Here is a 288358-nt window from a genome sequence, read left to right on the forward strand (position 1 = left end):
GTGGAGGAAGCACACATTATTATGCTATCTCTGCCAGTAAGAAGACCAGACTCCTGGCCAAATAGATCAGAAAAGTGGCCAATCCAATTTTCAGAAGGGATATGACAATCGGGTCTAGGGTTCTCATTCCGCCCCTTTTGAGCCACCAAAGACCAAAAACGTTTGGCATTACTATCCTTTGAAGCTAGTAATAATTCCTGCCAAGTTGTCTCTTCCCAATGAATTTTACTAATCTTCGTTGCAGATGCATACTCACGCCTAGCAGAAATTATCTTAGGTCTATCTTTTAGCTTTATTGCTTTGAGAAGAGTGCACTTAGCATCTTTACATACTTTATTAAACCACCTGTGTTGCGTTCCTACTTTACGTCGATTCTTCCCCTTTTTAGTTCTAAACAAAAGATCTTTCAGGGAAGAAAAGAAATCTTCATGGAGAGCCATGATCTCGTTTGAGGAGTGCATACAGGGGCTAACAGGTAAATGGTGGGTTGAGACCAGATCGTGCAATTTCACCACTAAATTATTTGAGCTTATAAAAGATTCCCATCTTTTGGCAAGCTTATTGTTTGACACCACTAAAGAGAATGTACCTTCAGACTCTTCTTAAATATCTCCTTTGGCAAAAAAACGCCCATCATATGCTACCAGAATCGGCGAGTGGTCACTAATATATTGATTACAAACCCTAAGATCTTTGATAACATACCAGATCCTCATCATGTCAATGAGCACAAAATCGAGTAAACTACTATAAGACCCTCTAAAAAAAGAAGATTTAGCTGGCAGGTCTGAAGGAAAGCGTCCATTTCCTGTGCGTAGACCATGAGTTATCATAAGATCAATGACCTGCAAAGCCCTAATACTAGATTTAGATGGTTTTGTCAAAGACGAAAAGGGGGGAATTCCGCAATTAGAATCCTCTGCTTGCGTCATCGCATAGAAGAGAGGATTCAGCTCCATGGACACATTAAAATCACCGGCTACAATGATAAAATGAGAAGGAAGAAAATCCAACAAGAGCGCATTCCACTGAGAAATAGTTTTGGACATTTGGTTCGAGGGACCTGGTCTATTATAAATATTAACACACAAAAGCAAGAGACCCTGATTTAGCTGCATTGAAAGTGCCAATATATTAACCGAATCCACATAAATCTCCTTGATTTCGCCGCCTCAGAGATTTTTATCCATGTGATAAGACTTCCAACTGCTCTTCCAGCAGAAGATGGAATAGCCTCCTTGCAGAACGAGCTATACCCCTGTCTATGGACATCTGAAGTAGTCCATGTTTCCCAAAATAAACAGAAATTAAAATTATCAATATAAAGCCCCAATCAGCATCATCTAGCTTATTATATATTCCGGCTACATTCCATGACATAAATTTAGGGGTTAAAGGCCTTGTTCCCATGTGATCGCTCTGAGGGAGCTCCAGTATGTAATCAATAGTGGTGCTCCTAGTGGATTTTGCCGTATTTAGTTTGTTAGCTAGGTCAGCTTTCCTGGAACGGGAACAATCTAAGACTGGTTCAGTATCTGACTATAAATTATCCACAACAGGAAGTGATTTATCAGTCCGGGGGCAGAAGGAGAGTACAGTCAATCAGTGACTGGGGGAACATCTGTATGCATTGAGTCCCATTAAGTTTTTTCCTTGATCAAATTCGTGTACTCCCTCTTCGAAGACATGAGATGCAACATTTCAATTGGAGGAGGGTCCCCGCTTCCCTTGACATGTGGACCAATGCTCCAGATGGTAGAAGGTTCATTGCTCGAGGCACTATTTTTGGGCCCACAACGATTAAACCAAATATGTAAACCATTCGGCAGAGGATTACATGCTTCCAGGGATAGCAAACCATTTACTATCTTGGGGCTAGATAACATTAGCTTAACAGTATCCCAACGCCCTTCCTTCAACGTAAGACGTACGGCTGATATTATATCTGAGTGCACAATAGAACCACATTGTCTGACATTCTGAATCCAGTGGCGCCCCTTATTTTTTAGTGATAATCTATCTTCACAAATATTAGGAGATAGAGGAGGTACCTTACACATATAAATTGAGTAGACACTGTTAAAGGGTTTGGCAGGAGGTTGCATGATGGTGGAGTCCCACTCCATTTTCGCACATGAGACAGATGTAAATGCAACACGAGTATGGTCCTTAGACTTAAGGGAGAAAAATGGGGCTAGTGTGTAATACTCTCTTGCCATGGGCAGGCCTAGCAGGTAAGCTAGGGCAGCCCCCATTTCTTATATTCCTCAAATTTGAAGAGATAGAGGTAATAGGGATCGTCTCTTCCTTTTGTGGTGGTACAATGTCCCTCTTCAAGGCCATGGGTCGAAGGGCATTAAGTACCTTCATCATTATTTGTTTCAGCTCCCTCACTTTTTCTCTTAAATCAGTGATGAGGGAAACTATTTCTTCCTTAGAGAGTGCTGCAGTAAGTTGGTGGCTAACAGTTTGTGAGTTAGAAATGAATCCTCTTGGATCAGGTGATGGATCAAAAACCTCCAATGCGCAAAGTGATTTGCACAAGGAATGTCATGGAGTAATACATTATATAATGAAGCACTCTCTGGAGTTGGATGTGAAGAGCTGATTCCCATGTCCTTCAAAATTGGGCCTTCGACCTGAACCGCCGATGCCAACAAGGCATCACCGTTAGGGGGCAATGGACTCCTTGCAAGGCAATCTAGCCTTAAAAAAGGGAGAGAGGGAACCACGTATCAGCCAACTCAGGGGGCGCTTCTCTTTTTTCTTCAACATGGATTCTACTTCTTCGATCAAAGTGTCAATTTAATTGGTTACACAGTTTGACAAGTTTTGCGAAGTTTGATAGAGCTTGGGGATTTTAGTTTGAGCTGAGCCCACTGTCGGAATTCCCTTTGCCTTGCGCTTCCCCATCCTCCAACAAGGCAACTAACAACAACTCAATAGTGCCGTAACAGTAATAACCAAGAACCAGGTCCTACCTCAGTATCAAGCGGGGTGGCCCGGCCTGGTCTCAGTCGGTCTCTGATGGGCACAGACGGGCCCACCCTTTGCCCAGGCGCGGCCTGCGTGCATCCCTCGCCACTGGTAACTGGAGCGCTAAATCGTGCGTTTGGTGCAGCTTTAGTGGCACAAGGCGCTATCCCCTAAATCCCTGGGGCAGCACAGCAGCTGACAGGTGTCCCGTGCCACAGGGGAACTAGAGCGCTAAATAGCGCGTTTAGTGTAGTTTCAGTGGCACAAGGCACCGTCCCCTACGTCCCTGGGGCAGCGCAGCAGCTGACACGCGTCTTCCACTTACAATGTCACATGTTGGAGAACGCAGAGCATATCCCTATGGAGAAAGCAAATGTACATCATACTACTATCTAAGAATAAGGTGGTGCTACAATTTGTCCTCAATAAGACCATAAGGGCTATCTCAGCAGTTCTTTTCGTAAAGACAAAGGAATTGGTCACCAATCGGTTTTACTCGTTTTGCGCTCCATGCGTCACAAGAGCATTTATGCATTTCATACTACCAGACCGGGCTGCTTTATGTATAGGTGATTCACCTACATAGTCCTGTATATTAACTTTAGCTCCTGACTGAATGAACCAGATCAGGCACTGCGGGTGTCCTCCAAAAGCTGAAATGTGGACAGGAGTCTGAGCAAATCGTGTTGTGCTGGTGTTCACACTTGATCCAGCTCTTACCAACTGCATTAAACACTCCAACTTGCCGAAATGCGCGGCCCAGTGGATCGGGGTCCAGCCGTAGAAGGAGTCCTCGGTGGCCAGGTCGGCAGAGTCCTCGGGGCGCGCGTGGCTACAATAGGAAGCACAACATGTGCACGTCCCCGTCTCTGCAGGTGCGGTGGAGCGGGAAGCGGCTGCTCAGCACCTCCTCACTGGAAAAGCCAGCGTCAAAGCAGAGATTGCCTGGACATGGCGAGTGAGTCTGGTATGTGAGTTTAGTAGCAGGTGGTTAGGGCTGCTTTGTGGCGTTATTTTTCTCTCTGCCCTTCAGCTGTAAAGAGCACAGTCTTCTCCAGCAGCCAGGACAAAGAAAATAATGGGCCAAACCTCCTTTCCAGCATGCAAGAATAAATAGCTTATTGGGATTCAGATAATGGCGGAGAGAATTGGAACTAAGGTATCACATATCTATATGTACATACATGTGTATATATATATATATATATACAGGGAGTGCAGAATTATTAGGCAAATGAGTATTTTGACCACATCATCCTCTTTATGCATGTTGTCTTACTCCAAGCTGTATAGGCTCGAAAGCCTACTACCAATTAAGCATATTAGGTGATGTGCATCTCTGTAATGAGAAGGGGTGTGGTCTAATGACATCAACACCCTATATCAGGTGTGCATAATTATTAGGCAACTTCCTTTCCTTTGGCAAAATGGGTCAAAAGAAGGACTTGACAGGCTCAGAAAAGTCAAAAATACTGAGATATCTTGCAGAGGGATGCAGAACTCTTAAAATTGCAAAGCTTCTGAAGCGTGATCATCGAACAATCAAGAGTTTCATTCAAAATAGTCAACAGGGTCGCAAGAAGCGTGTGGAAAAACCAAGGCGCAAAATAACTGCCCATGAACTGAGAAAAGTCAAGCGTGCAGCTGCCACGATGCCACTTGCCACCAGTTTGGCCATATTTCAGAGCTGCAACATCACTGGAGTGCCCAAAAGCACAAGGTGTGCAATACTCAGAGACATGGCCAAGGTAAGAAAGGCTGAAAGACGACCACCACTGAACAAGACACACAAGCTGAAACGTCAAGACTGGGCCAAGAAATATCTCAAGACTGATTTTTCTAAGGTTTTATGGACTGATGAAATGAGAGTGAGTCTTGATGGGCCAGATGGATGGGCCCGTGGCTGGATTGGTAAAGGGCAGAGAGCTCCAGTCCGACTCAGACGCCAGCAAGGTGGAGGTGGAGTACTGGTTTGGGCTGGTATCATCAAAGATGAGCTTGTGGGGCCTTTTCAGGTTGAGGATGGAGTCAAGCTCAACTCCCAGTCCTACTGCCAGTTCCTGGAAGACACCTTCTTCAAGCAGTGGTACAGGAAGAAGTCTGCATCCTTCAAGAAAAACATGATTTTCATGCAGGACAATGCTCCATCACACGCGTCCAAGTACTCCACAGCGTGGCTGGCAAGAAAGGGTATAAAAGAAGGAAATCTAATGACATGGCCTCCTTGTTCACCTGATCTGAACCCCATTGAGAACCTGTGGTCCATCATCAAATGTGAGATTTACAAGGAGGGAAAACAGTACACCTCTCTGAACAGTGTCTGGGAGGCTGTGGTTGCTGCTGCACGCAATGTTGATGGTGAACAGATCAAAACACTGACAGAATCCATGGATGGCAGGCTTTTGAGTGTCCTTGCAAAGAAAGGTGGCTATATTGGTCACTGATTTGTTTTTGTTTTGTTTTTGAATGTCAGAAATGTATATTTGTGAATGTTGAGATGTTATATTGGTTTCACTGGTAATAATAAATAATTGAAATGGGTATATATTTTTTTTTTGTTAAGTTGCCTAATAATTATGCACAGTAATAGTCACCTGCACACACAGATATCCCCCTAACATAGCTAAAAGTAAAAACAAACTAAAAACTACTTCCAAAAATATTCAGCTTTGATATTAATGAGTTTTTTGGGTTCATTGAGAACATGGTTGTTGTTCAATAATAAAATTAATCCTCAAAAATACAACTTGCCTAATAATTCTGCACTCCCTGTATATATATATATATATATATATATATATATTTTATTATTTTCCTCAACACTATGTTCACTGGCCATTGCTTGGTGCATGGTGTTACTTCATTGTTCATGAAGAACAAGCGGAGGAAATATGTCCCTTTGCACCTGTTGCATTTAGCAGGTCAGCTACTACTTCATACCTCTCATTAAAAAAAAAACAAGCATTTACATGCAATTAGTCTCACATTTGCTCGAGTTAGAGCTATTAGCGTTGTAAATTCCTAACTGAACTTTTCTTGCCACACCAACTGAAAATAAAAAGTAAAAAAGTTGACATAAGTGAGCCAATTCAAAGTGCCACTGCCGCTATGAGCGCCAAGGAGAGACACAAAAGGAAAAAGAAGTTCGCTCGCAGTCAGAGTTATCGGCAAAAGTGCAATTATCTATGTAACAGAGACGATGTCCAAGGCAGTAACTAAACTGCCCCAAGGAGGGATAAACGTAAAGTATTTCCCAACAAAAACAAGGGTTTTTGAAATACAAGCCCAAGAACAAGTGATGGGTGTGTGGTGGGCGTGGTTAAAAGCCCAGATACATACCAACACGTCGGAAAAGCAGCGCCTACGCACTGCTATGCTCCACCTAACTAGGAAAGCAGGTCAAGCACTTTTCATTCTGGCCTCAAGCACGTGGAACCAATTCCCTGCTAATTTGAGGGTGGGCTTCCCTTTCCTGTAGTTTCAACTGAGGCTGAAGGGTCAGCTCTTTGACAGATTGCTAATTTGTTAGGTTTTAGCCCAAAGAAACTCTGAATTGCCCTTGCGTTGAGGCACATCTTGTTTGTATGCACCCGGGTCAAAAACATTGTGCGGGGCCCCACTTGTCACAAGCACCTGTTTCCACGTTTAAGAAAAATGCCCCCCAAGAAACAAAAAGCACAGCAGCACCTGGCACCATCTATTGACCCCACCTAGTGATTCTAGCCATGTCAGCACACTTATCGTTAATAAATACATCAAGCTTGCTTCAAAATTTTTAATATTTTTATATTTTTTTGCTGCCGGTGGGGGGGGGAACTAAAAAACGTAGTGGGTCTGGGGAATAATGGCACACGAGCTGATGGTTGTGCTTGCATTTAAAATGGGCTTATCAGCTCGATAATGTCCTGGCTCCTTTTGGGCATGCAGGCCCTGGCCTCTTTAGACATAGGTGCACCATTCAATGGATGAATCTATTGGCTGCACTTTATGCTGCCTATATCATCCTTTACTCTCACTGCTTTAAATAGACAGGTACTCTCTGGTACTGAATACCAGCACTTCTTCAATTTGAAAGGTAGAGTACCCGCAGTTTACAGCTCTGCTGCAATACATTTAATGGAAGAATACTGGCATTTCTAAGGAACAAACAGGCACTGTTAAGAGTGAGTACCTGGACCTTTATATTTCCATTTGAAGTACTGTTCACTCCTGATTCCACCTCTATTTGTTCTACAGGATTTGCCTAAAAATGATTCTGTTAGTGTTACAAATATGTAACATCACAGTACAAACACAACCAAGAATTTGTCAGGCAAAGAATTTTGTGTGTTGAGTTTTGAGAAAGGATTGCCAGGTCTGCATTTCTCTTCCTTGCTGTGTTCCCACAGCCCTGGCGCTGCCTTCGTGTACCAATTAACCTAAAAATAAAAGTGTGAAAGTCGTAATTTTCAGAGCCAGGAGTGTGACTCTCAGCGCAGAGATATCTTCACGGCTACGAGCACATCTGTGAGTGTAGACGCCCCTCCCACCGAGCCCCTTCCTACTTCACTCAACACCTCCTCTTCCTGCTCAAGCCCACCTGCGTGGTTGGGTGGGATTATGGACACAAAAGGTTTTAAGATATGTGACCTTTGCGACCTCGTTGGCATGTGACTTCCAAGATGGCTGATCTTGACGTGCATGCATTGTGATACTAGGAGCTCTTGGTTCTCCAACGCTTTGCATGATTCTGATGCGTAGACAGACATGGGCGAGTGGACATTTTGAGTCGGGCAGAATGTAAATACTGCATGGAATTACACTCTGCATGATTCTGGGTGGGCTACAGATCCGACACTCAGTTATTCCAGGTGTTGGAACACCAGACCCAATCTTATGAGGTGGCAATTTAGCCTGGAATAAACAAATGACGCTTTGGCTGCAGTAGCAGCAAAGCCTTGTGTCCCTCTTTTTGGTGGAGGAGCAATTAATGTTCCATCTGCCCCTCCCTCCCTTTCTCCTCAAACCCCCCTACCGACACTCCCACCCCCCCAGAAGCCGCAGCATACATTTACCACCTGCTCAGAGCACTGCATGATTCTCACTCCACCTGTACTGTGCCGCTTGTAATATGCCCCTCAGATGTACCTCGAATGGAATGCAGGAGGGACAGTTTTGTTTCAAAAAATTACTTGGTGGGTGGTCTATTAGCACTGTGGAGCACGTGCCAATAAAGCATCTGAAACATAGATGCTACAAAAAAGGAAGCAACCCTTTTTATTGTTCACCTGAGGCAGCACATGTGCTGTCTGTCGCAAGACATAGTTATATTATAGTAGACTTAGAGCTCGTCCATTGCTTAGAATTGGTTGGCTTTGTTGTCACTATCATTTACTTGCAGCTTGTACTTTATCAGTTTGGGCGTTGTTTCCTCTTGTGTAAGTCCCTCATCTGGAGCATGGACGCATTACTTTGTGCTTCCACTGCATGCCTTTTTCAGGTGCTACTTTTTCCTTTTGTTTAAGTACTCTACGAGGGCATGCGTTTGCCCGCTGCCTCCATGTGTGTTTCTCTTCCCCTTTTGCCGTACTCTATGTTCCTCTTTCTCACAGTTGCTTTTCCCCTAATCCTCATGTGTTGCCTTCTCACCCAGCTGCTTTTCTCCCTGCCAGCTCCTCATTGCTATATTTCGTCTGTTTGATCGCCTCACTAGTGCTCTCCAATGTTGCTTCCTGCCACCCACTCCCCGGTTTTACTTCTGTACCCACCCACACTGCTAGTGCCAGATTAAACTCCGTGGAGGCCCCTAGGCAGTCAAAATTCCGGGTCCCCCCTCTCAAATTATCTCCTGATACGTTTTTAATTTTGCCCAACCAACAATTTTAATAAACCAATTTTATTACACAAAACTAAACATTACACATACGTAGTTTGCACCAATTCTTTTTACAAACTGACAGCTGACAGAAGATGAGCTTTAAAAAAGAGACAAACTGTTATGCGAATCTGATATATGTGGTTTACGTACTTTAAGTTAATGGGTATACTACATGAATACAGTATTTTCTCTATACAGTCTTTAATGTAAAGTTTTTGTTTCTTTGAATTGATTTATTTTTTCTACCTTTTGGAAACAATTTAAGAAAGCTTGATTGTAATTTTCTTCAAGGTCAAATCAATATTACTTTGATCTGTTGTTGCGGGCCCCTAAAAGGAGTGGGGCCCGTAGGCTAGTGCCTACTTTGCCTATTTGGGAATCCGGCACTGCACGCTGCCCGTGTTGCTTCAGCTCCTCTTCCCCCGTGTTTCACCATCCCTACCCATGGATTACTTCCACCACCCCATGTTGCTTCCTCCGCACTTGCTTTATAAACCCACTACCCAGTCGTGCCCCATGTTTCTTTTGCCCTTCGTCCCTTATAGTGCTTCCACCCCCCCCCACCTGCACCCTGCATGTTGCTTCTGCCACTCACTGCTTTAAAAAAAAAACACTTTCTCGTTTTGTCTCCCTTTTAGTTACAGATCAACTTAGATCAGTAAAAAAAAAAAAAACAAAGGCAGCGCCAATGTATAGTTACGTGTGTGTGTGCTTCGTGCACTACAAAATTACAAAGACAGTTTTTAACTCTTTAGACATGGGACAGAGCATCAGGGCTGCTGCGCCACATGGCTAAAACTGTTGGCAAAGCCAATAGGTCCCAAAGGCGAGACCTACTGGCTTTGCTAGTGGTTGTTTCGGTAACATCCATTTTGTTTATATGCTTATTCCTGTCTCTGCTCCCTGGTGTTGCCAGGCAAACAGCAATGGCAAAACCAATAAGTTTGAAATGTATGTTAGAATATTTACTGCAAAAATATTGTGACACAAAAATTTGGTGTCAAATGAATCAATAGTAAGTCCTTATATAAGAAGTAAATAACTGACATTTTTAAAAATAAAATATAATTTGTAAAAATGTAGTAAAAAGACATTAATATCTGCTACAGTACTATAGATAAGAAAAATATAATATTTTTAAAAAAATAGACTTCACCATAATATCATACTAAATAGTGTGGAAAGATTCTGAAAACTATTTTCAAATGTAAAACAAAAATCCATTTGATAAAATATACACATAAATAATGTAACTGTAATTAAAATATTATCTTTAAATGTTTTACATTCAAAGGAATAATCTTTCCAAACAAACTAATATTGTTTAAAAATAACATGTTTTGGTTGTGTTCTAATTTAATGTTTTAATGAATCTAACTGAAATAACAGTAACTTGTTACCATTCTAACTTCAGAGTACATACTTTCAGGGAGATGCGTATATTGAAGATAGTCAGACCGCACATGCATTGGCCAAAGCGTAAATATTGGAAGAGGGAGTAGATTTGCTATTCTTACTCCAATCCCACTCACACGGGGGGGGAAGTGCATATATTAGGGTGTCAGAAATATGATTTCAATCTCACATACATATCAGAAATTAAAGATATTGGTGGCAGTCAAATGTACTCCTATGCCACAGCCTAAGGAGAAACTGGATTTATTGGGGGGCATATTTATTGGTAAAACCCTGGAGGTTACAACCCTGGTGTTATCTTTCTCGAGGCTACATGTTTGCATGCATCTGTGTGTACGCATGCCTGCGTGCATGTGAAATAAACATCACATGAAAAACTTGGGCCTCCTTTATATGGCCTGTGGTGCGGGCAGCTCAGCAAATGTGCCTTGCTGCGTCGCCCGGTGCCACCAGGAAAGGGCAGAAATGAGCTGTATCTACAAGACACAGTGCAATCTGTCCTATCCCCCTGCACTGGCGCACAAATTGCTGCCATGTGCCAACGCAGGCACCCTTGCACCATGGTGTAAGGGTGCCCGTGTTGTGAGGATGAATGTTTTTGTACAGGAAAGAACACCTTCCTGCTCAAAAAACATCACAAAAGATGTTTTCCTCTTTCTATGTGTGCCGCAGAATGCAGCAAACATAGAAAAAGGAAAAAACGCAGAGAAGTAAAGATATTTCTCTCTGTTGCGTCACTCTTAAGCTTCACCTGAGGTGGTGTAGGAATCTGACACATTCCCAGACTTGTAAATCTGGGAATGCGTCAGATTCCTTCGGGTTCCATGGGCGTTGCATGGGAACACTCCAAGCAATACCCATGGAACTCCCCTTTCACGCAGTGTTATGCGTGAAAGGGTTCCATATTTACTAGGCCACGAAAAGCACGCAAGATGGCTTTGCGTGGCCTTGTAAATATTGGCTGGCACACTGCACCACCGAAGCGTCAATAAAAATGACTGGTGGCGCAGTGTGCTGCTGGGGCCTCGTAAATGAGGCCCTTAGTGTTTGCCCCATGATCTTTATTCGAAGTACGCTCTCTTTGAAAGCAGTGGTGATGCTACCACTGCCTTGCACATGTAGTAGTGACGTAGTTGCTTGTGCAGCCCCTTCTATACTATAGCCAATGCTAGTGCACATTTTGTGCTGGTGCTATCACAACAGGCGTGCCCTCATTTACAGGGAGCCATTGCCACTGCTGAAGTAGTTCACTCATTCTGCACGTCCTTGTAAACATATTGCTGGAGGGAAAGTGGGTCTAGTAGTAAATGGTGAGAAATATGTTGTTGTATTCTTTGGCTGTCACATCCCTTCTGACCGCGGAGTGTTTTGGATACGAAGGTGGTAGCCTCATTACTCCACATTCATTTTTAATTTTTAAATCGCTTTTTTTTTTTTACTTATTGATCTGTGACACTTTGTCACGGGTGAAAGCTGAGAAAGATACCAGGATGCTTGACCAAACCGTGTGATCCTGAGCACATCACTTTATCTCCGTCTCCTTCGAAATGTTTATCTAAATGGGAACTCCTAGAAACTGGTTTCAGGGAATAAACGCGATAAGAAACACTGGCTCGTTCTGATCCATCACCAGGTCCCTGATTCAACATCCATGGCGTTGCCATGCACTCCCTGGTGCATCCTTCCATCCCTCCCCCTTCCCACTGCCTCTGACTCCTCTGAGCATCCAACACATCCCCGCTCAGCTGCCTAATAATACCCCATTACCAGTGCCACCTCATTCACTGCATGTCAATGAAGCAGAACAAACCAACCTCAGCATGCACCAAGGGGTGACGCTGGTAACTACCATTGAAACAACTACTTAATTTAATAGGCGGCGTTTCCCTGGCTGGCTGCTTGTAATGCCGCCAGTTATTGCAACCGATCAGCCTCTTCTATTCAGAGATTCTGGTCATCCCCCGTCTTTAGTCTCCCGGTGAAACCCGCGCTCTCCCCCTGGTATAGAATGGAACAGTCCGATGGTCCTGTGTGATGATGTGTAGAAGCTGCTGCTGAGCATCCTTCTGGTACCCAGGGTCTGCCTCCTCCTGCTTCCCTGTCGGAGCATCCTTGGTACAAGCACACGCACGCACACTCACGCACACAGGAACGCGCGCACACAGATGCGTGCAAACGCGGATAAGCACAACAGGAGTACCTAAAGAGATATCACCGGGGGCTGTAACCTTCCAGATACGTATGACCAGGTAAGAAGCCCAGGTGTGTGTTCTCCTGCTGCGTCCATGTCTGAACGTCCTCGGTCCGAGCGCGTACACGCACTGGCCGACACACAGGCGTGCATTCAGCCTCCCCTACACCCACCGACCAGGTAAGGACGCCAGAGTGCCTGCCCGTCTGCATGTGAAGCCAGACGCACATGTGTCAGTGCGGAAGGAGTAATTTTCTCTGCACGCTGTGGCCATTTTGTCCTGCGAAACCTTGTCCCCGGTTAGTGGCCCACCCTTTCGTTGCCTGTCATCTGCAAGCACCACCTCTGAACCGTACAGCGCCCCTGATAAACGCACCCGGTGCCAAATCTGTATTGTAAGCGACAAGTCCCCGTCCTGATGTGAAGGAATATGCCTTTGGATATGTGACCTTGGGCTCTGGAAACCTGTAAGTCAATATGTAAGTATTGTTTGCACGAAGAAAAATGACCAGGTGCAACCTTGGTTTGGGTTACCTGAATGATAGATCTGTACTTTTTTTGGACGAGTAGGCAATAATGCTTTACCTACACCCACTGACACCTGCCCATCCGTTATCCATTCCCCGCCTTGACTAATCAATTCATCCATCCATCCGGAAACAATCTCCCGTTTAGGCCTGGGTTTAAAACAGTGTGTACTGGGTGAGCGAGAGGTGAGAAATGGGTGAGAAGTGGGTGTTGAATTTTTTACGAAGTACTTCTACTATACGCGACAGTGTGCCTGCGGTTGGGTCTCCGCATTTGAAGCATGAAGGTCGCCCTCAGTCCAATAAAATCTTCCTTAGGTTGTGGTAGCTAATTTGACTACAAGAATGAGGGCATGAGCGCTGCTGGGCCTGAGCTGTAGAAGCTTCAGAGAAGGCATAGGAGGTATAACAGTGTCAGTAGCGCCTGGGGCGCTGTGAAAGGTATCAATGCGATAGTGAGATAGATTTACGGGGTTCGCGACTATTCACGGATTCCTTTATGGGGGTTCACGAACTATCCGCAGGTTCCTTTATGGGGCACTTAAAGCAGGTCCTTTCGGAAACTCATACATGCCAATATACCTGATTCAGGGCGGAAGAGTCCAGATTTTTGAAGTAAAATATCGCTTTATTTTGGCTATTTTGAAGTATAAAATGGTTATATGTTGGCTATCTCCCGCTTGAAATTGTATTTCTCCCACTGACTTCTATTGAAAGATAGCATTCTGCCGATTTTTTTTTTTTTTATATCTCCCACTTTGTCTGCTAAAAATCTAGGCATGTATGCGAACTCTCCTAATTCTCGTGGCGCCAGAAACGAGACATGGTACGGAGAGGCACGCCTAACGCCAGTTAGGGCGCCCAGCGCATCTCGCATCCTCTCAGCCTGCTGCCTTTCCGCTGCGCTAGAGGTGTTTTCGGGGCCCAGTGGGGGAGGGGCAGTGTTACACTCATGACCTTGTTGCTGCGCGCTGGGTGGAAGGGCCTCGCATCTCCCTGCCAGCCGGTTTCTAAGGCAGCTTGGCGTTGCACATTTTGACGGTGGATCACAGGACAGTGGTGTAACAAAGGCCCCCGCGGTTGGTGGAGGGGGGAGGGAGAGGGCGAGGCACAATGCACGGGCGGCAGGCCCGTGACTGGGGGAAGGTCCCCCCATATACCGGGGGCCCCTTAGGTTTCGTTAGGCCACCGTCACAGGATTCACGTGCTTGGAGTGAGCAGGGCCTATCCCTGCAGAAGCCCCCTTGGCAAAGGAGGCCGTCTCCTCGCCGGCGATGGATTAAAATAGAAAATAAATATAAAATGCTCCACTCCTCACAGTTTGGCTCCACAGAGCCCTAAATACACGACAACATTGTAAACCTGTACGGTGGGAGGTTTTGAAATAAAAAACAAAATCGAGGGAATGTAGTCTTATGAGGCAGAGGCAATCCTAAACGGGAGGCAGCTAAAATAAAGCCATTTTTAAATTAAAAAATAGGAAGTCTCCCGTCTGAATCGGGTCGTTTGGCAAGGATAGTATTGGGTAGTTCTGACCTAAGACAACACAGCGTCTGGTATGGATGACTACATCAATAATAACATATCAAGCGCCACATATCAAACTAGTGCAATTTCTACCCGTTATAAATAACAGAGACTGATGTTGCACAAATTGTGGTACTTAATTTACTCTCCTCTGAAGAATCGAAGACTATATCTCCCTTGCCAAGATTTGAACTCGTGACCTCCAGATTACCAAGATACCCAGCTAGGATGTAATGCTGCGCCCACCTGTGCAGTCCAATTCCATCACGTGTGCGTTTTCGAAGTGCTTTTGGGAGTGATAACCCATGCACGAGTATGTGATGTTGATGAGGCTAAATGTCCCCCGTGGATGAGGATGCAATGAAATGTTGCATTTAGAAGCAATCTGCAGGAGTAAACAATGCACTATTTAATATCACGGAAAGGTAGGGACAAGCTTCCGTTACTGTTCTCGCGCCTCCCTTCGCACACCAGTGAGATTACTATGTAATGCCTTGTTTTTATTAGTTCCTGTGAATGCCTCTGGCCTTTCAGGCTACAGCGCAGGCGGTTACTGTTACCCAATCTAACGGTACTTAATTTATGAACCTCACGAGGCTGAGTTGGCCTTGCCAGGATTCAACCTCCGGGCCATCTTCAAGTCACTCCAGATGTCAGCGGCGAGCGCTTAACGTACTCAGAAATCCTGCCAGCAGAGACAGTTTTACTTGTTGTAAGCATGAGTGAAACACGGGAGTTAGGAGTGCATGGTGGTTCGAGGGAGGGGACACGCATTCGTTCAGTGGCAATGCGCCTTTGGAGACGTGGGCAGATCTATCGGGGTCAAATATGTGACTGGTGACGTCTTTTGTAATATCCCCTGTGGTAACTTGCGTGAGGTCATGAAAAGCCTAGGTTGCCATCACTACATAATCACTTGCGTTTTAGGTCGTTTTACGTTTTGCCTTGTCGCCCTAATGTTCGCTCCAGTAAAGCTCGCAGATATAAACATAAATTATACGCATGCGTACACGCACGTCCATGCGGTGTAATATCACATTTATTTTCTCTCAGTAAAGTGAGAACGTGACTCACTAGAGCGCTGACCTTCAGTGCGTCACGAGCGTCATTTGCCCTCTCATTGACCTATTGCACCCCCTGTTGAGAAGTGCTCAAAATCTACCATTTAAATTCAAGAAGAGCGGCGCTTATTCCCGAAGGGAATGGCCAAATTTAAGCAGGAATTCACTAAATTCGCTCAAAGGGGTGCTGTCATCTGCCACAATAACGTATACAAAAAGTGATGTTTGGAATGCTTGAATTAATCACAACCACTGGTTTCACCTTTCTTTTGCTCACAATGCCACCTCACTTTGGACCCAGCCATATGCAAAACAGTCTTGACCCTGCTTCAATAGGAACAGTCCAGCCTGAACTAACAGGCCAGGCCCTCCCTGAACCAGAACACAAGCAAACCAAGGCAGTTTTGCCATTTTTAGGGCACAACAGTCAGGTGTAGCCAGGGCCACTGGAATTATGCAGCAGGTCTGGACCAAATTATGTGGCAAGGTTGACTATATTTTGTGTCAATAAATTATAATATGGATTTGTAATGTGGTATATTTTGTAACAGCATTATTTCATTATATTCTTATTTTGTACTCATGTTAAAACTGAATGGCAAAAGTTTCCATCTATTAATACCAGTTTAGCACCCAAACGGTTCAATAGGCAATGGAATTGTGACAGTCAGCCTTTGTGGAGGGCCTTTCACTGTGCGGCAAAATGTGTTGCTATGTTTTTAGAAACTTTTGATCCTTTCAAGGTAGAAATAAATTTCTTCTTAAAATCTGCAGATTAAGCAGCAAATTATGGATTTCACTGCAAATGACTGTAAGTCCATAGCTATGCATAAAACGCCGCAGCTGCAGAATCGCATAATTCCAGTGGCCATGGGTGTACCGTGGTTTCAGTGGCACAGTGTGCACAAAACCAGGTCTGGGCATACGTGCCCCACCTAGCCCATCACATTTAGTATACAAAAACATTTCAGTCATTGGTAATTACTTGGAGCTGCATCCCAATCCTTTGTTACTTTGCACACCAAGGCCCATATTTACTGCATTTGCGCCGCTTTTTTAACGCAAAAACGGCACAAACTTACAAAATATTATATTTTGTAAGTTTGCGCTGCTTTTGCGCAAAAAATGACACAAATGCTGCACATAAAAAGTATAAATATGGGCCTAAGCCTCCTCAGTTTGGACCAAGCCTTATGCAAATTGATCATAACTAGGGCTCCCGGTTTCATGGTATTCATTGAACATTTCCATCAGTACTTATCCATATTTATTTTTTGGCCAATATATTTGTATTTATCTATATTTATTTAATGTTTTGTGAATAAATGAAGCTTACCTCATATATTTCTATGTTTATTTAAGCAATAAATGTGCACTCATACTTTGATTCTTGTTTGATTTTAGTACACTTAGCAGCCAAACATAATAAAACTGTAACACCACATGAAAGTATTTGCATAATAGCACAAACATATGTTAAGATATGCAGTAATTTAAGGACAGTTGATGTGTTTTTAAACTCCGCATACTCTCAATCTGCATGAATATTGTCTGGGAATTCATGAACAACAACAAGGAGAATCTCAGATAAGATGCTCAATTTTCGGTATTTTTCCTCTTCTAAAAATAAATAGACTGGAAACACATTGTTTCTGTCTGTATTTATCTGTAGGAATCAGTAAAATAGGAAACATGGAGTCTTAATCATAACACTGCTCCAAGGTATACTTAGGTCATCTGCTATAAGACAAGACTCTCCAACAGCCTGCCCACCCTACATATTCAGACTTCCGAGAGACCTCCTTACGCCCTCATATCTCGTCCTTGTCCCAGTCCTCACATATTGAGTATTCACTTCTGTGTGCAGGCATTCACCCAATAAAAGATCCTTTCCCAACCCTCCAGGATGTCTTCTCTTTCTGCCACCATTCCCATGGGTCCTTTTAAAAACACTGTCCACACTTCCACTTTTTTTTTTTTTTCTACGGACCCCATTCACTAGCTAAGTCCATTGATTTGTGAGCAATGAATATATATATATATTTTCCTTTGTTCTTAGTAATATTGAGAAGGTCTGCTTGAATAACCTCAAAAAAGCAAAGGGTTCCGGCCTGGCCCAAGGGAGGCAGTCCTGCAGCGGACTTGGTGGATCGCTTGTTACATGGTAAACAATTGGAGGACTAGCTGTAGCAGGGGTCTGGGTTGGAACTTACGACTTTACCAGCCCCATTTATCCTAGAAATGGGGTCAGAAAAAGAAACGTATGCTTGACCTGAAATAAACACATAAGTAAAATAAGGCGAGTAGCTGCCTGACTTAAACATGGTGGCTGTCACGCAAGGATATCGCTGTTGTGTTGCTAAGCAGTGCCTGTTAGCAGGAAGAGGGACAAGTTCATTGTGTGATCTGCGGCACTTTAAGGAACACTGCAGAGTGAGAGAGTTTTCACTATATTATATTTGTTTTCTGGCCTGGGGAAATCTGGCAAGGGTGCCTTCAAGAGGAACCATGTAGCAGAAGAACCCCATACTTAGGAGAATTAGGGACACACCTTAAGACAAACCTCTACAATCGGGGACATATGAGGACGACATAGGTGGCAGTTAGATAAGCACCTCCTAGGATGCTGTGTTTGATTTTCCTGGATGCAGAAGAAAGGATGCTGATGGGATGCAGCCACGGGTCAGAAAAGGGCTGTGCCTCTCTTTGATGTGCATGTAGGGTTACTCGTGGTGCTAATGAGTGTGCACTGTCAGCAGCACCGCGACCCCTGGTTTATGGCTGTGCAATGTGAGCACAGTCGTGAATCCAGGTGTGGGTGCTCAGGGTGAATGAAGAGGTTCACGTCTGATATCACGGGGATTTCGATTTGACTCAGGCATTTTACTCTGATGATTTGAACCACTGCAGAGTCCTGGATCCCTTGACCTCAATGTGGAGTACTGCAGTGCACATGGACCCTTTGACACCTAACAATGCGTATTGCAGCGTGCTAGGGCCTCTGGACTTTACGTAACACTGGTACTGATGTTTCATCACAACTTTGAATCCCTTTAAAGGGGGCCATTGACTCTAAAATTGTGTGGTATTGAGGTGGCCTAAGTTGTTGAAATCCAGACAGTGTGGAGAATTGCAGTGTGTGGGTGACCTTTGACCTCTGATAGCAGGAGCTACTGCCCAGCACCCCTGCCTTTGTCGCATTATAGAAGTCTGTGACGAGGAAGACCAGTACTAGGAGTAATGAAGATTACCAGTGCATAGCTGGGTCATTCTGCACACCACCACAGATGTCAGCACCAAGTGGCGCCCAAATGACAGACGCTGCGCTTTAGAAAAACGTACTCTGAGAGCACTGTGCCCTTGCTCGAGATCTCTGCTACTGATTCTGTGGGTTTGCAGTGAGAGGGAAAAATGCTGACATAATACCTGTGTGCTGTGGGAAAGGGGCTATTGAATTCTGTTGGCCTCAGATAATTTGAGCGTGCCCTTTCAGCGCGGATGTGACGTCCGGGGAGCACTTGACTTCTAATAAGGTATGTGTGTAGTGTTAGCAAGGCTTGGACCCTCCTGGTGACGTGGGTGTGTAGTGTGAGCTGAGCCGTGAATCCGTGTGATGTGGATGGGTTGTGTTAGCAGGGCCTTAACTCCGGGTGAAATGGGTGTGAAGTGTGAACAGGCCAGTCGCCCTTGGTGATGTGGATGTACAGGGTCAGCGGGTCATTACTCATGGTGATGTGGGTGTACATTTTGGACAAAGCGGTGACTGTTGGCGACGTGGATGTGCTATGAGAGAAGGTCTGTGACTCCTAGCAATGAGGTTGGGCAGTGTGAACAGGTCGTGAGTCCTGGTGATGTGCAGTGTAGGAAGGGCTGGGACTCCCTGTGATGTGGGGTTACTCGTGGTGATGTGGGTGTGCTGTGAGAAGGTCTGTGGCACCTTTGACTTTGATGTGCGACAAGGTTGCTCACCACTGAAGTGCACCTGGGGTGTTTGACTTCACTTCTTGGAGGGTGTTGCAGTGGCCTGGGCGCTCCCACGTTTGATAATGTGGGGTACTGCAGTGCACCCGGGGTGTGTCACCCATGAGTCTGTAATATATTGCAATGGTCTGGGCACTTTGACATCTTATAACGGGGTGCACTGGAGGGCACCTGGGGTGTCTGACTCCAGATCTTGCAGTCTACTGCAGCGGCCTGAGCCTTTTGATGTCTGATAATGTGAGTGTACTTCAGTGCACCAGGGGCTATTGACTCTAGTGCTTGCATGTACTGCAGTGACCTGGGCCCCTTCACGCCTGAAAATGTGGTTTACTGCACATGGACTCCTGCAGTGTGTCTTGGCCCTTGGGCTCCTCCTCATGTGGGGTTTCTCAAGGTACTACGGCAAACCTGGGCATCTGACTATTGGTTTCCGGACCACTGAAGTGAGTTCTTTCGTTCTAACTGGTTCTTCACCAATCCTTCTAATCTGTCTCTCTAGCGTGTTAACATTCAGATGTCCTTTGCATGATCTTGATTTTTATATTACATATAAACGATACAAGTTCTATATACATATGTATATGTCTATATATGTGCGTGTATGTGTGCATATATATATATATATATATATATATATATATATATATATATATATATATATATAATATTTGAATTTAGTTTTGGGCTTTGTGCTCCTTGATTGTTATATTTTTATATATCACATTGGCAATGCTGCTTAAAACATTTGCTTTACTGGAGTATTGTATTGTTTTCAGAAGTCCAGCAGCAGTAAACTTTAGTGTTACTTTTGTTTTCTGGAGTAATATAGACCCAGAGTACTAATTTTTAATACCATTACTTTTTCATTGATATATGTATATATATATATATATATATAATTTAACAATTTTAAATAAACCAACTCGGCAATTCAATATCACAAAATAAACGAGAAATTCTAAATCTAAACAGTGATCATGTATTTCATACAAATTTAATTACTTAATTTATTTACAATTAGAGTTTTTGAAAAAAAATATTTTAGTGAAAAATATTTTAGTAAAAAGGGTTCTCTGGCTGTTCACGTTTTGTAAGTGGCGCCTTAATTCCTGACCTCCACCTTCTATGTTTCTGGAGTATTTTGGAGAACCTGTGATGGATTCCACTTTTTTGAAAAAAATATTTAGCTCCGGCCATCAGTCTGGTTTGTCTGCATTGAACATTAATTGGTTGTTAAGATGATTTTCTGGGGATCTTCAGTGTGTATGTGTCCCCAATGCGAACATGTTTTCTGGAATATAGCTGTGAGGAAAGTACTTCTAAGTTTGGGAATACTTCTGTTGGACTGTGTTTTCTAACTCCTACTGTCTATAGGTTCTGCCAGCGTGTTGCAGTCTTCCTCTTACCTTCCCCCTTAGGATTTCAGGGATTTCACATAGCATCTGGCCTCCTGACTCTTGGTTTTCTGGAATTTTGCCACGACTTGTGACGCGTGACGGCGCCAGTTATAAATAAAAGACGTCAGAACTCGACTATTATAAGGTTATTACAGATGAGTTCTGACATCACAAGCCGCCAGCAGCCAGGTGAAAGGCAGGTCAGGTCATGCAGCATAATTAAAGCAGCTATTTAAAGCAACAAACAGAACGTTGCAAGTCTTTTTTCTGTTCTATTTTATTAGCTTAGAATATGTTTAATTTTTGCACAGAGAAAATCTAGGATCGTTCTGCATGTTTCTACACATTCTGAGCTACTGCAGCTTTTTTTTTTTTTTAAATGACTTCTATTGAACCATTTCTAATATCTGTTTGCAACAAATATCTAACAAGTTTTTGATGTATTTAATTTTGCATTATACGTTTATTTTTATTCTTCTTGTTTGCAAACATGCTCATTCTTTCATGTGAAAGAGCTTCACATCAAGTCTTTAGGTGGTTTGTGGGAAAGGTGTAATATATGGGATAAGGCCCCCGTGGCACACATGATAAGGATATTGCATATCTCTTCAGAGTTCCATAGCCTTATAAAAGAACTCAGCCTTCAGCCTCGTTCATATATTTGGTTATGGCACTCCTCAGTGAATTGTAATATCCTGATAATGTACCTTAGCCGTAATATTATTTATGTTATCTAACTTATAACGAAGCCTCAAGGTTTTTTATTTATCAAATGTGATAAGTAATAGAAATCATAAGTTTTACCTTAAAGGCAGGGCAAAATGAGCAGGTCTGAGGGCTTGCCACACCAAAACCACATGCCCGGTTACTGACTGGGCCTTTTCCACTTGCTTAAATTTCAAAGGGTTTGATCTGCCAATAGTTATCTGGTGAAAAATCAGACAGTAGAAAAAAATCAAAGCAACTCATTCTTCCAATACCATGTTTGACAACAAACTCATAATTAAGGCCTATGTCTGTGTCATGGGTCTGTGTTTGATCTACTGTCAAAGATTGGCTTGAATCCTACAGAATCGACTTATCCTTCACAGGCCAATAAAATTAGTTGGAAAAGTGAGTTAGATAAGAATCAGCAAACACTACGGAAAGGAATACAAACAATACTGATACTGTACAAGTTATCAACCTCTCTAATGCCAAAATGTCTGATGATGAAATAAATGTTCTAAGCAAGGGCCAAGATTTTTGTCATACTTCCAGACCAGACTATACAAATATACACATAGATCTTTTTAAATTTGTTAGATGTTTGAAGTAGCAAAAATACTTAATCAACAAACCAAATAGCTCAAAGGGACTTGGTGTCAGATTCCTAAATGTAATTAAACTATTAAGGATATATATGACATACAAAGGGTTCTTTCTTTGGAGAATACAGATACTCATAATATACTTAACATTATGGAACATCTTGATATTCAATCCAGTTTGGATACAGAGAGTGGTCTCAAACCCAAGTTTCGGTTTACCCCTTCTCTCCCCCCTGCAAACCACATAGACATTTTTTACGAGGCAGTACGTATGGACTTATACCGCCTTGAAGACAAACACAGAGGGCAAAGAAATAGATACATCAATAACTTTAGTTCAGGCAAAAGACTAGCTTCAAAAACACTGACTCAGAAAAAGGATAATGTGATTAGAGAAGCAGATAAGACAGGCAACGTTGTGATGAATAAAACAGACTACATGACAGAAATTGATAGACAGCTTGGAGGTAAGGAAGCATATGTGCACCTGAAGGGCAATCCACTAGCAGATATTACACACACAATGGAGAGGAACCTCACACACTGGAGGGATTGTTGTATGGCTGTCAAGCATGAACAACTGAAATGAAGAACTGAAGAACTGTACGGGAATATGAATTTAATCAAATGTTCACAATAAAACACCTGGCAACACAAGACGGATTGGTCTGAAAAACTTAAGCTATGGACTGTGTTTCACATGTTTGAACAACTTTGGTTGCAATGTCTGAAAGAATTAACATCTATTTGTAAATAGCACCAAAAGACCTCAGTAGGCATCAATAATCCAGTCTGTTAAATTTTGTTATGTTATCTGTGTTTTTATAGCATGCTTATCTCCCGTGAAGATATACAGGTGCGCAGTAGCAAGTATGTTTGGTCAGTCCTGGGGGCTTACACCAAACCCTAGGTCTACAGCTTCTTGCGCAACTCAAGAAGAGAGGAGTAGGCGCTGATGTGTTGTGTGGGACTTTGTTCCAGGCTTTAAGGGCCAGGTATGAGAAGGCCTGGCCCCCACTCTGCTTTTTTTTATGAATATGGTGGGTGCAAGTTAGCGACTGGCAGAGGGAAGGTGCCTGGAAAGCTGGTGGAGATGAATGTGGCTGTTCAGGCAGGCTGGGGCTGTGTTACTGAGAGCTTTGTAGGTGTGGGTGAGGATTTTTAAGTGTGCTCACTTGTGTACTAGGGGCCAGTGGAGTACTAATCTGGGCTTGGTGAGGGAGGTTGAGGACTAGCCTGGCTGCTGCTGCTTTTTTGACGGGCTGCAGACGTCTTGTGAGCTGGCTGGTAATCCGTGCACTATAGGTGGTTCCATAGTCTAGCCTGCAGGTGATGAGGGCTTTAGTGATGGATTTCCCTGGTGTTGTTTGGTAGCACACATATAGGCTATGCTATTGGTCTGCTCATAGATTCACCCTATCTCCAAGCTTTCACCATAACCCTCAAACACAACAGCAATTTAATACATCACCATTCCTGGAACCAATTCACCTTTACAGCAAACGGAAACAAGAGGACACGGCGCACCTAGACTCCATTACAGGTTCAGAAGGGAGCCTGTGGCCCCTGGCTGGTGATTTTATGTATTATATATATTTGTGCAGCAAGCTTGTAGTCTGTAGCTGTCCTTTTTTTCTGAGATGCCTAAACATCCAGCGGGGTCTCATCTTTTTTTTTCTGGTCCAACACAGTAATCTAGTGTTCTATGGCAGCTGTGTGTGTGGAACACAGTAGTAATTCTAGCATTTGCATTTTGATTACTTTGAGTGCTGTATTCCCTGGGCCCCTCTGTTTACTTTGTTTGGAGTATGACAGTGTTCCAGCAACACTCTGGTGATGCTTAGTATACCAGGAAGTCTGGGGGTCATTGCCAGTTGTTATCCTGTCTTTTTACAGAGCGTAAAGCATTTGTTGTTTGCTTGGGAAAGTGTTTTGAATCTGGGCTCTCATTCGGTTTTCTGCAGGGTTGTAGACAGCCTGTGGTCTATGGATATTCATTTTCTGCAGTAGTGAAGTAAATATGGAGCTCTTGCCCTCATTTATCTGGTCAATGCTAGGGACATTCTCTTGCTCTAGTTTTTTCTGATGTATTGCAATGGGCCCAGGGCCCCTAGATATTGGCTTTCAGGAGTATCAAAGTAATCTTGGTGGTAATGAGTAATTATTATATTTATCTTACGCTTACATGGAAGATTACTTGAGTTCCATAATCTCCTTACGATCACCACCTAGCACTCAGGTTTAAAGAAGGTGTAAGAAAGATGGTTCCTAAGGAGGATTTGAAGGGTGTTGCTACTCAGTTGCTAGTTTTTTTTCTTCCAGAGGAAAGGTTTAAACAATCCAGACTTACCTGCTTGCTTGAAATGAACGTGGTTAGATTTCTAGAGTATTTCAGTGGGCCTGAGTTATCTTGTGTTTTTGTTATATCCTTGAACCCTATGCTGAGTGTATAACCTCTAGTGGGTGGTTTTCTGGGACTTACAATCAGCCTAGGGGGTGGGGGTCTTGTTTTTCTGCACTACAGTAGACTAGGAACTCTGAGTATTTGTTTTGTGCAGTGACGCAATGAGATCTAGTTGAATTAGTTTTTCTGTACCATCATACATGAGCCTGGGGCGCTAACCGTTGGTTTGGGGGGAATTACTGTGAGGCTGCGGCCTCTGTCGGTTTCTGTGATATTACAGGCCTGGGGCATTTCACATCGGGCACTAGAGTATTCCAGTGTGCTAGGTCCCTTCGACTGCTGGTTTCTGTGCCTGGGGCATAGTTATTTCTAGCGTAATTGTGAGCCTGGTGCATCTGACTGCTTTTATTTTTTAGTTCTGGCTTGACAGCAAATCTGTCTGCATGGCATATTGTTACTAGTTCTTTAAAATATCCCCAGATGGGTTTTATTTCCTCACAGGGGTGTATTTCTCTCTCACTGCCTGCCATTTTCAATTTGGTGTATGCTTCTCCCTCTTACGGAGTTTTTCCATTACAATGCATCAGGGGCTATTTTACATCCCACAGTACACAGAATAATCACCATTTATATTCTCTATCTCTTAGATGCACCGAAGACTGAAAGTAATCCTTTCCTGTTTTGTTTCTCACTACGGGGGGCATTTTAAATGTTTTAATCAGGAGCCAAAATGAAAATCAGACACACTGGCTTTGCCAGTGCTTGTTTCTGAAATATTCCAGTGAGGACATTCACCTATGGCATTTGATTTTTGCTTTGCTGGAAATCATGGTGCATTGGCTTTTGATGTCTGGAGGTTTGCACAGACCAAGGCACTTTAAATATTTTTGCCCCAAGCACAGAAATGTATGCCCTAAAGGTAGGGCAGATCCCCTTCAAAAGGTAAAACACCCAAACCTGACCTTTGCATAAACCCCCATTAATTGTACTGTGCTTCATGAATATATATATTCCCTCATGTTTGTATTTGAATATCATTTGTAATAGCTGACATTTCATGCAAATAATTAAGGTCATCTGTATTATCCTTGCTCACTATATCAGACAAGCCCAATTCACAATGATTTTGCTGCCGGTAGCTGTGACTTGTTTTTGTGCAACTGCTTGTTTAACCCTGAATTCCAGCAATAAACTTCAGCTGCGACACAGTATACTCCTGGCTTACTCTTACCATTTTGTAAATAATACTCCAAATGCATAGATTCCAAAACACCCAAGAGGATAATGTTCAAAGTGATGTCATGACAAGCAAGGTTTGGAATACATTTTTTCATCCAAAATCACAAAGTGAATTTCTTACCTTTTCTTCGTTAAAGTAGCTCTGCATCCAGACAAAGGACAATGAGTGTGGGGGAAAATGGCTGATCTGACCCTTTTTGGGAAATTTGTTTCCCTGAAGAACACCTTGCAGAAGCACTGCACTGAAACAGGCAACACACCGAACGCCTTGGGTCCAGGGTTTCTGCCATCATTAGGTAGAACCATTGGCCAAGGGTGTGAGTGCCCACTGGAACAGAATTACAGTGGCCTTTAGGACACATTGCAGGTGGAGGCATTTTCCATGTTTATTCAAGGGCTCATTACTCCGTTGCTACACCACTGTTCATGTGTCTAGAAATTCCAAGTCTCTGATTGAACAGTGTTTTTTTGCCAATCAGGTTATAGTTATAGAGTTCAACAGTGCAAATGGGAAGAGGCTGTGGACTGGGAAGAAGAACAATTCACCCCTAAAGGCAGCAACTCGTATTCCTGATCTTTATATCCTAGCGATAAAGGTGGGCTGACTTGTTTTGATCACAAGCATTAATACTCAAAGTAGAACTTTAACCGTTCATCAGCGGGTTCTACGAGATATCAAACCATTGCTTATTTTGTAAAAATATGAGTGTCCGGTCCCAAGGTATTCCATCTCAGCTGGTACCACCCACCGCTCCAGCCATTGCTTCTGAATTCCAATGCCAGCATTACAACTAACCATCTTAACCACACTTAAACAAGTGTGACATCTTGGATTATTCCAGGTTACTCCAAGCTGTAGGGATGGCTTGGGAGTGCTAGTTTTTGTCACGTCTTAAAATATATTGAATTGGCATTGCTAAACACTCGGAGGCGCTCTGTTCAAAAATAGGCTGAGAGCACCACCATGTGGTGTACTTTTATAAACAAGTGAAGGTGTTCCACTTCCGAAGACTGGCAAACACCGTCAGAAATTAAGCACTGTATCGAACAAAAGCAATGCCATGGCTACCTACGCTTCCTGGGGTATACAAGAAACATTAGGGCCAGAATCCAAAGTCTTCAGTGATATGCCTTGTTCTAGCCACTGTGACAGAGTGTCAGATTATTTGAGCAGGTTGTCGGTACCTCGGCAGCGAATTATAGGTCCAAGGGCAGGATTGCAAGCTGCACCGCTCCCAAAACAAGACATCCTAACGTGTTCAGGATGTGTGAACTGCTGTGTCTTCGCGGTGATTATCCGCTCCAGAAGCCTTTAACTGTGGGTTTTCAACATCAGAAAGACAAAGGCTAATAGCACTAATTACATAGGACAGAGAGGCGTGGCTGAGACAAATGCCACATGCAACTTCTAACAGGATCCTGCTTCTTTAATATTAATGGGCGCAGATTCGGCAAATCCTACCCAATGGTCAATTTTGCTTGGTTGCTCTGTTACAGGGTATTTGTAGTTCAAGAATATATATTCTCAGGGTGAAAAACCAGTCGCTGAGCAACTGTGACTTCTATGTGACTCGATAATGATATGGCGTACCCAAACCCTATGTTGACTATTTTTCCAGATTCTGGAATTTGTGCAGGGTTGAGCAGTAGGAAAACAAAATATGCAATGGCAAAGCAGGCAGTTATGGGTTCAATGTGCTAATGCATGCAACTTTAGCACATCGGAGCAGACAACACAGGACAGTGCTGTCAGGAGTCATTAGAGCGGGACGTAAAAGTCCCATGCAGTTCAATGCAAGCACTCTAGTGGAGGCAGAAGGATACACATATCCAATACCATTACACGACATATGAATACACCATTGGCCTGAGCAAAGCCTGATTGACAAAGTCTCAACCAATGGCCAAAAGAAGCTGGTTGATGAAAGCTGATGTTTGAAATGGGGGAACCCAAAGCCCATTCTAATTATGAGTGTGCTAAACTTGTGTAATTTGCTTTTGTGTAATTATCTGAGATTTTGGCAAAATTACACAAAACTATGAATAATTACCCAAGGTGCAAATTCGCCATTTAGCGGTATATTGTAGACCAAAATGTTTCCTTGTGTTAATTTTTTATGCCGCAGTGCATTTCAAGGTAAAAAAAAAAAAAAATATATCATAATCGCCCTGAACAAAGTCACTTGCACTCTGGTTGTTCGCATTGATACCCAGTATCCATTTTGCAATGAATGGCAGCTCAATTATGTGGTGTGATGTAATTTCGGGAATTTCATGTAACAAGAATAATGAGGCATTCCCAAAGGTATGAAATTTATGCTTAGGCATAATTTAAATTTTGTGCAGGCCTACACTGTATGTACGCTGTTAGCAATATGTCTATTTGACAGCTGCACTATCAAAACCCCGATGCAAACATTGCTGTTTTCAAATTTATAAGTAAGGAATATACATGTGTTAAGTGAATACCCAAGCTAAAATCTATGTTTTAGACTTTTTGCACTTCTAATGCTATTTGTTGATGAGCTCACGCTCAAGAGTATGTGGCAGATTTCAACAAATTTGGCACTTTGTAAGAAATTGGTGGTGGGGCCTAACGGTTAGCGCTGTGGAATGCAGGAACTGGGGTTGCAAAGTGGCCAGTTTAGAGGACAGCGACTAGAGATGCACAGTCAAGTGGTCTACTCAAACCTCGAAAAGTGTTACACACACTCAAAAGTAGAGGCAGAAAAGGATAGGTGGATTCCTTCGTCTGGACCAACCTTGGGCACCCACAGTAGCTCCATGGGGTTGCAGGTAGGTTGTTGGAGGTTGCTGTGCAGGAAAGCATGGCATCCCTGCCTAGTGACTAAGGACAGTGTCATGTTTCTCTACTGATCTAGAAGGCTACCCAAACAGCATATCTGATAGAACCCTGAACCAGATAGGTGCCAGGAAAGATGCATGACTTGCTTAATGCATGTAGTTATTACTATTAAATCCAGGCCTGAGACAATGCACATTTCATGATGTATTTACATATGGTTGGATGATGGGCATACTAAGACATACCAAAACACCTGACTCATGTCTCAGCAGTTGTATGACCGGGAAGCGAGAGAGAAAATCCAGGATATAGGATAAAGCCCCACTAATCAAATGCTCAACACAACAGACTAGGCTACAAGCTATGTTCAACAGAATTAACTATTGGAATCGAGAGTGAAAACAGTGGAAGGAAACCAACCGGAAACAATTTTAGGGTTTGGGAAAGACACGCACCCCCTCTGGCTCATTTTGGTCCCTATAAACCAGGATGGGCTCAACCGTGTTTCCAGGAAGCACTTAAAATATTGTTTTTTTTCAGCCGGGGTCTAGTGGGCATTTAAAATACCTTCTGGACGCCCAGATATCACTTTAATAACATGCACCCATGAAATAGGTAAAAACAGATGTGGGGTGCAACAGGAAACAATGTCCCTACACCCTTTCTAGTGTCAAGCCATAGCAGCCATTAACAGAAAAAAAAAAAAAAATGCCCACTTTGGAAGTGAAAGTCTCCCGCTCTGTAACAATAAGATGAATAATTGAAAAAAAACTCTGAAATGTGATGACATTACACTACACAGCTTGACAATCCGTAATACTAATGGAAGCTATTTATTATACTCAGTTAACGAAACCACAAACAAATTGTTAGGACTACAGTGATGCCAAAGTTGCAAAAACCTTTCTGCCGACTGCAGTTCGTACTGCACAGTCCAGGTCCTTGCAGTTGTCATTTAAAACCTGTGCGGAAAAGGCTGATATCTGAGAGTTCGAGCACAACCAGCCATGTTTTTTCATGTGTAGCCTATCAAACAAAATGGTCAGATTGAGGTTTGCATACAAAATAATGTCTCCTTGATGCAGGTGTAAAGCTAGAGAAATATATGGAATTCTCCAAATACTTCACACATTACATGTGTGTGCACTATGCAGCACCCAAGCAAAGTGTGAAGCACTTCCATACAAATCCCATGATAGACATCATGCATCCATCAATGCAACATGGTGAAAAGGTGTCCGCGTGGCGTTAGACTGCCTGTTTGCGCACCTGGCAGCGGAAGACAACAGGAGCAGGCCATACTTAGTAAATACTGCTCCCCGCTTCTCTCGCCGCCATTTTGCGTCGCATTGCAGCATTTTTGGTTGCCGCGCTGCATTGTGGTATATTTAGTTAATCTGCCCAATAGTGCCAACGTTTACATTTTTCCTCACAAATACTGCCAAGTAATACCTGGTGTATTTTATGTGGTGGGGAAAAAACAAAATATTCCTCAGTTCCAAGACTCGTAACTGGGGATTTAGCATAATAACCCCGCGGTATCTGTATTTACCCGGTGTGTTACCCTGCTTGACAATGGGCCCTTTGATATCAACAAAGCAGCAGGTGATTTTCACTGTGGGTGTCAGTAAGCCATTTAATATGTTCCACTCGCAGAATTAATATCAAATATTCACGCTCCAAACCAGAACCAACTGGGCGCATTTCAGCCAGCTGCGTGAAATCATCATAGCATTATCCCTTTTATCCACTGAAGACGCTGAATATTAAACAACTCTGCAGAAAAGTCTAAGTATTATGGGATGTGCATCCAGGGACCTTCTGGCGAATCAATGCTAGCCATTTATAGTACGTACTCCACTTGCGCTGGCCAATAAGGTGGAATAAAGCCCTGAGAGAGATCTTATTGGTGCATGCGGCAGTGAGTTCAAAGTTTATGGAATGGTGGAAGTGAAACATGATCAATGAGGCGTGGGTACTCTACGACAATGATGGAGTGCAAAATATCGACCTACAACAATAATGAGTGCAGACGATCGACCTTCTACAATATTGAGTGCAGAATATTAAATACTATTATATGGTAAAGGTAAAGGTATATTTAGTTAACAATAAAGTTACCATTCTTAACTACACATCTACATTCTCTGTCGTGATAAATGTTTCTTGAAGGTGAAGAAAAGTAAGTCTACGCTTACCTGTGTACGTGTACCTTGATATGAAATGAAATGATCATTGTCAAAAGATTATATAGAATCTAGAGGCCCCACAGTGAGGCCGGAAGTTCAGTGTCATAGAAAAACATTTTTGTCCACTGGGAACATTTATAGTTCGGATGTCAGGTGGCCGGACCCATGCCACATTTTCTGGATGTCTGCATTGGAAACATTTTTGTGCATTAAATCCATATGTTAATTGTTTACTGAGCAAACAAACAAACCATAGAAGAGAGCATTGTAGCTGTGGGCTTTAACTTTAAATTGGATGAGTTTCAGGAAGGTAATCACTAGCCGTTCACTTTAACTATGGGTTATTTTTTCCATTTTTTCCCATAATGATACTTAGAGCCAAGACTAAAATAAGTGTACACATTGTTAAACAATTGAGTAAAGTTCCCAATACAATATTTTGCCTTAGGCTTAGTTCAAAACTGCCCACATTCATGCACATTTGAACTCAATGGAACACGTGGTGCCTTTAAAACATATAAATTGTTATTTCATTATGTATTTGTTAAGTTAGATAACTGGAAAACTATGTAACCATAAACACAAAAGAACATTTTATTTTTTTGTCATTGTATCATATAAGGATCTGCATAACACTGTACGTTTTGTAAGGGCATTTACGGCCCCTTATAGATTTTGCAAGGATAAAACCTATATCATGTTTAGGAGGTTTTAAGGTCTTGGGTCATTCTTCTTACCATGTAGAAAACCTTTGTTAAACAGCTGATCGCTAGTGCCAGAAGCTGCCTGCCCAATGCACCAGAGCCGTAGTAGTGAGTACTGACTGAGAAACAACCCCTGCGGATGCCGCTAAATTTGGATCGAATGTGCTAATTAATTGTGTCAAGCTGCCTTCTGCAAACTGACTTCAAGTAACACAAGGACACATTCCTTTCACTAACGAAGTCTCTCTTCACCTCCCTGAGGGTTTTGACATTTATAAATGGGTCGGTCAGTCCGTGCGTAAAGGATGAACAGCGGGACCTGGTGTGATTGCCCAATCAGTGCCCAAACCTACCTGAGCAGGCAATGTGTCAGGTGTGTGTGTGGTATTTCATGCAGAACTCAGAGCCACAGGGTATATATCTTCTGTGTCTATGGCCACTTTCTGAGCATAATATGTACACAAGGCATTAGGCAGAGACACTGGCGTAACAATAGCCCCTGCAGCCCCCCGGTGTGTGGGGGTGGGGCCCGAGCTCCTGGGGGGGGCTCTCAGCACAGTACAGTGAGTACGGACAGCAGACCCCTGGATTGAGAGCTTCTGACTGGGTGGGGAGGGGGCCCCTCCATGTACTTTGCATGGGGGGGTCCACTCAAGTTTCGTTATGTCACTGGGTAGAGACACACTACACACACACCCCTGAGCAAAATGCTGACACACATAGCTTGTCATGTATGTACTGCATTGCCGCAATCCAATATGACCCATCTCTAAACAATATGAAACATAACCAAATACAACATCAACAGACAACTTTGACTCTGGTCAATTAGAAGACCGTCGCTGCTTGTGCGCGCAGGTACCGATGGGACATGCCATACAATGTGCGGTTAGGCTAACATAAGAAGGCCTATGCTTCGCTGGCTGTTAGGCTAATGCTTAGTTGGAGCAGGTAGTTGGTGGTGGAGTTTACAACTCTTTTTGGGTGAACAGGACCTATTTTTAATCATCAGACTTTGACCCAGAGCAAGAGAGAGGAAGGCAGCAAAGGGAGAAAGGAGGAGGAAGATAAAGACAGAAAAACAGTGACAAGGGGAGAAAGCAGTGATTAATAAGAGCCTGCAAGAGTGAGATAAAGGGGCAGGGAGAGTATGTTAGTGGATGAAAGAGGCAGGAGGTCAAATAAAGCCAAAGTATTCAATAATCCCGACATTTGGCAGCAGGGCCTGATGGCGCCTGAGAAAAATATGAGCCCTGGGACTTAGTCTTCTACCGATTAAGCACTGGGCATAGGTATGACCTATGTGCTGTACATAGTTTGCACAGCGTTCGGACATGGGCTGTGCATAGTGCATTCAGGGCATATACTGGCTTTGGTTTTGGGGCCCTCCCTCACTCACTCTTTAAATGTAATTAGTTACCAACCACTGAAAAAATACAGACATATTCAAATACAGACAATGTGCCATGGACGTGTATGGACCATAGAATGCAATAACAAAAATCACATTGTAAAAAGCTTTATTTCTTCCTCTATTGTTAATAAAAAAAAATGGTAACGTTCCAGTATACGACAGTAAAATCTAGAATTTAATCATGGCAAAAATGCTTATTTTGTAAGGACCATTAAGTGGCTACGCATTAATGGAAGTGCAACGTTTTGGAAAAAGAGGTGTCTTGTTGTATATAGAATATTTGTCACCCCACAAAAGTACATTTTTCTCTGAAATTACACTACAGTACCTCTGCTTACAGGTTGTACCTACATTCTTTTAGTCTAGCAATATTGACTTCTCTTATTGCATTTTTTTAACATATGTGATACATGTGCACTTCCTATTTAATAAATATCCAAAGGTAAAGCTGCCATGTTTCACACTAGGATGATTATTTATAGCTTGTTAAGGTTTATTATAAAGAGATGGTGTAATGTTTTAAGCATTGCAACTTTTTCAGTAATCCTCTAGGGGAAAATTGAAAGATTAGTTTTTTTTAACAAATGAAGTAACCAAGAAAGCAGAGGTATGTACCAGACCAAATACATATTTAATCATCTGTATTATGCAGACACATTTTGTTCATTTTATTTTCATCAGCTGGGGACATCTCGATTTGAATTTTTGTACCTTATGACAAGATTTTATTTCAGTACATAGGACAATAACAATACATGTGTAGAGTGAATTATGAGAACCAATGTGACTGTAAATACATCAGTTTAGTGGTGCACACGGGTGATATTGTACTTGGCCTGAAGGACTATAGCTTATTTCATGGTCTATTTTCATCCTGAACGATTATTTAGCTGATGTGAATGTGATCCCCTGCCTGTAATTTACAATTGCACCTTTGCTTTTAAGAATCTGCATTATTTGGTCAAATGGACATGAGTTGTGTACATTTCTTGGGGTGTGTGTTGTACTTGATAGATATGAACATAAATACCCCTTGAAAAACTCCTCTGCAACCAGAGCAAGACATCTGTCGAACGAATATTTCTGCGTGGAATTTAATTTGTTTCCTCAGTTGTGACTGCTAGCCTTATCACGCTGAACTATATTGGATTAGAACCATACTAACTAAATCCTAGTAATTAAGGAATATTAACTAGAATTTACTTCTATTCTGTTGAACTTTGAAGGTATGCCACCCATCATGCTGCATAGTATTGTTTGCACTTCATGAATTTAAGTCTGTGGATGTTGTGCTTTTGTTTCATTAAAGTGGGGTTACTTTAATCCAAGTTAGGGTAGTGTGCTGGTTGCCACAACTTTATAGGTGGGCGGAGGCAGTCCTGTGAATATAATTGTATTTAGATAGCGCTTAGTTACTGCCCCTGGTGTGGTGTTGGAGACGCTTCACGGCGAGTTGCACGGAACCCAAGGTTACTGGTTAATTGAGTGGTGATTCATTATTGCTGGTTACTGAGATAAGTCCTGTCCTTCCAATGAAATCATTCCATGAATTTTTCTTTCAGTTTCTTTGTCGCAGATTAGATTAATAGGAGTTGGGTGTGATCATTAGTGGGGCTTTGTTAGTTTTTGAAGATGGTTGTTAAGATGAATAGACAGGCTAGATGGAAAGTAAGCAAGGGTAGGTGGCATGGAGGTAGTTTTAAGTCAAAGAGTTTGTGTTCCATGAAATGAGGTGTGGCAAATTATAAGAAATGCATTAAAGGATATTAAGGGAGGTAGGCATATGACTTAGAGCAAGCGATATGTAGAGAATGGAGGCAGGCAGAGGATGGTAAGGATGAGGTCACTGAAGAGAATGAATGAAGAGGGAACACTTGAAAGTTTTAGGTCAAGATCAGATTTTCATGCAGTTTTAGAATATAGTGGGAGGACACTTCTAGAGATAGCATGCAACCGGGAGGTAGAAAACAGCATTATTTGCATGTGAAGTGAGGAAAATGTCACTTCTATCGTATACAGGTATGTCCCCTTGCCCGGAATAGCTGACGAGGTGCGACTTTTCATTTGGCCATGGGGTCATGCTAGTCTAGCGTGTGTGCAAAGGCCTACACCTCTCCCAGATAATGTGTAGTCCAGGACCTATCCTGCAACATAGATGGGATCACCAAGTGTTCCATGAGACGGGTGGAGGCAGCACACCATGTTTTATGATCTTATACAATTGTCTAGACTTTTGTATCTGTGTCAGTGAGAATTAGACCTACTGGCCACTCTTGTGGTAGCTCTACTTTTATGTGAGAATCCATAACTTTGCAATGACATCCTATGTGTTTGTGGAGTTACTAAGCATTTGGAGTACTGAAGCTAGGGTGATCCATTTTGTACATCCCTGCTTCAGCATGACACAAGTGGAGGATGAGGTCAACTTCCGAGACAGGTGATATGTATTTCCTGCATCCCTGTGACTGGAGGGTGTAGATACAGACACTGAGGTGAGGAGGACTGGACAGGGCCATCTTTATAAATTCTATGAAGCCTTTTTAAGCAAAGGGTTGCCAATTAGTTCTTTCTTAGCACTGCCACATAGTGGATGATGGGGATAATAGAGGAGACTACACTTTTTGCTGTGCAAGGTAAGTTCTAGGTTGGCCCACTTCATGTGTATCTGTAGTACTTGCTTTCTTCAGCGGGTGCAATCTGATTGCTCCCCAATTCACCCCTTGCTTTTTTAATTGCTTGTTTTCTGGACATCCCAAAGTCTGTTTTGATTGTGACCATAAATCAGGTCTTCCCCATGAGTAACAGGCTTTTTTGTAGCTCTGGAGATTGTGTACCTAGTCAATGTAGATATCATTGACAGCAGCATCAATCATATTACAGAGGTGGGTCAATATCCACCTTTTTAGTTTTATATGTAGACTCTCTCATTTACTTTTTATTACATAAAATAATTGATGACGTGCCTTCTTCCACCATACAGTAATGAACACTGCAGATGAAAGAAGGACATACCTGACTATTTTTAGGAATATTTAAGAGCAGAGTGTTTTGTCCTTCAAAACTAAAAAGAGATGACACAGTTTAATGTACATGGCAACATCTCTGGGGGCTCATGTTTCTTATTTCCTATTATGTGGTTTTACATCCATGTTTAACCTGGCATTTTTCGCCATAATATCATATTGAACGTACTGGGAGCCAATACATAAGGAAACAATTGTATTTTAACACTTTCTATTACGCATACTGTTGAGAACTTTCAGTAAACCTTAAGCACTGAAGAAGAAACTGTGTCTCGAAACATGTGTTGGCTGTTCGGCTGTTTTGCAGTGATATCTTATACAGAAGATTGAAAGAAGCCACTGGAACAATTATTTGTGATTACATTTATTGTCAGACCCATGTTGTTTATACATTAAGGGGGTTATTCTAACTTTGGAGGAGGTGTTAATCCGTCCCAAAAGTGACGGTAAAGTGACGGATATACCACCAGCCGTATTACGAGTTCCATAGGATATAATGGACTCGTAATACGGCTGGTGGTATATCCGTCACTTTACCGTCACTTTTGGTACGGATTAACACCATCTCCAAAGTTGTAATAGCACCCTAAGTTTGTACTTACCCTGGGTGTGTTTTGAGAAGCAGCGGTAGGCAGATTACGGATACCTATTTATTTTGTACTATGTGGTAATATGTCTATGTGCCAACTATTTAATGAGTTTATCATCTGCAAACTTGACAGCAATGCCAAAAATATCCCTCTTTTAATCCTGGTGGTGTCGAGCCAGAGCTCCACAAGTTGCTGCATGACATACATGTCCTCTTCTTCTTCCTGCTGTGACCCTGCATGTTTTTTTCCTCGGGAAGTTGCTATATCAGAACACCACTGTATTTTCAAACCTTGGGATCTACTGAAATGTGTTGAAAGTCACATCATCCTTGGAAGACCATTACTAGTTTTTCAACCTTCAGGTTAGATCCATGGATGCAATGCTCCTGCAACAAGATCTCAAAGACTTTGATGGATACCAGCTCATCTCCTCTCTTTTCATGGTCTCAAATAGTTTCAGGGTCAAAATTGCAAGGAATTAAGAATATACAGACTGTGGTGGCCTGATATCCTGAATGGCTTAATGACTGAACACAAATTGTTCAGAAATAATTGGCAGATGAAAACAAGCGTTTAGTTCTGTGAATTCTTGGGTCTTCCTAACTTGTGATGTGCCCAGATGGCTCTCAATCCAATAGCTTTGTACTCGTTCAGCTTCTCCAATGGGTTCCCTGAAATTGGTATATGACATTTACGGTCCAGATTAACACAAATGTTTCCACTATGTACCCTTCACTGAGTTACATGTTGGTGCTGAACATCCATGACTGATGTCCGGATGGGATCTTTTGTGGTATAATGACCTGTATTCCACCATTCCGCCATGTTAAGTAGCCTTGACCTCAGTATCCTCAATATATTTACTGGCATCTTTAGCAAAGCATGCAGTTCCCGCATGTTAGACCTGTCAGATCTTGGCGCAGTTTCCCGTCATTTTGGCTTTTGAACTCCTGTTATGATCCTGTGATGAACTTCGTTTTTGCTGACTTTAGTTCTTTGGGCACTTTACCACTGCTGAGCAGTGCTAAAGTGAAAGTGCTCTCTAGCTAAATTGTGTTGGGGATTGTTTCTCTCTATGATTGGTATATTTGATTTACTAGTAAGTACCTAGTACAGTGCACTTCAGGTGTCCATGGCCCGTAAACCCAATGTTACTAGTGGGCCTGCAGCACTGACTGTGCCACTCACCTGAGTAGCCATGTAAACATGTCTCAGACCTGCCACTGCAGAGTCTGTGTGTGCAGTTTTAAACTGCCAGTTCGACCTGGCATGTACACCCACTTGCCAGGACCAATACTTCCCTTTTACTACATGTAAGTTTCTCCTGTTATTTTCTTTTCGTTTTTTGATTCTTAAAAGTGTGGTGCAATGATTGGTGAAGGCCATGACATCACACCATTCCATTTGTCACAGTGAGGAGACAGAGTTTGTCTGCTACAGTCAGGGCCACTGGAATTGTGCTGCTTTACAGCTGCATAATTATATATGCACAACATTTGCCACATAATCCATCATTTGCTGCATCATTTACAAATTTACAAATTGTAACATAAAAATTGTAGGTCAAACAGATCAAAAGTGACTAAAAACGAGTGATGTGTTGATGCGGAGTTGAGGACCCTTCGCAAATGTTGACTAGTCACCTCCATGTTGCTTATTGAGGCGTTTGTTGGTTAAACTGGTACTAATGAGATGAAAACATTTTACAGACAATGTTAACATTTGTAACATGCATTTGCAATGCAATGCAATGGGTCTCACGTTTGCTCGAGTTAGAGCTATTAGCTTTATAAATTCCTAACTGGACTTTTCTTGCCACATAAATTGTGAAAAGTAGAACAGTTGACATAAGCAAGCCGATTCAAAGTGCCAGGACTGCCATGAGCATGAGCGCGAAGGAGAGAGACACAAGGAAAAAGAGGTTGCAGACAAATGTATCTGCAAACGTGAAATTATCCATGTAACAGGGTCAATGGCCACGTAGGTAACAAAACTGCCACAAGGAGGGACAAAAGTAAAGCATTTACCAGTTATAATAAAGGATTTTTGAAAGGCAAGCCCAAGAGCAAGTGATTGTGAAAGGTGTGGGGAGGGCGTGGTTAGAAGCCCACAGAGATTACAACACGTTAGAGCGCTTGTGTGCTCCACCTAAAAATGACAGGATAATGAACTAGGGCTGAGCACTTTAGTTCATTTTAGTTCATTTCTTGTCATCAATGGTCACCACATAGCAGAAAAACTATTAATCTGATAACTTTAAAGTTATAAGACATGTCTAACAACAGAGGACATAATTAGGGATATATCAAAGAATACATTGTGTTCACTTCTGGTACCACATCCCTGGAAATAAAGTAATTCCAGACACAGGGGAAACAGTTCAATTAGCCCACTGATTAATTTAAGAGCAGTTAACCCGTAATGGAACCTCTAAATATTATCAAACCCCATCGGATAAACCTATGACAAATGAGAAACCAGTCGGTCAGCTGTGACTCGTTCCCGAATGAGCACTCCCAGGACTGGCCATGACATCACGATGCATGCTGCACGAAGACGTCATGACGTTTGTTGCTGCTACACAGCGTCACGTGTAGATGAACGTGCTGCAATCGTGCCTTTAGACTTATTTAGTCTCTGCAAGACAGAGATGTAGAAACAAGCAGATCTTAGAATAAACAGACTAAGTAGTGTGTGGGCAAGACACCTTGACAAAGTAAATCAGGGGGAGGGGGTATCTTTCCATATAATAATACAGGTGGGACAATTCTGACATATGTCTCCTCCCTCAGTTTTTGCTTACAGGGTCTGCCCGCCTCTGAGTATCTATGCCTCAGAGGACTATCTCATTCAAAGTAGTTATTTTAAATTCCTGACTGTGTACCGCAGTGCATGAAATGCATGTATCGCAATGCCAAAGATTACCTATAGACACACAAGGGCAATCAACATCTTTTCCTGCTTAGTACAACTTTCTAGTTTACTGCATGATGTTGAAGCAGTTGGTTACCAATGTAAAAAATTCACAAATGATCCTGTACTGGTTCCTATGTTTCCAGCTCATGTGAGATAGACTCCATGGTATGCGTGTAGTCTGTAATCAGTGCTCAAAATGCACAGCATAATTATGGCTACCAAAATTATCCTGCATAATGTCTCTCTTGCTTTACTTATTTCAGATATATACACAGAATCGTAACGAAATTGTAAATTATAGAACATCTCGCATGTAATCACGTGTTAGAGTGTGCATGTGTACACCAAAATAGGAAAAGCCCATGATACAAGGGGTCTTTTGGTCCTGGGGAAACCCATTTGAACCTTATTGGTATTTAGGAGGATGGCTGGAACAAGTAGCCCTGGCCTGGGATATGGGAGACTAAAATGGTCTCATTTCACACCCATCTGTGTTTTTAACCTCACCCAAGGTTCCTATACTTATTGCCTTTATTAGTGGGATTCCTTAAGGTGATTTTACTTTCTTGATTCCTGAAAAGCAAAAAAACCTGCTCCGCTCTAACTCAAGCATCGAAGCACACCCAGACGCATTAGTCATCTCGGGTGGTAACCCTATGAAGAAGCATGCCACTAACCAGTGCTAGTGGTTGGGGGTTCTTTTTAAAAAAAACTAGTAGGATTCCCTACTGCTCTAATCAAGGGGTATAATAGGATTTAAGATTTTGGTAGCGGGCTGTCTCTAATTGTTTAATTTGATGGAAAGTGGAGTGATCCTTTTCACTCTCTCGCTGATGTTAATTCCTTGACTAAGGCAAACATAACTTGGCTGGACAAGGCTCTATATTAGAGACTAGAGTATACCTGTCCTCTGGAGACTTGATTGGTCACTTCAGTTCAAAGTGCAGGAGTAAAATCTAAGGGGTGGAGAAAATGTTTTGGAATCTCTAGTAGTATGTGACTGTAGTGAAAGGATTTGGGCACTGGAAATCTCCCATCACAAATCTCAAGATGGAGTGACGTTGACCAGCAACATATCAGTGCCTAATTCATAGTTCCACAGCGCTCCTGATCTTTCTGAGACACAGCCCTGCCTGTCTCTGGCGTCTTTTTTCTGATTTCATTGATAGATCTGCAAGCCTCTGCACCACGCGTCACCAAGGAAACCCTAAACAGGTGGGATTTTCATCAAAGAGGAGATCATCTCATCTCATCTCTTTATCTCAGTGCAGCCATTTAAATAACAACACTGGCTCCTTTGCAATCAGCATCAATAGCTGAACACCCCGAAGGCTTGCTTCCATAAGAAGAGCCACAATGCAAGTAATCAGCACTTGGCCACGTGCCAGGCTGCGATACGCCATTAGACGTCAAAGTCACAATTAAATTCCTATGAGCGTGTGCATTAACGTATCCTCATAGAAGGGAGTACCAGTTCGATTGAGACCATTTAGCATTAATATATGCAAGGAATTTGAAGACTGGGAAGATTTTGAGCGGGGAGGATGGTGATGCTTTAGGGCCAGTAATAAGTCAATCTGGCCAAATCTTTGCAGACAGGGGCGTCAAATGAGACATTTGAGGCTGCATCCAAGCCAGGTATTCGGTATATACACATGACCCAAATACAATGTTCTACTCTATAATAATCCTTAAATTCCGGTATGACAGTGCCCCTTGAAGATCACAATAGGACACCCTTGTCTTACAAAGTTCAGCCTCTGCTGCTTGGTAATATCCCACTAGACTAGTGTGATGGGCGAACACCCACAAGAGAGACCAGAACTGACCCACAAGAGACACCAGGACTGACCATAACAAGAATCCATTGAAACCATGGTACAAAGAAACCCCCTAACCTTCGCTGCCATGGGGGAGACTGCTGTGAGCCCTTCTGCTTGGTTTACCTCACTCCCACCCAGTATGCTTTTTTTCCATGACTCTGCCCCGGTCGACTTCCATATACCTGCCCTATATCTGCACCGCTATTTGACCCTGGCTTGCCAGGGCAGGCAGCACCAAGTCTAATCTATGCAGCAGTTTTGAGCACCAGACTTGGTCACCATGAAACCGATGCACAGATCCTGGGCCCAGCAGGTTGCTTATGGTGAAAACACTCATTTATGAGTCTACACAAAATCACAGGCTCCTAGCGGGGCCAACTTCGGTCCACGCTGGGATAATAATATTATTCACATATTTTGCATATGTCGAGCTCATAAAAGGTGCAGCCTGGCCTTTGAAGTGCTTCCTGGATCCATGTGTCATATATAGACTGGCTAGGAGAGAGAAAGTTCCTCTATCACTGCCGATAGGATGAACTGATCACATGTCACTTCACAGCTAGAAATAAGCGTTATTGTACAAGGGCGAGTGACAGCCGTCCCGGGCAGAGGAAGGAAGTGCAGCATGCAGGCTTCTGGGTATGTCTCCCGCTAGTTACGAGAAAGTCTAATATACAAATATATATATATTTTAAATAATAAATATAGAAAATATAGAACTTCTGTTGGCATGGTAAAACAGATTGGCAGGGTCACTATATATTGTGTCCTTGCAAATTATACTGATATTTTGATGGTATAATATCCATAGAAGGATGACATTTGTTTTAGTCTGCAATTATTTAGTGCTTTTTGGGACCTATGTACTATTGCGATACTACTTTTAAGGTGAAGCACTCAGGTACAGAGAACTTGCAGATAAGAAGTCGTTACACATGTTGCACATTAGATGATCCGAAACTCCTCAGCAAAACTCAACAAATGACATTTAAGTTACATTTTTAAGAACCCCATTTACAGATGCAGCCCCATGGCTGCCTTCCAGGAGGTGGCACATGTGAACTGCCAGATGGCATTACAGGGCCAGCCGGTGGTGCACATGAGCTATTATGCATGTGTAATATGGCAGATGGGATACCTGCTATGTTTGTGGTGGACTAGCCTGTCCACCAAACTCTCATTAATGCCCTAAATAACTACTTCTTTTATCTTTCGCTCCTTTATTTCCTATTGCTGCCTGATGTATTCATCTTCTACATTTGGAATGTAGGCCACACTTGCTTGTCAGTGAAGTCCTTGCTTTTAATTGATTGTTCCATGTTCTTTAAACATCTAAATAAGCAGCTTATCCAAACCTATCTGTTCCAGTTTTTACTTCTTAAGGAACCTACAATATTTTGGGCCTCCCCATCCTCATCCCGTCTCAGATTCTTATACCGTTTTGCTGACCCTCTTGCAGTCTAAGATGCTCTAGATGGTTTGCTGATGCCTGCCTAGATATGGATGCTCATGCTGGTTATTTGACTCCTTGCTCCTGGAGGGTTGCAGACCCTTATCCAGTCTCAGATGCACCTCCTGATTTTATGACTTCCGTTGAGTCTCAGGCTTTGGTTTTCTGGATCACATCCTGTCTCAGATACTCCTGTGGATCTTCTGACCCCCGTTGAGTCTCAGATCTTTGCCTGATTTTCTGACCCCGGCCCAATTTGAGAGGTGTCTGCCGGTGTTCTGACACATATGCAGCTTCAGACACTTTTGGTGGATTTCTGACAGTTGTAAAGTTTCAGATGGTCTTGCAGGTTTTTGGACTCCATGAAAACACTTCAAGGCTGAATGCTGCCTTTGCTATTCAAGCTGGTATCCCTCGAACAAAACATCCATTACAAGAGGATTTAAATCCTGTATTCACCAAAAAGGTACATGGGTAAATCTGCCCCCTCACTCTTTTTTTTCAGTTCAACACCACTAGTAGCCGTAATTGACCCTAAATAAAGATCTTTCAAGCCTGGATAACATTAAATTTAGATAAGTAATTGTTCAATTCCATTAGGGAGGAAATTTGCAAGCAATCCAACGTCAAAATTCAGTAGGGTTTCAGGATGACCCTCAAACAGGCAGATAACCTCCACTGAAATTCACTGCTCTATCAGGGGCAGGACCACAAACCCCAGGCTGCCCAGTGGGAGAGGAGGAGGTGGGAACCCAGAGACCTCATAATCAGCGCCGCAGACCCCCGCAGGGGGGGACAGGGCCAAACCGGGCCCATCTTCGCCCGTCTTCAGCCAGAAGAGGCCAGGCCGGCACCCCTCTCTTTCCGCGTGTAATCAGGCCATCTTTCACTGCAGAGGGTAAACTAGGCACATGAATACCTTAATCCAAATGGGGAAGAGGAAGAACAATGTGCATAGCAACAAAAGCAGTTTGGGTTCTTTTGCCCAACCGTATATTACTAATTATTTATCATCTGTTATGGGGGCCATAGAGTATGAATTAGAGCAAGTGGAGGTCAAGATTGGGGCGGTGCAAAAATTGTCACAGAGGCCTCCCCCGGAACCTCTCGCATTAATAAAGTCCACCGCACCCGAGCATCCATCGCGGAAGCTCCTGGATAGGGACCCTCCCCAGGTCGGAACAAAAGTACACTCACTGCACCATACCCCACAGGACGGGAGTCCAACAAAGGACTTATCGAAGGTCTTAACAACAGATTTCTCTCCGGTAGGCTCCACGCCACCGAAGAAGAGAAGGGTGGGGGTAAAAAAAGACGTTGAGCACAATAGAAAAAAAGGGATGTAATACACATACACTTACAAAAGAAAGAAAGGGTGCCCAGGTGACCAATGATATGCTGAGGAAATGCGTAATGGAAAAAAGGCATTCTTAACGACTTTATCCATAAAATTGACTCTACATTAAAATTGTTTTGTACAATACTGGAGGAGAAACTCACTAAGTTGATCACCGAAAAGATGGATCTTTTTCAAGCAAATATGACCAGCTTGCTTCCCCAGATAACCAATATAGAGTCATGTATGCATGGGATAACCCATACAACCAACTCCGAGCTATCCTCATGGGGTAATACCCATAGCTTGGAAGTTCCAGCAAGGGTGGGAAATTTCCGGCACAATCCAGGCCCGTTGGTGTCTGGCTCACCTCTAATGCAAGATTGTCCTAGATCCCTACAAACAGAACAAAATTGACCCTACAAAACTAGAATTGGGCTCACTCTGGGTGCTTAAATGTTCCTTATGGTTCCTTAAAGGAAGTTCTTGAGGACGCAATGGATTTCCTCGATTCCTCCTCTTGGCTTCAAGATAACAAGGTAACTATGCTCTGGGCAGGAAATCTTTATATCACGGTATGCCAAGTGGAAGACTCTAATCAGTGCAGTTCAGTGATTAAGGGCCGAGAAATGGCAACCCATTTCAGACACTCGGAAGCAGGGGATGCTTTGAATTGTTTTATTAGTAAATACAATCTCTTGTTCGCCAGGGAGGCAATGCCCCAAAATACGCATAAAACCCTTACATTCACAGGGAATTTCAGGGGGATTTGTTTCCTAGATTTTATTCTCATCAGTTCTGCTGACTCTATTTAATTCTCGAGTTTAAGATAGTCCCTCATTGCGTCAGTGATCAAAACCCTTTGTGTATTAACTTAGCCTATAATGTCAAATCAGGACTAAAGAAAAGGGATAGGAGTGGAAATGTAGCCTTTAATAGAAACATGGACATGCGTACCAAATGGGAAAAGGTGGATCAAATGGTGTTTAATAAGAGAATTAAGAAAGAGAAGTTAGACTCCACCAACACTTGCTTAGCTTATCGACCAACTCATGAGCTCATAGTACAGTAATACGAGCAGTTATGTGGTGCCATTTCCGTGGCTTTGGGCACTGATAGAATAAAATCGGCACCAGCAGTACATCGCTGGTTTAATTCCGCGTGCATGGCTACACACCCAAATTTAAAAAAAGCCCTTAAAGAAATCCCTCGTGCCTTAGTTAAAATGACAAGGAGCCAGTACAAAGCCACAATAGAAGAGAGGAAATCCGAAATTAGAACTAAGGCTTGGGTTGACCTAATGGCAGCCTCCCAACTGAAGGACTTCTCCAAGCAAGACACAAAACCAGATGAATGAGTGATCCAAAACGGTGTGGAAATAAACCCAATCCCATTAGACCCCCCTGTTGATGTACAGGAGGTCATTACAGCAGTAAATCGTTCCAGAGCAGGGAAAGTACCAGCCCTGCTGGAGCCCCAGGGGATTTATTTAAAACATTGCCTCACCTGTGGGGCCCTTTAGTCACAAATGTCCTGATTAGTGGGATAGTGAGCCACGTTCCCTCTTCTTGGAAAATGGCCACAATAATTCATATTTTTATGAAAGGCAGCAGGCAAGAACCAACGTGCTACAGGCCTATTTCCCTTATAGATTCCGCCGCTAAAATCCGAGGAAGAGTGATCATCTCACGATTGGAGCAGTGGGTGACGAAGGAAAAGATTATTTCCCCAATCTAGTATGACTTTAGGCCGAGTTTAAGCATCATAGATCAAGTTTTAAATCTACAGCTCATCCTTAGTAAATATGTAAGAGCAACAAAGAGGATCCATTCATAAGCCATTTATTGATCTCTTCAGCTCTTTTGATTTGGTAAATAGAGGGAAGCTCTGACAGAAAATTGAATCCTTGGGTATTGATCTAAAGATGTTGAACTTAAACGCTTACATACGGATCTTCGTGTGTCAGTGTGGTACGGTCCAAATGGAGAGAGAACGTGCCCATTCCCTCAAAGTGGGGAGTAAGACAGAGATGTATCTTAGCCCCAGTGCTATTCCTAATATATATAAATGGGCTTTATGATTTTCTACTTCGGCATGGGAAGGAATTCCCTGGGATGGACCGGAGACAGCTTCCAGTCCTATTGTATGCAGACAACGCTGTGTTAATTTTGCACACTGCAAATGGCCTCCAAGGCCTGCTAGACCTTTTCTTATCTTTTATGCAGGGCCTTGATTTGAAGGTAATTTTTGACAAATCTTACGTAATGACAAGTGAGCCTTTGAACACAAAGTCTAAACTTCAGAATGGGCGGCAAGGTTCTTAGTAAGGTGAAGGACTTTTTGCTATTTGGGTAGGCATTTAAATTCCTCCCTATTATGGAACTCCCACCTCAAGGTCACATCCCAACAAATGGCAAGGAATATTGAGGCGATCTTCCGTTTTGCCCGTAAACTAGGTCATAAACACATATCACAGATGGTGATCCTCAATAAAACCAAGTGTCTAACGGCAGCTACGTACGGGGCAGGTTTGTGTGGCCACGGTAAAGCTGTTTCCCTACAATGTATTGAGAACAAATTTGCTCATAGAATCCTATAGGTACCCAAGAATGTAGCTAACATAGTATATCCTGAGGAACTGGGTTTGCAGCATCAAGAGGACTTGATTGCTGTCTCTCCTCTTCTACTGTGGATCAGATGCTGGAGACACCCAGAGGCCACCTTGGTCCAAGACTGCTTGACTGATTGCTTACAATTGGCTAATGTGAACAGTATCACATGGCTCTCATATTTAAAAAGGTATTTTCGAATTCTGGGGCTCGAAAATGTGTTCGTAGACCCTAAATTCCTGCTGAGTAACGCAAAAGAGGTTGTGAAACAGCGCTTTAGAGAGTATTCTACGACCCTCAGACTTGAGGGTGCGCTGAAGTTGAGATCACTTGAGCCTTATAGCCAGATTTCAACCAAAGATGCCATGGAACCCTACTTAGCCTGGTTAGAGAGTCCATCAGTACGCTCCCTCTTAACTTTGGTCAGGCTAAGCTTAATGCACTTCAGAGTGGCTTTTCCCACACAGGGTACTTGGACAAGAGGCCTGCCCTCTTGTCCTTCTGATGCAAAATCTAAGCAGAGCACGTCACTTTATCTTATTTTGCACACTGTATACTGACCCAAGATCTGCTTTCATACTGCCAATGCTGCGTAGGGCAAATGGTGGTCATCACAAGGAAGCAATGATCTATATACAAGAACTATTGACATTTAAAATTTGTGATCTTATTTTAAATTTCATTAGATCTGCTATGGTTATTAGGAAACGTTATGAACTGGTCGAAGTATCTATGTAATCGTAATTGGATACATGTTATGATCTTAGAATGCTGTACAAGTCTTTTGTAGTAAGTATGAAAGGGTATGTTTTCTGAAGGACGATATCTACATGTTTTAGAATTTTTATTGTATTTAAATGGTTTTAAGTTATTCTATGGCAAATGACGAATAAAGAATGATTTTGACTGACTGACACTGAATACAGATCTTTCTGATAAGTTTTCCTTTTTTTATATTATGAGAACCTGAATCAAATTTAGTAATTGGTGAATATTGTATTCTTGCCAACTAATCAAGCCTCCTCTGTCAATATCCTGTTCTTCTGGATTTTCTTTCTTTACATATTTATCTTTAGATGAACAGTTCAAAATTCCAGCTTTCTTTGGGGACATGTTTTGTAAGTAGGTCTTTAACTTTTTGATGACATTACTTCCCATTTTTCTTTTTGTAGGAAAGTGGAGCATTATGTGGTGTGGGGGTTAGTCCTCATCATGAAATACTCTAACAATACCGCAGAGATGGTCGTTAGATTCACACTAGTAAAGCCTTCGCTCAGTCCTGGTAGTGTGGCAAAGAGCAGTCAGGCTTTACTTAGAGGAACATGTGTTAAGAATTTCACAGCATAAACATGGACAACAAGTAATTGACACAACTCGAAGGAAATCCAACACCAATTTATAAAAATAGAGCTTATTTGTACATAAATTTAGACACCAAAACAAACATAATTGGATTAGTATAACCGGAGTTATAGATTTTAGAAGCAATATTAAATCACACCATTGGCATTGAAACTTTGCATTGACATTGACGAGAGAAATATCACTAGTTGAAAAAATGCCCTTAGAAAGTGAAATGCGTGGAACACTTTTGGGGTTAAGGTTGTGCAGTCACTAAGACCAGATCACATCAAGTCAGTGCAGTTTTAGCTGGCCAGTGGCATCTGGGTGCAGAGTTGTCCTGGCTGTCCGTGGTACAGAACGTGACTCGCATTTGAAGTCAATGGCAGGAAGCCACTGGTGCCAAACGACCTCTTGGAGGTCATGCTGTGGGGAACTCTTGCAGGGTTAAGGTTGTATGGGTCCTGGGACTAGGCCGCAGCAATCAGTTCTCCTCTACCTGGTCTGTGGACTCTGGGTGCTGAGTTGTCCTGGCTGTCTCTGGTGCTGATTTTACCACTTACACAATTTCGCTGACAAAGGAATGCAAAATCTCACCTGAGGCTGTGTTGGAGATGTCGGATGCAGGTTACATGCTGTGCCCCGCATCTGCAGCATCAAGTGTAGAGGTTAGTTATGAGACTGGCAACCAACAAGCCTTGGCAGCAGTAAGGGTACAGAAATCCTATAGGAACCTCCCGGGGTCTGAGGGAGCAGTGTAGCAGCCTGCATCTTGGAGGCAGGCTGGATTACAACACCCAGAGGACATTGAACTCATGGTTTTCGATGATCCCACAACAGGCACGATGGCCAGTGAAGATTTGGAATATGCTGGTGTTTTTACCTGCAGTTTGCAGATGACTAGTGCCACTAGTCCAAGGGAGACTGAAGGTACTTCTGGCTTCCACAGGCATCCCTCTGGTCAGGAGAGAAGAGTTTTAGGCAAGGACGAGGGTCAATCACGCAGTTCCCAGTCTGTTGTCTCAGAGACAGAGGGGCTCATTCTGAGCCCGGCGGGAGCCGCCTGCCTGGAGGGAGCCGCCAAATGACCGCACCGCGGTCAAAAGACCGCAGCGGCCATTCAGACATTTCCTCTGGGCCGGCGGGCGCTCTCCAAAAGAGCGCCCGCCGGCCCAGAGGAAATGCCCCTGCAACGAGGACGCCGGCTCAGAATTGAGCCGGCGTAGTTGCAGGGGTGCGACGGGTGCAGTTTGCACCCGTCGCGTATTTCAGTGTCTGCATTGCAGACACTGAAATACACAGTGGGGCCCTCTTACGGGGGCCCCTGCAGTGCCCATGCCATTGGCATGGGCACTGCAGGGGCCCCCAGGGGCCCCGTGGCACCCCCTACCGCCATCCTGTTCCTGGCAGGAGACCCGCCAGGAACAGGATGGCGGTAGGGGGTGTCAGAATCCCCATGGCGGCGGAGCGCGCTCCGCCGCCATGGAGGATTCCCCCGAGCAGCGGGAAGTCGGCGGGAGACCGCCGACTTTCCGCTTCTGACCGCGGCTGAACCGCCGCGGTCAGAATGCTCGTGGGAGCACCGCCAGCCTGTTGGCGGTGCTCTCGTGGTCGGTGGCCCTGGCGGCCACCGGCCGCCAGGGTCAGAATGACCCCCAGAGTGTCCCTCTTTAGCTTTGGTGCAGTGGGCAGAGTCCGGTTATTGGTGATTCAGAGCTCCTCCTGGTCCTTCTTCAAAGTTGGTCCATCAGATCTGAGGTTCTGGTGTCAGGGGTGTTCCTTAAATCCTGGATTTGTGGGAGTGGAGACTAGTGGCCAATAGGCAGCGAGCTCCTACAGCTAATCCGCCCCTGAAGTGATCACATCCGGTGGGACAGGTCACCTTTAGCTACCCTCCACTCTGCCACTCCTAAGATGGCAGAAATCAGCATTTAGTGTACAGACCTGGCTGCTGACCCTATAGGTGTGGTCAGCCTGTTGGGGGTGTGCACAGTCCAGCATACCTAATTTCCCACCTGTCCACAAGCAAGTGTGCCTGGGGGCAAGGGGAGGGCTGTTTCCTCACTGGGGACAGCACAGGTGTCTATCAGGGGCGGTGAAGCCTTTGTAGCTCACCGCCCAAATGGCTTTATTCACCAGTCTAGCTGAGGGGTGGGAGGTGTGACCTCCTTCCTGCCTCAGCATTTGTTTCTGACCTTGGGGAGCACCCAGGCTGCCTGGCAGGTGGCCAGAAGCTTGTCCTGGTGGCAGAAAGTCCGCAAAAAAGTAAAGATTGCTCGGCTTGAGCACAAAGAAGGATGGCAAACAGGAGAGAAACCTTTAGTGTACCACCTAAGTGAATGCCAGCCATCACTCAAGACCAGATTCATGTTGGGAGAGAGAAAGCAAGTTGTTTGACATCAAACTTGACATATCAAGACGGTACCATAATTGAGCTAGCAGCCCTGGTCTGCTGGGGCTTAAGTCTCATGTTATCCAATGGACCGATCTGCACTTATAGTGTGACCTAATGCAAAAGAGACGCTATAGAGACACAGAAGCTTGTGCTTATATGTTTGCACCTTAAATACAATGCACCCTACCTCTTGGGCGCAGAGGTCTTCCTTAGGGGTGCCTGACACCATATTTGATTTTATTCTGCTGAAGAATGAGCAATAATTTTAAAAATGATACATTCTGGAAAGGGTTTTTAAATATGGAACAGACATTTGTCTCAAATATGCTTTGTGCTGAGCCATAAGCCTTTTCATGATATTTTCTGTAGATGGAAATGCAATGCTGCGTGGTTGTATTTATTTAACCTGATTTTCTCGAGTGTGGCAGACAGAGTTGTAATTTTCACTATTTAAGCGATCAAACTTGGAATTCTTCCTCAACTTAGCCATCATCTGTGTTGAGTTGAAAAAGACACTCAGAATATGGACAAATTCTACTTGCACCGTACTGGACATTTGCATTGCAATGCCTCCTAACCCATGAGTTCTATTTTTTGGATTTGTGGTTGACTGGAATTTCTGAGGGTGATCTACTGTTGTCTCAGGTCTGGCAGTACCTGATCTGAGGACAGATCTGAGTCAGCATGCGGCTACACCATCATTTAAGTCTGAAATATGTTCCATATTTGCCACCAATCCAATCAGTACATTCAGAAAGAATGACTAACAGCCGCAGCATCGCTACCTGTTAAAAAGCTGGTTTGGATACTTATTAGGAGCTAAATCATCTAATTTTCTGCAGACCACCAGAACAACTGCCAAGCGATTTAGCGCTTTGATATGTTGCACAGGCAGTCACACAACTCCCAGATGTTCAGTGATGCTAAGGTGCTATGAAAGCTGTCTCCAGACATTCTCTTCAACAGCAGTATGTGTCTCCTTCCAGAAGGATGCATCACTATGCAAGAACTATTAGCAGAGACTGCAGATGCAAGGGGAGCCAGGTGCATGGTCAGACACTGACATTCAAAGACAAAATATAGTATCTTATTCCTGCATTTGCTTAAAACACAACATCAGATCCAATGCAATCATTGTGCATTACATAGTCTATTACATCTCAGCAGTAAAACATAAGAAATAAAAAGAAATGACACTCAAATGTTTTTTAAAGCCATATTCAAACACACTAGGCATTAACTGAGTTATAATTTGTGTTCATTTTACAATATTATATGGTGCCTGCTGTTTGGTCAAAATATGTTATCCTTACTCATGATGAAGAATTTCTACATCAAAATCTTTGCTATCTCATCTCTTTGATTTATATTTTTTTCAATCTATCCTCAAATGTAAACTGTTTTTAACTTCCTAAGCAGGAGACCACATCAGGGTGAACAAAAGAATCACTTTCCAGATCTATTATAGAACCAATGATATAGAATAAAAGTTTATATCTTTCACTTTGAGGCAACATGATCCCATTTCCTGGAATTCGTACCCCCACCAGACTGTTGTAGGCTTGTAAAACTAAAGATACAGACTCAAGCATTGAAGGGAAACTACCTTCTTCTTGTCTGTCCAAATTGCCCATCCCTTTTGCTCACCTCACTTGATGAGAACATCATATTAATTCTAGACAAATGGACATAGGAAAAAAGGCTTACAAAAGGACTCCTTTTTATAACCTCACACCTGGTATTCTGCCGTATAGGCTCAGAAAATTAGGACTGCAAATCTAATTTTGTTTAGTAATTTGAAATTCTTCAAAAAGAGAAGCTTCAATGGGATTTAAAAAGATGTCCCCTGTTAATGTGAGGTCAAGGTAAGAGAATGTTTTGGACGAGATTGCCAATTTTTAAAGTTAACGGCCGATGGAGGTTAAAGGAGGTTAAAGGTGGGACCAAGAGTAAATGTGGTGGTGGTGGTCCAAGATAGTCACAAGAGAGTGTGCAGCCGGGGCTAGTTGTTCAGGAACCAGCTCTAGTGAGAGACCCACACTTTAGCAGACAATATATGGGATTAATAGCCTTAGTGAAAAGACAATATTAAGGTCTAACCATGACCATGGGATTTTAATCTCATCAGTAGAGCTGTTTTGCATTTAGATTCTGATGAACAAAACTGTGATTGTGGGATACTGGATGCAGACTGAGTTCCTGCCAGATGAGTAATAGAAAATTAGTCTGAAGCTTAGAATCGTTGAAAAAAAGCAGACTGAAGACGCTTTCTTTTAATCATTCTGCTCTAAACCTCGGGTGTTATATATCTCTGCTGAGGGGGAAGACTGGTGAGTACTTAAGGTTTAGCAGCTGTGTGAATTTGTTTTGTAAAACTATCGAACCTTTCCAGTTTTTATTGATTAAGAAAAAACATATTTGCACAAGAAGTTCGAATTTTAAAGTACTATTTACTCATTTTCACCCAGTTTATATAGACTTCTCAATCTACTCTTGAATTACTCCTTGAAGACAAAAAAGTTGGCAATTTTATCATCCACTCACTAATTGACATATTACCAAGTGATTCTGCCCCTATTTGCCAAAGAGTAATCTCTAGTAAAATTGTCGCCCTGCACAAGAAATGGATTTGTTTTAAAATTACTACATGATACTACCTTTAAAAGGCCACATTATCTTGTTTTTCTGTTAATCTGCTTCATCCAGAAGGAGAAGGTATTTAGTTTGTCTGGAGTCTGTAGGCATGCACGTCCACATTTTTGGGTGTTGGTATTTGAATGCATACATTTAAGTCATGGTGTAGGGAAGAGTCTTCTTGTTCGGAATGTAACTTCACTCTAAAATCAATACAATATCATGTGATCCAAATTAGGATTGTGCTGTAAAGTAGCTGAAACCAATTCTAAACACAATTTTCTTATATGTGGCAACATCTCTTCTTGGAATCAACATACTTGAGACAAAGCGTTTACATAACTAACAAAAAGATACAAGTATAAGAAGAAGTGTGAGTTTGTAGGGACTGGATCAGTGTAAAATATAAAATATTAGTTAAAAGTAACTTTTCCTGGCATATACAATTAAAGCTGTTGCCCATCACAAATTAACTGCATATCTCAGAAATCAGACTGTCTCAAATTAGAAATGTCTGAGTAGCTATCCAGCAGAGCTTGTGACATAGCCTGATGCATCCTGACTTTTTCTTGGGGTGGTTAGATATAAAGGGTGGAAAATACTTTCTTCCAGCCAAACGATTTCATCCTAACTTGATCGCTTTAGTTTCAGGATGTTTCTTTCACAAGGAACATGTAAAAATGACCCGTAACCATAGAGCGAAAAATGCCTTGCTTGTATTTTCTTTTTTTAAAGCAGTGGTTTAGTGTCAAGGTGGCACTGGTCGTACCGGGCATCAGGTGTTTCCCTGGGAGCCTGTAAGGTTGGGTACACTTTTGTTACTGGGGGGCCGGTTTTGTAGCAGTGCAGCTGTTTTGAGAGCACTATAGAATTCCTTGTAAATCCAACAGTATTCCGGCAACAATATAAGTGCCAATATAATTCTGGTGATTAATGTACCTGCTGGAGAGAGAGCAAAGTTTTGCCTAGTGGCAATTTTGACTCAACTAAGATAGTGCATAGGGTTAATATCCCCACTGCAAGGAACATGTACTATGCAGATCACAGAACAATATTTTATGTGCAATGCTAAGTTGGATACTGCTTTTGTCACAGAGATCCTTTTGTTACCGTGGAGTTCATAAATGACAACCATACTCTAGCACAACGAACTGCCATCAAAGAGCTGAATGCAAACTGCATTGTACAGGTTAGAAAGTTATGTTTTTCCCAGACTTTTGTTATCCTAATTTTGCTAAATACAGTTTGGTTGGTTAGAAATAATGTGTTGTTTGTAAAGTCAATCCTAACCACTGCGTAAAGTTCCAAATCCTGAGTTTATGCTTCCCCCAGACCAAGCACTTAAAAAAAATAGATACCAGTATGGATGACATGTGAATCCTACACCCTGTAGTCCCCTTTGTCTTATGTAACATTTTCTCTACACTGATTTACACGTATGATTCATTGTCTCTGTACGTGTGTGTGATGTAAAGTGCTCCAACTCCCTCCACTGTTAAGAGAGGCGCTATAAAACAAATGAAATACATGTGAGAAAGGGGCTATGGAGAGATGTGAGGCACTGTTAGAGGGTGATGGTGAGAGAATCATTAAAGAGCCCCAATAAAAATTGCCATATCCTTGTGCACTGTAAGGTCATCATTTACTATGCTTTACAACTAATACAATTGAATATATAATGAAAAATGATTTATATAATGTACCATTTTTGTCTAATTCAAATTAAAAAATGTTCCCAAATTTTCTTGGGGGAGAACCCCCTAAGCCCTATTGCAATGGTCAGACTCACTCGCTATGCACCCTATGGGGGCTGGGCTGGCAAAACTTGCCAGGGCTTCTTTTTGTTCCCTGTTCGGCCCTCTTTAGTGTGGAATGGCTCTCTAACTTAATAAACAAACCATTACCTTTAAAAAAAAACAAAAGTACAAACATAGTATTTATTTACTCTGTAATAGCGCAAGATGCATGTGATATCCAAGGTAATTTGCTGTTTGTTTTTAAATGCTTTTACTTTGAATGACCCCTGAGTTTGATTATTCAGTAGGAAAGAGACATGTATTTTACAATGTGTGAAAATGGTATTGGATTTGCTCATTTTTGTTGTGTTTTTGTGTGAATTTGTGCATTTGTGCTGACAAGGGTGGGGATGATGGAGTATACTGCTGGCAGGTACTAGTTAGCAACTGTGTCTTTCCCCGGATGACAGTGCTGTTTTTTAAGTGCTGCCTCCATACTTGGAGTGCCTGCACCAATTCCCATGGTGCATCATTGTGTCACTCTCACAAATAAGTCTTGCTCTTTGCTGCTAACACTACTGGTGTATCAGGAAAGAGTGATACTTTGGAGAAGAACTGAGCTGTGTATAGTTGGAGGGACATGCTGCAGGACCTGATGTCCTTTTGACTATTGGTATAGTCAATTGAATATTCAGCACATAATAGACATTACAAGTGGGGGCTCAGCAATTGTCAATGAAGAAGGAGGTGAGGGTTTCATCACTTGCTCTTACCAAATATCAACCCTTCAAGGAACAATACACAGTAATTAGCTCCTGTTTAATTAATATTGAACAAATATATAGACTAGAAGTGCAGGTCAGAGATGCATCCTATGTGGCTGTTCTCTCAACTATAGAAAATGGCCAGGACACCAGGGGAACCCAGAAACAGATAGAGTGGATGGGATATGAAAGACCCTTGGCCCTCTTGAATCATATGACAAGGGCTGCTGGAGAAAATTATTTAGTTTTTAGAGAGGAGAGAACAGCCTCGCGATAAAACAAGCGAAGGTCGAAAAAACTCCAGTCCCAGATGGGTGGCCTATTTCAGTCCCAAGATTTAGAAGCCCTACCTGAATGCTTTGGTAAATGCTATTGTGAGTAGAGAGGAGATTCAATTTTCATGGAAGGGAGCTATTATAGTACCGATATATAAAAAGGGTAGGAGAGATATTCCATCTAAATATAGACCAATTAGTTTGCTAGATAATAGCCAAAATATCTTTTGCAGGCAGGTGCTGATGAATCTTGGATGTTTGACAACAGTATACTTTCAGACTGTCCAGCTGGATTCGAGCCTATGGTTAGTATCGTGGACCAAGTGTTTCGATTCACACTGATTTGTAGGAAATATGTGACCCTTAGGCGGGATCATCTTTGCGTCACTTTCATTGACCTGAGGGCAGCGTTTGACTTGGTACCTAGGGAAATCCTTTAGATGGTACTTGATTCCTATAGCATTCCAGAAGACCTGGTGAGAATTTTGCAGCTCCTGCCTACCGATACATATGCTCAGGTTAGGTGGAATGAGGGAGGGGACCTAACCCCAAGGATTCCAATTAATCGTGGAGCCACACAAGGTTGAATAATAGCGCCCACACTCTTCAGCCTGTACATGAATGGGGCTGTGAATTGGCTAGCTCACTGCAGGCATGATGCTCCCAGATCTGCTGGCATCAGTATCCCTTTACTCATGTTTGTAGACTATACCCTTCTTATTTCTAGAATGCCTTCAGGCCTCCAGATACGTTTGGATAATTTTTCTAAATTCTTTGTATCCAGAGGTCTAGAGGTGAATCCTTCAAAGTCCAAGTTTATGACTATGAACCCACATAAGTTCTTCAGGGGTCGGATGAGGCTTGATGGAGTGCCTCTGGAACCAGTCAATCCTTATGATTACTTGGGTGTAAGGTTTGCTGCAAACTTGTAATATCAGGTACGGAAGAGCAGGGCTGACCTACTCCTCTGCAATAGGAAGTATGTACTAGGGTTCCTAGAGAGGTCCCGTATCTCCGGCTCTCGAGGTTTATAAAGCGACTGCTGTTGCCCAATATGGAGCTGAAGTCTGGGGATTTGTTGATGTGTCTGCACTTACTGGTGTGGAAAATACGTTTATGAAGTCATTGTTTTCCCTTCACCAGAGTACTCCTCTCATTCCCCTTCGTTTGGATCTCTACTTGCAAAGAATAGATCATTTTCTCATCTAAAATTATTGTCCTAATGGGTTCACCTGTCGTTTACAGAGGAACTTCGGCCCTGTAGGGAAGTATTGGTTGAGCTTATTGGTATAGATAAAAATGTTCGAACCCCATGGTTGAGTAAAACCAAATTCTTAAGTAAAGAAATAGGGATGCCCGAAATGTGGTTAACACCTGCTGTCCTAAAGAAAAGTATTCCTCCTAAACTAAAACAGACTTATTGAGATTATAAAATACGAAAAAATCTGGAGTAATCAAATAGGGGAGGCAGCCTAAGTGAAACATTTCTATCACATAAATGGTATAACAGGTTTGAACCGAATTTGGATAGAATTAGTCCCCCATATGCGTGAACATTGTATATGAAGTTTCAATTTGGTATCTTGCCCCTGGTTACTTTCACAAGCAAATGGGATAGGCTAGGTTCTGTGTTGCCAAACTGACCATTTTGCTTGACTACTTTAGAAACTGAAGATCACTTCCCATTCTTCTGTCCAACCTATGCTACTAACTGGAGGATTCGGATTATTCCATTATGTACGCTACAACATATACTTCATCTAGGGATGGCAACGGGGATTCTAAAATACGACACTACTGAACATATTGTCTATACTGTTTGCAGGTATCTCATGTATGCATGGAGAATTCATACAAAAAGTTGGCAGGGCTAGGAGGAGTTGGGGAGTGTTGAAAACAAAAACAATAATTTTATAACTGTTTTTATGAGATTGATCTTTTATCTTGAACAATTTTATTGTTGTTGGTAATTTCAGCACATTGTCTTTTTATCTTTGAAGTGTCTTGTTGATTATGTATATACTGCTTTTATGGTTTTTGTAAACCGAAATAAAGATATATACATATATCTATATAGACAATAGCATATGTGAACCTATCAATCCTTGAATCAATCCTTGAACAATAGTTGCTGTTATATTTACCTTGCACTCTAGACATTGCCACTACTATACCTAGTTCAAATTAGAGAGATGTTGTAGACTCATTTCTGGCCACTCAAAAGGTCTTCATCGTTTAGGACATTATCCAAACTACGTGCCACATCAAAATTTGAAAACAATCATGTCTCTGGATGAAGGCGATCTCTGATGTGGCTCTGATAACCATTCACACCCTTGACAGAGATGTGCCTGAGATAATTGGGCCATAATGTGTTCCCCTTACATAAGCCCATCTTCACTTTCACTCTGGGCTTTAAGATGGGATATACGCCAAAGGGCAAGAAGGTGTTGCGTAAGCACCCCTCCTCGAACAAGAGCTCAAAAGCCTACATTGTGGAGTGAAGTCACCTATATGTGCATGAAAACGTATGTGGGTTGCAAAAGGTGTCTACCCGTATCCTTGCCAAACACAAGCTACACCTCCCAAAATAATACATAACTTAAACACTCCATATATTAAAATCATGCATGTCATTGCATTATCAACACTGACAATTTACCTTTATGGTGGGTGGGTCTAGGCAGATAAAAAGGCAATCTGACCCCTGACCTGTGAACTTAAGCATCTTGTTAGGCTTGGCCAGGTCATCTCTGTTCCACCTGATCTCTGTACTCCTGCTTCCGGCTGAAGCCCACCTTCCGGGGCTTCTGCACCTCACCCTTGCCCGGAAGCTTGCCAGAAGCATTGCCAAGATTCTTCCCCGGTAGCTGGGCCGGCGCCTATATTCAGCAATCCACCATTAAGTGGCTCTTTTGCATAAACTGGTCATTTCTTTGGCTTCAGAATATTGAAAGGTCCAGCCAGCCCTACTGGGATTCTGATCAGTAATTTACAGAATAGGCACATTTCTCTGCAATAAGAACATTAATCTGCTGAACTATCTAACCAGGTAATGCATTGTCTTTTACAGTTATCGTTGTTGAAAGGTGATAGCGAATGTCACGGGTCTAACCCTAAGCTGGGTCTATATTCGTGATCCAGTGTGAAAGTTAGGTCCTGTAGATTAACCATAGTCATACTGACAACGTACTTCGGCCTTCATTACAGGTCCTATGTTTCTTATGGGCCCGGTTAGCTGGAAAGACCAGGGAAAACCTGCACAAAGATGGGTGAAAGCACCCATTTCCACAGGTTACTCCCAAAAAATTGAAAATTAACAGGCTTTTCGTAATGAGGACCTTAGCATTTTTACTTCTGTATTAGAATTAAGAAAAAAATATATACACAACATGTTTCCCCAAATGACAATGTGTGCTCAGAAGAGTGTGAAACTCTGCTACTTTATTCACACATCCACAGCTCCTGACACAGAACAGCATAGGCAATATAGAGCGTAGACACTCGCGGCCAATTGAGCAGCCAAGAAACCCAAATCTCACTAATATAGAAACACACAAGCCTTCAAGGTTTAGATTGAGACATTGAGACACCTGAAGTGGGTTCCACACATTTTTTTTCCCTAAGCGCAGTGTGGGGTGGAGGCGGTTCACATATAGCCTGTCTTATACCTACTAGAGGTGGTGGGAGGAGAGCTTGTGCGGACGCTTGGGGACATGCAAGCAGGTATGAGGGCCCTCCCTCCTAGGGTGGCTTCCAAAATAAGGGCTTTGCCATGAATTCCTTCCCTCACAGCACGAGGCATTTTGATATGACCCAGGGCGAAAGTTTGGAGTAGGTCCTACCCTTGAGCAGTGAAGAAGAGTCATACCTGGTGCACTTGAACTGGGATTAATAGTGGTGAGAGCACATCAATCTCTTAGAGTCCACACAAGTATCAGCAGGACCTGATTTCAGTGACCTCTCTCCATCCTCAGTACCGCGCTCCCGGTGAGGATAGCTCTGACATGAATGACTCACAGAATCTTCCCATTGGTAGTTCAACACTGTCATAACACAAGCCCTTCCACCTTGGGGGCCTCCAACAGACTGAGCTAAGCTCCAGTAAGGGCTCCAATTCTACCACCAGGCCCTTGTGAGAGGAAATCTTTGGTACTTCCTACCCCCCATGATGTAGTGGGTGTGGCCAAGTCCTAACACTTCTGCCATGCAAACAGCTCAACTGCAAGCTCATCGAGAAGAATATCCACTTTTTTCTAGATAAGAAATAAATATTCTTAGCAACCACTCTCCCTGCAGGAACACACCAATTATGTCACTGCAGGCCCTGCCAATTAGTCTAGATTCGCCACAGGCACACCTGGCAATCTCATCCTTTCTTCCTGACTGCAGACATAATTTAGTGCTGACTCTCCTAACTGTGGCTTGAAAAACAGTTTAATGCTGTAGTCACTCTTTGCATTGAACGCAGTTCACACAGATAGACAAGGTCAGTGATACAATAAACTATTGTAGGCAGCTCTCTTATGACACCACCACAAATGGCCAAAGGACAGTTCCAGTGCACAATAAATTGACTTCAAAGAGTTGGCTTTGTTGTAAGTGTAAATGGAGCACTCAAATTGCAAACCGTCATTTTGCTAGGGGCTCTTTGCATCAGAGCTATACAAAGTATTGTAGCCAGTAGTCAGCGGATGTGTCTTAACCCATATTGGTAAATATGCAGTTGTGTGTTGTGGCGTGTGTTGCAACTGAAAGCTAAACTATAATTTAATGCAAGTCTTGTATAGGTGAGGATGTCGGGTCTGATAGTTACTGAGATGCCAATCAGGTCCACCCCAACCTGCTCCAATTGAGGAGAAAGCTGAAGTCAGGCCTCTTTAAAGAACACTACATTATGATGCATTAGCTGTAGACGTCTGCCGACTGAAACTAACTACCTCTCCTATCACTCGTTGACTAAATATGTCCCTTTGACCATGAATGGAGCTTCACCTTCTTTTGGCTATGTTGGCTTTACACAAATAGCACATACAAACATACATACTTAAAGCCTTGCCTGCGGTTCACAAGAGTCAGTTACTGTCTGACGTGGCTTTGTTGTATGTTGTGCACTTGTATTCATGAACAAAATACAACAGTTGCTCAACTTGGAAGGTGACCTGAAGATCATTTTAAAGTGGAAGCAAGGGTTTCCCTGCAAATGGTGTTGGTAGGCGGGGTAGTCCTTGGGAACTGCCATTGAAACCAGGGTACGTTTTAGCCAATACTGTGGCATGCATTGCAAGAGTCCTTAGATACACAGCAAAACTTAAGGCAGAGGTTTTGTTGTACACCATTCTTTCCCGTTGTGTTGGATCTTTATGTGCAGATGGTGATTATGCTTCTTCAAAGGAGTTGCAAGAGTTAGTATGCTGGTGGTTGAGGGACAGTGTAAGCTTTTCCTAGCCAGAGTTTAGTTGATCTTCAGTTTGCACAGAGCAGGTACTTTAATAGTGTGACTTGTGCTGCTACTTGTTTCTAAGGATAAACTGTGTTACCTAGCTCAGTTGTGGCACTTGTTTCACTGTTGCAATTGTGGTTCTGGCTGCTTCTAAACTATGTTATACCTGGAAAAGGTCCCCAGTTCCCATCTTTCCCTGCTCCCGTCTTCCCATTAGGCTGCCCATGAAGCCTAGACTCTGGATCGCTCATCCTTTATATCATTTAGGGTACTTGTTTCAAGGTTTTGCTCTCTTCTGTCTCCTCTTTGTTTTAAAAGCACTTTGCTCACCACATCCCGTTATGCCACTTACCGTTGGCTACTCTTGGCCCTATACGTCAGACTGAAACAGGATGTTATCAGAAGCAATACAAAGCAGAAACTGGGTTAAGAATTTTCCAGATTAAAGTACTTTGTTTACATGGGGTTCAATGGTGCAGCAGGAGTGCCATGAGCCCTAATGCAAAGAAGCAACAAGTCCACCACTAGGCCCTGGGTGGGTACTAAAGACATCTATAACTGGAGCTCAGTGAGCTCCTCACAAACCTAAGGCTGGGCGCCACTACACCAACTGCACAATCGGTAGCTGCGCCCCTGATCGAGTTGAAAACATACTGAGTTCTACAACGGATCCAACAGGCACAAGTCCAGGATACGGCACTCTTTAGGCTGCCCAGTCACAGATTTCCTGGTGAGGGGTATTTATTGAATTGTGGCACGAGGTAACTTGTAAATGCTCAATTCAGAGCAACCCACAAACACACATGATCTTAACAGGCACAGGGATGCATTTGAAATTTGTTGGGCCGGTAGCCAAACATGTGGAGCAGCAAAGGTGCTATCTCTGCAGGCTCTATCGCAGACGGATGATAAAATGTATGGTTTCCACACCGGTCTGAATTTTTTTTTCTTCACAGGAGCAGCTATTGCTTTCATGATGAGAGCTACTGCAATGATTGCCAGCCCATTAAGCGTTGGTTGCAAGTCAGACCTTTTGACACCTAATTCATTTCTGAAGACAGACACCCTTAGGGGGGAACAGACCTTTACAGTAGGGATCTGGCTTCGGAAAATAATAAATTAAAAGATGTAGACACTCAAAAAGTCCATGCAGCACGCTCATAGGTAACGCACAGAATCCCTAAGAGTACTTGATTGTCCCAATGTTCAGTGAGGGAGTAATAACTTCTAGTATCAAGAAGGCGTGCAGCTTCACCAAGGCCCCTGCTGCATAGAGGGCCCTATAGGCGACCAGGGCCCTGGAGTTAAACAAAAAGCGGGTGGTGCACCGCAAGGAAAACGAATCATTAAATATAGTGCACGAGCAGTCCAATACTCCAGTAGTAGAGACGAGTCAAATCCTCCATTTGATTATTTTAATTCCACACAATTATTATGTTCATATTGCAGCACGTAGTGCAAACAAATAACAGCCAACGCGTTTTGCCCATCAACAAAGGGGCTTCTTCAGGGCAAAAATAGTAGATGGTGAAAATTAGTCAAAATTAAGAATCCCTTGGGTCTCGTAGGTAGCCACGTGGTGGGACTGGGAACAGAAATGTAAATGGGACATAGATGATTCCTTAAGGTTAGCCCTCTGCGATACGTGATCTTAGGCGTCTTTGAAAGAAGTCCTTTAAGACCTGGGATATCAGTCAGTAAATACCAATGGCGTTTAAAAATTAAAAAAATCTCCTGACTATGGACAGTATATCGGGTCACAAAGGACAGCGATTCCCCACAGTTCTTGTTGTGTCTAGGAGATTTAAGTGTCAGAGTCTTTTTCCTATGTATATTCGTAATGCGTTTTTCTGGAAGTGAAAGGGTCTTGTGGTTGTAACCCCTCTTGGTAAATCTTTGTTTCGCAAATTGAATCTGGGTAAGGAATTGATCGTTCGTGCTGCAGTTCTGTCTAATGCGCACCATTTCGCCGAAAGGAATATTATGAATGACCGAAGCAGGGTGGGCACTGGTTGCATGAAGTAGACTGTTGCAAGCAGTGGGTTTTCTAAATAAAACACTCTGTATGTGGTTCTGTTCAATAAAGAATCTAATGTCCAAAAAATCAATAGTGTCCTTACTGTAATGTAGGCTGAGCTTCACATTGTAGGGATTATCATTAAGATAGGCATGATACATAATAAGTTGTTCCACGGTTCCATTCCATATAATAATAATGTCATCTATGTATCTGCCCCAGAACACAATAAATTCAGTCCAAGGGGAGGCAGCCTTTCCCCAGGCATGTACCTTTTCATACCAACCCATAAATAAACAGGCGTATGATGGGGCAAATTTTGAACCCATCGCCGTCCCTTGTATCTGTTGAAACCACTCAGTGTCGTGTAGAAAATAATTTCTAGACAGAATAATATCAATCATATCTATAAGCATTTGGTTATGCGCAAAGTGGTCAGCAGTGCGAGTATTTAAATAAGAAGCAACCGCTTGTATGCCATAAGATTTTCAGATACAAGTGTACAGACTATTTACGTCCATAGTAACAAATGTAAGGTCGTCAGACCATATGAAGTCCTCAAATTTATTAAGGATATCCTTGCTATCTTGTATAAAGGAGGGTAAGTTACAAACAAATTTCTGTAGAAAAAAATCAACGTATTCTGACAATTTTTCTGTAGGTGAATCAATGCCAGAAAAATAGGTCTTCCGGGGGGTAAAATCGCCACTTTTGTGTATTTTTGGAAGAATATATATACAAGGGTATTTGGGATGTGTTACAGTAAGATATTTGAATTCGTCATAAGAAAGTAGACCTGACTCGTGCCACTCCCATAGTTTATTGTTGATATATTCAGTCAGGCCACCAATTGGATTGTTAGTGAGGCGCTTGTAACACGTGGCATCTGACAATTGCCTGTTAATTTCTTCCATGTAATCGCAGCGGTTCATGATAACTACATTGCCTCCCTTGTCTGCCTCGCGAATTACAATAGACTGATAGTTGTTTAGGCTAAGGAGGGCCTCCCTTTCAGATACCAACAAGTTATCATGGAAATACCTATTATTCCTGTGTGTATAAAAAATGTTTTGTAAATCGGATGAATCCTTGTTAACAAACTGCTCAATATTACTGTGTGTGTTGGGTGGTATGAATGTGGAGCTTGGTTTTAGCCCGCTTGTGATATCAAGATTCTCCAATATTCCTAAGTCCGTTCTAATTTCCTCAATGCCCCTATGGTCATCCCCTAGGGACATCAGGAGTTGTAAATCATGTAAATCAGAAACTGATTGTGTAAGTGGAGTCGAAGTCTCCTCTATCGATGATATGGGATGCGAGCCATTTACACCCGCCCCATGAAGAGAAAAGAAGTGATTTTTGAGTTTTAAGAGGCGAGCAAATTTAAATAAATCCACAATAACCTCAACTAAATCATTGGTCTGAGTTGGGCAGAAGCCCAAGCCCTTGCTGAGTAGATTGCATTCGGTCACATTTAAAGAATGATCTGATAGATTAACAATAACCAAGTCCCCCTCAGTTGTTGCTCCATTAAGTAGAGTTGGTTTTTCCACGTTTTTGTCTCCATCGTTTCCCACCCCTTCTGGTCTTGTTTCTTTTCGAGTTTGTTTTGTTCCCAGGCGTAGTCTCTCCATTTCCATTAAAAAATTTGAAGTACCTCGAGGCGTTTGTTTGGAAGAATCATCATCTCTCGAAGTACTGCTATCTAATGAAGATATAGAGCTCCCACTGGACAAGTCAGTATCAGCTTGGTCCCCACCCCTTCTAGTCATGGGTTCAGGAACCTTCACATTGTCATATTTGTGAGCAAAAGTATAAATTCTGCCCAGCCTATAATCCAAATCGTCATGTTTAACTTTGCGTAGTTTTGTATCCCTCAAGTAAATTTGGTAGTCATCAATTATCTTGCCCAAGATTTCGTAATTCTTTCTTACCAAATCCTTTTGAGGGATTTCATCAATCTCTTGTTCTAATGTTTCTATGTCGCCCTGGAGTTTAGCGACCTTTTTGTTGGTATGTTTAATCAATATGCGCATCATGGTGAATGATGCATTTTGTAAGTTGTCCTCCCAATCTTTAAGTGATTCTTCGTCCAGATCCTCATATGTTGGGAAGATCAAAATTCTAAGATCCCGGGGTATCTTATTGTTATCTAAATATTTCTGAAGAGTAGTTCCATCCCACCATCTGGCCAGTTCTTGTTTTTTCAGTTTCTCCAATTTTTGAAATTTCACCTTTAAGCTGTGAGTCTTCTGTGTTGGTACATCATTAGAATTAGCGCTAGACTGGTTGATAAATAGATCCCTTGCCAATTCTTCACGATTATCCTTGAAGCGTGACATAGTGTGTGTTCAGATACGGAGTGCGTAAGAGCCTTAAGAAAGAGACACTCAAAAAGTCCATGCAGCACGCTCATAGGTAACAAAATGAAAAGATGTCTCCAAGTGGGAGGGGGGAACTACAATGGTCCACGTGGCAAACCTAGGAAGGATCAAAGCCTTCAGACAATTTGTCAGAGGATCTGACCAAACTAGGGTGAAGATGGAACATTATGTACACCCATAGGATGATTATTTATAATGGCGGAGTCATCAGCAGCTCTCTCTTTGGGAAAACCACCAATCCCTGATATCTAAGTAAGGCTAGGACGTGCAAGATGGGCTGTCAGACAACTTCAGATTTTTTAAAAAGCCATCCCATCTCAAAATCAGGGACAGCTCTTCTCAACAAATAGGTCAGCTGTCAGATAGACATGAACAAGAGACATATGCCAGACCCTGGTTTTATAACGCTCTTTTGTTTTGTTTTTCTTCTAGCACGTGAAATAAATGAAAGACGAAGCACAATCATATCTGAACTGATCCGACTACAGAAGTAACAGCAAGCTGTCTTCCAGGCTGTCGCAGACACGCTTCATTGAACACCGGGAACAAACACTGTGCTGACAACGTGCTTCTGACACATAGCAGGTGTGTAGTTTTGTCCTTGGAAATTCATTTTCGGCACATTCCAAACCAGGAGGGGAAAGCTGTGCTAAACTGGCATTCAGATGTTCTAGATTGGCCTAGCACTCTAGAGACACCTTAAACCGAAGAAGCTGCTGATCTGAATTACCCTCACTCATCATGGATGAAACCTTGAAAGACCGGACTGCCTTCATACGAGGCGCCAAAGACATTGCCAAAGAGGTCAAGCGGCATGCGGCCAAGAAGGTGGGCAAGAACATGGACCGGGTGCAGGACGAGTACACCAAACGCTCGTACACCCGCTTTGAGGAAGATGATGATGATGACGAGCCCCAGGATGGTTATTACCGTGGTGACCAGCATCAGAACAACGATGATGAGGGTGCCTCCAGCGACGCCACGGAGGGCCATGATGATGACGACGAGATCTATGAGGGCGAGTACCAGGGCATTCCTCGCACTGACTCCATGAAGGGAGACCAGATAATGGACAACCAGCAGATAGTGAGGGAGTTCAAGGACTTTGAGGACCTGGAGGGTCAGCGGAAGAAGGACAAGGAGGAGCTGGCCCAACAGTATGAGCTGATCCTGCAAGAGTGTGGCCATGGAAGGTTCCAGTGGACTCTGTACTTCGTGCTGGGGCTGGCGCTGATGGCAGATGGAGTGGAGATCTTTGTGGTGGGCTTTGTGCTACCAAGTGCAGAGAAAGACATGTGTTTATCGGATTCTAACAAGGGCATGCTGGGTAAGTCAATTTATTGGCATTGCTTATTGAGTTGGGCATTGTAATCTTGTGGCTGCGAACGTCATTGAAATATTGTTATGTTATGACTTCTTGTGTGGAACATAAGTATCAAAAAGCTCTTTTTAGATAGAATGTCACATCTTTGCAAAATTAGCATGTAAATGTACTTAACATCAGAAAGTTAAACTAAGAAGCAATGTCATTATTTTTCAAACAACTTTATTAATTTATTTATTGAAAACACTTGTAGCACTTTTATTGGCATTTACACGCGAGTCAGCCCTGTAACAAACGAATGTCTGCATCTTCGAGTGTAACCCTCAGGGTTATAAAAAGGATTATAACCTTATTACGTGCCTAGTTCATTAGGGTATACGGATGTCTCCCAACTGGTGTCTATCCATTCTGCAAATCACCTTGGTAACTGCATTTATTACTCATTCCTTGGTGGAAGGTTGCAGTCCCTCAAGTGAAGATTTCTTCATTACATGTATACCGTGTTATTGCTGAGCTTCTTAAATTTGTCTCAAAGAGGTCCTTCATCTTTTCTATTAATTTTCTCTTTTTGTAATCTACCTCTTTTATTTCTTTGAATTTAGTAGTCACTCAGAGCAGGGCTGCCTTTCTAAATTAGTTCCTCGACTTTTCCACGGAGCCCTTCACCATACTTTCCTGACTTCCTAGAGGATTGTGGGGTGCCCTGGTACAACATCCACCTCTCACCCCACAGTAGTACTTTATACACTTTAGGCAGCATGCTGCCTGCCAGGACAGTGAAGGTAATAACCTCCTCTGCAGTGTTGGGCTACTATCAACCATATTTAGAGATCCTTGGCAGAGATCTCAGTGCCCCCAGAGGAGTCACAGCAGTAGCAGCTTCTCTGAAGGAACTGAAGGCCAGATGTACAAAGCATTTTTCAGGTCGCAGAAGGGCCATCGGACTGTTTGTGACCAGAAAAATGATCTTACCAATCTACAAAAGGAAAAATGTGATTCTGTTACTTGTTACCGAATCGAATTTTGCTTTTGCGATTCGATATTTGGATGGGGCGTGTTAGGACATTCCTTCCACATACTGAATCTGTATGGTATGTATTACTGTTTTGCGACCAACTTCTGGTAGCAAAACAGTAATACTTTACCACCAGTTTCAAACTGGTGGTAACCCATTCAAAAGGAGAAGAATCCCCTAAGACACAGGAGCGTATCTTGGTCAGTAAGATTGGGCAGTGTGAGCTTCATATTTCCCAACAATCACGCTGGCCCGTAATGTTAAAATACATTATATGACAAGCAGAGTGCACGAGAGGGACTTAAGGGGAAGTGGACATGGAAAGAAATGCAGATGGGTAGAGGTACTAAGTGAGAGAAAACACATTCTTTTGTGAAATAACCAACATGTTTGAAGTCTTTCCAAACAGAGGGAGGGAGTGTGTGTAATTGTTTTTGTCTGTGTGTGTATAAAACGTACTGGTGAAATCCGACAGACACCTCACCATACTTGACTGAAAGCATCTGTACCCAACTAAATACATTTATTAGGGTGGGTCTAATGCCCCAAACACGCTATATAAAGCTACGCCCCTGCTAAGGGACCTCTTCTTCTTTGAGAACGGACCACTGCCTACTCTTAAAAAATGAAACTGCAAAGTTTCATTTTTTAATTATTAAATGCATCCCGTTTTCCTTCAAGGAAAAAGGGCGGCATTAAAATAAAAATTGTTTTATTAAAAAGTCACAGCAGGCCACCATCCCTGTGATAGCTGTGATTCTTAAGGGGTTGCAAATTGCGACCTACTTCATTAATATGCATGAGGTAGGTCTATTTGTGACCCACTCAAAGGAGTTTCATACATTGGAAATATCGATTTCCTAATAGCGATTCAGAGAGAATCACAATTAGGAAATCGATATTCCTAATGTTAGTACAAATGGACCTGATTGTTTTCTGAGCAACCGCCATGTTTCAGGAGGCCGATCAGCAAACAGTTGGAGTTTGGTCCAGTTAAACAAAAAATTAATGACCTAGATACCATGGGAGTTTTTTTCCCAAGGGCTTGGGGATCATTATTCTTTTTTTTTCTTCAGGACTGCCATGTTTTTCTCAACGGTCCTGAGAGAAAAAAGTACATCAGACTCTCCACACTAAATAGAGAGGATGGTTTGATGTACTTACACCAAGGGGCTGTCGGTGTACGGTATCTGATTGCAGAGCCAGATGGGGCTCTACAGGTGCAAATATGAAGGTCCAAAGGTATAAACAGAGAGTGGGTAGCCCATCAATTTGGAGGACTAAGTACTCAACCACGTTTGTCAGAGAGTATCCTACGTGCTAAACTTCAAATGATGCCCTAAATTCTTTTGGCCACGAATCTACGTTCACAAGTTTCCTTATGTCTCAGTCATTGTGCACCTTCATGGAAAGGAGACACCAGGGTCCTCATTATAAATAAGGAATAAACTTCAATACCGACATACCCTACTCTAGAATTGCTGGTAATGTGGGCTGTTGTAAATTCTCGGTGTCGTTTTGCCATATTATGTTAGGCTTAGAGACAGAAATTGGTGTTTCCGCATGGATTATTTCATATTTTCCCTGCATTGCAGGAATTTATTCTTAGGGAAATTCCAATTGCTTGTACAACACAAACTGTATCCTGGGAAAACCACAAAGGTGCAGAATTATCGTACAACCCAAAAAAAACTTACGGATGGAGCATTTATGCTTCATTCGTATTCGGCCTGAGGTTTCCACCAGAATCCATTACTGAGCCGCTTGTAATGAGGTTCCATTAATTTTAGCTCAAGGATGGGGAATCCCTCCATCCTGTACTTGTAGATGTTGCAGAATTATCATATCCCTTGGAGAATGGGCATATATCTTATAAGTTACACATAGTTTGAGAGATTCTCTACTTTACATACTTCTCTTTTCCACACCACCAGTAGTAGCATCACACACCAGAACTTTGTAGGGGCTTTCACTGTAGATCTTCCTCACAAGATACTGTGTTCCAACCAAGGTTCAAAGATTTGTTTTATACAACCAGATGCAAATATTTTTTTTAACAGCCTTCAAAAGTTCTATGGAAAACTTAACATCATGTGCTTTGCCAGAAACACGTGAAAATGATGACAATTGAGACAACGTATGGTTTACATATCCATATTTAACGCTGACAAAATGGTTCCACATAGGACATAGACCTGCTGAATAGACACAGTTTGTTATATCTAAAAACCTTCAAAATGAAACAGTGTCCCTCTTTCTGCAGTGAGCTTATTGATCGATGTTTTGTGGTTGATCAACACTGATGACCTATAAGACAGGTGTGTGGGTGCATGCTGACCCCATGGCACAATGGTCACCTTCAACAGCCTATCCTTTAACTGACCAGAAATTGGAAGCATGGTATGTTACTTATAGCGAAATTATACAAGACTTGTCTTTTTAATTGTGGCCTGAACAATCAACCCATATCTTTAATAAACAAAATTCACAAACATATAAGAAATGGAATATAAATTAATACAAACAAAGAGAGACACCTGTAGGAAGCTTGAAGCTAGATGGAATACTAAAATCAATAGGAAATAACAATCTAGTCTGAAAGGGTGCGGTCAGAATCAAGAAAATACTTTTACTGTCTCACAAAACTGGATTTAAGTAATGAGTATTCTCACTAAATTACCTACACAAAGTCCTTGATTCAGGTGACTGTGGTTGGGGGTGCTCTTTTCATAACAATACATACACAGTGCTAACACATGTCACATATTCTCAACTCTCAATCATGGATAAGCAAAGAACTAAAATACAAAGAAAGCCTATTGTCTCTCATCAGAAAAAGCTTATTCCTCTTACTTTGTTTTGCCAATGAAGGTTTGCTTGTTTCATGGAGAACTCGTATGTTTACTTATGGTATATAATCAATGAATAGTAACATTTTTTCAAGAATGTCTTCCTGAAAGCAATGAAAAAAACGATATGAAGAAAAATAAAGATTATTGCAACATAAATGTTCTACATGTTCATAGATTCCTTCTCACTCACTGCACTATGCAAGCCGTGAAACAGCCCATGGTCTAGGATGCACTGTATAATAATAAAGAGCATGAACATGAGATGCTTGCATTTCTTCCTCAGTTACGCATATCAATTCTCGGATGAGCGGTATTGAGTAGGTTTGTCCTAGCATTGATATCTTTCTGGTACTTTTATATCTCAATATGAACTCCTTGTCCACTTCTTATCCTTAAACTACCACATAGAAACAGCTCAGGAAGACCTAACATTTTCTGTAACAAAACCATCACATAGGCCTAACATAGACATAACAAAGACGAACAGTGTATGGAATCAGAGAAGCTCAGAAACAAGATACTCAGGGCATGTGGCAAGTGTTCTGGAACAATTTGTGGACGTCCCTGAACGATTAACCAAACTTTCAAAGGTGCAGGAAATAAGTGAAATCTGTTAGTTCCAGACAAGTTTCCAATTCTTAGCCCTGTCTCACCATTCACAACTATCATCTATACCTTCTGATGGATCTTCGGAGCGCACCCAATATCCCTGCTTTTACTCTTTTGACGGTGACCACAGACATAAGACTTAAGATTGGTTGGCTTTTTGCCCATCGGATGACCTTGATATCAAGAAGTAATTGAAAAGGCAAAGGGCATACATTTGACAGATTTAACTCATCTCCCTCCTGATGAAAAGGTATCATTGGTTTGAGTCAAACTGTGATTATTAGGCTCTACAAGGCAATTTAGTCTGTGTTGTGAAATGTGTGAATGATTAATAGAAATGGTCTGAATAGGTTTGTGGTGATGTACTAGGAGTAGGATATGAGGGTGCCTTTGTTAAGTAAATGTGTCATACTTAGTGCCCCATTTCAAGCGGACTGGTAATCCTGTTTTTGGCAGAACCGGGATCTCAAGTGCCCAAGTATTTCTGGAAACATTTCCACCCACAAAAAACAGGTGCAGCTACGCCAGGAAAACTAGTCAGAATTTGACGGAAACAGGGAAATCAGTGCAGCAACTCTGTACTTATGTACAAATCAGTCAAATGTCAAACCCCATTACTGCTCAGTAATTTTGGTAAAGTCACTTGGTATCTGTTAAATCGTGTGCGGCCTGCCATTCTTTATTACCACTTCACTCTTAAGTTGGCAAAAGTGGGTCATATAGCACCGAATAAACATATCAATACAGTGCTTGCTGCAGGGCAAAAGAAGCTCCGTTGGACAGTGGATTATTTCCCTGGGGTTGAATGCTTGGCAAAGCTTCATTAGGCAGTGGATTATTGCCCTCGTGTTTGAACGCTTGGCAACCACTAGTCTACCCACAGGTGACCAAATAGCACAGCCTTTTGGATGCAGTGGTTGTCCCCAAAATAGCTAAGATAATACTAAACACTTCATATTTCCCTTTGAATAGCTATCCTAAGCGCCAGACTGGTATGCAGGAAGGGCGATCCCAGGGGAAAAACTGAGGTAGAGCAGGATGGCACACACAAGTTAAGGGGGTGGAATTCAGGAAGAGAGAGAGGATGAGGGATGACTATAAAAGAGATGATAGTTTTGGAGGTACATCAGTTCTTGTCAGACAGTCCTGTGAGCTAAGGTACTGTCTGATCCCTTGTATTTGCTGCCAAAACCTTCCTGCAGCTTCTTTGCCACAGATGCATTTAGTGGTTAAGGGAGTAGGTGAAGGCAGTGGTGTGGTAATTTGTATCAGAGGATGCTTATTATTCTGGGATGACAATGACATAATAGCACCTATAACGGCAACCCCAGGAGCTGTGTTTTAAATCCATTGTGTGAATTAATTAATTGACTTTACTAAAGTCATTGGACACCTACCATTAATCTACCTTTAAGAGAATTAGCTGATTACTTGCCATGGACGCTGTGCACGCGCAGTAATTCAACATAAGCAACATATTTATGGCATCATTCGTTTTAAGTACCCACAAAATAATGTATAGCTGATATTTCGATTATGCACCTAAGTGACAGAGGAGCTTTCCACAGTATATAGATCAAACAAACAGGATGCAAAGTGTGGAATATAATCACACTGTCAACCAATTCCACTTCTAGTGTACACAGCTCTCGATTTTGGTCATTTTTTTTACCACATATTTTAAAGAAACTGGTTGTCTCACTTTCCTAATTACCTAAACTTTGGTAAATTGATCCAGGGCTTTATTTGAAACTTCCATATGCAGTAAAAAAGAAGCCAGAAGCCATGTTGTGTTGAATCATTTTCTGTTTCTGTGGGGCATAGTGGCTTGCTTTCACATCAGCCTTCAGACTTCTTCTTTGTATCCAGCATTATGCGATCAATCAGGAAATTAAACTGATTTGTGTGACGCGGAGGGATTTAAATCCCAATATAATAACTACAGCTTCCATCAGAAAGACTCTCTCCATGCCTAGTGATCACAGAATACTGTAACAAGATGCCACTATGTAGATAAAGGGCCTGATTATGACCTTGTCTAATGGAATACTCCGTTACGTACGTGACGGATATCCCGCAAGCATATTACAAGTTCCATTATATCCTATGGAACTTGTACAACGGTTTTCCACCTACTAAGCCACTCTAAACAAAGGCCTTCCTTATGCAAATCAGTATTTACCTGACTCATCATGGAAACAGTCCTTCGCAAACTGCCAGGTGAGGTCCTCTCCATAAGGCCTCAGAAAAAACCTCAGACATGTTTCGGCCTTTTTAGGCTCCACCAGTGAGGTATAGCTTGGAACCTGTGGCACAGCAAACATGGGCCACTGTATGGCCACTTTGGGCATTACATAAAACACACAAAAGGTGAATGGATAAATGCCTGCAAATAGTCTTATCACCTACAATTGCTAGCGGTCACATTCTAACCCATCGTTTTCCACCTACTGTGCCACACAAGAAAAAGGCCCGACTTATGCACATCAGTACTGAACCTGCACCTCAATCAAATGGCCAAACCCAAACCACCATGAGAATGGTCATCCAGATGAGACCACATGGAATCCCAGACTGGTTTTGGCCCTATTAGGACTCATCAGTGAGGTATAGCTTGGATTGTGTGGTTTGTTATTGTTTCATTCACATTTTACTCCCTCCCACTACAGCATAGAGCATGGAGCAGTGCTGTTACACACTTCAGCCATTGGCCAACTTCACTGTCAGTGAGGGCATTTTATTTTTCACAAGGAGTACATGCACAGCACACAGATGAGCTCCATTCATTGTCACCGACCACCATGAGAATGTGTGCTTTTAGAGACCAGAAGAATATTTTGTTTTTTAGCATTTTTTTTTCCTTTGGCACAGGCCAGGCCGATCTATCAACAATAGTGTTTTACAATAACAAAACCAAAAGACTGGTAGCCATTACCAGACCTAATGATTTTTCAATGCTTTCTCTTAATGGATTGTACTACAATCTTAGGGAAAATAAGCAAGCCCTTTATGGGTGAAAGAGCCACCCACGGCCCTGATTTCATGCAACATGATCTGCCATAAGTAACAGGTGCTAGTTAGACAACCACACAAGTGCATCCGGTGCCCTGTGGAGACAACCTCTGTGCTTCTGGTGCATGTTGAGTCTGCTCATGTCAAGGGACTATTTTTAGACAATGAAATGTGTATTAACGAGTTTAAAAATAGCCAAGCCTCAAAGGAAGCCCTGCGAGCTAAGGACAGAGTGTTTCACAGGCAAGCACTGGAAACGTTTTCCAAAGCTATCTAGACTAAATTAATATTTGGAGGTTAAATTGTACTTTTAAAAAAATCATAAACTCACTTTGTTAAATTTTATACACAGGGAAACTAGGTCATGGAATCAGCAGCACTTTAACATCTTTCAAATACCACTAGCCCTTCCAAGACGTAGGTTATGAACTAATCCAGATGGTTGTTTCAAAAGAGCTAATAAAATGTTTTTGTTCATAGAAATAAAAGTGAGGTGAATTTCACATATGTCTCGGTTTCCCTTTAACTGCGTTAAGTGCACTGAAAGATGGCACAGGACGGACACTGTAGAAATGCATGAGTCGTCCTTGGTACCTATAGTATCATGGAAGGGAGGGCTGAAGATGTTGTTTATGTTATGCTGTTGCATTGATGTAGCTACATATAAAGGTCTGGAAGAGTGAAATTAACTCATTGCAGTGATGCAGAGAGGTAGAAGGCTAGAACTGTGTCTTTGAATGTAATAGGAAAATTGAAATGTCTCAGGTTGGTTGCCGTTAGTGACGGTCTGGCCCATACTCTGATTTTCTTCCATTTCCGATTAATCTTTTTAGAGAGCAACAGAGGAAATAAGTGAAACAAATCTTCTATTTCAAATTTGTTAACAGTGTAACCTATTGGGCCATACATTAAACCTCAGAGGCGTAGAGTAAAGTTTATTACAAATTTAGGGACAAACTGATGTAAATCAGTCTCAAAAACATGCTGTATAAGGACAGACTCACCAAAGGTGAAGTAAAGCGTCTAATCAGATTAAATCGTGTAAGCATATGGCATACAAGGATCTCAGTTGCAGCAATACAGAAAATGAGAATCAATACCTGATGATCCATATACAAGCCGGGGCCCTCTTGTCTAATCATTTGAGAACCTAAATTAAGCTAGATGTCCTAGTCTAAGATAAAGGAAATCTTCATTAAGTCTCAGTGAAGGTTAAACAAGTTTAGGAAAATAATGGAGTTAATTGGAAAGTGTCAGCATAGCAGATACCTCAGTAGAGGTTCTGTAGCAGAAGTGCAAGAGAGCATAAAGCCACAGCAAGGAGCAGGATAAGAGAGGTCTGTACCCGTTAAAGTCTCCAAAGGGTCTGCTCTTGGCAAAGTGTAAATGGAATCTGCCCTCACCTAACTAGATGCATGTCAATTAAACCCACAGAACCTTCAAGAAATCTACGTCACCACCACGAAAAAGTTTCCATCTTCCTTGCACAGTAAGAATTGGAAACTTCCATCAGGCCGACCTTGGGGGTCTCCCAGTTCCTAGCAAATACAAGAGAGTCTTATTTTCTTCAGTTTGTTAGCACGCCTCTGTCCTTGCCAACATATCCTCCCGTACCCCACTATCTCAAATACGCAACATGCCTTTCATTAACTCTAGACTCATGCATACGCACCTGCAAGTAGAGAAAAATACAACGCAAGCAAAGCTCTGCTTTGAATGTTAAGCAGTGGAAAACAACATGTTCATGAATTCAGTCGGGTTATGTCAAACTGATACTTCAATGCACATTTAGGATACATGGTTATACGTGCATTTCTCTACATAAGTTAATAACTGTGACTATACATATCTCAGTCATACCATCATTCATATATAAATATATGTGCATTTACGTGTTACACTTGAGTAGATTAAAATCGATATTAAGTACACGCATATAAAATCACTATTGTTCTACTCATAAGAACACCTTTAGGTGTATGATTCCTATGCACCACTTGACATTAGTAGTACTAAAGTACACTATATAGGTATTACTGATTACACTTTGATTACTTTTGTAACACATACTGATATTTTCAAAGTTTCACGTTATCATCATGTACATAGACAAATCTGATTTTTTATAACTTATATGAGATAATATGTGAATAAAACATGCAAGATATGTGTCATATCGATAATGTGTTTATTTATGCAGCCCTTGACCTTCAATATGCCTAGCACACTGGTTTAATTTATAATCAATATACTACCTTTTTATCCAGAGCTTAGTAGATTTCAGGATTCTCCCAGAGAAAACGTTTTTGCTCGCGATACCACAAACTAGGCACGTTGTCATATAGTGTTCTCTTGCTTAAAAAAATAGGGAGTCTCCTGCCTGATTCGGGTCTGTTTGCAGATGTGAGTGTCGGACTCGGGGGTGGGCTGTAACGGGACATACAGCAACAATTTGCTGGTGCCCCGGCAAAGAAGATTTTGTTAGCCAGAGAGCCGTTATCGACTCCGATGTCAGCAAATAACTTTCAAACACGGAGGCATATGGGCTGTTTTACAAAGGCCTTGTTTCCAATCGGGACTAGAAAGTATCCAAACCAGTACCAGGTGGGAAAAATGCAACAATGTTCCTCAAGTGCTCGGAGACAACTTCCATTCGAGAGGGAACCTAGTTTTACGTTTTCTGAGGCCAGACCACCCCTTGCGCGGTCTGCTTTTAGGAAATGTTAAAATACAAACCGGTGTAACATTAGGCCCTGCAGCCCCAGTGGTGCATGGGGGGGGGGGGGGGGGGGGGGGTCGAGCTCCAGGGAACCCATGGCCTGAGAGCTCCTGACTGGATTCGGGGTGGAGGGGCTCTAGAGGGGCTTCTCCATGTACTTTTCGGTAGGGGGAGACTTCAAGTTTCATAACGCCACTGACTGGCTCGTCATAGCTCAAGGCACGGCGGAATAGCTGTCTAGAGTGTGTCTCCTCCGCTATACTTGTTTGGCTGAAAAACTCAAAATAAGTCCCATAGTTCACTTTTTGAGAGGACTTTGTGTAAATTATAACATTTATCACATTTTCAGTGCGAATAAGATGGGGCCAATCAAAATGGAATTCTCAAAATGTGGGTGCACATTTCAAGCCTTCGAATTTGAGTTAGATCGGTGTGCACACATTAGCAACTATACAATGTACATTCAGTTTCTGCGTGTCGCTCCTCAGACTGCGGAATAACGTGCAAGAAGAACATGCACGCTCCATTGCAATGACGGTAACAGCTCATTTGCACTATGTGCACCTGCGACTGGTGTCCACATTGTCCAGAAACCTTGGCCCAAAAACAGGAGCTAGCACCCTAAATAGGATTACCTGCTCATTCGTGATCTAGGCCCTCTTATTTACAAAATGTTCCTGAACTAAATTTTGAGGTGGAGGAATTTTGTCCTGTCACGTAGGCTCTAGCGAGAAATGTTATTTGAGCGGCAAAGTCTGTGATTGGCTGAAACTCGTCACGTGCTCTCTGTACTGCTGGCGGAGCTACAGAATGCATCGGTTTACACTGCATGGAAGTAACAGACCAGCCTATTGCCCGTGCATTTGAGGGTTTAATGGTGGCTCTTTAGCTGTAGAAGACTCAAAGCCCGAGGCTCTCCTACACTAAGTTTATTTCCTTTTTATTTATAATGCATTTTGTCTGCCAGGAACTCACCAGGCACAGAGCGGGATGAATTGCAGTTTAATACTACATTAGGGAGATAAAACCTCTCTCGCCCAAGGCGCGCAATAATCTGCCTTAAATGGACCGCCTGCTATTACTCCACACAAGACGCCTGTTGTGATGTTGGAATAACCAGATGGCCATTTATCCCTGCATACGAGGCTAACATATAATCAATGGTACATCTGCTGTGAACACTTATGCAGAGTGGCATAGGTGTATCACTCCGAAGCGGTGCCTTCCGCCTGTTCTTCTTACGTGGTGGGGATGTAGAACTTGACCAAGAAGTATTTCTAGTTCTTTTTGACTAACAGATTGTCAAAAAAGTTTGCATGGTCAAATAAATGGTGTCCTAGGGTGCTTTTCTCGTCTTTTATTTGCCGCCTATGTCCAGCTGTCATGCTAACGTTTCTGGGATTTCAGGTATTGTTCCATAATTACCCAGATGATACTTCAGTTATCTTCAAATTTACTCACTCCCTATAAAGTGGTCCAATCTTTCCTTCTTATAACATGCACCTGGTTAAATCAAAGTTGGCTGCATACACAAGACTAAAACATGTTTATGTTGGTAGGCTCTTTGAAAAGATGTAATAAATATCTCCAGGATAGTAAGTACAATAGAGTGATTTTACACAAACTATTTTATTTAGATTTTGATCTAAATGATTCATTTTGCAGTATAATTTCTCAAATGTTCTGGCTAAAAGTCATAGGCTTGATTCATTTTATTTAAGATGTTTCTTTATAGGCTGTGTACAAAAACATACCAATGCATTGAAAATTCCATTTGAACTGTGAACTCTCGAAAATCACTGGATATTACATTTAAATGTAAAACTGTAAATGTAGAATCTAAATGAAATGTTTCTTCGTTATTACGTGCATTTTATGATCTGAATACTATTCCAGTGGTTTAATATCCAGTTGTTTAACAAGCTCATGAAATACTCCAATTAATTTGGTCCCATAACCTGGAGCATCATCCCCCTTCTGCTTTATGTGCATGCTCCTTCAGGGCTGCTTGGAGGGATGGATGGACCAAGGATAAATCTCCCCAGCCCTGCCCAACCAGTACTGACAGCAATTCATTCTGTCCCTCTTACTTGGGGGGAGACATGGGGGGGAGGGGCTCCCGGTGTCCCACTTCCAGGCTAGCCCTGCAGCTGGACTGTTGTTCAGATTTTGTGCGCTCCGCCAGAGCGGCACGGATGCATTCATCCAGTTGGATGATGTGCACATACTACATTTCCTAGGATGTCGCCTGTCATTCCAACCTTTAATCCCTGCCCCATATCACAGCAGTAGGAACCATTAAAAAAGATGGAAGGCTAGTCCTGAAGTCACCAATCCCTCTTCTTGCCTCCTTGGCATCATTTTACTGGGCCTTTTCTGATTACTCTGTGTTTTTTGATGTACAGCACACAGCACCTTGTTGCTGGCCAGGCTGGTGTTTTTTAGCTGTGTATATGTTATAGCTATAACTATAAATCACACTTATCTCTCACACCTCCTTCTTCAGCACACTCCTGGGTGAAAAGTATGCAGTTCCTGGATACCCCAGCGATGGGCATGTAGTCTCAGATGGCAGGCAAAGGTTCCATCGCCAATGCAAAAAGCATCGGTAATAGAGAGCAACCTTGCCTGGTGCCTCAGAATATTGGGAAGCTCTCCGATATGAAGTGACCAGTTCTAACTCTGGCTGTGGGTTTGATGTGTAGTATTCTGAGCCATTTTAGGAAGCCTGGGCCGACGCCCATATGACGTAAAGTTGCAAATAGGAGCTCCCAACTTAGCGCATCAGATGCTTTTTCAATATCTAATGAGACCGCAATCTGATCATATGCTGTTGGTGGGGTGTCGTATTAGATATGTAAAAATCGTCTAATGTTCAGGAATGTACTGCGCCCTGGTATAAATCCAGACTGATCCTCGTGGACTAATGCTGCAATCAGGGGGAGGAGCCTATTCGCAAAAATCTTGCCCAGTATCTTGCAATCAATATTAAGGAGTGACAATGGCCTATATGAGCGCACATCAATGAGGTCGCACCCCGGTTTAGGTAGGGCTATACTCAATGCCTCCAGTTGCGAACTCATAACTTCATCCTGCGACCACGCCTCCTTAAATACGTTTAGTAGTGGTTGAGTGAGGGATGCCGAGAATGTGGCAAAATATTCTACTGGTAGTGCATCTGCTCCAGGTGACTTGTTCCTGGCCAGCTGGAAGATCGCAGAACTCAGTTCCTCAAGCAGAATGGGCTCATCGAGATTTGCAATTTGTGAAGGGGATAAATGGGTTAAAGAAGCTTCTACTGGAAATGCTTCCAATTGTGCTGGGTTATGTGCCAGTTGGGCTTGATATAATATACTATAGTAGTCAGGAAAAGTGGTATTGATGGCTTCCTGGGTGGTGGCCAATGTGCCATTGTGTAATTTGAGGGCACCTATGGGAGAGTGTTACCTTTCATCACTAACAAGCTGTACTAGTAATCTCTGCGATCGGTCGCCTTCTGCATGTAATTTAACGATGTGGAACCTGTGGTTATGCTTGCGGAGGCATGTTTCGGCATCGAGATCTGTTTTGTGGCAGTGGTCAGGTTCTGTTAAGTGATTTGTGACCTCGTTCTCTAACTTACGTAGTTCTTGCTCCAGGTATTTCAATTTAGTATACAGTGTGTGTTTTACTCCTAATGTAGCTGAAAGGCAATGTCCTCTAACTACTGTCTTGTGAGCATCCCACTCCACTGCTCGAAGGATGGTTGATTTGTTATTATGTTCCCAGTACTGTTTATTGCATATGAAGAGATCCTCCTGGAAAGGGGGATCCGGTAGGGCATCAGTTTCAAGACACTATGTGGGGATGCATGGGTACGGTTTGCCCCATTGCAGAATAAGTAACAAGGGACAGTGATCAGAGAGGGTGCGGGAAAGATATTCTGAGTGTATAGTTGCTTTCCCTAGAAGTGTGTTACCTAGTATCAAGTCTATCCGTGTGTGGACATCATGAACGGGGGAGTAGAAGGAGTACTCTCTTGCCAATGGATGTCTAATGCACCATAAATCGTGCAGACCATTATCTTTGGCACAGGCACAAATACTTTTAGAAAGTTTACTACTCGATACAGTATGTATTCAGGGGAACGAGCAGTCAAGATCCACATCAAACATGCACATAAAATCCCCTCCCCACAAACAAGGGGCCAGTGGACCCTGAAGGACCGCAGGAGTAAGTGTGTTTAGAAAGTCTCCCTGGGCATGATTAGGAAAATGAAGTCCCACTATTGCCAAAGGTGATCCATCCAATGTGCTCTCCAAGACAAGGAAACAACCCCCCAGTGTCAATCTTGTGGTGGTGCACAATATATGGCACTCCTGGTGCTATCCATGTTATCACCCCTCTAGCAAACGCGGACCATGATATACCATATACTTGAGCTTGCCACTTAGCTTTAACTTTCCAAAGCTCGCTATCTGTCAGGTGAGTCTCTTGAAGATGGAGAAATGCACGTTATGACATTTGAGGAATGTGTGTATGTGGTATCTCTTAGTTGGTGTCGCCATGCCGTGCACGTTCCATGTCAGTACACTGAAGTGCGGTGTAGCTGCATCAGTGTGAAGAGGCATTGTGGAGGGTTGTTCGACAGGTAGTCCGGGTGATAAATCAAACCTGGCAGGAGCAGTGCCCTTCGTTACCTGTGTGTGGTCTTGAAATGTGCTTAACTCGCCCGCACACCATGATCACATCTCCAATTCCCAGTCAACCCCACCTGACATGCAAGAACAATTTAAACTGGTCAAACATCATACCATCAAGCAAGAATTCCTCAAGTGGGGAACTTAAGAGTACTCTGCCAAATCCCCACAATAAACAACATTTATAAATCAAACAAAAAGTGAAGGAGAAGCCTCAGTAACCATCGATTGGGGGGCACGCATTTAGCAGGCACCTACATTCCTGTGAGAGGTCAGCCCCAGAAGTCATAACCCCATCCAGACCTAGTGCAGGGACAATAACATGTGGTTCGGGCAAGGCCACTAGAGAAGTAGTAGAACTGAACTTACATGCGTATCAAATTGTGTCAGTGTAATGCCGAGCATGGTCAAGAGTCGTGAAAGCTCTATAGTAACCCAAGAGAGCCATGAAACCCACGTGTGGTAGCACCCCACCACCCCCAGAATATCAAGAATTATACTTCCTCAATGGAACCAAGGTATTGAAAGTCATAAACAATGTAGTAATGAACAATTAGAGATCGCCTGCTGTACGCTGAGTAATTTCTGGGCCTTTAGTCACATCCGTGGAGGTGGTATAGGAGCTTTCTGCATCTGAGCCAGAGTCTGATATTGGTGTGTCTCTTAGGGCTGCAAAAGCATTTGCGGAGTAATGAGAGGTTTCCCTAGGAATTAGGCTCTTTCTGCTGCTTCCTGAGATTTGGTAGGTTTGGTCTGTGTGCGGTTCAGGTGGTGGCAATGGGATCGGGGTGCCAACCAGGTACCAGGCTCTGTGGGGGTCATTCCGACCCCGGGGGGCGCCGCCCGCCGGGCGGAGACTACCAAAAGACCGTACCGCGGTCAAAAGACCGCGGCGGTCATTTTGACTTTCCCGCAAAAGGCCGCCGGCCCGCCCAGCGGGAAAGCCCCAGCAACGATGAAGCCGGCTCCGAATGGAGCCGGCGGAGTTGCTGGTGTGCGACGGGTGCAGTGGCACCCGTCGCGATTTTCAGTGTCTGCTAGGCAGACACTGAAAATCATTATGGGGCCCTGTTAGGGGGTCCCTGCACTGGGGGCCCCCAGGGGCCCCACGACACCCGTTTCTGCCATCCTGTTCCTGGCGGTTTTTACAGCCAGGACCAGGATGGCGGGAAGGGGGTCGGAATCCCCATGGCGGTGCTGCGAGCAGCGCCGCCATGGAGGATTCATTGGGGCAGGGGTAAACCGGCGGGAAACCGCCGGTTGCCCTTTTCTGACCGCGGCTTTACCGCCACGGTCAGAATTGCCCCTGAAGCACCGCCAGCCTGTTGGTGGTGCTTCCTCCGTCCCCGGCCCTGGTGGTCCATGACCGCCAGGGTCGGAATGACCCCCTGTGTCTCAAGTCGAGGGCTGTGCTATACCTTTTGAGTGCATCCACGTCCAGGCATCTTCAGGTGTGGGAAAGATGTAAGTCTTCTCCCCGTCTACTGTAAGCGGAGTAATTTCTGGACCTTTAGTCATGTCCGTGGAGGTGGCACAGGAGCTTTCCGCATCTGAGCCAGAGTCTGATATTTGCGTGTCTCTTAGGGCTTTGAAAGCATTTGTGGAGTATTTAGAGGTTTCCCCAGGAATTTAGCTCTTTCTGCTGCTGCCTGAGTTTTGGTAGGTTTGATCTGTGTGCGGTTCCGGTGGTGGCAATGGGATCGGGGGGCCAACAAGGCACCGGGCTCTGTGTCTCCAGTCGAGTACTGGGCTATACCTTTGGCATGCATTCACGTCCAGGCATCTTCCGGTGTGGTAAAGATGTTAGTCTTCTCCCCGTCTACCACTCGGAGCCTGGCTGGAAACATCAAAGCATACTTGAAGTTCTGCTCCTGTAAATGTTGCTTGATCTTCATATAATTACCTCGCTGGTGTTGCACCTCTGCTGTATAATCCGGGTAAGCTGTGATTGATGCGTCTTCATAGTTCCATGGTCCGTGGGTCCTAAAACATTGTAGAATCATGTCCTGATCTTGGTAATTAAGAATACAAGCGATTAATGGACGAGGTGGAGCGCCTGGCGCTGGTGGCTTCCCTGGAATTCTATGTGCTCTTTTGATAGAGAACAATTGGGGGTTTTCCCATTCAAAACAGTGTCTTTGGGCCAGTTTTCTATGAAGAGCTCCGTTTCCTGTCCTTCTGTTTTTTCAGCGCAGCCCATAAAGCATATGTTATTCCATTGAGAGCGACCCTCCAATCCTCCGCCCTACTGTGTTGGTTCACCACCTCTGCACTGAGCTATTTCACTTGAGTTTGCAGTTCCTTAACAGTGGGCCTCAGGGCACTCAGGGAAGATTCAGTTGCTTTGACTCTGTCAGTCAGCTTGCTTGATCTGCATGTAGAAGATTGCCATCCTGGGAGACCGAGTCAATCTTGTTTTCCAGCGAGATTTTAGTATCCTCTATAGCCTGCAAGATTTTCTCAGACTTATTGGAGTGCTTTTGAAGCAGGGCTTCCAGTTGGTGGCGTCTGATGAGGCAGATATCATTAAGGATTGGTCTGGGAGTTCCTGTGGTGGGAGCCTGGAGAATTTAGTTTTCACCATTTTGACATCATATGTTGTGAGTTGGTAGGTAGATATTAAAGTGGAATGGTGACGACTCCCAGTCAGGGTAAGTCGATATGGTGTTTATTCAGAAGAGCAACAGTTCAATGGGGCACAGAATGGGCAAATGTTCGTATAGAGGCTTGGATTACGGAAGCTAATTGAGTCTGAGAGCACCCAACTCAAGAGAGGTGCAGGGGGTATTTATATTTGTGCAACTATCTTTTGTGGGAGTCTGATGCAGCACAATCAGGTAGGAGAGTGTATATTACAGGCCCTCCCCATCACTCATCCCTGTCCAGTGTAAGACCTGAGGTGGTGTCAAACACCTCAGATTTTGCAGAAACAGCAGGCTTTCAACATGGTGCCTCAGGAAGGGTGAGTCCTTGAGTGCGCAGTCTGCTTGTGGGAATGCATATTCACCCATCCATGGGTCTTGTAGCCCAGCTCGCTCCGTGTTCGTTGGTTCCGGACCACTTCTGCACACGCAGGCTGATGGTGTTACACAGTGTGTTCCGCATCAAGCCTGTGCGTGTATCGAGGAGGCTGGCCGCAGGCGGTGTGCCGCAGACCCCCCAGCCCATTTGCTCCCTTATTGTTTGTAGATGGTCCCTCCAACAAGCAGGACAATTACAATGCATAAGTACCCAGAACCAACTCCACACACCCCTTTGTTCACCACATGTCTAGGCATGGTCACCCACGACCACATACGTCACGGCCAGGCTACTGATTTTGTATTTTTAAATGTCAAATATTACTATTTATATCACATGTAGATCTGTACAAATGCTAGTTATCTAAATAAGAAATAACTGTTTTGCCAAGGTTTGACCGCTGTAGTTACTGTATTTGAGGAAAAGATGTATAATTTTAATGGGAATTTTTGCATGTGTCCAAATTCCCCATTTGTATACATAAGAGGACGTTTGACAAAATACCAGCTGGGTGCAACCGTACATCGTGCATTATTCGGATACAAATGCTGCAAGCCGTCCAAGTGAAATTCCCATCGGCCACTGCGTGACCATTTTAGAACTGAAGTATCGCAAATTTTAGTGTAACAATGAAGTACTCGCCAGGCTCCCCTCGTGGGTCATTAATAGTCTTAGCGTTCAGAAAAGCACGAAAGCCCACACAAAATGCCAGGTCTCTCTTTACTCTTTTAATTTCAAAATGTCATATTAAAATACATAACGAGGTCCACCTGAAATGTACAATTCTTCCGCTGTTCAATTTTACGCATAATTTAGGATTTACTGCATTTGCCACATCATCCACCCTGCCTTTCACAGTTAGTAGTTTTCAGCACAAAATGTCTCTAGCTGAATCTGATCAAAAGTTATTTAAAAAAAAGTCCGACCTGGGGCTGTGCAGTGGTAGATTCTTCCAAAGGCTCACTAGTCACCTTTCTGTCAGATTGCTGCATTGAGGTTTTAATTCTTTTAATAATGTGACATTATTTATCAATTTTGCCACATATATTTTTCACCTGTGCTAAATAACCTGGCCCTTTATTGCCTCATAATCCCAGTGGCCCTGAACATTATCAGTACACTTATAGTGGCACAGATGGGCAAAAAAAAAAGCACATGAGGTCCCAGGGATGTATGTATCACAGTGATGTCAATACCTCTCCCTCATTGCAAAACCAGGGACAGCCCCCTCGGACCCCTAAAAATGACCCTACAAGCCCCATTGAGATCTTTAGGTTCTGACCAGCTAACATGGATGCACTTACAGAAACCTAAAAGGCTTTTATCACAGTTGCTCGAAGACAGTAAACCTCAGCATCTGTTATAGAAAGTAGACCTATGCAAACATGGTCTGATCATGGACTTGCTAGAAGGATGGTGAACAGACCTAGCTACTGACACGATCCACTGTTACCACTCATCGAGAGAATTAATAAGTAGAATTTAATGGTTCTAGTAAAGTACTCGCCAATACGGAGTTCTTAGTATCAATGCAGTGCTGCTATCTGAGCATCAAAGCTCACAAGAGGTGGTATATTACTGAAGAAGGAAAACGCTTGTATAAGGATTAATGACACAGGCAAAGAGCCAACGATGTAAAATAACTTATGGAATAACTGGACAATAGGATGTAGACTCCAAAACAAAAATCATAAGCACACTTAAGTAGAACTAACCCACTTGCTAGCACTTTTCTAAAATGTTAACCTGGATTTCAAAGGTGATCTGAACTGATCTGCTTTGAGGGATAAACAAACTGACACACAGATGTTCAATTTTCATATTTTGTTTGCTTAAAACCATATGAAATAAAATATATGATGTAAAATAAAGAGCCATTTTTTCAAATGACCTCAGTGGGGCAGACGTGGGACATGATGTCATATTTAAATCCAGCACACATCAGTTACAGAAAGGGATACTTGGTCATAGCCATTATTCCATGTCACATATTTTCTATTCTGTTATGTGTATTTGTAAAGCGCGCTGTCACCAACGAGGATATCTCGGTGCTAAGCAGGTGTGTGTAGCTGGCTTACCTTTGCTAGGTTGATGCATTCAAAAGCCAGGTTTTGAGCTACTTGTGAAATTCAAGAAGAGAGGAGGGGCTCTGATGTTGTGTGGGAGGCCATTCCGTGCTTCAGGAGGAATGAAAGAGAACACGTATCCTCCTGATCTGGCTTTGTGTACATGTGGGATGTGTGTGAGTAGGAGTACTGCGGAGTGGAGGTGTGTAGGTTGTCTGTGGAAGATGTAACTGTTCAGGTTGGTGGGGACTATGATGTGTAGTGCCACGGATGTGTGTGAGGAACCCCTTACATCCTAGTTTTGGTTGAATGCATTTACTAAAACAAATACACATGTCAAAAGTACATGGCATTAACTATATGTAGAGATGTGCACATTATAATATATTATTTATTGCTGTTTTTGATAAGAGTGGGGGAACACTGTGCCACTTGTGAGTCATCGCTCTTCCACATCCTCAACAAGGGTAATAAATAGCATATCATACTCTACATCTGAGCGTGAACACACATACGTGTTTCAAGGCTGCTCTCTGTTTAAGAGTCACTCACATTTTGCTTTCATTTGCCACCGCAGCATGAGGCCACGACCCATTGCTGCTCATAGTCTCAGCATTTTGCTTGTGTCCTCCTAAAAAGGAGTCCACTGCAGTGCTTGGGCTTAGGGTCAAATGCCTTCTTTCATTTGACGTTATTTTTTAAATTACGCTTTGGCTGGGTCATTTTTTACTAATTTTCCTTGCCAAAATTTGTGTGGCACATGCAATGGCATTTCTAGTTTTAATGGTTATTTCATATGTTTAAAACAACGCATTCTTGCCACGGCGAGACCTTTTGGCTTTGCCAATGTTTGCTAAGGATTTGGCACATAGTTTGCAGTCATTCCTGCTGGTCTGAGTTAGCACGACCACTTTAGTTTGACAAAGCTTTTTCAAAGTTTCTGACTGCATTAATAAGGCCCTGTATTGTTTTGCATTGATTGGTTAATTATCTGGACAGGGGAGGTTGCCATATTGAGTAATTGGGCCTGAATTCTGTGGTTCATATTGCGCGACATGTGTAATTTGCGGAGCTGCAGCCAGGAAGTGAGCGGGAACTTGCCAAATTGACGAGTTGCTGCGTGTTATTAACACTCTCAGAAATTATTCACTTCGTGCCGGATGCTGGAGCTGTTTTCACCGTCAGGCCTCGGGAGGTGATTTCTGTTGCATGCTGTCAGCTGTTAATGCTCTGCCAATAGTCCTTCAGGAATTTCGCATTACTGCGCCATGCAGAACGATAATGCAACCAATGGTCTGTGCAACACCATGAAAAACTAAAAATATGACTTTTTAGTGATTCATTTTCTTATACCATTTCGTGTGATGGGTGTGGTTTCACCACACTTCTGCACAGTGCTCTTAGATATATTTGTTTAGTAGCTTAAACTGGATGGAGTTTCTGCTGGCAATGACTGTCAAAGCTGAATTTTCCATATTTTTTTTAAAATATGAAATAAATATGTATATTGCATGTCTATATTTACATGGGAGACATGGTTGACTTGAAGACAAGGCTAAGGGGACCAGAGAATTAAAAAAAAAACTGGACTGTGACCAAGGATTAGCAACACTAACTTTCTTGTATGAAAAGGCATTTTTAGAGCAGTGGTTCCCAACCTGTGGTCCGGGGAGCACTGGGTGTCCGCAAAGCCTCCTCAGAAGGTCAGCAACTGCTGAGAAAACTTAATAATTTTACCAGATTAGGTCCACAGCTTTTAGTATTGAGCCACTAGGGGGTCCTCACATTCCAATAATGATGCACTGGGGGTCCCTGGGTTCCAGTATTGATAAAGTGGGGGTCCACAAAAGTCAAAAGACTGGGAACCACTGTTTTAGAACAAAGGGGGAGGAAGAGGTGAGCTTGCAGTGAGTTTCTGTCGTGCATGGTAGGGTTTTTCTAGTAATACATACATGTTTTATAGGAACCAGGCATATCAGTATGTGCTCATGAAGGGCGCTAATCTCTTCAGAGTGCACATGAGTAAGGTTTGGGGCCTAGAGAATTATTAAACTATATTGTTAACTGTGTATGGGAGATCATCATATTATTTCAGCTGCAGGTGGAAATGAGTTGCACTATGACATTAGAACTGCTATGATGTGCTGCTTATGACTACATAATCACATTATTGATAATTTCTGAAATCTATGATGGTGCAAGTTATATTTATTGTCAGTTACATAAAACTAGTGAGTTTCAGTGTTTTTTGTTTGTTTTGTAAATGGTAGTGTTATTTCAGTGAATTTCTAAAAAATTGTTTAATGTAAGTTAAAATCTTACTACCTTCCTCACATATAACTCCACTTTAATAATTGTTTTTTTTTCAGTGTGTGTATGTATGCATGTTTGCATGTATCCCAGTGCAAATAAAAGTTTCTGTAGCAGGGCTGATGCTTCATAACACTTTGAATCTGGAATAGGACAACTCACCATATAGAGGAGTGAGAGACACCTGTGTGTCCTACTTTTGTATGAAGAGAATCCAACACAAAGTATGCCCTTGGTGCAGAGGAAATCTGTCTGGGTGTTGCCTTCAAGCTGGGATGTTCACAACATTCTAGTGACAAGGCTCAAGCATGTAAGGTCAAATGAGGAGGACTCAGGATGCCTTGGTTTCAGATTGCAAAGTGAACGCTGTGATAATGTAAGCACATGACAAGGATTTCAGCTAGGTATTTAGGAATAGTCTGTTAATAGTTTTGAATAGTATGAAGAGTAGTTTATAGTAGGCACTGTTTTTGGCCAGTAGCAATCCAGTCTGTTGAGGATATTGTGGATGCACTTTACTGCCACAATCTTATACCTCAAAAGCATGCCCACTGGTTGGGTAGATTGGGGACGGTGTTAACTTCTATTAAGGTAATGTGTCCCAGAGACGACGTACAGATCAACATATAAAAATATAATCACATAAGAAAGGTCTGACTCCATAAGTGAGTTCTAGAGCAGAAGTTAGAGAAACCATGAAGGTTTATTACAGAACTTCAAAAGTTACAAATGAGGGTGATTAAAACGCAGGAGCTGCTGGATTACAAAAAATCAGTTTGCAATAGAGGTAATTGATGCTGAATAATATAAAAGATTTACAAAGTCAGAGAAAAGCTAAGTCTCAAGTTTTCAGCAAAATCAGTAAGAAATCATGCAGCATCCCTAGTAGCACAAAAAGAGTCTCAAGGGCGACCTGGCTCGCCCACAAAATTAGGGGTTTATAGAGGAAATCTTCACATAGAAATGTTTGAAAAACTGCAAAATCATCATGGTGTGAGCAGAGATACGATTTCAAAAACCCAGAATACAGGCTTTAGAAATATCATACAGACTTACTACATAAGCGCTATCCCACTATATGAATATTGATTCAGCCGCCTTTGACCCAATATCATCTGGCAGTGTCAGAACAAACTAGTCGCATAAACAACAGTAACCATTGTGAAAGAATATAATGCAATGCGCGAGCCGAAGGTTCTTGGGAAATGCTATAAGACTGAGCCCTTGCTAGATTGTCTTCTTCGAGAACAATGTCAATCGGAAATAAAGAAAACGTGTCTTGCTTGACTGCGCGGTAGAATTATAAAGAAAGCACAAACATGATGAGACATCCATTTTGGACATGATGGCGTACCGTAGAGGCCTAACTGAGGCCTAATTAGCATAAGCGGGGCATATGCTCTTTAAAAGGTTATAACGAAATTGTATCAAAACGCAATAGAATAATGTCAATATCTATGTGTGAATTCATGTGTAAATTACTATTCTGCACTGTGTTGATTTTTGATTTATGCACAAAAGCTGCCTCAGTTTCAAGAGGTGGGGTATGTCTGGGGGTGCTAAAGAGTTCTGCTATGCAAATCATTACTTTTTTCTCCAGTGGAGAGAATGAACGCAAGGGAGACCTACTAATAAACTGTTGCAGTGCTCCAGCTTGCTCAGGACTGGTACAAAGATCAATCTTTTGGTAACATGTTAAGAGAGGATTTTGTCGATGTTCAGTAGTTGGTATCTAGAAGCAAAAGATGTATTTTTTGTGAAGGATTCCATGTGTATAGTAGGATTGAACAGTACACAAACAAACAGTACTCCAAAGGTGTCTGGATGTAAATATCAGGAGGAAATTGAATTTGGTGTGTAAAAGATGTGGGTGTACTTTTAGAATGATAATAGATAATAAGTGACATAGAAGTGGACAGCATAAAAGCGGTGACCGCCACCCAGTGCCATATGTCAGTGAAGGAGCTGGAAACCCAGGTTTCAAAGGCTGGAGTAGAAATTAGAAAAGAGAGGAGGATACTGTATCAGATGCTTAGACATGGCACTACGGATCAAACGGTAAAATAATGTCACGCTTTGATATATCTGAGAGGGTAAAAGGAGAAGCTGAGGACTGAAACCGGACATATGCCAGGTCATAATGGAGTTGGAATGGAGTTATTTGTGAAAGCCACGTACACCTTGAGACAGAGTATGTTAGTTGGGCAGCTCCAAGAACCAGCCGAGTGCTTCATCATTGATACTGGAAGTGAGAAGGGTACACATTGGGGTTAGAGCCTTGATTCTCCACAAATTAGAGAAATTTACTGTTTCACATGATGCAGGTAGTTAGAGCCAAGACACCCTTTGCATCTGTGTGGCACTTTTCAGATGCCTGAACTAACCTACCCTGAGAGACCTCTTGGGTATAAAACCTCTTTCTTTTGACAGGGATTACAAGGCTAGATCTGCAACTCCCACCTGAAAGTCTTATGGTAGTAAAGCACGTTATATATAAATTATGTCGTCCCACCAGCTTTCAGGTCTTCACTGTGCGCAACAATCATACAGGTTAAATTATATTCCTACCAAAATTATAAACACCTTTAAGCCCAGCCTATCACCTTTTAAATTAAGTTTAGGAAAAAGTAGACAGTGCTTTATTCTAGAAGAGCAGTGCAACAAATGGGGAAATAGGTTCCTCTTGTGTTTGGGCGAAACTGGCATTTTGGATTCAGCAGTTCCTTTGACTATCGGCGCCCCTCTTCCAACTATCCGATCATCATGATGAACGCTGCCCCTACGGCTTTGTGCTCCTACTACATAGACGTCAACACCCGCCGCTTCTCTCCACATGGCTACATGCCCTCCATGACCAGTGAGTGTAGCTACCAATAGTGCAGCTGGTGCAGTGGTACTGGGGCCCAAAGGTTCGAAGGGCCCACTGTACCCAAATTATAGCTATTTTAATAGTGAAACAAGAGAATTAGGGCCAGTTTTCCATACTTGCACTATGGCCCCTGGCTACCTTGATACGCCACTGACCTTGGCAGCGATATCGGGAGAGCCAAAAAGCTGAAGCTGGGTAACCATGGCATTCTGCTCACTACTGAGAAATAGCGACAAATCGTAGCAGAGCCTCCCGGGCAATTACGTCGACAACACGTCTGACCCCCCTCCTCCGCCCAACACCCACGCCGAGAGGGAGAATAATTGAAAAAATGCAAATTGAGACTCAGAGCTTATCTCCTACTTCCACAGCAGCAGCTTCTAATCCGCCTCGTGTAGAGGACCAAGTGGTGAAAATGAAAAATTTAAATCTGGAACAGCGTGGTATGACCGGCTCAAAGGTCTTCTGAGGGTGATTTGAACTTTGGTGCAACGGAGAAACTGCACACCAGGAATCATTAAATGTTAAGGTCCAAATCTTTTCAAGCTACTCAGTGCAAGAATTGTTATTACTAAAACACCACTGCCATCGATTGTCACATGTATTTTTTAACTTATGTTTTTAATAACTCATTCATTTCTATATAGTTTATTGTATTCGGCAGGGAATCTGTAAGGCTTTTGCATTGCAAACACATGCCTCTATGTTAAGGAAAAACAATTTTTTGGGTCATGTTTCTAATGTCTGGAGAAACATTATAAATCAATAAGGGAGTCTATGCTCTCATATGAAACAGAACCTTTAGTTAGTAGAGTCTCCAGTGGAATTTAAGAGTTTCCCTTAGAAGGTGGCAGGTTTTCAAATACACCCCGAACTCTGAATCGGGACAAATGTGCATGGCAAAAACAGGGCTGACAAAGCCACCTGGTCACTTCATGTGTTTCCAATGTCCAGAAAAAATATAAATAATCATGAAGACAATCCATCCTATTATATGGTTGAGGAAATTCAGATTTTACTTCGGAACCTAGATGATTTTACTACTGAGCTCTCAATCTGGCTAAAATGTAAATGACAAAATGAGTTGTGGCAAAGTCAGTGGGAAAGGCTATGTGTTTAAAATGTCCTGCAAAAAATGATACATCTGGGGGAGAATCCATGATAAAATTTGGTGGCGGAAATTCAGAAAGTAGATGTAGTATGGTTTTAGAGGTTTTCTTAGGAAAAGAAAAAGTTTCCAATTTACACTCAACTCTAAATCAGGCCCACTGTAAATGGCAAAATGATTGCTGACAAAGCCAATAGGTCAAGCTGTGTGTTATCAATTTCTGGAAAAATATGATAAATCCTGAAAACAATCCATGATGTTATTTGTTGGATGAAATTCAGCCAGTAGATTATTGTATATATTTAGAATTGTTCTTCAGATATTGAAGGATTTTGCATTTTCACTGAACATAACTGGCTAACTTTGATGTGTGACTGGTTTTGTCAGCTCACCAGCATTTCATAGATCTCCCAATTTTCTTATCCTATTCCAAGAATTGTTATCTATTTCAGTGCGTTTTTTCTGTACATTCAGTTATTCGGATGCTTGTTTTCAGTGCTTTAAATGGAAAAATAGAAGTGCAGGTACTCTGTAATAGAGTACCTGCTTGTTTCTGAGAAGTGCCGGTACTCTCCAATTAAAAGTATTACGTTTTGCTCGAGATATGCCGGTACTCTCCCTCTCAAAATAAAAAAGTGCCGGTACTCAGTACCGGAGAGTACCGGCCCATTTAAAGCACTGCTTGTTTTGCTCTGTTATAAGTTCACAACTACCGCTGCCGGATAACAGATCAAAAGTGTGAACTGGATAAGCCACGCATGATTGGAAATGTAAACCCTGAAAGTGAATGCTAGGAGATCTCGCACCAGCTGGCAAGTGGCCCCATGCTGTATTTTGATTTTTATTGAGTAGTACTTTCAATTCTGAAGAATTTAATTGCACATTTAAAATGGGCCTAAAAGTACCGATTTGCAAACTGATTTTGGCTAAAACACCAGCACTGGCTGAAAATACCACTCATGATAGGGGAACAGTTCACACCCAGGCTCTCAGTTTCACTATAGGTGTGATCACCGTTGACAATGAGGGAAGGCAACTCCTCATAATACACAATCAACATTATGAAAAGATGCACTGCAAGGGGAGGGGCTGGTCACAGCACAATGCAAAAACTGTTCCGTAACAAGCTTTTGAGATCGGGCTCTTCATCTGCATTGAACCAACGGCTTCACTGAGTTTCATCTTCTGTTATTTTTAATATAAAACACACGCACAAAAAGCATTTACATCCAGGGGCGTCTCCTCTGCTAAAGCGGAGGAGCGGCACCCCCATGCTTTCAGCATAAGGGGAAGAAAAAATAAAATGATAACGAAGCATTATCATTTTATTTTTTCGGTGAGATAAATTAGCGCGTGGCGGGGCTAGAGGGGAGGAGTGGTTGGTGCACATAAGTACGCATGACGCTTTGGCCGGCTGTGTTCAGCTGGCCAAACAGTCATGCACACTTTGCATTTCTCCACCTGGCTGTATTGAACAGCCGGGAGGAGAAAGTGCACAGGGTGCAACTTCCTCTGGGACCGCCGAAGCAGGGCGCTCAAACCAATCACCGCACTGCTGTCATGCTGATGACAGCAGCATCGTGATTGGAGGGGAGTCTGGAAGCATGTGTGCTTCCAGGAAGAGGACAGAGGAGACAAACACGTCTCTGTAGTTTAGATAAGTAGTTTTCTTTTCTTTATATATTTTTTATTCCCATCCCACCCCCCACACTGCCACCACTATTTACATCACCACATTAGTCTAAAAAAATTACTAATCCAGATCACGATACCCTCCATTAAGCTAAAATAATAAGACTGTGTAATTCATTTCCACTGAGCAGCCATTTTGTACACAGAGGAAAATGCATTTTGTGTTCTTGAAGCACGTAGGACATTTCCTAACAATTGTTGTTATGTGGTTTAAGAAGTAGATGAAATGCGAGTAATTTGCCTTTGCGTATTTATTAAAAATTATGTGAAATGCAAATCTGTCATGTTGCAATGTATTTCAATGCGAAATGTATCTTCACGTTAGATTTTGGTGCATGCATGCATTTTAAAAAATACACCACAACAAACAGACACGTGCCTTCTGTTGTTCACAGGAAATGTTGACTGTGCATTGCACAATGTGCAGTAAATTTTTACTGCAAATGGTGCATTGCACAATGTGCAGTACATTTTTACTGCAAATGGCGCATTACACGAAGTGACGTAATGGTGTCATTGTGGGAATTTCGCATTAACAAGCTTAACGCAAAATGCCTTAAATTGCACAAATTACGGCGCTGTGAATTACATTTCAGCAGGCCTTGTAAGAAGGCTCTCATATGAAACTTATTTTTTAACAGAAGCTGAATAAATAGATGGCAACTTTTAAAAACACCTCAGACTTTTCAATATACTAACAGGAAGTAAAAATATGAAAATAGCAATTCTGCCATTTGGCCAACTTCTTCTGCGGCTCTTGGTGTGAGGGTAATATGGAAGTGTCTTCCAAATATGCTGACAATTTGGTAAAATGCCGTAGCACAAAAGATGTGTTATAACCCCGAACCCTTCACCCACAAATGGGCTAGGATTCAAAATGACAGAGAATTGTGATTTTAAGGTGCCAAAAATAAGGCAAAGTCAAAGTTCAATATAATGCAATTGTTTAAATGGAGCACTTATGTCCAGTGGGAGTTGTCGAGAACTTCAAACTGGTCTCCAAACTGATGGTCTCAATAGGGATTTACCAGATTTGGGAAAGGTGTAGCAGCCAAAGAAGGCCAAGCAGGGTTACTATGTACTACGGTTCTGTCTTCTATCTTGTAAAGCGCTGGTCACAGCCATAATTTTCAAGTGACAGTTTCACCCAATGGTCCACTGACACAAACTGGACCAACAAGTTATCAGTTGTAACTGGGAACTTGAATTTAGGGTTACTGCCTAGATGTATCTTTCAATCATGGCATCTCCAGAACTGTAAACACTGGAAGGTTGTTTTAATGGTTCTGAATTCAGGACAGTAAGGCGTGCCTAATGGGCTGCAAACTTAACACCCAGAAATAAATCCCTGTATCTTTTCCTAGCTGGAAAAATGTTGGTTGTCAGGTAATGGTGTAGGGAGTATCACATCCTGTCATCAGCTTCTCCTGCAGGTATGAGACCCCATTTCAAGTGATATCTTAGTTTGAGTTCTGATCCACAGAGTCTTAAGTCACTTTAAGCTCTTGCAGGACTCAGTCTCATGAGATGGAATTCATATAGCCTTGAGTTCCCTGTACCTTTTTTTTTTGCTGCCCAGCTCCTCCACACTCCATGCAGAGTCCCAGAGTTTAACTACAATTGGTACACTAGCATGAATCCATGGGGACAGCGGAGCCTGCACCCCCCCCCCCCCTCCATCCCCCTCACACACCCAACCTCCCTCCGCTGGAGAATGTGAAAGAAAACATGGTGCACTGTCAGTGGACTTGAAGATTTTGAAATGCACAGTGGGAAAAACAACAGAGCAGGCCAGGGAGTAGCAAAAAAGATAATAATATATGGTTGTTGGTGCTACGTTACTATGGTTGCAAACTTATTTTTGTCACAAGGGGCACCCTCCACCTAAAATACCCCAACAATAACTTGTTTTTCATTTAACAATTCATACCATACTTCTGCTGTTTCTAAGCACTGTAACCAGCAGCTTTTCCTGTTAGTGAAATTAATGGTAACCATGATATGCAAACTCATTCATCCATACACACAGGTTCAATGATAAGAAGCCTATGGATCATTCAATACCTTTTCCATTAAACATCCCAAAGACACGAAGGTCATTTTTGCACAGCGATCGGACCTTCGAGTTGTGCAGCGATTATCACACCCTGCGGCCTTCCCTTGACAGTTTTTGACAAGTCAAAACAGCTGAAATTCATCACATGGATAATATGCAATAAAAAGACAAAACATAACAACTTTGGTGGAATAAACACTGAATCTTCATTTTGTACCTCGGGTGTCAGCCCAGACTCGGAACAGGAATTATCTACCTCATTTAATAAATACCTCACTGGGGGGTAATGAAAAGATAACATTGTAACGTAGATTTTGAAGCAGATAGTGGCCTGCTGAGCCTACATTCATACTGTCACTCGTTCCACAAAGACATGTATGGATTTACCCCTTGTTATTCCTTACCATGCTCTTATTATGGTTGGATGGAGGTACATTTCCCTGTACAGTTGTTGTTTCTATGCATCAGCTGGGAGTCTGTTCAGTGCACCTCTGTGCGCCACAAAAGCTGTCAACTTTTTATATTATGACATGACATCTGATTATACTAGTTTCTTTACACAGGATCTATTTTGCATTATTTTTATAAATGCCTTCGATGTGTTTTCTTATTGAAAGACATGAAGATAAATCTAAGGAGATCCTTTTAATCAAACTACATTTTGAAAGAAAAATATTGCAGGTGCGTCTTACTAAATTTAAAGACACTCTTGTGACACATGTTGGTAACACTCTACAAATCAAAATATTAGCTTCTGGGGAAGACACAAAGGTAAGATGATGGGGTGAACTGTAATATACTATAGCAGTGGTTCTTAAGTCTTTGACTTCTGCGGACCCCCACTTAAGCACTACTGAAACCCAAGGACTCCAGTGAATCCTTATTGGATTCTGGGGGCCCCCATTGAGTCATTACTTGAAGCTGGGGATCCCAGCATTGAGTCATTACTGAAGCAGGGGATCCCAGCTAAGCATTTTTGAAACACAAAACAAACTTCACAATACAAGAACACAATATTCATCAAACAAGTACAAACATGATATAAAATATTTTATTTAAATCACAAACAAATTTAAAAAGAAATGTAAATTTTAATTTTAATGGAAGGTTAGAGCTTTTCTAGATTCAATTGAGGCCACTCATCGTCCATGCTATATTCTGTCTGATGTGTTTGCACTGCTCCCACAAATTTATCTGAGGATGCTAACTTAATTTTCAGCCTCCAATTCCAAATTTTCACATTTACAGAATGTCTTCAAATTTCAATTTTCTTTATATATATATGCTATTAATCTGTTAATATTACCTACATTTCTAAGCAGTCACAGACCCCGAATAGGCTTTGTGGACCTCCAGTGGTCCCCGGACCACAGTTTAAGAACCACTGTACTATAATATTTTTACAGCACTGTCTTACCCCTAAGAAGGTCCTTAAGTGCTTTGTGCAAGCTTGATTAAGCAGCCACTCATTTTGCCAAGCCCTATGAATAGCATGTTTATAAGCTGTGCCTGAGGTTCAGAGGTGTGCATCAATCATGTTTTACCATCCTGAAGCAGAGATTATGAGTGGAATGTGATGGAGTGACAGATTTACAATTTGCTACACATACCAGTACATCAAGTCAACTGCTCCTGTTCAGCATTTACTATATCAGGAAGCCCAGTCCTCCAGAGAGAGCTGAGATTGAAAAAGGTGAGGAAGGAGTGAGATTGTCTGGCCTTGGGTCATCTGCCGTCTTCGCAAAGGTTACAATGATTGATTACACACTCTGCAGGGCAGAAAACAAAGCACATCCCTTAGCAGACCCTGCTCACCACTGAGCAGGGAAATAGAGGTCACCTCACAGGCCAAGCCATTTTCTGTTCACAAAAGATGTGTGATTTTTTTTGTTTGTGCAAAGGTTACCTGGCCCACTGCGAAATTGCTTATTTATTCCAGTCAGTGCTTTAAATGAAAATACAGAAGTGCATGAATTCACTAGAGTACCTGTTCGCCTCTGAGAAGTGCGGCTACTCTCCTATTAAATGTATTGCTGCAGTGCTAAGAAGTGCAGGTACTCTCCCTTTCAGAAGAAAGTAGTGCAGGTGATCAGTGCCGTGCGGTACTTGCCCATGCAAAGCACTAATTCCAGAATTTACAAGCAGAGCTGAGCCAGAGGCAGTCCTGTGCCAAACAGTGCGAGGGACTCGGCCCCAGGTGCACAAGAGTTTCAGAGGCAGCACTAATTCTTCTACTATGCAAAGGTGGTGGGGCTGAAAGGCTTTAAGGGGTGGTTTACCCACACTGGTACCTTTTCCCTAAAATACGTGAGAAAACTTTTCCATTTAATGACTGGCCAACAACAGCAGTTAGGCATGAATTGTGAAATAAAACACTCTTTAAAAACAAATTATTACTAATTTAGCTTATATGTGGCAGTGCCATTTACTAGTTAACTGCCTGACTAGTAGAGACAGCCTGCAGTGATGTCAGTCCTAAAGATTTAGAATGATAGCTTAGTTGCTGGTGAAGCAATTGGTGATGACTAAGGTTTGCCATTTTGAGGCACTTTCGTTCTCAAATGTGCTGATGGTGCCCAATGCACAAAAACTTTCTCCTAATATCGATACTTCATTGTTGGTAGCACTGCTCAGCTACTGCACAAAACGGGGGAATATCTGAAGAAAAAGATACATCCTAATTGAACCCTGATTACAAATGCCAGCATTGGTTGAGGGTGCATGTGGAGGCGAATGAGAGCTGTTTCCAAGACCACTGGAATTATGTGATTCTGCGAGCGCGGCGTTTTCAGCATAACTATGGATTTACATAATCCATCACCTGCTCTATAACCTGGTGTTTTTAACAAAACCAATTCTAGTTTAAACAGATCAAAAGTTACTAAAATTGAGCAATATGTGTTGCTGTGAAATGGAAGGCAGTTCGCAATGATTGAATAATCTGCTTTCTGTTGCTTATTGATGTGTTTGAGTGTTAAAATGGTACTAATGAGGTGAAAGCTTTGCCCATACAGTGTCACCATGAGTGGAAATCAAATAAATAATATCACAAAATGTGCCCCAATATGCTACATGGTTTGCCTTTTCGTGCTGCATAATGTAGTCATCCCTGCCACATAATTCGGTTCACCCCTGCAGCATAATTCAGGATGCCCTGACTATTACCAATGTTGCTGCTGTTACAATGGCCACGCAGTGGTGGCTGCAAGAAACACTGCAATCCTATTCTATAATACAGTCTTTTCTAGTTGCCCGGGAAGTCGTCACTCCTTCTGAAATGATGTCGACAAGCACGAGAGACAGGATGTACAGACTAAAGGGTTACCTGGCAGGTGGAAAAATTCAATTACATGTGCGCAGATAGAAATTGATAAAAATTGCTTGCATGTATATACAGCAGCGTATCGAAGACCGCAAAAGTTGTATGCAGATTTGGAATCCAAAATGCAACCTCTAGAAACTCTTGAAGAGTTGTAATGTTGACACTTCTCTAAGCATTGGCTTTTCCCTGGCCTTGGATTTACTGCAGATCCCAATTTTTCAGCAACTTGCACAGACATCAGGAGAGGGTGAAATTAGCAGAACTTTAGCTCAACATCAGTTCTTAACAGGATTATTTGAGTGGCATGATTGGCAGAGGCGTATTAAGGCATGGACAAAATGGATAATTGCCCAGGGCCTCCATCTTCCAATGGCCCCCTGGGAAACGGGAATTTCTCTTTTGACTTCTGTCTATTCTATTTCTCTACCTCAGTCTCCGTCTCTTCCTCCTGTCATCTTAAGGATTTTGGAGGTCCCAGGTAAGACATATTTCAATTGTTTTGGTGTGACCTGTTCAAGTTTAACATATAATTTAGTATTGTTTGGCATCATGCTGGCTTGAGTTAGCAGGGAATGGGTAAAATAATTCAAAATGTTTTCCTTACACGGGCCTCCAAAATGTGTCTTGCCCATGGCCCCCCAAATCCTTTAGATGTCACTGATGATCGGTTAGCAGTATTTGCGATTGGGTAATACCTGGGGAGTAGAGTTAGATGTTCACAGAGGGATATTTTCATCTCAATACAAAATTAAATTAATCTCTGAGTAATTATCTGCCACTGCAGTTTTTCATATTGTCCTATTTATACATACCATTTTCTATATCTTTGTGAAATTAATTTCAAGAAAATTCTAAGGATGCTCCTTAAGTACCACTAATAAACATATTACAAAAATCTAACAATCTCTCAGGATGTCATCCGGAGATCGATCCCGGACTGTGAAAATGTTATTGCTAAATGCAAGGTCATCTGTGTTGGAAGGAGACTGAATAGAAAGAAGCTCTGACAAAGCCAGTGGGACTGCTGTTTACAAGTTGATGTAATGGTTACAATTTTTCATATTTTTAAAGGTATGCCATGAAAAGAAAAACAAGAAAATAATAAACTATACTGTTCACCAAATATAGCGGCAATAAGCTTAAAAAACAATTAAACTGTAAAAATAAATTAAATATTGTGCCTAATTTTAATTCAACAGGATGTGTGCATCCGCATTATTAAAATAGGTATAGACAACCTTTTTCCTTACAATGTGTAACAAGAACTTTTGATTCAAATTAGAAAAAGAAAAAATACTATTTCCTTTGAATTACTGCACCAGAAAAACATAATTAAAAAACAGCTATTATTAAAATATATATATATATATATATAAACACATGGAATGGAAATTAAAAAAGCATCAGCAAAGTAAAGTATTGGCCTCCCAGCTATGGCAACGAGGTGTTCCTTTTAAGTGGTGTACATGTGTGATCAAGGAAATGCTATCTGCTATATGCTATATGCTCACAATGTAGCAAAACCAATGACTGAAGTGATCTGGCTCATTGCAGTAAGTTGTCTCAGGCCAGACCTAAAAAAGACACATTTTCTTTTGGCTTTGGGGAAAGACACCAGAGGCACAAACAGTTACATGTTGCCTGCTCTGTGAACCTCAGGTTTACCAACCTATTGACACGTGTTTGTATTGGGAAACTTGCAATTCTACAACTGTGAACAAGATGGCTGCCTGCACCAAGATCGGAAGAGGAGGAGGGTGAAGACACTCTGGATAAAGCTAACTCCTGTCTCTATACCAGCTGGTTGTCAGTGCTGGAAATGGAAAAAATGTAATCCTGGTACGCACAAATTAGATTTATGGGGGAGGCAGCATAAAGAAGATGCAGTCGTGAGGTGCTAAAGCGAGCTGTTCAGTGGCAACTTTCCTTTGTATTAACTTTAAAAGGTCCAACCCAAAAGAAAACAGTGACTTTGGCAAAAGTGATACTAAATGAATTATTTCTTAATTAGTCGCAAATAAACATCATTCCGAGATATCTTAGAAGGCTAAGGTGCCTTCTGCAAGAGTTATATTTCAGGGTAGTGCGGAAAATGGAAAAAAATGACTTTGTGATACCATAAATTACTGGTCAAAGTGTGGCAGCAGAAAGACGGTGAAGTCATGAAAACGAAAGCCTGACCGCCAACTTACAGATTTATTTTTTAGAAACTCTGCCACAAAGAAATTGCCAACAATGACAAATTTGACAGGAAACCTGTTCTGGCTTGCGTAATGGATTACAAACAGGTTGCATTTAAAAAAAAAATCCGGTAGTCAGTTACCTACAGCACACAACCCTATTTCACAGCAATTTTCTGAGGAAAATAATAAAGGCAAGATAACTCTGGTGGTTAATGCACTTGTTAGAGGGAACTGTGTTTTGTGTAGTCAGTTTTGACTCATCATAAAGTAGCATAGACGGCTAATGTACTTTCTGCACAGCACAACATACAACATGAATATCACAAATTTGTATTTTACGTCCACAGCTCGGTGGATTAGTGCTTTTTTCACAAACATTCTTTTGATTGTACCAACAACTCCAAACACTGTGTTACGTTTTAAAACCTGACTTTGGGCCTGATTTAGAGTATGGCGGAGGGGTTACGCCATCACAAATGTGACAGCTATCCCATCTGCCATATTACAAGTTTCATAGGCTATAATGGAATTGTAATACAGCACATATATGTCATGTTTGTGACAGAGTAACCCACTCTGCAAAACTCTAAATCAGGATCTTTGTGTTTTTCCAGACTAAACACTCTTAACATATAATGCCTACTAGTAAGAAAGATGTGTGACTCCTACACTTTGTAACCACCACTGTCTTATGGAACATACGCTGCACATTGTTTTAAACACTTATATGAGTCAGTGTTCCTGTGCAATATGTATGTGTGGTGTAAAGCCCTCTAGCATCCTCAGTAGTTCTATAAAAGATATTAAAAAAAAAATACATTAATAAGTGCTATCTAAATTGATAGTGACTTACTTTTACAGACCGACACATCTGATACTATTACAATGCATGCACATCTCACACACAAAGTAAAAACCTGCACACAGACCATTGTTCATAAGGCACTTGTGAATTAATAAAAAGCTGCCTGCCTTTATTTCCCTCCATGATATTGGCATCTAAATGTTAAGCTCCAGGTAACTCCCAACCAGAATGAGACTCCAAAAATGAATGGCTAATTGCCAGTTAACTGAGGCCTTTGTTTTGGGGCCGAGTTGGAAGTTAAAATATGAAACATCTCCCCTCCCAAACAGGTTGATGCTCTGAATACAAAGCAGACGACATGCGGGAGCAGTCGAATGTTTCCTGGTGTCAGCAAATTACGTAAGGACAAATTCAGCATATTTCACTGGGACTAGCTGCCAGGGTTTAGATCAAATATTAGCTTTTGGATCCAGAACCTGACTGTATTCCGTTTATTCCCTGCACTGTTGCAGGATTGTATATGGTGAGAGACTCTGAATGGCTAATGTGCTTGAGGGAGAGCTGTGTGTATAATCTCTAGATATAGGTTTGATTTATTAAATTGGTAAGTGGACTGAGGCTTCTGTTGTGAAGAATTACATGTAATCTGCAGGGGATGTTTTTCTTTTTTAGTCTAACCTACCAGACAATAGCTTTTAGATACTGTTTGTTCCTCCACTGACGCTTAACCTCTTTACCATCCTTTTTACTGGATGACTTGTATCCTTCACTGTTCATAATTAGGGAACCACATTTTTCCTTCAGCACTTCGCAACAATGCATACTTTTTCTAGTCCTCTCCACCCTATGTGTCTTTCCTGTCCTCAAACACCCACGTCCCCTACACACTCCACATAGCTGTCCTTTCGTGCTTTGCTCGTGTGCTTCTCCCCTTGCACCTGCATTCCATGTTGCTTTCTCCTTTGTTTGCTTTTCCACTCCTCCGCCACCTACTTATATTTTTATTTTATCCCTGCCCACAACCTGCATTTTCCATCCCACACCTCCATTGCTCCCTGACACCAGCATCTCTTTCATAATTTTTGTTTTGGTGTGCTTGGCCCCAGCCATTTGATGTCATGCCGTAATACAGTGCAGAACGTGTTTTTGCTCTTAAAAAAATACCATTTTTTTTGTTTTAACCAATTCAAATGGCATCCACCAGCCTGTGTCATTTCGTTGGCGCATGCCTGTTATCATGCAAACATGCGCCAGGGCTATTGTGCAAATGCCAGCAGCAGCCACATCAAGCCTTTTGTCTTTTACAAATGCTGCAAAGCATAAGCAAAAAATAATTTGTGTTTTCCTCAAGGGTGTAAAGCATCAGCAAAACGGGCTTGTCTATATAACACAGAACAGTGGGTTAATGCTTTTGGTGCACGCATCCCTATTTAACCTGCAGAACTTCTAATACAATCAGGTACATTAGCTCAGTGAGTTCTTGACCCCCTACAGGCAACTTCATAATAAGGAATCTTTGAATATTTTTTCCTAAAAGTTCTCCTGGATAAAATGCACTCATTTAGATAGTAATGGTCAGCACGTGTTGGGATTGTAGAGCCCTGTGTAGTCTCGAGGAGACATGCTTTGTATGTGTGAGTGAGGAGTTTAAAGTATATATGCTTGTATATCACGAGCCATTAGACTCGCCCAAGATGTGTGGAGTTGACGACTAGCCTGGCTGCTCTGTTTTGGTCGGTCAGCAGTCTTCTCCCATTAAATATAATGCAGTAGAAGAGCTTAAAAATACACTCTCCTTTTAAAATAAAGAACCCCAGGTACTCAGCCATTTCAAACGCTGATAAAGATTACAGGAGGCCTAGTGGCTCCAGGGGCCATTACACCCGAATTATAACTCCCCATGACGACACAACCCGGGGGGTAGCTGCCCATTGCCCTGCTCTGCCAGTCACAGACAGTGTGGGAAAAGCACCACACGAAAGACCCTCTCTCAAAGCTTTCCCTTCACGGACTGCGGTATCTAAGGTCCCATGACGTACGCCAGCGTCAGAACGACGTTGGTTGCGCGAGGTGACGTTGGTGACAGAGCTTCCCTTTGCCGAATGGGGCACCCCCTCCTCCTCCCACGCGTAGGACCGCCCCTCCCCTTTGCGCGTGAGTGACGCACTGGGCTCTCTCTCCCCCTCCTCAGAAGGAGTAATGCGGGATAAATATAGCCTCGCGCCCCTCGGGCGGGCTCGCGCTGCGCCGCGGCTGCCTCCGCCACCGTGTGCGGATGTCAAGCCGCGGCCCTCCCTCCGCCACTCGCTCTGCTCCCATTCTTCTCGGCCCTTCTCTTTCCACCTACAGCAGTTGTTTCCTCCTCGTCCGTTCTCTCACCCCTTCTACCGCGATTCCCTATTTTCCCAACTTTTCTCTTTTTAATTATTCTAGAACTCCTAGGCACCTTACCTAATTAAATAGAGGGCATCAAAAGGCAAACTCACTCCCGGATTTTAACGAAATATAAAACAGCCCTTACAATGTTTAGGACCCGGGATCCATTGAGATGTGGATAGCTGTCAATGTCTTTTTCTAAAAAATGTGGGTTAAGTCGGGCTTTTAAGAGGGCCACCCATGAAGGTCAACGGGGAAGAAATAATTTTTTGGAAGGCATATATTTGGAATGTGGGTGATTCAACTAAAATCTATGGGGGCATTTAATTTGTCAGGCTGGTGAATAGTAGTATAGAACCTGGTAACGCCTGACAACAAGCATTTTTAATGCAATGGGTCTTACATTTGCTCGAGTTAGAGCTATTAGCGTTGTAAAGAAAACTAAAAGCAGCGTGATCGCGCTATGTAAAATGCAGCGCGATTGTGCTGCGTGGAAAATAAACAGATAAAGAAGTCCCGACCCCAGGCTGAAAACATCAAGTCTCGTATGTTTTTAGTAGTTTAGCAGAGCTATGTAGGTGGGCTAAACAACTCTGGTATGGATGCTCACTGGAGACCGCACCAGAAAACCTGTTAACCTAAACAGCTGGCTAAACAGCAGGTTTATTCACTTATGTCAAATAGGGGTGGACAGTCTAACAAATTAACAAGAAGAGCCAAGCCAAGTGTATGACTCAGCTCTTAGATCCCACGCAGAAGCAGAACCCTGAAAATGTTTATGTTAATCATACAGCAAATATAATGCAAAATATGACAGTCTCTTCAGAATTCTTAAAAAAGTGTGTTTCTTTAACATGTGAGAGCTTTGACATTAATATGTCACATTATAGCTAGGGGCATACCATAGTCTGTAAGATTGGGGGCATGTGAGCTTCAGATTTCCTAACAATCACAACAGCATATCATGTTGAAATACATTACATAACAAGCAGGGCGCACGCTAGGGGCTTAAAGGGTAGAAGAAAAAGAGAGGATTTCTGATTATTAGGTGTGCTAATTGAGAGAAAGCACACTACGTGTGAAATAGTGCGTGTGTTTTTTTTCTGTGTGCGTAAAAATTCCTGGTGAAATCTGATAGACACCTTACCATAACCGTCTGAACGCACCTGTACCCGACTATTTATCGCAAAATATATTTAATAGGGGGTTGTAACATCCTAAACCCCATTCACTGAAGCTACGTCCCTGATAGCATGATTTTTAAACATGAACTATTACGGAACTAAGGCAAGACAGTCTTGTAAGCTTTGTACGTGGTCCAGAATATTATAGAGCAATATTATAGTTTATTACATCAAACACAATAGTTTTTTGAACAACTGGTATTCTGGTCTCATGTATGGAAGGAAGTTCTTTCGTACGTGATGATGAATTAAAGGCAGTTTTGGTGAAATAAAAAATTTGCCTAAGATCACGCAATTTAAGCTTAGAAACTGCAACTTATTCAGGATTTCTGGTGTCACGTTGTACAAAATAGAAATTGGTATCTGTTTGCTTTCTGTATGTTAAAGCTTTGTTTTACCTCTGTGTGCATTTTTTTTGCAGCTTTTATATAGCTTCAGCTTTTCCTGGAGCGATCTGCTTGTGCACCAGTTGCATGACACAAGGTCACATTCATAGTTTATAGGCATGGAAGATTAAATGAAATAACGAGAATCAGAGGATGTTGAGCTGAAGCTGAGATTCAAACCTGGTTCCCCAGTTCCATAGTTGGCAGCTCTGCCCGTAACACCACATGCTGGGCAGTGGGAGGGTGGCAGGTCACACAATACACGCTCATTTCACACGGTCACCTGGCGAGGAGCTGATATCAAATTGTGTACACACAATTAGCTAGATAATCCTGCAGAGAGCAGGTTTCCAGCTAATTGTTTGGAGGCTCTGAGCAGCCAAGGTCTAATACGGGGTATGAAACCTTTCTAGGACATTGATGGAAGCCTCAGAAACTTTGTATTTTTTGGTGTTGGAGCTGGAAGGCGGTGAATTTAAAGTGCCTTGTGCTGTGCTTGCCTCCAAGCCACGTCCCCTCAAAGGCCCCATCCCTTTCTCACACAGCCAACTTTTTTTACAAGTTTGCAGGTCTGCTTTGTACTTAAAGATCTTCTGGTATAGAGCACAAGCAAATTTATGGATTTGCACAGGGTCAGTAACATACTGAGATCCACCGCAGACCTGGTAGGGCTAAATGACAGACTCCTAATTACAACTCAACCATTAAACCTGTTTGGGCGGCAATGATATGTTTACGTCTGAAATGGGATATCCTTTTTTAAATTTATAATTTACTCTTCCAAATTCGCAATGCCAATCTTGGGCCTGTAAATAAAAAAAAAAAAAGTAATGTGCAAATCATATCAAAGACAAAGGAGTGGCTTGGACCTGCTGGGCCCTCGGAAAAGAAAAACAGCTTTGTTTTCTTAAAAAGAGCGATTGGGTGGGAGGAAAGAAATTAAGGGGTGAGTGGGGAGTTGTAGGTCAACACCGCACATGAAGCAACATGAAGCCAGGGTGGGACATTGGAGCAATGGCAGAGCTTGTGCCAAGGTTGAAAAAAAAGTTAGACTGGGCAGACCAGTTTGAGAAGAAAACAGGAAAGCAACACAGAGAGCATGGGGGACAGCAATGTGAGGGAACGCTGAACAGAGGAGAGAGCAGGAAAACACATGGAGTGGTGAAAATAAAAGATAAAAGTGGTTCAGTGTGTGGGAATTTGGAACGATAAAAGGCATTCAGTCAAAAGGAGGGACAAACATAAGGAGCAAACAAACCCATTGAACAAGATACAAGCAAAGATTGACTTAAAAGTCAAGCAATGCTAAGCAGTGGGCTTCCCCGAAGCCTATTTTAAATATTGGTATTGGCCACAACGGATCTTTGACAACAGGTTGCTAAAAGCTGTGTGTAGGAAAGCCCTGAGAAGGCATGGGTTGGCTCCAGACTTGCACAGCTCAGTATATGGTGCTTCAGGGTCATAATGTTACTTTTGAAGCCAGCAGAATTCAGTATTACTAATCAAACACAAAGCAGCCTTTATCATCACACTTTTGAAAAAGTGATATCTCATCAGAAAAAAAGAAGAGTAGCTGTGTTTGGCGCAAAAAGTAATTACTGAATCAGCAAAACTAAGAGCCAGATTTGAGACTGGTCTTTAAAGGGTAAATTCTCTGATTTCGGGAGGACGTGCTTAATATAGAAGAGAATCCACTGGTGGAAATTCCTCCACTATCTGAAAGCCTAGTGGGTTGGCACAGGAACTTCCATTGCTCAGAGTAAAAATATAACTTAGCTGGCTGCAGCCATACCAGGCTTTTTTCAATTATTTTGAGCCTCCTGGCAACTTCACTAGGTGGTGCTCCAAGGCCACATCGGCACCTCCTCTTTTTGAAACACCAGCCCTGAGGGGTGGTTACTTTAACAACATTATTGGAAACTCTAGGAGAGCTTATATCTAAGCGCTGCATGTTCACACCAGAGGTTCTTTGCAGTAGGCTGTTGATGCTTAATAGATTCTGAATTCATCACCAAGGTGCACCGGAAAAGCTCCCTTGTGCTCTAGCATTTCTCAGATGCTTGGAGAGACTCAATTTGCCTCCAGTACATATTAGATTAAGGACTCTAAATAAATACTCTCTTGCATCTCCCGGGAAACTGTGGATCAAATTGTATTATAACTGAATGTCACTTGCATCTCAATGTAGGCCACAGGATGAGAGGTTCTTTTTCAGTTGTTCTCAGGCATTGAAGCTGTTTGCAGAATAGTCTCAGAGTAAACAGGCAGACAACTAAATAAGCAATTATATGCACTCAATAGACACACGTAGATCTGTACTTGGAGCATACCTGTCAAGTCAGTGGTAGGGAAACATACACTTGAGTAAGAGATGTAGGAGGAAGACAAATGTTATGCCCCTCTGACTGAGCAAACAAGCAGGCTCGGATTCTCATTTTCTGAGATTTTCAAGGCAGAATTTTTCACCAAGTCCACCACAAAAGCCCAGTTATGGGTTTTCAGCCAACACGGTTGGCAGTTGGCATAATACTATGGCCACTGCAGTCAGCAGCTTTACGTTGCCTCCAGAAAATGTTAAAGGAAGGCAACTGATTACAACAAATGTCCGTAGAACTTTGTTCTTGGGTAAAAGGAGGCCACAACCTTCAAAATGACGTTTTGCCTGGGGATTAGAAATTATTTCCTACAAGGCAGCAGACTGGTTGGCTTGTGGGCCAATTGAGTTTGATGAAATTGTATGCACTTATCTATCTGCTATTTATGCCTCACACATCATACGGAGAATTTAGGTTGTAGAATTTAGGACACAATCCAAAGGCAGAAAGCTGAGTTGTAATCAGCCAGGCGGCGGTGAGTTCAGCGCCGTCCTGGCTGAGTACAACTCAAACCGCTGTCTACCCTTTGGTGCCTAGAGTTCCCCTCCTAAATAGTTGTTGAATACACTTTAAGATATAGTAGGTAACTGCTTTAAAAGTAGCAACCAGTGAATGATGTCACCCTTGTAAAAATGTATCCAATAATCTATAAAAAATTTATATTCTACCTACAAGTGTATCATGCCTGCATTTATTTCCTCACACCTTAAGCAGCTTCAGCCCCTTCACTTCATCTATTCATTTTAGTTCAGCAAATGACTTGGAGGCCAACACATTTGCAACAGAATATTCAGCGGAAGCAACTAAGGCGGTCATTCTGACCCTGGCGGTCAAAGACCGCCAGGGCGGAGGACCGCGGGAGCACCGCCGACAGGCCGGCGGTGCTCCAATGGGGATTCCGACCGCGGCGGTAAAGCCGCGGTCGGACCGGCACCACTGGCGGGCTCCCGCCAGTGTACCGCCGCCCCATTGAATCCTCCAAGGCGGCGCAGCTTGCTGCGCCGCCGAGGGGATTCCGACCCCCCCTACCGCCATCCAGATCCCGGCGGTCCGACCGCCGGGATCCGGATGGCGGTAGGGGGGGTCGCGGGGCCCCTGGGGGCCCCTGCAGTGCCCATGCCACTGGCATGGGCATTGCAGGGGCCCCCGTAAGAGGGCCCCTAAATGTATTTCACTGTCTGCTGCGCAGACAGTGAAATACGCGACGGGTGCAACTGCACCCGTCGCACAGCTTCCACTCCGCCGGCTCGATTCCGAGCCGGCTTCATCGTGGAAGCCTCTTTCCCGCTGGGCTGGCGGGCGGTCTGAAGGCGACCGCCCGCCAGCCCAGCGGGAAAGTCAGAATTACCGCCGCGGTCTTTCGACCGCGGAACGGTAACCTGACGGCGGGACTTTGGCGGGCGGCCTCCGCCGCCCGCCAAGGTCAGAATGAGGGCCTTAATGTTTAATGAGACCTAAATCTGAATACCATGTTGGAAACCTTTAATTTATTCCTATTTTCCTGATACAAAGGCCAATTCTGATTCCAAATTTGTTTTACGTTTCATTTTGACCTAGGGATATGAAGCCATGAAGTCTTGTGTAGATCAGATGCCATTTTCTGCAAGTTGCTGCAACTCGCCCAACCCTTCATTAATCTTTCTTCCCTTAATACCTCCTCCAGTGACTGGGCTCCTTAATCAGCAAATTAGAAACAAAGTTCATTCCTGTCACTGACATTGGAGGGAGGCAGGGATGTTCTCTCACATTAATTCTTCTCCTGCAGCTAAATGGAAAGTCAATGAGTGTTTTGTTTAGCTGACCTTTGCTCAAACCGTGTTATTCTAACCAGGGACATCTTGAGGATTTTGAGGGCCCTGGGCTAAACTTGTTTTGGGGGTCCCTGTTTGTAACAGCTTTGAATTTATGATTGAATTTCAATCCTTTCATGCCCTCTTTGGCCAAGTCACTGACACTGCATGGGCCCACTCCTCCAAATTCTAAATGTGTTTACATCTAATATTGAGGGATAGTGATGTGTGTTTTCAATATTGTAACACAGCCGCAGATCATTAATATTACTGCAAATTATCTCTGTGACACCCTCCAATTTCACATATGTGAGGTCCTATTGTCATCTAAAAGAAGATTTTTGTGGATGTTGCATGAAACAAACACTATGGGGGTGATTCTAAGTCTGCCGCCCGCCAGACTTCCCCCTCCAAAATACCGCTCCGCGGTCGGAAGACCGCTGAGGGTATTCTGGGTTTTGCACTGGGCTGGCGGGCGACCGCCAAAAGGCCGCCCGCCAGCTCAGTGCAAAACTACCTTCCCATGAGGACGCCAGCTCCGAATGGAGCCGGCGGAGTGGGAAGGTGCGACGGGTGCAGTGGCACCCGTCGCGAATTTCACTGTCTGCAATGCAGACAGTGAAATTCTTTGTGGGGCCCTCTTACGGGGGCCCCTGCAGTGCCCATGCCATTGGCATGGGCACTGCAGGGGCCCCAGGGGCCCCACGACAACCCATACCGCCATCCTGTTCCTGGTGGGCGAACCGCCAGGAACAGGATGGCGGTATGGGCTGTCAGAATCCCCATGGCTGCGCAGCGAGCTGCGCCGCCATGGAGGATTCAAATGGGCAGCGGAAAACCGGCGGGAGACCGCCGGTTTTCCACTTCTGACCGCGGTCAAACCGCCGCGGTCAGAATGCCCAGCGGGGCACCGCCAGCCTGTTGGCGGTGCCCCCGTCATTTTAGCCCTGGCGGTCTTGGACCGCCAGGGTTAGAATGACCCCCTATATTTCTCTGCAAAATGTCGTTAATAGACTCTCACACATTACTCACATTAAAAATAAATGAAAGAAAAATGGTATTTAAAACCTGTTTCAAAATTGTTCAAGGTCATCAGGGCAATACTCTCAGTAGAACAGAGCAGCCTCCACCAGTGCTCCCCCTGAAAGGCTGGGGGCTCTGGGCCAGAGCCCACTCTGCCTGTGCCTTAAAACGTCTCCGATTCTATCATCACAGTGTGTAGCATCCCAGAACTGGAACACCAAACATAAAAATATCAGGAACCCCAAACCGGAAGATTGAAATTTTCATAGTATGAACTGGGATAATATACCAAATCACTGAAGAAAGTCTGTTTGGCATGCATTTGTATAGCACTTCAATTACTGATACTAGAAGTATTGGGTATTTATATAGCAAGGTCTAAGCTACAAGTGTACACTTCAAGAATACAAATGGGTTAAAAAAAAAAGTAGGAAAGGTTGGACTCTATGAACATAAAACAAATGCAGAGGTACCATCATAATAGTCCCTGACACAATCAATTCAGCAACCAATGAATCAGTCAGAAGTTCCAAAATAAAACAAGCATCTGCAATGCAATGGGTCTCATGTTTGTTCGAGTTAAAGCTATTAGCGTTGTAAATTCCTAACTGGACTTTTCTTGCCACATAAACTGTAAATGAAAAGTAAAACAGTTTCACATAAGCAAGCCAACGGCCTCCATGAGTGCAAAGCAGACACACAAACGGAAACAGAAGTTCGCTCGCAGTGAAACATATCGGCAAAAGTACAATTATCCATGTAACCTGGAAAAGTGCAATTATCCATGTAACCATCAAAAGTGCAAATAACCATGTAACAGGGTTGATGTCATGCAAAGCGCTTGACTAGTACCCAGCGAGATCGTGCTGCGTAGGAAATAAAGAGAAAAAGTGCAGAAGCCATTCGGAAAACATGGACCCTCGTATGTTTTCAGTCGTTGCCTGCTGCGCTTGAGGCGGGCGAAACACCGGAAAAGACGTATGCACGCCTTCCACTAATGAAATCAAGCACATTTTAAAAGTCAAGCCCACGAACCAACCAAACTGATGGGCGTGGTTAAAAGCCCACAGAGAGATTACACCAGGGAAAGAGCGCTGTGCGCTTGACCCTAAAAAAAAAACGAATCAGCCAGAAATTCCACATTAAAAAAATCAAATCAAATCTTAATCATTCTGTTAAGGAACTATTTTACTTCAAGCTCAAACACATGAGACAGAAGGCAGAAAAAACCCACAAACCCACCCGTGGAAAGAGTATGAATAGTTGGCAATTGAGAAGATTTTCCTTTCATTTTCATATATATGAAAAACAGCTTAAGTAACATCAATCAAAAAGGTTTACTCCAAAATACCAGAGCAACTTCTAAATGTTCATGGAATAACTGTTCGGCCTTTCCCGTGTATTTTGTCTCATACTTGATTTGGGGTACCAAACCAGCAGCAGTGATGTATACAATTGAGGACTGGGGTCCTGAAGAGGTCGAATGAAATTGATTTGGAGGCTGTGCTCAGTGACTGAAAGGAGAGCGAGGTGTTGGTCAGTGAGAGACTGGGATCCTGGTAGGATTAGGCCTGACAAAGTGTTTGAGGCAAAATATTTAGAAGCAACTATGGACAAGCTCATTGTAAAGGTGGCCGCAACTCCTTGCTGAAATAAAAGAGTGATATGTGGAGAGTGATGGGATGGGGTAAATTATTTTTCTATAGTGTGAGAACATAGATTGAGAAGGCTTGAGTCTGTGTTTTTTCTTTTCTGCAGTTTTCTTTCGCCACATATTAACCTCCAATAAAACTTGTTTGATTGAACTCCTGATATACGTTCACACACAGCCCAGAAAATGGTATATGGTCAAAGAAAGACATGCAACACCACCACCACCAGGAGAATGGGTATGTCTAACAGCCAAGAAGATGTGTCAACTATCAGCAAAAAGAGATAAGAAAATGTTGCCTAACTGAGAAAAAGACAAGAACTACAGTCCAGCACCCGGAACAGTTGTATGTGACTATGTCATGGTCGAAAAATTGCCCTACAATATTGGGTCCGCTACTTCACCTCTACATAGTCAAGATACGTAGATATTTAGTATTCTTAACTCCCAATCTGTTGACAAGCGATGTAGCAGTAAGACTGATAGAGTAGATGTAATATAGTGCATATTCATATCTGATATTGAGTTAGAACACGCCCAGAGGACACCACAAGCTGAATCAGACCCACGACTCGGATGCTAACTCCAGGACCTAGTGAACATTCACCAGACTGCCGCAAATGCAGCACTAGAACAGATACCACAGTACCGACCAGTCATGATGCACCTTACACACAAGGAGATTTACAATATTAGGCCCACCACATGGGACCTTCAATACATGATTTTTTTGGAGCAGGAAAGCGTGTGGCAAGCTTTTTATCGCTTCTCTGATGCTCAGCAGAGGAGCTTCTTCTGCCGCAAATAATCTGTTGCTAAATTGGTCTATTTGTCCTCGCGGCGGCTCTCTTCTGCTGATGGCGTCCAAGCGCGCGCTGGAAATAGAACATGTTTTCAATGACATCTTCCAAGGGGAGTCTGGAGTCAGCCCTGTCTGCGGAACAGCCGGGGACGCGCCAGCGCTAGGAACACAACCTGCAAGCCGTAAGAGAGACAGCAGGAGGGGAGGGGATCGACGCAGAGGGTGGGAGGAGAAAATAAAGAGGCAAAAGATGCGGCGGGAGCATGAAGAAGAAGGAAAGCGAGCAGTGAAATGATGGTTGAAGGAACTGAAGGGGGAGAAAGGAAATGGGATGAGCTACGAAAAAGGTATTGAGGTCAAGGAAGATTTAAAACAGGGGTTTCAACCTTTTCTGTAGTGGGAGTTATTTCTTATCAGTGAAAATCATTGTGAGCTGCTGAAGGCTAAACAACCTGTGCATTGTTACCTAGCATGCTCACACCCAGCTTCATTGACTTTAAGCCTCATGTCCAAAGAGCCAGACAAAATACTTTAGGGGAGCTATGACAGTTCTGCCATGTGTTGGTGAATGCATGTTCTTTGAGGATGTATAAACGTGTGCATATAAATGGGATAGATTTGTATGGGTGATTGAGAGCTTTCAAATTGGAGAAGTTTAAAGTGCATAAAAATGTTCTGCAACAATGTTCATAATATGGAACATTTTTCTGCAGTTTAAATTTCTATAATTTAAAAAAAATTACTGTATTTTCTAGTTATACTTATTATACAATGTCTACTGGCCAATGAGAGCAAGATGCATGCTGTTTGTAGATGCCACAATTTAAAATAGGAGAAAATTAAAATAAATAGTTAACTTAAAGATTAGGGTAACTTTTCATTTTAATTTTCTCCCATTTAAAAGCATTCAGAAACATAATTTTGTTCACAGCCCCAATACCAAGTTGACAAGGACTTTTATTTAAAAGGTAAATACCTCTGTGCTTCACTTGTTCACCTCTGTGCCTCAGTCCCAGACTGGGTCATAAATCTGACTGAGCACTCCTCATTATCAGGCCCTGCTATCTTGCATCTGATGATGATGTAAAATAAACACAGCCTTCCCTTAACTTTAAAAGGAAAATATGACTTTGTGCTTATTTAAAATGTAAGTCAAGTCTGTGAGCTACTCTGAAGGTGTCTGGGAGCTACTGGGAGCTCAGGATCCACTGGTTGGAGACACCTGGTTTATAGAAAGCATAGGAAATTGGCAAGGAAAGTGCATCTCAGGGCAGAGGAAATGAGGAGGTGAAGGAAGAAAGCATATGAGATGAAAGGAAGAAGGAATCCAAAAAAGGAGAAGGTTGTGGGATAATGGTGAGGAAAGGGAGTGATGGAGGGGGAAATCAAAGGAAACGGTGGAAGAATAAAGGTGTTGAAGCTTGGCGCAGAGGACTGGTGGCACGAACAGCAGTCTTGAAGAGAAATAAGAAAGGAGAAAATGTAGGAGAAAAGATGAATAGAAACAAGGGCGGCAGTGGTGGGAACTACTGAAGTAAGGGGAGGCAGGAAACACAATTTGTGATAAGAAATGACACGAGAGACGTCTAATGACCACTCTAAAAGCACAGTTAGCAATTGAGACAGTCACCAGAACCACGGTCAGTAATTTTTATGGACCACAGGCAGGTGGACTACTGGGCTGACCTCTAACCTTTCATCTGAATGCTATTTATCAGTCTTTGCAGCAAGTGCGTGAATCAACTGAGGTAACCGTGCTGCCTTGAACTTCCCTATAGAAGAAGAACTTACAGAGCAACAAGGTTGGCCTTTGTAGTGTACACGCACACAGACTGAATGGTATTGTATTGTAGAAGTTATGTAGTGCTTCATGTCCCTGACGAGGCCACGAAGCGCTCTGATGTGCATCAGGTGGAGGGAATGAATGCAGTGCAGGCCTATATGTCTTTAATAAGTTCAAGGCATGTTTTAAACATTGTACAGATCGAACAGCATCCATCAACACTTACACAGAAGACCCATACATGCAAATATGAAAAGCAACACATGCAGACATACGTGCGCAGACATTCCTCATCATATCTATGAACACACAGACCAACGTAGAGACATTGACACAAAAGCATCAGACATACTGGTACTGCTGACACAGTGCTACAGGCACCTATGCAAGCAAACCACCAGGCATGCGGTTATCCACGCACCCAAACTAGCAGACAACCGGGTACCATGAACTGAGTCAAACGCAGGAAGGTACGCATACAAACATAAACGAATTCTGCTAAGGGAAGTCTGTGCACTAACAAACACATATAACATAAAGTCAGATAGCACGATCCCTACTACTCACATGCAGCCATACGGCGCACAGTCATGCTTTAAGAGTGGAAGGGGTTGCAGGAAACACAGGCGGGCAGAATGATGTTGCTTTTGTGGCCTTTCAGCAGAATAAACACAATTCCGGGTGACAAGAGAGTTGAGTATCTACGCCCATTAAGTGATTGCATTTCTTTGTTTCTTGTTGCCGGGGTGACCTACCTCACTGGTAGTGTGCCTGCCGCCTGGCCCTGATTGGCTCTTACTCACCATAGACTTCCACTCATACGCTCGGAGGGATTACCAAGTGATGGGTGTCAAATCTCAGCATCCCCTGAGGATGAATGTGTTATGCATGAAAGATCAGAGCAGCCACCGAGCACTGCTGGGCACACATCTGGGCACGTAGTGATAATCTGTACTGAGTGAGTGCTGCAGTGTGGGAGCCTGCATTCTAATGAGACGCGCTCTAAAAGTCGGTGACACATGGAACCACAAAAGGAAACCTAAGGGCAATCGTTGGAATCTGTTTCCAGGGAAAGTAGAATGAATGTGCTTTACAGCCTCACAGCAGGGGTATTAGAAAAAAGTTAATTTATTTCTTTCTTACGTGCTTCTATAAAGGTATATGGGGAGACCACCTGGGCTTGTGCTTGAAACAAATTTAAAAAAAGTCACTCCATAGGGACACATGGTATTTAGAAAGCTAGGTCTGGTTCTTGATTGTTGGTGCAGTGTTTCAAGAAAATTCAGGAAATCGGAAACCAACCACACTCCACATTTTATTGAGTAATCCCTCACTTCTGCAAAATCGTCTCTTACTCTTGCAGAATTAGATACGAGTGCATGAAACTGAGGGATGAGTGGATGGAAGCCTAGTTGATGCTGGGAATAACCAGGGGTCTTGTTCACTCAACATTTCATCCCAGTCTGGTGGAAATACATCTCACCGCAGAGAGAGAAGTGTAGCTTCAAAACCCATTCAGTCCTTGACCCCACCTGGGCAATGAAAGATTTCGGTCTTCAGGCCCTCTTTGGAATAATCAGTGGGTATGGAGTGCCCTCTCCATCGTTGCCTACTTTGTAGACAATGAAATCTGCATGCCCATGCCACCGTTGCAATTAAACATATAAACTACTTTAATTTGGCTCATGCATCTTTTTAGGTCATCTCTTCATATTTGTCATATAGAGGGTGTACAGAGCACTCCATACAGAACCAACTGCATATCTCTCCATTCCTAAAGCGTTCTCTTTAGAACTCACTTTTATTAAATGCGTTACTTCAACACGATCACATGAAGCAAAGGCCACATGTTACAAAATAAACTATTTGTTTTTAAATAAACAGCCTGAACTAGAAAACTAGGGACTATTTGAAGTTTGCTGGAATAGGAGCATTACCATAAATTGGAGGTGCTATATATCTATCATATACCTGAAAAAGACATGGTTCATCTGCGTCATTTAGCTCTGGAGAAAACAGAGTTTCTGTGGGGGACCCACAGGTGTGTCCCCGCCATAAGACATTCTTACCCTGACCGCAGGTCTATCACTAGGCCACCAAGTCACAGTGATGGCCACCAATCTCTGTTTAGAGCACCTAGTCCGTCACCTGATTGGCCTGCCCAAATTAATGGTGGCCAGGTATATGGATCATGAACTGAAATAGAAATGAGCATGTAACCCAGAGGAACATTGTGTCAGGCACTATGAAATGTCTATGTACGGTGATAAGTCTCATACGGTAAAATAATCCCTTATTGTCCCCCTGAAGTTTCTGGATTTTGTGGATTTGGAAGCTTGAAATAAAAGTCTGAGATTGTGATTGATTATTTTTTCAAACGGCCAGAAATAAGGCTGGTTGGCAAAGTAAAGACTGATAATATTATTTATTTTTCCCTTGTGTTCTTGAGGGAAACCATTCTGAAAAAGATAATAACAGGTAACCGGCCACTGTTTGTTTATGTCGATATGATGAACTTCTCGAAGAAGCTTGGCACATTGCATTACAGAACTGTTTTGTCTCATCCTATAGAGAACGGGTTGGTAGAAAGATTTGATGGAGTGCTAGAAGAGTGTCTGCAGATGACTGAAAGAGGTGTTTTGTGTTGGAGAGACAGGTTGAGATTGATGCTTTGGAGTTACAGGTCTACTCCACATTCTGTCACCGGTGAATCTGTTTGTGTTGCTGTATGTTAGAGTTCTGGCTACTGTGGTGTCCGGGTTGGATGAAAAGGGGTGGAAAGATGCATTGTCATTTGGTAAGCATTTTAATGAATGTTGTCAGGAAGCAAATGATTTGCAAAAACAAACGCAATGAGAAGCTGCATGCTACCAGGCACTGTTTTACAGAAGGTGAATAGGTGTGAGTTAGAATTGGTGATGCTTTAAAGAAAGGGGAATCCAGGTTTTCTGAATCTGGAAGGGTTATATATGTGTTTTGCAACCCTGTGTTGTTAGATAACAAGAGAAAATGCAGCATCACAAGATTTCTTAATTGAAGATAAGAGAGAAACGATGAAGGTGTTGGTGGTGGTGGTGACGGTGATGAAGCTGAACAAGTGAGATGGTACAAGAGAATTATGAAATATCCAGGGTGGACACATGATTAGCACTGGTGAATTAATCATTCTGATTGTGTTACTAGTGGATTTTATTCATCTCCATGTTTGATTATTAATTCCTACGCATTTTATTCCCGATAATGTATTTCTTCATTTGATTTGTTTTGAGAATCTACTTATGTTGAGTCAATGTAAGGCCATGTATTGTTATTGATCTTTGCTGTGTAAAGAAATAAAGAAAAAGTGGCATACCTTAGAATCACAAATTAACTTTTCGGTTACATTGACCAATGTTTGGTGACGATCATCTCCTCACATTGCTTCCGGCTTCCTAGCCCATGGACTGTGAACTCATACCATGCTATAATATCATGCAGAAACTATTCAGCCTCTTTGTTTACTTCCCGCATAAAAAACAAGGTTCTCCATCTTTTTTCACCCTGAACTTTCCCTTAACTTTGTGGGTAGGTGATCCGCTTCTGTTTGGTAGGTTTAGTTTCAATTAATAACACTGTGGGTATGCACTTCTGTCTTGCTGTGTAGTATTATCATTTTGAACCTCATTACCATTGCAGTGAAAGCTGAAGATGGAGCATTTAAATCATTTATCCTGACATGTGGGCTGTGGGTAGGTTGATGAGGTTGGGTCACATCACTCTTGTTATTGGCTGGCTCTGAACTGGTGCCTTTTGCAGTCTATGTGGGGACGGGGCTCAGACCTAAAAGAGAAAGACAGAAAATGGAGAAAGAGAGGGAAAAACAAATATTGGGAAACTGTGGCAAATGAGGAATGAAGAGATGAAACAGTACCTTTAAAAGTGAGATAGAGAGGCAGGAAATGCAAGGTGGTGGAAGAAAACTGTCTAAAGTATAGCCCTGGCAGCACTGGTGAGGGTCTAGTGAGAAAAATGTGGGCTCTTGCACTTATAACTTTAAAAACTCAAGCACTGGACATTGCACACAATGGAGTACCACTGCCATCACAGGTTTGACCCCTTGTCCAACCTTTGCCCCTCATCAACCTCTACATTGTTGGCAGGAGCTGATGAAGGGCAGGGCATAGCAATTACAGAAAATAAACAAGGTTTCTTGCTATTTCCTCTCTGCTCCTATTGCAGCATTCCTTGCTCCTGAATCCAATGTTGACAGGGGCAATGCTAGGGGTACCAAAGGGCAAGACAACGGTAGCAGGTGAAACCCCCAGTTGATATCATGGTCTTCATTTAGGGGTCACCAGGGTCGCATGTGCAACCCCTGGCTTGCCCTTTGCAACCCCTGGCACTGCCTTTGCGGTCCCTGGCTTCAGAGGTGTCAACTTCAGTGCAGGAGCACAGCGGCAGATGTCCTGATGGACCTTAGTTGAGGCTCCATTCTCTTTGTTTGCTGCCAATTTTGTATTACACTAATAATGAATAATATATTATTCACTATTAGTGTCATAAAATGGATTACAATAGGTGGAATATTCCCTTCCATTGCAAATGAGGTTAAGTAACAAATGCTTTAAATGTATGTTGTGTTCTGCTTGCAGGTGAATGTGTTTATGTGACAGACAGTGTATGTAAGTATGAACATTTGTGTATGTATAAGTATGTGTGAGGGAGCGAAAGTGGAGGTCAAAGGGGGCCTGATGTCACCCCTGGCATTTTGGTGACTTGACGTCCATGATTGATATCCAAGTACAGGCATGAGTTGACGATAAGTGATAAATTGATAAATGTGTTCCACCAAAAACTGATTATTACTTTGATGCCAGCTGACAGAGCATGCCAGGTACAGAGGCGATGGGAAGCAGTGGAACTTCTCACAGCAAAGCTCTGAATAATCCACAGCTCTAATTAGTGAGAATTATTTTCCGATTGCAGTCAGGGGAAGTGTTTCATTCTGACCACTCAGCGAGTTGACAAAGACACCTCTTGAAGTGCATAATTACAGCCTAAGTATTGAGTCATCAGTGACTCACTCCCATTTGCCATCATGAAGTTTTAGCTCCAAGATTTGTCACATACAGAACTCCTTTTCCCAGTTTCAAGCAATCTGGTTTACAAGCCCATACAAGGTTGCGCTGATGCTCGTGCGATGCTAAGCACCGCTTTGAACAGCACAAGGCAGCATTGATTAACTTCTGTGAGCTAGAAGTTTTTAATGCTGAAACATGACCCTCATGGTCCATCAAACTCAGATGGTATATAAGAGCCCACTACCGGGTAATTTATGCAAAGAATGTGTGCCCGTGGTAGACCAACGCAAACACCCTTTAGATTTGACATAAGGCCAGATCAAACAAAAAAGGCTGACTTGGCTTGTGCCAGTCTTAAGCCAAGTCACGCCAGGATCAAAGAGGGGCGAAGCAGTATTGCCTGATACAGCTATGAGTGATATAGGATTTGCACAAAATCACTCCTCCTGCACAGTTTAGCAAAATATGCTGATGGACCCGATTAAGGAGGGAGACTCGCGATTTATAAAGCTAGAAAACAGTTTTATTTCAGCAGTTTTCCGCATGAAATTCCTTCTGCTTCACTGAAAGTCTCTGGAGACAATACAGTCCCCCATTGTTTTTTCAAAATCTGCCTCTTTCTAATTTAAAAATATCTGTATGCATGCTTACTCTGTTCTGGGTGTTTGCTGATAGAAAATATGGTGACCAGTGCAGCTCTGATGTTGGACACTGCTGGTTCACCTTCTCTCCACCATGCAGGCTGAACATCGGCCAAACAGTTTTTGTTTTTTTGCACAAGTAATATGAGTAATGTCATTGCCTAGAGGGTAGTATATCCAGGCTTCTGAACTGTTGAGACCTACCAATCTGAAGATCATTGAGTTAAGAGTAAACTGAGGGGTTTCTGCAGCCGACATGTGTTTTGCCCTGGGACAATTCACCCTGATTTTTATCGAGTCATTCGGAAGCCATGTAGCGATCTTATACGTTCTGGTAGTTCAGAGAGTTCTACACATACAGACGGAGGCCTTGATTCTGTGAGTCAATGATGCATGCCTGTGGGGACATGTTAAGTTAATGTGGATCGGCAGTAAGGTCAATCACTGTTGGACCCTGGAAAGAACTTATGACATTTTTAATTGGTAGGGGCGGTTGTCTGGAAAGGACATAAACCAACCACATGCCAATCCCGAGATCGTGCAAATAAATGTACACTGTATCAGTCTATAGTGGTTCACCTGTCAAAGCCTTTGGGGACGATGTAGACACAAAGATGCCCTTGGTCCGTTTCGTAAGTAGTTCTGCTAACGTCCCCTTCTGTGGTTTCCATTTATTAAGTTGCTGAGAACCAGGTCTGAAAGTTGCTAATAGGATATTTTGATAAGGTGTGTGAGAAGTTGTGTAGGCAAACGTATCTCAACTTAAAATATTTTTAAAGTAAAATGTATCAGCTTTCAAATGTTTGAAGCTGGCAAACCTTTTTCTAAGGTTTTGGAAAAGGTTCACTGAGCCGGGTCACGAGGTAGCCTCTCTGCGCTTGCCTAACATTTCCTAGAGTCCCAAGTCCCAGAAATACAATTCCCAATGCCAGCACCCTTATGATATGACTTCTGTTATGTACGCTGTAGAGCAGCCGCCATTATATCCCCGGTATCATTCCTGAGTGACAGGGTCTCCTATTCGGCTAAATGAGCCCGGAGTTGAGTGAAATATGGAAATGTTCCTCTTCACGAAATGAGAAGCCTCCTGAATTCTCACGACTATAAATTTAGTGGACACTGCTTCTCTTGATGCAGAGTTGAGTCTCTTTGCTATTTATAATAGGCCTAAGATGGATTGTCAGCTATCCAAAATTAGTGGGTAGGCACTAGGTTTTTTTGTTATTCATGGTTTAAAGCAGTATTCTTAATATTGTAGGGATCACGACCTAGGGGTTGGAGTACTGTGCGTAAGCATTCAGGATGCGTTGTGACAGTCCCAGTTTTTCACTATCAGTCCCAGCACATTTCCGTGATATTAGCATGTCCTGGTTTTTAGAGAGTTTTGACTAAATACAGAGGGTGGCACGTCTTTGTGTGTCCAAGTGCAGAATTCGTTAGCAGTCAATACCTGAAAGCAATTTCGATAACACAGATGAAAATGTGTAAAAAAAAAAAAAAAAGTGTCACTTAATTGTTCCCAGAGGCTCACTGTCTGTGTTTTTTCTATGTAGGCCAGCACAGTGAATTTAGAAATTCTGTGCCTGTAAGATGATGCAAAATTGGAGTCCTGCTTCTAAGATTGTGGAATGCTCTGGTGTTTGGTTTTCAAATCTAGTCATCTTAAAGGGTAGATCCCCTTTTCCTCAGCTACCCAAACAACACATAAAGGGGGAGTACAGCCTACAGAAAAAAAGAAAGTTTTCTTTGCACAATCGTGCATCTCTAACAATCACCTTTCCCCCCTGATCTGTCCACCTCGTTCCAGTCCACCTCCATCTGTAAGCACTGGGATGAGGATGACTAAAAGAATTGCGGTAATGAAGATTACTGGTAAGTAACTGAATTACTAAAAAACATTCTAGAATCTTGACCTGTTTGATTATGTCAGCTGGGGGTTTGAGACCTATTGTGACATCATTCCACGGATGGTTGCATTAAAAGCAATGCAGTCAGTCCAAACATCTGACAGAACACAGTGAAGCATGAGAATAGCAGAGGAGGAGGATATGTTCATAAAGGCTGCGCATAAATAATCGTACACTTGAGACACATGAGAATCCTGACATACAGGCACGTGAACGTCTGCTTCCTACTGCGTGGTACAGATGGCGGGCCTAGGGGTTAAGGAGGAGCTAATGCGGCGACGCCACCTTGTTGAAGGAAACATACGTTTCCTCCATTCAGCACATTATGCTGGCCTGTGGGACGCCTTTGAAGTGAAACATGCTCTGCGCACTCGAAACCCAATTAGGGCTGTCCTTAGAGAAATGGCGCACAACGCTACTGCAAAGGGTGAACGAGTCCTTCTCGAAGAGAAGGGGGAAAGCCTAAGAGATGGGCGGCTTTTAGGCCCCAATTATGGTTGGCACGATTGAAAGCAGTATTTTGGTAACTCCGGCTTCAGCACATATTGAAATAACTAACAGCGCAACAAGCCCCTTGCATAGATTTGCTAGCTCTAGCCGGCCGAAATTTATAGGGAGAACAAAATACCTATAAATGATAGGAAGAGTTTTTTGGTGCTGTCACAACCAATATGCATTCAAGAGAAAGTGAAAATAAGGTGCTGAAGAGGAAGAGATGAGGTTTAAGAAATGCAGATGGACGAGATGTGGAGAGAAAAATGGTTTACATGTCTAGAGTGAACATAAGAGGAATGATTGAAACAGTCTGAAAACCACTACACTACAGGCCTCAATAGTGTTTAATTCATACTTTCATAATTTCAGAATTAAAACATTTTCAATATTATTTACAACGTTGGTTCTCATTTATTTTCAACAGCTAACAATCACTGACAAAGCCAATTGTTACGGCTGGTTTTAGGTATTCCAATTGTGTCATATATCTGGATGCAATAACAGAAAGAGAAGAGGAGAAATACCAGTCGGGTGGCATATTTCGGGAATCATTGAAATTTAGTTTATGTGTTTAAGCCACACCCTTAATTACATAGGCCACGCCGCCTTGATAGACCCCTCACTTTTTTCATCCCAATTCAAGACCTGCATGTGAGCGTTCATTGGAATGAGTATTTTTGGAGTATATGTCTTTTTACCGAGGCTGTCCAGAAGAAGCTGGCATGAGATGCATTATTGAATGCTGTAAAATGATGGCATGGCACTTATATATAAGGGGTGGGGCAGGGGTTAACTACTTTTCGATTTGAGCAAGCCAGGAAACTAATAGGGAAAGCCGATCCAGAGCAAGCCAAGGGTCTAGCATGGTTCTATGTGCTGCAAGTGGAGATATATATATATATATATATATATATATATATACATATATATATATATATAACATCAGTATGTAATTGTACAACAAAAGTTACATAAAATATGACAGAGACTAACGAAAATTCTAAAAAAGTATATGAAGTGTTTCACTTTGTTCAGCTAGAATGTACCAATTCTTTCAGCGATATATAATAGAAGTGATAGTTTCTAAACATGGATTTAGAAGCAAGCATGCCTCTCTTCTGCACCACCCTGACCTTCACACTATTAGTGAACCAAGAGGCAAATCAGTTGTCTTTTATACCCTATGTGTAGAAGGCAAATAAACTTGCCGTCTAAGGTGCTCTCTCATGTGATGGTAAAGGAAAAGAAAGAACAACAAAATAAGGTAGTTGCCTAGAATCACACAGTCTGAGAACCCAGGATTTATTCCAGGTTTCCTGATTTGACATTATGCATTTCAGCCAAAACATGGCTATCTTTCTTTATCCTGATTTCCATTAAAGGGTAATGATTTGTCTTTAATCGAGTACATCTATCACATGTTAATTCAAGCACAAAGAAGAAGTCTTTCGACAAAAAAGTGAAGTTAAGGGAAGGAAAGGCAGTATACCTTATTTTAATTTTGTTGTAGTCTCCTTCCTCTCCATTAATAAAAGGGCAAATTTCAGGAGAGGCCCAACACTTCGGTGAAGGCAAGTTCACCCATCAAGAAGACAAAGATGCGGGAGTACTCATATGAAACAAGTGAAGTGGAGAGCTCAGCTGCCTACAGACTTTCACACACAGCCCATACTGTGTGGACTATCTGCTTTTCGTCCCTGGTGGAGGGGTCACATTTCAGATCGAAGACCACAAAGTGTTCCGGAAACAAATATTTGCATAACATCCCTATCAAAGCAGTTTCACAGAAGTCTGAAGGGGCTTCACTTTCAATCCATCTGCAAAATGAGAATGGGACAATGCTAGACAGCACCTCTCCTGCTACAGGAGGAGCGGGGGCTTAGAGACTGCGGTAAGAGTCGGCCAAAGCCACATGAAGACTTGGCCCATTTTTGGCTCGAGTGTTCAAGAGGAGCTTGAGCTGAGCCAGAAACAGGCCTTTGGATCAAACTTGGCTCCAGGTTTTAGGAGCATGCCCACTGCTTAATGCATCTTGTCAACCTCCCCCTTCCTGGATTTGGTGGAATTTTTAACTTTCCACAAAATAACATAACCACCACTGGAGTTAGAATAGCAAATAAGGCTCCTGTGCTATTTTTGAGAACGCTCTTCTTTTCCTGTATATTATAGGCCTACAGTTTGAATAGTGAATTAGCTGTCCCAGCGTCTTAAAAAATGTCTGCCACCTTTAAGTGCACAGATGAAGGTAAAAATCTTATGACTTCCATTAAGGCAGGGCCAGTGCCGTATGCCACCTTATGGACCAGAAAGGAGCAGCTGTGTGTCTCCCCATCATCTCTGAGCAGCATTTGCCATGTTCACTATAGTCTTCTTCAAGTATACCAGAGCCCACCTGTACTCATGGTCCCATGCCCCTCTGTATTAGACCAGTGGTTCCCAACCTTTTGACTTCTGTGGACCCCCACTGAATCATTATTGGAATCGGCGGACCCCCCACTCAGTCACTACTTAAAGCTAGGGACCTAATCTGTAAAGATTATTTAATTTTCTAAGCAGTTGCGGACCCCCTGAGGAGGCTTTGCGGACCCCCAGGGGTCCCCGGACCACAGGTTGGCAACCACTGTATTAGACCATATCATTTTTCTTTGGCTCATGTATTTTTTTTTGTTTGGATAAATGTACACTTTTTGTTGCCCCATTTTATTTTGCATTACTGAAGAAATGTAATATAGTCCAGGTTCTGACCTTCAGATATTGTGCTCAATTTCCACTCATCTCACAGTTACATCTTCATAGAGGATGACCGTCATACAGGCCATTCAGGCAGATTGCAACATATTATCGCTTCTTTCTGCCGCTTAACCTGGGACCCTTAAGGCAACAGTGTGGCACCGTGACCTGCGCAGAGAGTGCTGAACAGCAAGAAAAGCATCTTTGTAATAAGGGACTTGTGGAGCTGACAGCTGACATCTAAATACAACCATAACCCACGCACGAATCTATCACTCGCGTAACGCTGCCCACAACACTACCGTGCATTACGTTACAGGACAATGTGAGAGGAGGGCTGGTCCTTCACTAACAAAACCAAAATGTATCTATCGCAGTCTTGTGACAAAGACAACACTTTATCCACCAAGCACGCCTTCGCTGCTACAAACAATGCAATTCAGCAAAGCGCAAAAAGGTATTCAGCGCTATTTAAATGTTGCAATGCAATACTCAAAATTCATTTAATTTCCCAATGACATTTCCCCATGTTTTTTGTTATTGCTACACGTCCCATGTAGATCCACATGCCTATTTCTGTTTCTGCCTTGTCTGTTTTTTTTGTTGGTCAGTGACATTTTAAGTGCGCACGTCCTTTTCTTTGCCTGGTGCGCTTTGACCGCATGCGCCTTTTTGGCGCCTTGTACATTTTATTGCACAGTGTTCCCCCTAATTGCCCCATGTAACTTTTAGTTGCCACGTGTCTTAATGTCCTATTAACCTCTGATTGCCTAATACCTCTTCTCTTGCTCCAACTACTTTTGGGCAATTAAATTGCAGCATTTCCGCGGCCCCTTTCGCGTGTCTCACGTTCTCCCCATTGCTTCAGGTGTTTTAATTGCCTTAAGTCTTTTCTGCATTGCCACTGTTACTTTAATTGTCTTTAGACATTTATTGCTACATCTACCTTTGTATAGCTTCACTGTTCTGTCTCAAGTACATTTTATTCACTCTTGCACTTTGTTTATTGTTCATGCCTCCTTCTAGCCCCTCGCCCTCTTGCCAGGATTACAAATCTTACTGCCCATATATTTCTATTGTGAAGGATCTTTGTCATATCCCATGTACTTTTTGAATTGCTGTCTACCTTGTTCGATGCCCTTTTCCTATTCTTGTTGTCCTGTATCTTTTTTCTTGCCACAGCTCATTCTAATTGATCCATGCCGCCAGGCATTTTACCAGATCACGGGGTCTTTAGATATTGGCTGCTGGTATCTGAGGAGTAAGTGCATACAATCCATTTTAACCAGGAAGCTTACTATCTAACATGGCAAACCTGACCACCTAAGCCTCACAGGTTGTCCTAGGTTGAGTCGACTCAGAGACCATATGGCGCAATCATATCTCTCTCTCTCTCCTACACACACACACACACACACACACACACACACTCTCTCTCTACAAATCAATCCTATTATTTGGAAATAAATAATTGATTTAGGAAGTGCTTGGTTTAAAATAATCCAGAGGTAGTCACTGGAGTTTGCATTCCAATCCATCATTTTTTTTATCTTTGTGCCACTGCATAAGGGACCGAATATGTACGATCAGGCTTTGTCATCCTCTACTATGAGTCCAGCGCAAACTACTAACCCACACCTCCGCTGCACAGGAACCACAGACATGTTTCTGCCTTGTGCGCATCAACAATGAGGTGCAGCTTGAGTCCTGTGGCAAAGTGAGCATGTGACGTACATCCATGCACATCTGTTCAGCCGAGGGCATTTAACTGATGGTAGAATAATTGTCAGAGTGGGGGTGCTGACATCAATGTCACATCACTGAAATTGCAGGAACTGTGAAAAATCCAAGGTTCACAAGAACAACTGTAGCAAATGAGGCACATCCATTCTGCAGGAGGGTGGTCAGGATGTGGTATGTAACCATGGTGCACTGCGGAGCACACTGTTGCAAATATATTACTAGAGCATGGTATGGTAGCACACCATCATTTACACACACACACACACACACCATTTTCCATTGAAATAGCCACAAAATTCATAGTGAAATGCAGTTTTCTTCATCAACCTTGGTACCCTCCTCAGTGAGGAGAGGTTTGGCTTCCGTGTCATTAAAACTGGATGTTAGGAGCTTCCATTGGAGCAGAGAAAACAAGAAGCTGCAGGAGCAGCTTTGAGGTCGGGTATCTCTAGCAGGAGCATAGAAACAAATGAACACACGCTAGAGAGAAGCAGGGCTCTGCAAGAAGGTAATGGTTCAAGCCACAAGGACCAAGAATAAGCAGAATGCCAAAATAATCTGCCTTTGAACAGAGGTCTTAAAATACAGTCCACCATCTGCAAGAACCGCAATCAAAACAGGACTGTCACTCACGAATACCCTTCAAAATACACTCAACCCGACTGAACCACCACGAAAGAGAACAAACAGATGGGACTCTGTACTGAAGGGGATATTGATCTTCATACTTCCTCCAAGAATTGGAAAGTGAAAGTGGAACAGGCCTCTCGGACTTTTGGGAATTGTAGTTTTCAGAAGGATATATTGGGTTACCAATATGTTCATACCCAGTGTCAAGTTGACGGTGGACTCTAGAGCAAGGTAGTGCATGCAGTCCAGCATATAATTCTGAGACATTTCATAAAGGTTTGCTAAAGCATGTAGCGGCAACAGGGCAGTTCAGGGTAGGCTCCAGTGATACATTTCAGGTGGCGGGTGTGTCCACACTTGATATTTCTCCAAGTAACTAGCTCAGAGTCTGGGAGGATGGGCAAGTGTCTTTTGTCATATACCAGATTGTCTACACTATTAAATTCTGGCTTATTCATCAAATATTTGTGAAGACCTCGATTAGAATTATGTTCTATGCAACAACTTAGCGACACACTGCACACAAAGACCACTGAACATGTTCTTCTAGAGAAAGATTCCTATTTACAGTAAAGCCCTAACTATCCACAAAAATGATTTAGATGAGATGAGATGAGATGCAAATTCCCACAAATGTTTTATTTGAAATGAGTGTATACTTTAGAAAAAATGTTAAATGAGCCCAATGAGCCTGGGAGCAAACCTTAATTTGGCTGCTGTGTGGGGGAGCTCAAATTCTTCCAAACTGTATTACCACTCAAAACAAACACTTGTCAGAAGGGGTGAGGCCAGGCAGATGGGCGCTTTTCACTGGAAGGGTTGGAAATCTTCCAGAAGTGTGTGGCCACCTTCCAGACTGCAGCACTGCCATTTGATGGAAGCGGCCGGCTACCGCTCTGAGCACACAGGCCACTAGATGTGGTGAGTGCGCAGTAAGACCTTGCATAGGAACCGTCACCTCTAATCCAGGTTCTTGTGCAGTGGACACAAACCAGCAACCTGAATTAGATTAATGCAGTGTAATTGAATGTTTGTGTTGGTGTGTTGGACCATCATTTCACTGTCAGATGACTCATACATGTCACCTGCTGAAATCTAGCTTAACAATAAACCTGGTGCTGGATGCAAAGTGCCTGTGGGCTCAAACGACGGAATCACTAGTGCCTGTGTTCATTTTTATCATCACTAATTTATGTTGCTAATATTAATTTTACTACCCTTTGAGCATCGATTACCTACTGTCCCTTTCTCATTTTCCCAAATCTCTTTTTTTACGTGCTATTTTACTACTCATCTGCTCTTTGCTTCCTGTCATGTACCCTTAATATCAACGTTTGTCACGTATTTTTTATGCACCTCTCCTTTTTGCATTCGGATGTGTCTCTTGTAATTGTCCCAAAATCAACAAGCAGCCAAAGGAGATATTGGACAACGGAATTCAAAAATCCTCCTCTTAGGTCCTACCCCTTCTGCTTATATCTGTGACTGCTCAGCCTGACGGATGGGTTTGCTGTGAAGAGAGTTGACTAGTTCCTGTTTCCACTGGATTTCTCTAAACCTCCCAGACCGGTCAGCCACGGGTCAATCATACACGTCTGCGGTGACTGATTGAAATCTTTTGTGGCGTTTGGCTTCCTGAAGGCTAAGTGGTACCATCACCGGCAATTTGAGAGACATCATATAATACAGGACCTCCGTTTTCCACTTTCAATGATTTGTAAAAAAAGAAATTGTTTCATTTTCTGTATTTACAAGAGTTAAACGTAAACAAGCACTTGCAATGCAATACGCTGTGCACATTTCGAACAAGTTAATTGTCTTCTTTTGACAACAGCGCCTGGGAGCAAAAAAAACCAAAAAAAAACGAGTAGAAACTGAGAAAAGACAACCTACCAAAATAAAATATAGTTAGCTTTAAAAAAAAAAAAAAAAACTTCGCAATTTTGTTTGTCCTGCTGGGCACGTGTTTGCCAGTTACAAGCCTTCTGTTTGGGGGGGCACAGGAACTTAGAACAAAATTGTACCTCGATCACGTCGGGAGCAGCGGACGTGCACTGATTAAGTTAAATCTACTAGTGCTTGATCCCTGCTCCACAAACAGGAACAGAAATGATGTCAGGCGTGCCTTGACAAATTACAAGGCTGTAAAGGAGAGTGCCACGTAAATCAACAAATGGCAAGCGCAGGCGGGCTCCAAGCCCTTTACTGAACACAACATTGTCTCGCAAGCGCATGCACTCGCAAGCTCGACCCTAAAAAAAGTCCGTCTTTTGATTTACACTCCATGCTGTCAATCATTACTGCCAGAACAATACCTGAACATATGGACTGTTTTAAAAAGCTAAAGAATGGGAGGTATATCCTTAAATAGCCTGTAGACTACTATGAATATACTCTTGTAGCTTCTTTTAGTGTTAATACGAAACAGGCGACCAAGTGTGAGTGGAGGTTTAGTGGTTAAACTATATTAAGAAAATACGAAACTTTTCAAATGTATTTATTTTATTTTATATTATTTTATTTTCAAACTTATTTTACGCATCACACAAAATAAATATGTATACATAGTGGATTAATTATCAAAAAAGAATAAATATGGATAAATGTAGATGGGAATATTACAAATATCATACAGCTTACAGCTCCAACGATAATAACTGCAATTTGCAGCTCCGCCTCCCAGCTCAACATTTGTGCACCGATCACTATGATTCAAAATTAATTTTCATTCGGCACCAAGAAGATCTTTGCTCAAATGTTCCTTGACAAGTAGCTACCATCATGAACGCATGCAGAGTTGATGTTTGGAATTCATCATCTCTGTTGCTATCAGAAGCACATTCCGTCTCACTTAGGAGCAAAAAAGGTCCCTCTGCTCTCCTTTCATCAGCTCACTATGCTGACACCAGAGATGGCACTTTATCACACTTAATTAAAAATGAAGCTGTCTAATTTGATCGCAGTTGCAGTAGATCCATTTATTGCAAGTGGAAGGCTTTCTGGATGGCTGCGTCGCCTTCAACGTGGCAGGCGCGCGCAGAGAAGGATAATTAAGTCGTTAAGTTGTGTCATGTGGTGGATCTTCTCTGACAATGTGCACGCAAGATGTTAAGCTGTTCTAGCCTCGCTACATCTTTTGTTTTCCATGATTATATTTAGAGATGAAGAGCAAGAGAGTTTGACAGCAAAAATGATAAAATATAGACATTATTATATTAAACATACATTTGGGTGGGGATATGTGGACATAGGGCGCTGGAAGCGGGTTCAAGGGGAGGGCTTTGAACATTTTACAATGAGAAAATAGGTTATCGGTCATATTGGATCTGAAGTCTCAAAATTGAATCATATGCTTAATGAGTGATCTTGAATGAGAAACCTATTCTTTTGGACACTGTTGATCAATTTCTATACATTAACAAACAATCCCCATTCCAGTTCACACCTATAGAGAGAGCCCAATTTTTTTCTCTAGCTAGCCCATTTTCTCTCCATGCGTCACTGCCGAACATGTTCCACATCATGTTTGCCAAACAGAGTGTAGTGGTGACACCAGTACTAAGGGAGCCACAACCATGTGTACCATAAATGGCAACTCCTTACATCAATTTATTTCCATTCATGCCAGCAAGCCACAATCAATGCATTCAAGATTCACCATTATGTGTGTGTAAGATGTTCTCTTGAGCGCACAGGTCTCCATGTGGGCTTATGGCTCACTTGTGTTGAACTCTGCAGCTCATACTGAAAGCAAGCCCACACTAACAGCACCTGAACACATTCCTTATATGAAATGTAAACCCTTATGGAGATTGGCCTTTGCCTCACTCCTTTTATGTTGAACCCCTAAATAACTTCTTACTGAACTGACAGGAACAACTGGTCACTAGCTAGCTATTTCACTATTAATGGCTGTTGCAATTATTAAGAATGAAGGGACCTTTTTATCCTATCGAAGATGGTGCGCGGGTAGCTGCAGTTGAAACATGTCGGCATGGTTTACACTGACCATTCTGAAACGAGACCTGTATTGCACTTGCACTCTATTTTAAAAGTGGAGAAGTTGGCAAAAACTAATCTGCAATCTGCTAACAACATTTTCAACCACAACTGGTCACAGTGGGCTCTTTCTACAAAGTTGTACTTTATAGGGGCACCTACTCTTAGTCGATATTTAAACACAAAGAAGCATTCTTCAATTTTAGATTTGCATTCTGCATTAAATATTTCTTGTTTACCCTCATCCCGATGATACTCATTATTCTTTGCCTTTTGTCATAATAACGTTTAAAGAGAAATCTTTGTTAAGCTACAGTGCCTATTTGCATATTTGCAAACCTGACGTGGCTCTCCATATACAGAACAGGCAACAAATGGAATAGAAGCTCCAGAAATGTAGGCACTCGCTGGATTTCAAGCCGGCTTGTACCCCGGATTAAAATTATCCTTCAAATGGTGTTTTGTGTATTGTAAACATTGTAAACAAGCATTCACTGCTTTGCAATCACAAACAACGAGATGCATATGCATGAGTGGGTTAATATGAACATATGCATAGTATACATAGATTTACTCTGATAAATGTAAAATACACCAGTTCCCTTTAAAGTGAGGGGAGTGATTGCAATGTAACGCTACTTACTGTGACATTAATTCCTGTATTCTTGTGCCATTACTGAGCATTGTCCCTTCACACATTTACTTAGGGACGTATCAGCTATGCACAGGGCCGGCCTAGGGCGGTGCGACCGGTGCCACTGCACCAGGTGCTGACTTTGGGAGGGGGCCCCATGTTTGCAAGTATATTTTAGTTTTGAAAACCCCTATTGCAGTGTTCCTTGCCTCCAGAAATATTCAGGCAACAATAAAAATGTCAAGATAATTCTGGAGATTAATGTTCTGCCTGGAGAGAGATCAGAGTTTTCTCTAGTGGAAGTTTTATGGTAGCGCAGGGGATTAATATGGCTCCTGCAAAGAACACGTACCATGTGCAGATCACAAAGTGCATATAACACAAATAGGTCAATGGGTTATTGCTTTTGTCCGAGAGGACCAGGTCCCTTTGTTACTTGCAGTTTATTAGTTAAAATCCTAATATAGGACAGTTGTTGGAAAGTGGGTTATTGGCAGTGGTAAGTATGACCCTACCACTGGCAATAAGGCCACTAACCAAATATAGGTTCAGTAAAGGTCTCAGTAAATTAGCCCCTTGCCCAACCCTTGGTAGCTGTAACCGAGCAGGCAGGCCTAACTTAGGAGACAAGATGTAAAGCATTCAAAAACACCAATATAGTAAATAAGTGAGACACAACAAACAATAAAAATCCCACAGCACTTTATAGAAATAGTTTATAGTTTTATGAGTAAATAGTCACCAAAATGACACACATCCAAAGTAGGGAACCAGAGATATGAATTATTACAGAAAAAACACTGAAGGAGCAAAGGAGAGGTGAGCACTCTCCACACCAGAGGGCCATTACCAGTTCAAAGTAATGCCCCTTGGCTTAAAGAATGCCCCTGCTACCTTCCAAAGGTCGGTCAACAGGGTCCTGTCTGGGTTGGAGCAGATCAGTGCAGCATGTCTGGATGATATAGCTGTGTATAGTTCCACTTGGGAGGATCACTTAAACCACCTGAGGGAAGAGCTTCAGGCCGTGCAGCAAGCAGGTCTATCAAGGCCAGCAAGTGCCAGATAGGGCAGAGTTCTGTGGTGTACCTGGGTCACCTTGTAGGTGGAGGCTATGTACGACCTCTCCAGGCCAAGATCCAAACCACTTTGGATTGGACAGCTCCTACTAACCAGACACAAGGCAGGGCATTCCTTGGTCTGACTGGGTACTATAGAAGATTTGTTCAGAACTATGGGACCATTGTGGCTTCCCTGACAGAACTTGCCTCTAAGAAGAGGCCAAAGAAACTGATTTGGACTCCAAAGTCTCAGGAGGCTTTTGACACTCTGAAGGCTGCCATGTGTTCAGCGCCAGTGTTGCTGGCCCCTGATTACACATAGGAGTTTGTGATGCAGACTGATGCTTCAGAACAAGGGGTTGGGGCATTGTTGGCACAAGTATATGATGAGGGCATTGATCAGCCAGTTGCCTTCATTAGCAGGCGACTTCCCTCCGGAGAACCAAAATGAAGTGCCATTAAGAGGAAGGCCTTTGCTGTGGCCTGGTCCCTGAAAAAGCTGATACCATATCCTTTTGGTACTCACTTTCGTGTTCAGACTCACCGCAGACCTCTCAGGTGGCTCATGCAGATGAGGGGGTGGGTGGCAGAGAACCCTAAGCTTTTGAGGTGGTCCTTTTCCCTGCAGGGGATGGACTTCACAGTGGAACACAGACCTGGGGTTGCACATGCAAATGCAGATGGAGTTTCCAGATTTTTCCACTTAGCTGACGAGGACTACCTGGGTGCTGGTTAGTGACCCATCACCTTTCGTTTGGGAGGGGGCCATGTTGCAAAGACATCTTTTGCCCTGTTCACCCCCATATTTTTGGTGCTGCCTGGTGCTGATAATAACGGACTCTGTCTGTGCCCTGGCTATGCTGGCCAGACCCAGGCCAGTGCTATGTTAAAACACACACTTATAGTAGAGCACACTAGGTAACAGGGTACCCTTCCAATTGGCCTAACAGACCCTGTAAATCCATAGTATATAAAAGGGCAAGGGTGTACAATCTGACAATAAGCCCCTAGTACATAACAGGGTATGGAGAGTAGAGGCCCAGCAGAATTTCTGCACTTGCACATGCGCACTGCTGTGTGCTTTCTGTCCTTTTAAATGCCGGCCTGCCTTGCAGCCTGTCTTTAAAAGTTACATTCATACCATTCGCATGACAGCCCCTATACCTCCCTAGTAAATAATATGACAAGGGGGTGAAACTACCTTTAAGACCCTAGTACATAATAAGGCATGTAAGTAGAGGCCCAGCAGAATTGCTGCCCTTTGCATGTGGGCACTGCTGGAGTTTTTCTGGCATTTTTAAATACAGCCTGACTCTGCAGACTGCATTTAAATGGCAATGGTGTCCCAGCTTGACTTTTGAGCCACTGGCACTTTAAATGTGATGATTGTTAGGGAAACTACTTTTCCAATATATTTCCCTAACAAATGTGGGATGCGTGAGATGCCACCACTGGTAGGTTAATGAAATGCCTTGCTGTTGTGGCCTTTCAACGCTTACAATATGGTTGATAGAAAATCTGGGGATTGAGGTGTAAATGCAAATATAGCTGGCAATTAAACAGGGGAGTGAGAGGTAACTAAGTTATCCGTATCATTACATTAAATGATAGTGGCAAATTCTTACGGAGAATAGTAAGACCACGCAGGAGAGCCTGGGTCAGAGAGAAGATAATTTATTTTTCATTTTAAGGGAACCCCAGAGAGAAAATAAATAAATAAATTAATTAATTAACACCCTCCCAGAGTGTAGCTTTGGAAACATTTGATCAGCTGGCGCGGAACACAGGGAAATGATTTTGAAATGTGCACAAACAAATACTCTCATCGATTAATGGCTGTGTTTGAATTATGTGTTGATTAAGTGTAAATGTCCCACTATGTTTCATTGCAATGTTTCTTTGAATTATATGTAAAGTAGAGCATTGCTGCATTAGAGAAGACAAAATGTTTATGTGGTGTCTCTAAGTTGTCAACAGCTCTTGATTTTCTCCATCTCTCTCTATCCACCACTGCATAACAATTTTTTTCCTGCTTAACATTTTTTTTTTGCAGGATACAACCATTGTCTTTATTTTTCAGGTTGTAAAATTGTGAGGGAAGGGCATAATGGGCAGTGGCAAGTCTAAATGAAACGTAATGGTGGTAAGCCAGAGAATGCTGAAAAACACTAAAAGGTTGTTTAAACAACTGACAGGAAAGAAAGGGCTTAACTTACCACCTGATAGCCCTGCAGCTCAGGTTCTCAAAGATACAAATTGTCTGGAATATGACCCCTTTCTGCGCGCTAGTCTGGACTTGGGGAATAACGGGAGGTGGCCTAGATTTTGTTCTCTTAGATAGATAATATTGAACACTTGAGAGAGACTATAGAATTATGGGGTGACCCATCATGGGATTCATACTATATAAGTGATTTGCTTACAGCAGTGGCTTTCAATTTCTAAAAAGAAAGCTCTACTTTAAAAAAAGAAAGGCCATGAAAATGACTCCAAAGGGTCCAGATTCTGTTCTACAGTAGCAGTGGTGAACAGAAAGTGCGAACAACCTAATAAAAAGGAGCTAGAACTAGCAAAGGATTGGCCCACAACATATAGCCAATATTTATTAGAATTATGTAACTGTGCAAACAGAGCAGCATTTTTTGTCCCTATGTAACCACTGTGGTTTGACGACGGCTGAAGTAGACAGAGTTAAAACAATACCAAATGCCACTACTTCTAGAAGGGCTGCTGCTCTGCTGTGTATTGGGACTCACAGCCAGGTGTATATTGACATAAATAAACATTGTTTATCACCACCAAGCCTTGTGGCCTTTATGTAAAATTAGGGGAAGGAGGGAACAATGAGCAAATACCTAGTAGTACAATAACTGAGGAAGAGATACTGTTGTTAACAGAGGAAGAAAGAAAAAGACAGAGATTGGATGTGACTAGTGAATTCAATTCCTGGAGCACAGGTAGAGATAACAATGAGAGCAGCCCCCTAACACTGTAACAAAGCATCCATTCTGCAGGGCCAGTTCTACCTCCTCAAACAACTTCAGTTTACCCATCACTTTCAGGCCCCTATATACAATGTGAAAGAAATAACACACACAAACAGGCTCTGGGTCCAAAACCAGGCTTCCACATGTGCCTTATTTCCAGATATCCCTGTAAAGTGATTTAACTAGGATATCTGGCAAGACAACTACTCCCAGAGAAGGTGAAGCCTCAACACCAGTCCTGAATAGACACCTGTCCCTTTGGGGGGGAGGGGGGGGGGCAGATACTGCTTGCTTTTGAAACCCCTGCCCCAACTTCCACTTTTGGTCTCAGGGAGGATTTAGGGCTGAGTGCACAAGAGAAAAACAATGAGGAGGAACGCAAGCAGTTAGCTCATCTAAGGCAGAAGGCAGATAAGTTCCAGGAAGAGGAGAACACAGAAAGGGAGAAAATACAATGCTTCATTAATAATCTTCAGGATAAAATAGATAGCAGAGAAAGGCTGATACTTACACAGTCATGCACACGGGCGCTAAAGGGAAAGGGAAAGGGTGAACTCCTATACTGATGAAACACTATTAAATCCTAAAATGACTGCACCAAAAATAGTGTTAGGAGGGACAGCAATGTCAAAACCATGGACCCCCTTGGAAGCAGCTCAGAGGACTAAGGATGCCTCAGACCCATTCACAGCCAGTGTGAAATACTATGAATGGCTCCATAAAATATGCATTGCTTATACCCCCCTTCCCAGAGATGTAGAAATGTTACTAAAACTAGGATATGGTAGCAGATGGGGTCTGGTAAAGAGTGCGTTCCAAATTCCACAGGAAAGGGATTGGACAATACTGACTAACAATATGGATGTCACAGAAAATAGATTGATGAATTGGTTAGAGTCTGCCAGGGACACAATAATTGGCTTAGCAGTGAAACATGGTGATTTTTCTCAAGTAACTGCCACGTTGCAGAAGTCAGGCGAATAAGTGGCTGATAACATCAGCAGGTTCAATGAAGCATGGGATAATAGTGCAGGGGTACTGCGCACCACAGATGCATATAAAGTATTGGCTACTCAGACAATTATGAATGGATTATGAGCATCTGTAGCCCATAGTTGTAAACTACGCCACCCTGGCTGGTCTACTAAAGGATATCAAGAGTTGTGCACGCTTCTGGTAACTATGGAAAGGGATGGTATTTTCAAAGTAAAGAAGGACTCAGCTAAAACTGATAAAGGGATGATGTTGCAGCAAGTACAAAGAGAGGAGGAGCCAGAGGGAATGTACTAGCGGGGCGCATAATAGACAGGATGAAGGACAAGGATTCCATAGAATAGACAAAGTAGTGATCAGTGCTATGTTTGCAGGAGGGTTGGGCACTAGGGCAGAAATTGTAAAAGGTTTAGATGAAGAAGAGATAGAAATGACAGAAATGACTGGTATGAGAGAAAAGATAGAACAACAGGTATGACAGGGATGAGGTCCAGCCATCAGCACCACCCATGCCTAGAGACATCAAGCAAACACAGCACTTCCAGAGGAACCCTTTTCAGGAACAACATGAATCGGCAAAGGACCACGCGGAGAGAGAGATGACCCAAGTAGCAGAAAACCCACAAGCCCAATGCATTATGATGAACGTATCCGACACACCTGAGAAGAATCCCATGTTCCCAATTAAGGTAGGAGGTAAGGAAATTGATTTCCTTATAGACAGTGGTTGTACCATTTCAGCAGTAAGAAACAAGTTGGGTCCCGTAGTAGTGAAACAGTAACTACTGTAGCGGTAAATGGAATGCTCATGCTTGAAGAATTATCAGAACCCCTAACATTTTCTGTTGAGGATTTCACAACAACCCATCAGTTTCTCCTGTCACCAGATGCACCCATCAATTTGCTGGGAAGAGACCTCCTCTGTAAATTGCATGCAACATAATGTTTTTCACAAAATGGGATTTACCTACAAGTACCTGGGGATAGGTTAGAATTGGCTAATAGAGCACTCACTGCTTGCAAATTAAGTGAGGATTCTATGTTATGTCCAACCCCTGTCTTGTGTCTCTCTCCAACACGCTACCAATGGACTCCGTTACAAGGAGACTTCTACAATGACACTTTTCAAGAACTGTTGAAATATAGCCCTGACATTGAGAGTGACTTGATGACTAAGTTAGTGCAGTTGGCAATAGCACCTGGGCCCAGGCACTGTACTGCAGCATTTTTTTACAGGCCCAGTGCCTAAATGGTACACCTACATGGCAGACAAATATTTGTACTGGACAATGGAATTGCACAAAGACAGATTGTATGTAGGAAAAGAAGGGTGGCCCGTGAGCTTTGGGCTAGGACCACAGGTAGAGAGGTTATTTCAAGTATCAGCTTCAGAACTACTCGTCTATAGCTGTAGCACCAGGATTTTGCCCTAAAGATTGGGGCCCCATGGTTAAACGTATCCGGGACTTACCAAGAACTAAGGATTTTACATTTTCTTTTGGGAGTTGTGTCTGTGTTGGGAGATGGAGAAGGATGGTGTTGGACATTATGTATGCTCAGAAATGACAGGGCTGCAGTTTTTGACAAGCTTGAAGGGAATATGGCTATACAGCTGACTAAAAACAAAGTACTTGAACAAGTGAACTCAGACGTTTGAGCAAAACACAAAATGAGGCAGGATTGTTAAAAACATGCCCTCCCCACAAAGTGACGCCTAAGGAAAATAACTACCTTATGTGTGTCAGTATAGACTGTCACCTAAGGCAGAGGAGGGAATAAAACCTGTGACTGAGGCTCTCTCTCTTACAACAGGGTATCATTAGCCCCTGTAATTATCCGATAATTCCATTGCCCAAGGGCAACACCAGGCAATATAGCTTCATACAGGATTTACGCCAGATGAACAACATTGTGGTTCCCTTGGCACCTGTTGTGCCTGACACCAATACTATATTATCTTCTATACCCGCAGAAGCAGAGTACTTTTCAGTTATAGATCTCTCAAGTGCGTTTTTCAGTATTAGAGTCCATCCAGTGAGTACCTCTTTGCCTTCACAATAAAAGATACCCAGTACACTTTCACAAGACTCGCTCAAGGCTTCACAGAGAGTCCCGCGGTCTATGCACAGGCAGTAAAGAGAGGCCTGGACAGCCTACACCTGGAAGGTAGCAGTGTCATCTTGCAGTACGCTGATGATCTCCTTGTGGCATCCCCATCACTTGAGGCTTGTGAAAAAGACACTGTAGCTCTGCTGAACCACCTCCAGGAGAGAGGACACAAAGCCTCATTGTAAAAATTTCAGTGCTGCCAAAAAGAGGTGACTTACCTGGGTTATGTGGTATCCAAGGGTGCACGCCACATATCACCTGACAGAATAAAAATTATTCAAAGCAGGCAGCTCCCGTCCCCCAAGAAAGGAATGATGTCCTTCCTGGGGATGATGAACTACTGCCGCCAGTGGATCCCTGAGTACAGATACTATGATGCATTCTTGAGGAAATGCACGTTACAAGATGCACCTAACAACATTGTATGGACTAATGAACTGCAGAATGTTTCAGGAAACTCAAAGGGACATTGTGTACTGCGCCAGCATTGGGGCTGCCTGATTACAAACTGCCCTTCCATATCTATGTGTCAGAGCAACACTGCATGGCAAATGGTGTGCTGAAACAGCAGCATGGCTCTGGAAAAAGACCTGTGGCGTATTACTCTGTGACTTTGCCTTCAGCATTGACTGGGCATCCAGCGTGTTTGAGAGCAGTCGCTGTGAAGGTAGAGAGGGCGGCTCCCATTGTGATGGACTACCCTTGTATTGTTTATAAGCCACATTAGATACAGTTGTTGTTGTCATCAGCAGCAACGCAGCATTTTTTGGCAGACAGGCGCACGGGTTATGAGGTCACGTTGTTGTCTAACACTAATATCATAACAAAATGCCAACCTGTTGATTCAGCAACATTATTACCTGCAATAGGTGATTCTGATGAGATTCCCTGACCATGATTGTGTTGGGTTTGTAGAAATATGCACCAACCCCAGACCAGATCTACAACAGACACCATTAGAAAAGGCAGACTATGGGTGGTACACTGATGGTTCCTACAGCAGACTAACAGACACGGATTACAGAGCAGGGTATGCGATAACAACAGCAGACACCGTAATTGAAAGTGCAGCTCTGCCCGCTGGTACATCTGTCCAGCAAGCTGAGCTGTATGCTGTAACAAGAGCATGCATCCTAGCCGAGGGGAAAACTGTTAACATTTATACTGACACATGTTTGCCTTTTGAGTTGTCCACGACTTTGGCCAGCTGTGGCAGTATCATGGTTTCATAACAACAGCAGGGTGCCCCATCCAAAATGGCCTTTTAGTAAAGAACTTTTAAAAACAACACTACTACCCAACAGTATAGCAGTCATAAAATGTGAGGACCATACAGGAACTAATACCAAGATAGCCAGAGGAAACGCCATGGCTGACAGCAGCAAGAGAGAGCAGCTTGCAGCCAGTATGAATGGTGCCCCTAATGGCAAAAAGCATTCCAAACATTCAGCTCATTCAGAGACAATTGTTGCTAGCTGATGTGAAGGAAGCACAATGGTCTGCTACACTAGGTGAGGAGAGAGTGTGGATTCATGACGGATGTGAGCAAAATGATGAGGGATTGTGGGTCCACCGGGATGGGAGACATGTGGCTCCGCGCAGTATGTTCCTTCCCCTTACAAGGCTTGCTCATGGACCCACTCACATGGCACAAGGGGGGGGGATGAATGAGCTAATTAGACAGGAATGGTTTGCACTAGGGATTACAGCCTTCACTACACATTTCTGCTCCCAATGTCATGTCTGTGCCCAACATACCAAAAGCTAGTCCCCTGCTACACATGATCACTTACCAGTATCACAGGGTCCCTTTACCAACATCCAAATAGATTTTGCCTATATGCCCCCACAGAATGGATTCAAATATTTGCTGGTGTGTGGGGATCAATTTTCAAAATGGGTGGAGGCGTTTCCCACAAGGAAGAATGATGAGGCAACTGTTGTGCGATGATTGATGAAAGATATCATACCGCGATTTGGGGTCCCCCAGGGCATAAATAGCAAAAGAGGGGTGAATTTGTGGCTGCAGTTGTTCAAAAGATGTGTGAATGTTTGGGAATAGATTGGAAACTGCATGCCCCTTACCACCCTCAAATTTCAGGACAGGTGAAGAGGATGAATTCCACAATAAAAAAATAGATCAGCAAAGACAACTGATGAAATAGGCCTGAAATGGCCTGAAACGGCCTGATGCACTGCCTTTAAAGCTGCATGCCATAAGAGAAACGGCATCTAGAACAACCTTTTTGTCCCTACATGAAGTACTGATGGGATGGCCTATGTCTGTGGGGTTGAAGTTGCCTCTCCGACGATCTCAAGCAGCACTGCTGTGGACTGATGAAAACATTTCTGACCATGCTATAAAGTTGTCAGCTGTCTTGAGGTATCACCATCTCCAGGTGAAGGAAGCTTTGCCCCATCGGTCCTCAGAGCCCACACATCCTTTTAAAGCTGGAGACATGGTCATGGTGAGAAAAATAAAAGATGTTTCTCTTAGTTCTTAGCCCGTAGAGCAGTGTAACATACCAGAAAAGGGGGAGACAGACCATTCCATTCCTAAGAGCCTCGCTGAGGGCCCCTCATCAAGTGGCAGGTGACACCAACTGATGCAGTTGAGTGAAGCACGTGACATAGTCTGGAAGAAAGGTGATGGTCGCACCTGCAGAAAAATAGACTGAAGAGGACACCACAGGGCAGGTCCGTGAAACGGCCCCTGAACAAGACAAATGCAGACCAGTAAGAAAACCAGAGAACAGCACACTGTGTGCCATTGCCTTACTGACAATTAGAAAAAGTGGCTTAGAACTGAGTAACAGAAAGACTTCATATCTATATCTATAACTTTTGGGGAAAAAAATGCATCGCATAGATCTCATAGCACAAATATTTTTTTTTTAGTACCTTAATTTTGTGTGTGCTATCGGTATTTAGGCAACCAGCTGACCATCCCCTCATTGCAGTACATGAGAAAGTAGCCCAAGACTTAGGTCTTCAAAATTTCTGGATATGTAGAGAATTATCCAGACACTCCAATGACCCCATTGGCTTACACGGGACACCTGTGCCTATACAGAATTACACACAAGGAAAGGGATGCCTTATACCAAATGTAACATGGGACTGTGGAGAAGGTAGGATTGAATGGTATCCTTGAATGGTACCCACGTTGTACCATACTGCCAAATATTCAAGCTGAATACCTAGTGTTTCAGGATGTAACCCAGCTTCCCGATACTTAGGATACCTCACAAGTAGCAAGTGTCCTAACATATTAGAATTTGATGATACCGCGGGTAATTGGACTATAACGGACAGACAGCTAATAAGTAGGATCTGTCTGGACAACTAAAATAGAAGGAAAAAATGTTAACTACAGTTTACATTACTGGAACATCACTATACAGGGAGAGACACTGTTGATAACACCTGATGGTCTTCTATATGATCCATTAATTGAGCAAGAAAATGATGATGTTATTGCACCAAATGTGATTTCTAAAATATTAGAATATCCTTTATGGTCAGCTTGCTGCTTTTACATGGCACCAGGGGCAAATGTCCCTCTTTTAAATTCTGCTTGGATTGATTATAAATGGTGTGATCAATTTCAGAACTCTTCCACTGAGGGGGTAGGCCTTCCTCCCATAAATATCACACATTGGACACACAGTTACAGGGCGGTATGTATTTCATTTGTGGAACTATAGCTTGCAAGGTGCTTACCCGGCACTGGGAAGGCATGTGTGCTATCTCTTATCTAACACCAAGCATTTCAGCTGTGCCGCATATTGCAGCACATGAGCCTTTAAATTTGGGGAGTTTTGCTCATAGGTATAGAAGAGATATACATACACTTATTCTGGAGGCTAGACAAGGTCTATTTTTTTTTAGCTAATGCGTATATTAATCCCTGGATATGGTGTATATGATTTGGAATTCGCCCTTGTTAACATGTCTGCCGAGCTAGCCGTAGCATTCAATGCCACAAGAGATGCACTTCAAGAGTTGCAGATGGAAATAAATTCAGTGGCTGCCATGACTATCCAACATAGAATTGCCCTTGACCTCCTGGCACTACAACAAGGAGGACTGTGTATTTTATTGAATTACTCTTGCTGTTATTTTTTAAATGAAAGTGGAAACATAGCAAGGGATGTGGCCCAAATTAAGAACGCAGTTAGAATATTTCATGGAGCAGAGAAAATGACAGATTCTGATAATTGGTCCTGACTGTGGTCGTGGTTACCAACAGGATGGTTGAGGAGCTTAGTTCTAGCACTATTTGGTATCTTTATAACAATAGTAGTACTATTGTGTTGTCTTCAGTGTTGTTGCTCCATGCTCCAGTAATTCTGTAGCAAGAGCATCCATTCGGTTTCTGCAGTTAAAGTTGTACCTCCTACAGAGCAGGAGCTAGCCCGCAGATATCTTAGAATACAAGATGTAGAGGAAGCACATAAGGATATGTTTGATTTAATGGCTATAGACCCATAACACATGAATGCATTGGGTACTAGCATATCATTTGTCTATGTTTGAATAATGAATATCTCGTAGGTGTATATCTATACGACAATACCTATATTTCATCTAAAAACATTTGTAATGCCACCCAAAGATATGTATTTTATTGATACGTTGTTAGTACTATGCTTCTGCCATATATATATATATTTACAACTGTGTATATTACTATCAAAAAGGAGGAATTGTTGAGAATATATATATATATCTACCCACATGTATGTACCTAAAGATATCATACTTTTGTTCCAATTCAATCCCATTATCTGAATCCCAGTGAGCTATTTATTCTTTCCTCTTGCCAAGATGCTTGCTCCTCTCATTCACAGAATGATTCTACTTATCCACATTACTATTTTAGCACTGCCCCAAAACTTCCCTGCTGACCTCTCTGACACCTGTGCAAACAAACCTCTCCAAGCCACATTGTTAGGTTTAGCTCAGTCTCACACTTTAAGTTCAGCCAGTCAGCAACCCAACCCCCTTTTTATTACAAGTCCACCTGTTGTCTGTTCACTTGTTTCTGCTCACACTGCATTATGTATAATTTTACTTTGTGGTCTTGAAATTTTGTACATGCAGCATTTATTTTTGTATATGCTTGCCCATGTTTGGACTGTGTCTCCTTTTGGGGTTTTGCTGTGACAGCACATTCAAGCATATATATCTGCCTGACTTAAATGTCTCAAGGCAGAAGATGCTTGCTTGTAAGATAGAACACTGGGACGTGCGTCTGCCATCTGCCTTAGCCTGCCAATAAACCTTGGTCCCTCAACAAACATTTCATCTGTTCCGGAGCTTGGCCTGGTGTTTGTGTTTTCTTTGTGTCATTCTGAGGAGAGTTGGAAAAGTAGTTCCCCTAACAATTATGTACCTTATTTTCACATATGAATGAGATATGAATTTTTTAAAGAATAAACACTTCATAGTGCTTAGAAACACAAAACGACAACTTTACCAAAATTCTCCAAACTTCAGGAGGTGTTTCCTGAAGTCCTCCTTGCAGGTACAAAGGGTCTAAAACACAAATCCAAGGGTTTGAAATCTCCTGAATGGTCCTTGGAAAGTTGGACCACAATTCCCACAATGCACCTAGCCAAATCCTTAAAACTCCACTGGATGCACTCCAGGCTGAGGACTCTTGCTGGGGATGATGCAGGTGAAGCTCTTTTAACCTGAAGCTGCAGGGAGTCCACTCCTGAGTCCTTCTTGAAGCAAGGCACCGTCCCCACGGCTGTAGTACCAGATTTTGCAGCGGGCGCAGTTCACTCAGAAGTGCAGGCCAAGCGTGCAGATCCAGATTCCAGCATGGCAATCCTTCTTCCTCTTGTAGTCTCATGCAGCAGATTCTGAGAGGGTATGCACCTCTCACATATTTATTCCCAGCCCCTGGGCATCAGGAAGGGGGCCACCCCAACCCACAGAATGCGGAGAGACACCCAGATGCATGACCACTTCATCCAAAGTGTGGCATATTTCTGTCCGAGAAAGCACCATTCTGCCAAAATCCATGATGGCTAAAATTGCAGCAGAGCATTAAGCTGACTAACCCCGCCCCCCCAGTGTGGCTTATTTCCATAGCTCTCCTCCTCCTAACATCTGCAAACTCCTTCCTTAAGCCTGTTATCTGGCTGAGGAGTCCAGAAGGTGGGGTAGGTGAGCTGGCAATCCCCCCCTATCCTGCTCCCCTTTGAGGCTGGTATGTTTTACTACCCCTCTCCCTGCTCTGGCATTCCTGTATAGCCCACCAGCTGCCCTTCACCAGATAGGCTTTCCCCTTGACAACCACTTATCACTTAATCAAGCAGCTCTGCTAATCATGTTAGTGCTGACAAATCAGAGAGGACTTTCAGAACGCTGGATCTTGGCTTACAGAAAGAAAATCCTTATAACTTTTTTTTCTGTACAAGTTGTGATACATTTCCCAATGTCAAATTGCTTGATTTATCAAAACAAACGTTCTAAGTCCTTGAATGGCTTTTCTGCACTTTTCCTTATTATAATTACAATGAAACACAATATTGTGATTCTAGCATATGAAGGCCAGTATCTATAATGGGGTTAAATGAAATGATCAGTTTTACCCTCACCAGGGTTTATAAACCATCTTTTCTAAGACCCTTGCTTATAGTTACGTGCCCCCCCAACCCTGGGGAGACATTGGGGGTACCTAATATGTGAAAATAAGGTAGATCATCACATTTAAAGTGCCCATGGCACCAAAGTTGAGTTGGGACACCATTTCCATTTAAATGCAGTCTGCAGAGTCAGTCTGCATTTAAAAATGACAGAAAACCTACAGTAGTGCCCACGTGTGAAGGGCAGCCATTCTGCTGGGCCTCACCTCCATGCCCTATTATGTACTAGGGTCTTATAGGTAGTTGGTACCCCCTTGCCATATTATTTACTAGGGAGTTATAGGGGCTGTCATGCAAATGGTATGAATTTACTTTTTCAAGACAGGCCTTTTCAAGACAGGCTGCAAGGCAGGCCGGCATTTAAAAGGACAGAAAGCACACAGCAACACACACATGCAAGTACGGAAATTCTGCTGGGACTCTAATCTCCATGCCCTAGTATGTACTAGGGGCTTGCAGGGTTTGTCAGGCCAATTGGAAGGTTGCCCTAATACCGAGTGTGCTCTACTATTTGTGTGTGTTTTAACACAGTACTGACCTGGGTCTGGCTAACAAAGCCCAGGGCACAGTCAGAGTCAGTTATCATCAGCACCGGTCAGCAACAAAAAAATGGGGGTGAACATGGCAAAAAGATGACTTTGCAACTACAGTAAACTATTAACTGTCATCAAAGAACTGCATGCGTTCCGCAGGGTATAGGTTGGAGAGTTAGTATTTTTCTCCCAGTCTTTCATTATCCTCATGTTGCAAAAAGGGTTTAATTAGGCATAGCCACGGTGTTACATTTAAAATTCTGAGTTTGTGCTTCTCTCCAGACGAAGCACCCTTAAACTACACTGTGACGTGACTCCTACACCTGGTAGGGCTCTGTCTTATGTAACATTTCTTATGCACGGATTTACACTCGTATGGTTGGTTGTCTCTGTGTAATGTGCGTGAAATGTAAAGCGCTCTGGGAACCTACACTGCAATAAGTGGCGCTATAAAACAAATGCATCTGCGAGAGATTGGTTATGGAGAGTTGAGGGGCACAGTTAAAGGGTGGTAGTGAGATAATCCGTGGGGGGAGTGGTCACTGGGGGTGCCAACAAACATTCTGGCACAGGGCGCCGTCAGCGCTAATGCCGGCCCTCGCTATGCACAGTCTTATGCCTATTGTCAGCTTTGTGGGGATGGGGATGGGGACGCTTGGCTGTGTAGGCAGATGGAGGTCGGCCAATGCTCAGAGCTGCCACTCACTGGTGGAACAGTCCGTGGGGGAAGGACCGCTGCTGCGGGCGGAGTGACTCAGCACGAGCTACAAACTGCGGGATTTCAGGTCACTGCGGCATTCTTGTCACAGGCCATTTGTACTTGAGCAGCTCAAATGACAGAGAAGTGGGTGCGGGTCGCACATCTCCGTTTCACGTGTAATCAGACTAACGTGTGCATGTTTCTGCGTCCAACTGCGGGACTGAATACATATAGAGTCGCGAGCCTTCCAAATATATGTCTACGTACCTCTTTAAATTGAAGTGGTTCCCCAATGGAGCAATATTTAGACAGCAGGTCACCCCTCCCATCGTGTAGCGAACTCGCCCTTCCTCCCTCCACGTGGAGCTTCCTACATTTCACGCGGACAGACGGCACAGAAGACAGACTTCAAGCCCCCTGCACACTCGGTGCCGCTTGGATGGTGTGTTAGCATCCTTGTCTCTCAGCCTTGTCACTTCATATCTGCGAGGACGGATGCCCAGGAGCCCTCTAGAGACAAGCAAATAACATCAAGCCATTTATGTAAAGCTCGTCGAGGAGAGGAGTGCGTAGGAAGCGGATGCCATGGTTGGAAGATCGATGGCCCTTGCAGGCCTCGATCGACTCTTAGGCAGGGCCACAGAAACGGTGCGATTCTGCGGCCACAGCATTTTCCGCATAATAATGGATTTGCCGCATTCGCCACTTATTCCATCATATGCTGCATATTCTGCAGATTTTAGTAAAAAGTTAAATTGTATTAAAAGTTTCTAGAAGTGGGTCGACAAATGTTCATGTGCAGTGGAAGTCCCTTTGCAAAAGTTAACTGTTTATCTTTCAGTTGTTTATTGCGGTATTTGTTTTTTAAACTGGTACTGAGGTGAAATCCTTGCCAAGGCAGTGCCACCATCTGTGAAAATGACGAATGAAGCAATGGTATTTCAAAATGTGCCGCATTAAGCCGCATAATTTGCCCTTTCTTGCTGCAAGAATAAGTCAAACCTGCATCATAATTTGGCCCTAATCGTCCTAATTGGACATAATTCCAGTGTCCCTGCTTTTAGGACACAGTTGCCTAACTCCAGATGAACGTGTTTGGTGCGGGCTTATAAGGAATGGCAAACACTTAATTATTTTAGATTTATAAGGCACTTTACACAAACGAGGTGCTCTGGTATTTTCAGATAGGTTCTTCCACAAACTCCAGAGTTCCAATATTTGGGAATCTGGGTTGTTCTCAGATCCCTGAAGTTACCCAATACCTAAAGTATCAAAGTTAAGACAGCTTCTATCCTACTGACCACAATTCTTGATACATAAGCCTAGTTCTAACTCGGCCAGAAGTACAATTGTGGTTTAGCTCATGCGAGTTGGTACAAAACGTTAGCTGGAGTATAGCACATTTAGGACACGCACAACATATATAACTATCAGCTGTCAGATTATTTAAAAAAAATAGTGATGGATGTGTGCTTCTGACTTAGAAATCAGTTTTGCTGTTCTTGTTAGGAATGCCTCCTGATTTTAGTGTCATGTTTGTCTGGCCCTAAAGTACTAACCACACAGAATCAACTGTCCTAGTGTCCTAGGTTTAGGGGATCTTCATTTGATGACTAGTTTTAGGACTGTGCCTTATCTTGGTAAGGTGTTTTCATTTTACTATATAGAGCTTTTCGGGCTAGACACCTGCAGCGGATTGCTTTTATTTTTTATTAATACGGCAGCCTTTCCAGTGACTGGGGATTTAGCTCACATGTCAGCCATTTTGTTTCCTTGCCTTGGACAACCCTTTAATGGCTGGTTACACATTTTTATCACGTTTCCATTCAAGCACCATGTACCTTTTCACTGTTATTACTTTCTTGCTACTTATCCTCTGATTCATTATTTCCGTGTAATTTTGACAGCTGTGCGGGCGTACTCTGCTCAACGTAAAGAGTATAATTGATGTTCTCCACGTTAGACGCCAACCGAAGGCAGATTTCAGTTGGTGCACTCACTCTTTTTTTGCTTGAAATGACAGTAATGAGATTCAGTTCCCCATGCAAGGTTTTTCAACAGAATAATTTATACGAAACAGTGTCAAATCAAAAATGGTTAAGTGAAAAATGTAATAAAGATATTCCGGTCATTGATTGCTCAGCATAAAAAGGTCCTTTGTTACATGCCTTCCACCTCTAGATGCACAGATATGAACCATGAGCACTGCAGATGCTTATTTCAAGTATTTTTAAGTTACTTTGCCATAGGGTTTAGAGCTAATGTAACCCCTGCGGAGGACAGAATGCTTAAAGAAGATAGAGGACCTCAGGTCCACACAGGCTGGAGGAATGGAGAATGCCTCAAGGGTTGTTTTTTGGGTCACCGGTCCTTCAGTTTGCCAGTGGTTGTAGCTAGCACTCATTTTGCGGAAACAGGGCTCATTTTCCATCATTAGATTTGACCCAGAGGAACAGATTGAAGGGTGTGAGGAAGAGAAAGACAATAAAACAATGACAAACGGAGAAAGGAGGAATGAAAAAGAGCCTGCAAGACCGGGATAAAGAGATAGGGAGTGTGGGGTGGTGGAAGGGAGAGGCATGAGATGGGATCAAGGCTAGGCAGCCTTGGTGCTTGGTAACTCTAGCCTTCGTCTGCCACTGCTGGGCTCCTGAAACAAATCTGGGGCCCTTTCACTTACTCTTTTATAAATCAAGCACTGCAGGACCATCAGCCTGAAGTAGCCACTGGTGTGAAGGTAGGTATGTGCTGTGCCCTGGAACCCGACTTTGAGGACCTTGCATCCAAAATGGAAGCTTTGGAGCAGTACTTTTGGGGACAGCCTTGATCCACATGTAATAAGAGCTTCAGCACACTTGGACTCAATTTTGACCGCCTGTGTATGTTACGATCCCTGTTTCACTTGCAATCACAATTACAAGTGGTGCAATACTTATCTTGGCGCAGTAATTAACTGAAGTGATAAAGACAACACCTTCATATTTTGACTTGATAAATAAGAGCTGGTCTAACCTGCTTTAATTTAATGGTGAAGAAAAGGTCTGTTAAATACTGGGACATATGGAAATCACCAAAATGTATATGTTATGCCGCATTTTCAGGGCTTAGTTAGTAAGAGGTGATATTTATTGTCTTGATAAATTCTGAACCGCCAGGGTGTAGGTGACTGTTGGGTAGGGAAAAATTGTCTCTGTTCCAGGATTCATACCCTTTTTGCATTATATCCCTTTGAGATGAGAACTGAAACTCTGCAAGACAAAGTTTCTACCGCCAAGATCAGTACGTATATTTACTGACCATTCTGTAAGTATGCATGTAATTTACATACAAGACCTTTGGAATTATGTGCCAGTGGAGGACCAGATTATGCGACAGGGTTGAGTAAATTATGCCGCAAGATACTGCCAACTATATGGCACAATGCTGCAAGTTTTATGGTGGTATCATCTTTTTTATTGTTTATGCACACGCTAACACTGTCTAGGCAGGTTCACTTTATTAGTATCAGCTTAACAGCCAAATACAGCAATAAGCAACAGAAAGATAACCAATAAACTTTTATGAAGGATCTTCCACTTCGTGACAAGTTTAGCCATGTATGGAGAGTAACTTTTGATCCGTTTGGCCTAGAAACACTTTTTGTTCAAATCTGCAGAGTATGTAGCTTCTGATGGAGTTTGTGGCAAAAGCAGCAAACAAATCCATACTTATTCCGAAAACGTTGCTACTGCATAATCACATAATTTCAGTGGCCTTGTGTATATGAATTAAATTTAGGCTTAAAGCAAGTGAGAACTGGACACAATATGTGTTTAATGGTGGGTGGAGCTGACAGAGGAGGGGATGCCATTTCACAAGCATTTGTTTACATTCGAGCATGACCCTGGGTAGGTACACCTGTTTGGGTACCACAGAGATTAATCATGAACCATATATACATGAATGCACACACACTAAATCGCAGAAAAGAGGAGAGCAGAGATGTACAAGGACCTCAAAGTAAAATGTGTGATAGGGTTTGTCCATTTATTCCCCACAGCTCTGGCATGAACCCTCAAGTCTCAACTTATCATGCATATGGTACAACAGGCCAGAGTAGGTCAGGGAAATTCATTCATTAGTCATTTAGGACTCTTACCTACCTCTTTCTAGTACATTCAGCCTTCCACTTGCAACATAGTATGTGTCTGTTAGCTTCCTAGAGAGACTTCACTCTGGTTACAAGAATTGTGGCCTCAGATGTCAGCAGGAATTTTCCATTTCAGAAATATTACTTGAATCCCCAAGCTGGATAAAGGGAAGCTCGCATCATACACCTGCTGATCAGACATGTGGAGGGCTTCTTGGCATTGTTCCAGGACAAGCTGCAATTCCCACAACAATCATGCGTCACAAGGCTTCGCAACCAACATCCATCTGGATAAACCACTAGGGAGACATCCAAAGGATTCTGCAAGAAAAAAAGTCACTGACTGGCTCCAAAATTATGTTAAGGAGGCATATGTGCACTATGAATTTTCATTGCCACTGAGCCAGTGCCTGGAAGTGTTAGTTCAAAAGCATATTTGCTAACTGGAAGGACAGTCCAATGTAGTTTGATTATCATAGTTTGGTACATTTTTGCACCCAGTGCCCTTTATTTCGTATGTTTTGCTCTAACCTGGCTGGCATACACAATAAGGCTACATGTCGGTGCCACGCCCTACCACCAAATGTGGTGCTACAGTTGACTACATTTGTGTCCTATATATACAAACCTTACGGCTGACTTATATTAACCTAATTAGAAGATCTGTAATTATTGACAGCCGAGTCCATTATAATGCATTAAGTATCCAAGGCAAATGGATTTCGTAGAGCATTAATATACTTTTGTGAGTACTTTACTTCTGGTATGTAAACACAGAAGAGCCTGCTGGCTACAGGAACCCAAGAGTAAAAGATTTAGTGGACTGCATCAGTTCCATCTTCGACTGTTCCGCCATGAAGTCTGAAGAATCTTCCTACCTCCCTCCTCCTGTGCCAAAGCTCGGGACCCTGAGTCCGTCCTGTGGCAGCTTCTGTGTGTGCGACACAAACACAGAAGCTGTTATGATTCCTTCTCACTGAGTTTGGTGTACGCAGGGCCTTCAAGCCTCACACTGGAAGTTCCAGTTTACCATCCCTTCTGCTGGCTGAGTGACAACTTTCTCCAGCCAATCAGTGGTAAGATCCTTTGAAAGTTCTGGAAGCTGTTTTCAGCACTGATCACCTCACAGAAATAAATGAAGAGGAATATCCAATCCAGCAGTACTCAATAGCTCCTTCTCTGTTATCACTGGTGTGGAATTTAATGCCCCATCTGCCTCCTGAGTATAACTCTTGGAGGAATATGGTTGTTAACAATGAGATACTCTCCAATTCTAGTTATCCTGAAAAAAAGTTTGGAGCTGTTTTGAAGCTTGAACATTTTCTGTAGTAGTAAAATTACTTTTTCACCTGAAAAATTGAAAATAATATTTCTGCATTTCTATGATGCATGTTACGTCATGACCAAAACTAGTATTTTCTGCATTATTTGAAAGAGCACAGATACCTAAACAGCTTCATGGTGCCTAAGGAAGTAGTGAAGAGAAACAAGTGCCAGAGGAGGAAAAAAAATGTATCACAATTGGAATATTTTTTAAGCCTGTAATTTTTGGTCTCTGTCGACTTGAAAGGCAGTTTATTTTAATGCCTGTGGATGAGAGATTGGAAGGGGCGCTCCTGATCCTTCTCTCATATGTCAAACTATTATTGGTGCAGATTGTATGAGTGCATGGATCAAGCTGGAGTGTTCACTTGCAAGAGGTCCCTAGTTCTAACTTCACCGATGTAGAAGGGTTTGGTGCTACCTTGACTGATCTTCTCTGGCAGTCTTTCTCCTTGTGACATCACTCATACTGGTTGCCTTCAGAGGTTGCAAAAAGCCACTGTCAAAGATCAGACTATGAGTGTAGCACTCATCTCTCTGAATTCATGTCTTTGTTGCCAACATCCAAGAGTATCGCCAATAGAAATTCTGCATCATGACTATAGATGCTTTGAAATAGGACTGCGCTGCTTGACATGTTCCCCCATTAACCGACCACCACATCCCAAGAGTTGACCAAAGCCCTCTTATATAATCCTCAACAGATGGAACAATATCCACCCGACGGCTGCACCAATCCCTTAGTCAAATCCCGACCGTAGGGACGAAGTAAAGTTCAACAGTTCAGAGTTAAATTGTATCGAATTTATTCCATATAATGGTTTCACAGTATCCTGCAACGAGTGTCAACGCGTTTCAGCAAACGCCTTCTGCTGGACCTATATATGAAACAATCTCTGCATACTAAATATACTTCCAAAAATCGACCGACTGAAAAACAATGGCAGAGGTCTAGTGATGGTTTACAAAACCACCCTTGGTACCAGATGGATCGAGGACTGTAACCATTGCTGCTCTCATGTTCAATGATTATCTCACTCCACCTCCTGAACTCATCTCTTTTAACCTAAACTGTTACAACAAAAACACCCAGCAGCTTGAAACGCCATTGGTTCTTGGCTTCAGTGCTATCGATTGATGCCTAAAAGTAGTCCACCGCATGGCACTATTCGGCACACATGGCATACACATATCTGGTTGGTAGACAACCATTTCAAGCTACATCACAAACTGTGATATGGATCTTAAAAAAACATTTCAAGTCAAATACCTAAAAAACTGAGAGATCATATGTGGCCAAAGGACCCTTCAACCATCTGACCTCAAGAGCTAGGGCCACCATCATTCTGTTCCTCCTAAGAGAGGAACCAGGGATGATTATGGACTCCGCTAAGGGAATCAATGAGCCATTTAGACCCTAGCGGGCTGTCCTCTAGTCCCCTAAGGAGGCAAGGAGGTAATGACCTCCTCTACCTTTGAAGAGGAGTGTCTGCTATATTTACGGATTATCACCTATCAGATACGGATCTCTATGCCGTAGTTTGCTGAGCTGCACAAGTTTCAAGTGCCTGATTGGTAGATATTTCTTTTGAGCGAAAAACTCCAAAAGCTAAGTATGTTTTCTTTGAAGAAAAAGTAAACGGCCAAACATGCAGGGAGCCTTTACTTGCAAGTGGGGGCCATTTTACATTTTTCTTTCCCAATTCCGCCATTCACCTGCCTGCTGGACATGGGCAGGGAAAATGAGCGACCGAATTTCTGCCCTCAATAGAGCAGGATGGTAAGCGCTGTGAGCCAGCTACCCCAAGGCGCACAGACCCCGGGTCAAGGGTTACCAACATCAGAGCCAGCGAAGGCTCCACTGTTGGTATCACAGTTGTCAAACTGATTCCTTTAGAATTGGAGGGGCTGCAGGTTTGGTGGGGGGGGCGGCTTGCTGGTTTTTGGTGTTCCCCCCACTTGGGTAAACCCTACCAATGGCCCCTGTCTCCAAACAAAATTGCTACATGATGTCATACCTTTAGTGTACTTCCCAATATCTAGTCTTCCCTCAAAAAATTCAAAGTACTGTTGACCTGATACTCTCCCATGTTGGTTTTGCTCTATTCCTTGTGGCATCCATGTTAATACTACCAAAATTGGAGAGAATTCAGAACCCAGCTGCCAGACCGCTTCTCAGTCCTCCATTCAAGATAACATTATTTAAGGGATGATGGGCCATATGTATGAACACTATTTCCCATAGACACAGAATGGGTAAAACCCTTTAATACATGTGGCCCGAAATGCCTTCACTGGCTACCTCTGATAAAAGAGAATCTTTGAAGCAATGTTCATCGAGCAATCTATGGGACTGGACCACTTTTTTTCCCCAAAAGCAACTCCGTTGAAATGACCTACTTTTTCTCCAACAGAGAAGTCACACTTAATGTCAAACAAGACCACTGTGTTCCCGGCGGGTCTCCCCCAAGCCCCTGCGGTGGGAGTGGGCCCCCTCAGCACAGTATCCTGGTCTGAAAGCTCTTGAGTGAGTCCGGAGGGGGACACTCATCTACTTTGCAGGGGGGCCCCATCACATTTCGTTACACCACTGACAAGATATACTGCACCATGTTTGAAGCAGGTCTTTGAACCTCATGCACCTCACAGAACATATCCTATGTATTACATCCGACGGACAGCATCCATCCAACTATGAATTCCGAAAGGGCAAAGAAGAACCTGAAGAAACGCTAAACAAATTCTGCAATATAATCCAATTTGTGTATAACCTGCAGGTTCAGGGTTTGAATTCTACTGTGGCCACCCTAGCTTGACTATTCAACTTACTAACTAACTTGAGAACCATGCAGTTGGGTTTGCTTAGAACTTGGTATTTAAAGCTTTGTGAAACATAAAATATGTACTAGTGCTATATAAAAACTTTTTTTTTGATTTCGCAACTGAAGGTAAAATCTCCCACAGGGATTAACCATCAGTGACCTCAAACACCTCTTCTTTGCCCCAAGCATTCAGCCCACTGGCCTCAAACCAGAGGCTGAGAACTTGCTGCTGTTCGAGAGGCCATTAGAGCAGCGAGGCTGAGATTTGTAAGCGCAGCATGATTAGAGGGTGTCAGAGTACACGCCACATGGGAGCGCGAGCACTTGATGAGGCGCGAGAAGAGCATGCAGCACATCATTTCCTCCGCAGATGCCTGGCGAGGTCTTTATCTTTTCACCCACAGACAGTGCTGAAATTGGAAAAACTTACTTCAGGAATACTTAAATTGTGGGTCAAGGTGTGTCGGGGAAATGGGTGGAGTCACAAGGGGCGGAGTCTGACAGTCCAATTCTACATTTTTTTTAATCTGCCGCAAAGATATTGGCAACAAGGACCAACCTGAGGCTAAATCTGTCTAGCTTACCTAATTGATCACAAAGAGACTGCATTTAAAACACCTTAAAGGTTAAGGCACCAACTGCATAGTGCTTGAAATGGAAATATGGAAGTGCAGGTGCTCCTTGTGCTGAGGTACCTGCTTGCTGCTGAGAAGTGCCAGTACGTTTACATTAAAAGCGTTGTAATAGTGCTGAGAAATACCGGCACTGTCCCTTCCAAATTATAGGTACTGAGTACACGAGAATGATTGGCCATTTAAAGCATTGCTGTTGAATAGAACTTTGTGTGCCCAGCAATTTGCAGTGGATTTTTAATCCAGTTGCACGAGAGTTCTGTGTTTTGTCCAGTCGCAGTTTTAACCAAAAAAGTAGCATAGAGCGTTGACATGCATGCAGCAAAGCACATCGTGCATCATTCAAATCACCGATTTGTATTTCATGTAAATAGGTATGTGGGTTACTGCTTTTCACACACATCCATTTGTTACTTCCAGTTCATAAAGTGCAATCCTAGTGTTGCACTGTGAGCCGTGAATCAGCATCAAGGAGCTATACGCAACTGAAAGTCATGGGTTTAGAGCCTTATTGTTTTTTTCTCAATCTGTTGTTATTCTAAATTTGCAAACAGGAGCCCTTTTGGGTATTAATAAAATCTTGTTAGGACAGACAAACTCAATCCCTGCATTATGTTTTAAATCCGGACTTTAATTTTCCGTCGACCATGCACTCTTAATATGTAACGTCTACTAGTATAGTCAATATGTGGCTTCTACCCTTATAACTCTCATTGCCTTTTCTGACATTTCATGTACATTGAATTACACACTTGTATGGTTTACTGTGTGATGTAAAGTGCTCTGGCACTCTAATCTGAGATGTGTTTTGCCATAAAAGAATTCAATAAAAAATAAATTAGATTGTGCATTTTGCTCAAACACACAGATATATATGCATTCATATAGTGCATATGCAGAGCTCCTGTCCAGGGGGCTTGACCAAAGTCAAAACCTGCCTCCAAATCATAGTTTCTCTAAAGTAGTTGTGAAGTCATAAGCTGTGTGCCCTGGTTTCCTTCCATTCCATTGCCGTCCAGGTGTTAGGCTCCAGATTGCTTCCATTCACGATCACACTTGAACAAAAGAAGGGCTAATGGCTCTTTAATTCAGGCTTTTGTTTTAGACCCCCACTGTAAGTGACCCCCCCGTGTGCTGCTCTGAACAGAATGCAGACTATGGGGGTTATTACAACTTTGGAGGAGGTGTTAATCTGTCCCAAATGTGACGGATATACCACCAGCCGTATTACGAGTTCCATAGGATATAATGGACTCGTAATACGGCTGGTGGTATATCCGTCACTTTACCGTCACTTTTGGGATGGATTAACACCTCCTCCAAAGTTGTAATAACCCCCTATGAACGGATGCAACTGAATTGTGTCTAGTGTTGGAAAATTACATCAGGTCAAATTTGGCATAGTTGACTGTGTCGGCCAGAACTGAGATCGGTATGAGAAATAACTATCAGAACGGGATCTGATGGGATACCCCTCATTACCGGCACTTCCTAAAGCTGGCAGTAGACTTAGACTTAAATGGCGGGAGGAGTAAGAACAGCCAGCCAAATATTACTTGGTAGGTACACCATTTTAGTTTAATTGAGTTAATGAAACTTGTCTACTCCACACATGCCACCTAGGTGGACACACATACATGTGAAGAAGCCAGAGACCAAACTATTGTTGAAAAGCAACTGTTTCCTTTTCTCCAACTCATGTAAAGCGAAACCTTCTCTTATTAGATCTGCTCTTTTTCCTCTGCAGGCCTCATTGTTTACCTGGGGATGATGGTGGGCGCCTTCCTGTGGGGCGGCTTGGCTGACCGCCTTGGACGCAAGCAGTGTCTCCTGATCTCCTTATCCGTCAACAGCGTCTTTGCTTTCTTCTCATCCTTCGTACAAGGCTACGGCACCTTCCTCTTCTGCCGCCTTCTTTCTGGGGTTGGGTGAGTGAGCTGTCCTTTCACTGTTCTTGGCATTTCTTGGTTTCTCTGCGGTGACAAAATGGCATGATTTGGTGAATGTGGACACTTCCATTGCTTATTCTGACAGCTCAGTGGACTAATAAACGCACTCCAGAATATGTAACTGAACTCATTGTCAAATGTTCCCATCAAAGCTATTAATTTCTTCTACGCAATTATAAAGCATATCATGTCACATATATAATGTTTTGTATACTTCTGTAATACATTATGGGGTAGATTGTACGATTTTCTGCACTGTTGTATACATTTCCTTGGATAGGGCGAATATGCATGCCGTCCCAGTCCTGACCTTGACCTCATGGTCATAGATTGGAATCCCAATAGTTCCATTCAGCCTTTCATCCTTCCAAGGTCGATTAAATGAGTACCATTAAGCTAACGTCAACCGTACATCATTCAGTGTCGAGATGACACAGGTGGTAAACACGAGCTTACCAAATGTATTTGATATTAGAAACTCTTATCCCCTTTAATGACTTTTCAACAGCTTCCCCACTTTTTGTCTACTTTTGACTTATTCGCCAAATACTGTGACTTCAAGAGCTTCAGTTTATGTCAATGTCAGAAAGTAATGGACAGTTATGTAAAACTGAATGTCAACCAAAAGGTTTGAATCAGATTCACAACGAACTTAATGGGATGTCAAAATATACAAAGACTGATTAAGGGGAATCTCTCAAGGCAAGAAAAAAATAGTCATTTTTTTTGCCTTTAGCAGCATCCTGTGGGCTGCCCTTCACGGCAATGCAAATTACAATTTTTCAACCCTTTTTCTAAATAATTGGGTACATTTTAACTAACCGTTTAAAAAAAATGTTTGGGTAATTTTTAAAAGTTTCAGAAAATATTACAGGACTGGAGTTGGAACAGTACATAAACTTCCTCGATTATTTTGAGGAAAATAGCAATTTCTCACATATCCTAGAACTACACTTAGTAGTCTTCCTTCTGCTCCTCAGAAATTTTCGACCTCCTTCACTGTAGCATCGAATGCAACTTGCCAAAACTCTTCAGTCATTCAGAGCACGAATTCAACAAAATTTATATCGCTACAAAAGATTTTTAAAAGGTGTGGACGTGGTCTTGCAGACATTCAGTGGAAAATATATTTCTCAAGGTCTGTATGTAAGACCAAAAGGAAAATATTGCCATCTTACCGTAAAATAATTCTTCCCAATTCTCAAAGACAAAACACAATTACTCAACTTTGAATAAATGGGCTTTTAATGATGTCCCAGTTTCAAGTCTGCACTACATACAAACGAGGGGCACTTCTTAAACCCAAAACTACAGATGAGGGATGTAATATTTAGCTAGCTGTTACAAACCAGATACCGCCCATTGTCGGTTTCATTATCTGCTCAAAGGTTTCCAACTCCAGTTGCTACCATTGCAGCTCCCAAACAGGAGAGGAATGCAGCTAGATTGGTTTCATTTATTTCTCCAACGCCTGTAAAGTGTTTTTATGGATTTACCTCCATGTTTCCTAAAGAGATCCGCAATGGATTCACAGAAAAGAGCGCAGTGGAAGGAAAGCTTGCCTGGAAGAGAACAAATCAAGCTCAGTGGGAGATTTTGCTCAGCGTGAAGACAAACCTCTAATAATTACATGCATCGGTTTAATGGGGGTCTGTTGTTACCATGGCAACAGTAGTCCTTTTTGCTAACGGTTGGGTTTTCATTATTGTACTCAATAGTGTCTCAGGTGATTGCGACAGTACTGACCTATCATCTTCATTAAGATGATTCAGGCTTGACATCTATCCGCTCTTGCATAGCACCCGCTCACACCCTAGTGGGCGATACCAGCTCTTCCTTGGATCACTCTGATATCTGGACCCTTCATCGTGGAGCATCAGGACAGTCTGTGAGAGGCACCCCTGCAAATATATGGGCCAATCGATCACCCAGTTTGAGAAGGCATTGCTGGGAGCGATAACCTTGGCAGTATGAGGTTGCTATACAGGGTGCTGGCTTCTATGTTAATTGGACAATTACTTTTATGTCACTTACATTTTCACACAGACTCGATTTATTCAACTTTACATTAAAAAAGTCACTTTATGTATTTTATTTCTCTGCAAATAGTCGATTCTACTAGACTTTGCTAACAAGTTTCTGATCGTATCCGAACTGCTGTTTGTCAATAATAATGTGGCAGCATTTTCAAGTACTTTTTATAAATAGGAAGTATTAAACCATCTTTTCAGAAGTTCGGATCTGCAGCCTGATTATTATAACTAGCAAATAGGGGGCATAAACATTTTGTCCAAAACTACATACTTTGTTTTAATATAGGCAAACTATCCGTGGCCTGAGCCATTGTCTTCCTTAATCTTCTAATTGTTTTTAAATAATGTTAGGGGGTGGTGGCTCACATCTTACTCGGGGTAATTTTGCAAAATTTTCCTCTGTAAGAAATTTCACGCCTGTCCCTAATGCAATATTGAAACTTATATAATGCAGTTTTCTGCTGCTATAGAGACTGTAAGTTTTTACATTTTTGTCCCAGTCATTTTTTTGAGACTCCAGGACACGCTATGATTACTTGCTGCAGCCCTAGACAAGCACCATTAGAAAAATATTACAAAGTGAGATATGTTCAAAGTGACTTTCTCTGAGGGTAGGATACTCAATTTTGCACAAGTAGAGCGATCACAATGTGTTTCAACTGTAGAATAATTTGAAATTATACTGGTATTTAACCACTATAGTGTCTCTGATGTGAAGCACTGGCTGGTTATGGATAAAATGATAATCTGGAGTTTCCCAACTTCCCACAGTTCACGTTTCCTGTAAACAAACTGTGGATAGGCCTTGATCTTTCTATAGCGGATTTTTTGACAGATTCTTTAATCCATGAGTCCCAGTACCGAAGGTGAAATTCAATGTTATACATTTAGTGAATGAGGGACTTTACATGATGAGGGGAGATGCCAAAGTTTTTGATTTTAAAAAAAGTGGCTTAATTTTTGTTTACAAAAGATTATGTGATAGGAATATTAAGGTTTCCCTTAACATTCCTAGAGATGCTAACAAATAGTGGTTTTTCATAGCACATGCATTGTCTCACTAATCATCGTGAAACTGTCGTCATTATTATCATTAAATTGTCACATATGCAATAGAGTATTCTCCCACTTATAACATTTTTATTAACCCTTGTAGATAAAAGAATGAACAGTAATTAACATCACGTTGTAATTCTAGTCATCGTGCTATTGCCAACACACCATTGGCATTGTCCCTAATCATTGAGGCATGTTTCCTTAAGAACATCACACAATTCTCCAATAGTTTTGAAATCCATTTTTAATTCGGATTAAATTTCGCTCAATCATCTTACAGTGTCCCCAGTTATTATCATGACATTCTCCACATAATCAAGATATGGTTCCCACAATCACAAAGGTCTCTGTAATTATTCTGACATGTCAGCTTATTGTTCCATAACAAGCACATAACTGTGGCCCTGGCTAGCATGACAGTATCAAAAGCAGGCATTATGTTGCTGATAATAAAGAAAAGGCCTCAGAATCGTGGAATTGTTACTCAATAAAGATAACTTCCTTTCTAATAATTATGGAACTATCCCCGCTTTCATCATGAACGTTTTACTAAAATCATCATGATATTCTACAACATTTCTACATAACAAATAATGAAATCAATCATCACATAATCAACCTAAATTAAAAAATAATAATTATGAAATTACTACAAATTCTTATGAAAAATCCCTTTGATCTTCATGAAAATATCCGCCATCTAATCATTAAAATGTAACTAAGCATCATAGGGTTGTCCCTTACTTAACAATAAAGGCTTCCTTAATCTACACGAGAATGTCCTTTATTAGTTACAAAATTGTCCCCAAACCCTTATGAAATTGTTCCAATAATGAGGACTGGATTTACCCCTAAATATTTTTTCTACTATATCTGTCCATGTGCACCACATTATGATCATTTAATTTAAAACAAAAAAAAATTGGAACCACATGATATCCCATAGTCCTTATATTTGGTGTTAAGTTGTCTCTGAACTATCTCCAAAATATTCACAATTTTCCCTCATAAATTAGTATCAGTTTGACACCAAATAACGTATAAAAACCCCATGTTTTACCCTCGCACATAGTCTGTTCTTGGGTCACTGCAACAGAGCTTCACTGATAATTAGATTGTACTAAGGTTACGGGCAACAGTATATCTTGAGTGCTGGTGTTTTAACAGTGATCTGTCAGGCTGACTGTTATTTCCCCAGATGGTGCTGATAGGCCACCGGCTAATAAGGATTTAGGCTTGAACTGTCTTCTCTATCAAAATTTCCTGGCTGGTGCACAAGCATGAGAAATTGCGCTGGTGGCTAGGATATGCTCAAGTAAGGCTTCTCCTCTTGGTGTAGAGGTCTGCTGTAAGTTATGTTTTCATATATCTGCCCTTAAACAAGTTACCCTTTAGGAGCACCGCTGTCCCCATCCCCACGGACACGAAGGGAAATGTACAATTCACCATTTAGTGACTGCAGGAGTTATACATTTGGTGCTGTAAGAGAGAAACTATAGAATACAGCATGCCAGGGGCCCCCCAGCATCAGTCAATCTTCTGGAGCCAGTGGAGGGTGAGATGTATAGTACATGATCATTGTTTAAAGTTGGAGGGGAACATCATGATTCTCTTGAGTTGCCATCTTCCTTAACCTCGTGTCATTTGCAAATAACAACAAAGAAGATATTAACTGACTGGTTGTGCACAGATTTTCTTCCCTTTGGTGTGTGAGAGACACTTGATAAACTCTAAGCCTGTTATTTACTAGAACACAGCTGAACAGTACTATGGCAATATGCAATTACAGAAACCTCAACCAATGTACGGTTTATTCATTATACACATAGAAAACAGAAATACTAAAAGCTGATGTAGAAAGCAGATTGAATAAATGGGTAGAGTCTGTCATATATTGACTTTTAACTTCAAGGCTACTAGACTTTTCCGAGACTTTGCTTATTAAAATATTTCTCAATTTTCCAAATAGGCTGTTTGCAGATGAGAATATGAGAGTGAATTTTGTTGTGTTGTTTTTGAAATGACAAAATATATAGCTTATATATTATATACAAAATGGCACTATATAACTAGAATCGATTCAATGTGTTTTGCAGTCCACAACATGCAAAACAGAATATGCTAGCTGTTGTCAAGCTTGTAGTCTTCCCAAATTTAAGAGGTGCAATCTAGTTAACTGAAAAGCTAAGCACTTGGTCACCCTGAGTTTAAGCACTTTATGAATAATGATGATTAGGACCATTATGATGATCATACTGGAGGAATGATCAAAACGATAAGACAGTAAATAAGCAGCCGTCACCATCCTAAACTATTTTAATTTCTTACAGCATCGGAGGATCCATCCCCATTGTATTCTCTTACTTCTCTGAGTTCCTGGCCCAGGAGAAGCGAGGAGAGCACCTCAGCTGGCTGTGCATGTTCTGGATGATTGGTGGCATCTACGCATCAGCCATGGCATGGGCAATCATCCCTCACTATGGTAAGAGGAGAGGGACATTGTCCACCTTGCTGTTTTCAAAGCTCCATATGACGTTATACCTATTTTTATTTAGCAGTTATTAATAGTGTTTAAACTTTTATAAGCACTTCAATTTGTGTAAGGGAACTAAGGATAATGACTTCCTGAAGTCTGCACGTCTTTTCAGGGGAACTGTGAATCCGACCTATCTCAGAACTACAGTCAACTCAGAGTATGGGTTGATGGCTGGAAGATCAATTTTGGAAATGTATAAAGTCAATGAATCTGATCTGGGTTATATTCTCACATTTAAATAACTGTTGAAGGCGTAAACCCCCTTCAATAAAGCTGTAAGGACAAATTTCATGGTCAAGAAGAAACACCTGGATCCACAGTCAATGCTTAAACCATGAGCACACCCCTCTTTCTGGCCAGATCTTCTTTCTTTTCCATTGGCTTAAAACACTGATGCCAGCAATAAAAAAAAAAGAAAGCTGTTGCTAGAGCTTACATGCTCTCAGTAGCGAGTAAAGCTAAAGGAAGCCCTATGACTTAAATTAGCAGAAAAAAGCACCAAAAAGCATTGTTTATATCTTAGATGATCACATTAAAGCAATGGACCTGTAGAAAGCAAAATGATTTAAACTATTTACAGATATGCAGTCAAATTCCATGTCTTCTCAGATTTCTCACATGAAACAGCTCAAAAGAGAAAAGCAATGAGAAACCAGCTTTTGAACTTACACATTTTATTAAAAGGGAAATCAGGGATGTTTAGGTAGGTTGTGAAATTGCAGGCTTTTGTGTCTCAGATTTGACAGAAGTACTTATAAAATGGGGCACAGTGTAGCAAAGAGGCCCAACCAAAATGCGGTTTAGAGATGGACATGTCAATAAGTGCGTTGCGGTTAACTTCAGTTGTGAGGCGAACTAAAAAAGTAGAAAACTAATTTAAAAAACTACTGTAGCATGATTGAAATGGGAGGGAGTAAATAAGCATGAGCTAATCACCATAAGATGGTTTTAGAGGTGCAAGTGAACAAGAAATGGGCTCAACAAATAAGTTGTAGCAGCACCAGGCACTCCTTCTCCCTTTAGCTGAATGTGATTGTTCCGTCACCTGTTAAAATGGGAGAGTGAGATGGAGGTGTGGGGAAGGAAGGTGGCTGATAGGGCTGGAGGAAACGGGAGAAGGGTGGGGGTAAATAAGGGGTCTAAAATTAGACACTAAAGCAGATATGATTTCAAGAAATCCTTCAGCTCTAAAAAGACAAACTATATTGATGAGCCCAATTTAGCTCTTTTTAGAAAATGTGAATGTTGAATAACAGACAAAAAGCAAAACCCTTAAATCCATTATCTATAGAATGTAATGCTGACATTATAATTGTGAATGAGATGCATTAGGCTGGTAATGGACCTATATTGAACATTTGGAGTGGATGAAAGAAATCATAGTTTAAAATACAAATCTGTGTACCGAGTGTCCTTTTGTATCATAAAGAAACACAGGGGCACACTGTCAGAACCATGCAAACAGATAATGCTAGTGGATCGGTTATTGTGCATTGGGAGCTGGAGCTACAGAGCTGCACAATTCCCGTTATTATGCCCCAATACTAGGCAAGCTGCACCCAATAACTGATCTGATGTTACATTTCCATCACCTACAGTGCCGGGGAAAGATTTTAATCTGGTGCTCTTACCCCAGAATAGATTCTCCATAACGGCTAAAAATAGCAAATTTAACCATGTTAGAAATCTGAAATCAGAAAGAGGTCTGTATCTTCTACAAGTATGAACACTATAGCAGATTTATGGGATGACAGACTTGTCGCAGAGGTTCTCATTATCCTAATGAGGCTACTGGATTTGGGCAGCAGAATCGCATAGTGGGGTACTAAGTACTATTCCACATCATGTGATGCCTGTCGGCCTAATCCGACTGGGATGATTGTGGCAACTGGGCTCATGACAAGAAAGACTCCTCAGAGGAATTGTGGTTGATCAGATCTTGCCCCTTTCTCTCAGTTGCATTAGTCTCACACAGGCAAAGAGAAACTGAGTTAGAATGTAGTTCAATAAGGGTTTATTGAAATAACTGCACCTTAGATAGATTGGCATGTAATGCAATAATTAGGATGATAAAATGCAATAAAAGCAAGATTGTGACAAGGAGAGTGAAACACAAAAACAGGCCCACCATACTGTCACTAGCAGTGATATATAGTTCTCCTGCCTAAGCTATGTTAAAGCACAGCATAATAAGCCCTAATCTGCCCTTTATGTTTCCCCCCTGGGAAGACATCATCCCTCATACATAAGTAAGGAAGCTTGTAGCCTAGTGAGGCACCGTCCCCATGTAGGCCAGGGGTTCGGCAGTCTAAGCAAACAGCTGTAGCGAGGCTATCAGCGTGCAGTCGCGGTCATCTGGCTGGAATCTCCCGCTAACGTGTATAGGACAAAGGAGTGTTTTTATAATAAAACAGTTGGCATTCTACGCAAGGGTCCCCACGTAGGAATCTTTGTGTTTGTGAGAATGTCGGAGACACAGCGTACCTCTTTTGCCTACATCCCTATCTGACTGCAGCCTTGAGGAAAGCACAACGTGAGATGAATGTTCTGCTGAGAACCTATTGCTTTCCCAGGCGAAAGAATAACTAGATAGAGAGAAATGAAACAACACCGCAAATGTGGCTATTGCTAGAAAAATAAAGCGATGCTGAATAAAAATGTAACCGGGCTAAAGTGCACAAGGGCAGGCCTAGGTTGCTAGAATAACGTGTCTAAAATATTGCTAAAATAGCTATACAACAGACAGGATAGTATGGGATGCATTTAGGGCATACATTTAAGGAGGTTTTATGTCACAATCATTAGATAAATTGATCAGGGCTCTGAGGACACAACCAGGTATTCAGACAGGCGACAAATATTTGACTACAGAGTCTGTCTACCCCTGAGACCCTACAGAGCCATAAGTACTCATGGGCAGTGTTAAAAGATGGTAATTTATGTTGAATGGTTTGTACTTATATGCATGCTTTTTTGTGAGAATGTCACAACGTGGCAATATATTTGAGTAGTGATAAATCATCACTCTGAAGTTAGGGATCGAGAAAGAACTCAGTCCTGAAGAAAGCCTTTTGGCCCTTCTGGGCCGGTAATAAGATGTTTGGGTTCATAATATACCCTAAACAACATCTTCTCATAAGGGTTTTAACCTTGCCAAAGGTATCCACAATAAACAAATTAACCTAACTGTAATTGGAGAAACTTGCAGGCAATTTTAACCAGAGATCCCACAACAGTAAGAGATCTGCTTAAAAATTGCTTCAAGCCTACCCACTCAGATTAGGTGTCATGGGTGGGGATCCGATGATGAAGCATGCTACTGGTGGTCTTAGTTGATGAGAATCCTTCTATATAATCGAAGACATTCCAGGGTACTATCCCCTACTACCTGAATCCTCTGGAGATGAAAAACACAGGAGGGCCCTCTCATTTTGATAGAACAGATGTAGATTGGGAAGCTCAGGTTATCCCGAGCTATTGCTTCTCATTCCCTCTAATGATAAATAGGATGCATTTAAGGCATACCTTTGAGGAGGTTTTATGTCACAATCATTAGAAAAAAGGAAACAAGAAAGTACGGGTATTGAAGCACAAGAACAATAAATAGTGCATATTGCGAGCCTTATCACTGGATAACCTACAGTGGAGAAAATTAAGGAGTTAAATAAACTTCATGAAAAGTCAAGATTAATATACCTACAAAGAGAACTTGTTAACCAGAATACAGCCTTTCAAAAATTCTTATATGAAGACAATGAGGTTAAAGGATTGCTCGCCTTGAAATATAAGAGTAAGCATAGGCTTCATATGGCTAAGCAAATACATAGTGAAGAAACAGGTCTCCTAATATCAGAACTAAAACAAATCAGGTTGAAATCCTTTATTTCTTTCACAAATTTCACTCTGAAACGTAATCCACAGATCATGGAAAAGTAAGTTTTTTTCTGATTGTTGCTAATTTAAACAGTCTGAATGTTAAACAATAAGTGATGTTGAAGGCAGTAATTTCAAATGAAGAAATCAGAAATGCCATCAAGCTGCTTACCTACTTTGTAGTTCTGGGTCAGATGTTCTACCCTATAAAAATATAAAAACTCTCGAGGATATTTCATATGACCAACATATCAAATCTTATACTTCAAGCTGGAACCTGCCTCAAAATCTTTTAGGAATCCAGACTGAACTAATTTCCTAAATCTCGACATATGTGGTTCACACCTTTCTACTACCTTAATAGCAATTATAAACTTCTCAGGAAAACTCTTACTTTAACATAATGACACCTCTAATTTATCCAGACCAGATCAGCTTCATTTCCTGAACGTAATTAGTGGCTAAAACACACTACTTAATTGAAAACACAGAATACAGCAAATCGAAAGAGGTACCATACGTGGTGTTATTTGTAGATCCCGAATATGCATCTGGGAACTGGGAATTTTCAAATGCTGCACTGGGGAGAGAACATGTCATGCGCAGGTCACCAGGCTTGCAATCAATTTATACTTCAGTGCTACCAGAGAGATCCGTATAAATGATCAAATTACAGGAAAATCAGAATTGAGAAGATAACTCATCAAGGATTTCCTCGCTCACCGTTGTTATTTGCTATTTTCTCAGAACCTCTTGCGTCTCTTACATGACTAGCAAAAACATCTTGTCCCAACCTAAAATCATAGGTGCATTTAAAATCCACTTGCATGCAGATGATATTGCTATGTAGTGAAATCTGACCCTGGTTAATTCTAGGTTGAATTAGCGTTGACATAAATGAACTTTCATGATTGCTTTTTATCTTCTAAATTTGGCTAAAACAAATTCCAGTACGGTTCATATAAACGAAAAATTAGTCCCTCGTGTAATTCAAGGATGTGATAGTTCCTAACCATTTAATTGTCTCGGAATTTGGGTATCTGGTAAAATGACATATCTGAACTAAACTGCAGTAAATTATTAGGGAATATTAAGCTGATATTTCAAATGTTACACTGGTATTTAAATTCAAAATGATTCTTCCAACTAAATGATCTAATAACTTAATCTGGGTGAGGCAAAAACTGCTGGATCTCAAGATTAAATTGGGGACCACAAAAGAGAATGACAGATGGACACTTCATATGCTAGAATATTTCTATGTGGCTACAGTTTCACAACCTTTGCAAAATCTGCTTTAAGGCTGCTTATGCAGCAGTTTTCTAAAATAATTTTAGAGCGCACGGCAATCTTACAGAAGTTATTCAGAGTTGATCTATGATTTTGATCTAGTAAATAGAAAGGGCTTAAATAGATTATGTTACTAACCCTGTTTAAGAATTACGAGCATTGGTGTTAAAAAAAAAACACATAATAGGGAAGTCTTTGTAGGGGAAATCCAATTTCTTCATAACAATGGAGTAAACACCCATTAGAGTGGGAAAGGAAAGGGGTCAGAGGAACTTTAAAGCTATTTCTTGCTGAAATCATTAAGGGCCTGATTTAGAACTGGACGGATGGGTCAGCCCGTCACAAACCGTGACGGATAGCCCATCAGCTGAAATTGAACTCTCATTGAATATAATGGGATTTAGATTTCAGCAGACAGGCTATCCGTCACCATTGTGTAACCTGTCCGCCTAATTCTAAATCAGGCCCTAAATCTTGAATGTGACCTTAGGTTTGGTTAAAGAATCTCTAGTGGGAGATTTTCCTGGTAAAACAGAATGTGCGTTATTTATATGTCATTTTTGTGTGTTTGTGTATGAAGTGTGTGCATGTGGGGGTGTTTAGGTGCATGCACACTAAATAATATCAAACTGAAACTTCTAAAAACATTGTGAAACCTCAGAGCCTTCCACCACACTGCATTTCTCCGTAACCTCAGAACTAATTCAACATGACAGGTTTTACGCCTACGCTCCTTTTCGCTGCTCTGGTCTCACAAGGGTTGAAGCCCCGCAATTTCAACCAAGTCAGCAGAAAGGTTGCCAACACGTGGCAGGCACTGCTGCCGCTGCTGCAGTTAAAGGCCCCGGGGTTGGTAAAACAAAGGCGGTCTGATGTGGAAGGGGAACTCAGAGCTGAGACATGCGCAACGAGAAAGAGAGGTGGGTCAAGCATGGAGGCATATATACAAAACAAAACGCCAAGCTTTTAATGAGAAACAGAGTGGGACTGGAAATAGAAACACTTTATTCCGCTGAGAATGAGTGAGTAGAGACCTGGTCTTCAGCTAAATACTGCAGTCCATTCACAATAATTGAAAGACCATTGGCAAGACCCGTAGGTCTTGTGGTGCGAGAGAGGAACTGCGCCGCCCGCTTCAGGGATGACACAGAGGAGCCAGGCTCAAGGGGCCTTCAACCAGATCGGGGGCCCCTGCAGGAAAGGGGAAAAAGCCAAAGCAACCAACTAAAACCACCCGCCATTACGGGGTGGACAAGGATCACTCCTCGCTGGACTCCAGCAGTGGAAGCCAGATGGACATCTTGGAGGTCAGCGACGGGGAAGAAGACACAGACTTGGAGCCTGCAACACTGGAGCATGTACGGCCGCAAATTCAGAGAGCGGACAGCTGTCTACTGGGACTGGTGAACCATATCTGCAGCGAAAGTGCTGCATGCAGCAAGATGCAGGGGAGGTCAGCAGGGCAATAGGGAACTTTAGTACACAGGCTGGGGTAGTTAATTCCACTCAGAAAGGCACCCAGGGACACATCGACACATACAACCCTGAGGCAGTTAACTAGGCGGGTCCCTGGCCAGGGAGAATATCCAGGCACAACCTCCAGCACCACATGTGAGCAACCCATGGTGGGCTTGGCTGGGGTTAAGCAGCAACTTTCCTATGGGCTTTCCTCCACTCTTCTGACCTGCCATGGCCACCTGGCCAGACCAGGCTGAAGAGAGAATGGGCAGCGAGCGCTCAATGGTGACTCCCAACCACAGAGACATTGGGAACACTGCCACGCCAAACAGCTGGAAGAACACCCCTCCCCCACAGGGGAACCCACCCAACAGGGTATAGCATGGCATGGATAAAGAGGGCAGCAAGGGTGAGCAGCCAGCGCTTACCCAAGCCAAGGAGAAGGATCCCACAAAAGAGTGGTCAGGGGAGCAACTTGCAGGGCAGGCGAATGTAAGCCAGCAAGTATATACATAAGTCCCTTCCCCGGTGACCCACCCATAATGGCGAGATACACTGGCCTACCCAGCCTCATCCCCAGAGCAGTTAAGGAGAGGATGTGGCAGAAGGAGTTCACTGATCACTCTCTTTTATTGGGGTATGCTAGGCAGGGTTAGATTTAACAACAATGGACAATAAGGATGAGGGGAAAAAAGGATAGACCCAGGCCAAGGGTGGAGTGATCAATAGGAAAATTGACTCTGGGCTTTTAGAACCCTACTATGCATGTTTGTAGAGAAATTTCCAGAGAGCACGGCTGCACTGTTCTTACATGAGCAGCGGGTACATGCAGCGCAACAGTAATACCAGGTTGATGCGTGACTCCGCTACGATGAGGGGTTAAGATGCAAACCTGCCCAGTCATAGAATGGGACCAAGAGAATGTTAAGGGTTTCACTAACCACATGGTAGGTGCCAGATAAGGTGTGAGCACAAGCAAACAACACAAAAAAATACAATGGCTTCACACAGAGAGCAAAGGTCAAGACCCAATCCGGGAGTAAGCCACGTAGGAACCAGGCAGCGATCTGCTGGAGGTATGACAACGATGAATGCAAATATGGGCAGGCCTTCAAATTCAGACATTGCTGCAGCACTTGCAGTGGAATGCACCCGGCAGTTGAGTGTAAAAACAAAAGGGGCGGGAGACAAGGACAACAGGAAATAGCACACCCATGGGGGCTTCTGGGGTTGGGGGAGACACCAACACACATCCCCTCTCCCAACCCCCATCCATACACGCCTACTCTTGAGAGCACTTTCTAGATATCCCAATAAAAAGAAGGGGCAGCTGTTAGCTGAAAGTATTACTGCAAGCTTCACCATACCATATCAAGGCCCCAAGACGTGCATACTGTATCAGAATTTGAAATCAGTAAGGGTCAACCTGGGAGTAGCAAGACAGAAGATGGCAAAAGAAGTATCCCTTTGGAAGGTAGCAGGCCCCTTTGCTGAACTGCCCCTAGACAACTTCATTGTCTCTCCCCTAGAAGTAGTCCCCAAGAAGGAGCAGGGCAAGTTCAGGCTCATCCATCACCTGTCATACCCACCAGGCGAGTCTGTGAATGACAGGCTCGATCAGGATAACTGCTCCATGTCCTACATGACTGTGGACGATGCAGTTGACCTGATAAAGGCAGCAGGGACTGCTGCAGGCTTTCATTGAGTTAGCAGAAGAGCAGAGGGTGCCTTCGGCCCCAGAACAAATGGCGGACCCGGCCACAAAACTGTTGTTTCTGGGATTGAGCTGGACATGATGGAGGGCATAAGCAGGCTCCCCCAGACAAACGTGGAGGAGCTCAAACAGTCTGTAAATACACTACTCAGGAAGAAGAAAGCCACCTTAGGTGAACTGCAGCAGCTCCCGGGCTGACTCAACTTTGCCAACAGAGTGGTCCCAGTGGGCAGGCCCTTTGCCAGGCACATAGCCTGGTTAACCCACGGCCTAACACAGCAACATCACAAGGTTCAGCTGACATGGGAAGTAAGACAGGGCTTGTTGCAATGGATGGGTTCCCGTGACAATTTCAACAGGACTCTGATCCGGAGGGGGAGCCATGGGTGTCACCTGGAGCTATTTACAGACGCAGCAGGGGGTGAGGGTTTTGGTGCCATATTAGGCTGCTCTTAGACAGCCGTGCACTGCCCCCAAACCTGGCGTACAAAAGGGATTACAAGTAACATAGCGGTATTGGAGCTTTTCACCATCATAGTGGCCTTTACAATATGGGGCGCGAGGCTGGCCAAAGGACAGATCACGCTATGGTCAGAAAATCCACGCAGTGGTTCAGGCAGATCCGCACATGGCACCGGTTCCCGAGCACTGTGGGGTGTGGTGGACCCAACCTGATGATGTTAGTGGACAGCGTGCTCGCCCCAAGACAAGCATGAAGTATCATAAGTGTTGAGAAATCTCTGGGAGCGTAAAGGGGTACAGTGCTGTGAAAGAACGGGTAGTGTAGGGGTTCTTATCCTGGGCATATTCAGCAGGGAAGAGCGGAGCATGGGACCAAACCCTCCTTAGCACAGTAGCCCGCTACACAAAATTGGCCGTAGGGAAGGATCCAACCAACTCTTTAATATGTAAGGCAGCTATGAAGGGCTGGGGCGGTTGCGAGCCAAACACTGTGATCAGAGATGTACTATTGGCTTCCCTATGTGAAAAAAGCTATTGTTGCCACTCCAGGCGTTTGTGGACCTGAGCATGAGGGATTGTTTTTCAGGGCAGCATTCGCCTTGGCCTTCTTTGAGTCTACAGAGTTGGTGAACTCGTAGCCCCACCCAGAACAAATCCAGGAACGGCCTGCCTGCGGTGTGAGGACATAAGCTTTGGGGAGAATTACATGCCCTTCCATGTACAGAGGTCAAAGACTGACCAGGAGGGAGAAAGGAGATACTCACAACTATATTGCCAAGGAGGTGGCAAAGGTTGCCCAATATGCACAATGCACAAATACATTAAAAAAGGGCTCCCACAGGGCCAACCACTGTTCAGGCATGAGGACGGCTCCTACTTGAGCCGTTTTCAGTTCATCGCAGTCATGAAAATGGCCTTAACCATGGCAGGGCTCCCCCACAATTTGGTCAGATTCTGCATAGGAGCCGCATCAACAGCTGCAGCAAGCAAGATGAGTGACGATCACATAAAACAGATAGGGCGATGGGCATCAGGTGCATTAAAAAGTTATGTAAGGTCTGTGAACCCCTAAGTCTTGTTTCTTTTCATGACTGGCCCTCATGGGGACAGCTGCACAGATGGATCCCAGGCCACTCTTTCATCTCCAGATTCCAGTAGTGGGCGGAGGCGCGACATGGCTACAGAGGGCTTTGGTTGTGTAACACAAGGTTGGCATGGCTGTGCCGACCAGGCATGAAATGGGCCCAGCTAAAACCCACCGTTCAGAGCACATTACACAGGGAAGGGAGAGCCAACGCGTGGTAATCTACCTTGGGGGGCAGGGGGGAATGACCTTGCCTGCTTAGGAAGGAAAGACCTCTTGGGCGCCATGGTATCTGGGCTTACGGCAGTGGCACGATTATTGTGCCCCGCGGACATACTATGGTTTGAGATCATAGCCAGAGGAGACGGGAGAAGGGCAATAGATCATGGGACAGTAGAAAGGTCAAGGAAGAATCTGAACATCTCCATGTCAAAACTTTGCAAGGCAAACTTGTGAGGCACGCGCTCTTTAACCTGAAAACACTGGGGTACCATGTGGCAGACAGGGTGCATTTATCAGGGGTTTGAATGGGCATGTTTTTACTGAACATAGTGGAGGCCACAAGAACAGCTCAGGTTTTCTTAGGTAACCACAGGAGGGGGAGCTGCCCATGGTCTGGAAACCACGGGCAATGTGGCAGAAGGGACGCACAGACTATAAAAGCACAATAGCCTAAGAAAAAGATTCACTAGACAGTGTCCTTGGGATGGAGGTGCAGGCAATGACCAGAGAAAAGGGACAGCAGTAGGCGGACACGGTACTCGCAGCCCAGGCAAGGCCAGGGGACGCCCACAGATGCTTGGTAGCAAAGGAAGCTTAGACGCCAGCATATGCTGAAAGCCCAGTGGGTCAATAAATAAGAGGCTGTATAAAAAGGCGGATGACAATCATAACAAGAAATCCAAGGTCTTCAGGACAGATAGGCGAGTGTGATAACATGGTGCAAATGTGTGACCACGTGTTGCGATGTTGTATGAGCTATGTAATGTTAAACTATAATAAACTAAGGCCGTTTTAACTTCCAGAAACATCTCCATCCTTATAATTTATGGGAGAGGGGCAAGGCAACAGATGGCTGGGAGAGGATGACGCTCACTTGCATGTGTGGGAGGGGCTAAGAAAAGTTAAAGGTGCGATGATGTGGCTAGGCCTGCTCACGTGACCGTGTATGCATGTGCATGTGTCACTATACATGTGCTTGCCTGCAAAATGACACTGGCAGCATTTTATTTATTTATTTTTTCTTTACCTATCGAAGGTGGTGGACACCATAGCACTTTTGACATGCAAAACAGCCTGGCAGAAAATGGCAGCTGCCGGGGGCCAAAAAAGAGTTAAAGACCTCTAGGTTTAGGACCAAGGGAAGAGCTGGTGGGGAAGCAGGTCGAGGGAAATCAACTGGGAGTGCAGGAGGGCGGTCGATGTCAGAGCAACAAAGATGCATGAGACCTGGTGAGGAGTGTGGGTGGCAAGTGTATGTAGAGAGAAAACAGCACACAAAGGAGATAAGTAGCACACAAGCGCTTTCATGGAGTCGTGAAAGAAAAAGTAAATAGTGATTCCCTAAAAGTGGAAGAATACAAGCCATCCCATCAAAAGGATGGTAAAGAGGCTGTGCTCCAGGGAGGAACAAGCACAAGAAGCGGAAGCAAGACCTCCATTAAGAAGGGAGCAAACAACTGACAATACAGCCAGCCAATGGTAAGCAGTGGACAGGCCCTAAGCCCACTGTAAGTTTTTGGTATGGACCACAAGTCTCTGGCAAGCAAGACCAAAAAATCCAGAGATTTTTGCGCTTATTTTACTGACATTAAATCTCTAAAACCAAACAAAGGTGACTACTAAATATTTTTGGACTAAATATTTTTCTAGAAGTTTAATTGGATAAAACATTCAAAACATTGCTACTTCTTGCAGTGGAAAAATGTGATGTTCAACCCAGTCAGCTGCTGGAAAAATACTGTGCATAAATCCTGTAGACACTCTCCTTTGGTTGAACAGGAATGGCTAGCAAGGGCATCAAAATCCATTGTTTTTTGGAATTGGTTTGGAATGGGTAAACTGTGCTCCAACTGTGTGCAAAGATAAATGTATATTTAATTTCCTCCTCAACATAATTTATGGTGCTAATGAAGGGTGTGAGACCTACTGACTTGTAATATCATTCACAAAAACAGCAGTTTTCTTGATATCTTGTTCTGTAAATTATTATTCTAGAGATTAAATGGTTGTATAGACCAAGCCTGGGTGAAAATGTATTTATGCCAGAGTATTTGGAGTAATTTAGTAATTTTGCATAACTCTTTTGATGTGAAATTTTTGAAGAGTATGTGATTACACCCTTTTGCATAATTATGAATACATTGGCTCACAAATCCTACCGCATGGGCACTGGAATAAGGTGCTTAGAGCTGCTGCCTGTAATGTTCATATTCTGTTACATACATTAGGCACTATTTTCTTAGGACAAAAAGCGTCCTCAGGTCCATTTTGGAAACAGCCGTGCATTTTGTGCTAAAAATATCTGCTTCTCTGGTAATTCAATGTACTCTTACATAATAGTCTGTAATTTTGCGTAATTACGCTACAGCAAATTACACCCACCCTAGAGAACCTCAGAAGGGGGGGTGACTCAAAAAGTTTTTATGTGGTCCTGACGGACATAGAAGCAAACAATGGAATTCCACCTGTGCTGGTATCAGTTCATGCCAATGGCAGCAAACAAACATGTGCTCCCGAAAATTACAAGAAACCAGCAGCTTGACTGATCCACATGTTCTTCAATAGAAAGTTTTAATAATTTTTAATTGACAAGTACGTCAATCCATCATGCTTGAATATTTCCTTTACAGTATTACGAATCATCCCAGCATTAGGATGAGTCCTACGCTGAAGCAAGTATATCCGAAGGGTGCAATCTTGTTAAAGTCCTATACGGTAAACGTATAATGATTTACCATGATATTAAGAGCTTGTTATATATTTACTAGAAGTGGATTTTGCAAATTGAGTGAGATGAACCTCATTTGCGATTTTTCATAAAATGGAGTTATGATTAATGACATATACTTGTTGTCCCTTTTGTCACTTTGCTACCCCGCATGGGGTCAAATGACCAATACAGGCAATGTTGTTCTAGGAGATAAACGTCCAACACTCATACCTGATGTAACATAGACATCAGAATTAAAATTCCGGACAAGGCCAACTCAGCCTTCCACCCATTTGACTTAGGAATCTGACTACATTTACATTTTTGTACAGTAACACCTGCTATATACACTTAAAAACAGCAGTAACAAAATGTAAGGCCCTATACAAAAAACAAAATTAGTATCAAACATGTTTGGAAACACATATTTCAAAATCAAACAATGTGAAGGTCTGGGTTAAAGACTAAGGGCCTTGTTTAGAGTTTGGCAGGGAGATTTTACTCTATCACAAAGGTGATGAATATCTTGTCCACTTAATAACTAGTGCATTATATCCTATGACACTTATAATAAGGAGTATGGGATATGGGTAACATTTGTGGTGGAGTTCCCACCTTGCAGCTAAAAATCTGTCCCTTTCTTATATGCCTATTTAAAGACGTTGTATATGTAATTTCGCTAACAAAATAGTATTCTAGAAAATTCTGCTGTGAGATGCAACAAACACTCTTAGACACAATACATTCCTATGTTACTGTATAGTATCAACATTGGATTAGAAGTACAACTTCAAAATAAAATAGAACCAGTTGGAAGTTATTTCTCATGGGCAGGCACAATTGAATGCATTTAGCAGTTTTATTATTCCTCCTGGGGTTTTGAGGGTTAAAATTAAATTATACAGACAGGAGGTAAATATGATAAAAAACTTTGACTTTGATCAACAGGGATCCTTCAAGCGTTTGTTTCTTGTCACATAAGGGCATCTGCAATTACACTCTACCGACTTGTTGCAATCCACCAACGTACGATAGTCTCATAATAAAACAGGCGTACCCTCTTGAATCAATTCTGGGCACTCATTCCTGTACTCTTTGGTGTAATTTACAACCCCATATATTAGTTGACATTAGTTGAGATAACACTTGATAGTGTTTAGCTCTTTACGTCACACCAGACCCGTAATCAATACACTCTTCTGGGATAATACTTGATCCGATCCCATGCAACAAATAATCACTAGAGGTAAGTGAGATACAGCTAAGACTTCATCCACTGGCTGCTGTAAGTTGTCTGGAGATATTAAAAATACGATTGATGGAACTCTTAATTCTTAGAGGACGTGGTCAATCAGTTTGAGATGGTCTGTTTCTATTGGACAATGGTCAACACTGGTTTATATATGATTGGTCCTGCTTGTTGTGGCCCAGTGAACAAAAATATAGGGCAGGAATTTGGCATAGATAAGTGCCAGTGACTGAGATTTAGTCAAGCTTAGGGGCCATCACTTTTCTGTCTTCCTGTTGGGTAGAAGTTAAGGCATGTATCCACAGATATATTGGAAGTCTAAAGAATGTTCCTGTGTATTGGCTGCTCTGACATCATCAGAATGGGACACATGCTAATCCAGGAGTTAAAGGCAGGCAGTGGCAGTCTATGTTACATGCCTGTGTATGATAAGCCATAAAATCATCTGAATGGTACTAATGGTAAGCCAGCACCCACTGCATGCAATGGGAGGCCATGAACATACCTGTGTATATGGGCAGCCATGATAATGTCAGACTTATACACCAGAATTATGAGTTAGGAGCTTGCAGTGGTAGTCACAAACCTTGACTTAATCATACATAGGACACATAATAATCCATTAGTCCAGAACAGACAATGGCACTTTGCCTGCTCTAAGCCAATGTCGAGTGCATGTAGTGACATTTTATGGTATCTTCCTGTGTAAGAGCATCAGGAACAGTGCACACTGTAAGGCTAAAGCATCTTGAGTCCACTGCAGGCATTGCTAGTCTAAGGAATATACACTGGCATGGGCAGTCATGACGTTGTTAGAAGGAGAAAAATACGACAAGGTAGGAGTCCAGAGCAGGCCATGATAGCCTAAGGAATATGCCTCTGTAAGGCAGCCTGGACATCATGAGAGCAGGACATATGAAGACAGAGCACACTTGACAACCCTTAGCAGTGACATGTCATGGCATTATGGGTTTCTGAACACAATAACCAGGCACAAGGCTGGGCTACGTTTCTCAAGGTAAAGATCATACACCTACATCCGGTGGTAGACCAGACGTTCGCCTGCTATCACAAAACCTTTGGGTGTCCTAGAGGCTAAGTTGTCAGCTCTGGAAACAAGAAGATTAAGCTTCAATCCTGGCTTCCTCAATTGGCCAAACTGTGGAACACTCTTTGAATAAGCATGGCTGCCTGTGCCTCAATTCCCTCACTTACTGATATTGAGAACACTCACCTCGTGCCCGCAAAACAGTTTCCTGTGAAGAATGCAGGCTTCAACTTCACCCGTAGGTCTGGAAAGCTGCTCTCTTGGACCCCTTGGACAGGCCAATAAGGGGGGTCAGGCTTCCGCTAAATGTTTGTAATTGTGCTAATTTATTGCCGCAGGCTCAGACTTCTGAAAATTTATATTTTAAACAAAAGAACCTATACAATTACTTTAACAGCATTTGGGAGGATGTGAGGGATGTTATGATAAAAAGCTAATCTAAAATAGTCATTTTAATTCCCGTAGTTTGTTTTCGAATAAATTCTCCCTCTTGGAAACACCATGTTTTGAACTTTGAAATTATCCAAATCACTAATCAGGAATGTAGATCCAGAGATACAATGTCAGTGCTTAATATGTAAAACAAAAAAGTGCATTGGACCCAAAGATTTTCTTGGAAACCTGCCCAGATGCTACCAAATGCTAGGGTTGCTCAATAACAAGCCGGTCTGCTGTTGTTCTACCTCATGCCTCTTTCTTCCACCACTCTACATGTTCATTCTCTTAAGCTCACTCGTGCAAGTTCTTTTTCATAATGTCTTTCTGCCTGTGTCACAATCTTTCTCTTTTTCCTGCTGTCACCCGTTTCCATTTTTGTCTTTCTTGGCTAAAATCTGATGATGAAAAATAAGAACTAGCATCACTGTTGATTGCCATGCCCACCACCTACAAACACCAGTACAAATTAAGCACTCTGTGTACCGTACATAACATATCACTGGTCTGGTTCAATTTGCATCAGTCACTGAGTACTATAAGTAAGCTTCCTGTGAGTAAATCTGATTCCTCATCAAGTCATATGTTGTCCACCTATTCTTTTTGCCAGGGCAAGATCTTCTGCATCACACTCAGTGCCACCACATCCACATAGTGTTGGTATTGACACCCTTTTTGACACGATATCTACTTTTTCTCTTCTGCAGGGTGGAGTTTTCAGATGGGCTCTGCGTACCAGTTCCACAGCTGGCGTGTCTTTGTGCTGGTCTGTGCGTTCCCCTCAGTCTTCGCAATTGGTGCCCTCACCACTATGCCGGAGAGCCCACGCTTCTTCCTGGAGGTAAGCATGCCAGTAAATTACCGACTCAAAACAAACAATTTACTTTTTCAAAGGAAAACTACTTGGAGAAGACACAGGCCTGGATGTTCTTATAGTGATTTGGGGTAACAGTTTTGACACACTCAGATATCTGCAATGTGATATAAAGCCTTAATAATTTCTGATCACACTAAGCTTGGGAGTGATTGTAGAAGTGGTACCAGTACGGTGTATGGGACAGTCCAACGGGTAGCAGCATCACAAGCGTTGCCACTAGTACTGATATCCATTGTGCGGGGAGTAGCTTCTGAAACTGCACTTTCTTGAGCAACTCATGTCGGGATTGGGGCAGAGCTTCATACCTTATGGGTACCTTTGAAGGCCCTACATCTTCCTAGGGTCCATGCACTGTTGCCATTGAGACAAAGTAAAAAAGTGGTAGTGTAAGAGATATCCTATGTTCTCTGATACTATCCAAGGAACTGACATCACATGGCCATTTACCCCCACTGACAAACCAGTGTGCTTTTTTTTTTAATAAACTACTGAATACGTGAGTGGCAAAGATGACCCTTAACTCCTGATATGAACACTTAGTAGATACACAGAACAATCAAACATTGCCCCAGCCCAATGTTCTCTTTGCAGAACATCTCATACTTGTGGAATCTCTCATAACAACTCATGTCTCCTTAACATTAATACATTTGATGGCTTCGTTTTGAAATTTTTCCTATTCGCTATTATTGCTTTCTAGACAGAGTGCCAAGTGTGAACACTATAATCCAAATGTTGCTGGGCTAGGAAAGGCACACCATAAGAGACTATTTAGTGGCACCAAATACATATAAAATATTCCATTGCAAAATGGCTTTCTCAGACCCGATTCCAATGCCCCCTTCAATACAGATTAACCATGCTTGTGTATGAATTCACAGCATGACGGGGTGCCATCACATTCGTCTTATTGCCTGCAGGCACTGCTAAATTCTTTGCTTAGCCTGTCCTCTCATATTTTATGTTCGAGCTGTGTGTTATTGCAGGCTTGGAACATCAATTTACACATATTTACATTAAATCTTATCTGCCACTGGTCTGCAGTTGTTTAGCAGTTTAGTTTGGCAAGATCTACTAGTGAAGCTACACCACATTAATACCCGATTAGCTGTTTAGGTGTTCAAAAACACACTCCTTATACAGAGATCTCTGTGCCCCTAAATAAAACACATTAGGGACTAATTGAAAATGTTTGATTTAATTCACTCTTATAGTACAGTCACCTTACTCCTCAATTCAAAATGTAAGCCAAGAGGTTTCTGCCTTGGTCCTAGAATTGTGTATTAAGCCGCAGTCACTACAGAGGTAAGTCACCTCTCACACAAAATCATTTGGAATTAGACCCATTAGACATTATTAATTGCACTAGCAGTTACCAAGTTCTTAACTTGTCAATTTTTTTTATTATTTTGCTATTTTTATTATTTTGTCTCTTGAACCAGTCATCAGGCACAAAACTAGAGTCATTGGTTATTCAAAAGTAAGTGTAGCTGTCTGTCCCAGGATGTGGTTGATAGCCTTAACATTTCCGGTATAACCTATCCGACTACCTCATGATCTCAAAGCGTTTGCTTACCATACCCAATACTGTTTGTTCCCAAATGATGTTTGCTCCTATCCGCTCCCACAGGTTGTCAATAGTCTCTTGTATTGCTCTCTCTTTCAGAACGGGAAGCATGACGAGGCCTGGATGGTGCTGAAACAAGTCCATGACACCAATATGAGGGCCAAAGGTCACCCCGAAAGAGTCTTTTCAGTAAGTGCTCCCCCTGCTTCCAGACACTGATGTTTCATCTCTGAATCAGCAGTTCCAGGCGTTAAATGGGCACACCTTAAATTTTGGATACATTGTATATTTTAGCCTTGTTCTCCAAGGTGGCTCACCTAAAATACCTCAAAATAGTTACTCCATAACTGTTTAACCTTAAGATACATTCACGTCAGTACTGTTGAGCTGATTGATAGAACTGAAGGTCCATATTTAAACTATCAACATATTTTGACTCCCACCCTATGCACTACTGGTCTGGAGCTGAGAATTTAGGATTTGGGATAATGTTAATGAACACTATCTTATAAATGCAAAATCTCCATTTACCTTCAGCTATTAATCTGTACTTTAGCAAAACATAAAGTGCTTCTATTTTAAGTTTGCTTCAGCTAGTGGCTATCTCTGGAAAATGTTTTTTGCAAGGTTACCTTAAATTTGAAACGTGGTTCCATAAAATAATATGTATTTATTAGTTTGTTATTTATTTATTTGGTCATCTAGTGCCACAATCTCAGGGTTCTTGACCAAGATGGATGGGGAAAGTTAGTCACAAATGTTATACTAGCTGTTGGTAGTGAAATGCTTTGGTAAAGTGACAACTCTTTGAGAATCTTTAGAGAGTGTGAAGCTTTGGGGGGGTCTTGTGAGTGCCGAGTTAGGGTTCCCTGGTTGGGGGTTTCCGATCAAGAACCTTTGATCTCACCTTACCTCCTATGAAGGAAGCTCTTGGAACAAAGAGGTCAGGTGGGCTTCAGCCCAGCATATTCAGAGATCTCCACCTTCATGATAGAGGTGCCATGGAGGCTCCTCTGAAGGAATTGAAAGTTTGCTGAGCAGCCCCATGTTTCAACCAGCTGCTCAGGAAACATTTTTGTTTTACAAAAACAAACTTTGAAAGGAGAAGATTATTTTTGTAAAATAATAAACTAATGATCTTGGCACTATGGGTGTTTTTTCTTATCAGGTCTTGAACAGAAAAACGTACCTCAGAATATCGTTCTAAATGGGTTGGTGGGTAAAGGTACTTACATCATTGGTCCCACGTTAGGCTTCTACCAGCAGAACCAGAAAGAGCGGAAATATGACAGTCCACCTGACTCTTAAATTGAGCATGCTGACACTCAGCTTGGCATATAGGGTACTCCACCACGTTTGTGGCAGACTACCATTTTCAACAAACTGTAAATGTGGGCCGAAGTTCATATGAATATTCTTATATTCAAGGAGTAACACTCATATTAGATCACCAGTACTTTCCCAGCAGAAAAGGAGCTGGAATGGGAACTAAAATTCATTTTGTAATCATTACAAATGTAAAGGTAATTTTCATAAACAAATGAGGTTAGGGCTTATTTTTATTTCAGTCTTAGTCTATGCACTTAATAAAGTGTGAATATTGTTTTACGGTAACAGATATCTGTGCATGATAAAAAGGTACGTTTTATACTACTTCAAAATGTACAAACAAGTCAATATATTTGAAACTGTAGAATACAAGCTGAACAGAAAGTAACTATTAATCTACAGACACAAGCAATTGCAGAAATTCAGAACGAGCACAAGCCCACAGAATAGTCCCTTTCTCTAGTGATAGATGGAAAGTAAATAGGCTCTCATGATACAGAGAAACAATTCTCTAGTTAGAGGAAAGTAAAGTTATAGGTTATTTCCAAAACCTCAGAATGAGATATAAAGAGTAATTCAGGATTGCAGTTAGGTGAAAAAAGGCCTGTCCTTGAGTTTGCACCCTTCTTGCAATGGGGATGTTCTATAGGCCAACAGAGGTACTGAGAGTCTCACGTTTGCTACTGTATGCCTATGCTGCTGTAATACTACTATTTTAAATGTCAAACATGCTATTTACATTTTTCTTGCTTCCTCCCCCAATAACTGAGTGTCACACAAGAAGGCAGGCTTATGAGGTCTCACAACACATTTAGGGACACTATCCAAGCCCTAAAGGACCCATGTCATAATGTCCTAATACCGCCATTGACGGAAATGTGTCAGCAGACAGAAGCGATTTAAAGGCCTGACAAGGAGTGCCAAGTGGTATTATACCAATTGCATTTTATTAGCTACATGAGATTTCAGCATATTTAGTGACTGACGAAGACCTGGAGGCTGAGCAGATGTTACAATCGTAGGGCATTCAGCTCCACTCCCAAAATCTTGAATTAGACTTGAAAATTACACTCTTATACATAAAGCATGCATTTGGCCTTGAATGTGTTACTTTTAAGTTATCAAATGCCATTTACGATGGGGGGGTAACTCTCCTGGTGATACTCAGATGACTCTGCATCCTATATTGGGTGTTGTCTTTCTTTCAATGAATAGGAACATCAAAGCTACTATACCTTCCAGCAACTCAGCCAAAATGACTGAAAAATGTTATGACAAGATAGAACCTTTGTACCCATATCTCATATAAACAGTACTTTCTTTACTTTGTCTGAAAAAAGTAATCTGGCACACCCATCATATGAAAACCTGTTTGGAAATAACTACAGGAGACCGTTCTTACAGAAACGCAAAGCTATTCATAAGTCTATAAGGTTTGCTTTAAGATGTAATCTTTCCTAACCTCACCTCAGGAAACAGCATCAAAAGCAGAGGCCTTGAGTTTGGAGACATTCCAACAAGTTTAAGCATGGTCAAAATATGGCTTGTAATTTCTGCTATTTGAATACAAGTGCAAAAGGTTCAGGAAGATGAAAGCATCACCACACTCGATGAAAACAAAAGAGTCTGCTTGGAAATATAGAGAATTCTCTGGGAGACGCTTGCCTAAAGGTATCAGAAATATCATGATGTATTGATAGAACAGCAGGTGGACCCAGGTTTGATGCTTCTCAAAAGGTGTAAATCAATGTCTTTGCATGTGTTGTTCCTGAAATACTATGTGACCATCATGATGATCATGGTGGGAGGCATTGAGCACAGAAACGTAACATGAAAAGTACAAAATCAGTACTTGAGTGCAAGTGGAAAATAAGTCCAACATTTGATTAAGTCCTTTATTGTCAGTTTGGGGAGTAAAATAACCTCTTCCGTAGAATTGTGGTGGCAACTGGAGACAGTTTTAATCTGTATTATCATTCACAGTCATGGGAGTTGGCTGAAAAATTAAACTCTACACTTAAGTAAATCCTAACTCTATTCAGGTCAGTTAAGTGTTTGTGGCAACCTACCACCTGATTCAATAAGCGAGTGAGTAATATAAGCCCACTCCTGATTCTATTCAATATGCTATTCTGTGAGGGTAAAATGTGTTGACATTCTCAAACAGAATATGTCCAAACGTATCATCACAACCAGTTAGATAATGGTATTCTTCTGAAGGTATCCTATTAATTATTATTAAGACTGTCAAAGAGCATCAGGCAACAGCTGTGTGACAGTAGAAAGAGTATTAATGACCTCACAGGGCACGTAACCTCTGTACGTTTGTCTATATTAGGCATCAGATTATGAAAAGACTATAATGGTTGCTCCTGGTGCCCTTTAAAAGTTCAAACTCTACAGTTGTATGAAATCTCAGGCACAAACCAACATTTGTTGTATTTGAATTGGAATAGATGACAAGGGCCTGCTTAGAGAAGGTCATGTTTCCACCGTCATTCTTAGGAGATTCATGAACCGAAGGTACTTTAAGTGCGGTGAATAATACAATTCGGGTGGAACAAAACTGGTCCATCTACTAATTCCCAAATATATCTTATGTGAAACTGAGAAAGTAGAAGGGAAGGAGAAGTAAACAGTGGTGACATGCAAGCTGGTACTCCTTCCATTGTAAAGAAGGTGGCAATGCAGCGATGGCTGTATTCCCCAGATTTCTAGGAATCTACAGTTATGAGCCAAGCTAGATTCTAAAAGGTAGGAACATTTTATTTTAGTCTGAATAAAATTGAAACATAAACAGTAATTTAGAGTGTGATGAGAAAGAATTAGTAATTAAAACAAAATATTATAGAAAGGTTTCCAGCGAAGCCCTTGTAACTGAATGTAAAAGAGATGGCTCATGCAAAATCTTTAACAAGGAACAAAAATGAGTTTACAGAATCCACTGATGGGATAATTATGCCCTTATCTTCGAAATCTCCTAAACACGGTAGAAAAACAGAAGTCAAGTCTTTTCATTGACGTAGCTGGACCTTAACCAAGGCTAGGAATTGATCGTGCATCAGGAGATCCTGGATCAATCAGACAAAAAACCTTTTCTTCCTTGCAAGTGTCTTGTCTACTACATGTACTGTCTCAGCAAATCCATGGACGCTGCAAACAAGCTGTCTTGTTATAAACCAATAAAATAAAGAAATAAGGTGAATCTCAGCATTTCTCTGAAACTCTGGATTCTCCCCTCCTTTCTTTCTTTCAGGTGACCAATATAAAGACAATTAAGCAGGAAGATGAGCTTGTGGAGATCCAGTCAGACACAGGAACCTGGTACCGGCGCTGGATGGTCAGGATGCTGAACCTCTCTCAGCAGGTAGTGGAGATATACGTTACTAAGCTACCATGTATTTACTGCTGTAGCAGTGTTAAGACTGCAGTGGTGAAGCCTCACCTAGTGAGATTTGCCCCACATGACTGAATATACTTCATAACCCATACCAGCCATCTTGAATCTGAATTGCTGTCTGAAAAGTCCATAAGTTTGTTTTGGTCACAGCCATCTTTTTCTCTCTGGTTGACTTCTCCTTTATACCTTTCCTGTATGTATGTCACTATTGAGACCCAATGTTATCTTCACCTCAGTCACCTTTATCTTCTATACTCTACTGTCTCATCTTCTGTCAGTGTTTTTTTTCATTTCTGACTTTTGATGTTTCATTTCTTTCTGTTTCACCCTTAGCTACTATTTTATTTGTGAGTCTCTTTTGCCCAGCTACCGTTGCTTGCATTCATAAATAAATAATAACCAATTCTCTATTCTTCATGGTCTCTCTTTCTTTTAGTTTAGTTAGTTCTGTCTTTTTTCTGTGCCTCACTCTCTTTTTTCTCACTACACTTGTCCAACTCTGCATTATTTTACTCTCTCTTTTATCCCATTCAATATGTGTTTATCCATTACTTGCTTCACCTGTCTCTGTCTATGGTGAAGCACAATTTCTCTCTCTCATACCTCTCTTTTAACTGATTCACTTTCCATCCACCAGATGGAGACTTGGCCCAGCTCTCCCGACTGCACTATTACTCCTCATTGCATGCCACTTCCCTCTCTTGACCTTGCTCTACCACTTACTACCCCTCACTTTGGCCCTCTACCCTACACCAAGCACCCCCAGAATCAGATTCTGACAATTGGGTTATCGTGCACTAGCTTGACAGCTGAGAAAAGCAAAACGCAACTAGTCAACTTCACCCATCGTAGTGGCCATCATGCTACCAACTGGCCCTACTTTCCAAGACCTAACCAATGCCTTCAAGGTTCTCCTGACTCCTGGTTCAACCCAGAAGTGTCACGTACATCCACAAATAAGGCAATGATATATATGTCCACTTCATGGCAATCACGAAGACCTGGTTCATGGGCTCTTAACCAGTAGTTACTGATCTACTGCTGGCCAATTACACTAGCACTCCAAAAACCTTTCACATGAACAGGAGAAGGAAAGCAGCACTGATATACTTCGAAGCCACTACTCACAAGGAGCTAACAAGGCAAAGTTATTACTCCATTCAGTATATCTGGTTAGACTGTATTATCAATTTCTCTTTCTCCTTCATGTGTGTAGTAGTCTTTCATTCTCAAATCTCCTGCCTTCTTCACCATTAACATCCTGTACCTAACACAGTTTCGGATGTCACAATGAAGACATTCAAGCATACAAGCCTACTTGTAAATTTGAGATGATGTTGTCCAAAATTCCCTAATCAGTTGATCGCTCACTGACATGGAGATCCAGAGCTGCTAAACCTACCCCTGAAGTGAACCACTGCTACCCGTAGCTCTCTTGACCTGACCCAACCATTTTTAATCAGGGGGGTACACCTATCATCAAACCAAAAAACAAGATTGTCAGTGGCACACCTTTTCCCAAAACCTCTAGGTTGTCCAATCCTGAAAATTTGACAATTCAATGTCTACCATTCGGCTTCCCCACAGCAAGATCTTGGGGGAGAGGGGTTACCCAAACTCTTGGCACTAAGATACCCTCAAAATCCCATTCCAGCAAGTGGTGGTGACCTGGGGGTTAAAATGAAGGGACTTAGACTTGGGTAGATGCCGGAAATAAACCAAATCATCCACGAACTGCAAAACATGTCACCTGTTTGAAAGGTGGTTCAAATTATGCCTTACTTTGAGATAAAAACATGTTCTTCCTGTCCTTGATATCACAGACACCTAAGGGTACTCATGAGAGCTCTACAGAAACTAAATAACAATAACAGCAATAATTATGATAATAATAATAGCAATAATAATACAGCAATAAAAAAAGAAAATTAATCATAATTATATTTTCTGTTTAGACCGTACTTCAAGCCACACTTTTGATATTTTCACACATATATAACAGGTTAGTTTAGGCAAACCTGACAGCGCTCATCAAACAAATGGCAGACTCCAGTAGGCCATTAAACCACTCTCGCTTTCAGGCAGTCCGCAATAAAGGTAAATACCTGGTGTAAAGATCATGATGTTGATTCCATGGTGGCTCTCTGGTTTATCAGTGTCAAACGTCCTCACTACTTCCCATGAGCTCTCCTCATCTCTGAAATGGAATTGGTGAGGATATGAAGACACAAATGTGCAACATGCAATAAATATATAACATTGATGAAAGCCTCTTCCCCACTTTCCTGTTTACAGCAGAGGAGTGGCTATAGTGGGTTTGTCTTTACATATCCATGTCCCTAACTCATCACTGGACACATCTACACTTCACTCCAAAAAGACAGGCCTTCACGTCTTGGAGGCTTGAGATGTCATAAGTAGACCATCCTGAGGAGGCCAGCGCTGACCCTGAAGACCGGTTAAACTTCAGACCCATTTAGAGGCATCAGTTACTGTGCAGTTCTTCTTTCAACCGCAGAGAAATATATTGCTCAGTGATTACAAGCATAGATCGTCCTCAGGTGTGGCACAAGTGCTGCCATCATGACCATCGAGGAAGATCCTTTCAGCATAAGTGACCATAGTGGCATCTGTGCTCCAAATAGCCTTTCTGATGCACTCAACACATTGGACAAACACATTCTCCCCATCACCTCCACATACCAGCAGAGTTTAGACAACTATCCAATATCTTTCTGTTCACCTTTATACACAAGTCAATCCCTCTTTAGTTTTTAAATCTATTTCCAGCATCACGTTTGGGGTATGTCACAGACAGGCTTCATCACTGCTATGGTTTAGCACATTTGTGGCTCCAAGTAATTGCCCAAGCAATGTAAGACTCCTATTCAGATACCAAATATACGCTTACAACGTTCAAGTTTCCCCATACTATAGACAGTGACTTTGGTAACAACCAACTCATGTATTTCTAGGGCACATCCAAAGCTGATGCAGTTAAATCACATTGGCTACCACAAGGTGGATACAAAAAGGAAATCCTTCTAGGGGGAATGAAGCCCGCCCAGGCCTATTGTCATAAAGGTATACAATCACATTTTACCTCATTTGAGGCTATACATATATCCTTACTCATCAGGTGAGGCACTATGAAAGTTGAGGAGCGGGTGGTGGATGCAGGATTTCACTTAGCTCCCTGGGGTATTCTTCTACCAGGCTCTTCGCTACCCTCATTGTGGTCTCTGCTACCCTGGAGGTACACCCACTAGCTTGCTACAATGTGAATAGTCCTGTGGGAGGGGCAATGAAGGCCTGAAGGCCACATCAAGGAAATGCTTGTTCTCTGCTCAAGAACAAGCCTGAATTAGACTCCTATTAGCCCCCAACTTGGAACATCAAGGTTTTCACCTAGCCGGCCATGATGGGCAAAGCACCATCCCAGGTGCTCACTGGGTTGGTGGCTTGCTCTTTCTGCCCTCAAGGATGGTTTGAGGAGATCAGGCCACCCAGAACCATCACCCACTATCAACTCAGAGCAGGTTTAGTGACCACCTATCCTACGTGACTAATAGAATCATGGCAGGTTTAGTGACCACCTACCCTACCATGGGGATACTTGTCAGGTTTTGTACAGATATGTGCATACATTCCCAGGGCGGGATCTTTATCCGAAGAGAACTACACAGAGTGCTAAGATGCCTTGGTAAAGGCAACCACTCTTTAGCTCTCTCTCTGAATGCTTAACTAATTTTCCCCAAATCATTCAGGTCCACTCACCTTCAAACTCTCCCCAGCTGGCCAGTCACACACACCAGGCACATTGGCAGCCATTCCTCACCCGTGTAGACAAATAACAACAGACTTTCACCGTGATCATATCCCACCCCCACTAGACCCAAAGCAGCACTGCCACCTAAGAGGCCTGAAGAGAGAATACAACAGCACACCTCAAACCTATAATCATAATACACATGGCAGTTATCTACCGAGTACAAGTATAATGTCACTGAGTAGGAAAGTTCCAAATACAAGTCCACACAGTAAAAATGTGAAGTATTGACTTTTGCAGCGACACCTACTCCAATAACTTTCAGTTGTTACTCCCAGCAAAAACCATCTTGAAAGAAGAGAGGTCTTAATACTTCACCTTCCGACTCATTGTTGGACTGGCACATTACAGCTTGTATTTGTAACCGGTTGAGATTGGAACAAATAAAGCGCAATGTGTTGCATTTTAGTCGAAAAGCACTATATGCACTTGCTACAGTGTTTCTCCCGTCACTTCCATTCAAGTTAACTAGTGTCCAAATGAGTGCAGTCCTGCGCTTTCTGTGATACGCACATTATGGGCAATGATCTCTTGCTTTTTACATTCTCCTAAGGCTATTATCTCTTGCTGCTACGCTACAGCAAGGAACTATATCAGATGAAGACCGAAGAGTCATTAAAATGCAACGGTTCTTTTCTGCATACAGACTCTGACTTCATCCCTTATACCTCCTTTGCTCTTTCTCTCCCCTGAAAAAAACTTAGTTACAGCCTTTCGGTGGAATGAGCACTCCGCCAAAATGTTAAGTAACAAAAAATAAATTATATTTTCAGCCCTTTTTCTTCTTTAATTGTATCACTGGCTCCTAACTAACATTATCTTTCTCTACTATGTTTGTGGTCCAAGATGTTGGCTTAGATCATTTCCTTTCCATTGGCTTCATCGTCCCCAGCAATGGCTGAATGCCCTTTCCTGCAGAAACTACCCAATCCAAACAAAATATCTGTAACAGTGTAACAGTGTCTCTGTGTGCTTGGTATCCTCCATCACACTCTACTGATTGAAATTAAAATGCTGCAATCTTGCCTTGTATTGTCTAAACCTGCAGCCTCATGAGAAATGTGTCTATTTATTTTCCAGGTCTGGGCCAACTTCCATCAGTGTTTTGCTCCAGAGTATCGTCGGATCACCCTCATGATGATGGCGGTGTGGTTCACCATGTCCTTCAGGTGGGTGGTAGGCAGGTGTGAGTTCAGACGTAGTTCTGAAAGACAGTGCCGTTGCAACAGGAAGTCTTAGTCTTGAAGAAGGAAAAATAAAAGTATGCTAATAACCATGTGAGTATACATTCTTAACTATGACCTTGGTCTCTACTTAGGTAACTGACTCTAAAGGTAAAGGGGAAAGACAAGAAAAGATCAGCAGAATTTTTAAAAGCATCCTGCACATTTATGACTGCTTCTGAGACTGTAGCCACACACTGGCCCTGATCTTCTAGTGGCTTAAACCCCCAGTACTGAAATAAATTTCCAAAATGCAGTGCTTATGTTGGTCATTAGAGACAAAGGTGTTCCGTACATGTCTTAAAATCTTGTACATGTATTAATTAGTCCTGCACCACCGTGCTTGCAGTGGGAAGCACCTCTGCACTGATACTATGGATGCTTCTGGGCGATCATCTTGAGATACCTTTCAATCCACATTGCTCGGATACGATACCCATCTTGCATGGCCACAAATAACCAAACCCCTCAGTTGCTTAGACCCCTGAAGGCATGGATCTAAAGAACTAGCTGACTGCCCCTTCGACTCTGGTGAGTATTCACCTGCCCCTGCTTTCCCAGCAAGAGAGTTCTTCTCTCATGTGGTCCTTCTCCCATTATGACATTTAGTAGTTAGGCTACAGACTAAGTGCTGCTTTGAGACCAGAATGGGCAGCCCTGACCCACCTACTCCCCTCTGGCTGCGCATTAGTGACCTTTTGTAGCATGGGGCTGGTTTGAATATTTTTTCCAATAATGTCTTTGATTTCCAGTCCTGCTCTCTAAATGGGAGGATTTTGAAGGGACTCTGGGTACTGCTCGTGATCATAACAAAAAAAGTAAATGTGAAATAAAAATGGGTTTGTTAGATTGGCCATTTAAAAGTTAAACTTTTGCTGTGTAGCATGATGTACATGGATAGTCATAGAACTGATCAGCAAGGAAAGCAGCGGAGCCTAAAAGGCACATGAGGAAGAGGTGGGGAGATAAAACAGGGCATATAGTATGATCACAGGGTCTCCTCTGCCAGAGTGTTATCAGAACCACACTCAGCTGCACACTGATGCATCCTCAGGAACCAGAGAAGGGGCCGTGCCTTGTCCCTCTTTACTCCCATATGTTTGCTGTTTTTTGGACACTGATTGAACCCATTAATAGTACCACCAGGAGGTGATGTGCTAAGTGGATATATAGAACTAATTACCTTCCTGCATTCCAAAAGTATTAGTGCTTCTGTTAAAAGTTAAGGATAAGAAGCTTGTTTCCTGCCTCAAAGTATGTGGCTTACCTTGACAATCCGTCAGGATTGATTGAAACTGAGGTATGGCCTCTGTGTAATAACATGATACCTCCAACAGACCGGGAGCTATGACTGCGATCCTCAGATCAGGGATAATTTTAATGTCTCATTTCAGCAGGACTTTGGCTATGATCAGAAACAAGGGAAAGGCATACTCACAGTTCACCTCCAGTCATGCATAAAAGCACACACTGCTTTGGCTCTGGGTCCAGTGCAGGCTGCATTATCCTATAAGCTTATTGTTTAGCGTGGAAGCTAACAGATTTGTCTCTGATCGTCCCCATCTCTAAATGAGCGAGGAGAAACTCCTGCAGTCTAGTATCCAATTGCTAGTGTCCTGAATTAATCTGGAATTCCAGTCCACCACCCCGTTCTGGTAACCCAGAAAGTACTTCACTGCCAGAGAGATCTGACTTTCCAGGCAGAAGTGGCAAAAAGTATTTGCCAGCTCTGCTGCAATTTTACATCGAGTACCCCTGTTTGGTGATGATTCAGACTGCTGAGATGTGCATTTTCAAGATGGCACAACAGGACTTGCTGTCTTACATCATTAACTTGACCACAAACAATCTTGCCAAGAGCTTGTGGCATGCAATGTGGAGATCGAACTTAGCCTCTGACAATCTTTCTCACATGGATAATTCTCCACACCTGGCCCCACAGCCTCATTGGCTGGCATCCGACTATATCATAGGTCCCGGGCAGAACCAATAATGTTCTCCTGTTTCATGTCTTCATGTGATCCAGCCACCACTGGATCTCCGTCCTGGTTTCCTGTGACAGAGTGACATCTCTGAGTTGCTGAGCTCATTCCTCAGATGAGTGCCCTTCAACTTCTGATGGTCCCCATAGTGCAGGGATCCCAGAATGGTTGCTTTTTTGGAGGATGGAAGCAATCCCAAAATCTTGATTAGTTAACTGAGGGAAATGTCTGAGCGTGTCTCTAAGAAAGTCCCTGCCAAAGTCCATCTTGATTGCCACACGTACTTCAATGCCAGCCTGAACATGGGGTTGGTCAGGTTTAATTTGAAACCCAGGAAACACACAGTGTGTAGGGGGTCTTTTCTGATTCTGGTTGATACTGAAGCCCAGGTCTTGTAGAAGAGAAGTAGCTATGTTCAACTTGTACCACAACTGCTACTAGCTCTGATCCATTAACAAGATATCATCTAAGTAAAACAGGAACCTGAACCCCCTGAACGTCAAATACTCCACCATTGGGTGAAGGAGCTTGGTGAAGCACGATGTGGCTGAGGTTAGAAGTGCCTGTTCAGCAGAACTGAAGTAATCGCCTCAGTGAAGCAAAGGTGAGACCGTCAGGTGGGCGATCTTGCGATCCAGCCTGATGACCTAGTCCCCCTGGGAGCAGGATGTCCCTGAGTAGTTGGATGCCTTCCTTCTTGAAATGTCAATGAACAAGCCACTGGTTGAATTCTACGACATTTATTACAGGCCTGTGTCCCTTTTCACTTTTTCACTTCTTTTCTACTTGGCAAATATTGCTCAGAAAACCTCTCAGATGTAAGATAGCCCAGACAATGGCTCATGTCCTCAGTATTTCAGAAACCCTGGCATATATCACACGGGATTCCTGTTCCAAGAAAATGAGTGGCTTAGGTTTCAAAGGTTGAACCAGGGACCCATAGAATTCTATGTGAAATGTTTAAACTGTCTTTAAAACCCATAGGTCCCTTGTGATATTATCTCCACTTGATCGGAAACACCAAACCTACTCCATAACTTTAGAAAGGAAAAATGTATTTCGTAATACCGAAACCTCCTGAGGCGTTTCTATATGTGAAAAATGACTTTATCTTCCTCCTTCAACAGAACAGAGTGCGCAGCATGACTATATATACTCACTTCTCCTAACTTACACTTCTGACAAAATGAAATAGCTCTAAAATAATTTCCCTTTCCCTCTTTCTAATTGGTTGTGCAGATGGCATTCTTGACCTCTCACTTTACTTGAGATGCCCTACTCATGATGTGGTGTGACAGATCCTTCCTTTGGGGGGGGGGGGGGGGGGGTGAAGTTGTAGAGCTTTTTCATCGTAAAGAGATGATAATTTGTGCCAAAACTTTCAAAACCAAGTAAAGTAGTACATAGTTCTCAGTGGGAGAGGAGATTGTTATGTGAAAATCTAGACATTTATGAGTATTTTTAATGGGAATGTAATTTATGTTGGGTCATTCATGAGCAAAAAGGTAAGCAGGTTATGCACTCAGTTACAAAGTATGGTTTTGAGTTACCAGTACAGTGGGGTTCCGGAGTACCTCAGTAGGAAAAGCAAAGCACAGTATGCACTTGTATTCAAAATGCTTGTGGGTTACAGGCACAACTAATCTTAGAGAGAAAACTGTGCAAGTGGATGGATGTAGGAAAAACAAGAAACTTTGCAATCTATCAGTGGCCCAATAATCAGCAATTTTGTGAGACACACTCAGATAGACACACATTCTTCACACAACGCTAATCCTGCCAATACAGTTGTGACAAGGTTCTGGTATAAAATATATGTGCAAGTTAGATATAGATTGGTGTGGACATGATGGTGTCTGCTATTTCTTGAGCTGATGCTACTACTTATTAAGTGAAAACTGTATATTATGTGTCATGTACAAGAACACCATTGGGATTGTCAGTTTTTTATGCTGCTTGTAATGAAATGACTGAATGACTCATGAAAACAATTTTTGTATTTTTAATAGCTACTATGGATTGACCGTCTGGTTCCCCGACATGATCAAACATCTGCAGAACATCGAATATGCATCAAAGACCAGGGTATATTTACGTGAAAGAGTGGAGCATCTAACTTTCAACTTCACCCTTGAAAACCAGATACATCGGGACGGCATGTTCTTCAATGACAAGTAGGTTACATGTGAGATCGGGTGTGCCAGGGTGGTTCTGGACAAGTAGTGAGCCTGTCAGAGCCTGATCAGGAAAACTTCACCCAAAAGTGAGACAACTTTCCTCACAGAGGCAGATTGGCTACCATGCAAATCTTTATAGTTCCTGATAGGCTGTGACGTCTTTGGCAGTGCGATCAGAGGAGCTGTCAGCTACCTGTAGGGCAGAAACAAACTGACACTACAAAGAGGTGGACCATAAAAAATAAACATACAAATTACTCTGCTTTGAGATTGGTGGTTAAGGAAGCAGAAATAATAAAGGGGCTGTTCCACCTCAAAAGTGTTCACTTAACACTCAGCTCTGGTGTGACTGGCCATACTTACGGGTATAATATGAGTTACAAAGGAGAGTTAGCTGTTTGCAGTGGTGGCAAGCCAACGTTTGACTCTTAAGACTTCTTAGGGCACCTTTGTTAGTGGTGAAGAAACTAGACAGGAGGTAGTGATGTGGAACGTGGAATACTAAAACACAGTTCAGTAGAGAAAATCAAAATTGTTCAGGTTGAGCCAGTCTGGCTCAGAAAGTGTAATCAAAACCCAGAATGTAGTTGGAGTGCAATTCAAGGGCAAAGTATACATGATCAGGCATTCGTGTGCCCCATCAGAAGCAATACAACTTCCTTACCTACGCAATAATCAGAAGGAGTACACTATGAAACATGAACAACTCAGATGAAGTCCACCATCATACATATATAACTATATCAACCAGTCAGAAGTGGTGTGCCATCATACATATATTAAGAGATATACTAATACACAGGGGTGCATCATACATACAAGTGCATCATTTCGAACGGGTGCATCATGAAACATTCTCATGCACCAATTAGAAGTGGTATATCATTATGTATACTCTACTCTATATACCAGTCAGAAGTGTTGTCCCATCATATATTCAAAGGCAGATATCTGCGGTGATGGACCATTATAAACACCAGCATGGAGTAGTCTTTGGTTCCCGAAGTTCATATCTATAGATGTTCATTCTGATGTCTCAAAGCTCCCCTGCATGCTTAGCCATTTAGTGTCACATAGAGAGCGGGAATCTCCTATTTAAGTGATTTTAGGTCTAGGGTCAGGGGAAAACTGAAAGCATGAGCAAAAGAAAGTATATCTAACGACCTGTATTTCTTCTATAGTAGTTCAAAGTGCAAAGTGGTCTGACCACAGGTCTGACCACAGGTAAATCCAATCCCATCTGCGCCACACCCACATACACTAAAAAAACTATAATGAGAAAAAAAGCTCTTCAATTTCAGCTGCTGTTGTGTTGCGGGCTAGGATCACTCCTAAAAGCAGTCCACACATGTTTCAGTGGGTGAAAAAACAATTGTGAATCCACCTTTTTCAGGACCCAGCTATAATTAATTTTTCACTCTGGTTGATCAGTGGGAGATTATCTGAATTGATATATGGGTAATCAAGGGTCAGAACTACATCCCTCATTATGTTATTATTAATTTATTTTACAATTAAAGCTCCATTGCATGGAAACCCACAGCAAGATTACAGTGTGTTGGAAAACACATGCATCGACATGGCATATGTGCTATCACCAAACCTCTCACACAGAGCCCCCAAGCCTGTGCCCAAAACTCACTCCATAGAAGGAATACATCCGTGAGTCATAGAGAGCCACACATAGAGTAAACCTTATAGAGGCACTGATGAACTGAGAGTACCAGGTCTTCAGAGGTGTCTACGTGAGATACCCTCCTGCTCTCATCTGTATCACAATCGAATCAACTGCTTCTGGTGTACAACATGAAATCACATGCTTCCGGTGTACATGCACATGCTCTTTGTCTGATTATCAAGTGATCAAATCTGCTGAAACACTCACACCAATCTCGGAGGTCCATTTAATTTGTTTATTTAGATGTTTTGCTTTATCAAGTATCCATATACTGTTGTCATCCCAGGGGCAAATCAGTAAATGTAGTCTTTTACCCTATGAATTCCTTGGTCCTGCTTTGCTGATGTGCAAATTAAATGCTTGGGGATGAACCTCATAAATCTGAGCGTGCAGTGTTTTCTTTATAGAAAGAAAAAAACGTGGTTACGCAAAGTGGGGACACTCTGGATATGAGCAAAACAAAGTATCCCACATACATATGGCAGGTCTCTGTATGAACTGGTAGTGGAGAGCAAAAACAATTGTCCGGAGTGATTGCCAGTTGATCTAATTTTTGCCAAGATTTCACCCAACATCTTTCCACGGTACACTGTAGCAGATGAGGGCATTTTATCTTTGCACTGGCGCTCCATAGTCCAGGCTCACATTGAGTGACATTTGTTTGTGCCTGCAGGTTCATCGGCCTCAAGATGAAGTCAGTGACCTTTGAGGATACCCTGTTTGATGCCTGCTACTTCGAGGACATCACCTCCAGCAACACCTTCTTTAAGAACTGCTCCTTTATATCCACCGTCTTCTTTAACACAGGTGAGCCGGCCTCTTACGGCATTGCTATTCGGATTATTTACTTAGCACCCCTTCAAAATGTTGCATAGCCATTACATGCAACAGCCCCACAGGAGCATAGATACCAGATAATTACAAGGACAGTATTTGGAGTCAGCAGGTGGAGAACAAGACATTAATGTTTTTTGCGTAATACGTTTTTATTTTTTAAACATAGAATGCAATGGGACATTACTAGTTCCTATAGCATTTTCAGTGTATGTTACAGATTTGACATTGGACATGTTAGTCTGTTTATATATTTTATTATAATTTTCTTGGCATTTATAGATTTGTTTATTATTTTGGTCTGTGAACAAATTAATCAGCAAAAATGTAGTTTCCACATTTCTTTAACTGATAAATGAACACTCAACATTTCAGTGTCTGAGATGGTTTAGTGTACTGTGTAGCCAAATACAATAAAACTACACAACTGCCTGAAAACATTAGCAATGTGGACCTCTTATAACTTCCAACAAATCAATATGCATAGATTATTGACCTGGTGGTAATGAGTAGCTGCATGGAGAGACACTCAAAAGATTTCATTTCTGTATTATTCAGTTATTAAAACTAAATGCAGCTGGGGAAACAAGCTAGGGTTCTAAGTTATGAATGAAAGTATAGTAGGAAGGCGTTGGTGGCCCTCAGGGACAGTCATGCAAAAGTTTCAAAGTGAACGAAGTAGTGTTTGAAGATTATTGTGAAGACGTTAATGGCTCTAAATCAAGGATGTCCAACCTTTTCTATATTAACAGACAAGTTGCATTAGTAGCCATTGCATTCAGGAATACCTGTAGTAACCAGCTCTGTGCATCAGAGAAGGCCACTATCAATAATGTAAAAAAACACTTTATCAATTTCAATTTTTAATGACTCTGGATATCATAGCAGTGATATATGCAATGCCCCCAAGCACCTAAGAAAGAATATTAGTAATAATGCTCCCTGACACAGTATGAAATATTATTTAAATACAAGCATGCAAAATCAGCTTATCGTTTCCTCAGACATTTTTTGTTTAAATATACCCTTTTCAATTTTGAAAACCTACCTAGTTCAACTAAACAAAATCTTTTAATTTACTAGTTTTAGCTACACATGGGAGACCTACTCGCAGGTAGCTGGAGAGCCACCAAGTGCTCCCGAGCTACTTGTTGGAGAAGCATGATACAGATCTTAGTTGGAGAATGGTGCATTAAGAGTGGAATTTGAGAGTTGAAGTACCTGGAGGTAAATAAAGAGGAAGAGGAAACAAAGAGTCTCTTGGCACTAGTAAAGGGGTGCAGAATTTGTGACGGACGCTAAAACATGGAGGTATAAAATGAAATGCAATGTACAAGGTATGAAATGCATCTTAACTTTACGATAATTAGCTCATAGGAGGCCATGCTTACTGTGAGCTTGCAATGTCTGTAAAGCTGTTAGGTCTGCCTGGGGCACTTGAATAGGGTTCAGGAGGCAATGTCGAGGACTCTTCAATGAGTTTGGAAGAAATAGGATGGAGGAAGGCAATGCTGCTAACTGAGAGTTCAAAGAAGGGTGTTAGTGAAGGCCCAGGAAGAGTGGAAGGTGAGATGAGGTTGGGAATGTTGAGCAGGTTGGTAGAGCTGCCAGTCGAGGTAAGAAGAGAAAGAGAGAATCATGATGTGAGAGAATTAGACGCCTCTGTGGAGGCGTGGATCAGCCCAAGGTTAAATGTGTTGGCAAGCTGGGTAAATAGCAGTCCCATTCTAGACATCAGCATGTGACTGGCATTTCCAAAGCCCTCTCAGGGGTGAGGTAGGAAGATAAGTCTATGTTCCCCTCTACTCATTCAATTTTCTCTCTCCCTCTTGTTAGATCTGTTCGACTACAAGTTCATCGACAGCAGGATAGTCAACAGCTCCTTCTTACACAGCAAGGAGGGCTGCCAGCTCGACTTTAGCGACGACAATAATGCGTACATGATCTACTTTGTCAGCTTCCTGGGAACATTGGCTGTCTTGCCGGGTAACATCGTGTCTGCTCTGCTCATGGACAAAATTGGGCGGCTGAGGATGTTAGGTATGGCAAGGATGTTTCTGCATTCAAGGCTTGGGCATTTATATGCATGAGTGTGGGGTGAGGGCATGACATGCAGCTCACCTTCTGAGTCCATTGTATATGAAGGCCAATGTGCAGGTACCTATGAAGAAAGCATCCAAACTTGGTCTCTGAGCATCATTGTACAAGGGTAGACAGCAACTGTACTTAGGCACTGAGGGACGCAAAAACAGCACTGTCTATTATACCAAAAGGAACATGGATTTAATAATTAGTCAAGAACAGTAGTCCCTGAGGATTTTCTCTAGATGCTAAGTCTAAAGCTTATACATGCAGAAGAATTAAATGAAATGCAACCCATATAAATATTGATGCATTTGTTACAGAAAGGTACAGTGATACAAAAGTCCTGTATTTTGAAGCTGCAGCTAATATTTTACATGGTAAACAAACATAAAAGCGCACCGACTGTGCAGTGCAGTAGTTATGAGGTAGAGGTGACATATGCACATAATGGTCAGCAATGATAACCTAAGCTGAATAAGGACACAGGGAACTTCAAAGATAATGCCCGATGGGCTTGAAAACATGTTTTTTAAAGATCAGCCCATATTTGTAACAGTTGTCCTATTGGCAAACACCTGCAGTTCTCTTCAGGAGTAAGAAGCAACGTCACTTGGCTACCTGTAGACCTGCTTCACCATGCCTATGTGTATCAATGTAGCAGAACTTGCTACCATTCCAAAAACGTGTAACAGTAAGCGCAGGGTCAGTGGTTCTAGTGAAATAGTGGGCTACAGCATCAATAAATTAAGGTGCATTGAAAAAAAAGCAAGGCAAGTGATCCTCTGCGTGCCCTCGAATGGCACTGAGCTATGTCTCATAAAGCAAGGGTTGTTTTGGTGTTGATCACCATCAGATGAGAACACAGGGTCCTTAGTGAATCAATGAGCATCATTTGAGAAAAGCGAGTATGACTAGAATGACATATGGGTGCAGATATGAGGTCTCCAACCTCATCTGTGCGTTAAATTGTTCTTTTGCCCGCCTGATCACTGTTACGATCGAAGAATAAGTCCATCTGTCTTACATCTGCTTCAAAATATCTTCTTTGGGGCCAGTCCTAGCCTCTACTCTAGCCATTCAATATAGGTGGCTAGTCACTACCACCAGACAGAGACAATGATCCGCTCAGCTCTCACACTGATGGCCACAGCCCAGTGCACAAATTAAACATAAAATTGATAGACCTCTCAAACACCTTCTATACAAGACCTATAGAGTAGAACAGTGGTTCCCAACCTGTGGTCTGGGATCCCCAGGGGTCCGTAACACATTCCCAGGAGGTCTGCTAGCCTAGCCTTAGCCGGGAGGGAGGCACTTCTCTAGTTGGGGCATCTGACAAACGTGCAATTTGTAATACTTATTACTTCCTTTGTGCAGCAGTTTTAAAAGCACTGCAAAGCTTCTTATATAGCCAGCAGCTTTTGCGTCAAGATAATTCTAGTGATCTCCAGTTGGGAGGAGGAGTCTGGAACATGGCGGCCGGTTGAGTCCGGTCAGAAACTCACCCGACGCGGATCAAGCGGCTGTTGCGGAGGGTGCCGTGCGTTTGGGAATGATGGCGCGATAATGGAGGGGAGCGCTCCCCCCCTAATTTCTAGTTAAGGATTTTACCTCGTTACAGCGGATGCCGGCTCTTGTTGTGGCACATGGCGAGCTCCTGTGGGAAACAGCAGCCAGTGGGCTCTGGAATCAGCGCGCGGTTCGCTGGAGATTCTGCTGAAGGCAAAGGGGGCAGAGTAAGCCAAGTTGGTGCCTGTAGGGTTTTCCACAGGCAAGGAGGACGGCAGTGAAGTGGAAAAAAGGAGGAAGAGTTTGCCGCCAGAGGAAAGAAGGCAAGCCTCATAGTTTTTTGATGGAGTGTCAGTCCATGGGCTCAAGAGGTGAGCAGGGTAGTGGGATTGGGCCAGACCGGATGGTGACATATTAATAGAAAAGCATACTCGACGAGGCTGCAAGGAGAGTCACTTGATGGGGTCATTGGGTCCCTGCCGGGCACAGGAGGGCAGTTTTGACCGACTGAGCGCTGTAGAGTGCCCCAAACCCAGAATTACTGTAAAATGAAATAAACTTCGGATTTAGTCTGTGCCAAGTAAAGCCTCCCATCCTAAAAGTTTGAACTTGAGGAAAACTTCCTTAAATAAAGCAGTTGTGGAGTGTGATTGAAGACAAGAATCTGCCAATTAAGAACGTTAAGGGAATTACACCATCTCTAAAATCTTATTTTAAAATGTGTTCTGTTGTGATTGACTCTCTTCTTGAGAGTAAAAGAGAGACGATTGAAGTATCAGAGCATAGTGGTGAAGCCAGTGAGATGGTAGTGGAAAGGACGGCTTCAATGGAGTCAGTGGAGGGTACTCCCCCTGCCCCGTTAGTAATATCTAGGCCACACGATAGTATGGCGGGCTCAGGAGGTAGTCTCCTTAAGTATTTCAGATAGGGAGGCATGTGGAGGAGGGAGCGAAATACCAGCTATGCTCCAGAGAACTGAAGAGAAGACTGACCTAGATTCAGACTTAGGGGCTCTGACCCCTGGGTTAAAAGGTTAGGATTTGGTTCAAGAGACTCTCTCCCATTTGTCCCAAGAGATTAAAGATCAGTTTGAAATATCGGAGGCTAACCAAAATGGAATTCAACGTACCTGCTCTAATTTAGAAGTTAAAATTGAAAATCTGATGCAGCGAACCTTGGAATTGGATGCAGGGTTTCAGTCTCCGCAATCTGTGGTCCAGGAAAATTCACAGTCCAGGCTCGAGAGACATGAAAATAATTCAAGACGAAACAACGTCAGGATTTTGGGGGTAAAAGAGGGCCTGGAAGGTTCGGATATTAAAGCGTTTGTGATCAGTTTATTGAGAGATTCCTTCCCCCCTGATATTTGGATGGATAATCTGAAATCGGAAATACAGCGTGTACACAGGGACCCATTTAAACAACACCCAAGGAGGAAGAACCCCCGAAAGATTCTTGCAAATCTTCTTTCATATTCGGTGAAAGAGAAATTATTGAGTTTGGCCTTAAAATCTGGTACCCTACACGCATTAGGCGCATCCTTTAGGATTTGATCTGATATTTCCAAAGAAACTGCAGATAGGCAATGGGAGTTTGGGAGATGCTTGAGGAGATTGGGGTGTCGTGTAGGCTCTCATTATTCTAATGAGACTACTGGATTTTGAGTGGCAGAATCACCCGTGGTGTGGGAGACTAAGTCTAACCCACTGTGGGTGACACCTGTCGTTCCAATCCGGGTTTTGCTTCGGCTAACTAGCAGTGCCTCATCTCTACCCAAGGATAGGGATGACTGGGCAGCCGAGCGCATGACATACTTGGTTTCTCAGGGAAGCCGTGGTCACTCAAGTCTCATCCGTTTCTCTCAGTTACATTTAGTCTCATATATAAATGACAAACAGAGGCAGTATATGTTTCAATAATGAGCTTAATAAAACAACTGCATCTTAGATAGCAAAGCGTGAGCTGCAATAACCAGGACAACACAACATGAAAGTATTACCTTTGTGACGGGAAGAGTGAAGCATAAAAATAACGCTAACATATTGTTACTGTTGTCAATAGACTAACTCCTACCTAGGCTATGATAGAGCACAGCATGTTAAGCTCTAATTCTGTCCTTCAGGTTCCCCTGGGAAAACATCATCCCCCATACCTGAGCAAAGGCCTGTGGTCTGCATTAGCATCTGTAGCAATGCATTCGGCAATCAGCATACAGTTGGGGTTCTCTGGCTGGAATCTCCCTCTAACATGTAAGGGACAAGGAAGTGTTTTTATAACAACACAGCTGATGTTCTGGGAAAATGTCCCTACGTAAGGAGACTAAACTTCTACAATGTTCACTGACAATGTACTGTGCTGTATCCTTGGAAGAAGCACAGAGTGATCAAGAATGTCTTGTTTGAGAACAGAGTGCTGGCCTAGGCAAAAACAGTTAGATAAACAGAAAATAAAACAAGAACGTAAAAGTGGCTATTGTAACAATAATAAAATGAAGCTGAATAAAATATATCTAGGTTAAGGTGCACAGAGGCTTGGCCTAGTGTGTTAAAATAACGTGTATGGAGCTTATGGCTAAAATGGCTACACAACAGGGGGCTACAGCTCAGCTGGGGTTTCCCACTATAATTAAAGTTATGTGGAGAAATAAGATGCATAATTTTCTTGAGCCTGCAGGTTTGGAAACTTTTATTGCTCAGATAACTGAGGAGGGGCACCCTGGCAGCAGCTAAATGTTAAAGGTTAGGTGAGAAGTTAATCCGCGGTATGAAATACGATCCTTTCTTGGTGTGGGTTATTACAGTTTATTAGCGCATATCTGGACTCTCCAGGGACCCTGGAGTGTTTGTTAGATAGTTTGGCGGTGCCCCTTAAAAATAGCGGGATAATAAGATGGGGGCAGTTAACTGGGGATGAGTCCTCACAGAGCCGGGACTGCTGGAATCATAAGCCTCAAGGGTCCCTATCTAGATTTAAGTTCTACCAGGTTAAGGGGTGGCTTAAAAGTCAGGGAGGCCCGGGCCTAGAACCGACTCAACTGGAGCAGGATCTGCTGGTAGTGACCGACATAAAGAAAGAAGTTTCCCAATGGTATTGGCATCTATTGCTTAGAGTTGAGGCAGTGTCTCAACGCTGTATTAAAAATGGAGTGGATGCCTGCCAGCGGGAGAGTTGGAAAATGTTTGGCTGACGTCGTAGGCCACTTTGCATTCGATGATGAAAGTAGCCGTTTTAAGAAGAAATCATCTCTTCACTCTTCATAGGGCATATTGGACCCCAGAAAAGATGGCGAAGACAAAGAAAAGTAATGTGGCTTCGGAGTGTAAGCGGTGTGGTGGTAGAAGGGCAGACGATATACATATGTTTGCCATATCCATATGTTTGCCTCATGCCTGAAAATTCAGGATTTCTGGGTAGACATGGGTAAGACAATATCTAACTCCTTGGGTGTCGCGATTGAAGTAGCCCCTCGGTTGATTATATTTGGGGTATCAGTCAGTGATACGGATGCGCCTTCCCCCGAATCCTATGTGTCCTTTAACTAAGTTGAATCTCTATCAAAGAGGGTTGGTGTTGATTCTAATTCTACTGGCGAGAAGGGAAGTGAGTAAAAGTTGGGTTCAATCTTCTGCCCCTAATTGGAAGGATTGGAGAAGTTCTGTTCTTTTCTTTAAAGACATAGATAAAAGTCATGCGAGAAGGACTGGCAATCGGATATGGGCTCTCTTAAAGATCTGAGCCCAATGTCCAATGATTATTCACCTAGACCTGGCCAGGTCTGGAACTGGGTTTCACCCAAGGTTCTAGATGGTCAGGGGCTTCCTGCGCATCAGCATCTGAACTTAGCGCACCTGAATAAGCTTAATGGCGATGGAAAAATAAAATCTGAACAGCCAACGGGGAAAGCAGAATACTATACCGGTAGCACAGGAGGGGAAGAGTCGGGTTGGAACCAACATGTGACTGACAATGATGACCCTGAAATCATGTGTACTTACTCTATAAGAGACTTACTGATGTCTTGTGGATGCAGGGTTGCTGCTGATTGTTCATTTGTCACTGATTCGGTACCAACAACAATCACAACACTCTGGATTGAGTAGTGTAGTAGAGTTTTGAAGGATCATTTAAGTTAATCTAATTGCTCCTTGATACTATCAGCAAACGCTCTAAATTCAATGGCCTTCAAATAAAAAAAAAAAAGTGTTTAATGCCTGTGCTATTGCTCTCCTACATTTGTATATGTGTAGTACAAATGCTGAGTATAACCAGTTTATGCTCCCCAGAGATCTTCAAACATGCTTTACTCCTTTTTATGGTCTGACTTGACACCGCAACTGTTGCTAGACGATTATGTGAACTTGGCTAGAGAGGGCTTTGGCTGCGCTCACATGATGGGAGCCAAGAGTACATATTTTGTTTGGATAGAAGTTGCACATTGCTACAGAAAGGGGTATGCCCTCCACACAACTGTGATCATGTTGCTTATGTATCCAGCTGCCTAAGCTTGAACTTTCAGGGGCACACACACGACACTGGGATGCTAGTAACATGTCTCAGATAACTAGATAATCAATGTTGTTTTTCTCTGGCAGCAGCACAGATGGGAGGAAAGTAGTCATTTACCAACATGGATTTTTAAATCCGGCTTGACAGTGCAACCGTCACCTAACCTTCTAACCTACACCAATCTTATTTTACAGTTCTTTGCTTTCACACAAATACATATCTATTCCTGTGCTATTTACTTGTAATGCTTCACAATACCATGCACCATTAATTCAAGCCAGACCAATGATTGTTATGGTCCGGCTTGACAGAGTAACCGTCACAAGACATTTATGTCAGTATCACCAGAGAGGGGCTTTGGCTCTGCCCACATGGTGGGAGCCAGATGTCAACGTTGTGAGAGTCAGATGCTGTGTGCTTCACGAAACATGCTTGCCCTCTATGTAGCTGTGACCATTTTGTTGATTTATCCAGCTGCCTTAGCATGAATTTTCAGGGTCACACCCATTACATTGGAGTACTATTAAACTGTCTTAGATAGCTATATAATTTATGTTGTTTTTCACTGGCAACAGTACACATGAGAGGAGGGAAGTCATTAACCCAGATGGATTTTTAGTTCCGGCTTGAAGAGTACAACGGTTACCTAACCTTTTAACATTTACCAATATTACTCTACAGTGCTTTGTTCAACACAAATACATATCTATTCCCATGCTATTGTTTACTTATAATGCTTCGCATTACACTACAACGTTCATTTAAAGCCAGACCTATTGGCTAAGCCAATGCTTGTTTTCATGTAAGGTCAAAGTTGTCACATTAATCTTGACATCTTTATATCAAGATAGTAATTGCTAACACCCCAGGAATACCAGTTTATGACACACAGCAACATTTTACATTTTCAGAAATGCTCTGGGAAGGATTGGAATTCACAAATGTACTTTCCTGTCTTCCTATAAATTGCTGTGGGGGTCAACTCAATGTCATAATTGGGCATCTAGAGACCACAATACTGATTTCCTTGTATCACACATGTTATTTCTTGGTATACTATCTAACAACTTTTTGTCAATCTGGCAAGCACAAATATGCATCAACTGAACTAAAGTTGGTGTGGCTTGAGTAGCTGCAGAAGTTTAGTTTGATTAAGTACACTATCAGTAAAATGTAATTTCTATTTCTATACTTTCTTCTCTTGATGGACATTTCTTAAAGTAAATAGTCTCCAAATATACTGGAGGGATAAACAACTAATTTATGTCAGTGATTTTACTAGTGTGTTTCCTTGTTCAGTCCCAGGTGCCCAGGTTCTAAAGTAATTTATGTGATCAGAGGCAAATGGGACAAATGTGAGCTCTGCTGCCTGAAGAGTCTGTACAGTACTGAGAGTTGAGAAACATGATTAAACATTTATTCATTCAATGCAGTTCCTTTGTTTAAAAAGGAATATATTTGTTGGAAGAGGGAATGGTGGCAGAGGAAAGTAAAAGTGGCGAAGAGAAAAAAGTGACCATGGCACTCAAATGATACACAATGTAAATAACGGCACACACACATCAAGAGTTTCTTGAATATATAAAAATATGCAAGTACCTATGTATTTCAAATACGATTTCATATATACTCAATAATCTTTAATAAGGGTCAGTCTTTTCAGTTAGTGTGTACATTCCAATCCCAGTAGTCAGAATCAGACTAGTTCATCTGGAGAAAATAAACAATTGTAGTAGCCACTAGTCATAATATTGCCAAAGCAATCACAAAATCACTGAACCCCTAAGATTGCGTCAAAGAGGCTGTATATGGCTTTATAAAGCCATTGAAAAAAAAAAAATCAATGATGTCTAAATGGATTGCCCAAACTGAGGATCAGAAGGGCATCAGCAAACAAGTGCAGTAAATGAAGGTATTTGCATTTGGATGAGCACCAGCATCCATCCTGAATGGCGGTAGAACTAATATTTGCTCCATTCCGAACACCTGTTTTGTGGTGGTTCTGGTTCTATAGTCAGCATTTTTAATTTTTGAACTTTGCTACGGCAAAGTGACTGCGTAATCTGAATATTTATTATCTTATAAACTTGGTATTTGTCTTGATAGAAACAGAGCCCAGAATTAAACCATATTGATCTCACCCTTATCTAAACACTTCAGTTTAAGCCATTTATATAGTTCTAATCTTTGGTGGCACAATGATGTCTAGGAATGATTGATCCAAAATGGCACTAGAACTGAAAAATTAAGCCAAGTGCTAATTTAGGCTGTCGCCTGAAAATAAAACTTTTGTCATGAAATAGTCTAAGATAGTGCCTTAAGGTAAGGATTCGTTATCCCGATCTGAGATGGCATCTCTAGTTGAAACACTTGTCATGCACTAATGTCTGTTATTTTCCCATGGTTCTCCCTGTCACAGCTGGTTCCAGTGTCATGTCCTGCATCAGCTGCTTCTTCCTGTCTTTTGGGAACAGCGAATCGGCCATGATTGCCCTGCTTTGCCTCTTTGGGGGAGTCAGCATCGCCTCGTGGAACGCTCTCGATGTGCTGACAGTGGAGCTCTACCCTTCAGATAAAAGGTACACCTATTCACTCATCTCAGTGCTGAAGCATTGTAAGAAATTCAAGAATTAATGAACAAATTAAAGAGCAGGGAAGTTCGCGAATTCTAACCATTAGAGATGTTTGTATTTTACAAGTGAGGAAAAGATAAGTAACTTTATCAGCCCAGTAATAACAGATACAAAATGTAAATACCTCTAAGTCTAAACCAGTGGCTGGTACGTACTTCACAAATCCTCAGTTGGGAAAGGCAGGCAGTCTTGCTACATTATGGCAAATGCCTGCCAAATTCATTGGTGCAAGTCAGTGTGGCTTAACACACCAGGAACCCCTCAGGCCACGAAGCACAGGAGAAAGCCTCATGAACACTTACCCAGTAAGTCAGGTTTCATTGTCAAGAGATCGGATGGCGTTCTGCCGTGGAGCGCGTTACATACTGCAATTATGAGCCCTGAAGAAGTCCGTTTGGACGAAACGCGTTGGCTATGATGGATTAGATATTGTCATTGCGGGTATAAATAAAGAACAAAAAGTTTTCATAAGAACTCTATTGAATTATGTGATTTTTGAAGAATTGTGATAATTTTGTGGATATCAATGGACACTTCGATGTGCTGGGTCTCCTTTTCAATGTTATGAGCCCATGGCTATTTGAGGTCTAGGGGGTTGGCCCTCACGACCTGTGCACCAAAAAGTGCCATAAATTGCATATATATAATAAAGGAAGAAGGTGCGGTTTCAATTCACCTTGATCCCCATTTTTTTTAAAGAAACTTACCCAGTGGTGTAAAGAAACTTGAGGGGGGCCCCCTGCAAAGTACATGGAGGTGCCCCCCTCTGAACTCACTCTGAAGCTCTCAGGCCAGGGTACTGCGATGAGGGGCCCCCCCTGACCTCAGGCTCCCTCCCCCCGCACTGCAGGGACTGCGGGGGCCTTTGTTGTGCCAGTGCACTTACCTTACTTAATGTTTCTATTTTCATCCACTCGATTTGTGTAACTCACACAGAAATATTTATCTTAGGGAATTTCAGAATTTCAACCCTATGATAACAATGAGAATGGATGTGAAGAGAGCACTCTCAACAATCGTTTGTTGATTATAGGGGAAGGAAATGAGTGTCTGAGATGGGTTTATAGATACCTATAACGAGGGTTCCTCTCATAACTCCCTGAGGCCCTGCTCCAGTTCCGAAGGCAGTCAACAACAGGCGTTGTGGAGGAACAAGTGCATATTTCAGGACTTTTTTAAAGGAATGAAAGAGAAGAAGTACTAAACATCCAGGATGTTTGCTAAAATGGCAAGTATTGGCAAAGCCACTAAGGGCTGGCGTTGATCACCAGCTTGTCATAGCCTTTTCAAAACGTTTATTGTTGGGGACGCTTCTTAGACCTTTGACAAACAAAATAATTGGCTAAACTGAAAAAATATTTTTTGGTCATAAAAAAATATATATTTGCATAGCAGTCCCTAGCACCTAAGTGAACTACTTGTGAAGGGGCTGAATTTCAGTGCAGTTCACCAGCAGCTGAAGTGGGCTAACTCATGGCACATGCTGTATGTTGAAGTGGGAGGAAGAAAAATGTGAATGACACAATAATAAACCAATGGATGAAGAGGGCTGGCTGAAATCCCCACAAGTATGTGTATTATTATACAGATACATTTAGTAAAATCAAAATGTTTTGGGTAAAAGAAGTCCTAGACTAGGAGGTTTAGCCAGTGCATCTTCTGTCACCTGTTTCAACATGGCATAAGTGAGGATATCCTGCTGTGATGGTAGCAGACTGTAAAGGTTGGGGTTGGTCGTGGAGCCTAATTTATTATTGCATAGACGGAGGGTAGTGCACTTGTTAGGAATTTGTAAGTTACGCATAGGATCTATAATTACATCTTGGCTCCAAACAAGGTCCAGTGATGTTCTTGTAACACTTGGGATGTCAGGTACTTTCTCTAATTGTAATGGCGAGGGGGGTGACAATCTGCACATTTTAGTCATCTGAATAGGTAGATCAAAGATTTTATAGTGGTAATCGATATTCTAATGTATCCTTTCCAACCACACAGAAAAACTACAGTGCCATCTGCAGAGCCACTGTATTAGGAGCTCCTCTGACTACGCGCTGTAGTCCATCAGAGTACACTTCCCCTCTGCCCTTCCAGGACGGAGTTCGGTTCACCATTAAATAGGACCCCAGATTGCAGCTATAATAAATTAGCTGTTTGTGTTTATGGTCCAATAAGTGATATTATCACACACACATATTTTAGAAAGGAAAGTGTAAATTAATCCCAATTTCTCTGTTATATTTTACTGATGTGGAATATTGGAACACCCATATTAGAGCTTTTTAAAGTAATCCACATGCATTCAGTTGGGTTTAATGTTTCTAATATGTTAGCTACTTGAAAGAGAAGATTGGGAACCTCTTCTCTTGGTTGGCTAGAACGCTGTTATATAAAGTATACTCCACAAATTGCTGGGCAGTTAGCATCTTAAAAAAAGTAGAAATCGCACTTTCACTGTTCAACACTTGTTTACCAAACAGACCACATAGTATACAGCGCTCCGTTGCTCACTAGCTAGGTTGCTATATAAATACGTTCATAAATATTGTCTGTGCCATTGTTATTATCTAAGGAAGATAATAGCTCTTAATTATGCACTGCTGCAGTAATGGGTCTGAGCTGCAGATGCTGTGAATGGAGGTGGTGAGGGATAATTTGCAGCCATTGTTGCCCAGCTTGTAAGGGCAATAATGATATTTTTACCCCTAGATCCAAAAGAGAATGGGCTATGGAAAACTGTGGCTCCCTGACCCACAAGGCATCCCCAGCTTTCTTTAACGGAAGCCGCTAACAGTACTGTGTATCAAAAATTTCACCTCTTGCATTCTTGAGGGTAAAAGTAAGCCAGAATTCCTCAGAGCAGCATTAAAAATGTAACATATCAGTTTAAAAAAAAAATCATTTTACTTTATTGTTGCACTTTAAATTCCGCCTCAGAGAAGCAATGGATGGAGATGCACAAGGTGGCAGCCAGGGCCAGGCTGCAAAACAAAATCAGCCTTGGCAAAATGTTCTAACCTGCCTCACGCTGCAGGAGGTTGTGACTAGAAAGGGGCCATTGACCCAAGGTGGGTCACGGGAGTCCTTCAAGCTCTGGAATCAGCACCCAACCCTAGGCCTACCGAAGAAAGGCCAGAGCAGCGGATTAGCAACTCTGGGCCTGATGGCGGTGACAGAGGCTTTTACAGAAAGAGAGAGAAAGCCCGAAGGTCCAAGAGGAGGTGATTTCCCTTGTTCAGGTGTGATGGATTTGCCAAGTGTGGTAACTACATTGCATTCTGCTGAATAATGTAGTGCTTTTTAAGCCCCAAAGGATTGCAACTGCCTCCAAATTTGCTTTGGGTTATTGGGTGCCCATTCGGAATGGTTGGTGGACAAGGGTGTTGGTTGTAGAATGACCTACTTGGGAGGTGTTGTTTCAGGGGTTGGTGAGGTTCATATGGTTTTGAGCCATGCTCTAAACATTGTTCAGCAGTATCACTGCACTTAAGCATGCTGAGAAGGCTGCAAGAGTACAGGCATTCTCCTAACGGGACACTCACCATCTTTAGGTTGTTGTGTATCATACAGTAGCAGCCACCGCTGGTGTCCCAAGGAACTATACAATATGGGTCTAGCCTGGAGTGTCTGAAACCTGATCTATGGCAATATGATTAGGATTAGGAAAGCAGAGAACACTATGTGAAGTTCACCTAGGGGTAGCAGAAGGCATGGTGGCATGGTTGATCAAACGGAGAATACTATACGAGTCCACCAATAGGTGGCACAAGCAGGAGCTTGGTGGCATGGTTAAGTAAAACAAAACAAACAGGTTAGAGGTGCCTACCTAGTCCATCCTCCAACCAAACATATGTATACAACAACAAGACAAGGCAGAAAAATAAGTATGAAAAAGTTTCACCCTTAGGAAAGTAGCAATATTGTTAAAATCAATATTATTAATTCTGCCGAAGCTGCAAGAGCTAGAATATGTTGTGTACATCCCTACTTACCAGACCTATGTGTTTCATTCTGAATGCAGAGAATATCTGGCTAGGAGAGGTACAATCTCCTCGTATGATGCTTTTGTGCCTTGGGGTATTAGAAATAGATTAACATGGGAAACTACCACTATTGGATAAAGATAGGTTCCTTTCAGAGATAGATATGTGCATATATAATATGGAATTGCAGTGATAAGGGCATAAGCAACATTACTTCTGTTTTTAGTCATGGTTACGTAGCCAGAGAATACTGTGTGAAGTACATCCATGAGACAGAAATGCAGACCCTGGTGACATTGTGAGGTATACTGGAAAGTACTACAATGAGTCCATCCAGGAACAATGGGCCAAACTCTGGTTTCAAGGTTAACCAACCAAAGAATACCATGGGGGTCAGTCCACGAAGATAAGAGGAGCAACTATATTACAACCCGCTCCAATGTAAGCTCTGACAAGACCATTCAGGAGCAGAAGGAAGCACATCATAGGAAGGGGCATTATGCATAGCACCTTGAATCCGTGGGCTGTGAGGCCTACTGAGGAGACGTGTTACCCACAGTCTGGGTGGAATTATGGAGAATGAATAGGGAGGGTCCGATCAGTGATGCTATGTAAGGAATGCGTCAAATTCAATGAATGAGGGTTGGTAAGGATGGCCGAGGGTAATAGAATGATGGGAAAAAGTTAAAAGGGGAATGGCTTCTAGCCATTCCATAAGTCTTGTCTGGCCCTAGCAGCCCAAAAGAAGGAAGAGACCACCGGAAGAAGGCCTTAAAAGTACCATTACCTGAACCAGGACACCCTGCAAGGCGAGGTAAAGCACGTTACCCTGCAGTGTTACAGCTCACAAGAGAGCCAATGAAAAGGCGCAAGGGGATAGAATGCAGTGAGGTCAGGTGCAGTGTCGAAGCAGGAAAGGGACTGGACACAAAGGAGTTGGGATCTATCATCCTGCAAGACAGGTTAAAATGCAATTACCTCTAAATCATTGGTAATCAGTGCAAAGTAACAGGATAAATTAATTTTTCAATTTAACATGACAATCTTAGCACGTAGATCTGCACTCATTATGTGCCCAAATGAGGTGATGTTGGTGCAATTTTTCACAATTTACGCCTAGTCTTCTGCTTCTACAGAAAGGCATGTCTGGTAGAGTCCATGGGATGTGGCACCATAATATAGTTATCAGAATAGTGTCTGATATAAATATTGTATCCTAGATATCATATTCAAATATTTTGCCACAGTGGAGATATAAATAGAAAATCTACATCCAAAGGAACAATATTTTTGTAAACAATATTTAGACCACAATAATAATATCAGATTATTCTCCCAAATATTATATATTTACATACAATTGACAATGCACCACAAAGGAGTGAGAGTGAGTTTTATGTGCCATCATATGAAACTTGGGCCTATAATGGCATGGTTCACAGGGTTCATAACTAACAGTAGTTATTGCATGCAGGGTCAGCAATTATGCTTGCTTGAGATCTTCAGTAAACGGGGAAGTGTCTCGTAACACTCTAAGGTTAGAGAGAGGAAAGATGCAGAAGGTTTGCTGATACACCCTCCCCATAGCAACAACACAGCAAATACAGTGAACCGAAACAATGGTTTATCAAATGTTGATTGTCAATAGCCTCAGAAAGTGTCTCTTTTTGTTAAATGAAAACAAACCTCACCAACGGTTTGCGGCATGCTTCATTATAGTCTTGTATGTACATCCTAGGTGGATGGTTTGTTGGGATGTGCTCTACCAATGTCTGGAGCACTTGATATCATTAAGAGGGATCATATATGATAATCAAAAGGAAAAACAATTATATAGAGCCTCACTAATGAGTGCCTATAATCAGGGTAGCTCTGCTAAGATAAAAAAAATATATAAAAACTAGGATGTCACTGGTTGTAAATTGTCCCTAAACCCTTTAGTTGACATGTTTCAGTCAGGCAATTAAGCCACTTGATGTCAGTGGTCTTACTCAGGGCTCGAAGTTTGAACAGGGGAGTTATCCTCTGCCACTGCATCAGCTTTGCAGTAACTTTGCATCAACTTCTCCCTCTCCAGTTCTCCTCTTGCATGTAATTATGTAGGCATGGATAGTCAACATGTTACAGGCTTAGCATCTGTACTTTGAAAGAAGGGAAGAGATCAAGTTTGAAAGTAGCAACACAGCATAAATTCAGACAGTAAAATAAAAGATGGACACACCATGAGCCACATTGTGTTTGCCAGAAACTTCAAATATGCCTTTGCAGTCATATGTGACAGAACTTTAAAGTAAATAAATGAGTCATTGAGGTCCAGTGATGTTTTCAAAGGATTTTATCTTGGGGAAAAAAGCGAGACACATTCAAGCGCCATTCCCAGAAGAAAGTGGTTCTGATTTGACATCTATTTCTGTTGTTTATTTTGGTTATTTTTTCACTAGCATTATTTAAAATTATCAATCGGCTTCCAATGCTCCCCATGTATTATTATAACAATAATGGTCACATTATTATGTTTTGGAGCAGAAATATTTGCCTCTCTATGAATGCTGTATGCTCATTTGTTTAATTTACAGGTCTTCTTTCATAACTATATTTCTTGTTTTTCCTTTTTGACAGGACAACAGCCTTTGGATTCCTCAATGCTCTCTGCAAACTTGCAGCTGTTCTGGGTATTAGCATCTTCACCTCCTTCGTAGGGGTGACCAAAGCTGTCCCCATCCTGTTGGCGTCAGTGGCCCTTGCGGTGGGCAGCTCCCTGGCTCTCAAGCTGCCAGAAACCCGGGGCCAGGTGCTCCAGTGAAAACCAGTTTGCGGGTGGAGGGAAAATAGATTTGTAGACACTGTGAAATGTCTTTTGTTTTCGTTCACAGCCGATCCCATCCCGCCCTCCTCTGCCATCTCTGTCTCTACACGCCCCCCAACAGTTTTCAGTCAAATTGTGTGTGTGATACTGCCTCTTTGGAGATGTCCTTTCTGAAGGAGGGAGTGGTGAAAACCGAGTAACCTTTTAGCATTCCACTGAACTGGAAGGCAGGAAATATTCTAGTGTCCCAGTTAAGCAATAAGGGAGCAGAATGGCGTGAGTAGAGGGGATGTTAATGGAAACAGGTTGGGATCCTAATAAAAAACAGCCCTGCTTCCTCAAAGCCTACTACATTGTACTAAAGCACCAACTCTCCCCCTCACTCTGTTTAGTTCTGTTGTATCCTATATGGCCATTTATAGAGGGCATCGTACCCGCTGTATAGGGTCTCTTGGTGCTGTAGATGCGAGAGCAAATGAGGCTGATATTTAAACAGATTGGTGACTAGCCAAGTTGACACATGGGGCCTGATTACAACTTTGGCAGAGGGGGTTAATCCGTCCTAAGTGTGACGGATATCCCACCCGCCGTATTACGAGTCCATTATATCCTATGGAACTCGTAATACGGTGGGCGGAATATTCGTCACATTTGGGACGGATTAACCCCCTCTGCCAAAGTTGTAATCAGGCCCTAAATGTCTAAATTCTTGACTGGCAACTCGGTTTGAGGTGTGTGCCATATAATTGGCCTTTTAATTTTGCTGTTTTTCTATGGAAAGTCTCTCATGGATTAGGGCCCCCTCACTCTAATATCTCTGATCCATGTGTTCTCATTACTCATTAATACCCGACCAGGTACAACAGTCTCAGTTCTGCTGGATTATACTTGATGTTTCCTGTATCCTTCTCTCTTCATACAAACAGTCTAATCCAGCCATCGATGAGACAGTCTTTCACCTCACTTCCGGTAATACCTTTAATCTTATGTTTTAAGTGCTCTCTCGAAATCATAACTTTCGACTGCCAGATTAATATGCAATTTAATACATGGCCTCCAGATGGCAGCTTTTGCCCAGAAAAATGTTTAAACACATTTCCATGGCTATTGAAGTGAATTGGGATTTTGGTCAGGTGCGCACCCCAAAAAGAGTCACCTCTCTGGATATTTGCCTTTTGTGCTATACAGCTGGGCTCCAGGAAAACTGAGGGCCTGATTTAAAGTTTGGCAGATGGGTTTCTCCGTCACAACGTGACAGACATCCTGTCTGTCTTATTACAAGTGCCATAGGATATAATGCACTTGTAATAACTAGGTCTGAACGAAAATTAAAATCTTACAGCATCCTTTGCATAATTTTAGGAATTTTGCATTAAGGCTGCTATGTGGAATTCCCACAATTAGGACATTTTGCCATGTCATGTAATTTCTAGCCATCTGTGGGAAAATTTGACAAGGAGCATGCAAGAATAATGCAAACCGCCGGAACCGACCAATTGTTGCTTACACCTCTTACATTTTTCAGCTATTAGTTTACCACAAAGTGCGTCCATGAGTCAAAAATTGCAGTGAGCAAACATTTCATATATGTGTGTGTGTGTGTGTGTGTGTGATAGAGTGCTAAAAACATTTGCATTTTGATGCATAATTTTCCTGAAATTTTGCATGATAAATGTGAAAGCAAATCACTCAATGTTTGCACGCCCCTTATAATAGAGTTGACGAATATCCATCAAGTAAGTGATGGAGTAACCAATCCTCCAGAGTTCAGATCAGGCCCCACGTGTCAAATTTAGAGTTTGGAAGGAATTGAAAATTTTACAGTTTCTGGAGGAAACTCTAAATACGCACTTTAATTCACCAGCTTAATTTCCACCGTAATATTATCATTATAGTGCAAGAAATTTAGCTGGTGGAATCTACTCTGTATTCAGAGTTTCCACCAGAAATTGGGGGGTTTTCAGTTCTGTCCATACTCCAAATAAAGCACCAATTATTTAGGCATTTCAGATTGAGATTTTTATAGGGACATATTTATGTATGATTGAGATTCTGGTATGCATGTATGTACTTATGTAACCCAAACCTAGCTAGGGAGAAGTTTAGAAGTGTACATTATAAGGAGTGCAAGTGGAAGATACAAGATTGCGTACATCAAGGAAGGACTTAAACATTTTAATTATACAGTTGCATTTCCCATATTTACATTTTAAGAACAGGGAGACTAAGTGATGCGCTCAGAATCACACAACTTCAGTCAAGTAAGAGAAGTCTGAAGTTGGCACATTGTCCATTAGCTAACATCTCCTCCTTAATCTGTACTTTGTAGTCCATATTACAGAAAATATGTTTACAGAGTATGTTTTCAAATTCTGTCCAGAGAATGTATGGGTGCAGGGGAATCAAGAGGCTTTGGTGTTAAAAATGATCCATGTAGTCTTTCTTTGAGAAGAAGAGACAAGCAATAAGAGGCAAGATTTCTTATGAAGCTAACATAAGTCAAATTAAGGAAACTTGTGATTGAGGGATGCTAGAGAAACATTTCTGTCTCCCACAGTATTCTGAAAGCAGCCCTTACTATGAAAGGTCCATTGAACAATGTTAGGACCACATTTACTAAGTGCTTGTGCAATACAGTGTAGCTTAATGATGCACATGCCGAAATATGTGAAGCCTCAGTGCCGGTGAAAACTATTAGAAATTGTAGGCCATAGTTTACAAGGATCTTAGTGTTGCATGATTTTAGTTAAGATTTATATATCATGAATTATGCAACCTGAAGACTTTTAAAGCATGGGCCACGTCTCCATGAGCCGGACCCACAATAAGAACCAGATGTTTTCCTAAACAGCTGCGTCTTGAAGGCTTTCTTGATGTGTAGATGAAGCATAGTGGCCTTCATGGATTGCGACAAACAGTTTAGATGTCAACCTCAAGTCAAGGGTATTCTTGTTACTAGCCTACCTAGGTTCAGCAGGTTTACTTCATCAATAAAAAAGTTCTGCATCTCAAAGCTGATTGGCTGGCTTGGCTGAACACCTCAACTTGGGATCTAATAGCATATAGCAATTTTTTTCCATGTTTGTCTTCCTCTAACTCATTCTGATTTGCCTTATTGCTTTTTGATAAGAACTTTGCTGTATTGTTTCAATTTAAGCATTTGGAGATCACAGCTGATTGGTCAGCTACCTGCCTCTCTGGATTGCATTACCAGATGATGCATTATCCATCACGTCTTCACTCTCTTATCTGTTTGCCTTACTAAGTATTTATTTATTTATTTGTTATCTGTAGTGTGGTATATCCCAGAATGTGTCATGTCATTTTGTAATATTTATTTCCTTTTTTTTATCAATAGTGCAGTATACTGGAAGGTGTGAGAATGTGCTTTGCAGTCATTTAAGCATTGTAAGTACAATGCCCATTAACTCTTCATAGTTTGGGTGCGTACATACTTCCCAAAGTCAGTCTTTTTCCATGAGCGGACATAGCCTCAGAAATTGATCCTCTACAGATCATTGATCCTTTGTGCAGATTCCACATTGATTTCTCATAAGAAACATCCTCAATTGCAATATTTTATAACCCTGTTACAAACAAAGACTGGCCAAAATGATAGTCCCTCTAGTGGGCATTCACATGTAAGACACCAGTGCTATTGTGGTTGGTCAGTAGTAACTCTCTGTGTGTGATGTCCATCATCCAGCTACAGTGGAGTACCAAACCATGCAGCCAAAGTGACTTGCCATTTAAAACCAGGACATCAAGAAGTCAACCTCTGTGTCCTTCATTGGTTACTCAGCAAGAAGGCAGCTCAGTATATCTGTTCACCCTCATTCACAAGAGGTTTGGAAATAAGAGGCTCACCGTGATCAATGCACTCCTCTAAACCACAATGGGATGTCACTGTTTCTTAGTTCAGGGCCTCTTTTCTATTGTGTCCTTCCAGCGCATTTGCACTGGTGAAAAAAATCAAAGAGCATTAGAGAGGGTAATGCTAATGCACTCATTTCAGCTACCAATTAATGAGTATCCTCATGTTTGTCAGTGTGTATGAAATCCAGAAAGTGACCAACAAGCTTAATTCAGGGAGATGTTGCAACCCATGCACTTCTGGCAAAATTACTAGTAATTTCACACATCTACTCCACTGCTTCTCAAATGATGCTACTGGATTGGAGTGTGGTATGGGGCAGTAAAATACCAGCCTGAAACAATGTAACCTTTCAGCACTCATCAGTGGTATGAGAAATAGAAGCAACATTTCCATATAGTTTGTTACAATTTACCGCTCTGAAAACCAGAGCACATCGGAAGGCATCACTGTATACATGCCATTAAATACCACAACCATAGCCACCTTGTACTTTTCTCAGCTGGCTGTCACATACTAGTCTGGTATGCATAGAAGATGGTTTGTCGTGCCAATCCTACGATATCAGTACTGTGAACTTGGATTTTTTTTATTTTTGTTTTGGTAGAAAGCTATTTGTAAGGTGCCACAGCTATCTGTAGTTTTCTGAATAAGACACCAGAAAACTACAGGATGTAAAGATAGACAAAATATGTTGTTTAATGACACAAGTTGTTGAGTTTTGGCCTGAAACAAATTTAAAAAAAAAGTTATTTAGAATGTGGCAGGGCGGATTTGTTAATCAAACTTCCTGATGTTTTACCCACCTACCACATTTAAAACATAGCAGGTACTACCACGAGAACTCTTGGTAATTTTCTGCAATGTTTCTAGATAGCAAATTTCATCCTGTAAACATACCTGTTACGGTGCACAACTGGCCGAAGATAACTTTGTTACATCTTTACTGGTATAACTGAGGAAGGCTGCAACCATCATATTTACTGAGATGTTATGTTATAAATTACCTTTTTTGGCCGATATAAGCATATTGAAGAGTCTGTAAACAATACAATTTTTTTATATTTAATTATATATTTTATTTATTGGACTGCCCGTACTCTTTACAAGCAGTGTATTAGAGTCCCAGGTAGAGAAGTGAGGAGGTAGACCAGTGTAGTTAATGGCTTGGTAGCAGAGCAATGTTATTATCTCCTTCAGGAGATTAGTCCATTGGGTTGCCCACATGCAATATATGCAAACCAAGGGGGAAGCAGGTAATACTTAGAAACTTTTTCATTGCAATAAAAAGCTGCACAATGTCTGCACTGTCAGCTGGGATAACTACAGGCCACAGGCAGTCAAGTTGTGGAGTCAGCAAGGCACTCAAAAGCATGTCTGTGCAGTTCAAATAGGTGATCATGGATGTGGTTTGGACTCAGTTCCCTGGCATCCGTTGCACATCCATGACCTTTCTAGATCCCTTATTTCTTATCTGAGCTGTACAGTTTTCCAGAACAGCACACAATAAGGGCAACGCTTGGAACAGAATTCCATCTATTCATATTAGTGGCCATGAGCTGCCATTGTCAACTCAACCAAGGTTCACAATTCAATGGCAATGATGACATTCATTGAGTTCCACACATGTGAATGAATGGCCACTCACCATGCTGACTCAGTGCATACTTACCTGCAATTAACCCCTATCTGACGGGTGTTGCCATTGTTTCCCTCAGATTCCCCCACCTGACTAACAAAATGCTTCAATTGCCTTCAACTGGATCACTCTCCAAAAACTGTTCATTTGCCATTCATGTTAAAGGGATCGCCCTCTTAAACATCCGACTTCACCCTTAGGGATGAGTCAACTGGTTGGCAGGTGGGTGTACATTCTCACTGTCACATGTGAATGCCACTACGAATACAGAAGTTCACCAAGCATTTGCTTCCGGAGCTGAACTTTCAGTCTTTGACTTCCTGTCAATAATCCCCATGCATTGGTGGAGAGGGAGGAGGATTTGGTCTCTAGAATCAGAAGCTACCCAATAAGACATCTCCAACTCTTGCCAAAGAGGCTTGGAAATGACTCACAGAACGTGGCATGGCCACATCTAATTAGTAGAATCCCACTTCTGTATGTGAATCAAAAATAATATTAATTGACTGGAGGCATTCAGGCATGTTCTATCTAGGTTAAAAAAAAAACCATAGGCCAAAGGAGAGCTACGCAAGTTTGGATTAGTGCAGAACTATTTACATATAGACCGAGTTCAAATGGTTGAATGTCACATTATTGACACCAACAAATATCACTGTACACATAAATTATAATGATCATATCCAGTGTGTAACTATTATCAAAGTAGGTGGAGATTTATTACCATGAAAACTGCTACGATTAAGTTTTGGAGTCAATATAATGGTCATGAAATGACTGCAATATAGTGGTACATCAGAGCTCACATGCATGAAGAAAGACAATCACGCGGTGAGTTGAGGAACTTGTTAAAATGGAATGTCAATGCAGGGTACGTATCGCGATAGCCATATATGTATATATGTGTGTGTGTGTGTCTTTTTGTGTGTCTATCTGTCAATGAGTGTCTTTGTAGCAAAGATGTGATTTCCATGCATGTATTACAGTGGCTATAATCAGCAGTCACTCTTGAAGAAAAAAGAAAGGCACCAGAAGGTGCCTATTCTTTCCAAGGTAATCCATGAAATTTGGAAACATGTATATTACATTTGTTTAGGTTTTCAGCTTCTTTCAAGAAGGTCCTTGAAAAGGCTACTTAGTAAATGTATCTTATTCGCTGGAAGTTCAGTGCCTCATTCAAGAAGGTCAGTGAAAATCCTCCATAAAAAATATAACTGACCTCCTTCAAAGGACAATAAGCTCTTTCTAATTGTATATGTTTAGCAAATAAAGGCAGTTATTCTAAAATATGAAAGGGGCGCCCTTTTACAACACAATGAAGAGGGGAGTGGGTCTATGAATTGAAGAAACAGATTTATTTTTTCTGGATTTAAGGCAGATAAACTGTTTATCTAGGGCGGAGATGAGTTAGGGATGCACATGAAAATATGTTTTCAAATATTTCTGTGAATTTAAAAGGCATGGTGGAGGGTATAAAGAGGACATTAAAGTGTGCGACATCAGACATGGGGTATGATGAACACATAACTCTGGCTTAATAAAAAACCTCCAAGTTTTTGTATATAGGAATTTTATTCAACGATTCCCCATTTTAACTGTAAAAAATTGTATATAAAGCAACACTTGGTCCATGTGCGGAAGTGACAGAAAAACATTGTTTCTCATAATATTTCGTCTTGAAAATAGAGAGCGGTACTAGCCATCTGCAGTCATTAATATGTTTCTCATCCTTCCACAAATCATAAATATGCCTGGTTTGGAAGTTCTGGGCTGAAAGTCACCTGTGCATGTTGCGATTTTGGCAAAAGATAGGGTTTGGGCCAAAATAAAAATCTGGAGATCCGTTTTAAGGGGTTTTGTTGAGTGGAAACTAATTTGTACTTTCCTAATCAGTCAGGTGGAAGATTTTCCGAAATCTAATTATGGGCCCTGAAGTGGGAAATATTTGCGGAGGGACTTTGCCCTCTAGTGAAATTTATTAGGAATGCAGCTTCTTATTGATGTGTATTTCCCTCACTTTAACCATACATGATAAACAAATATATCTCTATTCATGAAACAATGCTAGATATATTTCACTTCAAAGAAGGTCAGGGGTGTAATATTTTTTAGTTTGGCAAGAGATTTTGGAGAGATGCACGAGACTCATCTCCTTGTTTTTTCATTTTCAGACTCTTCATAGATTAAAAAAGTTCTATTTTAGGAAAATCCTCTCTTCTGTAATACAGATCGACATTTTGGTACTGAATCTTACAACAAACCAGGGCATTTCCTTGCCATGGAAATGGAGCACGTACCCAATTAAAAATAAATGCGTGTGGATGATGGATTTATTGAACCTCAATACTAAATTAAAGCACAAGCAATTTAGAAAACATGCAATACTTTAACGTGGACCAAAGTCAAATTCTACCAACACAAGTACAAAAATAGAGGCTCTTTGGTGCCTTGTAATAGGTTAGCTCGGAGAGCCAATCAGAACATTCTTCTGGTCTTTGTCTTTATAGTGAGTGCCAAATTTCGATCTTGAAAAATGTTTTTTGTACTGTGCAGTTGATATTGGCGGGAGGAGCAGGGGTGTTTACATGTGTTAAGTGTTTATGCAGTGTGTGGCGGTCTCAATTCATTAACTGGAAGGGACTTCAGAAGCATAATGGCGGTCAATTGAAATAGTGACAAAAATTTAAATACAACCATATCCAGCTAGGCAAACTTTTGACTAAAATCTGCTTCTCCACATGCAAATCTACTGGAACAAAATTGTACAAGGACACACTATCTGTACAAAGAACATTCTGTTTTTGAATTCCATAAGGAAAATGTAAAAAGTATTTTCCTGATGTAAAGCCGGAATAGCAAAACACCTATTCAGTACTATTTTCCACATTTAACAGGATTGTTTATTTTCGTCAGCCTTACATTATTTTAAGAGACTTGCACGTTCCTTACATATTGGTGGTGGAGTGGAAACGAACAAATTTCTAAAAGTGGAAACAATGCAGTTTCAAAGATCTCGAGGCTGGCATCACAACTTACAAGTTTAGATGCCAACTTATTTTTGAATAAAAAAAGAAAAACGGCTTATATAGCATCTGAGCTTGTAATTTTAACATCTTTATCCAGTGTTGTGTTTTGCACCTATACATTTGAACATTTATACCTATTTATTCGCCAGAAAATAAAAAATAAAACATCCAAAAAGCAAAGATACTACGAAATCTTACAAATTAGATAAGAGGGGATTTCAGCATTTTCAGATAAAAGCAGTAAGTCTCTTATCTTCACAACCTCCCCAACTAGTCACAATCAAAAAGCTAGCTTTTATTGAAAAAAAGACACTGAATCAAAAATCTTGGCCATTCCTAGTAAAAATTCTTCAAATTATTTTGTTTGAAAAATTACCTTCAATTTTAGGATCAGTGGGTAAAGGAATCACACAGGAAACACATTGAAGTATGTTGGTCACAGAAGCCAGAGTGACAATCAATCTTGCACTCTGCCGTGTGTGTGTGTGTGTGTGCGCATGTAGATGTCACCCATCATTAATTGCCAAATATTTTTCTACTCATTTTATTTATTTTTCTTCTACCGTTTTCAGAATTCAACTATAAATAGACAATGCAATAGTCGTACGTAGATCATGTATTTGAGGTATGACAGTGAGTGACGGACTGATGCAGACAAAGTTGGCCTCATGGTCTGGTGCATGTGATCCCTGGCGTGACTCAGCCCCTTTGGCTTGGAACTTGCACAATAGAGAGTTGGTGGATAAAGGCACCTGCAAAGGTGAGGACTCTGGCTTACCTCTGAAGACACTTGAGTGCTTTCAGCTGAAATCTTCCAAACCTATACATATTGCCCACAGCAGATAGTACACTTGTGAATCCCATGGCTTATGTTTTGTGTTGTTATGCAGCTGAGAAGTCATGAAGTGTGGGAGCTGGGCAATTTGAGTGCTGAGGTGAGACTTCCACTTGATGCATTGTGCCATCTTTGGCAGCTCAGCTTTCCCCCTCTTAAACAGGAAGCTTGATAACATCAGTTTCGGGTGCCCAAAATCCAACCCATGTACGTGCATAGTCAGAGTGATGGAAACACTGACTCACTACTGTCCATAATTGTCATTGATTAGACACTTCACGAGCAGTATTGTTTGCAATGACAAATTACAGCTGATACGTCTGGTAATATCACTTTGTCAGTAGTAGAAGTTGACAGAAAGTAGCTGCCAGTCTTACAGATTTATTTCCGGAGGTTTAGGAGTTAAGGTGGAATCAGTCCAGGACACAAAACAGGACATGAGTTGCAGGTTTGTGACTTGAAGAGAAAATCACAATGATTCTTATTTGAGTCTGATTATTTCGTGTCTATCATGTAATTTTCATAAAGCATTTAAAAAAAAGTTTAGGCTACATCATGACCAACATAGACAACGAGACTTCCTGTATTAATATGGTAAAGCCTTTGTTTCTTATTTTTCTCATTGTGAGCTGGAAGGTTTAAACCGAACAAGAGTGAAAATGTTGTGACAGGAAGTCCTGCCTTAGCAGTAGAAAGGGAAGTCTGCTAATTATGTCAGCCTCTGCAGTAACGTCCGGGTCTTTCAAAGAAAGCTGTTCCTGTATTGGAGCAGCACAATTTTAAATTTCAAAATTCTTAGACGAAGAGGAGGCTCAAAAACAAAGATAAATGTAGTGAAATTATCCCTTTAAAGATTTAGCACATTATTAATATCAGTTTTATCCAATTGTCCACCAGCGATTGATAAAAGCACACAATTGTATAACTCTTTCCAGGGGGTGAAAAATAAACACCCTCCTTTTGTAATGAGAAGATGTATGGAAACCAATGTAGTTTCTGTGAATGCCTAGATGGAAACCTAGCCCTTCACTCGGCTTTGCCTCAAGCACAAGTGGAAAGAAGGGTTCGGGTGGGTAGGGTGGTTAACTGACCAAACTTTTTGTGAGTTAATTAAACTCTGACAGTCTGACAATGAATAAAGCACAAAATGCGTAGCTAATGACCATTCCTTGATTTAAAAGCACAAGTTAGTAAAGAAAAGTTTAATGTTTGTCACCAAACCCAATCCTTGTTGAGTGAGTACAATTCTGGCCTTGAAGCAAACACCAGACACCTTGGGATTTGGCTTTATTGTGAGCACCAATAATCCTGCAAGTTATGTCTGGACTTACTGTGCGTCTCCCAAGAAGACCCATAAAACAGTTTAGGGGAGCATCTCCAATTCTGTAAAAGCAGACTTCTCAAAAACCACTATGTGCAATATCCAGAAATAGCTGGATGCCTTTAGGGTATCCCGTAGGTCATACCCCCTGGCTTCCCTTTCGCAGTTTAAATCATACATTTAAATTGTGCACTCAACTGAATATTGTCTGGGCACTGTACATGCTCATAGTCATTAAAGGCTTATACAAGCTATGAACAAAAGGAGGTTATGAAGTTTGAGAAGCAGGATAAATAGAGTGTACTGCTTGATGTGAAGGGCGCAATGAGTTCTCAGCAATGTATCCTGGACCAAGAACTGTTTTGAGAGTCTAAAGAGACAAAGACTGTAACTCGAAATCTCAAGTCTTGAATATATATTATGTCACTTTGGGTCAAACAGTGATGGGCTATCTGATGATGGCATTAGTGAGGTGACATCTGTGATTTTTAAGCAGACTGGCTTCTTAATGGCAGAGAGGGGAGGGTCCTCGGAGTGTGGTACATATAGGTGTGTTTCTTCAGGATGAGATCAGCTTGAACGTTGCAGTTTGCTACTTAGTGCCGACTAAGTTGAACTAAGGGAACTCTATGAGTTCAATAGGGGACCAACATCTTGTCGGTCCATTCTGGAGGGTCCGGTAATGCATTGTGTCCTTCCTATGTTTCTTCCCACCCGTTTGTATCACCTCCATTCTCCTTTATCCTTCCTGCCTTCTACTGTTTCTTAGCTAATCCCTACTTCCCAATCCATTCCCACTATGACCCCATATCAGTGTGCAGCTCATTCCCTTTCCCATGTTCAACCTGGACTTGTTGACCCTAATTCTCTCTTTACCCCTTCCCAATATTTCTCATCTTGATGTCCCCTTCTCACTCTGTGTTCCGTTTTCTTTTATTACTTTGTTTAGTGAGACATGGGAGAGATGTGATTCCAGCGCTGGAAGGGCTAGTCACTCTTAGGCAGCATTAACTTGAAAAGTGATGCGCACACAGCTTCGATTTTGTTAATGCAACCTCCTCAAAACAACGCCACAGTGAGCCTTTTTCTCATCCAGCTCTACAAAAGATGGTTACATTGAGTTGTAGAATTTTTTGACCTCATAGAGAACAATACAGAATAGTAGACATGTAACATGTTAAACATAACTGAAAAAACACATTCTAGAGTTGTGATACTTTCAGGCGATTCCTCGATTGTGCAAATCTAAAGACCAGGCAGCTTAATGGGCATGTTAGTTTGCACAACTGATCTTGACATATCAGTAGCTTGTACGTCGATTATATTTTTGCACAACTAATCGGGGAAACATATTATGTCCTCCATTTCCCTTGTGCGAAACATATCCGGCTAATTTGCAACATTTGATGTTAAATGCGAGCAGTTTGATTTGCCTGTATTTTGAACTGGCTCTACACAGCAACATTTTTACTTTTAGGCCAGCCTGAAAAAAATCTAATAACTGACAAAACAGATATACATGTGTTGAAAAAATTGTATATAGAATAATTAAGATCACCTGCACCAGCCTTGTGGAAAGCAGCCTGTCAGGTCCATTCTCAGAAAATTAACTGTCTGTTTATCTTCTAGTCTTCGGAGTAGCTGCTCTTTGCCTATGTAGTACTCTATGTGTATCAGTCGTACCGTGCTGTAGGTTTTAGGTGTTTGTAAAGAACAGGTGTAAAAAGAGAAAAATACCAACAAAAATACAACTATTACAACTGTGGTCTTCAATGTGTCTATTTTGTATGGATAAAAAGTGATTAGATATGACAGTTACTTCAATGTCCTGCTGGAAAGGTGCTGTGCAAGGTTTGTGTGCGTGTGTGTGAGACACTTGGCTGAACAGCATTGTGCGTCAATGCGACATGTTTGTCAACAATGAACAATATCAATAAAAAATATATGTAAAATACACTTGCAGAGTGTCTGTGTCTGTCTTCAAGTAGTGTTTCAATTTGCTAAATATATCACTAAAATGGGTCATCCCAAATCTCAAGTCTATAGACATGATGTTCTAGGTCAGAGAATAGTCATGGCCTTATCTAGAGATGAAGAAGCAACAGGGGAAAGGATTCCATTGTGGTTGTGTGTATATCTGTGACAGTGTTTGGCATGGGCAATGCAGGAGCAGGTACCATATATGGCTGCTAATCCCATGTCTCAACATTTCTCAGCACTCCAAAAGCCCATTTGATCTCCTTTAATTGTCATGGCATACGTTGACAGATAAGCACTTTGAAGAATGAACTATGAATCCAGAATCACTAAAAAGCTAGACAAATTTAGGAATACAAATATAAACCTTAGTGGGCGTAAAAACTGAAGAGTTTGCAATAGAATATCCACCTATTCCAACCAACAATAAACATGGTAGTATGAAGTAATACCACAATCTTTGATTAGGAGACCAGAAGCAAATTATGAAAAGTACGAACATCTTGGTTTGAGTTTTAAGCTACGTGTATCTACACTCCCGTAGTACCTGAGGACAGAAGGTTATATTAACAGTAACAGAAAGTTGTTCCTTCCTTTTAAGACCCTAGGTGTTCCATTTATTCTGATGCTGGTAAGAATTTTACTCTCTTAAAAGTTCATTTGATGCTGAGAAGAACTCAGAAGCTTACTAGCACTGCAGGCCCAACCAGACGCAACCTCTAGCAAAAGAGTCAGCACTGAGTGTCAGAATGCCACAACGAAATCCATGCCTCAGTAGTAGTGACTGGAGTAAGCCCAACACTTCACAAATGGGGATGGGGGCAGAAGGGTGCACACTTTCCAATAGACGAGAGATCGAGAGCCACCCAGCGGTCCACAACAGGAGAAGTCGACTAAGACAACACAGGACTAGGGCCAACGCAACGTCCATCATAATACACTTGTCCAAGGTGAGAGTTAGAACAGGTAGCCCGTTATCTTAACAGTCGATACAACATTTGTTCTTTATTCCTGAACAATATATATATAAATGGTGAGCAAGATCAATGAAGAAAATAGGAGTACCAGGGTAGCACAAGGTCATGATAAACACTGCAAATTATATGATCAACACTACCACGATGATATGATCAAAATTACAGTCACATACACATTCACTACACTGTTACTGTCCTTCTGAATAAGGACATATCGCATCTGCCTCCGGTTTGGAATAGGATTCATCATTTTCATAGGTACCACCCATTATAATTCCTTCCACATCACATATAAGGAACTAGTCCAAGTTAGTGGGACTTCTGCTTACTTCCACATCTGTACCTTTGTTTTCTCCATCCTGTTCCATACAGTTTAGGTTCAACCAGCAGCCTTCACCTTTTTTCACTGATGCTCACTCCTGGGTAAAACCCAAAAGACTCTTCATCGCCAAACAAGGCCTCCAAAATATTGCAGAATTTCCAGTGACCACATTAAGTACATCCACATAGTTTTTATGGTTTGACTTTTATTAGAGAATTTATATTGTTAGCCCACCAACTAACACAACCGTGATGGCAGGGGGGGAAAAAGGTGCAGAACCAGTTTTATAACAGAGGTCTGCTATTAAAAGACGTCCACAATTAAGGTCCTCTGATGGTTGTCAAAGAAACACTTTGCAAACGCCAATCATAGAAGAGGTTTATTAACAAAGAAAACATTATCAGCCCGTGAATTACAGATGCAACTGATCACCGGTCCGCCTGGGAGGCTGGGAATGAAGCACTTTACTTATACTAAGACAAGAGAAATATTTATAGGAAGTCATAAATGGTTCTCCGATAGAGGCACATGGTTATATCCAAAGGGATCATACAGGAGTCCAAAGACTGAGATCATGAAACGGGAAGATGATTTTGAGTTGTGCTGAGCGCGCTAATCAACGCTTGCTCATCCCAGGAGCCAAGATGTGAATGAGAGGCTCAAAATGTCAAATATGGGAATTTCCTTTATGCCTTTCATTACCAAGAGCAGAAAATCATGGCTGAAGCAAGTTACAGCTATGGTAATAGAATGGGTTTTTCACATAAACGCCATGAAGTACAGGAACAAGAAGATGAGGATGTGATGTCAAAATGAACACAGCATGGTTTAGGAGTGGGATGAGTGAAAGAGATTGGAAGGTTATCAGTAGAGAAGATGTTGAGTTTCACTGTGTGACATCTCTAGCAACCAAAAACACTTTTCCTTATTCTCCATGTCACTTAATTCTTGACAAAGTTTGGATTCAAGTGACAAGCCTATGCGAATGCCAGCATGAAGGCACACACCATTTATTACACAAGATCAACACTCGGTGGAGCGCGCATTTGTGGCCTTGAAAAGGGAGTAGACTGCTGGCATTAAGAGATACAAATTGTTTTCATTAGCCACATTTAATTTAACTGGGAAAGTGCTGCCCTGGCACCATGTCTCAGCAAGTAATGCTCCAAAACCATCAAAATATGCATCTACTTTTGTGACCAACCCCACACCAAGAAAACGGTAGATGCACCTATATCAAAACGTCAAGGTATGATTTCAGGGAGGCCACCAGTTTCAAAATGCATTTGTGCCAATCATAGTTTTGAAGGATCACCATAATGATACCAACTAGTATCTGTGAAGGATGCTTGTGAGAACAGTTTGCAGATGTAAACACCACACAAGTGCCAGAGTATTCTGGGGGAGTCAAATGTTCCTTGAAAAAGGAACTCATCAGTTCAGACATATCAAACATAGAAGCCTCCTTGCCTAACTGTGACTGTTAAGGGCTTCAAGTGTTTTCCAAGACCTCCATTTTGTTCTCTACATTTACTATAGCCACCTCTGCTTGGAACCAAAAACTCTGATCAAAATTGGAAATCTGTACTTGCAATAGCTGCATTCGTCTTAATGACATGTGGCCATTTCTGCATGGGTGATATCACCAACTCAGCCCATGAAAACATAAACTCCATCTTCACTGCCGCTGCCACTGCGTTTTCCCCCTTACTCAATAGATTATTCTGGTGCTAGCTTTATCTCTATCTGCAAACACTCTCCTTTTGACCTTCCACTCACGCTTCATTACTAGCAGCTGTTTCCCTTCAGTGTGGACTACCCAAGCCAGAGAAAACGACTGCAATAGTTGGGAAGAACTATCTCCATCAGGCCTCCTCCACCCCTGGTACAGCTGCAACCCGCGACTTGTTCCATTTCGCCCCTGGGTTTGAGGACAGCCACTACTACTTGTAAGAAGGGCACCTTCGCCACTCACCTAATTCGGGCTCCTGTGTCACAGAGACAATCTACAGCCTCTTGTTTGCAACACAGAAGTCTCAAACGTGTGGCACTGCCTTTTGTCCCAACTTCGAACCACTGGATCACCGTCCATCCACCCTAGCCAGAAAATCCCCAACCTCATCAACGCTGCTGGCTTAATTTGCTCCCGGTCTGATGGTTGCCGATTTCCCATCAGAATTCTTATGGTGTGTGAGCTCAAGGCACAGCCGACATGGAGTGTAAAATATGACCTGGTAACCACTTTTCTAATGTCTAGCGAACAATATGGTTCCTGTGTGACTGAATGGGGAACTGTTTGCCTTTTTGACAGAATAGTGCTTGCCACTCACCACAGAATGCAATGACTGTCAAGGCTGTCCCTTCTGATAACTCCAATGGACTTTGGATAATCTAACAAGGTTGTGTGAAAAATTACTCACTTCACATGTCGTTGGTAATTAAGTTGCACTGTTACTCTTTTCTACTGATTAAATCTCTTAAAACTTGATTACAGTCTATGTAATGTACCGCTCTTCAATGCATACATATATTTACTTTAAAAAAAGAAAACACACATACGAATAACACTGAATGGCATGTAACAGCTTAAAAGGATCAATAACTCAAGTCAATGTTTGCATTGCTCCTTCTGTAACTTCAACAGTCAATGGTACTGCTGTGCTCTACCAATTATTATCCTTCAGACAACAATCTACTTTTTTTCATATCCTTGAGGTACATTGATAGGCTGCTATGCCTGTCTTGACACTTGTATTTTGTGACCCATGACATAATTACCATCTTACCATCATGAGTCAAATATGACAAGATGTATGGTGACCGCAGCAGTGGTACCAATATGCTATGTCCACATAATAACCTGCTCCCCGCCCCGGTGATAACTTCACCTAGTTTTAAACCCTGTTACATTGTGTGTGGTAGTTTTTTCATTAGACCACAGAAGACAATGTATTTAGACATATTTTTTAAACAGGACAACCTCAAACAAGGCTTCAAACTCTGTTCGGTTTAAGAAACACAACGTCCCACAGTTGAAACAGTATCAACCATGACTCTATACCAGTTGTCAGTGTCATTCTTTTTCATAGATGAACCACACTTTCAGGGAACCTTCATAATCAGCCAGTGAGAACCATGCAACCAGAAGGTTATATCTAAAACACGGAAGGCCCGATGGCACATACTGCATTTGGCAGTATATTAAATAGTACTTCTCATGTGCTCAAAAATGCAGTCCACAAACCACCAGCAGGGGGCTCTGCCTCTCCTAACTTCTCTGTGTGGAGAGCTCTGCCACAGTGGTAAAGATCAGTGCACATGTGGGTATATGATTTGGGGGTAAATGTGGAGAGGGCCTAGGGCAGAGGGTGTGAAAATATGGAATAATTAATAGTACATGGGAAGTTTTTAGGGAAATTTAAGGAGCTTTGAGAGGGATGTGGTAGTACAAAACACACTCCAACAAAATAGTAAGACAGTTGCAGTTCACAAAGTACACTTCTAAAGTTACTACAGCTGTAAATGTGTGAAAAGAGGCTCATATTTAATCCATCCTAGCCTTAGGATAAGTCAAACACCACACATCCCACCACAGGTTCTGCAATAAACTTAAATGGAAAACAATGGATTTAGGGATTAAACTAGCACCCCATCGTACTAATGCCAAATAAATTAAAATAATTTGACATTTCAAACGATATATATCTTTTTACGTAACTAAAAATATATAAGTACTGATAAATGTTTAAAAAAATAAAACTAATTTAAAAATGAAATTCTTTTTAAAAAAAGGTTTTCAATTGCTTAAACATATAACTTTAACTACATCTACTAAATAGTAAATAAAAAAAATAGGATGAGTATTTTTTAGTTTATTATTTAAAAGTTAATATTGCTAACTGAAATATTTAATACAAGTTAATGAGCTCCAAAAACAAATTATTATTCTAGCTTTATAATACATATTTACGTTATCTTACATTTACATTATATATTACAATATATTTTGACATAATAAACTTTATAAAAATGTCCATATACTTTACCATATCAAGATCTTCACCCCATGCATGGTTATCTTCATTAACAGGTTAAAAGTTACGAGTAGTAGCTTTGTACTAATAAAATCTGCTGATGGAGGTTCTGCAATCTCATTTCAGGTGGTGGTGACATGTAAGTATACACTAAGATCTAAATCTCCACTTGCAAATGGTGAATACTAAGAAAGAGGATAGTTACGCCTAGGTGCAAGAGAAGATATACACAAGTAAATTGAAATGTGTATATTCAGCTTTGTGAATTGGGCCTAAAATTATTATTCTTTGAAACATGACACTAAGGCCCTATTCTGAGTCAGGTAGAGCAAAATTAACGCATGGAATTTCACTCTGCCTGGTTCAGAGTGGATAGTTATTAAACACCTGGATTGTCCAAGTGTTGGAGAACCATATCTAATCATTTCAGATGGAAAAACTGCAAGAGGCTTTGGCTGCAACCGCAGCCAAACCTCATTCCTTGTTTTAACAATGGTCCACTCTGGCAGAAAAAAAACCTTCTCCTTGCCGCCCATACTCCGACCACCCCACTCCACGGGTGGTAGATGTATCAATTAAAATTCCATGGAAATGGGAAATCGGTGTGGTTTTATAACCAGAAAATAAGCAATCTCACGAGGCAATTCCCTATTCTTTTGGGTTTTGCTTGTAATTGCACCATACTGGTGCAGGTTTAGCACACAGGAATGATAAGTCTAGGGAAGTGCCCTGCTACTTGGAATCAAGCCTAGAGTTGTCAAACTGCATTGGGACCTTTGTCACCCATGTGCAAAACAATAAATGGAACAATAGCTAATGATCTACTCACAACGTAGTTAGCCCACAAAAACAATTTTAGGTGTTCACTGACCATATACTGACGAGTGTTTCGCGTTCAATTTCAGACACTGCACTTGACCTCTGACTAGTTAAAGCCAAATACTGATTTAATGTATCCAAAGAACCAAGACAGTTAGGCTACACAGTGTATACGCACAAATGTTCACATGAGGATACACACGAGTCTAAGATTATCTTTTCTCTCTGTTATCCCACAGATATGTCACTCCTATGTTCAAAGATGTTGCAGGTGATAAGACATATAAAATACAGTGTTTCATCGACTGGCCAGGTTCCTGGAATTTTTATCTGGATGGGCCAAGGATACCTTCGGGTGGGCCAATGTGGCCCATTTTTGTCAGTTCTGGAGGTAGCCTACGTGCCCCCAATTTACGTCATATCTTCTTCCAGACAGGCATACAGTGCATCCAGAGAGTTATTTGAGATTATGAGCTGTTTTGTGTACTCGCCGTCTGTCAGCACATTTCACCTCCAAAAAGTAGATGTACTCTTTTACCAACCTTCGTTCAGTGCCTCCCAAGACTTCCAACTCATCAATGCTGCCACGATCGAATAGTAGCCTGCAATACCTAGTCACCACCCATTTTGTATCCTACTGCTGTACCCCATTTACCTGGGTGAAAAAAAGAAACAAACATATATAAAGTGGGATGATTAGCTGGTTAAGACCAACAGTACTCAGTCATATTGCTTAGCGACTGGTCATGAAGAAGCTCAGAATCTTTAAATGGCTGAATTTAGGAGACAGCCTTCTGCTCATAAAGCTGATAAATCCAATAGAGCAAAGAAAAGTACAGCTCAAATCTGCAGGCGCAGACTGGCAATTTTGCCTTGTGACTGTCTAACTAGCTATTCTAATCAATGCTCTTAAAGAGAAACAGTTCTTCTAGTTCAGGCTCAGGAAAAATAAAGCGTGGCACACGAAGACTCAATGTTTGTGTTATGCAGTCGTGGGACTAGCAATAATGCAGAAGGCACAGTGGCACCAGAGCCCAGTAGACGGAGGTACACACTTCACCACAACTGTAGCTTTTTTCTGACTAAAAGAGTGCATGTGAGTCTTTTTACCCTGCTTTCAATAGGGAATGTGGCACCCTTATTACACCACTGGTCTTGTGGAAGAAAAGGCAAAACATGGAAGACGGTTGCAGGAGGGTAACCAAAAATCGTTTGAGACATATGGGGTAGGCCCAGATGTGCTAACATACATGTCCAAGCTTTTAGAGGTATTGTTTCAGGACCATTGCACCTCGGACTTAATTGAGAAGTGGAAAAAACGGATCTCCTCCCCTTTGCTTTAATCCATCTACGCTCTCAAATCCAGGAAACAGCATACAGTAATTACAGATTTTTGTCATTTTCTTCACCAAGAAACAAGCTTTGCCTAAGGAAGCTGTTTGTGCAGTGGATCGAAGGGACTGATAAATATGATACCCTTTGAGAAAAAGCTTAAGCTTGATGGGATCCAAAGTAGTTTGTGAGCGTTTGTGCCAGTGTCTTTCTCCAGGAGTTTCCTAGACTAAGATTTGTCTTCAGTGGCAAGGATTATTTTTGCATGATGTGAGACAATGCTTGTTAAGATGCAAAGTGATATCAAGGCTGCTGCAATGAAACGTCTAGGTTTAAAGATAGCTTATGCTGTTCTTAAATAGTATAATGGAGTTGTGCTGCCTCAGAAGTGCATATAAGGTGCCAGCCTGCTGGTGTATAATTTGATACATGACCTAGGTTTGTTGACTGGGTGCCCTCTTGGGCATTAAGAATTAGGCACATTCGTCAGCATCTGATTTGATTTTGATCTGAAATAACCTCTAGATAAAATTATTTTCTCAATAACAAATTGTGGTAGAGCAGTACTTAATTTTACTGGAGTACCTTTTGACTTGTTTCACGAAAATGCATACTTAATTTCAGTTAATTTAGTCAACCCAAATCCACAAGCAAAATTGCTTTAAGTATGGTTGATTTCTATATAGCCTTCTCTGGAGTTTACACCTTCTATATTTCAATTCTACATCTAAACATATTATTCGTACAAGATGACACATTGTTGGCATGCATCCATCTGAGAGGACTAGTTATGTCCCTTCTCTAAACTAGTCCCTAAACAGACATAGGAGAGCGCCATGTTGCTATCCATGGCAGCACTTGTTGATTGTAGGTAGTAGAATCTATGCATTTCTTCTAAAACAGAAAGGTTAGTTGTAGACTGGAACGACCTTCAACTATCATTATGTCACCTTAGTCCATCTTTCTGTGGTGAGCTACAAAGATTTTCTTTTAGACATTAGATTACTACATCAGATGAGACATAAGCATATATTCGGCTTTGGTGATGGTCTGACAAAGGAATTTCTTGCAGATTTTCATTTAAAAAAAAAAAAAAATCATTTTCTACTCATGTACTTTTTTATCGCATTACTGTATGGTTAGAGCCTGTAGGTGTATGTGCTATTGAGTGTTTTAAGACTCCGAGTACGCTACCGGGATTTCATTAAATAACTCATTAGAAGAAAGCAGAGCTATCATTGAGTACTGCACCGTGACCTAATTAAATAACTCATTAGAAGAAAGCAGAGCTATCATTAACATTTATCCGTCTGTCCAGGAGGCATATGGAACACACCTAAACTTCCACTTGGATGTGTAATTGGTTAATTAACTTATTAGTTTGAAATGTCCTAAATGTAGACACTGCTTAATACCAAGCAAACCGTAAGCCCCCAAAGCAGATCCAATTTCAAAGAAACCTCAATTTAACCCACTCAATTTTAACAAAATATCCACAATGTCTAAATTGCCATTTCCAGCAAAAGTCTTGGAGTGGTTTGTGTTCTTACAACTTGCAGCCAATAATTTACTTCATCCCACACCTCTGGATTTAACAGAGCCTGGGAAACCTGTTGAACTTTCTGTATTTTCAGCTAGCTTCAACACTGCTGACTATGCCATTCTTCTGAAAAACATCACAATGTTGGAATTTGAGGGTCTCCATAGCCTGTATGAGCTAATTCTTTTTGAGGATGAGCAAGAGGTGACATTTCTACTAGGGAGTGCTCTATGCTTGGAATTGTCACCACTCTCACATAATTTACTTCTACTTGCTGATCAAAGGATACTGCCTTTAGAGTCAAATTTTCAATTATAGCAACGACACCAGATGTAACTTAGGCCTCTTCCCTCGACTGCAAAAATCTGGCAGAAAGTTGCATTCTGTCATCTGGCACTAGGTGAACGGTAAAAGTAAAAAGTTACTAAGATTTAACTATATCAAAACAGAGATAATGGTGGTGTAGTCCACAATTCTTTTAGCCAAATAAAATGTGTCCCCTGTAGATTGATACATCACCTGCTTTGGTTAGCAAAGTCAAGAACCTGGAAGTCCTCTTAATCATTTACATACTTACTAAGACTTCTGCAAGTATCCCAGGGTAACAAAAACTGTCTTCTACCAATAGCAATTCTGAATCATCAAGCAAGTCTTCAAGTACCTCTGAAACAGCCCTGGTGTTCTTGCCTAGGTGCAATGATTCCTATCTTTACATCCTGAAGTACCAGATGCAGAAATTATAGCATTTCAAGGATGCTGCTGCTTGGCTTAATGTAGCCTTAGATAGAGCGATCATAATAAAGGCTCCCACTTTATCACTTTTACTGATTTTTAAACTTAAATCAAGAGAGAAACCCATAGATTTCTCTCTGTTTTTTAATAAAGGGAGGAAAATAAAAAGATCTTCAATTGAGTTTTCTCAGTGGTGTCAGTCATAATGCCATGCCACCGACTGTGCAGATTGGCAGCAGGGGAGGTAAAAAACTGAAGGATCACTTCTCCTAAAGATGATTTACACGGTTGCATAAGCGAGTGCATTTGTAGTGCCATGCTAATGTATTGCTTCTTAGAGCACTAACAACCATCAGGCTACAAATTGCGAGTGTAACTTTATCATTTAAAACAATAGGTGGGACACAAAAACAGTAGAGAAATTACCATGGTGCAGGCTTTGCGTCACAACAGTAGGAAGTGAAAATAAACACACTGTTGAGGAAGAATGCTAGATGTCATGGGTGCCAAAATTATAAAAGCACAAACAAAACGTTATTTTCTATCGAAATGTTTTATTAAGTGACCCAATATGCAGGTGAAATAGGTTTAAAAGCACTGCTAATCAGTAGGAGTAGCAGTTAGGTGAACAGCATTGACAGTAAAATGACATGCAGCAAAAAGAATGTCTCAGTTTAGGAAATCCTAGAAGAGAGAAAAAGGTGACTTTGTGGTTGAAGGGTAGAGTGAAATGCCAGATCTATAATCAGTTAGTCAATATGACTTAAATTTCTAAGTCTGACAGGTTGTCATTGTATATGGTATGAAAACACTTCACACAAAAATTCACAAGAATGATTTATTATTGCATCCAAATAAAAAAGGCAAATCAGCTAATTGTAATGTGTGTTGGGCATCGTCCACACTCTACTCAGCTTATTTTCCAATCAAATATTAAGCTTGGTTTGTCAGTTTATTGCTCATTTGTGGATCATGCTTGGATCCCCCCATGCAGGCTGGGCTCTTGCTTATGCTGGGGTTCTCCACCCACTGCTGAGGGGTCTTTGCTTGGATGGACAGCGCATGCACGGGCCCCGCCAGCTCTTCCTTCAGCGTGTCGTTTACAAGTCTATGCCTCTGGAGCAGAGTCATTCCCTCAAAGCGCTTGCAAACCAGCACCACCTTGAAGTGGGTCTCGGACCCTAGGGGGACGCTGTGCATGTGGCTCTCATTGTGGACCTCAAGGTGGACAGGCTCCAGCTCGCTAGCAAGCTTGGTGCGGATGGATGTCTCCACTGGCCTCTCCATGCTGGGAAATGTGGCAGAACCACCTAGTCGCAAGATTGGCTGGAATAATGTTCTGCTAGTCTGGAGCAGACGGAAAGCAATCATTAGGACAAAGCTGAAACGAAGAGAGATGAATGTTAAACAATGGCCCTAATCCAATGATTTTACTGGGCTTTGCCCTGATCTTAGCTTTGCTTTCCAAATCCAGATTGGCACATCGTTCACAACAATTTAAAAAACACAAAGGGAAGAGCATTATGTTACCCTGGGTAAAAACCATACACAATTATTTGACGTCAAGAGCCTATTTGAAGAAAGCTAGACTAAAGCTCTCTCACCCCATCTCAAAGCACCTACCAGCAAAATTCGAAGTAGACATCTTACACCATGGTGCGTAGACCAAGATTACTTCATTGGATACACATATGGACTAAAATAAATGATTAGGAGGGATTACATCTGGACCAAAATACTGATTATATGAACATTACATGGAAAAACACTACTTTCAATGTTTTTTTTCTTCAGAAAGATCAGGTGATTAGACACAAGATACACAAAGTATTGTTCTAGTGCCAACCTGTGCAAGGTGAAGGGGAGCTAGGGGTCAAACAGAAACAATAAAAAAGCTACACAAAAAAGTAAAGGTCTCACAAGGCCCAGTTTTGACTTTCATTTGGTGAACATTTTTTTGCCACAAAACAGGTACTGATTGGGCAGAAATCCAAGCGTCCTCACCATGAGAACAGTATAATACAGCAGCAATGGTACAAAGTTTCTCCAGACACCTATCCTCAATTATCACACAGCTCTGGAGCATCATGTCTTCATTTAAAGGTGTTGTGTCTGTGCTTGCAAAAAAACAGGGACTGGCAATCCCAACTAGTCTTGCCTGGGGAGCATCCCCGATGCTGTGCAGCACAGCTAAATAAAAAGAAGGAAAAAAACGTCTATGACTTGGAAAGGCCATGTCTTTTTACATGCAAGTGTGCACCTACATCATGAGTTAGGTACTTTCTCCTTTCTATTTACCCATTCTAGTTTGGCCAGTAAATATAAAGATTAAAAGGTGTGCAGTTTGGGGCAACTGGAGAAGCAAAACAGTGGGTGTAAGCAACACGGAGGGCTAGGGGTAGGTAGAGAATCAACACAATAATTAAATAGAGCAGCATGGAGGGTAAGAAAAGTAGGTCAAGGATGGGCTACATTAGAGTGGAGCTGAGGGTGGGAGGCACATGGGGAGAAAGCAATGCGGGGTGGAGACACTCTGGCAAGCGCATCATGGAGTGGGTCATGGAGAAGCACACAAGTGAGAGAGAGCAACATGGCGCTGCTGAGGTGGCATGAAAAGTACACAAGCTAGACAGCTGAAAAACACATGCACTCTCATGAAGTGCTTAAACAGAAAAGAAAAAAAGTGGTGTTTGAAAAGTAAGCAGTGGAAGGACAATGCTATTCTTCAGTACGGGGACAAAACACAAGAACAGGAAGGAAAGCCCACGCAAGACAAACAAAAAGCAAGCAAACAAGAGTGGCAATCAAGCTAACCAACTGTAAACAATGGGGGGCTCTAATCTCCCTGTAGATGACGAAAGCTTTTTTTAATTAACCTTTTACCAGTTTGGTAGGTGAGACCTAATTAAGTAAACAAGCATTGGCAAAGCTAACAGGACTTGCCTGTGAGTGTTATTGGCTTTGTTAATGGCGTTTAGCCTTGCTGTACAGCAAATCCGTAGCTGTGCTGCATGGCTAAAAAAAGAATAACATTTTCAAAAAGTATGATGCAGCCAGGTACATCATTCTGTATGTGCAGGAACTTGCCTACAAAATTATGCCACAGCTTTTATTTCTTTTTTTTGTGCTGACCTGAGTGGAGGAACAAATAAAAAGAAAAAAATGTATTAAAGTATTTTTGAAACGTTTGTGGGGGAACCAACACGGAGGCCTATGTGGAGGCAACATGAAGTGCGTGGATGGGGAAAAAATGTGGGAGGTTGGGAGGAGAACCAACGGGAAACAGAAGGGCAGAGCTGAGGAAGCTACACAGAGAAAGAGGAGTGAACAAAAACAATACTAACAATAGGAGTGGTGAGGAGAAGCACCAAGCGACTGAGAAGAAGAGCAAGGGGGGGTCCAAAGTAACAAAGTGTGGGAGTGAGGAGATGCAACATGAGAGAGAAAGGGCAACATGGACGGGTGGTAAAGAAGCAAATGGACAAGAAAGCAACGAATGGGAGGACACAAGAGCAAAATAGGGGAGTAAGGAGAAGCATATGGGCCACAATCAGCAATATTGAGTGCAGGGGGAGCGAAGTACATGAAGGGATAGTTGAAAAACACATTCACGCTAGTGGAATGCTAAACTAAAATAAAAAAATAAAAATAGTGCTTGAAAAGTAAACAGTGGTAGCATCTAAGACAGCCAACCAAAACAGATCTATGCTCCACTGAAGGAACAAACACAAAATTGACTAGCTGGAACAAGAATAAGAAACTGGCAAATGAAAGTTGCTGGAAAGGCTCCAAACATCTGTATTTTCTTTTTATGACCATATTTATGTCTTCACAACCAGACAATAGGCTCAACCTAAAAATTACATATAAATACGTTTACAAAAATAAAACATGAAATAAAAGCACAGACTAGGCTTCCAGGCCTGACAATGAAGTTGACTACTTCCATGGCGGATGTGCAAGTGCAAATTGCCATCACTCACAGTGAAGAGAAACAAAGGTAAACTCATATGACCCCCTGCCCCAGACTGTATGTTGTGGTTAACTGAAGTAAAACGTGAATGGCACCTGAACTGACCAACGAAAAAAGAGGGCAGACTGAAAGATTGAAAACATCTTTTACATATGTATATGTGTGGATAATGGCCAGACCTAAAGGGGTTAACCTGATTGGATGACCCATTTTTTAAATTCCAGGTGGTTATATTTCTTATAAAAAAATAGTTACTCTGGAAACCCTGCCCGTCCTTAGAATATGAATAATTTGCCTTGCACTAAAGTAGTCATTTACACTGATTAATTTAAGTAGCGCTGATTTAAGTGTGTGACCTCTGACTAAATTACAGTGCATATGACTACAAAATGAGCTTACTCCAATTGCTTACTCTTTAAAAAGCTTCCCTGTCTTTAATCCTGAATTTTAGATTTCACCTTTCACATTTCCAATTCATTATTATCATAAGTATTGCTATTAACAGATTTATGGTACTCAGTTTACGGACTTCAGAAGGATGGAAACCTTGATGGTGATGACTTTTTCTTGCATTTCATTACAGGAGATTAGGCTGATTAATTTACCCTTTACTGCATTTGGCAGGTCTCATGCCAGACTACCAGAAGGGGAACATGGGACTTCACACACTTGAACTTCATACACAGAACTCTCTTCGGATACTGAGGTCCCCAGCACAAAATTCGCAACTTTTGGCTGAGACATGGGTTATGAACCACTTACGGTCTCCAACTTCTCTTTACCTTCCTGAATCAGGAAGACTGATCCACCGTTCTTCAAAGCTTCTTTGTGGTATCTGCAAGTAAATGCTTGCCACCTGAATAAATGGACCTAGGCCCCCCCCAGAAAAATAGTGCTGCTGCACAAGCCAACAATCCTGGAGTGACTAAAAAAAAACAAGCATTGGTAAAGCCTTTCCGTTTGAGTTTGGTTGCCTGCCTTTTGGCTTTGTCAACGCTGGTTTTGCTTTGCAATGGTTTTCATTTAACTTCTTTGGGACTTCCCGGCGCTCGTCATTATTATAAAAAAAAAACGGGGTGGGGGTGTCATAAAAAGCATACATTTTAATGTCTTCAGTTAAATAAATTGTTTATAGCAACGTTTAAAGCAAAATGACTGATTCACTCATGCTGTATGCTACAGTGGGCGGAACAAAATTGGCAATGATACAGCAACAAACCAATGGACAAAGAGGTTTGGCTGAAAAGCCCTTTCAGTTGGTATATTATTATATCATAATTTTACTCGAGATATTTCCCAGTTATTGGACTTCACTAGCTCAGCAGAGGTGGTGCTTTCATCATACATGATGTTCCTGAAAGACTAAAAGTCCTCAGCGGCCTACAATATTTCCAGGTATTTTAGAATCTTTGTTGGAGTTTTCTTGACACTATGACATTACCTAAATCCTTCTTCTTTTCTGACACTTGTAATTAATTAAATTCAGAGCTCTGGTATCTCATGACCCGAACACTTGAGCCTTATTCGAACAGAGAGATGTTGCTGTTGCGTTCATCACTTGATCCCCTGGATTAGTGGTTCTTAACCTTTTGACTTCTGTGGACCTCACTTAATTATTACTGGATTCCGAGGCCCACCAATGAACCATTATTTAAGTTTGGGAATCCCCCCTCTATCATTAGCTGGGGACCCTGGCTTAACCAATTTTGAATCTCAAAGCAATACGCACAGAAACAAACAGTCATCAAACAAATTCAAAAACAGACAAACTAGTAAATATTTTATTGAATTCACAAATATATCTTAAAAAAATAAAAATTTGCATTTTGATTGGATGGTTGGGGATTTTCTAAAGTAAACCGAGGCCACCATTTTCACTGCTCCCAAGAATCAATCTGAGCATACCAATTTAATTGTTAGTCTCCAGTTCCAAATTCCTGCTAATACAAGGAACGCTTGAAATGCTTTCAATTTTCCATTTTACTTCTTTCGTTATATACACTTTAATAATATGTTACAACTATTTAATTTTCTAAGCAGTTGCGAAACCCCCTGAATTCCAGGTTAGTCTGTAGGTGTTTAATAGCACTACAAAATAAAATCCTCCCTATCGCTGAGACTGATAGTATTACAGGATTCTATTTAGGTATGTACACTGTGAGCATTACCGTTCAGGGAGCTCATCCACAAGTTAAACTGATCAAAGATGTTGTCCTTGGTCGGCTTTCTATTCTAAACTCTAAATTGTCCCAGGTGTGCCAGCAGATTAAAGCGAGTTGAGTCAGGGACCTGGTTTGACTGTAAAAGCCCATGCATGACTTGAGACATTAAAATATTAGGCAGGTAAATCATGCAACATTAAGTAAAAGTAAGCTAAATTCTCTTCAAAAATAAAAAATAAAGAGATTTCATTGTCAAAAGACAGTGTTGCAATTAAGTAAATCAGATGTTATCATTGCAACGAGTAGTTTTGAACCAGAATTTAAAATCTGTTCTGACGAAAAAACGAATAGTGATCTCTATCATACAAATAATGTGCAGCCTATACATAATCTAGATTGCAGTTTTAGTAAATCAGTCACAAAATATGTTTTTCAGAACGTACACGCTGACCTCGCGTATTTGAAGACGCTGTCATACGTTAAGATGAATTAAAAACGGAAGCTGGGCGAAATAAAATATTCGCAGAGGAGCACACATGAGGTCAAGCGTGGAAGTCGGGATTGATCATAAATTTTCTGGTTTTACATCGTGCAATTCAATCACTAGATGGGTATTTCGTTAATTATTCTGTTTTAAGTAAAAAGTTAAGACTTTAGCTTTAATTCAGGGGTCATGAGGGTGCCATTGTAAAAAAAAAAAAAAATACACACTTCATGAGGGTTTAAGAGGCCCTCAAAGCTGAGCTGCTGATCTATCTTTCAGTCCTCCCCGACCTCTAGCTAGGCATCTAATTTAGTCATTGCAAATTCCAACAAACATTCACTAGACTTTGTCCCCCCTCCGCAAACCTATCCCTTTCTACTCATCGAGCATATTCCCACCGCGTACTGAACAGTAAACCGCCTCTGCTACACTAGCGTTATCCAGCCCAATTTCCCCCCCGGGGTTTTACATCCGTAGGGGTCGTGATAAGTAACGGAATTTAACTGACCGGTTTTCTCCCGGAGGACGTAGCTCTGCGTCGGACACTGTGCCTCCACTGTCTGCCCCCTCGCGTAGCCCCCACTCACCTATGAACCAAAGCTCTCCATCTTGGAAAGGTGCTAAAATCCAACACTACACAACTACAGTAAAAGCAATTGCGCATTTTTCCAAACCAGAACGGTAGTTTCAATCATCTTACACGCCTGTGAAAGCGATGCTTAAAATGTTTTCATATTGTTTTCTTTTAGAATAGTATCACAATATTTATTTAACAATTTTGTCGACAAAGCAATGGAAAAATAATATAACATTTTCCTTTACTTGGGATTTTAATTTTGTTCCGTGTTTTCATTTTCGTCCTGCTGTCTTAACTTCGAATTCAACGCATTCCATTCCAAGATGTCTGCTCAGATTGGATACAATGGAAAACGGACTAAAATGCGAGGATGCGCAATTCGGGCCTATCGAGCGGCTTGAAAAGAGGCCTGCTGCGCTGGATAGGTAGCGTCTCCTCCCGTGTCAAAGGTGTGTCGAGGACATTTTGTTGGACAGTGGATTTTCATTTCAAATGTATTCTTGCAAAGAAAAACAACCACGTTTGTGTATTTTTAAAAGAACCTATTTAATGGGCGTTACATTTTATATTAATCAGTAATATTTAAAACTCCGTGTAAAATACAAATTTAAAAGCGAAATCAGTATCTTGATTTAAAGCAAAAATGCCTAAACATCGTTTTGATCAACACTTTCTTTGAATTCTGTCACTAATCATTATTTTCAAGATGGCACCTACGTTTACGTTGCCTTTGAACTTGACCTTTGAAGTGGTTTGTTTTTCCTTATCGCGTCAGACATGGGGTTAAAGTCTGCTCGGCGCGTCATAGCTGTCACAGTTTGTGTTTCTGCCCTGGTGACGCTCAACTGTACCGAAGGAGAAGGGTAGCTGGCAAGCTTCGGTGCCGGGCAGAAGTTACCTGCCCGTAGCCTGCTTTCTTCTCGAAGTCTTTTCAGTAGAGTGGGGCACTTGAAAGGCTCCGGCGACAGGCTGTCCAGAAGATTCGAGCAGAATGGAGCTCACCTCGTTGTTTCAAAACAGAGGGCCCGGCACAGCTTCAGATTCCGAAAGCAGAAAAATAAATCACCTCATACTTTCTTTGCAGAGAGGTTAACAGGCTTAAGTGTGCCAGACCATTAGTCATCGTCTCTTCTTGAACTGGCCGCACTGTCCAAATCAAGAGTGTAGCCAAAGGCAGCAAAGAATCTAATGTGAAGGGGTACATTGTCCTTGCTCCTTGAATAGAATCCCCCCTGCTGGGATTACTGCCATCCTTCGACGTCCCCAACCCGTGCATTGGCCTCCCCCAGCATGGAGTGCGAGCTCATGGATAGCCTAGATGGCTGGGTGGCAATCAAGCCCAATGCCTTCGAAGAAACAGACACTTTCCGACTAGTCTTCATTGTGTGCTGGAATGAAATTGAAAGCAAGTTCGCAGTTACCTGTCACAATCGAACACTTCAGCTACGACAGCGGCGCCAGTCAGGTGGTGGACGGGAGGGTGAGGAAGATCAGCGTACAAGTTGGGCTGGTTTATTTTCAGTCCGGGACCTGCAGCTCATCAACCATCTGCTGTGTGGGGTATGTGAGGAGCTGAAGCCCTGCTTTCCGGCACTGCCGGTGTTTGAATCAAGTAGTACCCTCTGGTCCTTGATATTTCCAGTCGAGACAGCTTTTGAGGGGGCTGAAGATGATCTGGAGGCAACTTGCCATAACCTTGAAGTCTACTTCAGAACAGCAACAGAACTCTGTGGTCGCAGCATAGTCCTGGATTCGCTCTTTACTGAGGACCAGGGGGACATTGATCAATACTTTGAGAACCTGCATGAGTTTCGGAAGCAGAATCTTGAGGACCGTGTGACTAGGGCTAAGGAAGAGCTCAGGAGCATTCTCCATCAACACAAACATGCCAATAAGATGGTGGATCTGATGAAGGTGTATGAACTAGAAGAGGAAGTATACCAAAACCTTGTTACAGTGGCTACTGAGTTCTACCAATATTTACTGCAGCCATTCAGAGACATGAGAGAACTTGCAGTATTATACAAACTGGAGATCGTGAAATCTCTGAAAATGGATGATCTGGGTCCTAAAAGGATAGAAGCTCTGGAGAAGGATGTTGACAAGTGGAGTACACGCGCTGAGCAGGCTGGGTCGTCTATTCAGGATGTGACTGTGAATTACTTTAAAGAGACTGTTAAGGCACTGGCTGCAATGCAGAAACATATGGAGATGGACGAGAAGAGGTTTGGTCAAACTGCTTGGGCTGCGGCTGTGCCAAGGCTGGAGAAGCTGAAGTCTCTGTTGGCGAAGGAGACACTGCAGCACATGCGGGCGAGAGAGCTATGCCTGAATCACAAAAGGGTGGAAATTCAGAGGAGCATGGAGAAGCTGACAGAGCAGGACATGGATTTCATTGATCAGCTGGAGATTCAGTACTACGAGACCCAACTGGAACTGTATGATGTGCAGTTTGAGATACTGAAACACGAGGAGAGGCTGCTTCTCACACAACTGGACAGTATAAAGCGTCAAATCAAGGAGAAGGAGGAAGAAGTTATCTATTATGATACATGCGAAGACCCAGATGAACTTCAAGATAATGAGCCAAAGGGGTTACTGCATCACCCTGAGTCATCCGCGATAAAAACACTCAATATGAAGGCGCAACGTCTGGAGTCTAAACGAGGCAATATCTGTGCAAGAAGAGCCTATCTCAGGAATAAGAGAGACCAATGTGAAGAGACTCAGAAATTGAAGCTGCAACAGGTAGAAAAGACTATGAAAGAGTACCATGAACATCACAGTATACAGATAAAAAGAAACAAAAAGAAAGAGGAAGACAAGAAAAAGAAAGAGTTTGTTGACCAGGAGCGCCACAGAACGCTGCAGAGGTTGAAGACCTTTAAAGTAAAGTGCCCAGCTCAGTTTGTGCTGAAAACATCTCGGTCACAGCCTCAGAGTTTGAAACTGTCACAGGATCTTTCCCACCGGCCATTATCACCCTCTATCAAATCCAGCCAGACACCCTCCATGAAGCCAAAAGTCAGTCCGCGTTCCAAGGTACTTGGAAGAGGGAAACCTCCAAGTGCTCTGGTAGATGTTCCTGTACAGATTTTTGTTTCACCAAATGTACCAAAAGACCTAACTTTCGGTGACAGGTTGATTGAAGCATCCACACATGTGCCTCCACCACCCCCACCATTGCCTCCTCCACCTCCGCCACCACCCCTACCACCTCCTCTTCCTTTTTCACCAAAGGCCATTTCTCAACCTCTTTTGCCAGACCCCTCTTTGAAAACCATTAAAAAGCCTTCAGTAAGTGAAGGATTGACTGAAAGTGGCACTGAAGCAAAGCCACCTGAATCTGGGAAGAATGTATCGAACCACTATTCTGGATCCATGGATGAAATCTTGGCCTCCTTAAAACGCGGTGAAATTCTACTTCGTAAAGTCCAGCACTCATGTACCCCAGCAACAGACACTGGCCCAAGGGACAGCATCCTCTCCTCCATTAGACAAGGAGTGAAATTGAGGAAAGTTGTCCGCAAGGAAAGGGCGGACTCTAGCAATGAACCAGAGAGTGAGCTGGAAAGAAGTATCAAAGCAGCTATGAAAAGAATTAAAAAAGTATCTGCTGACTCTGAAGATGAGGAAATGCATGAGTATAAAAGTGGAGAATGGGACACTTAAGAACATAGCCAGAAGTTTGCTCCACTTTTCTTTCACTGGACGTATTAGAGAGTGAGTTCATACCTACAGCACTGAGCAAATATATGGAAGAAAATTATTTATATTGCAATATATGTTTTTAAGTAAAACAGTTATTTGACGTTTCCTAAAGAATTGAGCTGGTTGTTGCAGAACTAATTTCTCCATATGTCCAACCAGAAGTTCTCCGTGATAAGTAGCCATGGAGTGAACACAATTAGAATACGTTTTTTTATGTTCTTATCACATTATGATTGCAGTGGAACATGATGATTCAAATGTTTGAATGAGGAAGGTGTCAACTTAAGAAACTGAAATGCAGTTAAATTTGAGCTTATGTTTACTTGTAAAATGTCTGAGGATGACTTTAGGGTGAATGTTATCTCCAGGTTTACATTTCGGCTGAAGATGCCATACTGTTATTCCTCTTACAAGGAAGTGTTTATAGCACAGAAAGTTCTGATCACCAACCTGCTAAGCAAAGTGATTTTCAAGATTGGACTTCTTTTTTATAAATAAAGACTACATGAACAGACTTAACTCCCATGTGAATCAGTGCAGAAATGCCATCTAACATAATAAAGGACATATGGTGTGCTGCCACACTGGGGGCATCATACCTGAAAGTCTTATTTGGATGTTATGCTTAATAGATTATCGTATAAAGTAAAACAGGGCAATGCAAGTGGAACCTGGCTATTTCCAATATACAGAAACAACAAAGGTCCGAGAGTATACTTTTTGCCAGATATAAATCACTTTACAAGCAGCTAAACTGCATAGAGAAATATCTATTTATAAACTGCAATAGAAGATCAAAAAATCAAAACGAAGCTCAGTGCAATTGTGCGACCCACTTATGTACTAATTGAAAATACTATAACAGTACAGAGAAAGTAATAATCGACCCCAATGTGAAAAAGTGACGAATTTTCAATTGAAAAGTTAGTGGACAAAATCATGTTTATCTAGGATGTATTTCATGGTTTCTTTGGTAAAATTAAACTGTATATTTATTGTTTTCGTTGATAGAGTGGCAAAAAAGATGATGGCCAGACCTTTGAAAAATGCAATTATCATGGGCTCTCCAAATCACCATGACTAAGGGGGAATACTGTCCTCTCTCCAAAATAGAAATGTGGGCCTTAAGTTTGCTAATAACACTGCTATCTCCCTCTTGAATGGTGTGAATTAGTGATCAGTTTAAATGCATGGCCACAAACAGCAGCTCTACCTATTTGAATACTTTGTTGCATATGTTAGTTTTTATCTTAAGACATGTTGTACAATATTTCCCACACAGAAATTACTGGTAGACGGGGGCTGTTACACTAACATAATTTCCCAATTGCCTGCCTCAACAGCCAAGCCATTCGCTATTTTGCTAAACTTGCACATTGAGACAGCTAATTTGCCTTTGTTTCAGACGATGTTTTGTTATGACAACAGTTCCATGGGCAAATCCTTTTGTTTGACTGAAATGAGGAGCTGTGATGATGTGTGTTTAAGAAGAGCACAATGGCAGAGGGAATTTTGTTCTGAAGTTAAGAAACAGAGCAGAGGCAAATATCACCTTGCACATTCTTCAGCGAAATGCTCACATCCTTGTCCAGCATTGTCCTGGTATTCGACTTTTATGGAACTTGCATCTTCCACTACATTGTACTCGGAGAACAGTATATAATGTTTGTCGAACAGTTAACAATGTTAACCAGTGCACTGACTTCTGTATGTAGTTTTACATTGCCTGCTTTCTGCTGCCAGCTGATGGTGAAAACATTGGCTGCAAAACAGTACCAACACATTACTTAAAAACTAAACAATGACAAAGCCATTATGTCTTACTTTGTTATTTGTTGTATTTAGTGTGTGTGTACCCGTAGCACTGAGTTACATAAACCGTATGTGTGTATCATGTGTAGGGAGACAGACCGCTGGTATTCCATTGTTGGTTTTGTCTATACTAGGGTGGACACAGCCGGGCAGTAAGCACAGCTTTACGTTTGTCATGTGCTGGGTGTACGCTGATGCACACCAACATCCAATGATGCATTCAAGGGCTTTGTTAAATGTTCAAATGTAATTGCTGTATTATTAGGGGTTATGTAGAGTGAGTTACTGCCTTTTAGCTACTATGCTCCAAAATGAAGACTTTTCACATCTACAGGCAGTGACTCTGAAACCATAATAATAAGTTGTCAGTTATGTTGCTTAGAGCTGTCATAGGTGTGCTATGAATCTTTGTATAAAAGTGGTTATTATTAAGAATGTCTGTAGTTATTTTCTAAAATCAGGATGTCCACAACTGATTGAATACCAAACGCAGGATCATTACTTGAGCCAGGAATGACCAACCACTGATTTGTTTCATGATGTTTGTAGAACAAAGTAAATTAGTAACAGTGGAACAAATAATTGAGCCCAGCGTGTTACATAGAGAAATTCTTCTTATGGTCTGCCTCAACTTCAACTTCATTTTATCCACAATACTGATTTCCTCTTAGTATTGTTCATATTGGCTTATAGTCTGGCTTCTGAAGTAATTAATATTTGTAATCAGTGCTTAATTTGTAAATAAAAATGTTCCGGTGCCCAAAGCCCTCCTGTTAAACACACAGCTGCTGCAATTAAATGTGAGAACACGGAATACTGAGGCAGCGTAATCCTGAAGCCATCTCAGACCTCTTCAATCCATTTAAAGCCACTCCCTGCCCCTTCAGCTCACTCTTGCTGCTTTCTCCCTTTGTGACACTTTTTTATTAATTTTTTCCTCCGTCTTTCCCGTATGTGTCTTTTGTTCGCAGTAAATGCTTGAGGCAGAAAAATAAGTGCTGGTTCTCAAAAATAAGGGCCAGTGCTCCACACCGGAAACAACAAGCACAAATTAAGCACTGCATGTAATAGCTAAATCTTAAAAATAACACTGTACAACTCCCATCTTTTTGTATTTGTGAGGTATGGGCCCAGTTGGCCATCCTGCAGTTAAACTGACTTTTTTTATGTATGTTTTTCAATTTTTCCGTATATAAAAATCCACAGTGCCAGAAGGCTTTCAAATGGGAATGATAAACAACTCTAACTCACAGTGCCACTGCGATCAGGTTTCTAGTATTTTGGATTTGTCGAGCGGTTGGATTGCTCTGTTCATTTTAATTTTGGACTGTGTTTTAGTAGTCCACAGAGCTTACTATTCATCCAGGGCCATACAGTATTCTCTTTTTAGCAAGCGAGATCTTATGCTGCTGATGCTTCACATCTAAGCTAGTAATTGTTACCTATTTGTACTGGATATTTGCAATCTCAAAACAGGCTCTTTATGTAGATACTAGGCTTGACTGCATTTCAGCATTGCAATCAACAGCCCAACACATAAGTCCGTTATTCAGAAATCTTGATTTGTGTTATTTAGAAATCTTAGGAGGCTAGTGCCAAACCTCTGACTCGTGCCTGACATTTATTTTTTTGGCTCGCTTCATCGATGGGTGGATGAACAGAGGCCTGCTAAAGTTAGAATATCCATTGTTCGCCCTTCCCTCTTTCCCCACGTATGTCAGAGAAGGGACTGTATGTCAGAGAGCAGGCTTCTACAACACTGTTAAGTTCCACAGATATTTTAATTAGAAGTTACGATTCGAAATGGACCCTAAATCTCATTATTCCTGTGGTCTACCAGGAGGTCCAGTGAGGGTCACTTTTTAAGATATGGGCACATGAAGTGTGGCATCCCTGCAGAACAATCTTTGGGGTGCTAGTCAAACACCAGTACCAGTAGCTTCCATTCTGAGCATTAATGGTCACAACTTTTGTAGACAGTAACAGGTCACCCAAGTGCCCCAGCCATCTGTCACCAGAAGTATTGTAAGGCTGCCACCTCTTTTTGCATGAAACTTTGAGATAAGTGTCAGCAGGTAACCCTAAGCCATCCTTCTGCACTTGGTTCATATCCCTGTTAATTTTGTTTTGTGTTCTTTAAGATGATTTGATTTGTAAAACATTTCAGTCTGTCACTTTTGTCTTAAACCCATATTTGGCACTTCTTATGCCAATGAATGATGAGAAACTAGGGCAAAGTACAGATATATCACAGACAACATGCTACATTTTAACACAATGTCCGGCAGCTTTGCACTAATGACTCTGTTTAGAAACAAAGGGCTATATTGTAAACCTAAGGCTCTCACGGTTTAACCAGTATACTTCTATTGTAAAATAATGATTAAAGAGTTATGTAACCCAGGACTAGCACTTTAGTGTATTTATCCAGGGGTGTGGAATTAAAAAAAATATCTACTTGTTCATGGAACAGGTTGCTTCTTAAATCTACTTGTCCTTTGGTGCCATATTGTGTGGCAACAAATTATGGCAGCATTCTCATTATGTAAAAACTCTGATAATAGCCTCACTGATTGTACCAGGGGTACTACTGTAGTAGGACTTGAATACTTGCAATTTCAATCCCTACTATAGCAATTTCCTTATTTTGCCACCTTTCCTCAGATCTACATACTGGGACGGGAGGAAGCATTAAGCAGTAGTTCCAGGGCGGGAATGCCTACTAACTTGCATGTTTTAATTATTTTCACCAGCTCTTCTCTAATCTTTTCCAATAATAAGAAAGGCTGGAAATTTACTCCTGACAATGGCAGAAGTAGAGTTCTTCCAGGGTTGGGAAAAAAAGTGGTTGGAGGGAAAGTGAACTTGAAAATGCCCAACAGATTTTCACATGAGCAAATCTACACATCCTTATTTGCTCGTGCTAAAATACAGTTCACAAATATTTTCTAGGAGTACAAATTCCTGGTCTACTTTTGTAAGTTCTTGTGAATTCATGAAAGCCACTAATTCAAAGACATATACCATGGGTGCCCTTTTGTGACTTTCTTTAAGAATTGGGTCCCTAATTAGATCTGGCATTAACAAAAGGCATTTTGTTTTTATTAAACTTCTATTTCTCTCACTATCGATCGTCTGGCTTTACTGTGAGTGATCACATTCTGATCTTCCACAAGGAGCACATTCGCACACAAAGTAGTTTTGTTCAGTGCCAGGAACTACTGTGGCAGTCAGTGGTGTAATGAAACTGGAGGCCCCCCTTTGCAAAGAATATGCAGCCCCCCCTCCTCCAGAATCACTCAGTGCAGATGCTGTGCTGAGGGGGCACCCTGGAGGGGGGCTGCGTGGCCTTTGTTACGTCACTGATGGTAATGTGTGCTTTGTGAGACCAAAAATGTTTTTTTATTTTTGCCAGTGTTTGCTACAAGAATGAGGGCCTGGCAGTTCCGCAACAATAATGTGTTACAGAAGCCATGTCAAAACAAGACACACTGAAGAAACCAAAAGACTCACAACATTTGTTTTGATCGGTTGACTTTGCCATTGCTTGTCTATTTTCATGCTTCCCCTAATCTTGTTGAAAAAGGTTACACTGATTTTCCATTAGGAATATTTTTTTTAGGAATACTAGCATGCATGCAGCAACACATTTTACTAAATTACGCTTCAACAAAATAGCACCTAAAACTTCGTAGCAGTGAAACTTCTTTTTTTTTTCCTACTTGCGTTTTTTTCTGAAAATTATTTTATTTTGAAAGCAAATAATCATCACTCTTGCTCACAAGCTTCTGCAAACATTTGCATCTAATTAGTGAGCATTATACTTAGCCTCGTTTCAAACTTTTCAAACGTGTGTACACAATTTTATTTTTAATTTTTATTTTTTTATTTTTTACTGGAACCACTGTCAGTAGTGCAGTGTGACCTTAAAACGTTTATTTACAGCGCTCACCCTACTAATGAAGGCTTTTCATTAATTAACCATAAATAAAAGTTCAAACAGCATTAACATATAGACACACATTACCTCAACTGGAGACAGTTCCCTTCTCTGTAAACTGGTAGCCAAAGGGTTTGTGCAGCAGGGGGTTGGGCCTACTTGTACCAAGGAGAAAGTAAACATGAAAACCTGTTGCCCTTGACCCCAAACGATATGTCCCGGGTGTCAGGCAATAGGAATTCCACATCCCTGATTTATCATTACATCTCCTCCTCAAAAGAAGGGCCTTCTGATTTTAATTGCCCTACTATCCAAATCCATTTGAACAGCTCAATATGTAAATGTATATTGCTCTGATTGTACATTGAATTATTTTTTTATCTCCTTTTGATAGAGATTTTTTGAGTTTCAAAACCTATATCAGGTCACGAAGTAGATACCAATATCTTGCCTTTGTTACCCTTGGAGAGTTAAGTGTAGAACTAGAGTAATTTAGTTATCAGTTAGTATACAGGAGAACATAAGACCCCAGCAGACCAGTGTGGTAGAACATTAACCATAGATTCGGCCCAGTGAATTCTGACTCCCCGTAGGTCCCTAGCAAAAGATTTGCACTGTTTGTTTTGTTTCCATTGTGTATGATATGGAATCTCTTCTTGCAGACATTAGCATAATTTTGTTCAGGGATCCGTGACTTGGATCATAGGAAGTCCTCTTCACATTGGGTATCTCAGTTGTCCCTTGGTAAGCCAGGATTTTCTTTAGAAACATATAGTGTCTATTAGCACTTCTATTTACAACCTGCTTTGGGTTTGTGGTAAATCAGAGAAAGGAGAGTGAGTGTGTGGGGTGGGAGGGCAAGGTGTGGGCTGGTGATGTGTGTGTGTGCGCTCTATTCTTCCCCTATGTCGTACGAGGGAGCAACAAGGGGACTGGTGCTGTGGCTGTGCTGCACACATCATTTGGTCTGCACATGATTTTATTGGCCAAACGTTCTGGCTGTAAAAACTGGTCATGGTTTTCCCAGACCTAGGTAATCGAGGTGTATAAACATCAGGTCGTATGTAATAGGAGTAGTAGCATTCCACTCGGGGGTACCATTCGGTGTGACCCGTAAACAGGCCTAAATGGTTACGTTTACACTGAGCACCAAGAAGATAATACAACTCCTTCCTGTAGAGTAAAGTGCTAGTCCAAACAGATCCGGTGTTTTGTTATTCAAATTTGAAGTTAAGCTTTATCTCAATTCAGTGTGCACAAGGCTTGAATCTTAACATGTACTTCTGCCAAGTAGCTTTTACATTTTTTACTAACGTTGTGAACAAAGACATAGGTACTTGGCAGGAAGCTAGAAATAATGTGCAATTTCTTTTTTGATTGGCTTCCTCATCCACAAAACTGGCAGACATCACTCCTAAGCACTACATGAAACATTATGTTCTTTTATTTTAAAAAAGTCACCTATGAGATATGGAATGCCTGTGACTGCTAAATTGCCTACCCTGCCTTATATGGCAAATTGCATATGTAATAACTTCCGTCTTGCCATCTTAACAGATTGTGTACTCTCCTAAATTTAAAACCTCGAAAATAAAGTTAACTATTTTGAATAATCTTAAATCTATAGATTTCCCTGAAGATACAGCTATGCATGTATTCTTAATTCTTAACCACATCATTGTTCCCTATTGTGAGTCGTCTTATAATTATTTCAATTAGGAGCATGGCTATCCTCAATAGCTAAAAAAAAAATTGTTGTCATCACCTAAGGATAACCCACTTTGGATGCTTCTGTTTCATCCTACCTCCACTCTACAACACTTTGCCGTGTATTAACTAAAAAAAAATATTAGTTCAACAATTACATGGTTTGAGGTACGAGCCTTTGCATCGCTTCTACAAAATCTTGTTTAGACTGGAAAAAGGGATGATGAAAGTCAGCATAGGTTTTTTGGGATGACATTCTTCCAGTGATGAAAAGTGAAACAGCAACAATGCGTGTGATACTAGATGGCACCATTGTAGCTGCTACTATAGATCACTGATCTTTCTGAGAAATTAGTATTGGTAGCATGCACCACTCCCTAATACCACCATATGGCTAAACCTTTTCCTTATCTAGTGAACTCACGTTGTCAAACTAGAGTCAAATGTCTGGTACGATTTTGAATGTAATCATGGTTTGCCACCTTCTGATGTTCTTAGAAGTGTCTATAGCATAGGTACTCACAAACATTTTCCCAGGGGCCAAAAAGTTTGGTCTGTGACGTGCATGTGGGCCGCATTGATGCCAGGGCAGTGGCGGTCGGGTGGGGTGGCTGAAGGGATTGGTGGCAAGGTAGGTGTAGGAGAAGCAAATTATATACATCTAGTGGCTGAAATAAACAATGGGAAACCAGAACCGGGTGGGGTGGCTGAAGGGATTGGTGGGAAGGTAGGTGTAGGAGAAGCAAATTATATACATCTAGTGGCTGAAATAAACAATGGGAAACCAGAAAACCTGGAACTAATCCCGGCTTAACAACTTTTACAAATTGTGTGATCCTAGGCAATAGTTTAGTCTCACATTCCCTCTCTTTTTGTGCATTATCACATTTAAGATGACCTCGAAATACATGATTCATGGTGTGTGCTGCACAAAACCTGCTTCTGTGTTTGATTTATTAAAGTGTGATGTTGTTCATGTATGATAGGAACCCAAGCCACCCATAAAGCGCACATACCAAGTGACTTGTCTTCAATTTACTATTGGTGGTTTTCTCAGGGTAAGGGAAATAATTAATGTTTCCAAATTTATGTTTGAAAACTATCACTTTTAAATGGATACATCACAATGCACTGATAAAATAAATTGTACTAAGGCGAAAAGGTTCTGCATGTTAACTAAATACACTTTTTTAATTTTGAAGAGGCTGTCTTAGTTTTACACTTGTGTTGCAAAATGTCTTTAAAAATGAAGGTGTTTCTAAAGTTAAGTGCAGGAGTCCCTAGTTCCTTCCTTTCTTTAACACCAAATGAGCTTGAAATAAATGATTGTGCGTGTATTTCATATTTTTATTGTTAGTGCAGAGTCTAGCAAACAGCTGCCCAGTGCTCCTGTTGCTCGAAGGGCCGCATGTAAAGGTCAGAGGGGCCGCATGAGGCCCGAGGGCCGTACTTTGAGTGTCCATGGTCTATAGTGACATCAGTTCACCACTTGAAACAGATAATGAGCTTCTGAGCATTTTATTTAACCTTAGCGACCTATTAGTAAGTAGATCAGTGTTTCTCTAATGAGACTGCTTGTGGTAAAGGAATCTGATATTGAAGACCAGTAACTCGTAATGTGAAAAAGCACTAATGTCGGTCTGTCTGAGAGGTGGTATAATTCACCTGATGAAACCACATCCTAAAAATCCTTATAATGTCAGTAATCCAACTTGCACCCAATCTGCTGTCATGTGTCCCATTTATTCTATAACTCCCTGGGCTCTCAGTCACCTCAATCACTCATCCATTCACCCATCCTCCTGTATTATAGTCCTTTGTCAGCAAGGGATGTCACTTCTGATCCTTGTTGTTGCCGGTGTCACCAGCACAGACTCTGGCAACATTCTGTGACTGTATAATCGCAGAGTGTAAGACTCTACCACTTTCAGCATGCCGTTGGGAGACCTGGGTCCCCGTGTACAATAGTAGAGGACATCCAGTTAGTACTTCAAATAAGATTTATCCTGGAGTCTCAGATATGAGATAGCCTCTACAAGTAAACTGACAGTGTAGTCCACTTCACCTAACCTGCTTCCTTTTTCGTCAAGCTGCCACCATCCCTTTCTCACATGGTCTGTCTGCTCTTAGCATCCGAAAGATGACTTCATAGACTATTATCTATTGTCATGTGTACTGTGTGGACGCACACTTCTTGGTTTGTGGAAGTGTTTCTTATCATATCCTGAGCTTCCCTGACTCATAGGGCAAACAGCCCTTGGCGGTCACTCCTGGTACAAAGAAAAGATACAGTGTAACAGCATCATTGCTTTTTATACTTATTTACATGCATGGACACCCTTACAGTGGAGAGGCTACTGTAGAACAAAGCAGGATCCAGGCTTTTATACATTTTTTAGTTCATAAGCTAACATTGGAAACCTAACAACCCACTTAAAGTTAGGGCTGCAAAAATGTCAGTTTGGCAGTGAAGTACAGATTTCAGTAAGCATAAAAACATTTAGTATATTTCAGTATATACTATGTAGGTACATGGTTCTTACAGGAAGCAAAGGGTTAATTAATGTGCATCCGCTACCAAGCATCCAATGTAGATAACCTGTATAATAATGGTTAATCATTTCATTTCAATTTGTGGTCTGAAAGCCAGTCAAGCAATAACGTTTTCTATAAAAACAACACCACTAAACTCAAAATTACATACCAAACAATACAATATAACGAAACAACGACTTTACTGATAAAATTAGTTAAAATCGGGCAAAATTATTGATTCATTAAACCAGGAATACCTATCTCTTTTTAACAGTCCATGATTAAAAAGCCACCAATTATGTTGTATGGGAATGGGATTGAAAATATTTGAAGGTAAAGAAAGGCCACTCCACATTTGCTCTAATTCTCTAATCTCAGCAGAGGCTTAAGGTACTTGATATGAGCCAGTCGTAGTTTGGACAGAGATTGTACCACAAGGGCACTGCTTACTAATTTAAATAACAACAGGTGATGGGAAATATCTCCTCTAACTCTAATAAGTTGTTTCTGCTCATAAATCCTAGATTCCAAGTCGAAATATGTTTTTTAGCCTGGAACAGTTTTAAGAACAATAAAAATATATTAGGAAAACTCGCTAAATGTACGTGTTCTTAGTAAACTAAAATAATGCATGCCTTATCACATTTCAGAATATTCCTAGGGCTAGTGAAAAAATGTGGTTGACATAAATCAAGCCATACCTTTGTAATAAAATTTAATCATTGAAACCTGTGATTGGCCTCAGAGTTCAAGCGGTCTTGAACAAACTCATAATTTTGGCAACCCACAGTTTTGGCCAAAAAAAAGTTGTTTTGCTTTCACTAATGACCGAGCTGAAAACAATCTCTGGAATGCACTTCTTAGTTTAAAGAAGACGTTTATTATTACTTCACCACGAGGTTCCTGAGAGAGGAGATTAGTAGGTTGGAGGCACACGTTTAAAAATAGTCACAGCAATGAAAGGAAAATATATCAAAGTGATTCTCAATTGCAATGTACACAGCAAATATATGTGATTATATTATTGCATAACTTCAAAGCAAAGAATAAAAGTCAAAATTCATCACCTTAGGGCCTATCACTGCTCGTCATCTTTCTCATGCCTGCAAGTTGATGACTCCTGTTCAACTGCGAGAAAGAGATTTTCCACCTGTACGGGACAAGTCAGGCAGCTGATGTCCGCTCCTGACTGAAGTCTCGGAAAATTCCCCCTCGCTGCTGCCCAGGGACATCTTTTATAGATTAAAAGGCCCTTCCCTCTAATAGTCAAAACATGCTGGCTACTGTAGGTCAGAGTTGGAAGAAAACAAGCGTCGAACGTTGGCCAAGTCTTCAAGGCCTGTTTTTCCCAAGGCTGACTAGAGACAAACACACAATATACGCTTCCGTATCATGATTAGTGTTCGGTGAGAGAATCTATGAAAAACACAGCTTGCTTTACCATGTGGAAAAACACAGCTCATCTGCAATGTCTAACGCCACGATAAAGCTAATAGGCAGCTAAACTGAATACAAAATGTCTAATGCCACGTTAAAGCAAATAGGCAGCTAAACTGAATACAGAATGTAATGTCTAATGCCACGTTAAAGCCAATAGACAGCTAAACCGAATACAAAATGTAATGTGCTACTGGTGAATATTGAACAACTAACATGCACAGTGGTGAAACACAAAGTCAGTGGTCAAACATACTTAATGTCATTACAAAAGTCCATAAAAGTAGTGGTGTCAATGTTATGTTTTCCTCAAAATAATACAAGCCCATTGTCCATGACATAGGCCGTTTGAAGTATTAGGAGGTAAGGTGAAGAAGTGCCTGAAGAATTTACTTTCCTCTACTTGCAAGATAGAAACGTGTGATACCTAAAACACTAGTGCAATGGGTGACAGCAGTATACTTACTTTTGGTAAAAAATCATATGTTTCAAGGTCTTGGTCTTTGTGTGGCTAGTAAAAGTAAATACTGTCCAATGTTTGAATGAACTTAATCCTTTGGGCCTGTAACAAATTAGCCTTTCAGCTGGTGCTATTAAAAGATAGGCCTAAGTAAGAGAAGTTGAAACTTTCTCCATCTGGTTTGCATATAGGGTTAAGAGGAGAAGGGCCATTACACAACCCTCACAAATTCCTGTAGTCAAATGAAAACTTTCAAAGTACTCACCACTCCTGGATCTGGTATGACTCGAGCAGTAAGATTATAAAATCTGTGATGTCATGTCCACCCTTATAGATTTGAAAATGGAGAGTTTAGACCCGTTGACATGCTGAAAGTCAGATAAGGTCCATGAAAGCTAAGTGTAAAGATCACACCCATGAACAAACACATATTAGATAGACACATATAAGTTAAGGCATTTCTCCACTGACCCTAGCTGGCTAAAATGGCGTACTGGGTTTGGGACAAAATCCCATTGGATTGTGCACATACATGAATTATTATCCTCAATATTTTTTATGCCACTTTAAAAATAGAATCTATAGAACAGATTGAGTAAAACACCCTAGCTAATTTTTTTAGAGACTGCGACAGTAATAGATTTGGGCTCGGAAGTCAGGACAGTAGCATTACAAGCAGCATTCACAGTTAAGGAAAAGGCACATAATTCAATGTATTTGCATAAATCCATAGACACCCTATCGGATCCTGGGCTGTATTTGCAGCACCAATTACCTTGTGGCTGCCTAGTTTAATTGCGAAACAGCTGCCTAGTATTTGAGACAGGTAACACATTGGGATAGTCTACAGAACTATTGATGCTAGAAACACACAAACTACACTTCTCTGTAATGGGAACCTCTAACTTGGATTGATTGGTATCTTTCTGAACTAGGGCACGGCAGACCACTTTCGAGAATGCATCTGAATCCATAGCAGCACAGACATTCAATTCCCTGATCACTTTCTTTTAAGCCCTTCTAAAAGTAGTGATTCCCTCCTAATCGCGAGGTAAGGGCTCCAGTGGATAATGCTAATTCCGATTGACCTCATTACATAAACTATAAAACAGACAGAATTGTTATTAGCAAAAGCATATAGCAGAGGCTAAAGGATATGAGAAACTGTCGAAAATTGAATCAAACTAATTCAGAATATCAATAGCCCAAGCTGAATCTTCCAAATGTAATTAGATAGCATGCACTGAAACTGCTTTCACCTGAGTTTGAACTAAAGCAGCATCATTCGTCTCCCAAAATGATTTAATGCCTCATCTTTAGTAGACTTGTTATGTGAACTAACTAGAGTAACTAGCTTGATAGCATTCTGAAGCGTAAAAACAAATGTCAAAGGATTATGATAAGTAACTGGATTTAATGCTCCCTTGCATGAAGCTGACAATATATTCTAAAATACTCAAAGAACCACTTGCTGAGAAGGTAGAAAGATGAGGTACAACATGGGCAAGTTGTAACTGACATTACATACATTTCATTAAGCGATCAGCTCACTTGTTGGTCAACTGAAAGTTTATTGCATTGTCGCAATAGTACCTTTTTTAATGTAGTTACTTGGTATAACTCAATGTAAAATGGGTAAAGATAGTTATTTGATACTGTGCACCTGGTCCAAGTGATAATGTTTAACATCCTGAGTTGTTTATACCCCAGCAAGCAGCACCCTGCAAGATAACGAAGACAATGGCCTACACTCAAAACAGAGGACCGCCCCCCTAGAAATCCCCCCTGGCTGGCTTCTATATCTCAGACGAAGTCTAGTAGTCAGTATGGCAGAAGTGCTTTTGTCACTGATAACTGAGAGGGTGCTCATGCTTTTTATAGCCAGTTCTGCATGTGATTTTCTATTTCAGAAACACACCGCCAAAGTGTGGGTTTGTTTCTGGAAAAGAAAAGGTTAATGGCCCTGATATGCAGGATTTTTTCTTTCTGTTGTCCATTGATTAGTTTTTTTTTTCTCATAGGAGAAACATAGTTAACTTGAACATGGAAAACGGATGTGGGTCAATTCGGCTCTAAATTGTATGGGCGACCCCTAGTTGGACCTGGTAGCCCAGTGGTGCAGAGGCCGGTATGCAAAAGGTTACTGTTGGCAGAGCCCAGTGTGGCTGCACTGCCTGAACCCAGTGGTTCCCCCACCTCTGAATGAGGTGGCAAAAAGCAAGGTTGGGTAATGGGGTGTGTGCTGACCTCTGACTGACCTCCATTGTCAGAGAACTGAAGTAATTATTAAAAAGTTAAAAACACTAACTGCAGACCTATTTGCCTTATGTTAACTTCTCTTTGGAAAACATTCCAAAACCTATATAAAAACTGAGATGGTAGTATCCCTTATTAGTTTTTCACCTTTAAATGGGGTGTAAACAAATTCTCTTAAAACACCATCTCAGCTCACATATTGGGTTTCCTGAAGACAGATGATCTGCTCCTGCTGCAGGTTCATGTTGTTTTCTCCTCCTCTTTGTTCAGCTTCTGATGAGTGAGGGCAAACACTAAATTGGATTTGGTATTCACAGTTCAGCGTGCTCCACCAGATATCTGACACACATTTTCCCTTATTTCTTCATTATTTAAAATACTGAGGCCGGAACAGAGTGGATTGCCAGAGTGGAATCAAAATCTCAAGAACTCTCACTCCTACAGATGAATTCCCCCTTGACTCGGTGATAATTTGTGTGGTGGTTTATTGAATTGGGTTTCATGAAGCCAACAAGTGCACGCTTTTCACACATGCTTTCGGGATTTGTTTCTCAAAAGCAAAAGAATAATGCCACGTACACATGGCAGCACACTTAACATCCAGCTTTGCTGAATGTGTATCAATAGGAAAGCATGCCTAAAACAGTCCCCTTTAGAGGGGGTGTTGGGGAACAAAGGCAGCATCTCTGACAAATTGGTGGCCCATATTCCAATCCCACAAATGGCCACAAAGTCTATTGTCAAAGGTAATGCCAAGGGATTTAAAGCTATTGATCACTGGATTGCAATCAAGAGTGTTGCAGGAATTAATCCAAGATAGTTTAGAAGATACAAGAATAAGCTCATCTTTCGAAACATTACACAGTGCATTGGCATCTAATGAACCATTTAGAGGGCAGAGGCAGGGTGTGATATATAATGCTGTGAGGAGATCATAAAGTAAACCTGAGAATTGTCAGCATATTTTTGGATCTATGAGCTTTTGCGGATGACAGCAAGAAAATTGTAGTTGTCAGGATGTGGTACTCTTTGTAGCAAGCTGATTGAACTGGAGAGGAAATTCACAATTTTAATCTGCTATGATCATTAAATTAAAGATTAATTTTTGCTCTTTGAGGATGTTGATAAGAAACCTTGTCAAAAGCCACAAAAAAAGTCAACAAAAACAAGTAGACATGGGCAGTCGGTGTGATGCATGTACGACTTTGATCAAGGCAGTCTCCGTACTCCAGTTTGGTATGTAAGTTCAAAGTCAACAGCGCCTTCAGTTACCTTTGTAATGTAAGGAAAGGAATCCCTGAGATACTGCAAAAATAAGATCTTCAGCATTAGTAGAGGGTCTCATCAGGAGAGAAAAACTTGGCTAATTTCATTCCAGGATCTTTCACTGTAAAAAAGGAGGGTAATTATGCACCGATTTTATGATTTTGCAAAGTTTGATTGATTATTTTCAGGATCAACCTGTTATATGATGCTCAGCACCTTTGCATTAAAAATGTGTCTTTTAAAAATAAATTATCATGACTGCCGTTATGTCATCTACGTTGGAGAAAGATAACACGTATCTGCCTATTTTATCAATATCTTTTAGAGATTTTTTTTTTTATTCATATAGTTCTGTAAATAAGCAAGGCGAAACAATTGGATCTTTTTCATTCATTTTACATTCCTACATTTTCTAGCAGTTAATTTTCATGCACTGATTTTATTGGGTAGTGGTGACTCTGACATCATTTGTGGAGGATGTAGAATGGAGATTATTCCAAGCCATCTTCTAAAATAAGTAATTAAAGTTCATATTTTTACTGCTATGAAATCAGATTATCTCCTTAGATTAGCCAAAGGATTTACTATGCGTGGAAATGTAAGAGAAGAATACCTAGAACTTTGGGGTCATTTAAAGTGTGGTGGACATAGGAATTCACCAAAGAGCGGCGGGTGCCCAAAATTCATGATTCACATGTCCAATGTAGGTGTTGGAGCCTTAGCTGGCACAATGGGAAAACTCTCAGTGAGTGTGGGGGATTTTCTTTCTGTTTTTAAGTAATAACCCCTGCTTTGGGAGTTTGTTTCTTTCAACATTCAACGGTAATGAATTCAGAAATCTCGTTCTGCGAATGTTTCACGTAAAATCAGCTAGATACCGTCCAACACAGTTGGCCCACTGTGTTCTCGAAGCTTAGAATTCTAGATAATGTTCATCTATAAATGATCAAACCAGATTTTTGGAACCCCAGTTTAGTTGTAATCATATTCATTGAGTTTCCTGACGTCTTCTCCGAATCAGCCACTGGATGGCAGTGTTGTTCAAAAGTAGCAGCAGAAACGAGTGCATCCGTCATTTTGATAATGTCCTGCGTGAACCTTAATTCGGACCGATTATATATAATCTAGAGATGATATAAAAGTGCATTTTTAAAAGAATTAAAACTATACACGGTGAGCAGATCTTACTGAGAATGTTAATCACCAGGAGTTAATAATTGTGTGTTACATGTACGTACAGTAATACAATTTTAATAGTGCTCTTCAAAGTTTCAGAGCACAATAGTTTTTGTAAAACATACACAAATATTGCACTCCTATGCACCTGTATGCATTTTTATAATTAAAAGAGTACCTCTGGTGTTATGTGCATTCCAGTTATGTTTTAAAACTTAAGTTTTGGCTTTACATTGAGTAAACCGTGGAAGCAGCGACTGCCATTAAGAAATCCTTCAGAATAACCTCACAGCATTGTTTATTGTGTAGAAGTTTCACTGGAAGGTGCTGCAGGAAGGAAAACATCTCACTTTAACGAAGAAGTGCATTATGGTTACGGTTTTAAACTCGGAGGGCTTTGCTGAAATAGCTTCCGCTTTGGGAACAGAGTGTGGTGTGATGTAGACCACGATTAGTCTTTTGTATTTTCACGACAAAGAAATCGTGTTTTCACCGTGTTTGAATTTCATTTAAGTACTTAAGGTTTTTGTTTCCTGCTGCACGCAAAAGCACTCGCCTGAGTCAAGTTACACTATCTGGTGAAACCTCACTTCTCCAAAATCTGATTGCAGTAATGAATAGCTGATGCTTGGCCAGCTAGCTTATGCAGTTTGGACTTTGGCATTAACCACGGTGTGCAGAAATTATAATAACTTTTGATCCATTTGACCTAGACACATTTTTTGTCACAATGATTCATTTATGTGGAACGTGGGTTATAATATGGCGAGTATAGCAACATTCCTATTCGTGCAGAGTATCAGAGGTTACAAAATGAACGTTGCCAGAGGCCAAAAGAAAGGCCATTGAAAAGCAGCTAAATAATTTTTCAGCATTTTACCTGGAGGCAGGTCAGTTCAATGCCATTTAAAAACATAAAATATTTTGGAGCACATCTCTTATTCAACATAGTCGCTTCTGTCTCCAGAAAGTGTGTTGGTTGGCTAAAAAGACATATTGTTGTTTATAGTCCTCCTGGGTATTGGAAATATCCTTTATTTAGTTCCGTAAAGTGTTTGGTTTATACCCTAAGGGCTATATTACGGTGAAAATATCGCTCGCTAAATATATCGCTGATGGAGGATGCACCTGGACTTAGGTGGATAACAAAAAAAATTCCTGCGGTTTCTTGAGGTGGCAGCAGATAGGGGAAAGAAAGCCTGGTAGATCTAGCAACTGAGCCTGTACAGCCTCCGGTGTTATTATTAGCGCCATGATGTCTTGTATAGTGCCTTACTGTAATCATGCAATATGCCTCTCAACATACAAGGGGAGATGCTCCCAAGGACGTCACACCCACCTTAGAGTGGTCCTAGAAGAACTCCTATTGCACTACCACTACGCTGCACTTACAGGTTTAGTGGAAGAAATTTTGGTGAACAGGCAAAACTGCATTTTGCACTCGGGAACTCGTTTTCACTTCAATTTTTCTTAGCGGCGTAAGGCAGCTGCCTCTGATTTTCATGAAATTCTGCCTCATACAGATCCTACCTGCTCGGTTGGATAAAACTTGATAGATTGTTCATAAATCTGAGTGATACCACCAGCAAATCACTCTGGTAGGTTCAAGTCTCAATAACATATTGGGCTGTAGTTACCGCAAGGTCGTAAGCATGGTCAAATCTCTTCACGTAATGTGGGCCCAACTTGTAATTCACTAAAATGTGCTTAATGTATATCAGATTACATATACTGGAAATGTATATTGGTTCAATAATTTGTCCTCATATCCTTAAAATATTCTCATGATACATGAATACTCATGATTTCAGACTTAAAATTTTACATATCAATATAATTTTATGTAAGGAATACATCTTATTTCAAACAATAGTTTTTTATGCAAACCTGATTTTTTGGCAATTGTATCCAATATGTTTTAATGGTTGACTAACTGCAGTACTTTAATTCAAGAATTTAGCATGTAGATTGGTTATTCCCTTATTAATATTTTGTAGGTCAGGATGTACTATCAAAATTGAACATCCCATAGGCTCAATTTAGGTTGATAAAATCTGCCATTTTTACCTTGGTTAAAATAAAAACTCCATAGATTTCCCTTTGCTAAAAAACGACTTCCATTTTAGTTTATTATTGCATGTAATTTTGTTTTACAAAGTAAAAGTATTTCAGCTCATCAAAAGACATACTCACAGGATCCCTTTAATAATCCAGATTGTTTTTCAGCAATACAAGTCAGATTAATTTGTCGTAGAACTCCTGTAAGTCATTTTTTGGATACTTTGAAGGATTACTAAATGCTTACATGAAAATCAGGAAACCAATATCATAATCTTAAGTAAATAGGAGTTCCCTACTGATCCCTTGAACATGAACATTTTTCACTTTTCGTGACTATGCACAGTTTCTGGATTTTTCAAAGCAGATGTTCTGTATTTCTAAAGCAATTGATGATCCTGTCTTTGAAATGATATTGCAATTTAGAACATCCTATTCCTGATGTCCGGCTCCTTGCACAAAATCATCATCTCAGATTGACATGTACAATTCCGGGGAGGAGTCTCTCGAGTTAGAGATTTTAAAAAGTTCTTGTTTTGGATGGAAAGTGATCCATTTTAGCTTTCAAGTACCAGTTTTAAAAACAATATATTTTGAAGGAATGAGGATTAGGGTCCTGTCTTTCAATTTCCCAAAAGACCAATATTTCAAGCACAGATTTCTTTCACATGTTTTTAAAGAAAGAATATCAAGCAAACGTTCTCAGAATTGCATAAATCAATCAAATCAATAAATCAATGGTTTTATGTCATTTTCTCTACTGAACTTTTCTCTACAGATGTAGGTGCTCGTGGAAGATTTTTTTTACTTCTCCCCCAAGGACGAGAGTAGACTAGGAAACAGGAGTGCTGCTGTGGCAAAGGCGACTATTTTTCAGACTTCGGAATCAGGACCCTTGAGGTATAATTCAGGCCTCTACTCTTGACCAATGTGTGTGCTGCTGAAATCACCCGATTTCATCCTTCTTTAGCTCCTTTATTTGTAAAAATCACAATTGCTTCCAAGCAAAAGGAATTACTGTATTAGACGGTATGATGGTAAGAGCAATATGTTCACCTAGGAGTACTTAAAGGCTACTGAATTTGTGCTGGTGTGTTAGTCAAGTCTCCTTATTCACTTCACTCTTTGCCCACTAATTACCCCTCCTGAGTTGTCACTTTTCTCCTACCCAATGCCATCCTATGGGGACGTTAACGGCTTGAGTGCCTTCTAGTTGTAGTACAGTAACTCCTTGTACCCTAGACTTGTAAAATGTCAGATGGTGCACCAGAAGGCAGAATGTCATTGTTGTGAGAGAGTAATTTGGGTGCCAATATCTGATGTTTGTGGCTCCAGGTTTAAACTGAGTGGCCAGAAGTATTCAACATTGTTGACCATCCTCTGCTCTTTTAAAGACATTTTGATTCCAGTATGCATAGTCTAACCCTTATCTGGAAAACTGGTTTCCTTACATCCTGCATCAACTGTGCCTTTGTTCCACTTTGAAACTGAAATGAGGCTAATTTGAGGTTTCCAGAGCTATACATTATCACCATGTTATAAGCCCAGTTTTTTAAACTTTTTTCACAAACCCTATCCTGGCTGCTTCACCCTTTCCAGGCACGAACACTGCCTCTAACTAAGCTCCAGCTTGAAGAATAAATAGTGGAAGTTTCTGAAAAGGATCATATCACTAAAAAAGGTAAATTAGGTAGTATATGTTGCCAATTTTCTGAAACATAAAACCTTTAAATACAACTATCCCCTTACCCAACTAGACCTCCTTTTAGAAGAAATTAAAGTGCTGTGCAAATGGTGCTAATTACCCGATGGGATCTATCTAGGCATCCTGAACACCTTCACCCTGCACCTACTCCTTAAAGCACTTTGCCTTGCCCACAAGGCCACTGCAGGACAAGCCATCAGATTGTGTTTTGTGACCCGCACTCCCGGTCAGTTTATAGGCTCAGCTTTCAGGCCCCTTCTAAAACACGCGCATTGTGGTTGGCACTACCTGGGGGGAGGTCACTGGGACTGCAGGGAGACAAACTCTGGAAAACACTCCCTGAAAAACTTGTTACAACTTAATCCATGGCTTTTTCCCCCAGTGAACTCACTCTATTTTGTGAACATATATATTTTTTTCTTGGGCATCTGCATCAGGCCCATGAGAAAGGGGAGCAGAGGGATCATTTATCCACCATGCCCTTAGAGGAGAATGACACTAGAGCTGCAACTTAGTTACACATTTTAAAAATAAAACCAAAGCTGCTTTCATTAATAACGAGGAAGCTATCACATCGAATTCCACTGATGATGCAAAAGAATGACCTGTCATGTTTCCTGTATATTTATAGGACAGATTTCGAAACATTGTAGCAGGTACTCCTTCTATGAAGGGACCCATTTGAGTTTGATGACCCAGGCCCCACAAGAACTTCTGACAATCCTGATCTGCATTTCTGTATTCGATTTCCAGCACAGGTTCCATTTTAATCTTAAGTGCATGTATTTGCTGTGGTATTGTCACCATTGACATTGTGGAACCACAAAGATGATGCAGGGAAGTGGAGAATGGAAGAGCACATCCCTGGGACACAAACCTCTCCATCTAACCCACAAGTGTTTGCGCTGATGATGGATTCCTACTTTGCGAAGACAAGGAGCTACAATTGCAGTTGAGTGTGGAAGACGTAAAAACAGCTAAACCGCTGAATACACAACAATCCGTTGTGATGGTAGTCTTATCGCTGCAGGGCCTGAGGGCTAAGTTTAGCCAGGTGTTGTAAATGATGGCTTAGGTAGGAAACATTTTAATTATTTACTGGGTCAGTTCACCTGGTAAATTTCGGCAGGTCGATTTTAGTGCCAAACATTTAATTCTGACACCCGTGCATATAGTGATTTGCATGGGTGTCCGAATTTTATGACCCACTCATATTCGAGGGGTAAGCATTCTTTGTTTAATTTGTATTAACTATTTAGTTTGTTATTAGTTTAAGCTGTTTTAGTAAAAATGCCAGTGGGGCAATTCGTGATAACGCATCTCTGGCGCCGTAAAAACAATTCGCAACATAGAATGAAAATTTGCACTGGTGCAAACTCAGACCAAAATCATTATGCCTCGTTTTGGTGTTTGCATAGTAAGGAATAGAGCAAAATTTGCCCCAGCCAGTATTTTATACTGTTTTTTGCATGTGAAATTTAACATGGGTCCACTTCTAAGCACAGACAACATATGTGATTGCTTGAAAATGATTTTACATGTGTCTAAGATTTTACCAACAAAATCACTAGTTCATGCTAAAGAGTAAAAAGAAAGAGTGAACAAAGGCCGCACACTGTGTTAGCTATTTATGTAACAAAAAAAGAAACAGACCCAGTCTGATAGAGACGTGTCTTCCTGTTTGTGCCTTCAGGGCAGCGCTTTCTGCCATTCACAATTACTACCTTTCAACCATTCCTAAAAATATTTGGGAAATGTATAACCTTCTTAAAATATTCCAGGACTGGGGTTGGAATACTCAATAAACCTCCTGGAATATTTTGGGGAAAGTAGCTCTTTCCCTAAAAAATCCAGGACTGGAGTTTCAATAGTAATTTTATTCTTCCAGTGTCTGCCACGTCTAATGCTGCCCTCAGAAGTGATCAAACTCTCACTTTTAACAAGTGGAGACATTTTATTTTATCCTATTATGTGTATGCACCACAGACATAATGCAAAATCAGTTTGTCATGTGCGCCCCTTTGCAAATATTGTTTGCTCCAATTCCTATTCCAGAAGCAGCATAAGTAGTGCAAATGGATTTAACCTGCTTTTTTTTTTTTTAACAATCATGGAACGTTTTCCCTGTGTGCCACCGGTAACCAAAACGGTTGCAAGTCATGTTTGTCGGTTCTGGGCTATCATATTTCCCTCAAATGTGTCAAAACTCTAGTCTCCCTGTAGCTTCCTCGGCACATTACTCCAAAAACACCACCCACCACAATTTCAGTTGTTTTTCCACACACAATCACATTCTAGCAGCTCCGGTGGGAACGGCTCTCTCTCCAAAAATAAATGGGGCAAAAGCCGAAATGTGTTCCCCACCCTCCTTCCTCCATGAAACCAAACACTAGTGATGTCTTCAAGCATCCTGCCGGGTATTTTACTGAAGAGCATTCAATTTAGTGCGTGACCTTTCACACTTAATAACTCTAGAATAGAGGTAAAAATATGTTTCAAATTGACACAGATTGCCAGAGGCTGTTTCCTGCTCAGGTCCGAGCTAAAGCACACGCATCGCCCATCAAAAACAATTAAATGCAAATATATATGCTCAGAAAAAAAGGTACATTTTTCTCGCAGGTGGGGCGTGTGTTTGATGATTTAATAATTGAGGCTAATATTTAATGCTATTTCCTTTTTTTAGTGGCGGGAAATGTTCAACGCAAAGATAATGAACCCGTACCATTTGCTACTTTTTAAATACTGGGAAACGAAGCACGGAGTTTCGATTGCTGATAACGCCGCCCTCTCCCTGCCCTCCCCCCACCCGTCTGTCGAAGCCATGAAAAATTCCATAATAAGTATTTGGACGCCATAGAATTTTTCTGACAAGCTTTGTGCCGATTGGTTGCGGGATGCAGACGGTATGGGGACGTCCACATTTTATTTTCCATTTCAAAATCCCCATAGAAGTGTTTGCCAAACGCACTGCAAAAACTGCCAGACGCATTTACTGCAAACTTGGTAGCCACGAAGAGCTTGTCCAATGTGAAATCTCTTCTTGTGAATTTGGTAATAGTTTCTGGAGTATTAATCAAAGATAAAATAGCAAAATGTAAACACTTTGGTTCTCGAAGTAGTTTGATAACTAAAGTTTGAGTGTAAAATCAAATCTAATGTCCTGAGACTCCATATCTTCAACCAGTGGTTCCCAACCTTTTTGACTCCTGAGGACCCCCACTAAATCACTACTGGACCTGAGGACCCCCAAGCATTTACATTTTAAACATTAAAAACAGCAATTTGTAAAAAAAAAAACACAAACAAGTACACACCAAACAAATACTCAAATTACTAAAGATATCATTATTTTATAATGAAAAAATATGCAAAAGTCAAAACATTTTAATGGGAAGGTTAGCTCTGCATCTCCACCACTAACTTTCAAATGTTTGGTTTTATTTAGGAAAGGCGAATACTCAGGTCAGATTCCACATTTCCCAAGTGATTTCTGTTTTTATTTTTTAGATCTGAGAAAGCTTTTTTCACATAAATATGTGGTGGGGAAAGGAAGTGAAACAATAAGGGCCTCTCATCTCTCCATAGACTCTCTGTCACATGTAATTCATTTGTATTATAGCACCTCTCATGCCAGTGTAGGGCGTCAGAACACTTTACAAGGGACTACAAAGTGTAGTATTCACATCATCCACAGTGGTAGGCATTTTCTAAGAGTGATTGGTCTGGAGAAGCACAAACTCAGGATTCAGGACACAACACAGTGGTCAGTTTTGACCTTAATAATAAGAATGTATTTCTATGCAAGCAAACATTTTTTAGCAGCATAAGAAAAATGAAAGGCTGAGAAAAACATAACTTTCTAATTTGTGCCATGCAGTTTGCATGCAGCTCTTTGATGGCAGTTCATAGCTCACTGTGCTAGATTAGGATTGTAATTTATGAACTGCACAGTAACAAAATAATCTGTGTGACAAAAACAGTAACCTACTGTGCCTTGCACATAAAATACTGTCCTGTGCATGATACACGTTCTTTTCTAGCAGGCATATTAGCCATCTGCGCTACCTTAGATGAGCCCCTAGACAAAGCTCCTATCTCTCTCCTTCAGGTACATTAATCACCAGGTTATCTTGATGCTTTTATTTTTGCCAGAAAGATGCTGGATGTACAAGGAACTTTGCAATGCTTTCAAAACTGCTACACAAAGGAGTATTAAATATAAAAACACACACGTCTCTGTCCAGAGGCCCCAGATAGAGAAGTGTCTTCCTGATGGCCCTGGCCTGCGGATCCCCTGGGATTGTGCCGCGGACCACAGGTTGGGAACCGATGTTCTATGTGGCTCTCCTTGGACATCTTGAGGGGACCCGTGGTAATGCATGCTTGCTGCTGATTTCACAACAACATCTAGTAATGACCTTTGTTACTGCACTCTTATGCAGCGAACTTCAGCAAGACTGGTACCGTGGCTTCAGCTAGAACATCTTGATAGATGTTTGAATTCCTGCATCTAATCATTGATTGGAAAATATCTTCAGTTATTAAATATCATTCACTGTGCCATTTATTCAAATTCAAAACCTTGAAGCAAAAAAGCTAAAATGATTTAAAGAAGAAAGCCCTGGTGATGTTGTCAAGTGTGAGCCGAGAGACAATTACATTTTTGGTGTGCAATGTATACATGGCCAATAACAATTTGATTGCATATGGCATAAAATTAAACTCTGTTAACCCATAGATAAACATTTTCTGCAGTGCACTCATAAAATTCATCCCTTCTGGGCACTTCAAGACTTTATAGTCAAGAAAGGCAATTCAGGCTATCAAGAGATAATAGAGCATGTGGAGCAGATCCTAATAGCAAGAGAAATTAAGCAGAGACATGGTCGAAAGTCAAGCCCTTAATCTTCACAAGACAATGTCATGCCTAGTGGGCTTTAGGACATAGACACTAACTGAGGGATGTGGCCAAAGACCACACCATGAACCCAAATCTTGCTATGGATGGTTGAAAGCTGTGTTCTGCAGACTTTTGGGAAATAGGACTGGGCAAATGGTATGTCAGCAGGCAGTGTTGTGCATTATGAACTTGTTGGAGAAGGTAACAAAAAGGTATGTTATGTGGCCCCTTGGGAGTGCTGGGTACTGCTTGTCCCTAATGCTGGCTGGTCATTGTCAATGACCAATTTTAGCATGATGTCGTAGGATCTCACGCTGTGGACAAAGATCCGTGCCCTCTCCCAACTTCAGCTCAATACTTTTAAAGACATGACCAACCTGCTAAGAGACAGAATTATGGCAGCACTGGCACCAAAAAGGCCACGCCGGTGGCCACTGCCAGTTTAGTGAAACCTAATGAGAGTGGACAGTGTGGGTATGGGAACTAATGTCCGTGGCAAGCACAAAGAGCATGTATTATTGCCAAAGATTAATGAACATGATCAAAGACCATGCTTTGTATGCTCTTAGAGAATCTGGGCCAGGCACAGAGTAAGGCCAGAAGCATCATCTCCGCCCTAATACATGTGCACTTGGGTTGGAGTATTCCAGATAACTACAAATGGCCAATTTAGTGTTTAGTAAGGCTTAGTGCATATTTCAGCCATAAAATGCCTCATAGATTATTTCAGTGAATTTCTATTATTTTAAAATTACACTTGTTGTTTGATAATTTAAAAAAACTATTGGTAAACCAAAATTAATAGCAATCACCTTATGGTTTCTAAACCTTGACACTGTTTCTGGACTATAAACAGTGATTCATAAACCCAATATCCTATCTGTGAACAAATGTAGACATTTTTTTAACTACAAATTATGCCAATCGGTATGTGGTTCATAAACTGCTGAGTTCTATTTATGTGAATCATTTTTTTAAATGTATCTTAATTTATGTAGCTCTTTACACTAAAATATTATCTGTTTAAGTTCTTAAACATAGAATTTCATTACATTTTCTAATAGATTTCCCTGGCCATTTAGGGCATCCATTGTGGCCGGGATCAACCTGTAGCCAGCTTGCAAATATATGGGTCATTTAAATGTCTTTAAAGTTTTCCTGTTAACCACAACGCCTGAAATTGGTCTGCAAACTAGCTATGGTGATTGTTGAGGCCAATTATTTAAAAAAAATTGTCGTTGAACCAAGGTTTGGGAACTGAACCTAATGGTACAACTTAACATACAATTATTGCTTTCAACTCAGACTTTTCTTTTTTTTTTTATTGTAAAGAGCTTAAAAATAAGTAAACAGAATTACACCCAACATCAAAAACAACCCATTCTGGCATGAGTTTTGTTTTTATGTATAGTTTGGTTTACATCTGTCCTGTAATGTTTGGAGTACTGGAGGGCAAAGACTAGCGTGGGTCTTTTGTATACACTGTACTTAAAAAGTGATTTTCAGAAATACCATAGGAACCACTTCCTGTGTTTCACATTTCGTGCCATCAAATGTTGCACAGCATTGTCTAAATACAAAAGGTATTATGTCCTAATCATCTCAACCACAATTACTAAAGTGTTCTGTGCCTCTATCTCTATTTTGGTTCTTTACTCAGACACCATAAATTCTGCTAGCAAAAAACATTTTAATTTCCTTAAAAAATCTTTGGTCAATTACATTTTATGGTTACTATACAAAACGAACACCATTGAATTTAATGCGACACAACCATAAGCTCCCCACTGCTCATGAGCTCATAAATGCTGTGCTGATTTGTTTTAATTTTTAGTTGTTTAGTTGCTAGTTGGTTGTTTTTTTGTCCTGCTGTTCTTGTATTGCAGTGTCTTGTGGGTAGGTGGTGTATTGTGTTCTTTGGTAACGGGAAGTTGCCTTTTTCTTTCGGCTAATTGTTTGTTGCCCTGTTGTATAATTGCAGCGTTGACCTGTGTGATTGCTGTGATGGGTTACTGTTCATGATGTTTGGGGTTTTTTGTATGGTGTTCGTTTCACTGAATTGCACATCTGCATAATGTGATATCATCTTTGCACTTAAATTTAGTGCATTATAATGGGATTGCTAATCCATAACTAGCCCGTATCAAGGGGTTATACATTAGAATGTAGCTATAATGTCCCTTTAATCTGCATGTCAGCCAGTCTGATTGGCTTCCCTTCAAGCAATGACAAACACGTTTTGACAGCCAGCAGTGCTGCAGTCTGTCTTCTCTGTTTAGTGTTTGCAATGATGACGGGCAATGGCACCGCAGCCTTTTACTAACGTGTCAAATCGCATGTTTCGAGAGTTCAGTGATTTTGTCTAGGATATTATTGGTTGCCTCACGTGTGGTGTCACTGGTGATGCCAAGGAGGAAATCTTTTGGGAAGTCACACATGCAATGTCATGTATAAGGAAATGATGAGTACATTGAGAGGCCAATGGCTCTGACTTTTGCCAATGGCCATTCAATAGCTATGAAGTGAAAGAGAGATGAAGATAATCTTTTAGAGTACTGCTAAAGATGTAAATATTAATTGGGGAATTGCGGTTGGTTTTGGGTTTTGGAAGTGTGGTAATAACTTCACTTCATCTGGCAATCTGTACAGGAATTTTTAAGCTCCCTTGTCATTTCGAGTGTACTGCTATACTGAGCCTTTAACAAGATTTTTAGTGAATTCTCAGGTTTAGTAATGACACAGTCTAGTTCATACTCAGTGTAACAGTAAATATCCCGGCAGTATCTTTGTCCTCAGTCTTTGCTTAGGTCACACCTTCTCCACACTAGGCCTAACCTGAGTGCTATCCTTGATCCCAGGCACTCCTCTCTCCGTGCTCAGCAGAAACTTTGAAGAGGACGAGGTGGACTATATATAACCTGTACCAAATCTTTCCGGTCCTGTGCCCTCCTGGCGTCCCCCCAAACTATAGTTGAACCGGGCACATGGCTTGATCTTTGCCACGCATGGTGCCACGCACGCTTCTCTCTTCACTGGGCATGACTCGTGACGGAAACTGATGGGGCTGTGCCTAACCCCACACCCTCTCCAAGTGGGTGCCACACACAGAACACGTGGGCATCCGGTGCCCACTACCAGCCATTTTTTTTTTTAAATGTCAGTGGACAAATGCAAAGGTCAGGTGACTTTTGGAAGCATCATATGAGCACATAAGACCCTTTTTTATATATTTTACTAAATGATACTATTAAGATAGCTCCTGTTCTTGTCCCAAAACCAGCGTTTGTAGCTCAGCTATGTCAAGGCAATTAGGATACCCATGGGTAGAACCAACACAGACCTCTAAGCCTGTTTCATGTTAGGCGTCAGTGCTCACCCAGTTCTAGTTTGTTTTACTGTTGCATTCATGGACTTGTACATTTGGTTTTTCCAGTATAAATCCAGGACTACCATGCCCAGAATGCAAAGTAAAAACGAAGAGTTGAGTGAGATGCAGACGTCGGACAGAAGTTGAATTCTCTCCAGAAATGGCACCATCTGGAAGTCACGAGACTGACAGATGCAGTTGTGAGACTCAAATGTGGACGAGGGAGGGGCTGGACACACAACCTGCAACAGGGATTCACCCAGGGCACGGAAGGCTTTTAAAAAAATAAAAAAATTCTCCAGAAATCCAAAGGTAATTGATTTCTGTAAAACCTCCAGGAATGCGTCGCTGTGCCCCAGAGCGAAGGCTCTAATCGCCGTTAATTAGGAGTTGCTGGGTCCGGGGGAGGAGGGCTGCTTTCACAGAGCTCTCAGGTCAGGCCCTGACCCTTGGGCTGGAGGGTGAGTAACATGAACTGAAACCAGGTGTGCCCCCCCAGGGCACTCACACGGCCCCCGCCGCCTACACGCAGCTCTCCCAGCCTTGGCTCTCAATCACCCAACATGAACTGATCGGCTTGAAACTTAAGTTGAAAGTGTTAGAAAAATAACGGGGGCCGATCTGAAAAGGGTGGGCGGTACCATTTGAGATAACACGAGGGTAGAGTGATCTTAGCTGGGAAGGTGGAAGAAAGCAGGTGATGGGAGCGCCCGCTCTGGAGTAAGGAAGGCAACAGATTTACAGGGAGAGCCGAGCCAAGGGTCTAGCTCGGATCTTAGAGCCTATGCATGAGCCGAGTCCTGAAAATGTTTGCTATGTAAATCACACAACAAACATCATGTGAAAAGAAATAAAGCTGTGCCATAATTCAAGAAAGTGTATTCCCTTACCCCGTGAAGCTTTGCCATTTACAAATCACATTATAACACTGCACCAAGAATAATTTAATAAAAGTGATGCTTTTTAAAAATGGACCATTAGTACACTAAGAAGCAGGGTCATTGGAATGTAAACACTGTACCTGAGCCAGATTATCACAGAGCAACAGCATAGTCTAGTAAATCAACCACAGTAGGTTTTTGTACAGCTGGTATATTGAACTCACATTTTTGGAAGTGCTTTCTTATGCAAAAAGGAAGCAAAATGCATTTGTGGTGAAATAAAATATTTGGCTAAGATCACACAGTTTAAGCTGGGAAGCAGCAATTTATCCAGGTTTTCTGGTTTCACTCTGTACAAAGCACGAAATGTGTATCTATTTGTCTTTCCTTATGTTAAGACTTTGTTTCTATGTCTTTGAGAATTTTTCTGCAGTTTTTATACAGTGTGAACTCAACCCAAATGTATTGGAGCACTTTCATAAGTGTTACATTGCACAAGGTCACATTAATTATTTTGGGGCGGAGGGCGATTAATTGATTCGCCCAGAAACATAGGCTGTTGAACCAACGCCAAGACTTTTACCTGGTAGGCAGTTCTCCTCCTAACACCACATGGTGGGGAGAGGAAGGCAAGCCGACAGAAGTCACATGAAAGCTCTGCTATTTATGGGCTTGAGGTTCCAACAGGACCTGGAGCTGAGCCAGGCTTCAGGCTCAAGCTTGGCTCGAGCTTTCAGTGGCTCGCCCACCTCTAGGAACAGGAGCAGCTGTGGAACACGGTGCGCCCACTGGCCCATTTTCTTAGTATGACAAAGCTAACCAACCTGAAATGTTTGAGGTTGGTGCAGCTAGTTTTCCATTAGGCTGCCTCTGGCACACATTTTAAGTGTCTGCACAAGGGTATTCCTTGTGTAGTCTGGACGTTGTCCACTGCTTAATTTGTAAACAAAATTTTGCTCAGAAGCCCTCCGCCATCGCTGTGCTCAACCCCAGGATTCCCTTGCAGGTGATAGTGCGATTAACAAGCATAACATAGCATTACAGCATAATTTACAACATCGAATGCTGGGGTGCTAAATACCAAGGCCATCTATACTTGATTTCACCTCTTGCCCCTTTAATCCTCCAGCAGATATTCCAAGCCTATTTATCTCGCTGTTGCAGGTTCCTGCTTTCTCCCTTTGTCACAATTTTTCCATCCTTCTCTTCACCCCTTCTTTCCTACTTGTCTGGTTTTCACTCTCTTGCTTTGGGTCGATGTTTGATGGGAAACAAAATCAGTATGGGCCCCTAAAATGAGTGCCAATGGGTCTCTTGTACAACCAACACTGCAAGTTAGGCACTGACCTGGGTGTGACACACTTTGCACTCATCATCCTCCAAACAAGCAAAAATGCCTCCTGTAGACTTGGCTATGATCAATCACCCTCAATACCTTCTGTAACCTCCCAGAAACATGTTAATCTGTGTTGATTTCAGTGGGTTAACCCTCTAAAACCCTTTGTTGTTCCCATCCTTGAAGACCCCTAGGGGAGAGGTATAAAAGTCTTGTAGGTGGCAGAGGAGGAGGCGGCTATCTCCAAGGACTTATTTTCATAACAGAGCAAGTGTAAGGTGCTATTTACAAAAAAAATACAAAGTCAAGCCTCCACATGCACAAGCACACACCTACGATTTACCCTGTTTTTAGGACTTGTTGGACAGAGCAGATTTCTGCAAGACATATTGTTACCCATTCTTTAAATGTGCACAGAATGGACTTTGATTGACCCAAAGAAGTATTACTATCTCACCTCATGCTATTGGCTGTTTGGTATGTCATTCCATCCTTCAGCATTTGCCACCTTGGAAAGCATGAGGGACTTTTTACATCTGAAATGCGTGCGTAATATCACACTGTTTGTCACATTCAATTTGTTGTCACCAATATATATTTAATACAAGAGGCAATCTCTCTTGCTATTTCCCCAGCATTGGCAAAGCCAATTAGAAAGGCTTTAATGTAATAAACATCATTTAAGCATATACTGCATATAAATATAACTTGTGAAAGACTGTACTTACATGCCTTTGAGCATGAAATCAGACCTATTGGCTTTTCCCATGCTTGTCTCATTTGTGTTTTACTAAACCTCTGTATGTACTAGAGTGAAAAATACAACTTGCCTAGTTTGATCTGACATATGCCCGTGAGAACGGTTACTAAGGTTAAAAAGGGATGGAGAGCTTAAAATCTAAACATCTGTTGACTCTCTAGAGTTGATGCAAGATGTTTGTAACTTTGCTGTATTTTTACGTTTTGCAACATCTTAAATTTAATGTTTTGTTTACATTTAAATAGACTGTTGTGGTGCTTTCTACCAGAGTGCTTTATGGTTTATATAAAGCACATAAACCATTTATTAATATGAATAAACGCTATAACTGTGAAAAATCCATCCACTTGGTGAATGGCCTGGTTCTCTGAACTAGCTTCTGATTTCTGCTTCCAGGCGACACACGTGCTTGCAAGCATGGCACATATGTGCAAGAAGTGCTGTGAATGGGCCTTGATAAATAGAAGAGCGCATAGAAGCAATTTTTCCGTGCACACCAACAACGAATAGATAAATTGTATAAAATGATGGAGAGACACGTTTATTTGAGTTCTTTTTTTAACAGATAAGAGCACCTGTGAGAGAACGAGATATAGGACAAGAGAGAGTAAACAAGGCAGACATATGAAGCACATCCAGAGTGGGGCGAGTGGCCATAGGACAGATCCAGTCAGATACAAGAGGTCTGAAAATATCCCTTCCCTGGGTGCTTTACAATTTCAGTTCTAAAACCTTAAGGGCAGAAAGACTTATTTTCAGTCTTGATTCAGTTATTTGGTGTTTTCTCTGCTTTTCCTTTCTCTGTCATGCAAAACTTGAATATCCGGCCATCTTCAAATTGTTCATATTTTTTCTTGGTAAGTAAAGTTGCACTTTCGGGCCTTTTTGGTTCACATTTCGCTGAATGGAAATGGTTAGTGAAGAGTCAAAGATCATGCCCCTGTTCTTTGCTTTGTGTGCAGGGCTCATCCCCCGGGGTCGTGACTTCTGCCCTTCACCAAAGGGTTAGTTTTTTCTTCAAAGTTGGTAGCCACTACTGAGGTGATTCTTTTCTGTCATCAAATGAGCATCCAACCTAAATCAAGACTGACAAATCAAAAGATTGTGCGTTTCTTTGGTGCATGTCATGAGGAGATGGATGTAGATTTAAAAATTCATACAAAGATCATATATGTTAAACAAGTATTCAGAGCGACACACCTACAGGTACCTATGTGCGGAGACCTGTATGATCCAGTCATACACCGTGCACCAACAAATGCACAGTGATAGGTGTATGGATGGATAGATGAATGGATGGATAGACATATAAAACATCGACATGCATATAAGTACACATATCAGTACATCAATAGAGAGCTGTCCGCAAAGACAAAAAGACACACAGACAGCGATGTGGTAGATTCCCAAGATTATGTGCTGGTGTGTATAAATAAGTGCCCTTGCAAGAAACACCAGCAGGAATTAAGCACTGTGTTGCACATAGACATACCGGCCCCTGACAACACAAAAACACACCAACAGACATAGAGACGCATACTGACCAGCAGAGACACAGACAATTATACAGAGAAAAACCAACACACATAGGCCTATACATTTAGAAGCACCCATATGCATCAACAGTACACAAAGGTATGCATATGCAGTCACTATTCATACAGGCACATATGAATTCATCTCTTTATCAGTCATGCGCCTGTTCATGATAAAAGAGGCGCTTCTCTTTAATAACCATGCACCTGCTCATGATACAAGAGGCACAGTTCTTTATCGGCCATGTGCCTGTTCATGATACAGAAAGCACTTCTCTTTAATATCGGTGTGCCTATTCATGATACAAAAGGCACATCTCTTTGCCCAACCTCTTCATGATACAAGAGGCACAGCTTGTAGTCTGTCACACTCCTGTTCATGGCACCAGAGGCACTTCACTTTATCAGCAGTGCATCTGCTCATGGAACAAGAGGCCTATTTCTTTATCTGCCACGCACCTCTTCATGATACAACAACTAAATCTCTTTAATGGCCATGCGTCTGTTCATGATATAGGCGGCGCATCTCTTTACTCCCCATGGACTAGTTCTTGACATGAGTTGTATCTCTCTATCCACCATGTGCCCTGTTCATGGTACAGGGTGCGCCAGTTCATGATGCAAGAGGCGCATCTCTTCGGTGACCATGACTAACCATGGACTTGTTCTTGATACAAGAAGCATACTCAGTGTCTTAAGTGGTGTGGGGCCCGGGATGTCTCAGACCTGGATCCGGCCCCTCGCGGGCCCTATCTTGAAGACCTTAACTTTAAAGGCAAAAACACTGATCAGTTTGTCAACAATAACTGTAAAAATCATTACGGTAATGGCAGTCTCATGCATGTATCGGAATCTCATTTGCAATTGGCTGAATAACCTATTAAAACTCAGTCATTTGGGTCATATAGAAGATATTGATTCGGAGGCAGCTCGGATGCACCTGCCAGAGGTGGCTACTGAAGCATGACAAAGACTAGTTCAGCTGAAAGTTCTCCATACAGTGTTCTACAAAGAAGTACACTGTATAGAATTGGGGGAGAACCATCTCCCTTGCGCAGACAATATAACGCCGCAGAAATGGCCTCCTTCCACACCACCCGGGAATGTTCTACAATACAGAGCTACTGGGCCCAGATAATTGCGGAACTGGCGGCTGTGTTATAGGTCCCCGTACTTAGTCAACCTCAGTTCATGATATGAGGCCGAGCTACCCAGAAGGCAACTGATGGTCTGTACGTAAAGGTTTACGCCGGTGAAACCAGACATAGCAAGAATGTGGGGGTAACCCAGCAGCTCCTACTAAACAAATGTGGTAAGCTTGAACAAATGTTTCATGGAGATGGAAAGAGGGGTGTTCGGGGGAGAGCTTGCCCAAGAAAGTTTGTAAAGATATGGCTAAGCTGAAGGACTTACTATGGTCTAGGTTGGGATTCTCAGGCTTCTCCTTGAAACAAATCATCGGAGTAGTTTCTGTCCATTAAGATAAGGGGCTAGGGGGAGAAGAGCCTAGATGGGGGATGAAGGACCCAGGGATACCTGATGTTGAATCGTGAGAGCTGTGGGCCACTGAACTTAACAAGCTTACTGCCTGTATCAATCTTGGGTTTTGGTTGATAAAGTGGATTGTTTGTTCTTATTCAAAGATACAAACATAAAAAAGAATGAAGATAGTTTAAAAGAAATATTAAAGTAATTCACGTCAGTGGGGTGGTTCCAGCTCACATTTCACAAATGTTACTTCATCTTGCATTCCCTAAGAATATTGGCTCTTTCCGGGATGATGTGTTTATGTAAATGTTTTCAACCAAAATATCATTATTGTACAGTGCATTCTGTGAACTGCGTGGCATCTTGGTGTCAGGGAGAGTTGAAGTTGTGAGAGAAAGTTCAGAACAGGAAACAGTTGAGAGTTCTGGTGTGGAGGATGGAGGCAGTGCTAGTTTCTCACGGTGCTGGTCAGTGAGTCATGAAGGTGTAAAGCCTACGTGCACATCCAATCCTTGGCCTCTTTGCTGAGAGCACCGAACAGTGGTCATGTGCCATTTGTTATTGTGATTCCATGGGGAAGTCTATCAAGAAAGCACAATGCCGTTGAAATATTGACAGGGTGAAAGTATGAAAAAAAAGCAGTGCTTACAGGTGAGTGGCGGCGTTGTTTGCGTGTGAGGGGGATGGTGAAGTGAAGGATCTGCAAAGATGTACATGTGGGAAAAGTCCAAGAAGGGTGTTGAAGAGCAAATATGAGGTGTGATATACACAGATGGAGGATTTCAGAAAGATGTGTGGAGAAAAAGGGTGCAAGTGCTCAACAGAGTGAGCAGCTGCAGGAGAAAGTGGTGTGGCAGGGAGAGGGGGACTGATTGGAAGACCACCCCTCCTTCTGCAAACCAAAGTCATGTCTAATTCACTGTCTCATAATTTCAGTTGTGAAACGTTTTCTATTCTAATTAATCACAACAAAATAATTGTTTTTATTCATTTATCTGATACCGCCAACAAGCATTAGCAAAGCAAAAAGGTTTCATTTACTTCAGGCATATGCTATTGTTGTGTGGTAAATCTGGACACAATATTAGAAAACTCATATAAGGTTCCAAAGACACGTGTTAAGAAATGACCGGACTTACGTAAGCCTTCACTCTTGGAAAGGATGTGTAGATATGCTTCCTTGGTCATGCCCCTTTTAGAGGTCAGTATCCAACTTTTTCATCGCACCCAAAGCCCTGGACCCATCTCTTTAGTCTCTGCGTGCCTACTCTTGATAAAGGAATCACTTCTTTTCATCCACAGTGAGTCTATTCTTGATGAAAGTGGTGAACCTCTTTATCAAACATGCGCCTGTTTTTACGATGCATCTCTCCAACCACCATGCCCCTTTTCTTGATACCAGAGACACATCTCTCTATGCACCAAGCAACTGATTTGGTACCAGAGGTGCATCTCTCTGTCTGCCATGTGACTGCTCTTGATGCAAGAGGTGCATATTTCTATCCACCACACCACTCTTCTTGATACATGAGGTGCATTTCTTTATCGACCAGGAGCCTGTTCTTGATACTATCCACGAGACTCCTGTTCTCTCCTCAAAAAGGTGCATCTCTTTATGGGCCATGGGTTGATTCTTGAGACGAGAGGTGCATCCCTTTATCCTCCAGAAGTGTGCTCTTGGCAGGAGGATGTTCTCTTTATCCACCATGCAACTGTTCTTGGTAGAAAATCTCTTTATCCAGCATGCACCGATTCTTGACGCTGGAGGTGCTCTCTGTATCCTTCATGTGTCAGTTCTTGATCGAAGAGGCACGTCTCTTTATCCACCATGAACCTTTCGTTGTGCAAAAGGCACATTTCTTTACTCTTTATGAGCCCATTCTTAGGCAAAATACACATTTCTAAATTGACTATGTGCCTGCTGTTGATAAGAGAGAGACATCGTTTCATTTTCCAGGGACCTGCACTTGATAGAAATGGCATATTTCTTTGTTGGGCCTTTTCTTAAGACACGCACAGCGCTTTATGTCCATGTGCCCGTCACTGATTCATGCAAATCTCTTAATGAAGAATGTTCCTGTCCTCGTTATGTAAGGGATAAAGTACCCTTTGTTGTACATTATTGGGATACTGCATGTCACCCCGAAGCTTCATAACCATAAAGTGGAATGAGGCTCCTTTATAAGGTTGTGGGATTCCGAGGTGATTGCAATATCCATATCATATACGCCGGGGAGTACTTTATCCCATATAATACATTGTCACACCATCACCTTTCCCACAAACCACTTGGTGCGTAGCTCTGTCGTATGAAAGAGTGAGCATGTCTGCAA

At 41.8% G+C, this 288358-nt stretch overlaps 3 protein-coding genes across 3 annotated transcripts; 2 read left to right on the plus strand and 1 right to left on the minus strand.

The window, feature by feature from the left end:
* Positions 1 to 12309: 12309 nt before the first annotated feature.
* SV2A (synaptic vesicle glycoprotein 2A) lies at positions 12310 to 218186 on the plus strand. The gene is made up of 13 exons (XM_069218238.1): positions 12310 to 12498; positions 66168 to 67062; positions 160282 to 160462; positions 165903 to 166054; positions 182361 to 182494; positions 184197 to 184286; positions 188683 to 188793; positions 193736 to 193824; positions 197870 to 198034; positions 200389 to 200522; positions 202386 to 202589; positions 211069 to 211228; positions 217882 to 218186. The coding sequence occupies exons 2-13, from the start codon at positions 66477 to 66479 to the stop codon at positions 218063 to 218065; spliced, it is 2190 nt and encodes a 729-aa protein (XP_069074339.1). The 5' UTR covers positions 12310 to 12498; positions 66168 to 66476; the 3' UTR covers positions 218066 to 218186.
* Positions 218187 to 241429: 23243 nt separating this feature from the next.
* Positions 241430 to 241783, minus strand: BOLA1 (bolA family member 1). The gene has a single exon (XM_069216021.1). It carries the CDS (start codon positions 241781 to 241783, stop codon positions 241430 to 241432), a length of 354 nt encoding a protein of 117 aa, XP_069072122.1.
* A 6562-nt stretch (positions 241784 to 248345) lies between these two features.
* On the plus strand, positions 248346 to 253731 carry WHAMM (WASP homolog associated with actin, golgi membranes and microtubules). The gene has a single exon (XM_069218239.1). The coding sequence runs from the start codon at positions 248983 to 248985 to the stop codon at positions 251362 to 251364; it is 2382 nt and encodes a 793-aa protein (XP_069074340.1). The 5' UTR covers positions 248346 to 248982; the 3' UTR covers positions 251365 to 253731.
* The last annotated feature ends 34627 nt before the right edge of the window (positions 253732 to 288358 follow it).

The sequence above is a fragment of the Pleurodeles waltl genome, chromosome 12 (genome assembly GCF_031143425.1).
Source record: "Pleurodeles waltl isolate 20211129_DDA chromosome 12, aPleWal1.hap1.20221129, whole genome shotgun sequence".
In the NCBI taxonomy this organism is placed as follows: domain Eukaryota; kingdom Metazoa; phylum Chordata; class Amphibia; order Caudata; family Salamandridae; genus Pleurodeles; species Pleurodeles waltl.

Excerpts from the sequence above, each read along its gene's own strand:
- BOLA1 (XM_069216021.1), bottom strand. The coding sequence starts at position 241,783 with ATGGAGAGGCCAGTGGAGACATCCATCCGCACCAAGCTTGCTAGCGAG.
- WHAMM (XM_069218239.1), top strand. The coding sequence starts at position 248,983 with ATGGAGTGCGAGCTCATGGATAGCCTAGATGGCTGGGTGGCAATCAAG.
- SV2A (XM_069218238.1), top strand. The coding sequence starts at position 66,477 with ATGGATGAAACCTTGAAAGACCGGACTGCCTTCATACGAGGCGCCAAA. Across the intron at positions 67,063-160,281 it reads TTCTAACAAGGGCATGCTGG|GCCTCATTGTTTACCTGGGG; the intron begins GTAAGTCAATTT and ends TTTCCTCTGCAG. Across the intron at positions 198,035-200,388 it reads GGCATGTTCTTCAATGACAA|GTTCATCGGCCTCAAGATGA; the intron begins GTAGGTTACATG and ends TTGTGCCTGCAG.